At 38.8% G+C, this 288358-nt stretch overlaps 1 protein-coding gene across 2 annotated transcripts; it reads right to left on the bottom strand.

Annotated features, from left to right (window-relative positions):
• Positions 1-17478: 17478 nt before the first annotated feature.
• SPEF2 (sperm flagellar 2) lies at positions 17479-197882 on the bottom strand. 2 transcript variants are annotated; one of them, XM_027075275.2, is made up of 37 exons: positions 197570-197882; positions 185545-185647; positions 178972-179224; positions 175714-175884; positions 173140-173280; positions 171603-171667; positions 166478-166664; positions 158765-158953; positions 152540-152727; positions 149333-149501; positions 132908-133127; positions 131238-131392; positions 129500-129575; positions 128077-128138; positions 125991-126094; positions 124422-124678; positions 116888-116996; positions 114255-114412; positions 111449-111613; positions 107883-107957; positions 102693-102841; positions 97869-97996; positions 97647-97785; positions 91274-91411; positions 86969-87120; positions 83112-83292; positions 75777-75924; positions 73800-73928; positions 72564-72702; positions 69616-69845; positions 50311-50417; positions 49192-49374; positions 36459-36551; positions 29992-30171; positions 23745-23984; positions 23425-23547; positions 17479-17666 (listed from the first exon to the last, which is right to left on the bottom strand). In XM_027075275.2, the coding sequence occupies exons 1-37, from the start codon at positions 197625-197627 to the stop codon at positions 17577-17579; spliced, it is 5454 nt and encodes a 1817-aa protein (XP_026931076.2). In that variant the 5' UTR covers positions 197628-197882; the 3' UTR covers positions 17479-17576. The 2 variants fall into 2 exon arrangements, with proteins under 2 accessions (XP_026931076.2, XP_053057509.1); XM_053201534.1 differs by lacking the exons at positions 17479-17666; positions 23425-23547; positions 23745-23984; ... (6 more) ...; positions 185545-185647; positions 197570-197882 and adding exons at positions 57119-59059; positions 59141-59563; positions 59684-59901; positions 60029-61194 and having other exon boundaries at positions 173140-173499.
• Between the last annotated feature and the right edge of the window lie 90476 nt (positions 197883-288358).

Consider the following 288358-nt stretch of genomic DNA (forward strand, 5'->3'; position numbering starts at 1 on the left):
GTTAATCAGAGAAAGACTGAAAGTGATGCCTTATGACTAACTTTTGAAGAAATGAGAAATGAAAAGAATTCATGCTGATGAAGTCTTTGTCTGAAGTTGGTGGGTTAGCATTAAGTACAGACTGCCAACATTTTTTTTCATTATCTTGACTAAAAATTTCATTTCCCGAGTGATGAAATTAAAAATTTCCAGGTTACAATAACTTTAAACACTGCAAAATATACTTTTGGATCCATTTTTCATTTCATTTGAGAATGTGAAACACAGTGATGAATTATCATCTTGATGACCAAATAGGAGAAAAAATGCTATGCTGCAGTGAACCAAAATCAATGGGAATGCAGAGGGGGGGCAGGGAGGAAAACCACAACTTATATCTATGGACAAGGAAATGACCATGAAAAACATTTATAATAATAATAATAATTATTATTAATTAATTTTTTTTTTGCTAAGTGAAGGACAAATAAAAATTCACATAAAGTAAGGAGGAAAGATAGATGTAAGGAATATTTGTCTACCATAAATTTGGACTAAATGCAGACTGTAGTGAGGACTGCTTCCTTCATAACCTCCTTCCATCAGTAAGGGGAGTTTTTTAAATCATTCTAGGGAGTGGGCAGCTTTGTTTCTTCTTTGATAGATACTTATCTCTTCCATCCTCCACCTCCTTACCTATCTCCTGTTGGGACACAATGCTCAAGGTCTGCATCTACACAGCAACAGAATAGGAGGCTGCAAGGGGAAAGTCTCAATACACTGTGTGACTGACCTCGAAAGATTAATTTACCTGGTTTTATATTATATTTTATTTTATTTTATTTTATTTTATTTTATTTTATTTTATTTATTGGAGAAAGAGGGTGCACAAGGGAGGGACAGAGGGAGAGGGAGAGGGAATTCTAAGCAGGCTGTGCGATCATGACCTGAGCTGAAGTCAAGAGTCAGACATTTAACCAACTGAGCCACCCAGGTGTCCCAGCCTTTATTTTAAATCGCCTGACTCTGGCGATTTAATAGAATGAGTCTAGGTTTGCATGGAATCAAAAGAGGAAGCCAAGTAACAGAATCAACTTTTGGTGCAGAAGACAACAGAGACAGCAGATCTGAGGACCCAGCCAGCAATAATAGCCACCATTTGCTGAATGGTTCTAGACCAGGTTCCTGCTAAATGCTTTAAGGCTCTTATCTTTGCAAAACATTATTATATGCATTTCTAAAATTAGAAACCCGAGACTCAGAGGAGTGGCTTGCATAGTTTCTCTCCACCAACCTACAACTCCTCTCTGATGTGATCTGTGCCTCTCTAAATCTGCTGAATAAAGAAAGCTTGAAAATTAAATTAATTCATGTAGTTTAGACTCATTTTCTTTTGCTGAGGTCAACAAACATCAAGAATTGCTACTCATGGGTTTTCAGAAAAACCTTTACAAACATGAAGAATGTTACTAAAATACATGCAAATCTTAAATCCATCATGTTTTTATTGCTGCACTATCTCCCAGCCCTTTGGCTATCTGAAATCGTTCTTCAGATGTCTCTCTCTGTTTTTCTGCTCCTGATAGTTAAGATCAATTCTCAGTGAAAGCAAGCTGTAGTCCTAAACATGCTGTTGTTGTTGTTGTTGTTGCTGCTGCTGCTTTTATTTATTTTTGAGAGGCAGACAATGAGAGAGAGGGACAGAGAGAGAGGGAGACAGGTTCTGCACAGTCAGTGCAGAGCCCAATTCAGGGCTTGAACTCATGAACTGTGAGATCATGATCTGGACCAAAATCTGGAAACGGTCACTTAATGGACTGAGTCACCCGGGTGCACCTGAAACGTGTTTTTTTCCCTTTTTTCCTTTTCTGGTCCCTTCCCTGTTTTTGTTGCAGATAACAGACAATTGGCTTTCTTTCTGGGTGGCTACAGCAATTTCTGTCTTTGTTATCTCACAGTTACTATGTTAAGCAATATCTTAAACATTGCAGGCAAGCATCTGAATGTTTCCCAATGATTTACCAACATGCTTGCTGAACAACAACAAAAAGGTGTTCAGGTAGGAAATTTTAGAGAGATTAGGTTTTCCTGTTTACATAGTTTAGGCAATAGTTCTATCTTGACATGCTGACTTTTGTTTTGGTAATGCACCAGAAGTGGATTTTATTTTAGTCACCTAGAAGTACTGGTGTGCTATGGGACAGTTCAAATGAGTAGGATTTGATCTTTTTTTTCCCCAGGCAATAGAAACACAATAAAAATCATGACCCTATTTTGAATTGAAGTTAAAAGGATCCTCCCCACACTCTTCTTCTGCTTGGTTTCTGAGGCCCAATATAAACCCCTTAAATCTATTGACCTGTTACCTTTTTGAGCTGTTAGCCAACTTATGGTCTCAGTCAGCATTTTAGGCCAGAAGCATGTTGATATAAAATTTTGCTTACGGATACAAATTGTTCTTGAACAAATTGTGGGAACAAAGGGCTTTGTTTAATCTGACACTCTGTTTGTGGTTTATAGGTGTTAAAAACATTTTCCCCAATAAGGGAACACCCAAAATACATGTCATTAGCACTTTGGCAATTGTAAAATAAAAATGAATGGATGGATTGTTTCTGTGGGTAATTCTGGAACTTAAAAACATTAGACCCTCCAAAAGCTTATCTACTACCATTTTGAGTTGTATTTCCACGTGTCCAGAGTAAAAAATATTTTAGGTTCAGTAGTATTCACTATCAAAAATGTGATATCTAGGCAATGTTTTACATGGTACTCAAAAAAAAAAAAAAAAAGGAAAGAAAGAAAAAGGAAAGAAAAAGAAAGCAAGAAAAGAAAAAAAAAATTTCCCAGATAATTTGATCAAGACCTGAAGACAGCTTTTTATTTCAGAGATTTAAAAATTTTTATTCAGATATGAGTCATTATTCTAGTAAGATGAATTAAGCTGGTCACTGAAAAGAAGGTAAGAATTGACTAAACAAGCGGTTTTGTTCTTAAGGATGATTCTTAATGAATTAAGAATCCTCAAGGAGTAGAAAAGAAGAACACAGAAAAAGATGTTACTATCTGAATAACAGAATAGAATAGGATTTTGTAGTAGTATTTTCGGTAATTTGCTCCAAATCTGATTGAAGAGGAAATTTCATAATGATTTTAATTCATGTTCCTTCTCAGTTAGTGTTGCAGAGAAGGCTTATATAATTGGAAATAGGTCAGCCAGTGTTAGTGAGTGATTTACAATTGTGGAGCACATGCTCAGCAAAGTAATTCAGGTCAGTGTCCTGCTAAGCACGATTCCACTTGTGTAAGGAGCTCAGCTCTCACAATACACATCTATGTGTCATGTGAACACAAGGAGGAAAAAAGTGGAGGTCACATTGACTTCTTTCCAAAGTGATGAAATAGAGTTGCAATCCATTCGGTGGGTTTGGGTATAATTATGAGACTAGCCAGTTGGACTTCAAGCTGGGATAGAAACCAATAGACAGTAACTGTTTAAAATTGCCTTTAAAGCAGAATATCATTACTGTGGCATCAAATACTTCAAAAGTCTAGTGAATTAGGTAACGTAGAGAGATGCTTAATTAGGTGCTATAAATAAAACGCTTCCTTAGGGCAATGCATGGTTAAAAAAAACACACAAAAGCTGAGAGGGTATAATAAAGACAACAACTTACTTGGCAAGTACTTACAATTGCTTTAGAACCAACAACATTGATATGTGAATTTGATATTCTTATTTACTGAAATTCACCAAATCTAGATGACATCAGTTGTAAGGTTCATTCCAATTTCAGAGATGTTAGCTGATAGGGAAAAAAAGTCCATCTTATGAAAAATGTCCTTTGATCAGGAGGCACTTTTGTCATCCTGGCCCCTGTAAACACCTGTCTTTGATATTGTAAACAATAGAATTATACTGCTTGGAGAATGCTATTTTGCTTATTCTTGTCCTTAATTCAGAAAGGATTCCTTATGAGATCATACAAATTGTATGGACCATGCTATGAAGCTGAGTCAGGGGCGATCAAAAGTTGCAAAGCACATGACTTGTGTATAAAGTATTATGCCTCACCAGTGGGGGGGTGGGTCCCTCCCAGTCCATGGATCACTCTCTTTCCTTCTGTAATACTGATTGGCTACATTTCCAGGAACCAGCAACAGATCTAGAACCCTGAGTTTCCAATCAACTTTAACATCTTAAGGTTGGGGAAGAGACAAAGTGGGACTGTCTCCCTGGTGTCTTCTTAACCCATAGAGGTTAATGCCTTGTCAGGGAGGGGACCTGGACACTTACTGCTTAGTGGGAGTTCAGTGTTTGGTTGGAATGAGAAATTATAATGGATCAGACGCTCTGGTTCTCCTAATTGCCTCTGTGATGGCCTCCACCATTTTATTCATATAAGCTTGGGGACCCCTTGTCTACTTGGTGATTGGCATTTAGTTCCCACAGATGGAGGTGAGAGGGACACTGAGCTAGAAAGACTAAATGTTTATACCTGGTTGGGACATGTAGACCTTAGAACACCAACTTTTTCAGACTCTTCTTAACAAACCATAATAAGTACACAGTACACTACCTGTCAACACTATTCTGAAAAAGTTAATGCATATGGATAAGAAAGATGAGACAAGTAAGACTGTCTTTGTCTTATTCCATGGCTAGAGCTTTCCTTTAGGAAGGAAATTTCTTAGGAAGGAAGCAGAGAGCCAATGTTTTGGATGTCTATATGACTAGATGTCTTAGCACCTTTCAATTTACCATTTTGTGTAATAAAATAAACATTTTTGGTGATAGTAACTAAACATATTAGATTACGTATTTGTGTAGGTCTAATAGCTTTGCCACTGAAGTCAAATTAAAATCTATTCTGTATTTTACAAGGAGAAAGAGCTAAAAACCTATATTCTGATCTATTTCTGAAATGGTTAAAGCATTGCTCTGGACCATAAAACCAGGACCGTGGTTTGGAAACAATCTTTGATATTATCTTAAAATCTTCAAAACAAAATGCAAGTGTGGCCGTATTTTTTTTTTTTTTTTTTTTTAGCTGATCTGCCATACACGTATTTTAGTGTCTGTCTGATTGCGCTCAGATGTGGGTAAGCAGCGGGGAGGAAAAATAATGTTTCTTTACTCTGTGGATAAAAAGACTTCAAATTACGTGCATCTCACATACTTTGGTAATCTGCCCCACATTCTACAGCATGATGTGGGCTAGATACTGCTAATTTGGTGTTTATTTCTTGGGGGAAAACAAACTTTGAAGAGAATGCTGCTACAGATAGGTGGTAATGTCGGAGCTGTGAGAAGAGAAATTGATAACTCTCAATAAAGACCTCAAGGAGATTTAATCACAGTTATGGTGGCTCCCCCTATGAGCAATTGATTTGGGGAATCCCAAATTGTGTCCTCCCTGGCCATTATTGAGACATCAGCATTCACTCTCATTTTTTTTTTTCAGATGAAAGCAACCGAACTAGGAGGTACCATGCAGGCACTAAAGAACTAAGCAAGGACTTTCATATATTCATACTGAAGTCTTTGTAAGGAAGTTGAGAGAGAGAGAGAGAGTGCAAGAGAGAGAATCCCAAGCAGGCTGCATGCTGTCAATGCAGAGTCTGATGTGGGGTTCAAACCCATGAACTGAGAGATCATGACCTGTAGCTGAGATCAAAAGTTAATTGACTGAGCCACCCAGGCATCCCATCTCTTCTTCTTATTCTTTTTTTTTAAATGGCTGCACAATGTTTCATGATATGGATATATCACAGTTAAGTCAATCATTCCCTGTTGGTGGTTCTTTTCCCCCATGTATTTTCATGGCAATAAATGAATGAGTGAATGTGTATATATATATATATATATATACACACACATATATATAGATATATATAGATACATAGATATGTATATATAAAATGATAAGCGATGCTTTCCTCTGGGCTAGATGGATTGCTGGGTTGGAAACTTCAAATATTTTTAATTTTAATAAGTGGTTTAAGATTACTTTCCAAAAAAGCATGTTTTAGTTCACAATTTTACATGTTTACAATTTTAAAGCATGTTTTAGTTCATTAATTTACATTAGAGTAGATATAAAGTTCTAAATACTTGCACTTCATTGTGGGACCCATGTACCAGAAGCTTTGGCATCACCTGGGAGCTTGTTAGAAATGCAGAACCTTAGTCTTCCTCAGATTTACTGAATCAGAATCTGCATCTTAATAACATCCCAGGTGATTCATACATATTTTACCATCTGAAAATCACAGATTTTTTTAATGTTCATTTGTTTATTTTTGAGGGAGGGATGAGCAGACAGAAAGGGAGAGGGAGAATTCCAAGCAGAATTCTGACGTGGGGCTCAAACCCGTGAACCATGAGATCATGACCTGAGCCGAAATCAAGAGTCAGATGCTTAACCGACTGAGCCACCCAGGCACCCCTGAAAATCACAGTTTTAAATCACTTGCAATCTGTGTTAAATTGGAAGGGGGTATCTATTTACAAATATTTTCTTTGGGAGGATAATTAAGAAATTAGTAATAGTAGTTGACTGTTGAGTGTAGCCCGGTGGGACTGGCAGACAGGACTGGGATGGAAACTTGCTTTTCACCATACATTTGTGCAATCTTGGAGCTTCTCCATGTGCATGTACTATTTAGACAAATCTTAAGAGCAACTTCTTGCAAAGATGACAATTCCTTTGCGTTCTCATTCTATCTCCAGGGAGATAGCAGCTCTGCGACTCCGTGGGTACTCCACACACACTACTGCTGATTTCGTCATGTTGATGTATTCTGGTTTAAGAAGCATGGTGGGAAAGGAAAATTCTCCAAGCCACATAGCTTGTTTTTTGAGGATATGAGAATGTAATGATGTCACCGGGGTTTCTCTGCGGAGGGAGCATTTGACAGAGCAGGTAGAGTGAGTCAGTGTCATAGCACCTTCATGCTTTTTCTGCAAATCCCCCTAGTTGGAACTGTGATCATCATCCCAGTGTTAATTTTGCAATGATATATGATTTCCCAACACCAGAACACTGCATTAAAAATGTTACAACTGATTCAACTTCTTCGTATATGAGAGTTCCCCAGTTTCTTGTGAATCAGAGAGCTAACAAGCAGGTGTTTCAGGGTATATGCTGGATCTGCTGATACCAAGAGGGGAGAGATTGAAGGAGGAGAGTAGCCAGCTCTGACTTCTAAAGTTGAAAATGGAGCCTCCCCACGACCATGATGGTCCTGGAAATCTTCCTGGGGCAAGAATCCCCCTCTACCTTGGTGATCCATTGCATATGCAACTTAATCATAGGAAACATATTTTTTTAAGTTTATGTATTTATGTTGAGACAGAGAGAGAGAGGGAGAGAGAGCAGAGGTGGGGCTGAAAGAGAGGGAGAGAAAGAGTCCCAAGCAGGCTCCATGCTCAGCACAGAGCCCGACATGGGGCTCAGTCTCACCACTGCGACATCACCACCTGAGCCACTCAAGTGTGTCAATCGTAGGAAACATTTCACGCAGGTGAAATTGAAAATATATGGAAGTTCTACACAGGCTCTGAAGGTTAAAATACATAAATGTTTTTGTTCTTTCAATTTTGAAGTTTATTTACCTATCTTGAGGGGGAGAAAGAGCGTGTGCACATAAGCTAGGGAGGGGCAGAGAGAGGGAAAGAGAAAATCCCAGGCAGGCTCTGTGCTGAAGGCAGATGAATCATGAACCCAAGAATCATGAACCCACGAATCATGATACTATGACCTGAACTGAAATCAAGAGCCAGACACCTCCCTGACTGAGCCACCCAGGCGCCCCCATGAATCTTTTAAATCTGATTTCTCCAGGTATCACCACCTTATAGGGTCCAAAGGACTTTATGTTATGTTCTTTGGCCCCTGAACCTACCCACTCCCTCAGGATCACTGGCCTCCTGAAAAATGTTGCACAATTATTTGAGGGAGTCTTTGGGAATATTCTTATATGTGCTCACAAACAAATGAGGCCACCCAGCAAAGAATCTGCCATTTCTTACTTTTCACGAGCTTTGCCCCTTACCTCTGCATATCACTGCTCCGGCCAGGAATGTTTTTCCTCCACAGAGTATCTTTCTCCTAGGGGATATCTGTCACCAGCTGCATCTGGGACTCTGGAGTCCTAGGGTGTATGTGGAGAGGTGGTAGAGGAGATTGAAGCCATGTGGCATTTTAGACAGGAGGAAAGAACTTTTTCTTTTGGTGGCATTCTCTTTTATTTAATTAATTTTTTAAAAAAAAATAAGGTTTACTTATTTTTGAGAGAATGAGAGAGCACAAGTGGGGGAGGGGCAGAGAGAGAGGGAGACACAGAATCTGAAGCAGGATCCAGGCTCCGAGCCATCAGCACAGAGCCCAACGCGGGGCTCTAACCCACAAACGGCAAGATCATGATCTGAGCTGAGGTTGGACACTTAACTGAGCCACTCAGGTGCCCCTGGTAGCATTGTCTTTTAGAGTCTCCGTGTCCCAGAGTTTTAGTGAAACAGCCCTTTTAGCATTTACTTACAGTCCTCTCTTTCCTGAGGCCATAGGCACTAGAGGGCTTTGCCAGATGACAAATCCAAGTGTCTGAATGCACATTGTGGCCATGTCATTGTTACTGAATCTAGCTATTCTTGCTCCTAGACTCAAGATACATTTTATCTCAGGATTCTGGGGATTCTGGGGATTCTGGGGATTCTGGGGAATCTGGGGATTCTGACTTCCAGATAAAGTTTCTGTTGGGGTCCCTCCTACACTCTCAGCAGAAACTTTAGGGTCATAAGAAATAATAACTTATTGACTGGACTTCTCTGGGCCCTATTACCTAAACAAAAGCATTTCATGGTTAAGCGGATATCATCTACTCAACTCTTGAGGGGCTTCCAGGGACAGAGGCCCAGCCAGTTGTTTGGTTATTTGCCCCATGGTAAGGCTAGTCCTACCTAGTTTTTAGCCATTTCTTGCTGTCTCTAGTGTGGAAACAGATCAGTTGTATCCTATGCAGGAGACAGCAGCACACTTTGCCTCACAGGGAAGTTGAAGGAGATTGTTTTCCATTCTCAGGTCCCATGATGCCCCAGAACTGTGGCCCATGTGCAGCTCAGCTGTGAGGTTGTTTGGTGCTGGTGGGCAGGGTTGGGGAACTAGAGGATGGGAGGAACAAGGGGAGTGCCTTCACCCAGAGCACCCCTAGAAAGCGTAACAATGGTTTTCAAAAGGTACATTTATTTTCCTAAGTATAATTTTATTTCCCCCAAGAATAAAGGGAATGTGATGGTAGCCATAAAAGGGAACAGTGTGGGCATGGGGATATATCTTCTCACCATGTTCTTCTGTCTCTGGGAATTCCTATGAGAAGAAGGGAGAACCTTATAAAGTGAGCTCACAACCAATTTGAAAATAGATCCATCAGCTGTGGTTTCCAGAACAATAGTTTGATCACAACTGATATGCGAGTTGCTAGTAATCACATTTTCAGTGGCCTTGCCATGTTCTTAGTCATAGAGGGAGGGATGGCTACAGGAAGTTATGCCGACTTTTCGATTTCAACTTAGCCTTGCCGGTGAAATTGAGAGGTGAAATTTCCATTGTTAGACAACCACCTAATGCAAAGGAATGTGTGGACAAATACATTGACAGGTTGTGTGATGTTTGTGTGCTTATTTTTAGACCTGTCCTAGGTTACCACTTCCAGGTTTCTTCAAGGCTTAGCCTCATCCCATGCATGTGTTTAATATCTCTCTTCTACCCTCCCATGTCTAGCATGGGTGGGAGATGCAGGCAATAAGACAACAGGCTGTAGAGGGGGTTGTACCTCTGATCTTGGTCAAGCTGTGTACCCCCAGCGCCATGGTGGGGGCTCAAATGCTTGGCAGCCCAGGAATTGCAGAGCAATGGCTGGAGAACGCGGACCACAGATTGCCTTCCTTCTTCAGATTATTTTATTTTTTCATCCACATGGTTTGAATGTTCAGATATGCTGAGTGAAGCCACATCAAATCGGCTGAACATGATTGGCCAGTTTGTGCACTGCAAAAACGCAACCAGTTGAGAGGGAAATGGGGGCTGAACTGTATTCACTAATCTGTTGTGTCCTGCCATGTGCTGTATGAGTCTGAAGGAAGGGACGTCTCCCAGAGGGGGTGTCTTGATGGGAGCCACACAAGGTGTCGTATGAGCTGGTTGTGGCCCTGTATACATGGTTTAAACTGTGAAGCAATGGGTTTGAATTTGGCAGCCTCTACTCTTGCTGCCACAACTGCCCTCTGACTTGCTTGGAATGACCCGCTTTGGGAAACCTGACTGTGGAAAGTGGATAGGCAGTGGGCCACATATAAGGCCCATGAATATTATTTGTTTGGTATTTGCAGAACCGGCCCACACATGTTTTAAAATGTTTGAATTAGTTGTCAATATTTCCAGTTTAAGTTTGCATAAGGATCAGAATTTCTGGCTTTCCACAGTACTGTCGGGTAACATTGGGCAGCAGCCAGGTCATGTGGGACAGTCCTTGGCGAGCCCTCTGGCCTTTCTACCCCTGGCGATGAAGGTTGTGTTTGTCATAGTCCATGTGCTCTATTTTCTTGTCGTAGAATTAAGAGAAAGTGAAATCTACCCTTTGCTCTTTTTTTTTAATTTTTATTTTTAACGTTTCTTCATTTTTGAGAGACCGAGAGAGACAGAGCATGAGTGGGGAAGAGGCAGAAAGAGAGGGAGACACAGAATCCAAAGCAGGCTCCATCCAGGCTCCGAGCTGTCAGCACAGAGCCCGACGTGGGGCTCGGACCCACGAACCGTGAGATCATGACCTGAGCGGAGGTCGGACACTTAACTGACTGAGCCACCCAGGCGCCCCGGTGTGCGCTCTTTTAAAAGTGAGAAAATTAAAGATAGACTGAGAAGCCAATTTTTTCAAGAAATCTGATCTGGTACCACATTTTTCAAATGTCTGCCAAGGTCCTCTAGCATTTGTGTTTGCAGCCTGTATTCTCATGTCAGATTGTCTCAGCATCATGCAGTCGAGGAAACTGGGGAAATTCATTTAGAGCACATGCTCCTTCATTTGGCCATGAAATTAAGCTATTCGGCTGACAGAAGAGACTTGATTTACCATGATGCCTCTACAGGAGAGGGCTCAGGAGGGGAAGAGTGTTCTGGAGGTTCATTCCTTTCACTGTCCTTGGTCTAAAGTGTTTGTCAGGAGAAAGGGTTTTGACCCTTCCCGCTGAGTTGGGGGTGGGGTGGGGGGAGCGGCACTAGATGGTCAGTGGACCACGCCTCAGGTCGAGTGAAAGAGATGTTATGATCAGATTTATGGAGATCCGAATGCGGGGGAGGAAAGACAGTGAAATTGGCGACAAAGGCAAGGCAAGCCAGGAGGCCAAAAAATGTCAGGTATGGAAATGGGTGGAGTCATCTTTCATAAGCCAAGGCCCCTGATGTCAAAATTCCTTTAGTCGGGAGGCAATGCTCAAGGGCAGAGAGTTCAAGAGACCAATTCTTAGCTGAAGGAAGCTCTGAGGGACTTAATCACATGACTATATCTTATGATTCCTGTACCTGATCCACAGGCCAGAGAGAAGCAGTGCAGTTGGAGGGTTAGGGGCAAAGACTCTGGAGGCAGATCCCTTCCTTCCCTGGTAGAAATCCTCGCTTCTTAGCAGCCATGTGAGTTGGGAGAGCTCCTTAACCCTTCACACCTCAGCAGTGAGAATAGCAATAGATCTAACTTAGGAGTTGTCTGTAGATGAGAATTAAATGAGTCAGTTCATATAAAGTGCTTAGACAGTGGCCAGCAGGTGTCCAATACCCAGGAAGCATTTATTACTACCTGCTTGCTAGCTCTCCCACCTACCTTAGGAAAATGCAATATTTAGAAATGTGGTTATCAGCTTGGAGGAAATTGCTCTCTATAAGAAGTAACAGAAGCATAGTTTTGTAAGTGGCACCTTAGCAAATTGTAAAGGAACCTTCCAAACAATCCCACTGGCATAGTGGGTAAACTGCTCTCAACGGGCAGCTAAATTCAGGAAGAAATCATAAAGGTCTCCTGTAGCATGAGAAAGCTAAGAGAGGTCTTCCGATGCAGGGCCCTCTTCCTGTAGATTCTTTTGCAAGGAGCCTGGTGGCAAAGGCTCTCCTTGACTTACAGGGACTATACCATGAAATGGGCTCAAACGGTGAAACTAGTGGGAGAGAAGTAAGCCCTCAGCCTTCGAGCGCATAGTGAGGTCTGCCGCGTGCGAGAAGGATGTTGTGGTTTGAGCCTGGTTTGTGGGGGCACAGCAAGGTGAGGCTGTTTCAGACAGTGCTCAGTGTCGCTGTCTCCCTGTGGTTAGCATGAAATGAGCAAAGACAAAACAGCGTTTGCTTGGAGCTCAAGCACTCAGGGCGCTGCTTTGAGCCCAGGGTGGCCCTTTTGGGGCTTTAAAATGCAGCCACAAGACTCTAGTGGCATCTCTTTCCAGATTTGTTTTCACACAGGCTTAAAAACAAAATTTCATGCCGTTCTTATGGTAAGAATCTGAGAGTGAATGTGCTCATCTATTTGTTTATCTGTGGCTCAACAGAATCTTTGGTGACGCCTCTAGTAACAGAGGATGCCCTCTTAAGTCTGTGTTAGAGAACATGAGAACTATTATGGGTTGAAGGAGCTACTCCAGCAAGCAATATAAATTCATTATTAAGTCAAATATGCCAGTAAAATAGGAGAGGAAACAGACTGAGTTGAAAAAGGTGTTGGGGCACAGTTAGGGCCCTTTGTTTAGATAAGATGGGTAGGGTGTGGGGGAGGGGTTTCGATGGAGCCCCGCCAGTGGGGTTGCTGGGCTAACCTGTTCAGGGTTACACCAGGCTCTGGACCCTCAGAGGAACTGATTAAGACAGAATTCTTGTTTCTCATTAGCATCTATGTGTCAGTCAGCCTCTAGCAGTTGTACCCTGATGTCACTCAACCTGTCTTCTCCAGAGCTGCAGAGAACCTTTTGGGGAGGAGGAAAATGACACTCTTACCACTTCTCTACACACACTGTCTCTCACACACAAATAATCCTAAAAAGATGAGATCAATTCTCTCAACAGATCCAGTAAGGGGTGAATATGATTATAGGAACATCTTGATTCTAAAAAGCCCTCACCTTTTAGGATTTCTAGTAAAAGGAGACATCCCTCTTCACTCCTTACTCCATTCCATTTTTATTTAGTGTCTAGTAAGTATCAGAGGCTATGTTGAGTGAAGCTGTATGAAGCCGAGTGTGAGAAAAAGATGATTAGTATATAGAGTCAAGTTCTAAAGAACATTCTAAGAGGCGTGGAATTTATTTGAAAGCAATGAGTCAGAGGGAAGGTTTTTAAAGCAAAAGTGTGACCTGCTTAAGCAGTTTCAGGAAGATTATTTTGGGAGTAGTGCAGAGGCTGGGTTGGGGTAGAAAAAGGGAAGATGTGGAAGGTACAGAAAGTAGGGGATCAACTGAGAGCTATTCAAGAGTCTAGAAAGATTTTCAGGGCTTTTGAAATTGGGTGGCTGTTGAAACTGAAGAAAGGAGAGGACAGATCTGAGAGACGTTTATAAGGAGTAATGAGATTTGGGTGTAAAGGGAGAGAGATCATGAGGAAGCAAGGACTTGGTCCAAGTGTCAGAGTGTCAGAGACAGAACTGCAGGTGTTGCCATTGATGGAGAACGGGAAGTTCTCTTCTCAGAGAACCTCAGAGATGGATGGGGCCATAAAGCCATCCTGCCAAATGCCACATGTCTGTATCTCGTCTTCTCCCACTGTAATCCTCCTTTAGGGAGCAATTGGCTGGTTTGGACAGGGTAACAGCTAAGTGGCTGGAGTATGGTATTGGGCTCCGCAGGTAGGGCTTCTAGTGCACGTGTGCCCTAAAGAAAGATGAGATCCATACACGATGAAGACCAAGCTGAAAAGGCCCCTTCAGGAGAATGGAAGTTGGGGTAGCAGGGCTGACAAGCTGATTCAGTAGAGACAGAATTGCAGTAGGAGCAGGACAAGGGGTGAAGTTCTGAAGTCCCGTCGTGGCAGCCAACTGTCCTGCCACCTGGCACTCTGCCTCTGTCAGAATACTTCTGGCAACAGGGAGCCTGTATCTTCCGTCATGCTGCAATGTTTACTGGTGTTGGTTTACCCCTGGGGACCGTAGAGAGCACTCCTCTGTCCCATAGGTTGGAAGCTTCTCTACTCAAGCTTAAGGCTAAGGGGTTTGAATTTCCTCACTTATGAATAAAAAAAAATCAGTTCCTCTGCGTATATAAAGTATGCATATATTCAAGCGTGTGGCCGGGAACTGCACACAGAGTTGCAGCTGAGGTCCGACCGCCACAGATCAGAGGAAAATCGGCATCTCCCTTACAACCACTGATGCCCCGAGGGCACTGGATTCTTCAGGGGCCGCATTACACAGCAAATTAGAGTCAAATTTACTTTGAACAAAACCCTTTGTTTTTATTTTTAAATACAGCTAAGCCATACTTCCTCCATCCTGTGCTTGTGCAATGGGTGATTTCGTACACAAGTTGAGCAAACTGGGGAAGAGGATGGCTTTTGGTGTTGATATTGAGTTCCTAGTCTGTCTGTTATTTACCAGCTGTGTGACTTCAGGCAAGTTAATCTTCTCTTTAAATGCCATCTTCACTATATGGAAATGGCAATACTAAGAGTACCTAACTCAGAGTTGTAAACACTGAGACAGTGCTTGTAAAGCTCTCAGCACAGTGCCTGCCTCATAGTAAACCCTCAAAAAGAGCAGCTATTATTGTGTATAGTCGCCTATTATTAGTACCTCAACCTTGTTATTGGGTCCTCTTTCTCTTATCAAACATAATTTAATTCAAATCTCTTCCAACATTGCATCAACCATAATTCTAGGTCGCCTGGATCCTACATCCCTGTTTGAATTTCTTTGTTGATGTTTTGTATCACAGAGATCAGTAAGACAGACATGGGCATTAGTTCCCATAGCTAACAATCTCTTGAGGAGAGAGGTAATGAATAATTTGTGTGACGAATCTTTTGTGCCCCTCCACTGGTTCCAGGCTCAGTTGTCCTTGCATTTAGTCCATATTCGTTTACTCTGTTCCCAAGGAAATCATGAATAATCCTGTAAACATCACATGATACCCAGAAGAGAGCCCTAGGATAAGAGCCTTCCATGTCACAAAGGCAATAGCTGGAGGTCACGGTAATATTCAGTGCAATCAAAATGATTTCAAGATAGTGAGGCATTCCCTAAAATTATAAGACTTGAAAGGCCCTTGAGTGGATGAGTTCTAGAACATTCCTCCTTTGTCTGGGAGAATCCCATGCAACCTCTGGTTTCAGCGTGAAGTTGCATGCCTTGCCTGCTCCAGGACCTGTGTGGGAGAGCTCCTTTTTCGGCTCTGGGTCATGCCCAGTCACAACATCTGCTTAGTCTTGATGATGGTTAACAGATTGTGACATGGTAGCAGATACCCACCAGGGAGAACTTTCATGTGGTGGTTGTCCTGCCTACTGCTTAGATGAGTCAATGGGCCTCAGGAGGGAGATTCTGCAATTTCCTTATTTAACAATGCTGTGCAAGAACATTAGGACAGCAAGGGATACTGTCAGCTCTGCTTTTAATTTTTTTCTATTGGAAAATAGTGCTGCCTTGTCTTGTTCAATCCTTGACTAAATGTAGATTAGTTTACTGCCTGTGACCTCATCATGATATTTTATTTATTTGAGCTCAATTTTCAGATATTCCTCTCCTTCCTTCTCTAGAAAAACTAGAATTATCTGGTAATAACCAAAACTGCATGTGAACTGGCTAAGTTGAAATTTGGAAATCTCTGGCAGAGTTTCTACCACATCTCTGTACTTCTGGGTCACCACCCTCCATAATTTAAAGACAAAGATTCTGGTAGTGGAGCCCACAAGAAGGAAATTAAGGAAACATGTCACGGTCCAGAAATAGAATATAAATCTTACTAACAATAGAAATTGTCTTCGGCTTGCTCACCATTCATGGTGATCAATCTAAATGTGATATTTCCACCCATTTTGCACAAATATATCAATACAACTTAAAGTTGGCTATAATTTTAGTCTTAGGTTCTGGAGCACAGCAATAAAGAATACAAGAGAAATCTCTGGCTTCATTGAACTCACAGCCTAGTGGAGTGACAGGCAAACAAAAGAGTAAACATGTAGTTTGTCAGATGTAAATAAGTACAGTGGAAAAAAAATTGTGTTGTGTTGGGGTGTGGCTTACTTCTATTTTGTATTACCTGTTGAGGGAAGGCCTTACTGACAAAGTGTCATTTAAATAGGCACCGAAAGGAAGTGAGGGGACAAGCCACACAGGTTGGGAGCAAGTCATTCTAGGTAGCGAAAAAAGTACATGCAAAAGTCCTGAGACAGAAGTGTTCTGGTGTGTTCTAGGATCAACGAGGTAGATTTGTCACTTAAGTGCTCCACTCCACTTACGTAGAGTGGGCAAGGGGCAAAATAGCAAGAGATGAGATCAGAGAGGTAGCAAGGGGTAAGCTCAGGGTGAGGACTTGGGCTGGATGCTGCACGAAATGGGATGCTGACAGAGGGTTGGAGTGAGGGGTGACATGACCTCACCTGCATCATGAAAGGTTCCCTCTGTTGGCTTGGACATGTTGAGTTTGTGATGACTGTGAGTGATCAATATGGTAATCAAATGGACAGTAAAAGCAAAGTTTGGATTTCAGGGCACTGGTGAGAAGAATAGAAATTTCTGTGTTAGTCTCTGTAATACCCACAAAGTAATGGAAATGGAGGAGTCGTTCAGGGACTGACTTTAGATGGAGAAGGCAGAGTTCTGAAGCCCTTCAACATTTGGAGGTTGAGTAAAAGAGGAGTATCCAGCAGCTACAGAGGCTCAGAAGGAGCAGTCAGGGGGGACAAAGACCAAGAAGGGGTTTCAGAGAAGGCCCACCACTGAGAAGACGCCATCACTCACTTAAAAAGAAAACATTTTCTTGAGATAAGTATCCTTGAATTTGAGTCACTAATATATACAAGGAAAAAGATATAATGGTGCGAGTAGATTCATCTATATAGGAAATATTATATTCTATTAGGAAAGGATTAGAAATAGATGCTAGTAGCATGGCTGTACCAGCAGCTGATGATGCAGCCATCTCTTCAACTTGTGTGGGATGAACCTTGGAATTTTACTGCACGTGGAGCCAGAACCACAAAATGTACATATCAGAACTTCCCTGATGTGGAGATTCAGGGGAATTTCCACTATATTTGCCTAATGTACATACTTCTCACAGTGATTTTTCATGACTTATGTGTGTGTTTATTTTTGAACGCATTGTTCTGGTGTCTTCTATTTTCAGAATCACGTCAAAATGCATTCCTTCTTGCTTTGTATTTTTGCTCTGTACTTAAGGTTTATTATAGAATATTCTCCCAGTTAAGGAAGGCCCCCTTTTCATTGCCCCTAATAACCAGGTCTAAGTCATTTCTATACTTACAATGACAACATATATGACAAACACCATGTTTACATTTTATGTTTGGAAGATTCATTGCCAAGTAATAAAAATCACACTCTTATTTTCATTTCTTTTCCTCTGTAAGTCTCGAAGGAGATCTCTCTCCATCACTTCCTTGTACATGCTCATTCCTTTGGAGAATTATTTTAATATCCTAAGGGAAGAGATTAAAAGAGAAGTAAGAGACATTGATAAGTGATTTAGGATTAAAGATCATGTAATATATGGCAGTGCTTAAACAGTAAGTTGTTTTTATTTCGATATTTTTCTTTAAGAAAATGGTTCTCTATTTAGTTTAAATCTCACCCTGCAACTTGCTGGTTGTACCCTTGGAAAGATATCAAAGATCTTGGAGCCTCTGTTTCCTAATCTAATAATGACTGGAATTGTCACATTAGATTAAGTAACATTTATAAAAAGTAATTTACACAGTTTGGCACCTAATGAACAAGCCTAAGTGTTACTTCCTTATTCATGAAAAAAACATATTCATTTACTATTAATGAAAAATTCCAATGCCAGATCAACCATATCTACAGATTTACAGAATTTTAGATGAGTGGATTATTTTGAGGGGAGACTATTACATTTCTCCGTGTTTTTTTTAATATTAGGAATAAATCGATCTGTTTTTTGTCCATTTAAAATAGCAGTGTCTTACATTTTAGATCACAGTCATTGAAAAAAATAAATGTAAAATACTATCAAAATGTAGAAGGGATACAAACACGTGTGAAAAATGTAGTTATATTTATGCAGTTTCTTTTCTTTCCCTCACAGATTTAGGGAAATGTTCTAAGAATGTAACTCTTTTCTCCAGAGCTGAGTTCCAAAGGTTTCAATTTGACTGAGGTCATTTTACTCAAGAAGACAGGAGTTAATTCACTATCTGAGCTGACCCCTGCTGAGTGACACACATACTGCTTATTTTCAGTCACTGCCAGGAATCATAGTGAATCATTTTCTGGTGAGACCTTGTTTTTTGAAAATGCAGATTTCCTACAGACAGAGGTCAAACTCAAGTGAAGTGAAACAGAACAGCCGCTCCCCATTGTTAATACTACGTGTTCTTTGACTAGAGAGTATTTACACTAATACCGACTGCTGACTGTTCACTTGGGGATTAAAGAGTGAGAGCTGCCCTGTGATCACCTGACACTCTGCAGCATGGAGAACATCATCAGCTTCAGATGTTTAAATCAGCCCTGGCTAAGTTTGCAATTGAAGTCAGAGGCCATAATTTTCACTAGCAGTTAATGGAGGAAAGCTGAGAGAGTTTGGAAATGTTTGACTTGGGTGCTTTGAAAACACAATGCACCATAGCAGCCATCATGTTTTGTTCCAAATGAGAGGATTGGAGAAAACCTTAGTCAGATTCCCTGAAGGCACAGTGGGATGAAAATCCCTTCAAGTCACTCTTAGTAATTCGTATTTTGTCCTCATGTAATTGGGTCCTGACTCATTTGCTTATAAGAATTCCCCTGTGACATTCAGATTTTAATGCTAAAAGATTTTTTGTTATCTCCTATTGAATGGAAACCTTAACTTGAAGCATATATGCTTGATTTGCAGGTTTGCTGAAAAAATAATTTACATTGATTCGGTATGTGTTTGTTATAAGAAACTATACTCGTTAGGTCGGTATAGAAAACCAGGTGTTCACTTACATTTGTGGATATATTGGTCATAGGAAATTCATTGATTTTCCTCACTAACAACTCAGCTACGGTATCTGCATTGATCTTGTTACATTTATTTAACCAAAGCATTTTCTTAATAATTTAGGAATATTACTTGAAATTACCTCTTTGTATAAGATCTATGAAAGCAGAAGTTAAATAAATGACTTTAACCGAATAACTATAAGATCCAACACCAAATCTGGAATTTGCACCTAGGTATTGCCCACATGGGGATTTCTGGGACATGAGTTTGGACCCTCTGTCATCATGGCACTGCAACAAGGAAAGCCTTTTCTTTCTTTCCAAAGAGCAGACACTGAATTCAGGAGATGAAGTGCCAGCTTATTTATTTATCCACATACAATGTCACATGGCTCAGAAATATTTCCTGGGCACCGCAATTACCAACAAACCCTCAATAGTAATAAGAGTAGCAATAATTATAATGTTTAACATTTATTTTTGGGTGCATCCTATCTGCCAAGCCCTAAGCTAAGCACTTTATATGTACTAAGTCATTAAATCCATACAAGAACCCCATGAGGTATGTATGGTAACCTATTTTACAGATGGGGAAACTAAGGCACCGTGAGGTCACTTGGCCAAGGTCACCCAGTGCATAGGTGTGAACCCAATCAGTGTGGCTCTTGGGCAGCTCTCTCAACCACAAAGCCAGGATGCCTCCCAATAGGAGCAAGAATTAAACATGCCAAAATGACTATGAATACTCAGTTTTTTCAAATATATATTTCAAAATGCTGCTGCTTCCAAACACAAACCTTGTAAACAGAGCTATCAGGCAACAACCTTCACTTCCCACTGTTTATAACAGCAAACAACATTTTAACCTGAAAAACCACATTCTAGCTTTTGCTCTACTTATCTTGAAAGATCTTCAAATAACATCACTGTGGTTAAAGTTCATTTTAAAATGTGATCTATTTACTTCTACATGGATATCTGGAGCAGAAATGGTGACAGGATGGGTTTGGTAGAAACTGAATCTTCAGAGATTTTTTTTTTTCTTTTCCTTCATTTCTCTTCTTTCTTTTCTTTTTTTGCACAATGAAAATGAGAATGGAACGTCTTACTGGAAAGAGAAGCTCTTTCGTTCTAGAATATCAGAGTTTAGGCTTTTAGGGCACAGGCTCAAGTCTCTAATTCACAGTCATATGAATGAGTCCCAATTATGCAGTCCTCTGTCCTCTCATGGCTTTGAGGTGGAGGGCCAGGAAGGAGAGGGTGGGGGCGAGGAGACAGGGAGCTGAAGAAGCTGACTCTGCAGAAGCACTCTGGCCATGAAGGAAAGCACAGACTGACTGATGACAGACAGGCTTACTCTCTTTCTGCTGTTGGAGCACCAGGTGATAATGGTCCGGGGAAACTGACTCACAGAAGGTCAGATGTCCTGTGCTGGTAGGCTCTAGGTCGGAGGGGTGCTGCAAGCCAGGGAAATTTGGGGAATGTGCAAAGATGGCGTTGGTAGTCAGTATGTCCAAGCACTCCTGGGATAGAGCGGGCAGTGGCCCAGAACCCTGCCCTGCTGGAGATAGTCCTGTGTAGAGAAACCGCACTGTCTACAACATCACTAGCAAGGTGTACAGCAAGTTGATCAAACTCCTTCCAAAAAGAGAGAAATATGTACATTAAAAACAGCCCCATGGACTCCTGCTATCCCTAGGAGTCAGGACACCTTTTCAAGGGGCTGACTCTCAAAGGCAGTCATCCACTGGCTGTTTTCTTAGGAAAATGCTGAATAGAATCTTCTCAGCAAGTTAATCATATTTGGTCTGGCCAGAGTCAAGATGTTTCCAAATCATCTGACTTTGTACAGTTTTCTTCCCTCTGGGGGAGGAAATAATTATGGTATCATTTTATGTTTCTACTGGTTCCTGGTAATACAAGATAAATTCTAATATACATAATTCCAAGGGAGTTTGAAAATTATTTTACTGGTTCAAAATGAGAGGGCCATTCCCTAAAACATGGGACAGCCATGTAAGATGAAATGCAGTCAAAGGTGATGTGCCTCTGGAACTTATACAGGATGACATCTACCCAGAAGAAAGCAAAAGGGGGTGGATTCCCACAGCTGGGGACACTCCTCTGTCCTCTCTCCCCTCCTGTCTCCAACCTGTGGTCTAGTTCTGGTGTGCTCTGTCCCCCCCCCCCCAACTAATTCTAGGGTCAACTGACCTATGCCCTCCTCCTCCTACGTGGGGAAGAAGCTAGTCTTCATTAATGAAAATATGAGATAGAAAAAACTGAAAAGGAACATGTAACATATCAGTTTTGATGCAAACAGTAAATGTTTGTGGAATGTATGAGCACAGCAACTTGGAATAATTGCCAACAATGTTTCCAGATATTTTGGCCTATTTATATAAAGAGACACAACTTTGTTTTAAAAGAGGCCAATTAAATGTTAGAGACACAATGATATGGTTAAGAGACAAAGAAACACTTAGAGATGAAGAAGTTGCTATCACATCACGTCCCTGCTCAGACGCCTACTGGCTCCCCTTCCCCCATGCAGTCCTGTGTCCACGCCTTTGCACAGATCTTTCCTTTTCCCTACAATGCTGTCCTCTCTCCACCCCAATGGCAGAATCCGTGTAGATCTCCTCTCCTCTCCCTCCACTTTCAAAAACTCCTGGCCGTCTTTGAAGACTCAGCTTCTAGAACAAAAAACATCCTATGTTTTGAATTCCTGTAATGTTGTTCTTGGGTGGTTTACCTCATATCACTCTCTTGTAATTCTTGCATGTAAAAATTGTCTTACACACACAAGTGGAGTTTGGTTGAGAGCAGCAACTGAGGTTCATACTCATTTTGTCTCCCACGAAGTCTTGGATCGCTAGCCTTGGTGGTCAGTGCTCAGCGGCCAAGAGTAAGTACAGCAGCCACCATTTCAGAAGTCCTTGCCGAGTGTCAGAAACCCCACCATGTGCCTGAGCAATGCCTGAGCTCATTTCATTCTCACTGCAACCGTCTCTGTCGGAATGACTGTTATTCCCATTTAACAGATGAGGGGGCCAGGATGAAGAGAAAGTTTAAGTCAGGTCTCTAGTAAGTAGTCTACCTGAGATTCAGTCCCATGACTTCCTGATCCTTGAGCCTGTGTTCCTAAATGCTATCATCATACTTCACTACCAGATGAGTGTCTGCTAGCTTGTTAGAAATTGATTTCAGTTATTACCAACAGAGGAGATACAATTTATAAGCAAAAAGATCAGCAATCTAAAACAAACAAATTTAGGTCTGAAGATATTCACGTCTGAATGGTCTCATTTCTGGGCATAGAAGGTTATCACTGACAAGTCAGGAGAAATGTGTCTTAGAATCACCTTCATTTTATCGAAGTGAAAGTGCTTTTATCTTAAACTCAGCACACCCTTAATTGTCCAAGAAACAACTAGCAGGAGCCAAATAAAGAGACTTCATACGGTTGAACCGGTATGTGAGGAGGCTGTACACCTGCCCCACTCTGATTGGGGCGTGTCTCTGCCTGCCTTGTCCCTTGTCATTGAAGACCTGGCATTGCCAGGGTGGACACACATTCAGCACATGCGGTAGAGACTCGCTGGGTCACTGTGATCTCTGAACTGCAGCCCTCCCTTTCTTCCTTCTCTCCTTCTGTGGCAGCCTAGTCTCTATGGGTTTTGTCCTCAGTTTCTCCATCTTGCACAGTGTCTCCCTGATGGAACTGACATCCAATCTCCTGTGTGCGCTCACACTGTATGCGCTACATAGACAATGGGTGCCATGATTAGAGAGAACAACTACATCAGCACTTGTTTGGGGATCATGGTCTCCTTAGTTCTTTTTGGGAAGGGGGGATTCTATTCTCCATACTCTTCAGTCACAGGCTAGTTATTAGCTGGCTGGAACGATCTGGAACACTAATACTGCCTCTCATCCAGCTTTCGTCTCATTCACTCCAGCCTTCTGTCATAGATCCAAGATAGCCCCCTTCCTAATGAGGCAGCTCCATAATGTTAACAGTGTCATTCATAGTGCAGATAGCTACCTCTACTGTTCCTGGCCTTGCTGCCCGCTGGGTATCACAGGCCGGCTTCTCTAACCTGATGCTTTTACCAGCTTAGCTTCTCTGACCCTGGTTTGGCCAGCACCAACTTCTCCCCTGTCTCTGTAGTCTGCACTGGAAACGTCCCACCATGCCCTGATCCTGAGCTTGACTGAATTAGGACACCTTGGGATAATACTCACAGGGATTTTATAGTCTGAATAACTTGAAATCAGGTCTTGAATAAAAGGATGCTTCAAAAGAACAGCAACTCTGACTGGTTCCAGATTCTTGGCACCTAGGTCTTGAAATACTTTTATGAAGTTCTTTAAAGAAGAAAAAAAAAAGTGAAGTTAACTTCACAATCCTGCAGAGGTTAAAAACTTGTTTTACTTAATAAAGGAATTTGCCATAATTTCTATACAATGATACATTTGAGAGCAATTCCATGAAACTATGCTAAGACTTGAGGGTGAGTTTTCTTATGTACAAGTTACCCCTTTTCTGAAGGAGTCTAACCAACCTCTGAGTCAGCGTTCTCTATCTGTAGGTGGCTGGCAAATCTGTTAGCGTCCTGCACTTCTTTTCCCCCTCGGAACACTTTGAGTAGTCTTTCCAAAGAAATCTTTTCAGTGTTTGCGTTCTCAGGGATATCTTCTTCCTTTTCCTCCTTTTCTTCTCTTAATTCCCTTTCCTCACTCATGAAGTTTCCCTCATGTTCAGGATATTCCTCAATTGGACTCATATCAGTAAAAGAGGAGGTCTGCACGATTTAATGAAGACAATACGAAGTCAAACTGAAGAGTTTCCAGTAATGGAGACATTTAAACACACCAATGTTGTCACACACTTTTCACGCAATGAAGCGATGGTGCCTCCCACAACCTAGCCAAACAAAGTACCGAAGAGAGCGTACTAACTGCACTGGAGATCACATCGAGATTCTAGACCAATTCTGCCTGTGGATACAGACACCTCAATGTGGGGTGTGTCTTACCTCCATAGATGCTTCAGCTCACTGCACTGCCAGGCACTTCGGATTCCTCTGTAAGTGGACACTGGAGTGAATTAGTGTGCCTGATGTCTGGCTTCTGCACATGAATATAGATTTTTAAAGGATTTGCTTTGGAAACTGACTGTAGCCGAGAGGTTACGGCAAGTTAATTTCTCAAGCTTGATAGATTCTAAGAGCTTCAGAAACATTTGTTCGCATACCAGAGGTTAAACCCAACTAAACATTCAGATGGCAAAATAGAAAACAAATTGAACATAGAAAGTCAGGTGGGATTTTTACGGCTGCTCATTGAAACACGGCCAAGAGCCATGAAGTCAGTCGGCCTCATGAGTATGGTAAAGAGTACAGTATTTCTGAAGTAATTTCTTGTGTTTCAAAAACCTGAAAAACATTCCTGCCTGTTGACCTTATAATTATAGATCTAGGAATTGATTCTAAAAAAAACATTCATTTGCACAAAGACTTTTATATATGGATGTTTGTTCAGTGTTACAGCAAACACAGAAAATCTGCAATTCCAAAATCAGAGAGTGGTGACATAAATTATAGTATATTTCTGTGATGGAATACTATACTGCCATAAAAACTGTGGTTTAGAAGAGTACCTAGTGACTTGAGAAAACACTCATAGAGGTAAATGAAAAAAAATCCATAAAATGATAAATACACTAGGATCCTCATTTTCTTATATATCTATGCTTATTAGTGAAAAAAAGAAAGGGGCACCTGGGTGGCTCAGTTGGTTAAGCATCCGACTTTGGCTCAGGTCATGATCTTGTGGTTCACAAGTTTGAGTCCTGCATCAGGCTCTGTGGTAATATCTCAGAGCCTGGAGTCTGCTTTGGATTCTGTGTCTCCCTCTCTCTGCCCCTCCCCTGCTCACACTCTGTCTGTCTCTATCTCTCTCTCAAAAATAAATAAAAACATATACAAATTTTAAAAAAAAAAGAAAAGAAAAGAGAAAAGAAAGTTACAGTAAAGAGTTAACAAATGTTTACCTCTGGTTAGGGAATGGATGATATTTTTTTCACTCATTGTTGTACTTTCCACATACTCTACATATTTGTATTTATTGTATTCACTGTAATAAACGCATATATGTGTGTGAGTTTTTCATGATAAGATTGTTGATATTTGATGATTTGCCACAGAAAAATGGGTGTTTTTGGAATGTTGACTGATTAGATGCCATAACACACCTGAATACCGACTCTCCTTTATCCCAAGAAAGGAAAAATGATAAACTTAGGCTTAAAATAAAAGGAGGGTTTCAATGTTTATAAATATTCAGTTCAGTATAAGCATTGAGTGCAAGTTAATTAGTCATGAAAGTTCTTTCCAAATAGGTATGAAAGCCCTATATATAAAAAATTATGATACAGCAGGAAATGAAGCCTGTGATAGTGGTAAGTCCCTTTAGGAGATTTGTAGGGGCTGTGAACAGTGTAATGAAGACAGGTTTCATTTGTTCTAGCTCTGTGTGGGTTGGGTTTCTATATCCTTTGGTAAACTGGGAATTTAATCTAATCTAAGACAGAGAGAGAATGCATTATCAGGTGAAGATTTTGGAATTAAGTATAGGTCTATCTTTCTATCTATCTACCTACCTACCTATTACCCATCTATCTACGTATTCAAACTCTTCTCTATTTTAAACAACTGAAATATTACATTGCAGAAATGTGAAACTGGCCTTTTTGTGCCCACCTAAGACGCTTGGAGATCATCACACAGGTAGTGTAGGATGAATGGATTTCTATTTAGACTGCAATATAAATGTTACAAGGACACAATAAATACAAAGCCTGTGGGTGAATAAATAATTATTCAGATTAGATGAGCAGGTGATACCTAAATAAAAGAGAGAAAGAGCCTTGTCTCTCTGCCCTATTTTCATAGTTAGAGACAGACTAACTATTCAGAGGCCTGATATAATCATCATGGGATAAACGAATTGTTGCCTTTTGGTAACAGTCCCCAGAACAGTGCCTGGCCATGAATTTCCTTCACTCAATTAGTTCAGTCCCACAACTCAGAGGCAGAACAGAAGGTCAGTCCTTGGGACTAATATGGGTAAAGTGTCAAAAGAGTAAGATGGAATTAAAATTTAGATGTTTTGAACCCCAGCACTACAAATGCTCTCCCAAGATGCTTTAACAAGATTTTTAAAATGTGGGAGTTTCAAACTCACAATTTACTGAATTCCAACATCACAACCCCACACCACATAGGCCAGAATGAACCATTTTTCCAAATGTCAACTTATTTAAAGCTTCACTAGGACCAGCACATACTCATGAATGCTTTGCTCTTGGGATTCTTTTAAGTTACCCAAGAAACTATGGATTTGAACAGAAAGTCTGTGCCACATTGAATAAAACAGCATGAGTCACTGAAATAGAGTAAGGAAGAATAAAATATTGTGGATGTTTCCAGTCATTCATGTGGAAAGCAAAAGCAGAGATCTGATTTAATGTCTTGGGAGTGAATATGGATCTGTTGGAGGTGTTATTTCTGAGTAAACTCATTATGGCTTCCTGGGATGAGGTTGCCCAGGAAACAAACACAGCTGGAAAGGGCACAGAAACAGAGTGGCATAATTGGAGGCAGGATGCTAAGAACAAGAGGTGAGCAAGAATGAGGGGGGTGGGCGGATTCTGTACTTCAAAAGCTCAAGCACCTTGGGTTCACCCGAAGCCAGGAACAGGCCTGTGTGTGGTATGTCACAGGCACGCTCTCTGCCTCCTGCCCCTCAGGCCTGTTCCATCCCTGTGGTGTTGTGGAGCAGTTCCTGCGCAATGTGCTTGGACTTTAGAAGAGCTTTGAGGAGAAGCACTCCAGGGGCATTGCTTCTTGGTGGGGCATTAGCTTCCCTGAATGAGTGGTTTAGGGACAGAGGGGATGCAGAGCCCTCCTGTGCTAGCTGGCCTGGCTGCTACTCACCCAGACAGCTGTATGTTGCTATAGGAACAATTCTAGGACAGGCTTCCTTTTTCCTGGATTTTCTAGCTCATTGCAGCCTCCTGCATTCACTATTGCCTCTGATGGGAATGCCTGCTCTCCTCCTCTCTACCTTAGAAACAGAATTCCATTCCTCCTCGCTCTCTCCTCTTCTCATCTTTCCCTCCATGTTTATAAACATTAATTGAACATTTGCTATGTGGCAACTACTGTGGTGAACATGAAGGTGGGTAACAGGTTGTCCCCAATTCAAGGTAGAAATAACTTATTAGAAGGATTCAATAGACAAACAGCTGCCTGAATTACTAGCTCTTCTTACTTCCCTCCTTTGTTCCCCTACAGTGTGCTGTAACACAGCAGCCAGAGAGATCTCCGTACATTTAAAGTCAGATGGCCATATTCCAATAACTTCTCATCTCATCTCTCAGCAAAGTCAAAGCCAAGGTCCCTACAGTGGCTCTTGGGGCCTTCTCCCCCTCATTTATTTTTCTTACTACTCTCCTCCAGCTCATTCCTCTCCAACTATAATGGCTGGTCTTTGGAATACACCTAACACCCCCCCCCACCCCCCACCCCCCACCACTGTCTGGCTTTGGCATCTGTTGCTGTCTTTACTTACAATTGCAACTACCTTGCTGTTCTTCCCAGCGTTGCAACCTACCCCAGCTCCTGTATTTTTCCTTATATTATTATTTTCCTGTAGCATTTATTATCATATGATGTAGTCTATATGTTACTTACTTTATTCCTCACACCAAGGGTGGTTCCCAGTACACAGAGAAGCTGGGAAAATATTTGTTGAATAAATGCATGTATGCATGAAGTGGTGCCCAGCCCTACCAGAGAGGATCTGAATCTAAGGGGGCCCCGTTGAGAGCTCTCAGTGTTGCTCTTGAGTGTCAGGGGAAACTTCGTGAATCATCTGGTAGTTGAAATGGGCCCTGGATACTGGGGAGGCCTTGAGCCCTTCAGAATGAGATGAAGGGGACACCAGGTGGAGGCAATAGCAAAAACAATGATAGGGAGGTGGGAAAAAGGAAAAGACAAACACCTCTTCTGATCAGTAAGACCCTATGTTAATCTGTCCTTTTCGCTGTGTTCCTTCCATGTCTGGCACATTGTTCACCCATTGTTTTCTGCATGGATGGGGGCAATTAGATGGAGTCTCTTTAGGGGAGCAAATCAGCCTTCTTCTGTATCCCTTGCAGACCACAGGGCTATTTACAAAGTGAATTACATAATTAACTGACCCACTCAATGAAATCTTTACTGAGCTCTGTGCCAGTAATTCGGGTTCAGGGTTGTGACAGGTTCAGAACAAGACAGATGGCACCTCCCTGCCCCCTGGGTGCTTAGAGTCTAGCAAAGAACTGACCTGAAGAAGTGACTGTGAGGAGGATCATGAAGGGAGAAACATAGAACTCTATGGAAACATACGGCAGGGGCTGCCTGACATCACCTGAGGTCAGGGAAAGTCTCCTGGAGGACAGACATGTGACTAAGATCTCCTGGCAGGCCGCGATCCATGCCAGAGTTAGCTTAGGGAGGCCCAATCTATGGGGGGAGGGTACAGAAGCATCCCTGGGGAAGCGGCAAATGCAGTCCCAACAAAGGCAGTCCATATCTGACTCCTTATTTACTTGGGAAAACTGAAACTGGCCTTCTACTATCTAAGAAGACAGAATACTTGAATGAAATAAACACTCATTGCTGCACTTTCTGTCACTGTGCAGGTATTGAAGTAGCATCTACAGCACATCAGGTTGAAGAGCCTTGAGTTGGCAGCTTACTGGGCACCTGTCTGGCCTCACTCTGACCCTGATGGAAGAGGAAGGACATCTCTTGTTCATTTGTCCCAGGTCAAAATTTAGTGTTGCATCTCAGAGAGTCTATTTCTTCCTAGATATGAAAGCTGTCACAGAAACTTCCTTTTTTCTTTCTTTCTTTCTTTCTTTCTTTCTTTCTTTCTTTCTTTCAGAGAACCCAGCATAGTCTATTTTGACAAACATGTATGAAAGGCAAACAAGTGTGCCTAGGACATCTGAGGAATTTGGACTGGGCAGTACCCCTCTGTCCTTTGTGTCCATAAACGAAGAGAGAAAAAACATTCCATTACAAGGATCACAGCTCTGTCCCCAAAATGTCAGAGGGATACTAAAAAGTCATGCAGAAGAACATCTAATAAGTACATTAGTTTGTACTCTGTTCTGAGGCTTTTCCACCCAAGACAGCCAGGGAATGCCAACCCTTTAGAAATCTAAAAGGGAATGTGAGGTTTAATTAGCTATTAAGCTTCTTTGTCTTTAGATGTGGGATATACAAAGTACTTGTGGGTTTCAGGAGACTGGGCTTTGGCCTGAAACACTATCAAGTGTCACATGTATGTGGGATGTCTGAGGCCTGGCTTGTTGCATGTAGACTTTCCACACAGTATGACAGATAGATTGGGTTGATACCCACTTATTCACTTATCAGGATAAGTACTTCATGTAAAATAAAGGCTGTCCTTTACAGAACAAACTTGGATTCCACCAACAAATTTTGAGCGAATTTTGACTTTACTACAAAGGTTTTTGTTTTTGTTTTTTGTTTTTTGTTTGTTTGTTTGACAGTGGGTCTCTAGTTCTTAAGCCAATTGAGTAAAGCTTTATTGAAGACCTAGTGTGTGTAAAGCACTGTGTTAGGTATCCAGAAAAATACAGAGATGAAAAAAAACTTCTGTTGTTAGAAGTTTAAGATCTTCTGGTAGCCCCCTCCAGACCCCATTGCTGGTCCATTTCTGGACCACAATTACCTTTTCTGCAATAAAAGTAGGAGTTTTGGTTGGTTGGAAGACGTGAGTCCCAATGGCCACACTGAGGGCCCTGTAGACCCCTTCCACAGCATCTGGATGACAAGCAAAATAAAGTAGCATCTGTGTGTAGTCAAGTTGAGGTGGGTCCTTCTCATAGTCAGCAAATAGCCTAAAGAAAAACTGTCACACAAGAAGAATTCTGATCAAACATAAAAGGTGAAAACTGGTAGTTAATAGATGGATAGGCAATGAAAGATCCTTCCAGGAGCTTTGGAATATAGCCACTTTCTGAGGATTGAATTAGTAAAAGTAATATATAATGAATAGTATTAACTGAAGAATATGCTAAGTTAAAACACAGAATAAATAAGGCTCAATATTCTAATTTTAAAGAAAATTGTATGCTAATTAATGGTATCAACATATTTAGGAAAGAATGTGCTAATAATAAAAAAAAAAAACATGTGGGGATGACATGTGAAGCAGGAAAAGGGAACCACAGAACAAAGACCCATCCATCTATCTATCCTCATCACCATTCTGACAAACTGGGCCCTGACTACCAAATATGAAGCTTCTGGTATATCTCCCTACCCTGAGTGGCAAGAGGGGGAAATGATAACCAAAGCCACTGGGACTCTAGCCATTAAAATCTTTCAACTGGTCAATCCTGCTCTGAACTTCATACTTAATTTGTTGACAGTAATGTGGACTCTTTCCACTGTGAGTTTACACTGGAGGAGAAAGTGTGCTAACCACTGAATATCAGTTTTTTTGGTAATCTCTCATTCATTCTAGATGACTGAGCTGGAAGCCAGCTCTATATGCAGTGTTTTGTGCATTTGGCAGCAAGAAAAGCTAGTGTGTGGGAACTCAATATCCCCTGAGGCCCCCCCACAAAGTAGCTCAAATCCTGGGACTCACAGGTCACACCCAAGCACCTACATGGGCCTGTTTGTAGAGAAGACTCCTTTCCTCAGTGAGCTCTTCTCGTATATGTACAGTTAGTGGCCTGGAGAATCTTCTTTTTTTAATTTAAATTTTGATAAAGTAGATGATTCTTGAATGGTCTAAGGTTTAGACTATGAGTTATATGAGCTTTGCACATATGGCAAGCTCCTAGATGATTCTAACACTGATGGTCCTGGCCTAGACTTTGAGAAGCAAGTGCCTAGATCCATAGATACCATGTTATTCTTGGCTACCCACAATACTTACAACTACGGATGCACGTTTAATTAGACAGTCAGAAGAGTAAGTTTCTGACACTTGACAAATCCAATAAAAATTTAAATAAAAATAACTTTGATAGGGAACTGCATAAAGTCTTTATGTTACAGAGCAGGAAAGAATCTCAGAGGTCAATGGAGTCTGCAAGTTCATTTGTTCAGTCACTTTTATCAAAGTTAACGGAGTGGTACATCTGCTGTAAGCCAGGCACTAAACTATCCTGAGATGCTTAAAACCACTCTCTGACAGTAGGGGCACCTTTTTCATGATCCAGCTGGTGGGTTCCTTCAGGACTTTGTGTTTTCTTCATGCCCTCTTGCCTCTGAGTTACTCCAGGGATGGCCAGCTGGGCTTAGAGTAGAAGGGAGACTGACACTAACAGAGAACCATGGCAGGGTCCCTGAGTGCTTATCTTCCATTTCTTTCAAAGGAATTGTTGAACTTCATTATGACTTCCACTGAATTGCACTTATAAATGCCATGCAGGTGCATCATTATCTTCATTAACAAAGCAACCAAATATTATATCTTAAAAAAAGATGTGAAAAAATGAAATAATCTGATATGTAGACTCTTTCTGTAATTACACAGGCTTGATTTTAAGTCATTGGATTGAATATTTATAAAAGGTAAAGCTTGCTGTGTTCCTAAGATCATTTAAAATATTGTAGTAGGCAGAATTCTACGAAAGTTTCAAAGGTTCCCACTCCTTGGCATATTTATCTTGTATAATCTCTTTTCCTTGAGTGTGGGTTGGGTTTGTGAATGTAATGGGAAAGTCACTCCCATGAGTAGGTAGCCTTATATAGCAAAGGTAAAGAGATTTTGTAGATGTAAATAAGGTCCTTAATCAATTGGTTTTGAGGTAATCAAAATGAAGCCTGATGCTGGGCCTGACCTAATCAGGTAAGCTCTTTGAAAAAGGACCCAGGCCTTAAGGAGAGATTTGAAGCCAGAGAGATGCTCTCCTTCTGGCCATGATGAATCAGACTGTCCAGTTGTGGAGAAGGTCATGTGGCAGGGAACAATAAGCAGCCTCTTGGGCTGAAGGTCTCAGTCCTACAACTGCATGGATCTGAATCCTACCAATGATCCATCTCAGAAGCCAGTCTTGGAACCAATCTTGGAGTTGACCTCAGATGACAATGCAATCGCAGTTGATATCTTGATTTTTGCCTTATGAGACCCCGAGCAGAGGACTCATCTAAGCCATGCCTGGACTTCTGACTCAAGGAAGCTGTGAGCTAATGAATGGGTATTGGCAAATACTTATTGAACACCTAAGATGTGCTAGGCATGGACTATTCTAGGTGCTTGAAATGTATTCACTAAGAAAGAGATAAAGATGCCTGTTCTTGAAGAGCTTACTTTCTAAAGGGGAAGACAGACAATAAAGAATACATTTTAAAAGTTGGGTAAATTAGATAGCGATTATGGGAACACACAAAAAAGTGGGCCAAGAAAAGAGGAATAAGGAGTAGAAGGTGGGGAAGGGAACAGATTGCACGGTTGAGAAGGTAAAATTTGAACAAAGATTGGAGGGAGTTAGCCAGGGAGCACATCTGGGGTAAGAGCATTATAGGCAGAGGGAACTGCTGAGTCCAGTGTCCTAAGGTGGGCATGCACCTTGCATGGTTACACCATAAGAAGGCAGGTGTAGCTGAAGCAGAATGGGCTGGGGCAGAACAGAAGGAGATGAGGGAGAGAGGAATAAAGGCCAAGGCAAGGCTGGCTTCTTCAGGACTTGGGCTTTTCCTTTGAGTAGAATGCAGAACCATGGGGGGTTTTGAGGAGAGGCTGCCATGATCTGCCTGTAATCTCAACTAAGACAAGGGAGGAACAGGGAGACCCATCATGAGGCTGTTGCCATCATCCAGGTGAGGTTGACTGTGGTTTGTTCCAGTGATGGCCATGGGGCTTAGAAGGAGTGGTCTGATCCTTAGTATATGTTGAAGATAGAACTACCAGGGTTTCCCGAGGGACTGGACGTGGTGTTTGAAAAAGGAGAGAAGATTTGGGTATGAGTCCTAGGGTTTTGGCAACTGGAAGATCAGAGTTGCCAGTAACTGAGAGGAAGAGGGCTTTGGGTGAAGATGGGAGTGGTGGGGTGGCAGGGACAGGGGTTCGGGTGGACACAGTGAGCTTGAAATATCTACTAGAATGTTCAAGTGGAGATGTCAAATGGGCAGTTGCATGTAGAAGGTCTGCGAGAGAGGTCTGAGGTAGGAATAGGCATTCGGGATTCGTTAATAATCAGGTAGTATTTCAATCCTGGCCTCAACAAATATGACCAGCCCAAAGTAATAGAAGGATTTCACATGAACAGAAGCTGTGGAGAAATTAAAACAATAGCTGTGAATTTGAATATGGAAAAATTGTCTTTTCTCAGGAAATCTCTAAGGATTTTAAAATCCTGGAATAGTTGCTCTTGGTGTTGAGTGTGTGGGAAGCTGGGAAGCCAGGACATGGCCTGTGGGACCCTGTCAGTCATAATGAAGTGTGCTGTCACTGTCACAGGACAACAATGTGATTGCAACACAGACGTGTCTCAGGGTTCCTTTCTTGGATGCAGTGTGGCCTTTCATCCAGTGCCTAGGACTCTGGGGTCATCCAAGGCCACAGACAGTGCTGATGGTCTATCTGCAGGAGCCCTGCCAGTGTGGCTCAGAGGCAAGCCCTGGGTCACCGAGAGCATAAGTAACAAATCAGAAGAGCTGGGTGGGACCCAAGACTAGTCCAATCCCTCTTCTTAAGAAGGTACAGAGGCCCTCGGTGTGAAGGGACCTGCTCAACATCCTCCAGTGAGTCATGGCAGAATTGGGGACAGAGCCCAGGGCTCCTGACTCTCAGAATTCCTTCTTCACAGAGCATTATCCCTTCACTGATTTGGTCTTTCCTATTCTAATTACAGCCAAGGATGTAAACTTGTTCTGTTGTTTTATCTTTTTTCTTTACACACCTTTCCTCAGGATGTTAACCATTAGCTGTTCTTCTTCAACCACGCAGAGTCAGCAAGGCTAGCTTCTGTGTAGCTAACACTTACATAGGGCTACTCTGTGCCAATCACTCACTCTGCACAACAACCCTGCCAGGGAGGGATTGAAAGAAACCAAGGTGCAGAGAGGTTTGGTAATGTCATCAAGACCTTGAAGCTTGCGAGCATTGGAATCTGTGCTTTTAATCCCAGTTTAAGAGCACTGAGACTTATGTAATACTGAGCATTCAGTCTCTGATGCACTGAGGGGCAGAAAACACCACACCTTTCTGTCCTCTGAACATCGCATTCACATGCACACACTCACACACGCATGTCAGCTATCCTCTGCCCCACTTCTTTCTCAGGCTTCATGGTCCTGTCTCTGCTGCCGACTTTGTTCCTTTCCTCCATGTCACTTCCCAGCAGTCTGGATACTGATATGTGGGAGCCATGCCCTCCCTAGGGACCCACAGGGCCTTCCCTGCTTCACTGCCTCACAGTCTTAGGGCACAGTCTACCTTCTGGCATTAGCTTCTGGGTGAGCAACTGAAAGGCTCTGCCCTCGGTTGACATTTCTAAAAATTTCTGGTTGGAAAGCAAAGTGCTTTCACGTGACATCATATTCAGATGGCCAGGTTCTTTGCAGAAGAACCTGCTTATGTTGCCCACAGACTTGTTCAAAAAGTCATAGAGAGATGGCCTTCCAAAGGCTTTACAGGGTTGGTCTCCATCCTCCAGTTTCACACTGAAAACCCCCACCATGACCAAGACAAAAAACTGTCCCCACCCTTGCCAGTCTCAGGTCTTGGCCTTTGGTAACTCCTTGACCCCTTTCTCTTATCTGCTCTCCTGCTAGCATCTGGGAGAGGTGCTTGAACACTGTGCATCCAATTGAAAGGAACTTTTCACTTTAAGTTTGTAATTAGAGTCATGTTCAGTTTCATACTGCAGTTATGAGCAAATGGCTGCCTGGAAATTGGACAATCAATACACCTACTTTGCAGAGATGTCTAAACCCACAGCTCAACTTTTCTCATAGTCTATTGAATTTGGTTGTATTAGGTATATTTTCATATTTTAAACATTTACACTCAAACCAGAGTACTTTACATATATTAACGTCCTGTTTTCTATTGTGGCCTCAGGGATAGAGGCTAATAATATTATTGATAATAATAATATTGATAATAATATTATTGATAATAATCTAATGGGTCATGGGAAATACTTATGCAACCCTTGGTATGTTGTACAAGTTAATCAAAATCAAAGAGAAATGAACAAAAACATATACAGTAGTCCCCGTTATCTGTGGTTTTGCTTTCTGTGGTTTCAGTCACCCACGGTCCACTGTGGTCCACCTCAGTCCGGAAGCAGATGATCTTCCTTCTGACAAATCATCAGAGGGTCTCTAGTAGCCTAACACTACTTCACAATGCCTACATCATTCACCGTACTTCATCTCATCATGTAGGCATTTTATCATCTCACATCATGACAAGTGAGTATAGTCTGTCCAATAAGAAATTTTGAGAGAGAGAGACCATAGTCACATAACTTTCCTTACAGCATATTGTTAGAATTTTTATTTTATTATTAGCTATTACTGTTAGTCTCTTACTGTGCCTAATTTATAAGTTAAACTTTATCATATGTATGTATAGAAAAAAACAGTGTAAGGGATGCCTGCGTAGCTCAGTCAGTTAAGTGTCCAGCTCTTGATTTCAGCTCAGGTCATGATCTTACAGTCATGAGATTGAGCCCTACATTGGGCTCTGTGCTGGGCATGGGGCACGCGTTAGATTCTCTTTCCTCTCTCCCTCTGCCCTTCCCCTGCTTGTGCTATACTATCCTCAATTTCAGGCACACACTTGTGGTCTTGGGATGTATCCCAAGGTGGAGTGGTTACTGTGTTCGTAAAATGATTGCCCTTATCCTAAGCTTTTAGAATTGGAAGGACACTTAGAGACAGATGTGTCGAGTAACGGCTTACCTGGCAGATGAGAAAAGTGAGACCCGAGGGATTACGAAAATTGCTCAAGATCACACAGAGAGTTAACAGCGGGGCTCTGTCTTAAGGTTTTGGTCCCTGCCTCCTCCCCCAGAACTTTTCTGTGCTGCTACCTTATGAACATTAAAGTCTACAACTGGGGGTCGGGTGGGGGTTGGAATCTGAAACAAATTACCAAGTGGAAGAAAAGATTAAGAAATTATCAGTGTTATAGTAGTGAGGTTTTTTTTAAAGGATCTCAGCAATTACCTCTATAAGAAGCTCCTTTCTATTGAATGGCAGGGGTTCAAGGGGATTTTCTGGAATTTTTAGATCTTCATCTCTTGTAAACCACAGACCAGCCTATACAAAAAACAAAAATGAAAATTATTAAAGGATTGTTCCTCTCAAAGCCATAGGGATTGAACCCATCTTGTTCAACTGTCTAGAGCACTGGTCTCCGAAATAGGGGGCAAAAACCAAGGGGATGCAGGAGAAAATACCAGAACTTCCACTTACACATATTTTGATAACATTGTTATGTCATTTTTATTTAAAAAATTTGATAATGTAAATAATGTATTAGTTCAGTAGTACACACGTATAATTTATAAATGAAAACCCACATCTTGGGGGTCCTAGCTCTATTTTAGCCATCAGAACATGTGATGAAGTTTGGAGGTCACTGCCCTAGATCTTGCCTGCATGGCGATATTCTGGAGGGGTCTGCACTCATAACCCTCGCTCACATTCCTCATGTTCTGTTCATGTTGCTCTCTATTCCCAGAGTCTAGTGTGATGCTGCCAGTGCACAGTGTTGGAAAAACTTTTGCTGAGTGACTGGCTGACTCAAGAGCTCAATGGCCTACTCTTTAATGACACCCCTCTTTCTCAGCCCATTATGTGATACTAATCACAGAATCCTCTGATTCCCATTTGGCAATGCCTCTCTCTTCCTTCCTTCCATCCCTACTCCTGACACCTTGGTGCAGAGCCTCTTTACTTCTGTCACAGGCCACCCCAGTCAGCTCCGAGTTGGTTTGGTTTCTAGTCTCCCTTTTACTTGTTTCAGCTTGTAGTGTGCAACCATATCACTTTCCTCAAAACTTTAACCTTGTCTTATCATTCTCTGCTCAGAAACATTTCCTACTCTTGCTGTGTTGTTCACATCATCCCTCCTACCTGATGTGACTTCCTGCCCACCCATGTAAACCTGCACATCTCTGCATTCTCTGTTCCAATCACACTTCCCTAGAGACACCTTCCTTGATCTTGCCTCTGAACTCCAATTTGATTTGTTTATACCACACACTGGATATTTGGTCCATTCCTTTAAGTGTTGCCGTTCATGCCTGCTGTTGAACATGTCTTAGGTTTAAAGGATATGTCGTGTCATGCTTAATTTTTGTACATGGTAAGCACTTCATATTCATATGAATTTTGTTCCTAGGTCTAGCTCTCTTACCATCTTCCAGAGTGACAACCCACTCTCAGCACTATTTCCAAGAGGCATTGGCTTGCTTAATCTGACTCTGGCCTATGCTCTTCCAAGGATCACCTGTGCTTTGAGAAAAGGCTGGACTGGCATTGGGTAACTTGTCAGCGGATACAGGTCCCAAAGGTGAGACCTGGGGTTTCTTTTAATTTGGAACAAAGGAGATGCTGGTCATGTGGAACCCTGTGAGAGAGAAGACCCAGGAGAAGCTTAAAGTCCAGCATGAGCTCAGGCTTTGAATGTGCTTTTGTACTGACCAAGAGGAGACCCTTGCCCAATAGCTAATCTGTGGAGGATAAGTACCACTCAATGGGAGAATAGAGGTAAAGAACATAGGTAAGAGACATGAGGGGGCACCAAAGTTCAGAATTACCCTCCTGTCTTAAACAACAGGAAAAATAAACAACATAAATGAAAGATGATTTTCCAGACATCAGACAACAGGCAATACAGCACATTAATTCCTGAACTAAGGAAAGCTACCAAAGAGTCCTATTAGTGTTCCAGCCTGGATGGAGTTTCTAGGCTTCAGTGCCAGGAAAGGCATCCAAATAGAGCCTGGTGACCTTCCTGATTTGAGAAGGCAGACTCTATTATTGAGGCAGGCTGAGATGGCTAGAATTTTCAGGGTGGACTACTAAAGATGCACTGAGGACAAGCCATAGAGATCCACAGAGGGATCTCTGCAAGTCTTGAGTGATAGCCAATCTGTGGATGTGTGTTTGTGGAAGATACCAGAAGCTGGAGAAAGAACCAGAGGAAAGGAGTAAGCTGAACAATTCCTGAGACACACACAGGGCTGGGAAGAGTCCATGTTACCACCAGGCAAAGTGGAAGGATCTCCTCAAACACAGGCATTGAAGAGAGCCCCCAGGAGATAACTGCCTTAACAGTGGGGCCAGATTGGCCACTCTGGACCCATTCTTACAAATTTTATTGTAACCTTGAGAGGATAGAAGTGATTCCAAGTAACACTGATGCAGGCCCAATAATATTTAAACGTATATAAAGTTGGGCATCCAACAAAATAAGATTCACAACATCTGGCATCCAATATAAAGTTACTAGGTATTCAGAAAAGCCATGACATATGACCCATAGTCAGAAGAAACATCACTCAAAGAAAACAAACACAAAAATGACACAGATGATAGAATGAACAGAGAAAGATGTTCATTTGTCTACTCTAAATACATTTCATTTGTTCAAGGAGATAGAGAAACACATGCATATATTGAGGGAAATGGAAGATACAACTAAGAACCAACCTGAATTATTAGAGACAAAAAACTTAATAACTGAAATGAAAAATACACCACATGGTATTAATAATAACAGATTCAGTTCTGCAGAGGAAATCATCAGTAAACTTGAAGACATAGGAATAGAAATGAATACAAAGTAAAGCATAGAGAAAAAAAAAAACGGGAAAAAAATGAACCAAGCCTCAGTGACCTCTGGGACAGTACATATGTGATTAGATTTTGAGAAGGGGTGGGGGTGCAGAAAAAATAATTTAGAAAAAAATCCTCAAAAGTTTCCAATCTGACAAAAATTACAAAACCCACAGATTTTCAAGAGCTCAGTGAACCCCAGGCAGAAGGAACATGAAGAAAACCACACCAAACGACACAGTAATCATTGCTGAAAACTGGGGATGAAGAGGAAATATTAAATGAAGCTAGAGGGGAAAAAAGAAACAGAGGATCTCAAACCCTCCTACCATTGCTCAACCAACACTCAATTCCATGTTTAATTGTTCCAATGCACAGGAATTTCCCCTGATCCTTAAAATCAAGGAATCATTCATACTAGTTTTCTAATAATATATGCTATTGCATAAATTAAGAAAAAATCGTGTATTATGCACACAAGAGGGCCACTTTAGAAAGGAAAAAAAAAAACTAACCTGACTGGAAAACAACTTATAATTACTAAAAAGTCATCCGTGGGTAGATCCAACATGGCAGAGAAGTAGGAGAACCTGAAATTCCCTTGTCCCTTAAACACAGCAGTGTTGAGGCCAAAGGACTTTGAATTCGAAGAGTCCAGGCTGCTGAGTGAAAGAGATGTCTTTGGGGACCCACGGGGACAACGTGGTGGGCCATAGGTGCGTGATTGTGAACTGGGAGAGATGAAACGGGCAGCATAAGCATGGAAGGGAGGGATCCCCTTCTGCGGAGAGACAAAGGGAAGAGAAAAAGAAGCTGGGAAAGTGTAGGACTGTATCTGGACGAGAGAAAGACCATGGATGGGGATGGAGAAAGATCCAATCTCTAACTGTGGGGCTTTCTCCGAACTGGGGCAGGCTGCCCAGTTAGCGCACCTGGGAAGGAAGGGAGTCAGTCCTGGGCTCCGTAACTAGCTCAGAGGCACAGTCCGCAGTGGGAGAAAGCAACCCCTTCCCTGGATGGCTGTGGGAAGAAGGTATATAGCTGTTCAAAGGGCAAAAACTGCCTGCGCCAACCAGCCACGGGCCATATATATAGGCGGCGCGGAGCAGCACTTCCCTGGAACCGGGGTGCAGGGAGAGGGACCCTTTAAGACATTGGGGTTTAAATCCCAGCTTAGTGCCAGGGAGGTACGGGAGTCATCGGACCAGGACAAACTGCCTCATTGGCGCCAATGGGGCACTGCAAGGATGGCCTGAACAGAGTGGTTTGGGCCACCAGGTCTGGGGAGGTGAGACTGTGGTGTCACCATTTTTCTCCCTGTCACTGACAAGGTGGGGCTTCAGGGAAGGACAGCAGGCCCACAGTGGAGGTGGGACCCGCCTACACCAAACCACGCCCCTCCGTGCCTGGTAACTGTAACGGGATTGAGGCTGAGTCACCACACAGTCCCTCCTCCAGACCAGCGTTGCTATTGGTTCCAAGGCATCCAGCAGTTTTGCATTTCCTGATTTAATTCTTGGACAATTCTTATTATATATATATATAATTTTATATATTTAAATATATTTATATTTAATACAGATTATATTATGTATAATATATTATACATATATGTATATATGTATATTATTATATTATGTATAATATAATATATACAATATATACTATATAATATAGTATAATATTATACATAATATAATCTGTATTAAATATAAATTATATATAAATAAATACATATTAAATATATAATATATAAAAAATTATATATAGTATATATTATATATAATATGTATAATTTTATATATAATATATATTTTTATATTATATAATTATATATATAATTTATATTTTATATATAATATATATATTTCATATATAATATATATAATTTTTTTCTTCCTTTTCTCTTTTTTATTTCTTCCCTCCTCTAATGTGGTTATTCTGGTTGTTGGTTTGTTTAAGCAGACATATTTAATCTATTCTGTTTATACCTGTTCTACCTCTCCTTCTTTAGTTTCCTCTCCCTCTCTCTCTGGATTAAGCCATACAGTTTCTCTGGTCAATTTTCTTTTCTTTTCTCTTTTCCCGCCCCTGTCGTTTCTCTCTTTGTATGAGATCAGGCCTCTTCCATCAACACCGCTCCCACCGTGGTTTAGTTGTAGAGGGTGTTTCTGGTTTTTTGTTTTTGTCTGTGTTTTGTTTCATTTGTTTTTGTTTTTTGTTTGTTTTCCTTTCCAGGGCTACTTCAATGAACAAATTAAAGCACACCTGGTGGAGGGTCCAAAACATCACTATGAGTACAGAGATAAAGCAACCAAAGTCATAACAACAGAGAGCAAATAACACACGCCTGAAGGGCCAGGCCCTGGACAGTGCATGACCCTTCTTTAAGAAAGTAGTGCTGGGGCACCTGGGTGGCTCAGTTGGTTAAGCCTCCACATTCGGGTCAGGTCATGATCACATGGTTCGTGAGTTTGAGCCCTGCATTGGGCTCTGTGCTGACAGCTCAGAGCCTGGAACCTGCTTTGGATTCTGTGTCTCCCTCTCTCTCTGCCCCTCCCCCACTCACACTCTGTTTCTCTCTCTCTCTCTCAAAAATAAATAAACATTAAAAAAACAAAGTAGTGCTCACTGGTGCAGGGCAAATAGCAAGATTTAAAACACATAAGGGACAGAAAACTAGTCAAAATGATGAAACAGAAGAATTCTCAAAAGAAATTCCAGGAAGAAATGACAGCTAAATAATTGCTCAAAACAGATATAAACAATATAACTGAAAAAGAATTTAGAATAATAGTCATAAAATTAATATCTGGGCTTGAAAAAAGCATAGAAGACAGCAGAGAATCTATTGCTGCAGATATCCGGAACTAAAAAATACTCATGTTGAATTAAATAATGTTGTAAATGAGGTGCAAAATAGAGGTGGTCACCACGAGGATTGAAGAGGCAGAGGGGAGAATAAGTGAAACAGAAGATAAAATTATGGAAAAAGATGAAGCTGAAAAAAGGTAGATAAGAAAATTCTAGACCACTAGGGGAGAATTAGAGAACTAAGTGATTCAATGAAATGTAATAATATCTATATCATAGGAGTTCCAGAAGAAGAGGAAGAGAGAGAGAAAGGGACAGAAAGTGTACTTGAACAAATCATAGCTGAGAACTTCCCCAATCTGGGGAAGGAAACAGACACTGAAATCCGGAAGGCACAGAGAACACCCTTCAGACATAACAGGAATCAATCTTCTGCATGACAAACCATAGTGAAACTGGCAAAATACAAAGATAAAGAGGGAATTCTGAAAGCAGCTAGGGACAAACGGGCCTTACCCTACAAAGGTAGGCACATAAGGGTAGTAGGAGACCTATCTACTGAAACTTGGCAGGCCAGAAGGGAGTGGCAGGAAATATTCAATATGCTGAATAGGAAAAATATACAGCCAAGGATTCTTTATCCAGCAAAGCTGTCATTCAGAAAAGGAGAGATAAAGGTTTTCCCAGACAAACAAAAACTAAAGGAGTTCATCACCAACTAAACCAGCCCTACGAGATATCCGAAGGAGGACTCTGTGAACGGAATGTTGCAAAGACCACAAAGACCAGAGACATCACTACAAGCATGAAGCCTACAGACAACACAATGACTCTAAATCCATACCTTTAAAATAATAACATTCAATGTAAATGGACTAAATGCTCCAATAAAAAGACATAAGGTATAAGAATGGATAAAAAAACAAGACTCATCTATTTTCTGTCTACAAGAGACTCATTTTAGACCTGAGGGCACCTTCAGATTGAAACTGAGCGGATGGATAACCATCTATCATGATATTGGAAGTCAAAAGGAAGCCAGAGTAGCCATACTTATAACAGACAAATTAGATTCTAAACTAAAGGCTGTAACAAGAGATGAAGAAGAGCATATATCATAATTATGGGGTCTATCCATCAAGAAGAGCTAACCATTACAAATGTTTATGCACCCAATTCAGAGTCACCCAAATATATAAAACAATTAGTCACAAACATAAGCAACCTTATTGATAAGAATGTGGTAATTGTAGGGGACTTTAATACTTCACTTACAACAATGGACAGATCATCTAGGCAGAAAATCAATAAAGAAACAAGGGCCCTGAATGATACACTGGACCAGATGGACTTGACAGATATATTCAGAGCTTTTCATCCTAAAGAAGCAGAATACACATTCTTCTCAAGTGCACATGGAACATTCTCCAAGATAGATCACATACTGGGTCACAAAAGAATTGAGATCATACTGTGCATATTTTGAGATCACAATGCTATGAAACTTGAAATCAACCACAGGAAAAAGTTTGGAAGACCTCAAAATGCACAGAGGTTAAAGAACATCCTACTAAAGAATGAATGGGTCAATCAGGCAATTAAAGAAGAACTTTAAAAATGTATGGAAACAAACGAAAATGAAAACATGACAGTCCAAACCCTCTGGGATGCAGCAAAGGCAGTTCTAAGAGGAAAATACATGGCAATCCAGGCCTATATCAACAAACAAGAAAAATCCAAAATCCAAAATCTAACGACACACCTGAAAGAACTAGAAGCAGAAACTCCAAGGCCAGCAGAAGAATAGAAATAATAAAGATCAAAGCAGAAAGAAACAACATATAATCCAAACAAAACAAAACAAAACAAAACAGGAGAACAGATTAATGAAACTAAGAGCTTGTTTTTTGAGAAAATAAACACAGTTGATAAACATCTAGCCAGACTTCTCAAAAAGAAGAGAGAGGACCCAAATAGATAAAATTACGAATGAAAAAGGACTTATCACAACTAATCCATCAGAAATACAAACAATTATCAGAGAATACTATGAAAAATTAGATGCTAACAAACCAGACAACCTGGAGGAAATGGACAAATTCCTAGACACTCACACACTACCAGAACTCAAATGGAAGAAATAGAAAATTTGAACAGACCCATAACTAGTGAAGAAATTGAATCAGTTATCAAAAATCTCCTAACAAATAAGAGTCCTGGACCAGATGTCTTCCCAGGGGAATTGTACCAAACATTTAAAGCAGAGTTAATACCTATCCTTCTCAAGCTGTTCCAAAATATTGAAATGGATGGAAAGCTTCCAGACTCATTGTATGAATCCAGCATTATTTTGATTTCCAAACCAGACAGAGACCCAGAAAAAAAAGAGAACTACAGGCAAATATCCCTGATGAATATAGATGAAAAAATTCTCAATAAGATACTAGCAAATCGAATTCAACAGCATATAAAAAGAATTATTCACCATGATCAAGTGGGATTCATTCCTAGGCTACAGGGCTGGTTCAATATTTGCAAATCAATCAATATGATACATCACATTAATAAAAGAATGGATAAGAACCATATGATCCTGTCAATAGATGCAGAAAAAGCATTTGACAAAATATAGCATCCTTTCATAATAAAAACCCTCAAGAAAGTTGGGAATAGAAGGAACATAACATAAACATCTTAAAAGCCATATATGAAAAGCCCACAGCTAATATCATCCTCAATGGGGAAAAAATGAGAGCTTTCGCCCTGAGATCAGGAACACGACAGGGATGTCCACTCTCACCACTGTTGTTTAACATAGTGTTGGAAGTCCTAGCATCAGCAGACACCAAAATGAAATAAAATGCATCAAAATTGGCAAAGAAGTCAAACTTTCACTTTTCTCAGATGACATGATACTCTAAATGGAAAACCCAAAGACTCCACCAAAAGGCTGCTAGAACTGATACATGAATTCAATAAAGTCTCAGGGTACAAAATCATTGTACAGAAACCAGTTGCATTTCTATACACCAATAATGAAGCAATAGAAAGAGAAATCAAGAAATTGATCTCATTTACAATTTCACCAAGAACCAAAAAATACCTAGGAATAAACCTAACCAAAGATATAAAAGATCTATATGCTTAAAACTATAGAAAACTTATGACAGAAATTGAAGAAGACACAAAGAAATAGAAAAGCATTCTATGCTCATGGAATGGAAGAACAAATATTGTTAAAATGTCAATATTACCCAAAGCAATCTACACATTCAATGCAATCCAATAAAAATTGCACCAGCATTCTTCTCAAAGCTAGAACAAATAATCCTAAAATTTGTATGGAACCACAAAAAAAACCTGAATAGCCAAAGTAATATTGAAGAAGAAAACCAAAGTGGGAGGCATGACAATCCCAGACTTTATCCTTTACTACAAAGTTGTAATCATCAAGACAGTATGGTACTGGCACAAAAACAGACACATAGACCAATGGAATAGAATAGAGAACCCAGAATTGGACCCACAAAGTTACAGCCAACTAATCTTTGACATAGCAGGAAAGAGTATCCAATGGAAAAAAGACAAGTCTCTTTAGCAAATAGTGCTGGGAGAACTGGACAGCAACATGCAGAATAATGAAACTATACCACTTTCTTATACCACACACAAAAATAAACTCAAAATGGATGAAAGACCTAAATGTGAGACAGGAAACCATCAAAACCCTAGAGGAGAAAGCAGGCAACAACCTCTTTGACCTCAGCCGCAGCAATTTCTTGCTCAACACATCTCCAAAGGCAAGTGAATTAAAAGCAAAAATGAACTATTGGGACCTCACCAAGATAAAAAGCTTCTGCACTGCAAAGGTAACAAGCAACAAAACTAAAAGGCAACTGAAGGAATGGGAAAAGATATTTGCAAATGATATATTGGATAAAGGGTTAGTATCCAAGAACTTCCCAAACTCAACACCTGAAAAACAAATAATCCAGTGAAGAAACGGACAGAAGACATGAATAGACACTTTTCCAAAGAAGACATCCAGATGGCCAACATACACATGAGAAGATGCTCAGCATCACTCATCATCAGGGAAGTACAAATCAAAACCATACTGAGATACCACCTCACATTGGTCGGAGTGGCTAAAATTAACAAATCAAGAAACAACAGATGCTGGCAAGGATGTGGAGAAATGGGAACCTTCTTGCACTGTTGGTGGGAATGCAAACTGGTGCAGCTTCTCTGGAAAAGTGTGGAAGTTCCTTAAAAAACAAAACAAAACAAAAAAACAATATAACTACCCTATGACCCAGCAATAGCACTACTAGGAGTTTATCCAAAGGATACAGGAGTGCTGATTCATAGGGGCACATATACCCCAATGTTTATAGCAGCACTTTCAACAATAGCCAAATTATGGAAAGAGCCTAAATGTCTATCAACTGATGAATGGATAAAGATGTGGTTTATATATATAATGGACTACTACTTGGCAATGAGAAAGAATGAAATCATGCTATTTGCAGCAACATGGATAGAACTGGAAGGTATTATGCTAAGTGAAATAAGTCAGTCAGAGAAAGACAGATATCATATGTTTTCACTCATATGTGGAACCTGAGAAACTTAACAGAAAACCATGGGGGAAGGGAAGGGGAAAAATAATTACAAACCTAGACGGAAGGAGGCAAACCATAAGAGACTCTTAAGTACAAGAATAAAATGAGGGTAGATGGGTGGGCGGGGAGAGGGGAAAGTGGGTGATGGGCATTGAGGAGGGCACTTGCTGGGATGAGCACTGGGTGTTGTACGTATGCGATGAACCACAGGAATCTACCCCCAAAACCAAAAGTACACTGTACACACTGTATGTTAGCCAATTTGACAATAAATTATATTTTTTAAAAAAATCATCTGTGAAAATTTTAGCAATGTGAAATGTTAAATATGAACTTGTATAGGAGGGTTTACATTGATGCAACAAGGTTCTGTCACCCATGTCCTGACTCATTGGGTTATTAGGTGATTTATCCTTAAAAGATGGAAGTGCCCCCTCTCTCTTGCCACGACATGGCCAATGTATTTTTTTTTAAACTTTTTCTTAAAGAGTGAGTGCTGCATTGTTTGGATCCCAGAACATCTGGCTCACTGAGCCTGCAATAACACGCATCCTCACAGACAGAAGGTGAGCTGGGAGTTCAATATCAAAGAATCCTACACAGTGTGGCTCAGTCTCCACATGCGGTGGAGGCAAGCACGTGAGAGACAGCTGCAGGATGGCTGGGGGCTTTTATCCTTGCAGCGCCCAGCCCAGGTACACAGCCCAACCCACTTTAACTCTCTCATTCCATTTTAGATGCTGGAGAAATCAGCACACTCTTAAGTGGCTGTTGTGGCGAGCTTGCTGTTCATCAAAAGAAAAGAAAAAAGAACAAAAAGCCGAGTAGAGAGCCCTTCTATGCTAGAGAACTCCATTTCAGTGATGCGTGTTATGTTATTTTACTGTTCTAATGTAGCATTTTTAACACATCTCATAAAATTTTGCTTCAGAAGTGGTTTTGACTTTTCCCATATAACTTTTGTTTTGTCTTGTTTTGTTTTTGTTTTTGTTGTGTGTGTATATGCTGTATGTTTAAGCTGGCCAAGTGTTGGAAACCTGGGAAAGTCATGTGTGAAGGTCAAGTGGGTCTTCTTGTCCTGGGGCGCCTGTGGGGGGATCTGGGTGGACAGGGAGAATGCCAACCTTGGAAATCAACTGCTCCCCAGACACAGGAGGTATTCAGATAAGTACTTCTGAGTTTCTTTCAAATGCAGCAGCCAGCTTTCTCTAAGAAATTTACACTTTTGGTAAAGGAGCTTTCTGGTTTTCGCTCAGCGTTTTGGTAAAAATTGCCAACATCCTTTGTTTGCTTCACGTTGTACAAAAGGATGTTTAAATTGATATCCTGTGTTAATTGGCACAGACTATAGTGAATATTGGTAATTTCGCAAGTGCTCACTTTTAAAAATCTTAACCCGATGATGAAAAGAGAGTAAGTTTTGTTCTGCTGTTTTTGTTTTCACAAAATCATTTTTCACATGTTTTAAGCTGAACACAGTGATAGAATTCATAAATTGCCCTACTTGGGAAGAACATATATCAAAAAGCACAATCAGCTGAGCTCCTGTCTTGATCAGGAACCTCCTCTTAAAGGAACCTCCTCATATTCTAGTGTTACTTCCTCTGGCTCAACAGCATGAATGTGGGAACACCAGGATTGTCTATAAGCATGCCATCTGTTAATTAAGGTCAAAAAGAGAACCAGGAAGGGATGTGCTCTTTCAAGAATGAAATATACATGAGATATAGGAACCTACAGAGTATTACCCTATTTCAGAATTAGTACCTTATAAACATTTACATCTTTTGTGTCTACCAGCAATGTGCAATGGTGAGCAATAGGATGATTTCAATTAGTCAACACAAAATAAGTAATTCAGGCCCTCTTAGTTACAGGGTTTTATTCTCCTTCATTACTAAAACTTCTAAAAAATGAATTGACTTTTCTTATCTTCACTTCCTGAAAACCATTTAGTCAATTCTCTGCAATCTGGATTCTGGACTCCCCAAAATTACTCTGGTAAAGGCCACCAGTTATAAATACCATCTGCCAAGCCCAATGACCAGGTATCATGTTACTGAGTTATCCATCACTTTCCATACTTCCATTGGGTGTCTCATCCATTCATAAACCTAACAATTGCCTACATGATAGTGACTTGCAACCTCTCCTGCATCTGCTGTTATCAGATTGGATGTTTCTGTCTGCATTTCCCACAGACATTTCAAACTCAACTTGTCAAAAACTATTTCATCATTCACCAAAAGAAAAAAAAATCTTCCCCTTTCCCTGTGTTCATATTCCTGGATAGTACTGTTGTCACTCCAAGAGTACTGGATATTGAGCATTAGACATATTAAAAGCTCTGCAGGTGATTCTAATTTACAGTCAAGTTCACTGTGTAGGAGTTGGAAGAAGGATAATGAAGTTTATGTGACTTTTTTTAGAACTCTTAGTTCCCCAAGCATCTCTGGTTTTTTCTATATCCTTTCCCTGGGGGGGGGGGGGGGGGTGGAATCTAGACTTCCACCTGGGACTTGGACAGTGTCTCTGCTACTAACGGGTACCCAGACATAGACAGTCAAAGGGCAGAACACTGGCCCAAGACCTGGCAATGTGACATCAGTGAGTAATACATTTCTTAGGTCAAAAGCACCCTGGTATTATTAGTGCCACTATGTGCTGGTAGCAACCTGCATATACTGCTCGAAAGTGATGGTGCCCAACTGCTCTTCATCCACAGCCTTGAACCTCTGCAGGGTCTCAAGGAGCTCTTCCTCCAGGGGGATGGGCCAAGGCATCGAGATTACTAATAGGAATTTCCGCCAGTCCACAAACGCTGAGTTAATTATTAATAAAGATGCTAACTCCTGCAACTAGAAGAAAACAGGAAATGCCATTGGAATATTTGTATGATTCTCTCTTGAAGCTCTAATGCTTCCTGTTTCTTTGTAAGGCATTCAGATGAAGCAAAGAGGAGTTTATATTGGTGAACAGAGCCAGTTCTCAGGCTTGTTCCCCAACTCACACCAGACAGTCCCTAGACAGTGTTTCACTTTTTGCTTCCTTGACATTTGGGTTTTTTGCTTACTGTTACACAACGAGTTTACACATGTGACTTGACTCCAGTGATAGTACCTTTTTGACAGGGGAAGAATAAAGATTACAGAAGTGGCTGGGAAAGGGCCCTACAGCCAGTAGGGAGATACTATAGCCATTTTGTTTTCTGACACATCCTTAAGGAACAGGGCAAGAACTGCCAGAATCATCTACTGTTACTGGTTAGGATCATTCCTTCCTGAAGTAACAGATATAAATTCACAGGCTGAGCCTTATAGTCTCCATAATGTTTCATTGACTATTAACATCGTCATTCATTCTTTAAATGCTAAGCACGCACACGGTACATCTTACATTCAAATTCATTTATATATTCATTCAAGTTTTATCGATTGCCTACTAAATTTCAGACACTGTACAAGTACTGGTGATTTTTTCTGTTTTTTATTCTTATTCTTATTATTTTATATTTATTTACTTATTTATTTTTTGAGACAGAGACAGAGCATGAGCAGGGGAGGGGAAGAGAGAGAGGGAGACACAGAATCTGAAGCAGGCTCCAGGCTCTGAGCTGTCAGCATAGAGCCCGACGCAGGGCTCAAACTCACAAACTGCGATCATGACCTGAGCTGAAGTCGGATGCTTAACTGACTGAGCCACCCAGGCGCCCTCGTACTGGTGATTTTTAAACTATTGACTTAATCAAATAAGAAGAATTCTGAGTTTTGAAACCCAAACAAATGGAAACTTACTTCAGTTTGAGTGAGGTGCATCCAAATACTAGGAAAGTTGTTTGTTCCAAGGTTCAGGGTTACCAAATCCAGCAGAATGTCAGTAAATGATTTATGTCCTATTATGCCTACAATACAATGAAAAATATTTTTTCAATTAGATTGTGTGACAGGGATTTTGTTTCTTTTGCTAAAATAGTATCCAAATGGGTATTTGTACAATCATTTTATTCATATTATTTAAAACTGTAAACTTTAGAGAAACAGAAGACATTTTAAAATGAAAATTATAATCAATTTCCTGATATCCTCTCATTACTGTTTCTCAGCAAAGTCAAAATGTCTTTTTTTGGCTAGGTAATAAATCATTTCAGATTGGGCAAAATACTGAGACTTTATACTTTAATTTGGAAACTTCCTTCGACTTTGTGCTCAGAATAGGTCGAATTACAAAAGAAAAACAACTCTAGGTTTTCCTACATACAGTAGAGCACAAGAGCAAAATATTTTGGTGAGTATGGGATAAAGATGTCTCAAATACATGCAAATCATAGATGTTTTTAATGTTATTTTTAATTTTTTTAAATTTGCATCCAAATTAGTTAGAATAGATTTGTTTTTTTGTCAACTCAGGAACACTTGAGTTGTTAAACTACTGGATTGGAACTTATAATTTAATCATCTGGTTGGCTCACTATTCCAAAGTATTTCATAAAAGATCACCACACGTTAAATGCTTTGCTCTTAAACACTAATCCATTTTATTCTGTCCAAAAGAGAAGTCTGTTTTGCCTGCCACTAATTTCAAATCACATGCACATGCATTAAAAAAGAAATAGAGATTTGAGGCTTCTGGGAAGATGGCGGCATAGGAGGACGCTAAACTCACCGCGTCCTGCGGATCACTTAGATTCCACCCACACCTGCCTAAATAACCCAGAAAATCGCCAGAAGACTAGCAGAATGGATTCTCCAGAGCCAAGCGCAGACGAGAGGCCCATGGAAGAGGGTAGGAAGGGCGGAGAGACGGTGCGCACTACACGGACTGGCAGGAGGGAGCCGGGGTGGAGGGGCAGCCCGCTGGCCAAGCAGAGCCCCAGAGTCTGGCTTGCAAAAGCGGAGGCGCTGGACGGAGTGTGTTCGGACAGTGAGCAGGAATTAACATCTGGAAGGTTATAAGTTAACAGCTCTGCTCGGAGAGTGGGAGGACTGGAGGACAACTGGAGGGAGAGTTGTTGAGCCATGCACAACAGAGCGCAGCTTGGTGGGGAACAAAGGCGCTTGCCAGTGCCATCTCCCTTGCCCATCCCCCAGCCAAAATCGCAAAGGGAACCGGTTCCTGCCAGGGAACTTGCTTGCACTGCGCAAACACCCAATGCTGTGTTTCTGTGGAACCATCCCTCCGGTGGCAGGTCTGACTCCTACCTGGTGACGCAGGGCCCCTCCTGAAGCTGATCTCCGAAGGAAAAGTGAGCTGAGTCTACCCCTCCCGCCCTTTTGCACCTTGCCGATCCACCCCAGCTAATACGCCAGATCCCCGGCACCACAAGCCTGGCAATGTGCAAGTAGCCCGGATGGGCCACGCCATTCCACAGTGAATCCTGCCCCTAGGAGAGGGGAAGAGAAGGCACACACCAGTCTGACTGTGGCCCCAGCGGTGGGCTGGGGGCAGATATCAGGTCTGACTGTGGCTCCGCCCACCAACGCAAGTTATTCAAGACAGCACAGGGGAAGTACCCCGCAGTCCCGCACCACTCCAGGGACTATCCAAAATGACAAAACGGAAAAATTCCTCTCAAAAAAACGTCCAGGAAATAACGACAGCTAATGAACTGATCAAAAACGATTTAAACAATATAACAGAAAGTGAATTTAGAATAATAGTCATAAAATTAATCACTGGGCTTGAAAACAGTAGGACAGCAGAGAATCTCTTGCTACAGAGATCAAGGGACTAAGGAACAGCCAGGAGGAGCTAAAAAATGCTATTAACGAGCTGCAAAATAAAATGGAGATGACCACAGCTTGGACTGAAGAGGCAGAGGAGAGAATAGGTGAACTAGAAGATAAAGTTATGGAAAAAGAAGAAGCTGAGAAAAAGAGAGATAAAAAAATCCAGGAGTATGAGGGGAAAATTAGAGAACTAAGTGATGCACTAAAGAGAAATAATCTATGCATAATTGGTATTCCAGAGGAGGAGGAGAGAGGGAAAGGTGCTGAAGGTATACTTGAAGAAATAATAGCTGAGAACTTCCCGGATCTGGGGAAGGAAAATGGCATTGAAATCCAAGAGGCACAGAGAACTCCCTTCAGACGTAACTTGAATCGATCTTCTGCATGACGTATCATAGTGAAACTGGCAAAATACAAGGATAAAGAGAAAATTCTGAAAGCAGCTAGGGATAAACGTGCTCTAACATACAAAGGGAGACCTATAAGACTCGTGACCGATCTCTCTACTGAAACTTGGCAGGCCAGAAAGGAATGGCAGGAAATCTTCAATGTGATGAACAGACAAAAAAAAAATATGCAGCCGAGAATCCTTTATCCAGCAAGTCTGTCATTTAGAATAGAAGGAGAGATAAAGGTCTTCCCAAACAAACAAAAACTGAAGGAATTCATCACCACTAAACCAGCCCTACAAGAGATCCTAAGGGGGATCCTGTGAGACAAAGTACCAGAGACATTGCTACAAGCATGAAACCTACAGACATCACAATGACTCTAAACCCATATCTTTCTATAATAACACTGAATGTAAATGGACTAAATGTGCCAACCAAAAGACATAGGGTATCAGAATGGATAAGAAAAACAAGACCCATCTATTTGCTGTCTACAAGAGATTCATTTTAGCCCTGAGGACACCTTCAGATTGAGTAGCCACACTTATATCAGACAAACTAGACTTTAAAGGCTGTAACAAGAGATGAAGAAGGGCATTATATAATAATCACAGGGTCTATCCATCAAGAAGAACTAACAATTATAAATGTCTATGCGCTGAATACAGGAGCCCCCAAATATACAAAACAATTACTCACAAACATAAGCAACCTTATTGATAAGAATGTGGTAATTGCAGGGGACTTTAACACCCCACTCACAGCAATGGATAGATCATCTAGACACACAGTCAATAAAGAAACAAGGGCCCTGAATGATACATTAGATCAGATGGACTTGACAGATATATTTAGAACTCTGCATCCCAAAGCAACAGAATATACTTTCTTCTCGAGTGCACATGGAACATTCTCCAAGATAGATCACATACTGGGTCACAAAACAGCCCTTCATAAGTATATAAGAATTGAAATTATACCATGCATACTTTCAGACCACAATGCTATGAAGCTTGAAATCAACCACAGGAAAAAGTCTGGAAAACCTCCCAAATCATGGAGGTTAAAGAATACCCCACTAAAGAGTGAATGGGTCAACCAGGCAATTAGAGAAGAAATTAAAAACTATATGGAAACAAACGAAAATGAAAATACAACAATCCAAACGCTTTGGGATGCAGCGAAGGCAGTCCTGAGAGGAAAATACATTGCAATCTAGGCCTATCTCAAGAAACAAGAAAAATCCCAAATACAAAATCTAACAGCACACCTAAAGGAAAAAGAAGCAGAGCAGCAAAGACACCCCAAATCCAGCAGAAGAAGAGAAATAATAAAGATCAGAGCAGAAATAAACAATATAGAATCTAAAAAAACTGTAGAGCAGATCAACGAAACCAAGAGTTGGTTTGTTGAAAAAATAAACAAAATTGATAAACCTCTAGCCATGCTTCTCAAAAAGAAAAGGGAGATGACCCAAATAGATAAAATCATGAATGAAAATGGAATTATTACAACCAATCCCTCAGAGATACAAACAATTATCAGGGAATACTATGAAAAATTATATGCCAACAAATTGGACAACCTGGAAGAAATGGACAAATTCCTAAACACCCACACACTTTCAAAACTCAAACAGGAGGAAATAGAAAGCTTGAACAGACCCAAAACGAGCGAAGAAATTGAATTGGTTATCAAAAATATCCCAACAAATAAGAGTCCAGGACCAGATGGCTTCCCTGGGGAATTCTACCAGACATTTAAAGCAGAGATAATACCTATCCTTCTCAAGCTATTCCAAAACAGAGAAAGGGAAGGAAAACTTCCAGACTCATTCTATGAAGCCAGTATTACTTTGATTCCTAAACCAGACAGAGACCCAGTAAAAAAAGAGAACTACAGGCCAATATCCCTGATGAATATGGATGCAAAAATTCTCAATAAGATACTAGCAAATCGAATTCAACAGCTTATAAAAACAATTATTCACCATGATCAAGTGGGATTCATTCCTGGGATGCAGGGCTGGTTCAACATTTGCAAATCAATCAACGTGATACATCACATTAATAAAAGAAAAGATAAGATCCATACAATCCTGTCAATCAATGCAGAAAAAGCATTTGACAAAATTCAGCATCCTTTCTTAATAAAAACCCTCAAGAAAGTCGGGGTAGAAGGAACATACTTAAACATCATAAAAGCCATTTATGAAAAGCACACAGCTAATCTAATCCTCAATGGGGAAAAACTGAGAGCTTTTTCCCTGAGATCAGGAACATGACAGGGATGTCCACTCTCACCGCTGTTGTTTAACATAGTGTTGGAAGTGCTAGCATCAGCAATTAGACAACAAAAGGAAATCAAGGGATCAAAATTGGCAAAGATGAAATCAAGCTTTCACTTTTTGCAGATGACATGATATTATACATGGAAAGTCCAATAGACTCCACCAAAAGTCTGCTAGAACTGATACATGAATTCAGCAAAGTTGCAGGATACAAAATCAATGTACAGAAATCAGTTGCATTCTTATACACTCACAATGAAGCAACAAAAAGACAAATAAAGAAACTGATCCTATTCACAATTGCACCAAGAAGCATAAAATACCTAGGAATAAATCTAACCAAAGATGTAAAAGATCTATATGCTGAAAACTATAGAAAGCTTATGAAGGAAATCGAAGAAGATATAAAGAAATGGAAAAACATTCCGTGCTCATGGGTTGGAAGAATAAATATTGTTAAAATGTCAATACTACCCAAAGCTGTCTACACATTCAATGCAATCCCAATCAAAACTGCACCAGCATTCTTCTCGAAGCTAGAACAAGCCATCCTAAAATTCATATGGAACGACAAAAGGCCCCGAATAGCCAAAGTAATTTTGAAGAAGAAGACCAAAGCAGGAGGCATCACAGTCCCAAACTTTAGCCTCTACTACAAAGCTGTAATCATCAAGACAGCATGGTATTGGCATAAAAACAGACACATAGACCAATGGAATAGAATAGAAACCCCAGAACTAGACCCACAAAAGTATGGCCAACTAATCTTTGACAAAGCAGGAAAGAATATCCAATGGAAAAAAGAGAGTCTTTTTAACAAATGGTGCTGGGAGAACTGGACAGCAACATGCAGAAGGTTGAAACTAGACCACTTTCTTACACCATTCACAAAAATTAACTCAAAATGGATAAAGGACTTGAATGTGAGACAGGAAACCATCAAAACCCTAGAGGAGAAAGCAGGAAAAGACCTCTCTGACCTAGCCGTAGCAATTTCTTACTTGACACATCCCCAAAGGCAAGGGAATTCAAAGCAAAAATGAACTATTGGGACCTTATGAAGATAAAAAGCTTCTGCACAGCAAAGGAAACAATCAACAAAACTAAAAGGCAACCGATGGAATGGGAAAAGGTATTTGTAAATGACATATCAGACAAAGGGCTAGTATCCAAAATCTATAAAGAGCTCACCAAACTCCACACCTGAAAAACAAATAATCCAGTGAAGAAATGGGCAGAAAACATGAATAGACACTTCTCTAAAGAAGACATCCGGATGGCCAATAGGCACGTGAAAAGATGATCAACATCGCTCCTCATCAGGGAAATACAAATCAAAACCACACTCAGATATCACCTCACGCCAGTCAGAGTGGGCAAAATGAACAAATCAGGAGACTATAGATGCTGGCAAAGATGTGGAGAAACAGGAACCCTCTTGCACTGTTGGTGGGAATGCAAACTGGTGCAGCCCCTCTGAAAAACAGTGTGGAGGTTCCTCAAAAAGTTAAAAAATAGACCTACCCTATGACCCAGCAATAGCACTGCTAAGAATTTACCCAAGGGATACAGGAGTACTGAGGCATGGGGGCACTTGTACCCCAATGTTTATAGCAGCACTCTCAACAATAGCCAAATTATGGAAAGAGCCTAAATGTCCATCAACTGATGAATGGATAAGGAAATTGTGGTTTATATACACAATGGAGTACTACGTGGCAATGAGAAAGAATGAAATATGGCCCTTTGTAGCAACGTGGATGGAATTGGAGAGTGTGATGCTAAGTGAAATAAGCCATACAGAGAAAGACAGATACAATATGTTTTCACTCTTATGTGGATCCTGAGAAACTTAACAGAAACCCATGGGGGAGGGGAAGAAAAAAAAGAAAAAAAGAGGTTAGAGTGGGAGAGAGCCAAAGCATAAGAGACTCTTAAAAACTGAGAACAAACTGAGGGTTGATGGGGGGTGGGAGGGAGGGGAGTGTAGGTGATGGGCATTGAAGAGGGCATCTTTTGGGATGAGAACTGGGTGTTGTATGGAAACTAATTTGACAATAAATTTCATATAATAAAAAAAAGAAATAGAAAAACAAAATAAATAAATCTGCTTTAAAAATATCTGTCTAACCCCTCTGACAGAAGTACCTTCTAGAGTCAGGAAAGGCTCCTACATGTATTTGGATATTTCAGGTCCAGGGTAATAGCTATACTTCCTTGTTTAGAAATAAAAAGAGTAGAACATAGATGTAGCATTTCACATTTTTGTTTTTGCACCTGAATTTTTAGTATTTATAAAAGTCCAATGTGAACTTTATCATTTCTTCTAGCCTTTAAGAAAATGCATTAATCCTTTTAAAATATCAGTGGCTCAGACCAAATATATAATTTTGAGATTTGGAAGTTAGTTTTCTGGGTGGCAAGAGCAGACTTTTTCTTTGATATGACTGGACATCTGATAGGTTGTTCAGAAATAAATTCTCTATCCTTTTTGATCAAACCTGAGTATCCAGTTTTATAGAGATGAGAAATTTTTCCCAGGTAGTAGAATTTTCAGTAAAATGAACTTTATTTTCAGTAAAAAACACATTGGTTTTTAGATAAGTTAAAAATGAATCATTCATGAGGTGCCTGGATGGCTCAGTCCATTAAGCATCCAACTCTTGATTTCAGCTCAGGTCATTATCTTGTGGTTGTGGACTGAGCCCCATGTCTGACTCTGTGCTGGGTTTGGAGCCTGCTTGGGATTCTCTCTTCCTCTCCCTCTGCCCCTTCTCTGCTCACATGTGCATGCTCACACACACACTCTTTCTCTCAAAATAAACAATAAACATTTTTTTAAAAAGGAAAGAAATCATTCATGTTCCTCAATATGAAACTGTAAATAAAATCTATTTTATGAAACCATGAAGAGTCTCTAAGTATTTAAAAATTCTGGTAGATATGCAATATATTTCCACTGTCTTTAATAGCTATGGTGCAAGTAAAGTGTTGTAAGATATTAGTTCCAGCTTACATAGGAATTGATCTGGTGACCATAGTGCGAAAGGTGAAACTATTTTAATATTTGACCTTGTCCATTACATATGCCCCAAGGCATATGGCAATATGATCTTCACATAAAATGGGATAACACAAACATAAACTTAGAAATTTTATTCATGGGGGGTGCCTGGATAGATCATTCGGTTAAGCATCTGACTCTTGATTTCAGCTCAGATTTTGGGCCCAAAGTTGAGCTCCATACTCACAGCTCGGAGCCTGCTTAGGATTCTCTCTCCCCTCTCTTTGCCTCTCCCCTGCTTATACGCATGCTCTCTCTCTCTCTTTCAAAATAAATTAAAAAAAAAAAAAAGAAATTGTGTTCATTGATTTAAAAAATACCCTTTTTCAATTTGGCTCTAAGTTAGTTATCTAAAGCAACTGTCATTTAGAATTATGCAGGAAAGATGTTAATTGTATGCCAGGCCTAAAGGAATTCAGATCATAATCATCACCTAGACACCCTTTGTAATAACTCTGCAAAATATGACATCAAAATGACACCATTGCTTAGAAGGATCTCCTCCATCCATAGAACGTGAACAAATGTGTGGATGTAGAAGTGATCTTAGAAAGGTACAGGAAAACCAATCTTTGGATTTTGGCTTTGTTTGTCTGGTAAGATGCCAAATGCCTTTTACATTTGATGTGAAGACTGGTTACTGTGTTACTTTTAAATTTCAGATTAAAAAGAATTTGTTTTTGCTCTGATGAATGACGAAGTCCACATTTGTCATATTACTAATCACTTTCATAATGGCTTTCCGAGTTTGATGAACAAGAGGAATTAGGTCTTGTGTCACCAGTTGAAGATGGTGTTCTTGTATTCCATAAGTGGATAGCTTTCCTAGGGTCAAAGTTATTAATGTCTGGAGAGTTCAACTGAATTATCAAGAGATCCGTCATACTTTCAGCCTTGATCGTGGCATGCATTTGTGATTTGGCACGTTTCATCTGACTAAAGCCACGTTCTGCTTCTGCAGAACTTGCAGGGAGCGTCAGTACTAGGTCCACTAATGCCAGGATATTTGGATATTTGTGCAAGTAAACAGAATTCACAAAATCCCAGGTCAATTTGCAGATGTTCTGAAATCTAGGGGGAAGAATGAAAACTGTAAAAAATTGAGACTCTCAAGTTTCATTCAAATATTTATAAAATACCAACTATGCTTACCTAGCATAAATCTCTAATTTCAACATGCTCCATTCAGTGTCCACTTCATCGATTTCCACATTGGCAGCTTCCAGTAGTGGTTCATAGTGGGCAGTCAAGATGGATACCTCTTTTTCTCCAAATTCTGCCATCAATATATGAGAGAAAAAGTCACATACATGAAAGAAACCTACAGTCAAAGAACAACGGTTAGAAGTTGGTGCATATAGGGTACCTTGATTTATCTTTGTGGGCCACAGTTTAAAGCTTCCAATCACAGTAGCCTTCACCACATCTTGGCTGGCATCTCTGAAACAACCTTGCAGCCTCTTGACAAGATGTGTTAAGACCGTGCTTCTCACATCAGAAATGTTTCCCTTTCCTCCCAGGCAGTTACCATGAAAGTGTGTGGCTGAATCTACCTGACGTTCCTTTGGTCCTGGTCTGGGGAGGAAAAGAAAAATCCCCCAGATAAACAATTAAATGAAAAAGCACCTGACAAACAATGTCCCCAATCAAACTGTCTAGTTTGACAGACCCTCAGACCATTCCCCAATTCCTCACCTTGTTTTATACATTCTGAGCATTTCCAGTGTTGACTCTAATGAGGCAAATACATCAGCAATGGAAGAGTTTCTGTTCTGATTGACACGGGAAAGAATGCTAAGGACATTAATGACATCCACTAAGAAATGGACGAATTTAACAATGTCTGCTTGGAGAAGGAACTCCAGGAGTTCGTTGGCTTTCTGGTGACTAGTGTCATTTCTGCCCTCAACTGCCTGTAACATAGATCGGGAAGAGAATAGCCGTTTATCTTTCTCAAGATTATTCTTTCAAATTTCTCAATAAAAATGTTCTCTGTCAGTCTGGCAAACTAAAATAGTGTGGTATTTCAAAATGACTTACTGAATGTAGTTGCTGGACTATCGCAGGATATCCCCTGAGAAAGTTCTGGAGGGCTGCCTGTAATCCCTGAAGCCACCTCCTGCCCCCTACTCGAGAAGGCAGCACAGGGCGAAGGTGAAGGCCTTTGAAAGCAGTTATCAGAGAACTCTTGTGGACAGGAGAACTGTGGTAGAAGTAGTAGATGCTGTGAAGAAGGCCTCTGACATCATTGTACAGGGGAACGCTCTGGAAGACCGCCCTGTAAGACAGTTCAAGATGATGTGCAAAGCAGTACACAGTCAGTGCTCGTGGCTGGATTTCTCTGAAGAGCATGGCTACCCCGTTGTTTTCTCCCTCTGAGCCAGGGGCACCATCACTTCCAAAACCAACCAGTTTCTTCGCCCAGTCTTGGTTCGATAGCTTAAGTTGAAGATTTCGCTCTAGAGTTTTCTCGATGGCATTTCTTATTTCCAAAGGATCCTTCTTTTCTACCGTCTGTACCCCAACAATTTGGCAATGCACTTTTCCTGCACATGCAAACTGCACGTAGACAAGTTCAGCTTCCTCGGTTGAGCTGTCTGTGATTCCATCACTGAGGACAGAGAAAAATTTACTTTGTTCTAGTTTCTCTCTTAGATTTCTCCGTTCCACTTCAGCGATAAAATACGTGAACGTTCTTGCTGATTTGTTAGTTCTGAATACTGGGCCGATATCGACACCCTTCATATCATCCAACTTGCACATCCAGATAAAATCTTTGAGGGGGCGTCCCGTCTTGGCGATAGCATGGCATGATCTGAATAAGTTCTCTATTCTCCCGAGGGTGACTTTGCTCATGGTCGTCACCATGAACTCTGTGGTGGCTCGGTTCACTGGAGAACCACTTGTTGCTTCCATTAGTGAAGCCTTGGCATGGGCCTCACTGAGATGATGTGCATTGAGAAATTCAGTCCTAAAGTTGTCAGTGCCATAAAAAAAATTCACTTGATTTCCCCGTGACTTTACTCCATGCTTACGACACAGGCCACAGAACATAAGATTTAGTATCTCATCATATATAAGCCAAGGGTATTTTTTAAGCCAGATTTTCAAAAATTGATTATTCCTCTCTGGAAGATAATGGTCAAGCTTCTGCGGCCTTTTCTGCTTTTCAGTGACTCGGTTCACATCGCCTGGAGGACCCCTGCCTTTAAAATAACTCCATGTTGTTATTTTCAGTAATCACCAATCTCTACCTTTAATTTTGGTTAATATCTGCCCCCAACACTTGCTCATTATTTCTGGAAGATGTTACAGCAAATGTTTATGAGTGGGATGTCAGGCATTCTGGTCAGCACTTTAAGTGGCTTATATCATTTAACCCTCATAATCCCTTATCCCTATTTTATAGTTAAGAAAACGGACCAATCACTTGTCATTTTATAAACAAAAGCACTAGGGCACAGAGAGGTTAATTAATTTGTCTGATGTCACAGTGCTTGTATGTGGGGAGCTGGGGATCACTAGCAGGCAGTCCTACTCCGCAGCCCCCATGTTTACATCACTATTACAGGTTTCTCATAGCAAAGGGTGCTATGTTCTTCTTCACTCTAGAATATGTTTCTCTTTGCATAAGAGGGACATTGTTTTTTGCTGACATTTGCTTCCTGTGGTGAGAAAAAAAATAATAGGACACACACATCAGCAGGCCTACAAGATTCACCTCGGACATCACTTCCATCCCACCAAAGGCCCACCTTCTCCGGCTGTGTTGTAGCCAACCTGTTCATTTAGCCCAACCTGAAAGGGCTTTAGGCTTTGAGACCCATCCGAGATGGTTTCAGGGAGCTATGCTCATGCCTCAACTTTGTCTTTACCCAAAGGTCTAATTTTTGAAACATGCTTGTCAGAGAGTGAAATATATATATATATATTCATATATATATTACATATATATATTTCACATATATATTACATATATATAATATATATGTAATATATATATGTAATACATATATTTCACATGTATTACATATATCATATATATATTTCATATATATTACATATATAATATTATATTATATATTATACATATTATATAATATATAATATATATAATATATAATATTATATTATATATTATACATATTATATAATATATATAATATATAATATATAATATATAATATATTATATGTATATATAATATATAATATATAATATATAATATATTATATATTATATGTATATATAATATATATTATATATAATATATTATATGTACATATATAATATATATTATATGTATGTATTATATTATGTATTATAATACATATTATATAATATGTATTATATGTATGTATGTATATATGTATTTTTTTATATATTATATAATATATTTTTTATATATTATATATATTTTTATATATATTTTATATATTTATATATATTTTATATATATTATATATATTTATATATATTTTTATATATATTTTATATATTTATATATATTTTTAATATATATTATATAATATATTTTATATATTATATATATTATATATTTTATAATATACATATATACATATAATACATATACATATAATATACATATATAATATGTATTATAATACATATTATATAATATGTATTATATGTATGCATGTATGTATATATGTATTTTTTTTCTGTACAGAAGGACAGAAGAATTTAAATCACACAAAGCAATGTCCTAAAATAGTTTCTCTCTGAAGGCAGGGAGCCTAGACCATATATTTATTTCCCTCCTGCAACTTCTGTGACCCTACTGATCATTAAACTATATTGTCCTATTTTATAATCTAATGCAAAAGTGTAATATGTGTTTGTGTAATATTATACTAAAATACCTTATGTCAACATACAAGCTCAGTGTTTCGTTTTGTTTCACTGCTTTACTGTCCTAGGTTGACTGCTCAGCTAGATTTTAAACTCTTTTGCAGAAAGAACCACACTTACTTCCTTTGTGCTCCATAATGGCAAGATGAGTGTGAGCATGTGGCAGACGTTTCAGAAAATAAACATTCCCTATTGATTTTCATGATCTCATAGCTCTTAACATCTTTTACTGGAAAACCTTTGACATTGGTCAATCTGCTTCTGCTTTTCTTACCTTATTTGCATCTAACTTCTATTTGCCTTTTAATCAGCTTTTTGGTAGTTGTTACTCTTAGCCCCATTTTGTTCCCCCGCCAAAATCAAATCCTAAATATTACTGTTTTCATGGAAAGGGACTCTCCTTGTAGTTGATACCTCCTGACTTCATTTTCATCCCTACACTGTCATTCTCCCACACAAGGCCTTCAGCACCAGGCTGCTGCCTGCTCGACACACACAAATGCTGGTGAACACATGAATGAATACACAAAAAAAAGAAGTGAAAGAAGTCTCATTGCTGACAGAAAGGATGTGAACTTTTGCTACCGATTTAGCTAGCTTTTACGTTTTTAGCTTTATGAACAGAATTTCCAGAAGGTGTTATCTTGAATTCTGAGCACATACTTTCATTTGCCTAATGCAAATTCTCTAACGTCATGAGAATATGTTTCCTCCTAAAGTTATAGCTGAAACCCTGCCCACAGACAGTTTTAACAGGTCCAAAATCTTCTAGATTTACTACTGCATTTCCGTGATCTGAATCTACATAGCGGAAGGAGTTCACCCACTGAGAGAACCACAGGACATATGGGGGCTACTCCTTTTTGCACCAATCCCTAGATTTTGCCACCTGGAGAGATATCCCTGTTAATAACATCAGTCCTTCTCTATCACCCTTTCTAAGAAATCTTTCTACAGTTTTTGATTTGTGTAAAGTCAGACTAATTTAAGCAGGTTTCAGATTAAAATATGGGGCTTATATCCCTGCAAATATTGGTGCCATATTTGTATAATTTCCTCAGAGACACTAGCTTAGAAAGATCCACAGAACTTTCTAATGATCCCCCCCCCTCACCCCCCACCAGTGCCCTCAGTCCTGTCTCTCTGTTAGTTGAGGCTTGGTAGAGAAACAGAGCAGTATCTGTGGCTCTCTCAGAGTCTCTTTCTCCCTGTAACCCACTCACATCATTGGGCTCTAAATATCTTTGATAATCTTTTCCTGCATGTCCTTTTCAAGCCACTTTGAGACTTCACAATCTGGCCACAAGGTCTTTACTGTCCTCACATACTGCCTCTTTCCCCATCTGGTCTGTTTGCTGTTCCATGAATATGTCATGCATGCAACCTCAAAATCTTAATGTCTACTCTATTTTCCCCTTTGTCTGGAATACCCTGCCCCTGCTTTTCTTCCTGGAAGTTTCCATTCAAAATTCTCCTCTGGGCTAACCCTTATGCTGACCCACAAAGGCAGCAATAACTACTTCCTCCTTTGAATTCTTGTAAAAACCATGTAGCTGAATGATCTAGCTTAGCCACCACAGACAAGAGTTCTGTTTGTGCTTTCTGTCTCTGAGACCAATCACTGAATCTCTGGGTCTCTAAAAGAGGTTCAAAGGAGGGGCCCCTGTCAGTTTTTAGAACAATATTAGAGCCCTGACTAACTAAATGCTGCCTCCCTTGAAGAAGGGATAAGGGTGTAGAATTTGCTGGACTGTGTTCTCTCTGGAGAGCCTCTCAGCAGAAGCAAAAACAGCCATGAACCAAATCTCTATAGGCATTACATGGAGTACTGATGGGCTTACAAAGAAAAGGAGTTCTTTTGGTTTAAGTGCGGACAGAGGAACATTGCTAAAGTGTTCTAGTTTCAACAGACTCCAAATTGCTTTCATTGGACAAAGACTGTCTTCATGATGTGCTTGGCACTTGATGCTTAGAGACAAGACATACCTACTCAGAGCTTAATGCAGTACACAAAATGAATGCTTTTGTTTGGGATGTTTTTGGTCCATGGGGGAGCCATAAACCCTGTGGCTTAATTCTATCAGGTGGTGTTTTTTTGTTGTTTGTTTTTTTTCTGGAAATGTTCCAGGGTAATGGTGTAGGTGCCTATTATGGTATGTGTACCTTCAGGATATCGAGCTAACATTTTGGGTAATAGTTAGAAGGGTTTGTATCACTATTGTATAACATTACATATTATATAAAAATAAGGTATTACTATAATTATATAATTAAATCACAATGGCTTATATATTACACTTAAATTGCACATTTTATGTTCCAGACACTTTCTAAACACTTAACATATATTAATCACTTTAATGACTCATAGCAGCTCCATTGAAATACCCCATTTTCCAAATGAGGAAAGTGAGTCAGAGAGAGGCTAAATAACTTGCCCAAGATCATACTAATCAATCATTTGACGAATGGTGCCACTGAAAAGAACTGTCTGACTCTTCTTATCCTTGGATGGGTCTTCTTACTCATCCAGCCATGGGTAAGAAGTGAATCAACATGGAAATGCTGGGATGGGGCCTGACACATGGAGCCTGACACCATGCCAACATTGGCTATTGTTATACTTTGGAAGATATTCGCTACATCTCATTCTGTGCTGGGAGTATGCTCGTGGGAATCCCTGGGACAGTCAATGAAAGAATGTCTTGCTGAACCACTGGATGCCTCTTACTTAAGCTGCTCCTAAGAGTCTAAAGTATGGATCTTTGCTGGGTGGCAAGAAAAATGCTAGGATGACAAGTTGTTTCATTGTATTTTGCATGATCTTGTATGATGATCACGCATAAGGCGATTTTTCTTTTCTGGCCTATTTGTAACGATCATATCAACAAATGATATTTTATGTCTCATGACTACATTTACCAAAGGAGATTTAGAATCATCACAAGTGGCAGAATTTGACCAGGAAAGGAGTGTTGAATATAAGCATTACAATATACAATGCATTTTCAATTTCTCCATTATCTTTAGCAAGGACTATTTTAACAAAGACTTTTATTTTTCTAGTGGGGTAGCCAATACTCAGCAGAAAACTCCTTAAGCTTTAGTTCTTTCCATTTATATACTGATAGTAGTTACTCATAAGTATTTAAGGTCACTTGTTTTACTTAAAGATTATCCATTTCCCTCAATAATTTTATTTTTGTAGCATAATTAAAAGTTACCAAAGTGGAACTTCGGACATTATAAGGAGTGAGCATTACCACTCCTTATAAATTTGCTAAGACATCTTGCTGTGAGCCTGGTAATATGATGACTGTTATGAGCAAATATGTTTGCTTTTGCTTTTTTTCCTAGAGAAAATCTATCTGTTCATCATATTTTAGTGAGCTTTAAAGTTGCATCTTAGATACCATAGGTTACCCTGGCATATATGAAGTCGTTTATGGAAATGATCATGTTTCTTGGCTTAAAAATAACGGCAATTTTCAAGTTCAAGGAAGAAATTCTGTAGGATTGCCCATTTAGAAATGTGCCACTACCAGCCACTTGCTCCAAACTGATCACTTCAACTAAGATGGTCTTTGGCAACTGTAGGGGTCCTAAGGTAAATACAGTGGAAAGTACCATGAAAGATTGATTTCCAATTCTCAGAAGGTATATGACAAAAGACTTCACTTAAAAGATGGATGGCGGTGTATCATTTAAGGCACTGAAAACAATTGCAGAGCCGAGGAAGAAAGACTAAAGACAGAGGGTCTTTTGGGGGCTCAGGGAGTTGGGGGGAAGGGTGAGTTGCACTTATTGGGCTTCCTCAGGGAGGGGCAACGTCAGGGTTTGCAGCCTGGCTTCAAAAATGTCATCACAGAACTGTGACTCTGGGGTGCAGAAAATGGAATGGAATGATTCTTATTTTACCTTCCCTTTATGACATTAGCAAGAATAATAACAATGCGTATGACTTTTATTGATAGACTACCTGATACTGCGCTAAGGTTTTACATGTACTTGAAAAGCAAGCAACAACAGCAACAAATATATGTGTGTGTGTTAAAATAGTATAATTGAGCCAATAATAAAGAGTTTAAACTGATTGCTTATAGACCATAACTCATTTTGAACCGTGAAGTCTCCCAAATCTCACAGTATTATATAGCCTCGTAAGTTCTGCAGTAACTACACCAGTTATTCTTAAATATGTGTCAATTCTCTAGCTCGGGTGGGTGGAGATGGTTTCCAAGACAGAGAAGACCTCCCCATCTGTTTGCCTGTGGTTCATGCAGTTGGGGAACAAGAGGCAAAGCAGTCTCCTGATTCTTTCCCTGAACATCCACACCCATGCCTCTTATCTGCACACTGTCTAGTGGCTGTTCCTTGAACTTTAAATATTCTGTGTATCCCTGCCATCAAACCACTCTTCTTCCATATCCTTCCTCTGAGGTATTATCCCACCAAATTTTCCCTGACCAACGTCATTGCTCGCTGATCCTCTTTTGCTCTGCATTCTTGAGCACTTTTAAAAAGTTGATACTCCGTTCCAGAAAGAACCTAAATAGAACTTTATATTTTCTTCTTCGTTACTTTTCAAATTACACTCTGAGTCTGTCAGTCAAGTGGTTTTCCTTTTACATCTACTTTTTAAAATGTATATATAACTATCTCCTGCCTCCCCCCTTTCCTTTCTTCCCTCTTCCTTCCTCTTTCTACCATACTTTGAAAGCTGTTGCATTCTAACATATTCAGAAAACAAACAATGTGTCAGTTGACATATTTTAGTCCCAATGGTTTCTAGAATTAATCTTCTAAGACATACACATGTCAACTTATAGCTGCTATTTGTTATTTGTTTTTAAACTTTTAGTTGAAATGCAGGCTCTAGACTTGAGGTTGGATCCAAGAATGTACCGTGGTTATCATCGTGAATACTAAGGTTCTTTAAAAGGGATTAGAAGTGGTTGATAATTTTCAAAATCCACTTCCACCTACTCAAATGCCCACAAATGCTTTTAGTTTTGACCTGCTAATTGGATGATTTCCTTCCCATCACCCTAGTGTAGGATTAAGGCAAATCGTATTTCATATTCAGAATCTTTATACATGCATCTTTTTTAATGTAAAAAATGGTGTGAATAAAATGAAGAGCAAAAGCAAATTTGGAGAAGGAAATATGTAATAAGAGGGCACTGTAAAACCTATACAAAGGGCAAGAGAATGGAATCTGCCTGAACAAAAGAAGGAAGGGATTTCATGGGTTGGGTTTATAAAACTGTGATTTTTTTTTTTTTTACACCTGCTGATGGCCACATTTCCTTCCTGCCCAAATATTGCCGGCCAGAGTTGGTACACATCCACAGCTGCCATGTGTGCCTTTATGTATTGAAGGTGTAGACTTGCTCACGTTGATTAGTTGCACTGACATGTAGAGGTTCTCCCAAGGGGCACATGGTTACACCTGTTTCACCCAGTGGGCTTAGCAAAGAGGCGTTCAGACTTAGAGTAAAGGAATGCCCTTTTAACTACTGAGATTTGATGTGGGTTTCTAGAAATATTAAACTTAAAAAAATTTTTTAATGTTTATTTATTTTTGAGAGAGAGAGAGAGAGAGAGAGAGAGAGAGAGAGAGGGAGAGAGAGTGTGAGCAGAGAAGAAGTGAGAGGGAGATACAGAATCTGAAGCAGGTTCCAGGCTGTAAGCTGTCAGCGCAGAGCCTGATGCAGGGCTGGAACCCACGAACTGTGAGATCATGACCTGGGCTGAAGTTGGATGCTTCACTGACTGAGCCACTCAGGTGTCCCAAAATACTGAACTTTTAAAGAACAAATGAAATCTAATTACTGTGAGAGTGGAATTGTGTTAGTGCTATTGGCTATTCTCTAGAGAAAAGTAATGATTTTCCTATATGTGGATATTGGAAGATAAAATAAACCTGTTTATGAGAGGTGGCTTAGTTCAGTGAGAAGGGGCAAGAACTTTGAAGAGATCTGGATGACATATGACCATAGGCAAAAACTACTTTGTGACTCAGTGTCCAGACCTATAAAATGGAGAGGAGATGCTAATCCTACAGGACCTGTCTGAATTACCTGTGCTATTAATTGATGGAATTCATTAAAGAATATCTGGGAGTAGAAAGAGCCTGTATTAAAAAAAAAAGCCTGTGCAGATGCTATAGAGTCATAATGATAACATGTGAAGGAAATAAAGAATTAGTGTGCATGAAATACTATGTACATGTATATGTGAGCAAATTAATCAGTTAAGCAAATATTTTGTTAACAATTTATTTGTTCTGTTCTTAATCTGTGAAGCACTGAGGAAAAAGGCAAATATGAAAGGGAAATTCTCTCCTCCCTGGTCTCCCTTCACAGATTAGTCAGGGAGACAGAAACACAAACTCACAACCCCAATACAAAGCCTGGACTGGAAGTATATGCAAAGGCTGTCTCTCTCAACTGCCAGACTAAGTAATACTCAAGTTTACCAGCTTTTGGCCAGAGGCAGGGATGGCCCCAAGAGGAGAATTAGCAGGAACGAGCATCACCACACTGCTAAAGTATTACTCACTGTTTTCCTCCTGTTTGTTTAATTCAGATCTACGCTGTATGAAGCAAACGTGTCATAAACTAGAACAGAGCAAGGGCTCATTTTGGTGACACTCAATCCCAGAGGGCTGATTTTACTTGTGAGTAAGTGATTTCCACCCTCATTAGTCTTATCCTTTTTTGTGCTTTTTTCACAATAATTACTTTTCCTACCTTTAGGTGCTATAATTAAGAACTGATCTCGAAGGTTGTCAAGCTGTTCGATGGTCAGGGTGCCATTTTCTTCCTTTTCTACGGGTGGAGGACGTACTGGAGGAGGGGAATCTGGAAAGACTTTTACATCACCATTAATAAAGAAATCTTCTTGGTCTAAATAAAGTTCACTCTGAATTTTTGTCGATGTTTCAATGTGATAGCGAGCTACCTCAGTTAATTTTTCCACACTGAAAATGGAAAAATGAATAGGGTTATCCCCATTAAAAACTATTGGCTTAACAGTATTTGCTTAGTAGACATACACACAAAGTCTACACATCATATAGCTAAGTTAGACAATTCAATCCTCATGTTTAAAAATTCTAATTCTCTTCAAATCCATTTTGTAGAAAGGCAGAGTATAAGTAAATAGAGATTAGAAATAAAATGCATGCTCAAAGAGCTAATAGTCACATTTTATACAAAGCTGAACAAAAAGGGACTTCAAAAAATATGGTTTTAGTAATATTAGACCATATTTTACTGTGTAAGCAAGATTATATCAAGAGATATATTTCAATCTAAGTATGAACCAGAATAAAGTTATATGGTAGAAAAACCTGTAAAATATAATTGTTAGAACAACACATTTATTTGGAATCAGGATAAATTATAATGTTAATCAAATTTAATACTGGATTTCTAGAAGAGTGGCTTTTCTCTAACTTTGTATCAAGGAATTTGATGTTATTAAAGACACGATTGTCAGAATGGACTTTAATAATATATACCCATTGAAATTGCTTTCTATTTTTACAAATAACAATTCCTAGTTAAATCATGTAGTATAAGTAGCAATAGGTGCAGTAGAAAGAGTACTCAAAGCTGAGCTCTCATCCCAGAATTCTCTGTACCCATGAGTCCTTGGTAATTTACGTAAGCTCTCTGAATTTCCTTACCTTTGCATGGAGCTGATAACACATAACTCCATACCTTATGGTTATTAATGTAAAGCCACACAGGGCATGGATTTAAGCTGAACTGGGGATTATAGTTATGGTCCTAATTAAAGGCCATTTCAAAAGCCAGAGAAGTTTTTACACGAGAAGTATATAAATATTTATACAGAGAAGTAAAACATTACCGTATTATAGAAAGGATTGTGTTTATATTTTGCAATAAAGATTGGACATTATGGAGAAATCCATTTTTAATCTGCTTTTATGTAACCCAGGAACACCAAAATACAGATACTAAAAAATTTTTTTAAATAGTATTAGTTGCTTTCTCTCAAAAGACAACCCTAGATTTCAACTCCAGCATTCTGTGTTGGTGAGTGTCCATATTGCACGTATTATCTAATTAGTTTATGCCTCGTGGTGGTTGTGTGCTGGTGCAGAGGAGAAGGCACTGGATAGCTATTAAGTTTGCAACCTTGAGTGAGAAGGGCCGACGACCGCAGTCCAAGACTGAACGAGAACCAAGATCTCAAAATGGGTGTGCACCACCTAGTGGAGGTTATCAGGCATACCCTTCTTATGAATGGGAGGAATTAAAAAGTACCAGGAGAATAAAAAGCAAGATTTGAAGTTCCCAGGGATCTGATAGCTTTCTCTCTCTCTCTCTAGTTTTCTTTTACCACCAGAGTTTTTGCAATAACCAAAACAGAAAGCATAGCTGAACAGTCCTAGTTTTAACTTCTTCTGGCTACATTCAGAGGTCAGATACATACACATAATATATATCTGAGAAATTGGAATACATCTGATAAAAATAAGAATTTACTCTTGATGGCCACATGGATGAGAGCTGTGAATCCTAAGAATTAAGAAGACATGTTCTCATTTGTAAGTGGCAGGCAGAGAACAGAACCGAACATCACTGCTCTGTGATGCTAATGATAACTCACTTGGCTATACAGTAGTAAAATTATTTTAAGCCTTACTGTAACAGTAAGGTAAATAAGCCTTACTGCAACCAGGCTGAGTTATGTGTGTATGTATGTGTGTGTGTGTGTCACTATATAGAACAACAGATATAAAAATCTAGGCTGAAGATTTTACAAGAGAACTTTCATTATGAGACAAGGATTGTAGAGAACAAACTATAACAACTGTCTTGTAGATGACACTTGTTTCGGAGAACACTTGACATTTATATTCTATGTAGGTAGCAACTTCTAAGTCTTCAGTAAATGTTGATTGGAAACTGTAGTGTTCACAGAATCTAGATCTAGTAGAAGCCTCTGGAGTTTCCTGGTTGGAGTCTTTCCTTTTATAGATGAAGGCCACAGGGCCCCAAGCAATTAGGCATGCTGCTTATTTGTGGGCAAGGAAGGAGTCCCCAACTCTTGGAGCATCATGTCTCCTGACTTTCAGTTGAGGGCTATTTCTGCTTTGCTGAGCTGCTTTTTTACGGGAGAATTAAGGGAATAAAACGCTCTGCCCCCCACTAGAGATGAAAAGTCTGAAAAAACCTTTGGAACCCAAGAGCAAAGCAGTAACAAGGGAATCAGCCTAAGTGGTAAAACATACCAGTGAATGACTTCTTAATCTCCCATTAATTGGCCCTGACTACTCATGAGCCTGGCATTAGAAAAATGTGAACCATTATCTTATTTCTGAAAAATATTTAAAAATAATGCATAATCTTACCTTGTAAACTAAGGTCCTCATTGAGCAGTGTAAAAAACCAAACTCAGAAATGATGTGCAAATCTGGCTATTACAATAGGACACTTTGATATGCAACTTACTGTTTGAAACAAGCCAATACAAATGCACATGTGATCTCCTAAAAGGTCAAAATTTCAATTTGCAAATGTAATGTACATTTATAAATGCCTACAAACCTGCCAACTTTGGCCCCCAGGACTTAAAAAAAATACATTTTTAAATACACTTCATTAAAATACATTAAAAAATATACATTTTCAAAATACATTTGAAAAGCCATGCAGTATATTACCTGGCCATTTCATTCAAGTACCTCTCACCAAGCCACTTTTCCATGAGTTTATATACATCAACCACCTTTGTTAGTAAATCTTCAAGGAAAGCCAGTGCTTTTGTCTTTATCAGTTCAAGTCGGAACTGTGTGGCTATCTCTATTTAAAAAGAAAATAAGGATTTTAAAATGTATACATGCATTTTTTAACCAACTAAATTCAATTTTAAACCAATCATGCTTCAGTTTGCCCAGATGTAGGTGCACATTTAATATAGGAGTATAGATAAGTAATACCTGATCTATGTCATTGAGAAAAAAATGTAATGTATGGTAGGGTCATTTGACAGTTTATTTAAACCAAAAGTATAAACTGAGATTTACATTTTATTGCACTTTATAGCAATATACTCTTTGATAAATTGGAATGGGAAAACACAAATAGATAATTTCTGTATTTCAAAAAAAAGGAAGGTACAAAGTCTCTTGATAATCTCCCTACTCTTAGAAACTTGGGATAGCAATGCCATTGTACTTTGTTAGCACTGGAAAAACTAGGGTAAAACCCATGTGTCCCAGGGCTTATAGCTGCCCCTGGCACCCACTATCCACAGACGTGGATTTTACTTCTGAAATAGTTTTCCCATCTTTCTTCTTTGCTTCTTCTACCACCACTGGCCTAATTTGCTAAATTTTCTGATTTTTTTTTTGAAGTCCATTTTTAGTTGCATTATATGACAAATGGAAGAGACAGAAGGAGAATATGTCTTGTAAAATCATTGTTATCTACAGAAAAGGAGACTCTTGAACATTATTGATTCATGACTGGCTCTTCTTGGCCTCTGTTCCCAAGAACTTACTTTCAGGGACTGTTAGCCTTTAGTTAGCATTTATTTTCCTAGTGAGAGGCCTTAATTATTCTTAGCATATAAAACCACCAACACACGTGGTCCTAAGCCTTCTCACACTGACTCTAACATATTCTTTTTGTTTCTGTTCTTTGAGATTCTAATTATTGCTGGTGTTCTCCTAACCCCTTCCCAAATTTTCTTTGTTTCTTTTTGAGATCCCACCAGACAATTATAGAACAGTCAAATCTAGCCCTCGTGTGGTTTTATGAAAACAACCAGCTAAATGTTGTATTTTTCCATTGCTTTGCTTTGTGTTCTAGACACAACTTGAGCCAGTCATGGGCTGTTGGTCCTACTGGTCTATTTTCCACTGAAAAGTATCATCTTGGTTCTTTTCAACTGCTACCTTCAAACTGCAGGGCAGCAAGGTGTTCTTCCTTGATTTTGAGCATCAGTTCCTTTTTCCTTTCCATTTCGGCAGTCTGCTCTGGTGACACTGTCACGGGTGTAGCTTCTGCTATTGGCGGCGATTTACCTAAAAGGACAGTGGAAGGTGCCGGCATGCAAGTATCCACACAGCTACTCGGATAAAATGAGAACGAAGAGAAATGTGCGGGTCTGTAGTAAACCTCTTGTGATTTGCAAAGGACCAACCCTGGCCCTGACTGTGAGTTTGAAATATTGACCTTTCCTTGAGAATTCTCCAGGTGGCATCTCGGCTAGATGCATATAAAAATGCCCCATTTGTGTAGCATCATGGGAAAATGAAGTGGTACTAGATTCCAAAGAAGGTGTGATTCAGAGCCTGGGGACAGAAATTAGCAAACCGCAACATAGCATGGATGCCATTAGTCACTTGCGAAAGCACCGCTCCATACAAGGGACCAGTGTGAGCCAAGTGTTTCCCAGATCCTCATCAAGGAAAGACCAGGGAATAACCTCCAGAAGATATGGCTGAAACAAGGCTCATGGTCAAGAATCTGTAATCTACTGAACAATCTTTTCAGTAGCACTTACCTACAAGTACTTCAGTGATTACGTAAGAGAATTAGAAAATAAGCATTTGTCAGCATTTGTCAGAGAATTTGCCCTTGCGAAATGGCAGTGTGATTCCAGCTGAAGGCCCCATTCACGTGATTCTACTTAGTGCGGTAAATCTGTCTTGAAGGTCTGACCCCAATGGGTTCAAATTTTGTGAAGAGGAGATATTTGTAAACAAAGAAACTGTAATAAAATGTAACGGCAATAGTAGACGTGTGTATTAAGTTACAGGTGAAAGAACACTTAATCTTGCTGGATTTCTGTTTTATCGTCTGTAAAATTAAGGGACTGGACTCAGCCATTTAGCCATTAAGGTAAACTGAAGCATGTCCTTCAAATGCTGCTTCTTTCTTTCATTTCTACCATCTGAGATGGACCATGTGGTGTGTTTTTTTACGCAGTGCTATTCTTCTCTTTACTTCAATGTCCCCCCCGCCCCCCCGCTCTCCCCGCCCGCATCCTCAGTGCTTCCATCTCACTCCTGCTCAGGATTGCTTAAATGTACTCTGGGAAGTGCTTCCCTACCCCTCAGATGGAGTAGGTGACCTTGCTCTCAAGGTCACCTGTACCTTCCCAACTAAAGAACAATGACTGGTCAAATGTCTGTCTCTGCCGATAGACTAGATTTCCATCAGGGCAGGGACTGTGTTTTTGTTCTTGTTCAAGTTCATCATGGTGTCTTTAGCACCCATCATAGTGTGCTGCTAGCAGGTGCCTAACAATCATGTCATGTCATGAGCAACTGACTACGGAGGTGACTTCTGCTCACATATTTCTGTCTCTTCCTCTCTTGCCTCAACTTACCTTAAATATGTACAGGTGGGTAATGTTGGTGGCAGAGTTTATCCCCAAGGTTGACGGGAGGTCTCTCCCAGCCCGAGTTTTCTCTCACCTCTATTTTCCATCATGTCTCCAAGACAGAGATTAGGCAGGAGGCCTCCAGGAGAGAGGCACTTGCTTACATTAAACCAGAAACCTGAATTCAACCAGGAACCTGAATTCAACCTGAAACATCCACATAATCACTTTTCACCCAAACTTGTCTCAGGTACTGCAGCCCCCTTGAGCACACTTTTCAGATGACATATTGTCATCTTGGCGTTCTTCTAGTATGTTCCAAACTGTTTTTGAGGTTTGTTTTATCTTGGAGACACTTGACTATTTGGATAAACAAGTTAGGTGAGACAGGTACACGGTATGATCAGCCAGCTGACACCACAGGAGCCTGAGTCTCTAAATTAAACCTAACAAACAGTAGCTTTAATGTGTCTGCTTAAATGTTTGTGTTCTACCAAGGAGAGGCGTAAGCATCCACAGTTTTGGATGCTAAAACCAGGAATACCTTTTGCTTTTTTGTCTGCCTTTTTTTTCTTGGGCGGTTCATTTTTGACTTTTTTATTTGTACCCATCTGAGGAGATTTTTCTTTTGTATCTGTTGGCTGGTTTTCCTTTTCTTCTTCCATGAGCTTCTGATGAATTTCAGCAGCCACCTGGTTGTATACGAGCAATATTTTAATTAATGCAACACTTAGGAAATATGGTAACTGTTTGGATTGAGTCATCACTCAATTCCACTGAAGCCTCATTCTATTGCAAACAATCATGCCATGTATTCAATCTTTATGGAAAACACACTTTGGTGTCTGTGACAGTGTCATGGTTATGCTTTTAAAAAGCTTCCTTTTTAATCTCAGACTCTATGGATTTAGCCCCCTCCCCACTCCCCATTCTTCCAAGTTCCTGTTATCTCTTGGCCTTCAACCCAGGGCATTCTCCTATATCAATGTTTCTCACCTTTTATTATTATTATTATTATTATCATCATCATCATCATCATCATCATCATCATCATCATTATTATTAGACTCCCCTACAGAGTTCTAAAGACAGATTTTCCTAATAGCCCCCTCCATGAAATTTTAATGTTCCAAAGTGTATCTATGTATTTATGCATACTTGTGCTTTATACATAAAATGGGTGAGAATTTCTCAGCCCCCCCACCCCCAGCCAAGTTTTGGGAATGCATGTCCTATATTGATTGGGCTCCCAGACACTTGGATGCTGGGCTTCCATTCTACTCCAACACCAGCCTCATCCAGGAAGTGCTTATGAGAATGACCTGTCCTGCAGGCTAGCATCCCTTCTAGTGTCAGCTTCCTCCACTCGGGGCACACTGAGCCTCCAGCCAACTCAGCAACCCCTTCTTTCACTTGCACAGGTGTCCTGCTTTGAGAGGTTAGTTGTGGGGCCACCCCAGAAGAGCCGAGGAATGGGGAGGGTGGGGTGCTGTTGGGTCCCGTCCACATCTCCTCTGAGGCTCTGTGCTTCAAGCAGCAGGAATAACTTGTCTTGGGGACATGCCCGCAGTTTCAAAGGCCGGACCTTATGAAGTGAATCCAGCTGCCCCTGGAGAGGTGAAGAGCACTTAGGGGTGTAGCCCTGAGAAAGGAGAGTGGGGAAAAAAGACTCCCGAAAGGGAGAAAGCAAACCTGCACACACCAAGGTGGCAGGAGCAACATATGGTTGAAAACCTTAAAACCTCAATAAAGCAATTGGTGATGAAACGGGGGTCACGACAATTTATTTATTAAAGTGTTTACTGTGTCCAAACCTGACGTTATCTCTGGGGAGGACCGAGCGAGGGGCCAAGAGGAGACGGAGGAAGTTGCTTGGAGGTGAATAGAAAGATGAATAAGGCACAATCTCTCCCCTCAATGACACTTCGTCTTGGCAAGATACACCAGCCAGTGCCTGCTCAGCCAGAATTCCTGCACACTTCCCACCCCAGGGCTTGGCGTATAACTGTCCCCAACTGTTCTCTGAATGTGAAGTGTTGCCCAATCTTCCAAATGGGCTTTAAGCAGCTTCTAGCACCTGCTGTGCTCATAGAGGATGCCAAGGAAATGCTTATTAATAGATGGAATTTCTTCTAAAATAATCATATTTCACAGAATATACCCACAGCTTCCTTAAGATCAGTGGAGCCCTGGAGAAATAGTGAAAGGTTTCAGAGAACAAGGTTTCAGTATGTGTGTGTGTGTGTGTGTGTGTGTGTGTGTGTGTGTGGTTTTAATTAGATGCCCTTAATCCACAAAAATGGATTTCATGATATCTACTGTACTTTCAAATTCTTGGTAAAGCTGAAAGCAGACTTGTTAACATCCCCCAACTAAATTGCAAGCAATTCATTTTTGAATTTGTTTTTGCAAAGCACAGTAAGTTAGCAATTTTCTTTAAAATTGGATGTTTCTCCTTTATAAACAGTCTTGTGGTGGTGGTGGTGGTGGTGATGGTGATGGTGATGATGATGATGATGATGATGATAATTATCATCATCTGCATATTTTTGGTCCATTTCCCTCAAAGACCTCTGGGTCTCTTTCAAAAATTAACATAATTCACAATACATCCAGCAATCTACCTGTAAGCCCAAAGAAACTCTAGAAATAATGTCTTGACATTGTGGGTGTTAAATATGACTTGTTTCTTTGAAATCATTAACCACCTGCTAATTAGAAGAAAGTTTTTCTGAAAATTAACATAGCACACTAAATGGGTAGCCCTTGGTAAAATTGCTATGTAGAAAAAAGCCTGTTTTAAAGTGCTCTTATTTCAGCTGTGTTAATCTCTGCTGGTACCGTTTTCCCTGCAAGTTTGCCGAATCACACCTGTCTCACTTGAAACTTAAAATTCGATGAAGGTCATGTAACATCAATGTCAAGAAAATCCATTAGAAACATAAAATCAGGATTCAAATATAATTATTAGGAATACTAATTAGATTAGTAATTAGTAAACTTTTCTCCTATGCTTTCTATGTGTTTTTTTAAAGTCTGCAAGGGGGGTGCCCAGGTAGCTCATTTGTTTAAGTGACCAACTTATGCTCAGGTCATGATCTCACGGTTCGTGGGTTTGAGCCCTGTGTCCGGCTCTGTGCTGACAGTTCAGAGCCTGGAGCCTGCTTCGGATCCTGTGTCTTCCTCTCTCTGCCCCTCCCCGCTCATGCTCTGTCTCTGTCTTTCAAAAATGAGTAAACATTAAAAAAAATAAAGTCCATAGGAAAATGGTACAATTTTCAATAAATGTTCTAACGTCATGACTTATTATATTTACAATTTCTAAAACACTTTCGTATATATTATTTCACTGGATTTTTCAGCCATTCAAGAGTGGAGAAGTGTGTGGAATGTCTCCCATGTTACAGATAAGGAACTGAAGGCTAAGATAGGCTAGGTAATTTCTGTAAAATCACACAACCAAGAGAGGTTAACTTTGTGCTGTATGATGATCTTCGTGCTATATGATGCTCTTTCTAATAATGTAATATTTTACCAAGTCATTTTCCCTAGGCAATTCTGACGGGATTTCTAAGACTTGTAAATTACTTATGTAGCTCAATAAGAATAATAATTCTTTTTTTTTCTTGAACTCCTAGATCTGGTTTCCCACTCTCTGGTGCTTGGTCATTGTAATCTTGCAGTGATCACTATGGTCATTGCCATCATCATCAACAGTGACATCAGGATCATCGGTATAGCAGCAGACTGTGCTGAGGGCTTTAGTGTCATATTAGATGTGGGCACGATGCTAGGTGCACAGTACATAAAAAGTTTTAGAACCCAGTTAAGTATTCAGAGAAACAACTAACGAGATAAAAATGACAAACAATGACATAGATAGTGAAAGCCGAATGCTTGGGGAGACAATATTGCTACAGGGACTGGAAAAGCACATGATCAGAGAAGGCAAGGCCTTCAAATAGGCAGCCAACTAGTCAGGAATCAAAGCAGGAACTAGCTCTGAAGAATTATAGAAAACATACAATTAAGCAAATAGAAGGAAGGAGGAACATATTTTAGGAGACAAAGATGACATTAGCCAAGGCATTGAAATTATTAATGCCCATGAAATATGTAGGAAGCAATATCTAGTTCATTTATGAGAGGGTTTGATGAGTTGGTTCCAGCAAGATAGGGAGCTCTGAGCCTCTGGGTCAAGGGTTTAGGATTCCATGGTGGCTACCGGAGGTCATCACACTACCCCATTTTCCTCTTTGATCAATAACAGAAGATCATTTCTGTAGCTTATAAACATCATATGCTTTTTTTTAAAAAAATAAATCAATCCTTTTCCTTCATCTGGATCATTTTGCCCTTATAAATATAAAGTAGCTATTGAGATACTTGGGGTATCTACCATCTACCATCTTTGTATATGCTTTCTGTTTGTATTGTTTGTTTCTAAATCTTTTTCTGTTCCTTTTTTTTCTTCTGTTGGATTGAATATTTTAAATTTATTCACTTTTTTTTTTCGGGGCGCCTGGGTGGCGCAGTCGGTTAAGCGTCCAACTTCAGCCAGGTCACGATCTCGCGGTCCGTGAGTTCGAGCCCCGAGTCGGGCTCTGGGCTGATGGCTCAGAGCCTGGAGCCTGTTTCCGATTCTGTGTCTCCCTCCCTCTCTGCCCCTCCCCCGTTCATGCTCTGTCTCTGTCCCAAAAATAAAAAAAATAAAAAAAAATAAAATAAATTTATTCACTTTTTTTCCTATATTAGTTTGGAAGTAACACACACTAATTCACTTAGTGGCTACTCTATGAATAACACCTTGAATTACTGACTAAAAAATATGTAAACTTTGAGAAGTTAACAATTCATGATATAATTCCTGGAGTAACCATTAGGAGAAGAGTAACAGAATGCACTACTTCCAAAAAAGTCAGGGGAAAAAAGCAAGCAAGAAAAAATAAAGGACAAAAATGAGAGGATGAACAAAGATATATCATGTAAACAATATTTAAAAGTATAATTTCCAAAAAAAGCATTATAAAGAAGATTAACTCCTAGTAAGAAAAGGTTCAGTTCATCAGGCTTTTCTTTTTTTTAATGTTCATTTATTTTTGAGAAAGGGAGGGAGAGAGAGAGTGCACACAAGCAGGGGAGGGGCAGAGAGAGAGGGGAGACAGAGGATCCAAATCAGGCTCTGCACTGACAGCAGAGAGTCCGATATGGGGCTTGAACTCCTGAACCATGAGATCATGATCCAAGCCAAAGTCAGATGCTTAACTGACTGAGCCGCCCAGGTGCCCCCAGGCCCAGATAGCTTCTTGAAGGCTACTAAACATTTCAAGAGGAAATAATTCCAACTTCCTCAAACTTTTCTAAAGAATAGAAAGAGAAGAAACATATCCTGACTTGATTTATGAGGCTAGTATTACCTGGATGCTAAAAGTTGACAAGGCTAGAATGAGAAAGAAAGATTATAGAATTTTCTCACTCATGAACAAAGATTCAAAAATCCTAGGCAAAGTATTAGGAAGCAAATCCAGCAACATGTAAGAACGATGATGCTTCATTATAATGTTGGACTTATTCCAGGGAGGCAACGTAAGTCTAATATTAGAAAATTGACCAATATTATATTTAACATTAATAGAAAACAGAGAAAAGAATCATATGACAATTTCAATATATGTGGAAAAAGAGTTTGTTAATACATTTATGAAAACCCCTCAAAGTAAGCTATAAATGAAAAGAAATTTCCATAATCTAATAAATATTATCTTAAAAAATCTATGGCCAACATTTTTGTAAATTTTGACAAGCTGATTTGAAATTTTATATGGAAAGGCAAGGAGCCAAGAAGTGCCAAAATACTCTGGACAGATGACAAGGTGAGAAGATTTGCTCAGTTAGATAAATAAAGGATATGACAAATAAAGGATTGACAGTTTTCAGTACAAATATGGAAAAATAGAGCAATGTGACAGAACTAATTTATGATATAAGGTCACCTAATTTATGACAAAGATGATACTGCCATGAAATGGGGAAAGATTTTGGCATTACTTACGAAAACTGAAGTATTATGTATAGTATTATCTACTGACATCGAAGCTAGCAAATACTCTTAGATATATATCCAATGGTTGTGTGTGCATATGCGCAGCAGTGGGCAAGTACTAGAATGTTCATAGCAGGGCTATCCATAATGGCACACACTGGAAGCCCAAATGTGTATTCATAGCAGATCAGTTAAATAAACTGGGATAAGTTTATATAATGAAACAATATACAGCAACAAAAATGAATGGACTACAGCTACACTCAATAACATAGAATGAATCTTATAAATAATGTTGAGCAAAAGGAAACACAGAGACAAAAAGTAGGAGTCCATGTATGTAAAGCTCAAAAGCAAGGTAAGCTAAATTCTTCTGTTAAGAAATACAGACTAGGGAGATAAAACTGTTATGAAAATCAAGGCAATGGCTAGCAAAAAGGGATGGGGCTTCCGTGTTGTAGGGATGAAGGGGGTTAGGCCTGGGAAGGGGCACAAGAAGGACTTGGTAGGTGCCGACCTTTCCCACTTCTACTGTGTGGTGGTTCCACCAGTGTGTACTTCAGGTGCGTTCATCAAGCCGTGCAGTTTTAGGTTGTGCACTTTGCCAAAACTCACATTAAATGTTTTTATAGAAGAAGCAAGATAATGACAGGAATCTACAATCACTTTTGAGAAGGAGAAACGAAAGAAGGAACAAAAGGAAGAGAGGGAGAACGGAAAGGAGGCACTGAGGCTGCTGTGAGATAGACCAGAGAAAAGAACCCTCGAGGCAGAGCAGCCAGGAAGGGACTCGGGAAAATGCGAGTTGACTCCTGGCTCTGAGACCCTGGGGCAAGCTCCTCTTCTAACTCTTCCACAAAATCTTTTGGAAGGTTGACACTGCCTCTTGTTTGGATGGGATATTTCAAGAAAACTCAAAGAAGGCTTGGCCCAGAATGAGAACAGAACCACACTGGGCACCCAGGCCTGGAGGATGAAGGAACAGGGGCCATCCAAGTTAAACTCTGTGTGTACCTTCTTTACAGGGTGAAGCTTCTACTTACATTAAAGTTCTCTGGACACTTTTCCCTTCTCTTCTGATTTGGTACAGGCCCCCTGCAGGCAACGACTATTATCCCTTTGCCTCCCAGTGAAGCTGGAAAGGACTGGAACTTTGAACTCCTACAGTTCTAGGTTCAAATCTCCTCTTAGACACTTACCTGTTAAGTGACCTTGGCAAAATTCTTTAACCTTTCTGGATCCCCATTTTCCCATGATAAAGAGGATAATACCCCATAGGTAACTTATGTTAACCAGAGGCCTATAGGCCAAATGTGTGTATTACCTGGCTCTGTAAAGTTTTGCAAACTTGATTATTTCTAACATGTTTAAATGAGTAGGCTTCACATACAAAATTTGAATTTCTGGCTTTTCTTGAAAAATTGGAAGATCTGTCCATACTGGGCCTCATCCTTAAATGGCAAAGTTGGTTAGGGTGGAATAGCACACTCTTCTTTAGGAGTACAATTTCCTTTTGGCCACAGTCCCACCCCTCCCTATTGCATTATATTTGATATACGTCGTTGACTTTTCCTGATTGGCCCTTTGGCCTCTGTACTTGGAACACTGGCCCAGCACAGAAAATAAACTACATGTTGGTTTACTCCATTTTTGATCATATATATATTTGCTGACTGCATCGTTTCAATTCTTATTTCTTTCAGAAAACAAAACAAAACAGTTCCTGAAGGTATAAAGTTATACAACATTGTGTAAATTTTCTACTCAGAGCATACTAGGAATATTGGCACTTAGTGAATGGGTTTTGCTGAAAAGGTAGTAACAAGCACTGCTTACCATGTGAGATATTGCTAAAGAAGCTTGCTGCCAGGTGTCCATTAGCAACTTCTCATCTGCCTCAAAGTTCGACTCAACATTTTCCAGTGAGTAATCAATCTTGCCCTTCAGTGTGGTTTTTGTTTTTGTTTTGGACGTAGCTGAATCCGGGGAAACGGATATTCGAGGAATTAGAGGAATTCTTTGAAAAACAAGCAAACCAAAAGGAAACATAAATGTTTTATATAACAGAATTCTCTCTTTATGACCATGTTATTTTGGAAATCTTGTTGTCTTGCTTTAATCTCAATTTTCAAAGTCGTGCTGGAAGAACTCTTCAAATGAAGACTATAAAAGACTATATTCACATTTTAATAGTCTTATTAACAAGAGGAAACTAGAAACAAATAGTAACAAAACCTAATTTTTACGTTTATTCTCAGTAATCACGAGGAGGGAAATTAAACAATGGCAATTATGAAGAAGTGCAATTTTGAAATTTTGCCAGGGCATAAACTTCTAACAAGGAACAAATCAGTCATGGAAAAGCAAACCAAATAAAACTGGGCATCACTCCTTCAAGATGACTAGTATCATTTGGCTTCTTGAAGTGGAAAATTAAAAATCAGGATATGAAAGATGTGAGGTCTGCAAGGGGGAATCCCATGGAGGCAACAAGGTTTTGATAGTGGGTGGGACAGATATCCAACAAACCTCCCTAGTTTAGAGTAGGGATAATGATGGCCTCTCTTTGATTTGTAAAATGCTTTGGGAACACGAAGTTAAGCTCTCCCTTCTTTCAGCCGTATTGCTGCCCCTTTGTAGAAATTTTAGAGCTGCCTCTGGGAACATTCTCTCCCCGAAGGACTCCCAAATCTCAAAGGCTAAGAGAAGCAGGTAGAGATCCCCAAAGCAGAATGCTTATTATGACTGGGATCCACCCTGGTGATACAAAGTGCAAAGAGCCCTCAGCTTGGGCACAGAATGGGGGTGGGGAGAGAAGCTCCAGCTCTGACTTTGCTGAAACCTGAGGAGTCAGGAGCCATAATAGGAACAAGCATTTGGTTTGGCAGACTCAAACTGCTGGGGAATAGATTGTTGATCCAGAAGGCTGATTGGGAACTCCACCAAACAATTAGCTTGGTCTAGTTTTGAAGCATTAGATGTGGTTTCTTGAACTTGGCTCTTTGATTCTTATAGTACTTGGAGGGGGTGTGCTAAGGTGCTTCAATGCGGCATACATCTACCCACAGGACAATTTACATTTTAACAATCAAGTAATGCTAAATCTGTCACTGAAACACTGAAATTCATGTGTCTAACAAGTTAAGGTAAAATTTGTGTGATCATCTCTAAATGTTTAATATAGTCCAACAAGCATTTCCTAACACCGTGCTTTGGAGGACAGCAGTGGTGGCATATCATTTAGAAATAAAATTTGGGGTTAGAATTCATTTACTGGAAAAAATTCTGGCCTAGCTATAGTTCTGTCACTATCAATAGATACAAACTGGGGCTCCTTTCTGAAGTTCCTTCCCTTGAATAATACAAACATAAGACTACTACTATTACTGTTGTTACTAATTCTTAGCAACCACTAATTATTAGTTATTCATCAATTATTTTACTATTATGTTGTTGTTGTTACAGGAATAAAATAGACAGCTATGTGAAAATGCTTGACAGTGTGCTTGCTTCCCTTATATATGTTAAACAGACTGTAGCTGATTGGTTGATTGGTTGATACATTGATTGAGAGTTTTAGTAGATACTCAAAGCAGTGTTTTGAGGTTGAGATTGGTGCACAGTTGTTTTGCAGAAAATAAGAACGGCCTGTTCTTTTGCCTGTTTTATTCTGCTAACCAACTTTAATAGCTTCCCCAATATGCCTAACTTGCTATTTTGTGCTAAGAACAGAATGCACTGCTACCGTAGACATTGGAACTTGGCCTCTTTAAATGGCTCTGATGGTTCACATTGTCTGCGGAATTTTTTATTATTGGCTTTTCAAAGTTCTCTTTCAGCAGCTTGCTGAGTTACACATTTCTCTTGCATTTGTACCAAGAAGTAGGTACAAACTTTCCTTCTTGTATTTTCCTTACACGTGGGCATGATTGGGACACAGTGGGATTAGATGGAGGAAATCTAGACAGAAGAAATGGGTCTCAGATCTTATGTATAACCATATTGTGTTCAGGTCATTTCAAATCCTTCTTGGTACATGGGATGATAAAACAAAGCAAGGACATGCAACACTTATCATTAAAATAGTGCATGTAAGTTATTGTTATAACATTCAATAATAATAGTCACCACTTATTGAGATTATTGAGACTAGATCTCAAGTCTTCTGATTCCCTAACGTGGTCCTCAGTGCTTTGAAGATTTCATTTTCTGTAATGTTCACAACAGCCTTACTTTATAGATAAAGAAACCAAGGCTTAAGAGAGTTGGGGTGACTTTTCCCCCAAAATAAATTATTTTAATTTACTCACATACACCTAGTAAGTAACAGACCCAGGACTGAAACCAGATCTGTCTGTCTTCAAAACATATTCACTATACCATATTTAATCTGTGCGACATGTACCTGCATTGACTTGAGAAAGCTGATAAGGTACACATAGTACTTTCCAGCTACAATACATATCATATCTTTGGAGATCTAAATTTAATGTTCAGCATGTGTATTATTCTTAAAATCTAACTTCTTTTTTTCCCCTCTTTGTATTTATTGATTCTTATTTTCTCATGACCTCCTTATGGGTCGTGAGAAAATATTACTTTAATTCTTAATGCTATTTTATTAGCTTATTTTAATTAATCATTTAATTTTAAGGATTTTTAATTTTATTTTTGTTACCTTAATTTATTTTAATTCTTACCTTTTGCACATTTAACGTTTTACAGTTGAGACCCACATCATAGGAATTGCTACTACTCCCACTCCCTATTTCTTAAGAACATTTTTTTCTATTTGTTCATAGCTTCTCTGGGTTTGGGATCTTGCCCTTCCCCTGCCCCCACCCATTGGGTCTATAAAAGCAATGATTTACAAACTTTTGTATTGCATGGGAGTGTTTGAAAATATAATTCTTTATTCTCTTGCTCTGGCAGGAATCTGATGTTAGACTATTGACAAGTCTTTCAGTCTCATGAAGTCATGATCACATATGACTGAACCTTCACTGTTTCTTAATTATGTTTATCTGTAAAAGAAGACTCATAACCTCTTCCATTTTCATTTACATGTAACACACACACACACACACACAGTGCTTGGAACCTTTCATAAAAGTGGTAGAGATTCATGATTCCTTATTGAAAACCCTTGGACCAAAAGTTTTCCAGAATTGAAAATTTATATATACTATCCCCAGCAGACTCCATTGGAAGCACTTCATAATAAAATGCACTATACTTCTGCAGCAAAGTGAGTAAATAGTCACCATAATTTAGATAATAATGCATATCAGTAGTCTTAAGTTGAAGTTAGAAAATTTTTCACTTTTTAGAGCTTTTTTGGATTTTTGATGTGCAGATACAGAAGTGTGTGTGTGTGTGTGTGTCTGTGTGTGTGTGTGTTTTAATGTTTATTTATTTTTGAGAGAGACAGAGACAGAGTGTGAGCAGGGGAGGGGCAGAGAGAAAGGGAGACAGAATCCGGAACAGGCTCCAGGCTCTGAGCTGTCAGCACAGAGCCCGACGCGGGGCTTGAACCCACAAATCGTGAGATCATGACCTGAGCCGAAGTCAGACGCTTAACCAACTGAGCCACCCAGGCACCCAGGAGTGTGGTTTTTATTAGCAGTATTCAACTTAAAATCACAAATTTTTAATTCAAACCAAGTATAGTGGAACATGATAGCCTGCCTTACCTATGTTGGCTTTCTGAAATGTCTCTACTATCCACTTGGACCAGTGGGACTCGAGTAAATCTCTTATTGTCGTCGATTGGGATTTTGCCTTCCATTCCTCTGTAATAATCTTGAAGGAATCTCTTTGTATCTTCAAAACGGTTCAATTCTGCCTTTAATAGCAAAATGACTGTCAATACCCAAGAATGAGCAAGCTGATCTGTACATATTTCCCATCTAAGTTCTGTAAGCACTATTTTAAAATATTTCAGTTGAAATCAATTTTCTGGAAATTAAGAAAGAGAATTAGCTATAAGTGTATATCTAAAATGTCATAAAAATTAAAGATAACTGGTGACTTTGTGCTCTCTGTACTCACTGAGTATAATTCCACTTAAGAAGATGGCATTTCTATGCCTCTTGATATTGTGACAAAAGATTACAGTATGTATGATGCCTGAAGTAGTGTATATTATGCATTATTTTGACATTAAGAATTCCTGTGTCCTGTATATTCAACCAACCGATACATTAACAAATACGTGAATGTCTTCTACCAGAGGTAACAAATTAGTTGATTTGAGGGATGCCAAAAATAGGATAAATACATACACAGATGCAGATACAAAAACAAAAAATTGAAGTACAAAATAAGAGACTAGGTTTTGGTCCTCTAGGACTATGAAACATAGTTGTGGAGAAATGACATGGGAAGGCAAAGTGGTAACAGATAGTTCTCTCTTCACAGTTTCTGTTCTTGCTCAATAGGTGTAGAATATGAGATCATTCCTCCAGGCTCACAGCAAAACCCATCTGTTGACTTTGCCAGTACTGCCTTGAGCAAAATGGAGAACACAGAGGAGTTGGTGATAAGTCGAGCATCAGTTATTCACAAGGGACTCCCGGCCAGCCAAGCCATTTCCCTTTGCAGTAATGAGGAAATGCATGTATAGTGAGTGCCAAACACACAAATGTAGACCATGAGTTTTTCAGCCCATTCTCCCATTAGGTCTCAGAGCAGTTGGCATGTTCACACTGCTCTTTGGTAGTATAAACATGACATCCAGACTTTGCTTTGATTAGTAGGGCTACTTAAACCAGTACCTGAGGGCCTAAAGATTGACGCTCTTCTGCAGAAGTATTCCATGATACATAGTTAATTATAGAAAGCATCTTTTCCAAAAAGAACAAAACTGACCTAGTGTTCAAAGCCCTTAGCTGAACCTAACCCAAAGATACTCATGAATATTTGTCAAGCAATTAATGTTGCCATTTATTTCTTAAAACATTAAGACATAGTCTTGTACTGACTGCCACATTCACAGTTTAGAATAAATAAAGTCTTTCACAGTGTAGTCTACAACAGAAGACAAAACCAGTTTCAATAGATTTGTTTTTGATACAAAAAAGGGTAAGCCAAAGTGCTCCTGAAAGGTGTCTTGCACATTATTAAACTTTTCCAGGCAAATGACTGAAACAGGAAGATGTTCACTTGGTTAAACTGAGTCTATATTATAAAACAAAATTGCCATTCATATATTGTTTTAAATTATCGAGCATGTTTTAAATATTTGGATTTTAAATATAAACGTACATTGAACTTTTCGAACTAGTATTTTGAAATTATTAAGAAAACTAAATATTTTTCTTTTCTTGCATAGCAACCAAATTAAGTTTTAAAATATTCATATATGGACAAATCTCACAGTGTGATAATAAGTGTTTGCATTTGTCGTGCTGAGATACAGAATCCTAGTTTTGAAGAGAATGTTAGAAAATCATCTAGCACAGCATTTTCTAAAATTTATTGTGTAGAAAACTTGTCCTGTAGGCTGTTAATGAGTACCCTGCCGGAGATAAAAACAAACAAAAACTTTACAATGTCGAATAGTTTCAGAAATGCTGGGTTGACTTATCAAAAAGTTTCTTTATGGCAGGCCATCATGGTGTCCTAATATGTCAATATACTTGTCCATCTCCCAGGGGAGAGGGAAGTGTAGAGTATTTTGTACTTCCCAATCTCATTTGATTGCTGAGTCCTTTTTCTGTGAACCATTATGTAAAACTAGTGTTCCATGGAACCCACTTTGGGAAATGCTCATCTAGCTGTTTGTTACTCAGTACTGCAGGCCCTTGAAGACTTCACAAGGATTCTTTCCCCTAGCCCTCCATAAACATTTGCAAACTTCTGCTTATGAGTTTCCTTGTCCAGCAGCTCAGTTGCTTCCAAAGTCTGTTATTTGACAGACAGTTCTAATTGTTAGGTTCTTTCTTCATTTATCAAACTGACATCCACTTCCTGAGAATTCCATCTTTGGTTTTTATAAGAATCCTATTGATCCAGTGCAGAATGAGTTTCCTTGCTATTCCATGTGGCAGGCCTTCAACTATCTGAGCAGTGTTGATGATACAACGGTGATTAGGAGCACTGGTTTGGGAGTTAGGCTTCCTCAGTCCCAATCCCTGCTCTCTCACTTACTGATTGTGTGCCATTGGGCAAATCATTCCACTTATGTCTGCCTCAGTTTCCTCATCTGTCAAATGAGGATTATAACAGAAGCTACAGCATAGGGTTGTTGGGAAGGTTTCACGTAATCTATGTGAAAGTCCATAGAGCAGTGCTTGGCATGTATGGAGGAAAGAGTAAGGAATTAATAAATAGCAGCTTTTATTTAGTGTCCTTTCCTTTATCTTCTTTCCTCCTAGTTCGCTTTAGAAGTGGATTCAGCTTCTCAGAATGAGATCCTTAAATCTAGGTATTGCTGAGAGGTAAGTCATGCCATTCCCACAAGAGGCAGTACTGCTGGGACTAATGAGAAATGATTCACAAAGATTCTCTATTCGCTTTGCCACTGGATTTCAGTTCTTTCCGCCACAAGCTTCTGATGCACCGTTCTAACAGCCAGTCTGTGCTTGCCTAAACTGGTGCTTAAGGAATGCTACCTGAGGTGGCATAGGCTGCCTGGGTGGATCAGGCTGCTTAGGTGGCTCATTGTAATCCTTTATACAACCCATGCCTGGATCCCAGAGCTTATAGTCAGTGAGGCTGCTCCTGCACCTCAGGTTTCTGCTGACTTTTCAGGCCTCCTGTGGTCCAAGCTGCCCATGCATCATGGGCTTGTCCCTCTGAAGGTTGGAAGTATCAGCATTCACAGTCATTAGTTGAATGAGCATGTATTAAACACCTACTGTGTGCTAGCTCAGACTGTCAGCTAAATATTCTCCTCTCCTATAATATCTTCTCATGTAAGTCAGTCAGTTGAAGACTAAAAATGTATCCTTTTCCATTCTCTACCGTCACTGCTATTCTCTTAGGAAACAGTACCTAGGTAGACACAACTTGACCAAGACAACCTTCCTATGCCCCTCAGCTAGACTGTACAGTCTTCTTCCTAAGTCTTGACTCCTGACATCCCTTTTTTTATTTACTCTAGAAAACTTATTGTAAATCTTTGCTCTGTCCATTTGAGGTATAAATCTTTTCAAAAGCTTCTTGCCAGTTTTAGAACTTAAAACTGTCTTTACTAAGTATCTGGGCACCATCCCTTTGAAATGTTAGGCATCAAGGAAGATAGCGCCTCTCTCTGCCAGTTCGTCTGGGAGTGGAGGAGCCTTGTTCCCAGTGGTAAAAGTACCTTCTGTAGCGAAGGTAGGAGAAAGCTTACTTTTCCTTTAGGCAAGGCCAATCAGCAAGTACAGATGGGTTCTGTACTAAGGACTACACTCCAGCTCTCCAACTCTCTCTAGTTCTTCCTCTTGGCAATGCTGGGTATCCAGACTTGGTGTGTGCTCTTTCCTATGGTTGACAATAGTCTTGGAAAAAGAGCAAAGCCTAACTTCTTGTCTGGTGCAATATTTTTATTTAACAGGCTGCAAATATAAGTTAATGAGGTTGTTCTGGTGAATGGTATTTTTTTTTTTTCAATCCTGACATAAATCTTTTTTCTGGAATCGAATGCCTGCTGACGTTGACTTAGCGCATGCTCTCTGGCAGGGCTGCTTTCCTGGGCTTCTGCTGGCCGCTCTGGGTGTCCCAGAGGCTGACAAGGTAACAACCAGTATAGACACTACCTCTTCTGCCACTCTCCACTGTTCTAAGCTGGTCAGTGGTTGCTTTGGATGCTCCCAGTTCTGGTGCTTGTTTGGCCCAGGGCCCAAATGATTTATTTCAGCTAACTTCTTCAGCAAGTTGGAGCTCAGGCCAGGCAGAGTGCTGTGAGTAAAGTGAGCCTGAATGGGCCCCTCATGCTTCCAAAGGAACTGTAAAGGAAGGGACAGGACATAGCTGGGGAGGCGAGAGTCTGTGTCGTTGACAGCCACTCTTACCTGCATCAGTGAGAAGAAATGGTTCATCGTGATTCCGATGGTGTCCTGCAACCAGCTCTCGTTAATGATATCCTGACGCTCCTGATCTGCCTCTTCCTTCCGCGCATCACAGATGTCCCACAGGCGGTCTCGTAAATCCTGAGCAGAAAGAGACATCGCTGTTATGCTTTAGGATCACGGCTCAAATAACCTCAGTGTAATAAAACTGGAATCCTTTGCCTGTCTTAAAAATATCTCCAAAGAAGATTGGACCTAATGCACTCATGTATTTTATTTCTTCATTCAACAACTTTTTATTTTGCTTCTACCCTATGCCAGGCCTTTCCTTTGTAAGACCAGCTCACCAAATCATATGCCCACATCCAGCACAAACCCACTACAATTCACTTTAGTCACGGGTGGCTATGTGTTATGTAGTATTCTAATCCTTTCACAGGAAATTTTCTTAGTTGAAAAAGTCCTTTCAGGGAATTTGGGGGGAAATGACGAATTGTCGGTGGAAGAAATATCACAGCCATTTTTGAAGCCATATTCTAAGTATTAGAACAATGCACCATTATCTTAGAGCTGATCTTGGTATCTCCGTGGTCTTTCCACAGATAGAGTACAGGCTTGTGTCTACCAAGCATTTGTACATTTATGAGAGCTAGAAGAGTTCCCTGTTTCTCCTGCCTCACTGTGAAGACTTGGCAAGTACTAGTGTCTGTGTGGCTCAGATTTCTGATGGCAGAGTGAGGACAATGCAATAGGAGAACCTCTCCAATAACTTCTCAGAATTGGAATGAAACAAGCCAAGAACAAAGACATTTACCAAGCATAGAGATGGTCTGGGCTACCCAGAGGCATGGCTGGTTTTCACGTTTTGTTTGGAAAGAATTAGGGAATTATTAAATATCCCTTAATAATCATAGGTGTGTTGTATTTAAGAAAAACTCATGGCTATTAATTGTGAAGGTTATGCAGACAAAAATCATTAAAAATGAACACTTTTACAAAATTGTTATGAATTTGACTCTGATACGCCTTGGCGATGGCCAACTTTTGTTGAATTTAATGGGAGTTCTTTGTACTTCTTGCATTTTGTCCTTCCTCAGATTAGGTAAGTTTTCAGCTATAATTTGCTCAAATAAACCTTCTGCCCATTTTTCTCTCTTCATCTTCTGGGACTCTTATACGAGTGTTATTCTGTTTTAAGAAGTCACTGAGTTCCCTAAGTCTACCTTTCTTTTCAGCTTCATTATTTTCCATAATTTTATCCTCTGTATCACTAAGTTGTTCCTCTCTTTGTCCATCCTCAGTCTTGGCATCCATCCATTCACGTTTCCATCTCAGTTATAGCATTTTTAATTTGGGCCCAACTAGATTTTAACTCTTTTATCTCTGAAGAAAGGGATTCTCTAGCGTCTTCCATGCTTTTTTTTCAAGCCCAGATAGAATTCTTATAATTGTTGTTTTAAATTCTAGTTCAGACACCTTACTTATATCTGTATTGATTAAATCTCTGGCTGTCATTTCTTCCTGTTCTTTCTTTTGGGGTGAATTCCTCTGTCTTGTCATTTCGGAGGAAAAAATAATAAAAACTAATAAATTACAAAAATAAAGGAAACCAGGTCCTTTGGTCGGTTTTGGTTATGTTTTAGTCTGCTTGTTAAGAGAAGCTGCCATGCTCTCTCCTTCGAATTATGCAGATTGTTCTCTTAATCCTCAGATTGATATCCTAGGTGTTCAAAATGATTTGATGTTGATCTGGCTGTGTTCGAGGGCTGAGACAACCCCAGGGTTCCCCTACTACTCTGCCATCCTAGCTCCTCCTCCTTTTACAAAAGTTTTAAAGGTTTTTGTTGGGTCAAAAGACCAAATTCAACTTATATGGTGCTTATTAGAGTCTCACATAAAACAAAATGACACAAAAAGGTGCAAAGTCAAAACTTAGATGAGACAAATACAAATAAGAAATAAAACAAGGTTCACAGTATTGTTATCGGATACAGTAGAATTCAGTACAAAAGTAGTTGTTTGGGGGCAACGATGGTTATTTTACACTATAGAGAGTGTAGGAGACCATGAAGAGATAAGTTATCATGTTTCTTCACATCAAATATCACTATGTCAGAGAAACCCTTTAATGAACGGTTCATGGTCTGGGGAGTCTGGCAGCGTGGGTTCAGATTCCAGCTGTGAGGCTTACTAACTCTTTACCATATTTCTTCATCCATAAAATGTTACTATTACTCGTTCCCACCCCAGAGGGTTGTCCTGAGGGTGAAACAAGACAGTGCCAGCACATACACATGTTCAGTTTACTGATTACTGGCGCTACATTAAAACCTATAGAGCAAAAGATATAGCAAGGAAAATGGATAGAAACGTAACCATGACAGGGGTTTTTAACCCACTTTCATTAGTTTTTGCAAGATTATGTAGGTACAAAAATGTTTAAAAAAAAAAGAATACAGTAATTGTTTCAATCAGAATACTCATGATGCTTTAAAAAAATGAAAGTAATATAAGGGTCCATCCTAAACCTGACTTAGGACATAGGGTATGAAGCAAAGGCGGGATTATTTTTTTAAACTTTACAAGTTTCTCTACAATATACTACTGCTAAGAATCCACTGCTAAAAAGCATTCTAATGACATTAGCAATGTTAACTGGGCCAAAACTTTGAGTCTTCTAAATAGAGACTATATGTTGTTTTCTAGTGCCCATGAAATATAAACAGAAATTTTTCACATTTCAGACAACTGAAAAATTATGATAAATTTGAAATATTTTTAAAATTAATTAAAATCAAAATTCTATAAAATTAATTAAAATCAAAATTCTAAATACCTAAGTCTCTGATCACAATGCAACAGAATTGAAGCAGGGGACAAAGTTTAAAGTAATAACAACATTTGTCACCTGGAAATGAAACAAAGCATTTTTAAGAATAATTATGTGGTCAATGAAAATATCAATACTGCAATTAGACACTATTTGGTAATTAATTATATTTGAAAATACGTAGTTAAAAACTGTGGGGTCTATCCAAAGCCCTACTAAAGGGAAAGTTTTTTTTCCTTCCTTGACTATTTTTATCAAAATCTTCTCTACTTTATCACTTGAATTGATATTTTAAGTTTAATATTTTAAAAAAAAATTTAACTTTTATTTATTTTTGAGACAGAGAGAGACAGAGCATGAACTGGGGAGGAGCAGAGAGAGAGGGAGACAGAATCTGAAACAGGTTCCAGGCTCTGAGCTGTCAGCACAGAGCCCAACGCAGGGCTCGAACTCACGGACCGTGAGATCATGACCTGAGCCGTCGGACGCCCAACCGACCGAACCACCCAGGTGCCCCAAGTTTAATATTTTTAAACCTCCTATATTGTCAATTTCAGGTTTATTCTTATTAATTCCTTTCTTTTTCTCAGGTTTACTTTCTAGCTTATTTTTGAAGTTATATTCATTTCTATTCTTTCATGTCTAATAGTAAGTCAAGAAAAAAAAAGGGGGGGCATATCCACCATACAAAACCAAATAGATAGATAACCACTACTTAGAAATCCACATATACATAAATGTATCATATACAACTGTGTGTGATATATTTGAGAGTCTTATCAGACCAATTGATTAACTTTTTGAAAAAGATAAAATGAGATCCGTATTCAAATAATATATAATTTAAATATTTAAAAGTAAAACATAAAACTGTAAAAGTAGTAAGAGTGGAACATTTGTATATAATTTTGGAGTGGAGAAGTATTTAATTTACCACAAGGAGAAGCTACAATGAAACATTTTCCATATTTATCCATATAAACATGAAAAGCTTTCTGCATATTAAAACTCACCTCAAATAATATAAGGCAAACATGAACCTGGGAATATATTTGTAACATATGACCAACAGATGGTTTATCTCCTTAATATAAAAAAAGGTTTTAGAGAACAATAAGAAAAAGAGCACACCCCAACAGAAAAATGGGCAGAAATCATAAATAGGCTTCAGCAGGAAGGAAAAATAAATGACCATTAAACTCAGGAAAAAATGGTCAACTTCAATTGTAAAAACTGAAATGCAAATTACAGAAGATATCCATAGTTTTAATATCCATTAAGTTGGCAAAGATTATCAAAAATGATAAAACCTAATATTTGATGGCATCCTCATATTCGGTAGCTTGGAGTGAAATTTCCAAGTTTTTAATGTGTCAATTTTTTATAATTTGCAATTTAAAAAAATTTCAGATTTTAAATGTGTTTTAAAAGTAAGCACAATTTTAGATTCAGCAATTTCACTTTTTTAGAAAATTTCCCAAGGAAATAATTGAGGATGTGGTAAATATTTTGCTGGATGAAATTTTACTGTATAATTTTCTATAATAAAAAGTTAATGTTAAACAAATACTTGTTAATGAAATGGTTAAATTATGATATAGTTCATTAATGAAATATCTCTTAGATGTAAGAATGATGAGGTAGATAAATTTTTATTGAGAAAGAAAATGTGTTCTATTGTTGGATAAGAATGCTACAAAGCAATATGTCCATTGCAGTCACTTTTTTTGCAAAGACAATTGTACCAAGGTAGTAACAATGGTTAACTACTGGCAATGGGATTATGGATTTGTCATTTTAAATTTTGCTTCTTTTTAATATCTAATGTATCTACAATAAGCATATGGTACTTCTGGAACTAGAAAAAAATCCATCCCACTTAAGGTATTGAAAAGTTAAAAGCCGCCTCATTCTACCAACAATCAATTGGCTGATATGGAAAAGAAGTACACAGGAGGGCTGGCATTAGGATTAGGTAGGAAATAGATAGAAAAAACAATTATGTTTTAGGATTTATATATCTATTAATTATTGCTTAAGGAATGTCTAAGAAAAGGTAAAATACTTCAGTTTTACTAGGACATTTGTTAATTCAGTACCTTTTGGGTTAAACTCTCCAGCACCCTGGGCATCCAAATCACTATAATGCCTTCATTTAATTTCAATCGATAGCTTCCCAATTGGTTTCCCACTTAGTCTCCCTGCTGCTTTTACTCCACTAAAGAAAAGACCCTCTTAAAATCCAGAAGCCAAGGCTTCAGTTCTCATTCAGATAAATATCAGTATCCTAATAATGACCTCCAAGGCCTTAGGTAATCTGGTCCCTTATGATCTCTCTCACCTCATCACCACCCATTCTGGCCTGCTCACTCTGTTCTTCCAGCCACATCAGTCTCCTTACTGTTCTTCAAACACACCACACATCCTCCTCCTTCAGTGCCTTTGACTTTACTCTCTTCTCTGCCTGATACACTCTTTCCCCAAATATCTACATGGCTCACTCAATCACTCCTGTCCTGAGTTTGTCAAATGTCACCTTCCCAGTGGGCCTTTCCACAACTACCATAGACAAAATAGTACATCAGCAATCCTTTCCTTGCCCTGCTTTTTTATTCTTCACAAAGCTCTGTCAATGACATATTCACTGTATATTCTATATGCTCACCTGTTTATTGCTTATTCTCTGTCTTTGGCTACCAGAACATAAATATCATGAGGTCATAGATTTTTTGTTCACTGTTGTGTCCCCAGACCCTTGAACTGTGCTGGGATAATGACAGATGTTCAAAAAATATAGAGAAGATGAATGGCTTGTGGGGTAGACATTGGCACTTTTTTTGTTGTACAAGTAAATATTAAGATTATAATCAGATCTGACTACTAGCAACCTGTACTTAAGGTAGTGGCAAGGGAAAGAATTCCTCTGACAGGATAAGGGTCTCTGTAAATTTATACAGGAAAGACAAAAGGCAAGATATTGACACCAAGCTTCCTGAACCTCAGAAGTCCTTTTCTAAACCATTAGGGTAATATATTCCATGTATGAACTTATGAAAATCAGCCTATCAAGTGCCAGGTACTGGGCTTGATGGAGATACAACAATGTATAAGATTTGGCACTCTCCCTCAAAGGATCTATTCAATATTGGCAGCCCTTTAGGTTTTCCATGAAGTTCCCTCATTCCCCTTCTCTCTGACATCATCCAACCCTATGACTGCAATCAAGGTAGGCATGTGCTTAATAACAGGCATCAATATAGTTACAACGCCCAACAAAGGGGTTAGGAGTCTACAAAACAGATGCCAAGAATGCTCTGGCTCTGCTGAACTTGGCTCCTCTTTCTGGAAGTGTTGGCCACAATATTCTTATTCTGAATTCAAGTCCAGAAGAGCCATTGCCCAAGAAAGTTTCCAGGTTAAGTGTTCAAATCACTTCCCACCTCATCCTCATACCTAACAAAAGTAAGAAGGGAATGGGCTAGAGTTCTGCAGCACAATAGTTGAGCGTGTAGAGACCCTGGTGCAATAAATCACAGATTTCCTTACATTTACTCTTTGGTGTAGTTCGGCCTTTGTTTCCTCATCATCCCACAGGTCATCAGGAAGAGAGTTGTAATCAGCCTGCCACTGAGATACAAAGTTTTGCTTGTGATCTGGACGCTTTAGAAACTGCTGGAAATTTGTTCTGTAAGGCATTAAGAGAATGAGATGGATCTTACACAACATGCCTCCAGACTATAAAATTCTAACTTTGGAAACTTTACTTACCTAATCTCATACAAGTAAGTAAGCACAACATGCTGCCCTTCTCTCAGATGCCTGAGAACTGTTTTGATGGAGTCTATATAGGAATTTTCTATTAGTTTCCAGTAAGGTACTAGAAATGAAGGCATTTCCTGTTAAATGGTAAAGCATAAAAATAATTATTTCAAAGTGAAAATACTTCTGAATAATTGAGCCAAAAGAGAGCAATACTGAGCAAAAGGACCAAGATGCGGCTGCAATTATCTAAAGCATTCTCTGTGAAACTTCTTGCTGCTCCTCTCCTCCCCTCCCCCAGTTAATTCCTATTCCAAATACATTCTTTGTGTCTCAGTTCAGACATAATGTCTTCCAGAAATCCTTCCGTGATCCAAAAGGTCTAGAAGGTCATCTTCTGAAGTTCTGGAGTTCTATTTTAGCACCTTGTACTTCTCCCCTCATAGTAGTGATGACATTAATGGCAACTGCTTATTCATGTGTCCACATTCACCTCTAGAATATCAGTCTCATAAAGCCAAGAACAATGGTTATTTTATCCACCTCTCTATAGTTTTTCCTATTAGTACCACAGTGTCTGGAACACAGAAGGTGCTTGAGAAATATTTACTGTATGAATAAATAGATGCCATATTTTGCCTACGTTGGAAAACTGCCTATCGTGGAGAATATCTATCTAGTGTTTGTGTCAGGGCAATGAAAAATTGCCCTGAAAAATTAGAAAGTTTCTTTATGTTATCTTTAATGAAACAAGTAAACAATCAAAACCAAGAAATAATCAAAATGAAATAAAATTGAAGACATAATATATTCAATATAAATTCTGTGTACTAATTATTCATTTATTGGCTGTGCATTTATTTAATCAGGGAATTACACATGAGGACCTGAGAGATCATTTGGCTAATCTTTCCAACTAAGAAATGCCAAATACTAGATGTAAAGTATCCAATCTCTCTGTGGACCTCACTGATACATTAAGCAGGACATTTCAGGGCAAGCCTTTCAGTGTCACACATCTCGTGTTACTGGAAAATTCTCCCTGTGTTGATCAGAAACTTGCCTTCTTGTAGTTTCCACTTACCAGCGCTACCTGTGCCCTTTAGAGAAGGGCAGACTAAATTCACACAGTCTTCCCTGTGACAGGCTGTCAGATATTTGAGGACATTAATGAGGGTAGGTAGTATGGGATTCAAGATGAAACTTGATTGTTTTTGTAGTCCCAGCCTCTAGTATGGCATTTTCTCATAACAGGCCCTCAATAAATTTTACTATGGTTGTAATCAGACTTAACCTGAACTCAGTTTTATCGTTAAATTTTTAGGAGACTGGATGTTTCCATCTGGTTCTAAAAGTCTATGATTCAATGTCTAGTAACATTTGAAGTATTCATTTATCTAACTTAAACATTTACAGTTCCTTTAATGTTCCTCTGACATTATTTTAACATCTTTTTCTTTCCTGGTTCTCCCCTCTGGTTTCTATTCTTTCATGATCTCTCTCTCAAAGGATGAGGTATCCAGAATGGTAATAAAGAACATTTTAAAGAAGCCTACTACTAAAGAAGACTAAGTCTTCTTTTCCCTCCTAGTTGACTTTAATATATTAATTCACACTCTCTGCATGGAGAGTTACCTAACTGAAGTATCACCCTGCTCACAGATTATCATTTATTCATAAGAACTTTATGAGATATTGTCAAATACTATTTTGAACTCAAGATATACCGTGTTAATGGTCTTTCCCTGATCCATCTATGCAACCTTGCTCTCAAGGAAAAGGAATGGACCAGTTCATCAGGACTTAGCCTTAGTGAAACTGTGTGGGCTCTGGGTTTAGTTATTTTTCAAAGAGAGATAGAGACAGAGTGCGAGCAAGAGAGGGGCAGAGAGAGGGAGACACAGAATCTGAAGCAGGCTCTAGGCTCCAAACTGTCAGCACAGAACCCGACACGGGGCTCAAACTCACAAAACCATGAGATCATGACCTGAGCTGAAACCAAGAGTTGGACACTTAACTAACTTAGCCACCCTGGTGCCCCTGGGTGATCATTTTTGTAGTTTATACATGCTCAGAAGTCATGCTTTTAATAATTTTCTCTCAAATTTGGTCAGGGCTTACTGTATAGAGTATTTGTCTATGTGTTACTAAATCTCATCAGCCCTTTATTAAATATTTAGGTATTTGCCTACATCTGGTCTTCTGGAATCTCCCATATCCTCTGTGATTTCTATGGGTTATTGATAATATCATGTCTGTAGGTTCCTCCAGTCTCTGGGATATAATTTTCCTGGGTCTGGGGACTTGAACTTATATCATGTGCCTAGATATTCAAATCTGTACTTTCCAATTAAATAGTCTTCTTTTCATTGGATAAGACTGAGCATAATAGGAAATCAGTAGCCAAAGCAAATATGCACCAAAGCTTCCGGAGCTAAAGTGCAAAAGCCCCTCACTCTGATTGCCTTCTTGGTTCCCTCTGCACCTCCCCTGTGGCCGACAAAGGGAGAAGGACACAGGCTGTCCTGAAACTTGGCTGCTGCCTCCACCTGGGAGAGCCAGATATGAAAGCAGTCTCTCTCAGTCTCTCAACCTCTCTGTCTCTGTCTCTCTCTCTCTCTCTCTCTCTCTCTCTCTCTCTCAATATACCTTCCCCCCTCCCTTTTCTCCTTCTCCCCCTTCTTCTCTCTCTGTCCACATGCCTACTGAGGTAGGTAGATATGGAGTCCTTGGAAGGCCTAAAACCAGGTTTACCAGATAAAATATAGGAGGCCCAGCTAAGTATATTGATAATCTGAAATTCAAATTTAACTAGGCATCTGTCTTTCTTCTTGTTTGGCAGGTAAGCTCTGCAGCCCATGTGTGAGAAGTTTAGGATGGGAAAAGGACTAAAGTGGATCATGTGGTGGCTTTGTTTCTAGGCTCTAGACTACTTCTAGCTGTAGCAGAATGTGTTCTCCACACGGCTTCGCTTAGGTTACCAGAGCTAGAGCTCTGTGCTGCATATCTTCCATCGTCCCTCCAGACCAACCTCCTGTCCTTCATTCTTCATGCTGCTCGGCGCCCTGGAAGGCTAACTTATGTGAACTATTTCAGGAAACAACCTCATCCTCCATGTCCTGGGGAAGATATGTGAGAGCAGAAAGAAATTGAGGTCTGGTTACATATTTGCCTGCTCCTCTCTGCTGCGTCACGGTGGGTGGCTGCATCCCTCTGCTGAAGGCCACAGCCCTCTCCATGCAGAGGTCCTCTTGAGGTCCAAGCATTTGCTCCCTTTCCTCACATTCTCAGGGCTACAGACCATATGACTCCCGGCTACCCTTTACTTGGGAGTAATAATCGAATCCTTGTATGTTCCCTTATTTTTGACCTTTTATTTAACTCTCCTTAAATTACCAATATAATTCTGCTTTCTGCCAGAACCCTGACTGCTAGAAGATCTACATGGAAGCCAGTACCATATCTCAATGTTAATGTTTATTTTTTTTTTTAATTTCTATCCTCTATTTCCTTCTTATCCTCTATGAATTTATCCCTCTCATGAGCTTCAAGGTTTGGAGTTAAGAATTAGATTTCAATATTTTTGTCTCTTACTCCCAAGCCCTCCCAAATAAGATCATTTTAATTTTATCTCCTTCCCAACAACCTCTTCATTTTTAAGTAGGCTTCACATCTAGCATAGAGCTCAATATGGGGCTTGAACTCTTGACCCTGAGAGCAAGAGCTGGACGCTTATTTCACTGAGCAAGCCGGGTGTCCCTCCCAACAACCACTTCTATACCCTCGTTCTATGACGAGTTTTTAAATATATTTATTTCAAAAAGTAGGTTCTGTTTGGCTGAGTGATATTATATACATCCATAATTATATCATTTAATGTTATCATCTTTAAATAGTTTCTGTTCTAACTTCCTTATCAATGCTAATTAATTAATTCAGTAGAACTCTATCAAGAATCTACACTGTGTGTGATTCTGTATTGAATACAATTTTCCACCCTCTCTCAAAGAGTTTATAATATGATCTGGAAGATAAGACATTTCCCTAGGAAAGATCAATAATAACATCAACACCACAACCACTGAAATTCACGATTGTGTCTCAGATTCCTGCATAGATGGTCCGCACTCAGAATTCCCTGAAGATTGCAATGTAAAAAACAGGGGCTTCATCTTTTACAAAGCTCTTTGTCTTTGAAGAAGTGTTAAAGACCATTCTTGGTGATTTTCTTGATATGATTCATCTATCGAAGCAACCAGATTTGCCTAGGCGGAGACTGGGTTTTGCGGTTGTCAGAGAAAAAAGAACTGAATGGAGTTTCCAGGGCTCACTGGGGGTATCTCCTGGCCTCATATGGGTGTACCTGTTTAAAGTTCTCAGTCCAGATAGCTATCTGTTCTTTCATTAGTTTAGTCAGCTTCCAAAAATTTCTCTTTCTAAAAAGTCAGAGGTTAAACTTCATTTGAAAGCATTATAATGTCTGCATGAGAACATGGATGGAGGGCTGTAATTTGCTGGATATGTGTTCTGAGAAAGTCATTCTTCCAGGAAACGGCATCTCTGCTTGTCCCTGGGGAGAAAATTGGTCTTTACAGAACCCATTTGTTCTGCTTTCAGCACTCAATAGCAGTTCAAAGTATGATTCAGAAACTCGAAAAAGTAGAGGATACAGTGTAGTTCAATGAGTAGTCTCAAAAATTCACCTCTGCTTTTTGATGAGTATATTTATCACCAGCTGTGAAAGGCCTTCTAGATGGTGCAAGTAATGGTGTAAATCTTACTGTAAATAATAGAAAGACTAGCTTCTACTAGCTTGAATCTAAACTGCCATACCTCAGGAATTGGCTCATTCACATAGACCCATTCTTCTGATCCTGGCTTAGGTGGTGGTGGCACTATGGGAGTAGGTGACACCTCTGCAGAATCAGCAGGTGACTTCTTTACCGGTGCTTTCCCTCCTGGTGATTTTCCTTTAGGAGAACCTTAAACGTGCATATTATATCATTTCACTACAATTGTATGAACAGAACCAGATTCTGGTAGATGAATAAATCTAGCATTACTGTGGACTTCATGCAATTCATTAAGCAATTTTGGGGAGACTTACCAAATCAAAAATCAAAACCCCAATTCTCTACAGCCTCCAAATTAACCAATAATACCCACTAACAGGTTTTTTTTTAGTTTATTTATTTTGAGAATGAGCAAGAGAGAGAGAAAGAGAGAGAGAAAGAAAGAGACAAAGAGCATGCATGCACAAGCAGGGGAGGGGCAGAGAGAGGGGGACACAGAGAATCCCATGCAGGCTCCACACTGTCGGCACAGAGCCCAAAGTGGAGCTCAATCCCATGGACCATGAGAACATGACCTGAGCCAAAATGAAGAGTCAGATGCTTAACCAACTGAGCTACCCAGGCACCTCCAGTAACAGTTTGTTTAAGCTCCTAAATTTCTTTTGTCCAGTTGGCTATGAAAAGCAACTTGACATTTTATTTTTATCTCTTTCCTTGATTTCATAATGAACATATGGTTCTTACAAAGTATAGATTGTAAAATGCATTTCATTGACATTTGCAAGTAATGGCAAATTAAATTCTCCATCCAGAATGAGAAAGAAAGTAAGTCTAATATGAGTGATGCTCTTTATGTTTTTTTGAAGCTCAGGGGAGGAGCAGGGAGGAAGGAGGCTATGAAGAGTCAGTGGGAGTCAGTGAAGGATGTGGGGAAGGAGGTGGGGTATTACAGCTTCTGAATGTCTCCACATTCCCTGAACGAGACAGAGGGTTTCTGAGTGGGAAACTTTATTTCTTGCTATAGTCAGGGAGTATGGATGAAGGTACTTGCTGTGTCATAGCCTGGCTGAATTAAGGCATGAGAGAGAGAAGGGGAGAGAAAGGAAAGAGAAAGGAAGGATGAGGAGAAGGTGGAGGAGGAAAAAGAAGAGGAAAAAAATGAAGTCTAATGTTCAGTTCAGAATCCAGAAAGGGCATATGCTTCACTTCCCCCAAGAGCATCAAGAAGGGAATCTAGACCAGTTGAGTGGTGTGGCACTCTTACGGTCTGAAAGGTTCTGTGATTGATCAAAGTAGCTTAACTCAGAAAGCCTAATATTTCCTTGAAAGATCAAGGTTATTATGGTTTAGAAATTCAGTCAGTTTAAATTACACTTACCTTCAGAATAATTATTGAAATTTTAGATGCAGTTTATAGATGTCTATAGATTTGGGAACACTTTATTTCCCAAACTATATTTCCTTAATGAGTACTATTTAATGATAATGCCGTTTAGAAAAATAAATACATCTTAAACTTTAATTCTGGTTAAAAATATATTGATTACAAGTAGAAGGGAAATTGTCACTTATGTCTTATGGACAGTTTAGATGACTTCAGTTATATATATTTAAAAATAGTATCCATTAGGGGCACCTGGGTTACTCAGTCGGTTAAGCGTGAGACTCTTGATTTCAGCTCAGGTCATGATCTCACTGTTTGTGAGTTCAAGTGCCACATTGGGCTCTGAGCTGACAGTGTGGAGCCTGCTTGGGATTCTCTCTCTCTCCCTCTCTCTCTGCCCCTCCCCTGCTCACTGTCTCACTCAAAAGTAAATACAAAAACTTTATAAAAAATATTGTCCATTATTCCAGTCTGAAGTTGAATCTAGACATTTTTAAATTAGAAAAAAAAACAAACTAAGAAAATCTTTGTTCAGGCAATAACCAACAATGTTTATAATTTGATATATATTTCAATATGATGATTTTTCATTATTTGACCTGAATTTCTTGTGAATTAAAAGTGCTAACAGTATAGCTACCTTCAGATGGATTTCTCTAAGAACTTTGCAATTGTAAATGTGAGACTGGAATGAGTTTCTTTTTTTCTTATTTTCTTAAATATCATGATCATTCAGTGAAAACTAAGAACCAGGAAGTATTTGGGGGCCATTTTGCTTTGATTCCATTTAACTTTTATCTATTTTTTAACAGTGAAAATTCTAAAGGGAAAAATAAAATGTGAATGAGTAAAAATGTATCGATGCCATAGGGAATAGAAATGGATGTCACTTTTGAACAAAATCTATTGGTATCTTAAATGTAACAGGGGGCATTTGTTTTTTAGTACCATTCACCCAATCATATGGAAACTTCAGTTTCTAATGAGAGACCTGCTTTCACTTGAAAGTTGGATCATTTAGTCCTCAGTGTAGCCATTCTATGTTGAAAGAGAAGTAGTATGTATTTATGTTTCTTTTTCTAAATTGTAAACCAATTTAAATATTTTGGGGAATGGGGCATAGAAATAATACATTAGAAATAATTGAATGTCTCTGATATTTAATGACTATCAGAGAGCAATCAGCCTTGGGCTCCAGTTTAATGGTTCTCCAATTGTAGCGATCATCAGAAGTCCCCAGAGGGCTTATTAAAACACAAAATTGCTGGGCTCCTGCAGGAGTTATAGATTCAGCAGGTCTGGTTATGTATTTGTATTTTCAGTAAGTTCTCAGGTGATGTGGATGCTACTGGTCCCGGGACCACATTTCAAGTGCCACTGCCTCAGTGGATAGAGCTAGGTATTACAATTTCATTAGCCTTTTATCTTTTTCCCTCTGTTTTTCCATGCCCTTTCAGTTAAATGTGACTGAAGTTTCTAACACTGACATCACATTTATTGCTAACTGGCCTGGTAGCACCTACAAATATAAGTCAAGTCAGAAGGCAAGCAGTGGATCAATGCCAATACCAGTACATGGGAAGGCCAGTGGAGTTAAAGACAACACTATTCCCCAATGTTTGTTTCATAAAACTCTGGTTCCAATGCATACCCTTGTAAGAGAATTCTGCAGCCAAAATATTTTTGGATATTACATATTGTATCTCCAACTCCCTTAGAGATGCGTGTTGATGTATTTTTTTAAGTCCTGCAATTAAAACCTTTTTAATTTGGCATAACTCAGCATTTTCTGAAATTGGTTGATTATGGAAAACTTTCTTCATTTAGCCCCTCATTAACAACTGTTAGGTAAGGTCATAGGGTTGAAAAAGCTGTTGTTCTATGTAGCTATAACGTGGGACAATGGCAGATGAGTTCAAGAGAGTAAGAAATACTTTGAGAACACCAAAATACACTTGTGAATGGCAATTTAGTGTCAAGATTCCGGGAGAAGAAGGGTAAAGATTGACCTGATATGCAGAGAAGAACAGAAATGAGTCAAAGATGTCAATAGCAGGAAATACAGATAAGTTTGAAGACAGAAGAAAGAGATAGCTCCTTATACCATAAGAGATTATTTCAATATAATGGTATCAAATGACCTGATATAAACAGTCCCTAGTGTTCACCACCAATATTAATTTCAAATACTAAGAATTAAAATCGTATTTCCTTTTAATGAAGGAAATCCTCTTATACATCCTGAAAAACAGCATTTCTATGTAACAGAAAGACTTCTAAATCATGATTGCAAGTTCACCTATTTCAAATATTATTAAACACAATAGAAATTCAGTAAAATAAAAGCAAAAAATGTTTGAAAGTTCTTAGTTACTTAAATTGAACTAACTGCATGACTCCAGTGTATATATTTTACTGGTTGAACTTGTATTTGCTTATGGTTTGTTTGGAGTGTGTATGCTTTTAACTAAGGATGCTCTTAAAGTATGTACATTATTATGTTTAACTTGATTTGGTAACTAATGTGCATAGTATATTTAATTTATATTTTTGAAAATTCTATGATGATCCTTCATTTGTTTTTGTTGATCATAATGAGAAAGTAAGGAATAAATAATGTAAATGTGAAAATTACATAAATGGGTAGCATAAGTTATAGCCCTTATAGACCTTAACATTTTAGCTAAAATTTACATCTCAGTGTTAACTGACCAGGTGGCTCCAGTTATATATCTTGTTACATAATCGGAAAAGGGTGAGATTCCCTTTGGGTATCTTGGTTATGTATTTTTAAATGGCAAAATAAAGATCCTTTGCAGCCCATTATTTTGTGAACTTGCATACTTTTGGCTTGCAACTGCATTGGCAATTTGTAGTAAAAAATTAAACAAAGGTATACACTTCATGACAACCCTATTTGAATATACTTTGAAAATGTCAACTGTATATATTTATAACTGCATCTCAACGTTCGATTTGTTGTTATAGCTCCTCAACATAAATCTAACTAATATGCTTTCAAGAGCCTAATAGGATTTTTTTCCACCAACTATCAATTACATAAAAAAGCTATATCCCCTTTATTTCACAGAAATAGTTAAAATAAAATACAAAAAAATTAAATGAAATTAGGGTCAGGACAAGGACAACTTAAAGTGGAAGGAAAAAATGGGGAGAGGAATTAGAAAGCAGATATTGAGATCCTGGTACCCTCGCACAAGTACAGCCACTCTGTGAACTTTTGGACGGCCAAGAGAGGAAATACTATCATTTAGATGTGCTAATTATCTAAGCACTCAGAGGAAGAAAGATTTTCCTGTCCCTTGATTCTGAATGAAATTTCTCACCTAGAATTTCATATAGGGGCCATTAAATGATGTAGTAGGCATATCATCCCCTCAGAACATAAAATGGCAGGTTGTTATTGGTATAAGGAAAGTTTCACCTCCACTGCTATGCTGTATTGTGAAGGGAGTTGAGGACTTTGTACCGCGCGTTATCAGTGAAGGCAATTTGATGGGAGCCCAAGAAACAGGTTCAGCATAGAGCTTTCTGAAGGCATAGCTTAGCCCAAGGATAATACTGATAATTTCTATGATGAATGGATGTTCTGTATATTAGATATCTCTAAATTATTTCCCACCAGCATCACTTTTCTCAGCAAGACCTGTGCTAAAATCCAAACTATAGAAATATTGATGTTATATTCTTTGGTAACAGCTTCTAGTTTACAAATGTCCAAGAGAAGTATAGTATGTGTTCTACTATACAAATCTGGCTCTTTTCATTGAGGCAGTTATAAAAGGCAGAATCATATTGAACCATGTCTATCTTTATCTGTGGTACCTTTTCTTTTGAGTGAAGTTTCACCTTTCTTCCCTTTTCCTTCTTGAGGAGAGTCTTGCTTACCATGCAAGGGCTCTAAACAAAATTCAAGACATAAAAATTATTGATGATTTTCTTTACTATCCCGGGCTAGATTATTTGTAAGCAATCAAGTGTTATTTCTCACAGATAAACAGTTATCTTTGTGAGGTCTTTGCAGTGAGCTAAAATTAATCTGAAGACAGAATGGATTAAAACTGGAATGACAGCCCTTATAGTGCTATTCTGTTTTGTCACACTGAGCAGTTCAGTCCTAAGTTCAATATCAATATTTGGCAGTGGATTTGATTGTAAACTCTTTGAGGCAACATGGCTACAGAGTGTTAAAAGTTAGTTACAAGTCCATTTGAAGCATAGGGCTCTATGTTGATTTATTTCAACTAAATGATCCTTATAAAATAAGACAGCCAAATCTGTAATAAGAATGACACAAAAACAATTTGAGGAAGGGCTGAGTAACCACATTGACTTGAGATGGTGCATCCTCGAACTTTTCTTGACCCCACACACTTGGTTGCCTCGTGACTTGTACATTTCCATTTTACACTGGCTATAACTTGTCATGTAAAGAATGATTTGTGTATATTTATCTTGGATTCCTTGGACTCTAGTTCAAAATCATACTGAAAGGGGGAAAATGGGAAACTGATGATTTAAAGGTCAGTAAGGTGTTCCAAACAATAAATTAGTTCTTCGAAAAAGTTCTCTACATGCCACATTATTCACCAAACAATTTCAATCATTACCTACCTTTTGCCCTGGGCTACAGTTTATTCTTCATTGGAAGGATGGACATATGGGGCAGTTTAAATACCTATGATGGAGACACCCTGTATGACCTATTATCTACATTCAGAAGTGATAATTATAAGAATGTATAAATGCATAGCACATATCACATTTACTTCTCAGATTCATCAACCAAGATTTCATAGAAATAAGAAGGGAATAGGGAAGGATTCATAAAATAAGAAAGAAATAAGGGATTCATAGAAATAAGAAGAAATAGGGAAAGATTAACTCTGAAACGTTGTTAACCTCTGTAAAAGGACTTTTAAACATCTACATAGCTGACCACCAAACTCAAAAAATAAATAAATAAACAAAATCCAAACTGAATTAGTTGCTTTTTCAGAAATAAACATTATCATCATCATCATCATCATCATCATCATAACAATAAAGTCTAGATAAGCTCCTAATTCCTTTAATAACAATACTTTGGGTAACCAACTATTTAGCTAATTGTAAGTGAGTACTAAACAAGGCATCAGAGAAAAGAAGTTAAAAATAGAGATACCTGAATTTGTAAAGGACACTGAATTTATAAGGCACTGTGGGCAAGTCTAATTTCTTCTGATTTTTTAAATCAGTTCCAAAATATATTCTGAAATCTCAAAAAATATTTTTCAATAGAAGCATGGATATCGTACTATTGTATTCTGTCACATTGACAACTTTGGTTTTAGATTAAATTCTGAAGTTTGGTAGTGGATTTAGTAATAAACCCTTTTAATGGAACGTAACTGTGAACTCTTTCAAATTTAATCCCTAGCACATTTGAAGCAGATATAAAATGCAGAACTATATACAATGTAGAATTATACAGGGACAAAATGACTGTTAGTACTCAGCGCACTGGCCTCCCTCTTTACTCTATTTCCATCCTGATTGATTGATTGATTGATTGATTGATTGATTTTTGTAAATAATTCCTTTTTTCATCTCAACTTCTAAAGATCATAGTTGGGTATTTAAGCTGGGCATGTTCAGAAGCCTCGGGCTTTCATTTCTGAAAATGCTTTCATTTGAAAAAACAAACTGTAAATTATTTACATAGAAATAAACAAACCTGCCAGAAACTTTCCCCCTAAAATTGCTGAACTAAGCCTCCCTGAGCTGTAAGGGCAGAGGTCGGTTTTGGTTTCTCTGCCTCCCTCTACTGACCCATCAGTGCCCTCAAGCTCTGAGATCTCTCTCCAATAACTTGATAAGATAACTCGTTGTTGTTGGAAGGCAGTAATTAGGCCTCTGGAGATTAACACTTGGATACGTTTTTAAAGATCAGGCATTAGGCCTGTCCTTGGTGAAAAAAAGAGACAGACGCAAGCACTCTTTTAAGCAACAAAGCTTTATTATTCCTTCAATGCACAGTATTCAAGAATACAATTTTAAAATCGTGAGCAAACTTCAGAAACTTAAAGACTGAACTGGGTTCTAACCAGAACCACTAGAGATTGGTTTCAGGGAATGGTTCAAATACCTAGATCCTCCAGATTGTGAGCAGACCGAGGGGGAGGTCGTGGTGGGGAGAGCCATGGTCATGGGTTAAAGGACTATATTAGATAACACTAGGCTTACTTGAGCCACTGTCATAACTGTCTTCCCTGGTTCTAAACATCATTTTAAAGATTTCCATCTTTCCTCCAGACCTCTGATTTTTTTTTTATTCCTAATGAGGCAGTGAGAAAAGGGTGTATATTTAATTTATGGCTTTGTGCTTCATTGCTCCTATGATACAAAACATTTCTTTAGAATTTGTGTATTTTGCCTTTAGTCAAGCCCCATTTTATTGGAACACAGTGGTCTTTAATAGACCATAATATATGTTACTTAAGTCTTCAAATTTATTTGTTTAATATAAATAAATTCAACTTAAAAATTTCACATCCATCTCAAATCTCTCCATGAGGTAGAAAGATCTGGAGTTTAGAAATACAATCCTAACACACAAGATCAAGGATGCCTAGGTAGCCTTAATGCACAACCAGCTGCTTCACAAAGCTACAACTAGAAACAAGGACCACATTTGTCTCCTATACACAGCACCAAACTGATACTAACATTCTACCAATGTCATGCAGTGCAACAGTTAAGCACTTCACTTTGTCATTATATTTATCCTCTACCACTGAAGTTAATAGTCCTTAGTGTTTCGGGATCTAGAAAGAACTTAAGCCAAAACAAACGCTTTACCCATATATGCTATAAATTACAAACATATACGTTACTGAGATGCCAGGTGCTTGTTTCTATCCATTTATTGTCACATAAATTCACACTAATGATTAAGTCACATATGAATTCTAGTCTCTGATGAAGTCTGTTGATTTTTTCCCCTTATTCTTGTGAGTAACTGGCTTTACTAACTCATTTTCTGAAGATGTTCTCACTCTACAAAAACATAAGTCTATGGTTCAGCAGACAGATGTCTGAACTTTTGATCTGCTCTAAGTTCTTTCTGGTTATTCTCTATGCCCTCCCTATTCTCATCTGTGGTCTTCTTCTAATCGAGAATTGGGTATGAGGACCTCAGACTCCCTCCTACACAGTAAAGTACCTGGGCTTTGTGACAACCATAGCTACTAAGGGCTTTTCCACTTTCATCTGAGTCATCACTTGGTTTCATACTATTGAAGTTGCTTAAAGTCTAACTCTGAGTGAATGCATTGGTACTGTTATTTGTAATTCTTATCTAAGTGAAAATAAGAAACTGGCAGAGGATTATAAATTATTCTGTCAATCACCTGATGGTGGTTTCCCTTTTGCAGCAGGAGTTTTTGAATGCTCACGCTGAGGATGGGTCTCCTTCTCTTTTTCTGGCTCAGGTGGAGGGGGAGGTGGGGGTGGAGGCTCAGCCAGGGGAACTTCTTCCTTTTTCTCAGCTTCCTTCTCTTCTAATTTCTTTTTAACTTCAAAAAGATGATAAGAATGAACTTTTAGTAGAGACTCTAGACACCCGCTATTGCACTTGAACCAAGCTAAGCCTAAATTAATATAAAATTCCCCTTGCTGATTTAAGGCTAAATTCATGTTTTAAGGCTCTCCTTTAAATCATCCAGTCCTTAAAACTAGGATTTGAAGCCTTCTCTGCCTAGTTAGACATGCTATTTTCTTTGCCTTTTATGGTGATGGAGACGAGGAGGATGATGATGATGATGGTGTGGGTGTGTGTGTGCCTGTGTATAGCAGGTAGAAAGGCTTATTGAGGGGTGCCAAATGTAAAAGTGACAACCTAGATGTAGCTAATGCAGTGGAATAGGAAAATAAAGGATTATTTCAAAATTCCCAATGGAAAACCAAGGTGAAGAAAGCATGAAGAGAAGGTGAAGAGCAATGTGACAGAGGTCTTGTGGGTGTGGAGGAAACAGACTTCACCTCACCGCACTGATTTCTGGGAGTAAATACACACAAACCACTTAGAATGGTGCATTGTACTTAAGTCTTAGCAGTTCATTAATTCATGCAGCAACTATTTTATTGAACTTCAATTGTGCCTTGAAGTAAAGGAAGGGTCATAACAATAAGATAAAACTCCCACCACTACTGCTAATAAAATTAGTAGTAGTAAAATCAATAGCAGGCACAGTTCTGGTTGCCAGAGATGGATCAGTAAAACAAAAGGGAAAAATCACTGCCTTGTGAGGCTTGCATTTTAGTGATGGGAAGCAAACCATAAGCCTGATGAATAATTTATACAAGGGGTTGAGAGGTGGTTAAGTGCTGTGGAGAAAAGAAACAGAAGAATAAACAGGATCAGGAGTGCTGTGGGGCAGCTTTTTAAGTTTTAAATAGAGCAGGGGCGCCTGGGTGGCTCAGTGGGTGGCTCAAGGTCTGACTTTGGTGCAGGTCCCGAACTCACCGGTTCACGCCCTACATCCGGCCTTCTGCTGTCAGCACGGAGCCTGCTTGAGAGATCCTCTGTCTCCCTCTCTCTTTGTCCCTCCCTGCATGCTCTCTCTCTCAAAAATAAGCAAACATTTAAAAACGGGACAATTTTATATATACCAGCTTTTTCCTATTTAATAGTACACTATAGTCATTTTTCACCTCAGAACATATATGGAAGTACCGTATCCTTTTATTTTTTATTTTCTTAAATTAATCAGGATGTTTAATTCAGAGTACTGGGCTGGGGTCAGTCAGTGTTTATGGTTTTAATGATAAAATAGTTGTTAAAGTGCTTAACCAGTAGGAATGCAAATAAGTAGCAGTTGAGTTTGTTAAAGTATTCAGTGGTTAGAATGTAAAATCTTGAGGAAAATGTTGAAGTGAATCTGACAAAAACAAATTTCTAACCTGTAGATGTTTGAAGCTATACCTTAAAATTGGTGTGTTTGCCTCCCAACAAAGACTCTAAGATTGTTTTGGGAGGTTTACTCTGTCCTCCAGCCTAATTTCTATCAAATAACATGTTCAGCCTCTTAAATAATAAATTGTTTAATACCATCAAGGCATATATTTTGAAATATGTGAAAGAGTAAGAGAAGATTTGAAAATGCCACTGTTTCAGGAAACCTTTACTGTAATTTTGGCTCACTAAGTGAAAATCTAAAGATTTTCATGGCTTATACCTATGTACTATTTTGGTGTCAGTTAACTGATACGTTATGGCGATTAGCTCTTAAATGTAGTGACAGGAGAGAGCCTGCTATCAAGGCAGCTTTAGAATCTTTGTGGTATTATTAACTTTGGCCATTTTTATTATACCAAGAAACTGCAGTTGTCAATACAATTAGGGGTGCCTTTTTTCTTTTAATGTTTATTATTTTTGAAAGAGAGACAGAGACAAGAGAGCAAGCACAGGAGGGACAGAGAGAGAGGGAGACACAGAATCTGGAAGCAGGCTCCAGGCTGGAACTCACTGTGAGATCATGACCTGAGCTGAAGTCGGATGCTTAACTCACCAAGCCACCCAGGCGCCCCAATTAGAGGTGCCTGATAAACAAAAGGGAAAGATTGATTTCTCAAATCATTTTGCAAAGATAAAATTCTCCACTGAAGTCTGGCTTTGGCAGTGTATTGGCCTAAGATCCCTTTCAGTAATACGTTTCAATGATACTATGAAAAGTTAGGGGACAATTATTTTTGGTTGAATGAAGGAGGAAAGAGGTCAGGATGGTTTAATGTAATGAGATGTATTCCAGAAGAAGGCTTAACATAAGTAGCTAATAATCAGTAAATTCACCAATTTTAATAATTTTAAATGAACTGCCCAGAATTTACATCCTAAAAGGAGGGTTAAAGTCCTGAGGCTAACATTGCCATCTGTACCATTCTCTAAAACATTCTTCATTTTAACTCAGCTATTTTTTTTTCCACATGAAAACAGTGTTTTCAGTGAGATTACTTCTTTTGATTAAATTAAAACAGAGAGAAAAATGTCTTAGTTTAGAAATATCTGCAGCAGAGAGTTAAAATCAGAAGATACTTGCAGACGGTACTACTCAAATAAAAGATAGAACTCTGCAATCACATTTTCATTTTCTCCTAAACTCATTAAAACCACACGTTTAGTTATATATGTTCAAAATTATAAAGAAATGTAATTACCTTTATTCTCTTTTTTCATTACTTCAGTCATAAACATTTCTTTTACTTTTTGGCATAAAGATTCTTTATCTACTTCAGCATTGATTTTTATCAAAATATTTTCTGGTTCTGTAAACCATTGCTCCAATAAAGGCCAGTTGTCCAAGAAGCCTATAATTCTGCAAAATAAAAATATTGTATGAATATCATATACCAATTAAAATATTTGGGTAACATTATGCATGATTTACCTGACATGTATAATGAAACAAAAATAAGCTACCAATATAGTTAAAACTGAAAAGCAACTCTAAGAAATTATTTACTTTGAAGAAGAAATTATTTAATACAATCAAGCCATATTTTTTGAAATGCAGTAAAACCTTGGATTGCGGGTAAGTTGTTCTGCAAGTGTTCCGCAAGACAAGCAAATATTTCTTTTATTTTTTTTTAATTTATTTTTAACTTGATAAATGAGCGATGTCCTGCAATATGAGTAGTACGTGAGGCTGAATGTCACATGATCACAACTGAGCCAATGGTTCTTCTCTCTCTCTCTTTCTCTCTGAAGGACCGTGGGTGATCATCTCCCATGCTCAGATGCTTGGTCTCAGGCCATGGTGTTTGGCAGAAATCAGAGACTTTTCAGAACATTGGAGGGTGCCCACAATTGGCATTAGTGTGTTTTTTGTTGCTTCAAAGCACCTATGGACAGTTCTTTGCTTTTACATTCAAGAGTAAGCTTAGGAATGCTTTGCTTTATTCTAGGTAAGGCTGCCTGCAGATATAGACCGTTTTCTCTTCTGCCTTATTGCCAGTTACATTAAATATAGTATACAACAAGAATTTATTAATACTCTACTATAGTCAACATCTGTGTGGACATATACAATGGCCCCCATGCAGAAAAAGGTTGAAAAGAAAGGTGGTAAGAAGGAGATGACTATGGTAGAAGTTAAGAAGGAAATCATTGAGAAGGACCAACGAAGTGTGCAAGTGGCAGAAATTGTAAGATTTTGTAAGAAGTCTATGTCTGCATGTCATCTGCAAAGGAGGAGGGGAAAATGAGATTAGGGAGATGTGTAAAAGGTGGGAAACAGTGCAAAATTTTGTAGAAAAGCGCCACCTGAATAAGGCTGCAGCAGTGTGAGCAACGAATCTCTTTAATGACAATGCAATGTCACATTTCCGTGAAATCCTCAAAAGGAGGCAAAAGCAAATGTCATTGGGTGGGTTCCTTGTTAAAGTTGCATGAAAATAAAAAGATTTCATTGAGCCAATAGATAGCAGTAATTCCACTAGTGATACTGAAAGTTGTCCTACACCATAACCCTCCTCTCTCACCTCCCTCACACCAGCCATGAATGTCTTCAAAGGCAAGTGCAGGTTAATTTATTTTTCTTTATATCTTATATTTTCTTTATTATTTTATATTATATTACATTACAGTATTGTAATATTTTTCTATGAATATTTTTGGGTTGTGAAACAAATTATTTGAGTTTCCATTATTTCTTATGGGGAAATTTGCTTTGATATACAAGTGCTTTGGATTACAAGCATGTTCCGGAAGAATTATGCTCACAAACGTAGGTTTATTGTATATGAAAGAGTAAAAGAAAATTTGAAAATGCCACCATTTAGTGTAATTTTGTTCCACTAAGGAAAATCTAAAGAAAGATCACCTGCATTCATCATAGAGTTAACTCTGAGCACACTTCTCTTGGTAGCTATCAGCTGAGGTCATCTATTTTTCTCTTACAGACAGAAATCAAAGAAACATTTAACTGTAGATAGCTCAGACTTACTTGCTTGACTCACAAATAATCTTGGAATGATTTTTGAAACTTTGTCTTCCTTGAGAATAGATTACTTTTCTCTGGCTCACATCGTATTTTTAGACTTCTCTGGGTTTCATAAAATTGTCTAAGTTTTCTTTCCCAATGAACACACTGCACATGACCAAGAGAATGGGTGTTTTTGTTTGCTTATTTTTGTATAACAGCATTTTAGCAAAATGGAAATAGTTTTAAATTACACTCTGTGGTCTGATGCCTAGCTCTTTCAAATATCATGACCTGCAACTGGCATTTGCGGAATGAGGGTTAAACTAGGATTCCATATAATGAACCATAGAAGGTAGTGTTGCCTGATTTGATTCTCCTCTTCCTAGTTTATGATGACTTATGCTCTGAATATTAAATCTAGCACATGAATATTTCACTTAACATCAAAGCTATTTAGTTTTTTTTTTTTTTATTTGTAAAAGTAAAATGAATGAATGTTGGAAAATACATTTTTTTTCTAGATCTGATCATTTCGAAGTGACTGGGTGTCAGTCCACTCAAAGGGCAAAAAATAAGAAGTAGGGCATTGAGTTTTATTTATTTACTTTTTCAAAGTTTATTTATTTATTTAGAAAGAGAAAGAGTGTGCATGCATGAGCACTCTGTGCAACAGTGGGGGAAGGGCAGAGAGAGAGAGAGAGAGAAGGAGAGAGAGAATCCCATGCAGGTTCTGTGCTGTCAGCACAGAGCCTAATATGGGGCTCAATTTCACGAACTATGAGATCATGACCTGAGCCAAAATCAAAAGTAGGTGGCTTAACAGAGTGAACCACCCAGGCGCCCCAGGACATTGAGTTTTAAACTAACCTGTGCTGAATCTGATGTCTTAAATTCTGGTCTTTATCCATATCCTGGTTTTCAGCAGCTACCTGTTGAGTGATTTCTTCATGAGGTGTTTCACTTGAAAATGCTTCAGCTATGATATAAAAATTAGTTAATTAGATAATTTGCTAAAGCAAAGTTGCAGTAGCACTGCTAAAATGTACTGATGCAAGAAAGTCAAATAGATATGATCATGCCATTGGCCCAATACTAATAAAAATGTTTAACAACATGAAAAGAAAGAGTATAGTTTTGGGATCAAAATTCAAATTTTTCTTCAAAATTGAGGAAAACAAAATACGATATAACATTAAAGAGGAGCTGTAGTTTCAGTGTAGAGGATTTCAGAATTGACTCTGAAGAGGTTAGAATGTAAAGTGATGGGCCATCATGAATAATACACTAGGAAAAAACAATTAGAAAATCAACACTCTGGTGTAAAGATTAAGAATGAAATAACAGGGTGGCCATAAAGTCAAATATGTGTAAAAATTATTTGTCGCTATTATGCTACAATTCAATAAAGTAAATTACATTTCTTTCTAGATTTTATGATCTTTCCTTAGAGAATAGACATAAAAGAACTGACCACAAGTGACCAAAACCAAAAACATCCTCAACAGCTCTGATTGAGTCCTATTTGGGGTTAGTGGTACAAGTCCAAAACACTCATGAACTTAGAATAAATGGAAAATCATAAAGAGAAAAGACAGGCTTGAACTAGACTAAAAGGAATTTAATCAATGCAAGAGAACACAGAAGACACAGAACTAATAGTATTCAGGAAAATGGAGGACCCCCACAGGATATAGCAATCAATTTTTCTCCTTCTACATTCAGGATAGAAAAAGATGAAGTGACTTAGAATACAGAATAATGATTTTAGGTTATTTATAAAACCAAAAGATTACTGACACCAGTGATGAGTAATGGAAGAAGAGTGTGGGAGTTCTTCTCAGGAGGTGCTATCATGCACCATGTCATGGTCACTATCTCAAATTTGTCAAGGCCTTCAGCACATCGATCAGCATTCCTCTTCCCAAACTCCACCCTGGCACTGGTCCCTTCCCCTTCTCTCCACTTCTGGCACTCTTTCCAAGACCGTGTCCACATCCTGGACCTTGAATGGCTCCATCCCTGCAATCTTAATGTCCTACACTCCAACTGTTTCTTTCTAGCACTCCCATATATGATGAATCTCTCCAACATTCATCCAGTCCCTAAATTCCTACACCCTTTCCCCCAAATTTACCAGCATTATCCTGACTTCACTTTATTTTCTAGCAAAGCTGAGTTGAATGGTTGAACACTTCAGCTTCTCTCCCTCATCTAACAACTTCAATTTGTGTCCTTCTGCTACACCAGCCTCAGATGATAATTATCTCTCTTTCCAAGTCTACACTTGCACCAGTAGACATCTTTGAAGAAAAATACAATTTTTTAATTTGTAATCTCACTAATTACTTGGCTTAAAAATCAGCTGATAGATAGAATGGATGGATGGATGGATGGATGGATGGATGGATAGATAGATAGATAGATAGATAGATAATTTGAGATAAGTTTCTTGAGAGTTATCTTCACTCAGGCTCTCCACCTCCTCACCTCCCATTCATGCCTCAATCCACCCCAGACCATCCTTCCCAATCTCCTACTCCATTGAAACAGCTCTCATTCCAGTCACCAAAACCCATCAAGGCCAATGCATATGTTTCAGTCCTTATCTTACTTGCTTTCTCTGTTGTATTTATAGGAAAAATTCAGCATACAATTCTTAAATACTTTTACATGTTATCTTGTTTTTACAACATAACTTGTAAAGCAAGATTGTGATTCTGTAATTGCACAGCTTATAAATGACAAAGAAGGGGTTTGACTCCAGTCAATCTGACTCCAGGCTCTGGACTTGTTTTTAATTTTCAAACTTTTTGTTGAATTATACCTGACAAAAAGAATGCATACATGAACATATAGCTTAGTGACCTCACGAACTGGAAACAGTACCCAGAGCAATGAACAAACATTATCAGCCCTGGAAGCCCCTCCTGTTTCTTCCCAGTTACTATCATGGACGTTAACGATCCAGAGCCTGCACTCAAAACTTCTCTATACCTCTCTTCATATTATGAACACTGCTGCTCCCACTCAGCCTGGACAAGAGACCGAAGCACTGGCTGAAAGCCCAAGCCGCCACTTCATCTTCCATTCTGACACAGTCTTTTGCTCCTAAACTGCCGGTTTCCCTATCCTTAGGTCTCCCTGTTGGCTTTGAGTCTGAGGCATTCCTCTCCGCTCAGCCTTGGCTGGACTGATGCTCAGCCTTTGGGCCCACATGGCTTTGGCTATACGCTGCTTCCTTGTGATGTTGTTCTTCAGGCTTCTCCATAGACTGAAGCATTGCAGGACAGCATGCTGAACCTGACCTTGGAGACTGGGCTCCCATACCCCAGCCTGGACCTCAGGACCCCAGCCCCTACTGGTCTGGGATAAAAACAGTACAACTTTATTTCGAAAAATCTGTCTTGGCTTATGAGACACTACTTTCCCTGGCCTTCTTCCTCTCTAGCTGCTGCTTCTAAACACTTCTTCCTTTGCTCTTCCCAGAAAACTCTGATGTTTTCTGGGGGTCCTCATGGATCTCTCTTTAAAGTACATTTTTACTCCTAGGTGATATCTTGCACCTTCAAATCCTTAACTTTAGCGCATGCTTCCTTCCTGACATCTAGCCCCATTTGGAGAACTGTTCTATGAACATCTTAGCTGAAAAGTCCCAAACGCACTTCACACTCAACGTTTCCCTAAAGAATCTCTATGTATTTTTCATATTCTCTAAGTAAATGGTATCATCAATCAAAACTGTGTGGGTCAGAAACTTGTGGTCATCCTGTTCTCGCTGTGGCATGTCTCCTGTCCTCACTGATCACTGAATTCTGTAGTTTGCCTCCTAAATACCACTTGAAGCTGAGCATTCCCATCTTGCCCCTCCCAGCTTTTGTAATGCCTCTGCTGTTTTTCAGAGGATAAGAGTTTGCTCATTTGTTTTTTGTTTCCAATCTTACTCCCTTCCAATGCATCCTCCACCCTGAGCCAGAATGGACATTATAAAAAGCATATCTAATTGCATAAATCTCAGCTTCAATATCATTCAGTGACTTGACATGGCTTCAGGAAAATGTTCAAACACCTTAACTTGGGGCGAAAGTTTTGGCTGGCCCATGCCTACTCTGCAGGCCCATTTCTGCCCCTCTTCCATACCTTGCTGCCTCTCAGCCCTACTGAGGTACTTGCTGTTGTCTAGATGGACCACACTCACTTGCCAAGATTTGTGATGTGTTTCTCTGTACCTCTCTCCCTTTCTTGGACTGGTCAACCTCTTCTCATGCTGGGCACACCTATTATAACACACAACTAACTATATTATATAATCAGCTTACTTTTGCTTCTTCTTACACTATATTGTCAACTACTTGAGGATAGGGACTTGCCTTTCATTTGTTTATTATCAGTTCCTGGCAAATTATAAATCTTAGATAAATGTTTACTAGTGGTGCCATTTTAGCTCCCTTCACTCTAGACCAGTGCTATCCAACAGAACTTTCTAAGATGATGGAAACATTCTACACCACTGCTGTATGATATGGCAGCCACTAGCCATATGTGTACATAAAACGTAGCCAGTGTGGCTGAAGAACTGAATTTTTAATTTGTTAATTTTAATTAGTTTAAATGGCACATGTGGCTAGTGGCTGCCATGTTAGACACACAACTCTAGACTGCAATCCCTTGGTTCCTTAGCTACAATGTCCACTAAATTCCTTGAAGGTAGGATCCATTTCTTCTTTATTACTCTACATCCAGTGCCTAGCACAATGTCTGGCATCATGCTATAAATAAAAAATGAATATGTGAATGAACAAAATATTGTAGAAGGTTAGAATTTTATTTGAAAAAGTAACTGTCTAAAAAAAAACTGTCTAAACAGTTTAAGTGGGGTTTTGACTAACACGAGGAAATTTCAAAGACCATTCGAACCTTATATTTTAAGAAAAATATTTTTTTTTAGAAAAATCTTAAGATATGAAAGAATAACACTTTTTATCAACTGAAATACTTTAAAATATGAAAGCGGCAGATTGATTTTCAAAGTTGAGGACATATTTAGCATACTCAATTCTGACCAAAATAAGTAAGAATTATAAAGTTAATGATTTCATACTAGTTTTAATGGTTTAGTTGGCCTAAACCCAACAATGGGCTCAGTTAACTTCAAACCAAGAAATACGCAATGTTAGAAATGTATGGTAAAAAGAAAAATCACACTGTGCTTTAATACTAATTTCTGAGGGTATATAAATATGATTATTTATGTGTATATGTGCATAAAATTTGATAAAGGAGAAGTACTCCCTGTGGTAGGGGAGAAAGGGCATTTTAAAGCCTAATTATAAGTCAAGGGTCAAGAATAAAGAAATTAAACAATTTATTTTATTTTTTAAGTTTATTTATTTATTTTGAGAGCACCCAGGGGAAGGAGAGTAGGGGAGGGGCAGAGATATGGGGAGAGAGAGAATCCCAAGTGTGGAGCCTGACTCGGGGCTTGATCCCATGAACTATAAGATCATGACCTGAGCGAAGATCAAGAATCAGATGCTCAACTGACTGAGCCACCCAAGGACTTAAACAAGTTAGATGATAACATCAGCTTTGACAAATTTGCCAGAATCACTCATCATATAATTTTGATAGGGAATTGAAAGAACTCAAACTGGATTGAGTTGGACTTCTTGAAAAATTGTTGCCAGTTGATTTCCTTGTTTCTGAAACATACCACAATATGCTTCCTTTGGAGCCCCCAGAGGGTAGGCAAACCTTCTGTGGCTCTCGCAGAGTTATATTCAGCTTTCAGGGACCTTCTCCCCGACAGGTCTGTGTGTGTACTTTATAACAACTTGACATACCCACTTACAAGTCAGACTGATCTTGAGTTCAGGGTCCTGTTCTGCCACCAGTGGGCCATGGATTGGCAGTGCTGGCAGCCAATCTCAGCTATGTCCTGAACAGGAGGGGGAGTTAGCTGGACAAGCAGAGTCATTACTACAGTCAGCATTGCTCCTACTCCCTTTCATGGATAGAAGTAAGTTCTCTCTTTTAAGATTTGCTAGACAGGATCCAATTTAAACTACTGTGCTCAACAGCTAAAGTAGTATCTAGTGGTTTTGTCATTTTATTTAGGTAAATGATAAAAGAAGACATCAAAATTACACTAACTCAAAATAAGGATGAATGTGACCTTGGACAAGTCAAGTGCTCATGCTTTAAATTCCCATATATAAATGAAAGTATGGAAAGAGATGATCCCTTAGGTCTCTCCCACCTCTGAATGTCATTAAAGGATTTTTTTTATAAAGGTAAAATCAAGACTCTCAAACAAAGGTAAAATGTCATTATTTAACTCTTCAATTAATGAGAGAACCAGTAGGATGTTACATCAGTTCAAATAAGAATTGGATAATAGACTATCTACAATCAGGAATGCTAAAATACATGTTAATAGATGAAAAACTAATAGATGAAACTAATAGATGAAAACTAATTAGAAAACTAATAGATGAAAATCTAATACTTGTAATCTCTTCAAAAGTTTAGAAATTAATTATATATTGATTAAAATTCATTTGCATGCCTATGGACAAGAATCATGTGAATTGCTCTCAGTTTCCTATAATTTACAGAGCCATAGAAGATCTGAATCAAAGCCAATGAAAGGCACAGACTCCCATAGATGCAGATAGTCCAAAGGGGTCCAAAAGACTATACTTAGCTTTCTACTGAAAGCTTGTCCATTTCAAAGTCTTTCATAATCTTGTCCATTTCAAAGTCTTTCATAATTTTTACTGATGTATTTGTTACATGTTTATTAACATGTGCCAGATACTATCCTAAGTGTTTTACATGTATCTTATTTAATGTCTGTGATATTGTGATATAATAAGAAAAACATGTTTGGTCTTTTTCTCTGGCTCTTGACAAAGAGCTTGGAAAACGCTTGTAATTTCCTGAGAGATAGGTATAAGGAGCATTTTTTCTTATTCATAATAAGCCCCTTGCAACATTACCTGAGTTAATGTTAACGAGATGACTCTTAGAAGATGGGGCCTGGTTGCCAGAGGAACAAACCATGTGATTAGAAGGCTGGAACTTTCAGCCTTGACCCCAGACTTCTAGGAAGGGGAGTGGGGTTGAGAGATGAATCAATCACCAATGGCCAATGATTTAATCCATCATGTTTATTAGAACTGCCATAAAAACTCTAAACTAAGGGGTTCAGAGAGCTTCTGGAATGATGAACACATCCACATGCCAGGAGGGTAGTGTAACACAAACACCATGGAGACCAAAGCTTCTGAGCCTGAGACTCTTCCAGACCTAGCACTATATTCCTCTTCATCTGGCTGTTCATTTGTATCCTTTATGATGTCCTTTATAATAAACCAGTAATAGTAAGTGTTCTGTGAGTTTTATGGGTCATTATAGCAAATTCAAACCTGAGGAAGGGTTATGGAAACTCCTGACTTGTAGCCACATCATACAGAAGTGTGGGTAACCAGGGTATCTACTACTTGAAATTGGAATCTGAAGTTGGGGGCAGTCTTATGGGGCCGAGCCCTTAACCTGTGGAGTCTTCCCTAATTTACCAGTAGTTAGTGCCAGAATTGAATTAAACTGTAGAACAATTTGGTGTCTCCCAAGAACTGGAGAATGGGGTAGCGTAGGAATTCCACAATTTGGTGTCAGTAGTGTCAGTTTTCCTTTCACATCTGTAAAACTACAATGAGGCATTTTATTATGTAGACTGTGACACTCAGGTTTAGAACAATGAAGTAACTTTCCCTTGGTCAAATAAATACCTCATGAGTTGACAAGAGAAGGTTCAAGAAGATGTGTTCTCCCCGTAAGTATTTCATTTGTGGAATAAAGTAACATTTTCATTCCAATGACAAAAAGTACTTAAACAAACCATGACTACTGGAAAGACTATTCAACCCCCCCATGTGAGGACTTCAGCCAACTGATACTGCTTCTCTGACTTCACACACAATCTCGGGGAAGGAAGTTATCAGATCCTTGCTTTGCAGAACAGATGTGATTTATGACCTTCATTAGATGTGACCCACCAAGATGTACTAAACAGCCACAAGAAGCTTCTCCATGCATGCTAGTCTCAAAAAGGGCACCTCTGTGCTAGGGAAGCTGCCAAATTGAGGGAAGTGTTCAGTGAGATGCTTGCAGTTGGCATAGAATTCTCTGCTAGTTCTCTACAGTGCTGAACAGCAACAGTTAAAGCAGGAGGCAAACGTGCTCTGCTAGATAATTCTTTGGAAAATCTGAAATGGATTTCTTATTACCACTCCTAATTGTAAATGGGAATATTCACCGATTCAGTCAAAGAAGAAATGAATAAAGAGCTTTGAGTTACAAAAAAGAATATCAAAACAAAGGGGAAAAGTATCCAGCTTACCCATCGTGTCATTCATGCGATCCAGTGAGGAATTATCTGAAATATCTAATAACATGACAAAATCAAATGCAGAAGGAGGAAGAGGAACTTCTTTGGAGGCTTTAGTATCAACAGCCAATGTGGATATTTGTGCTTTCTTTTCCTCCATTTCTAGGACCTCTCTGTTGCAGCCCGTGAGAGCTTCCTCCAGAAGCTTTGCTTGGTTTAATGTCATTGGAAAACCATCCAAGACCCATCCTTGATCCACAGGTATCTTACTAAATTGAAAATGGACAAACCATTAACATTTTGATAGATACAAGTACTCTGGAAGTAGCAATACAATGAGGCTTGTCTATACCTTTCCTTCAACTCTACAGTAACCTCCTTTGGCACAAATTTTATTACTTTACAGCTAAGATGAGGCTTATTAATGCACCACAATCACTCCTTTGCTTAAAATCTTTCTGTAGGTCCCTGCTGCCCTCCAAAGATATTTCAGAGGCCGTGACGTGGTATTTAAAACTTACTGGCCACAACTTGCCTCCCTATAACTCTTTGTCTCTCGCAGTCTTGAATCATTTACTTCAAACAAACTGATCTCCTCACTTAGGTAAATAAGCATTGCATTTTCTAGCTTGTGGTCATAGGTTTGAACCTGTTTCTCTTCTACACATAGTGGGATAACACACTTTACAGGGCATTATGAGGATAAACTGAAATGATCTATTTTAAGAACCAGCATCGAGCTTACCACACTGTGGATACTCACAATGTCAACCTGGAGAGTTCTTCCTACTCTGCCCGACCCAGCATGGAGCTGTAACTGCCTAACCTGAACTCCTCTGCTCTCATTCACTTCGCTATACAATGAATAATTATTGTATTTCATAACTGAGAAAAATTCAAGTGAGGCTTCTTTATCTCAATTAGATTATAAGTTGTTGTAGTGTAAGGAGCATTTCTTGGGTTTTTGCTTTCAGTGCCACATCCTCCATAGAGAATCGAGCTCCAAGAATTATTATTTTGGATCTTTATATTGAAAAACCATATGAAAGGGGAACAAACTTAAACTCTGTTCTTCTAAACCCCTAATTATGTAAAACTGATATTTTGGTTTTTGGATTAAAATTTATGATTTAATTTCTTTCTCTGTTAGAACTCCTTTCTTGTCTGTGCAACCTCCTTTTCTCCTCATTGCCTTCCCATCTAGCACTGATGAGCCTTTGGGTCCCTGGGTCCACTTCCTTCTCCTGAAACATAAAACAAGGAAGGGCACTGACTTGTGACCACACAATCAGGGTCTCTCCCCTCTATAATCTGTCCCTTGGCTTTTCCAAGTATCTAATGACTCCTTGAATTCCTGAGGGAATAGAACCTGACCTTCACCTGGGTGAGTGAAGACTGGTAAAGTGGGGGAAGTGAAATATAAGCATGTAAATCATAAAACATGTCTTTATCTTGCTGTATGTTTTCTCATGTAGATGGGTAGTATTGATTAGATATTAAAAATAAAAAAATACTGCTATATTATTCTTTATATACTTCTACCTGATAAAGAATATATTAGTAGATTAAAAAAATACATACTTAATAGCATTTACCATGATGCTAACTAGCAACATGTCAGAAATGCTCTTTCCTTTCTTCAGCAACTTTTCTGATTTTGCACCAAGCTGAGCACGCACAGTGAGCTGTGAAAATAAACAATGAGTGGTAGAGTACAACTAATTTAAAAGTCAGAATCCAAATGTCTGGGGGAAAAATTAAATGGTCATGCTCTCTGGTGAAGACACTGATCATCTGGCGCAATTCTGGAGTCAGCCAAGCATCCAGGGGAAGTGTGTATGGATATTGAGGCTCCTCTGTGTGGGTCCCTCCTTGCCAAGATCTTCCTCTGAATTCTCAGCGGCTCTGGCATTGCCAACCTTCGTTTTCTAATACCTTAAACTGAAACTATTAAAGATTTCTGCTTGAGTTCTAGCCACTCTCGTGCTACACAGACATGGTGTGCCTCTGGGATAACCTGTACAAGTACAGCTCTTGACCAGGGAAGTTCCCTTGATTCAGTGGTCCAATGCCACACAGTTCATGCCTGTTTTAGGCTGCCTGCCTGTCTTCCACTTTGACTTTTTCCTGTTGGCTTTTGGCCATCAAATAATTAGCTTTTCTATTTTGTCCCGCATTGGTAACATTATCTGTAGAAGGGCTAGTCCAATAAAGCTGCTTTACGAACAGGAAAATTCCCTAGTGCTGATTCTTAACTCAACTACCAGGAAGTATTTTACAAGTCAAATGATATTAGATGTCTATGCAAGACCCTGTAAAGTTTCCTTGTTTACTTCAAATGTCCTCATTGTGCCTGTAAGGCTGACCTGACTTTTCTCCCTTCCAGCTCATCTCTCTAACCCCACTTTGCTGGCCAGGCACCTTCCTGACTCATGGCTGCCATCCAGCTATTCTTACTGCCTGAAATGCTTCCCCAGATGCACTTGGAATTTTCTCTCAATCTTCTTTCAATCTGGTTAGATCTCACTTTCTCAAAGAAGGCTTATCCCATTTAATACAGCAACCTTCCCTCTTTCCCCACCTCCATGGCCTTGACCCCTTTGCTTCTGACCCCTTACTTCACTCTACATTTTCTTCCCTTCTGACTCATTACCATCTAATGGGTCATATAATTCATTTACTCGGTGTTTATGGTTTGTTATCTGTCTGCATTAGAATGTAAACTCTTTAAGGTCCAAGAACCTTGTCTTTTCTGTTCACTGACACATTCCAAATAATTACAACAATGAACACACACACAAAAAGTATGTCCTTTGCGTTGAATTGAATATGGAATTTGGAGGATGTATAACTCAATAAAAGTAAATGTAAAAAATACACTTAGCCTTTCTGTTAATTTATATTGCAAATACACAGAGTAAAAATGATACATTCCCCTTCATCACTTTCTCTAAGCCCATTTCCCTCTTCACTGGCTGTCATACTTACAGATTGGTGTATATCCTTCCAAAACTTTTTCTATCTTTAAGGAATTTTCAAATTAAAATATTTGAAAACTAAAATTGTTTCCCAAGGTGAATCACATAATAAAAAGTAACTAAATATAATAAAAATAAAGCAAATAAAATTTCTTGATTAATCAGGACATTGTATTTGATGACAAAAAGATATCTCCACATACAGAAAAGCAATACTATACAAGAAAATGCTAGTTTCCATTAGAAGTCACAGTGAGTGAATTGTTGTGAGTATTTCAGGGATTAATAAAACATTCTGAAGAGTCACCAATAGGTCTAAGGAGAAATTCTGGGGAAAAAAAGTATTTAAAGATAAAGAGAGTAGGAAAGGAAAGAGAAGTAATAAAATCAGTGGTAAAGAAAACACATAAATATAAGTTTGACATATGATTAAAATTTTAAAAAATCACATACTTATTTTCTTACCTGGCAAAACTGAATAGCAATTTCCACTGCTTTAGGGATAAGGAATATTAAGAATATAAAGAATATTAAGTAACTCAGATTTAGTTACTATTTTACCATAATAATTACTTTAAACCAAAAAAGGAGTACATTGCTATTTCATTCCATTTGAAGACATACCAAGAAACTATGAATCATGACATACTTCAATCTACTAGTAGCCAAAATTAGATTACAATACTTACTTCAGAGAAACTATCACTTGATTTGACTTCTTCAGCTTTTGGAGTTTTATTTGTTTCAGTACCTAGCAATAGGAAAAGTGTTAAGAATAAAGTCCAGTATTTACCACTAAGAACCATGTTAGTATGTGACCATCCATGGTTTTGGACAGATGGGTTATTGGATCCAGCCATGCCTGAGATGCTCGGAGGAAAGAAGTAATAGAATCACCATAGAAAGGCTTCATCTTTGTTCCACAACATTAAAATCCTGGCCGTTGTGTGGCTTGGTGTTTTCCACTTCCTTCCTTCCCTTATGGCTCACTCATATCATTAGGAATACTTTAATACAGTTTGCGTTTTCTTTTCAGAAAAATAGCCAAGTTTCTGAAGAAAATTTGTTAAAATGATAATTCATTAATTTTCATTTTCCTGAATTATCAAGTTATAGGTAACAAATATGTCTCAAAGTAGAAAAGTCTGGAAGTCAGACTTTGGAGTTTTTTACTTGAATTCTATGGGAAAAAAACAAGTTTTCAGAGTCCGTTTATAATTAACTGGACTTTTGTAATAAAATATGTCATACAATACTTATAATAGATTAAAAATCAACCAAAATTATCTTGTAAGAAACACATAACTGAAATAAGGGACAGATTACACCCTTTGAAAGGATGGAAAATACAACTGCTCTTGGAGAGCTTCATGCTCACCACATGGTCCAGTGGTGACGGCAATAATGACGTGTGCACAGGATGATCTGAACTGTGTGCTAGAACATGAGGAAACTATTAAATATGGCAAGCCTTCACTAGCACAGCTAGAAAAGATATTTAAGACTTAAAATTGTTTCCTTCAATGTTTCTAAAAAGCATCTGAAAGACTAGAACCCAGATCCCAAGTGAGGTAACTTTTCATTAGGTTTGGAAGCCAGGTCCTATTTATTTGCTTTGCCCAAGGCTGGAAATCAACTTAACTTTAGGTAGGGAACCACTCCTCAGCAGGGATGCAAGAGACCAGACCCGTAGCCTCCCTCAACCATTGAAGAACACAGCAGTGTGCAGGGAGCCCCAACCCTACCACTCACCCAGATCCGCTTGGGCGAAAAGAAACAATAAAATACTGTCTCCCTGCAAAGCCAGGGAGAGGGAGGATTTATCCTGGATGTTATCACAAGCACAACAAAACTGAGCAACTATCTGAAGGAGCAAAAAAAGATTCCTTTGTAATACTTATCTCTTATCCCTATTTATAGACAAGTGTTGGGGACTTCTGTGTTTACCTTGCTCTATCTGTTAAATGACCAGGTAGACAACTATGCAAAACTCTCCTTGTCTCCCTTTTCTTTCCCTGAAAGCAAGTTTGTGCTCACATACATGTGCACTTACTATATCTGTCTGTCTCTCTAATGTAAAAAATGGATGATTTGTTTGGATATCTCACTTACTAAGTACAGTTTTATCTTCTGTTTCTGGCAATGCTTCATTTGAAGCTGGATAAGCTGAAGATACATCCTGTAGATCCTTTGGGGAGAAAACATACATACACACATAGAAATCTTAACATTATCATATTTTAATAACATTTAAAATTTTATTTCTATAAGTAAGGTTCACACTATTTTATCTATGACCTTAATGATATTAAGAATAACTGAATGATTTCTAAAAACACGTAAAATTGATGATTATTCTTATAGAAACACACAGTAGCCTGTGGTGTACTCTGTCTTTCCAATGGTCTTCAATTACTATGTAAAATACAGCAACTGCTATTTTGAAAATACAGTGAGGGGTGCCTGGGTGGCTCAGTCGGTTAAGCATCTGACAACGGCTCAGGTCGTGATCTCACAGTTCATGAGTTTGAGCCCCACGTCAGGCTCTGTGCTAACAGCTCGGAGCCTGAAGCCTGCTTCAGATTCTGTCTCCCTCTCTCTCTGCCCCTCTCCTGCTCACTCTCTGTCTCTAACTCTCTTAAATATAAACAAACATTAAAAATTTTAAAAAAAATACAGTGAAACCTGAGAAAGAGGTAGAGTTTATGAAACACTATTTTAGAAAGAACAATCCTAGAGGTGTCAGTCATAGCCATAAGGGAATAAAGAAAAAACATGTACATTATCTATCATCAGAATAAGAGGCAGCCCACACTTCTCCCAGCTATTTTCATAACTTCTGGTTAAATGGTATTTATTTTGCAACCGATGCAAGTGATCTGGGTTAGATTCTTTGCAAGTTTATTCAATTGCAGAGACAACATAAGGTAGGGGAAAGAGTACTGGATTTAGAATCTTGGCTTCCACTCAAAGCCTAGCCATCAATAAGCCTTCTGACCCTAAGCAAGCCAATTTATCCTTGGGACCTCTATTGTCTCCCCTTTAAAATGAGGGTGCTGGACCACATTATGATTCTCAAGGTGGGGCCACATTCTCCTGTTTCCTGCCTTAGAATCTTCATGCAATAATGTAGCAAGATGCAATATTTATGGGAATGTGATGCAGGTAAACCACAAGAAGATCTCCCCCTCCTTCACTAACCCCTCTGGTTGAGATCTACTCACAGACCAAATTCAGCTGGCCAACTGTTTTGTATATAGTCCCTGGGCATCCCTCTGTGGAACAGCATTGTGAGCCAGGGGACCAAGTCTGGTATCTCCCTCCACCCCTTCTCTGCTATTCCCCCACCACCACCTGCCTTGGCCGTGATCCAAAGCTGGCACGGGTCTTTATGCGATGGAGACTTCACCGTTGGCCACTGTCAGGGTCTCAGTGGTGGAATATGACTCTGAGAGCTAGTAACTTGGTGAATTCTGCCCACAACACTCATACCCCACCCACTTCCAACCTCTTGCAAGTCAGCCCCTTTGCCCCCTTGCCAGTCTTACCAACCTGTGGCTCTTTCTCAGAAGATTGTCTCCTGCTGATGGTAACTGGGTGCAAAGTGGACTAACCACCCTGGAGGACCCATCCAGGCAACCGGAGTATGTTGGGGGAGTGGGAGGGAGGAATCTTCTCTTTTGCTATATAAACACCCACACAATAACGTTGATTTTGCCTCTTGGCCGCAAAACCTAAAATATTTTCTCTCTGGACCTTTATAGAAAACATTGTTAACCTCTGGTCTAGAAGATCTCTTAGATTCCATTAGAATATGAGGAGCAGAAAAGAAAACTAAAATCACACTTGCCTGGCTTTCTTTACTCGTCTCTTGCTGAACTGGTAGAGCCTTTTCTTCATCTTTTTTCTCAATTGGTAGGGCCTCACTGACTTGTTCGTTGTCATGAAATGCTTTTATGGCTTCTTGGACAAGAGTGTCAATAGAAAGTACCTGAATAGGAAAGTCTAAAGTACAGCAGACAATTTTATTAATTACTTCCTTTAGGAAATTGACATAATTATCCTTCTGTGCTGGCTTCACCCCATAATACTGTCTTTTGGACTCCCTAGAATTGTCTTTTGGATCAAGCTGCTTATTTTTTTATTGTGGTAAAATTCAATTAATATAAATTTAACCATTTTAACTATGGTAAAAGATACACCTCAGAAGTGTTTAGGCCATTTACATGTCTAACAATCACCACTATCTCATTCCAAAAAATTTTCATCACCCAAAGAGGAAACCTGGTACCCACTAAGCAGTCACTCTGTATCTCTCTTATTCCTGTGCCCGCAACCAGTAAATTGCCTTCTGTCTTTATGGGTTTGCCTATTCTGGATATTTCATATCAATGCAATCATACAGTATATGGCCTTTTGTGTCTCATTTCTTTCATTTAGCATCATGTTTTCAAGGTTCATTCATGTTGTAGCATGTATTAGTAGTACTCACTCCTTTTTTATGGCTGAGAAATAATATTTCATTGTGTAGATATACTATTTTTGTTATCCATTCATCAGGTGACATTTGGATTTTTTTCGCACCTTTTGACTATTTTTAATAGTGCTGCTATGAATATTCCTGCATAAGATTTATTTTGAGCACCTGTTTTCGATCCTTTGGGGTATACATTCCATAGTGGAATTGTTGGGATCATATGGTAATTCTTTGTTTAATTTATTGAGGAACCACCAAACTGCTTTCCATAGTGGCTACACCATTTTATATTCCCACCAGCAATGTATGAGGGTTCCAAGCAACTCTTCCTCACTAACACTTGTTATTTTCCTTTTTTTTTTTTATTGTACCCATCTTAGTGGTGTGAAGTAATATCTCATTGTGCTTTTGTCAAGCTTCTTTTTAAGGAGGTACTTTCAACATTTCAATAATGATCTACCTCACCTTTCTCTGCATTAGAATAGTTTAACATGGACTAGTCTGTAAATTTTGAGTTTTGTAGTAAAAACAGCAAAAAATTAGTGTAATTGAATAAAAGTGAACTAAACCAGTGGTAACCTATGCTTTTAGCTGAACAGACTTCAACAGAAAAAGCCAAAGCCTCGTTAAAAAGACAGAACTCAACCGATGTGAAGAATTAAAACATTTATAATTTTAAGCAGATTTCTTTTGTATTTGTTACAAATTATTAATTTCCTCCTTCATTGGTAGGTAAATAAAATCTACGAGGAAAAGTTTACAATTGGTATTTCTCTACACTATGTACTATCAGTATATAACATATCCATATATCCAGGTTTGCTTGGGACAGTCCCAGTTTATGACTCTAAAATCTTAAAAGTGTCTGCCTTGGACAAGTAATTATATGATCAGTCTACTATAAAATTTTTGATGATGACAGAGTTTCTCACTGTAGCAGCAGATTCTTATGTATGTTGTCTACAGACACAGTCATTTGAAGCTACAGTCAATGTAGACAGAATCCAATAAGCAGGGGGAAAAAAAGAAAAAGGAAATTCTACCTTTTTGTAGAGCCTTCAGAGCAGTAGTTTTTCCACTAAATGTTTTCCCCAATAAGCACCCTTTAATAGCAAATGAAGGTAATTCTGGTATTGTTGCTTTGACTTGAGGAGGATGAGATTTTTCAATTAATCTGTGAATCACATGACCCAATATGTTGTTGTTGGAGGGTGGTAAATTCTCAACCATTTCTTCTGGCAAGGCCCACTCCCCAACCATGTTCTACAAAATAACAATGAAACGAACAAAAAAGATATTATTAAAAGTGGAATTTAGCCATACAAAAAAGTTGTATCAAAAATAAGCCCAAATTATAGCAAACAAAGGATGTAATACTTTAAATAATTATTTTCCATAAATAAGTAATAACATAATGCATTCATATAGGAGAGCAGAAAAGAACTTCCTACGTTAAAGTAAAAAAGAAAAAACTCAAACATCCTTAACAGTTTATGAAAGTAGGCATATTGGGTTAATTGAGACAAACTGTAACCCAGGTTGAGCGTAAAAGACGCTTAAATCGATGCTGCCATCAGTAAACAAAAAAAGAATAATAGTTTATCTGCTATCTTATGCAAATACTAAGCTTACTTTAAAATATTTTAAAGAAAGATAAAAGAGAACATTCATGCCCAGTATGAATCTACTACATTTGACTCCTGGTTTCTTCAGGTTTCTTGCTGAAATGAAAACAAACTACAGACCACATTCTCTACCTCTATGCGATAAAACTAGAAATCAGTTTTTGGAAGATATGAGACATAGAAGGACTTAAAAATTAAAAGAATTCTTTTAAAATAATTCTTGGGGGGCGCCTGAATGGCTCAGTCGGTTAAGCGTCCGACTTCAGCTCAGGTCATGATCTCGCGGTCTGTGAGTTCGAGCCCCGCGTCGGGCTCTGTGCTGACAGCTCAGAGCCTGGAGCCTGTTTCAGATTCTGTGTCTCCCTCTCTCTCTGCCCCTCCCCTATTCACACTCTGTCTCTCTCTGTCTCAAAAATAAATAAACGTTAAAAAAAATGAAAATAAAAAAATAAAATAATTCTTGGCTTAAAGGGGAAATTAAATGGATAGATGTCAAAAAGAACATTAAAACAATAGATTTATTAAAAATATGTGATGTGATCAAATTGTACTCAGAGGAAAATTCGGTCCCATAAAACGCCTGATCTAAAATAAAAAAGAAGGGAAACAAAGTAAACACTAAAACAGGAAAAAGTAATTTCATATAAAAATGAGGAGGGAACTCATAAAAATGGAAATGGATACAGAGTAAAACCATCAAGATATTTTTATTAATATTTCCAGGACTTGTCCAGACTAATGGTGATAAAGAAATTGCTTCTAGTTCTGAACAAAGATGTAGAAGAGCAAGTATCAGTTTTGTGACATAATAGGAAAGAAACAAGAGATTTTAAACCCATTACTGTATTACATTCATAGGTTAAATTTTTTTTTTTTAAAAAGCGTATGATCATTTAAGCAAGAAACATCTGATAAAATTCATGTCTGATGAGGGAAAAAAACACAAAATTAAAAGGAAATAGAACAAATCTTTTAACGTGTTATGAACTGAAGATGACTTCTCTAACACTCTCAGGGACTGATACATAACAGTGAACCAAAATGAGTGACACATTTTTCCAGTAAAGGCAGGAGTAAGAAAAAGATACTCATCATTAATAGTCACATGATTCTGGAAGTTCTAGCCAGTGCAACTAAGATAAAGAAAGAGGTGGAAGTGCCTCCAGAAGTAAAGGAGGCTGCTGTAGACTTGAATTCCTAGTGCAGAGGTGATAGCTGTGACCTGAACTACGAGTCCCCATGATGGTGGCAGTGGTAACAGGTTTCTCAACAGATCTTGCTTTGGTGGGTCTGATAATTTTCTTTGGAAGATTACCCTTGAACCTGGTTCTCCAGCCCACCTGCTGATTAACTGAACTACCTAACATATTTGGAATAACTGTTTTCCTGCTTCCTCAGCAAGAGTCAACTTTTTTCTTTTCTGCTTACAATTAAAAACTTTCACAAAATCATTGGAATGAACAAAGAAATAGGGAGCCTCAAACTTCACTGAGGGGTATAAGGAAAAATAATTTCATTAAAGGGTAAGTTTAAAAGGGTAAATCTATAGGGGCGCTTGGGTGGCTTAGGTGGTTAAGTGTCTGGCTTCTGCACAGGTCATGATCTCTCAGTTCATGCGTTCGAGCCCCGCATCAGGCTGACAGCTCAGAGCCTGGGGCCTGCTTCAGATTCTGTGTCTCCCTCTCTTTCTCTCTCTGCCCCTCCCTTGCTTGTGCTCTGTCTCTCTCTCTCTCTCAAAAATAAATAAAACATTTTAAAAAAGCTTCATGGGGCGCCTGGGTGGCTCAGTCAGTTGAGCATCCAACTTCAGCTCAGGTCATGATCTTGCGGTCTGTAAGTTCGAGCCCCACGTGGGGCTCTGTGCTGACACCTCAGAGCCTGGAGTCTGCTTCAGATTCTATGTCTCCCTCTCTCTCTGCACCTCCCCCATTCATGCTCTGTCTCTCTGTCAAAAATAAACAATAAAAAAAATTTTTTTAAGTTTCAAATCTATAAACTATTTAATTCTTACCGATTAATCTGATTGAATATAATAACAACAAAAGTGCTAGTGTCATATGACCAATGAGTCTAAAACTAAGGCAAAAGAAGAAATACAATGGATAAAAATATTTATTTAAAAAACTTAAGAAAGTAAAAGGGGGTGTACCTTACCATATATTAAGTACTTGTTAATAATACAGTAATGAGGGCCCCTGGATGTCTCAGTCAGCTGAGCATCTGACTCTTGATTTCAGTGTAGGTCATGATCTCACAGTTTGTGAGATTGAGCCCCATATTAGGCTCTGCACTGACAGCGTGGAGCTTGCTTGGGCTTCTCTGTCTCCCTCTCTCTGCCCCTCCCCACTCATGTTTGCTCTCTCTCTCACAAAATAAATAAATAAACATTAAAAAAGAATACACTAATAAAAAAATGAGTTTCAGAAAGAAATGGGTTTTTTCAGTGCACAAAAATATAAATTCTATAAATAGATCTAAGTATATGCAGGAATTCAGTACTTAATAAGATTTATATTTCATAGTAGCAGAGAAGTACATTATTTCATAACAGGTACTGAAATAACTGGCCACATATTTGAAAATAATAAAGTTGGATAGTCTTATATTTTTTCATGAAAATAGATTCTGAAACCAAGAAATCATGAAGGCACCAAAATCTGCATGAACATTTACATGTTCCATGATGGTCTTTCTAAGCATGAAAGCCAGAAAAGAAAAGGCTGATAAATTTGGTTATATAAAAATAAAATATTCTACACATCTGCACTCCATAAACATACTTACACAAAATTAAAAAAATTTTTTTTAATTTTTTTTTTAATGTTTTGTTTATTTTTGAGACAGGGGGAGACTGAGCACGAACAGGGGAGGGTCAGAGAGAGGGAGACACAGAATCTGAAACAGGCTCCAGGCTCTGAGCTGTCAGCACAGAGCCCGACATGGGGCTCAAACTCATGGACCGCGAGATCATGACCTGAGTCGAAGTCGGCCGCTTAACTGACTGAGCCACACAGGCGCCCCTAAAAAATTTTTAATGCTTACTTATTTTTAAGAGAGAGACAGAGTGTGAGTGGTGGGTGGGCAGAGAGAGAGAGAGAGAGAGAGAGAGAGAGAGAGAGAGAGAGGGAGACACAGAATCCAAAGCTGGCTCCAGGCTCCGAGCTATCAGCACAGAGCCCAAGGAGGGGCTTGAACCCACGAACCATGAGCTCATGACCTGAGCCCACGTTGGACACTTACCCAACCGAGCCACCCAGGCGCCCCTACTTACACACAATTGAAAAGCAAAAAACAAAAGGAAAAATTATATATATATATATATATATATATTTCATAAATGCTATACATGGCTTGCTTGGTTTGGGGATAGAATTTCTGTTATGACAACATTCTGAGATAAGGAAATGCTTTTTGAAACAAATAAACAAAAATCCCCCACAGTATTCACAATAGGTTTTCCTTTAAAAATGGTGGAATTTATTACTATCTCAATATAATCATATCTGTTACTTCTAAACAAACTATCCTTTATTTGTAAAATTTACTTTGTTTTAGTTTTTCTAATAATTCTGTACACAGTAATTATATGCATTATTCAAAATTAGCTAAATACTGAATTGCTTTTCATAATCATTGAATTGGAATTTATTGCTTGCTTCTGCTTTCATTCATTGGAATCACTTATACTTCTAATTAGACGTGATAATTATTTTATGTAATGTGGCCAGTCAGAAGTAAACCAAATTAATAAATAAACCAGAGGGGCGCCTGGGTGGCTAGGTGGGTTGAATGTCCGACTTCGGTTCAGGTCATGATCTCACGGTTCGTGAGTTGGAGCCCCGCTCCAGGCTCTTGTTGACAGCTCAGAGACTGGAGCCTGCTTTGGATTCTGTGGCTCCCTCTCTCTCCATCCATCCCCCGCTCATGCTTTGTCTCTGTCTCTCTCAAAAATAAACATTAACAAAAAAAGTTAAAAAAACAGAAATTACATTACTTTGAGCTAAAAAGGCTTTAAGTCCAAGGCCAATTTTAGGTGGAAAGTTTCTAACGTTCTAATGATTTTGTGCGGTGCATTTAATCTGTCCTAAAGGAACCAGTCTGGGACTGAAATCAGATGACCTGGATCCCCAGAATAGTTCTGCTACTTACTTGCTTTGTACTCTTGACAATTGCCTCATCTTTGTGTGATAATATCTATCTCACACAGTTGCTGTAAAGATTGAATGAAATTCTTATGTGAGTAGTCTATGTCACCGTGCAGTTTCAAAACTTAACTAAGAAGTTCTCAGGCTCCTGCTGGAGGCACATAACAGGAAGTTTCTGCCCAATGGGAGAAATTACATGCCGCTTGCACCCCAATCAGAGAGGTGTGCTTCCTCACAAAAGGATCAGAATAAAGCCCTGTTCCATTGCTGAATTAGTTGTAGAATGTGGCCCAACACAATGGGATAGAATGTTCACCATACAGAGACCTGAATGCTTAGGTTAGGAAAAGGTCTGAAGCTTGACCCATGGAGGTAAGGGGCTCAAGGATTTGGTGGAACTCATTTTGAAGACTCATCTTAAAAATAGAGTTGATAAAATTTTTAAGTAAAGACCAAAGATAAAGGGTAAGTCAAAGTAACCATCTCAGGTTAGAACAAGAACATGATGAGTGAAGAGGAGGTCAGAAGAACTGGAAAAAGGGAAACTCAGACCAGAATGAAGATTACTAGTTTAACGACAATGAGCTAGAGATTTTCTAGTTCGTTAGTGAAGAGGAGCTAGATTTTTTTTACCATATCCCTATTTCACATGGTTTGTTTTATATAATTATGTTAACTATATAATAAAATTTTATCAGAGAAAAATTATATAATAGAATGTATAGTTCTTACTCCTTTGGGTATTATTATGAATAGATATCTGACAATTAGTTTCAAGACTCAGCCCAGCGTGGGCAATGCCAGGTAAGTATCACCTGGTACAAAGTATTGTTTTAAGGAGACACTTTTCCTATGTAGATGTGCTCCATGATTCTAGCACTTGATTAATGGAAACTGTCATATGTATGTACATGTGTGTGTGTATGTGTGTGTGTGTATAATTAAGATGTCTTTATTTTAATATTAATATTTTTATTGTTCCTCTATAAATAACATCAGTATGCATACTTGAGAAGGTACAAGACTCAAGAGCCACCAAAACCTAGGTCCACCTCCCCCTATAAATTCTTATCTACCTATACACAGAGACCATGAAATTACAACAGAAGTAAATAGCCCCTGCCCTTGGTCGAAAGTCACAACCTATTTACCAGCACTGGTTTCATTAACTGATCAACATTGACCTTTTCAGAGACTGAATTCTGAATCCCTGGGACCACACTATCCACCTATTCTTCCTATCTTCATAAATGACATGGACCTAACACTGCTTTCCAGCCTGGATCCCCACTCACACTCACATGGTTGTCTGTATCACGTTGTAGGTACCTCATGGTTTCCTAGACTTCTGATTCTGGTTACTTCCAGTCTGTCATATCTTTTTTTTGTTTCCTATGCCTTGATGTGTCATTATTTTTCATCCCCATTATTAAACATGGCTAAAAGCAACATGAGCATTTACAGACAGCATCTGCTCAGGATCGGTGTGCTTGAATGTAGGCTGAAGTGTACATTTCAAGGGCAAGCTTGAGATCTTCCATGTGTTCCATTCATTAGATTCCCTCCTTGACTGTCACATTGTCCAAATGGTTAAATGATGATGCTGGTGGAGCTGCATGGTTTTCTCAGCAAATTGTTTACTTCTGTTCACATGATCACCCTTGGACTAAAGCAAAAGCACCTCATTCTCATGTCTTGCCACTTCCAAAGATCCAAGTTAGGAATAGAGCTTCCTTATCTATGCTTTTAAAAGGGGGCAGACATGGTTTGCTTTGATCAACTTAGATAACTAGAATCTGGGCCTTGGGAGGTATTCATCAATTCGTAAAATCTGAGTGCCGCTAGCACAACATTCAACAAACAACACTGGATTATGCCAGTGATATTTACTAGTGACATCCAATTGTGGCATTTGTAGAGTGGCGGTCCTAGTCTGAAAGCACACACAGTGACCTCCCCAGTGTTTGTTTTCACAGATTGTTAGAAGTCACCAACATCTGTGTGGCCTGAGGTGCCCCAGATCCTAGTTTAGTAGGCTCTAAGTGTCTTGCAATTCAATTACTGATGCCTTCAAAAAACAAGACAAATGCCTTTTCTCCTAAGAGAGAGAAAGAACTTCTTAGGGAATTCAACACTTACAGTGTTTTTGACACCTGCTAGTGTCCTTGGATTTCCTGAAATGCAATCTTTTAATCTATATATAATAAAACACATCAACAGACAGACTATCTTGGTACAGTGGCCAAAGGGCTTAAGGTAGAAGCTTCTGATAAACTGACTTCAAGAAACACCACAGGCAGTAACTCCGCAAAATGAGGCTATGCACCTTTCAGAGTATAGCTGATGCACCACAACATCATCATACAGACATTCGAGCTGCCTTAATCTTGCATCTACTATGGCTGGCTTTCTCCTGCACACCACTCTGCAAGAAGTGAGGAAGAGACGACAATCTGTGATACCTGAAATGATTTTACTCATACTGAAACTCACCCCTTCCATTGGGTCCCCAATAACCTCCTGTGCTTATCTACACTTATTATACTCTGGAATGTTTTCTCTCATCTCCACTGAACTGTGAGCACCAGAGGGGAAGATCTCTATCTTGATCAACTTTACATCCCCAGTAGAACAGTGCCTGCACGTAATAAGTAGTAATATTTATTGACTGAATTAATGAGTCAATCAATCAGTAGTATAGGCTGAATATATATGAACTGAATAAATGAGTGAATACATGGATATTAAGTTTTAGTAATTCTGATTAAGTACAAAGATGACTTAAACACAACACAACCCAAAATCTAGGAACAAGATCAGAAAGTGTCATCCTCACAGACAGAAGTTAGCAAGAATCCACACACCATGTATGAATTTAGCTAATCCTGGAAGCATTTCTAGAAGTAATGGCTGGCAGTATGATTTTGAGTGAGTCTCTCCATTAAATCATGGCATTCATTTTTTACACAGCACACAACACTCAAATTTAAATAACTTATAAATTTGGGACTTTGGAAGAAGCTCTATCAGAGATTTATCAGGGCCCTGGAGTAGGTAAAAGCAGCCTGTGTAAATGGGTAGGTAAGAGCTGCTCTATGGCAAACTGCTTGTGACCTGGTTCATTTCATATCACTAACTGGATATTTATCGTGGGTCTGCTAAATTACGTTGACCCCACCATGTACCCCTGCCAGGCAGAAAATAAAAAAGGTGTAGGCAACTGCCTACTGCATCCTTACTTTGTTTCCAGGCCTTTAAGCTGAGTCCTGTTCTGTTCCATTTCTGTCTAGCTTCCAGCTTGCCACCCTTGTTTTCACTTTCTAGTCTGGTTTTCACCCAATCTCAGCTTTGATCACTGGCGTATTCAAAGGACTTGGCTTGAGCCTACGCTGCCTCTTCCTGTTTTCAGCTACTTCAGGTAAATTTCTCCTGACCATCTTAGTTCTCGCTCTAAGAATTCAACCCCTGGCACCGGCTCTCCTGGCTAACCTCTTGTCTGGATCTGTCCTATCTCTGACCAAAGAGAATCAGACTTCAGAGAAGCACATTTACTACTATGGCAGCATGGAAAGTCGAGTGGCTATATTCCAGTTACTGTGCTTGGGAAATCTGGCACTCAGCAAAAAAGCCATAATCCACAGGAAAGTACTAAGGCAAAACTTTGTAGCTCTCAAAGGCTCTATTTTTTGTCTCCCCTTCCTAAGCCTTCTCTCCTCCAACCCACCCCCAAAATCCTGAGGGAATCTAGAGGAACTGCCTAAATTTGTAATTTACATTAAAAAATTCCTGACAATGAGCCAGAAGTCTCTGGAGAAACAGAAAGGGTAGTTGGATATCTTGTCTGATGGGGAGTTCTGCTCATGCAACTTGGTAGCGCTATAGGGTTTCTTGACTACTGTCTGGTATTTGTTTGATAGCCAGGTTCCAATAGATAGGATTGATTCTGTCTTACACTGCTTTTGACAAGGAGGAAGAGAGGACATAGCAGTTGGCTGATGTGCAACTGAATTCTGGCTTCTCATCCAGGAGCTGTCATGGAATGGGCTCTAACTAGGGGCCCAGATTAAAGGTCTCAAAACAAGTTGAAAAGATGACTTTAGTGAGCTTGGCAGCTTTCTAAGTCACCTGACTTCCAGTCAGGTCTGAGGATTACTGGCTTCCTGACCATATCTTCTTGTCAAAACATCTGGCCTTCAGATTCCAGAGAAGCCAGGGAGGTGAGAATGTATACCTCACACTGACTTTGGCAGGGTGGATGCACCTCCAGAGAGAAGGTACGCCTCCACCCCGCTCTGTGCTGGAGTGCTCAGCCTGGGCCACACCATTATCTACCACCAGGAAATACAAATATGGCTCATGGTAACAAGGGAACGGAAGAAGTTAACTCTACTTCCCCTGCCATGCTGAGCTAAAGAATGTTCTCACCAGAAGCAGAACTGAGAGTAGTCAATGCCTATCTATCAACCAATCTCACGGTTAATTCCAATTCATCAGGCTATCTGAAGAACTGGTCTTAATCAAATAATGGCTTTCAGTCAGAAATCTGATCATTTCTGTCCCAGCAGTAGCCTTCCCCAATCTGTCCTGATCTGTTATTATGGGAACAGGTGTGTTTAATTCTAGTCTTTCACAAAAGACGACCTAGGGCAACAGACCTTGTACTTCTTTTTTTTTTTTTTTAAGTTTATTTATTTTGAGAGAGCGAGAGAGAGTGAGCACAAGCGGGGGAGGGGCACAGAGAGAGGGGGAGAGAGCGAGAATCCCAAGCAGGCTCCACACTGCACTGTCAGTGATGACCCCATTGAGGGGCTCAAACTCACAAACTGCGAGGTCATGACCCGAGCCAAAGTCAGATGCTTAACTGACTGAACCACCCAGGCGCCCCAACCTTGTACTTATTTTTAGAGGGAAATTCAAATTGGTCATGGTCAATTACCTAGCATGTGATGAAGGTCACTGTCAAAGCTGACCCACACTGCCCACTGCCCACACTGAAGGGCGCCTGGTACCTCACTATGCAATCCACCCATTCCAGCTGGTAACAATTCTAGAAGTTCGGAATGCTCAGCACTTGCAAACAGTGACAGAGGCTTCTTTTCATAAAACTTTGAACTCCAATTACTTACTTATGTATTAGGCAGCCAGAATCATTGGACTGATACTTTGTCCTGTCAGTTTGATTAGTAGGGGTAACTGAGACTAAGTCATTCTGAGACATCCTCTATTCTAAAAACTTACATTTCAGTGCTGCTGAAAGTGAGTGACAAATCAAATGTAAAGAACAGACAGGGGCTTCTACTTAGCATTCTGTTTTCAGACACATTCAAAGTGATTCACTGAGGGCATCAGCGGAAGGGTAGCTAATTTACCACAAAATGGAAGGTTCCTACTCCTGGCTCCATTCTCTGCTCTGGCAAGTCACCATGGCCCTTCCAAGGTTTTAAACATGGCACACTGGGAATTACAGTAGCTGTGTGTCTAGCCCAATGTTTTTCAAAGCACAATTTCCTGGAGCTAAAATACATGGAGACTCTAAGGCTTGCATTTCACCTGACCTCAAATGCCCTTAAGACGGTATCACACTGGACTTTATATCAGAGAGATCCACTATACCAGGAACATAAAACAATTCTGGTGGTGGTAGCTGTCCTTATAAAAACAGTAAAGTTCATTCCTTAGTTTCTCAAACCATGTTCTGTTCATCAGGGAGGTGGTGGTCTCCCTCAAGATCGCTTCTGTACTAATTTCTACGGTCTTGGTGCTCAAGTAACTTTTCCAGAAGCTTATGCATTTGAATTCACCTATCTGCTGCCATTGCCCAGCTAGGGACAGTCTGACAGACTGGTTAGAATTTCTCTAATATCACAAAGTGTATAGACACTATGACTTGGTCTACATATCTAGCCATTGAAAAATTCACATAGAAGTTTTCCACACAGAGTGCCCTCTCCCATAGTAATGACTACTGTGTTCTTTTTTCTTTGTTTCACTGCTTAGGTTGATGGCTTAAAGAGGTATACACTACCTAAAAAAAGCTTAGAGGTGACTGCCCAATTTATGAAAGACTACTGTTAGTTCAGTGTGCCCAAAGAATATGACTGACAGGTCCTGGGCACTGGGTAGGAGAGGTGGGGTGGGAGGGTCTTCCAGGTGAGAGGGTTTCTGGTTCTCAGCCCAACACTTCTGCCCTACAGCAAAATTCAGACCTTCTTGGATCCATTTAAGTTTCTTGAGATTAACAACCCCATGTGTTCTTGTAATATCTAGCTAACAAGATATAGTTTTAGAGTTCAGATCTTCAAAGCCTGCTCTAAAATACTAGGTGGGCAGTATGAGTAACTAATTGAAGATAAGCTGGACTTGACGCATAGAAGTTGTCTCCTGTCATTGTCAAAGTAGGTAGAGAATGAACCAGAAAATCAGAGGTAGGAAGCCAAGGGAGACCTGACCACCTTTTGTCTTGCCTGATCCCAGATGAGAGGGAGCCTGGAAGAGGACTGGCTTCTCCCTAATCTACACAATCATGAACAAATGAAAATGGGTGGTGGACATTCACTTTACTTTTATTCATGTCAGCCATTCAAAACTCTTCTCCCTTGGCTATATCCTTCTCACCTCTCATTCTATCTGGGTATCAATCATTTGGCTTTGTAAATGATTTCGCAGTTCTAGTCTAATGCCTTGAACTTGATACCTTAATTCAACCACTCCTACCATGGTTCTCTAATGAACCGAGGTTGTCACCAATTCTAGTAATTTGAAGTGAAATACCCTTCCCATGACCCAAGGTCTCCATCCATTCCCTCTCACCCCACAGACAGAAGTCCCAAGCCTCTGCCAAACCTACTCCAGCCTCTGAAATCCTTGATCACAGAAGTTAGAAGACAGCCTTGTTTTTTGGCAACTACAGGCCTTGGGCAACAATGGATCCTTTTTGAAAACCAATACATTGACATTCTACTTTGTAAGCATCACTATGCCTGACTACAGGAATCACTGTTCTAGGGCACATTGGTGACTTCACCAAGACAGAGCCACACAATGAGGTCTAGCCTGAAAAAATCCAGCCGGGTAGCCTTACTATTACAGGAGAGATTTAGGGGGTTAGAGGCAAAACTTGAAGCAAATGGGGAGAAGAAACTGAAGCTATGAAATGTATGACATAGAACCTAAACTAGAATGATAGAATATTCCTTTCAGTACCAAACTTCTTTCCTATCTCCTGTTTGGATGTTGATCATAATTCTTGTCACTTATCCTGGAAAGTATTTGTATTTTAACAGATACGTCTGAAGTCTTAATCCAAAAGAGTGATAATGTGGGGCATCGGGTAAAATGGCAGGCAGAATTTTTAAAGTAGAATGCCTAACAGAACATCTCAACTGAGACCATGAAAGTAACGGCTTACTATACCTACTTAAACGGAAGCTACATTCCTGCATATCTGGAAACAAAATATAAACATATTTTCATAGTCAAAAGACAAGGTATTAAGACTTCTTTCTCAGCAGGGGACAAAAAGCAATAAAACAACTAATTTCATTTGACATTAGGGTTCCTATACTTGACTGGTAAGTCTGCACTTTGAGAAATTTTATAAGTGTCCTGAATAAACATGTATGTTATGGACTAAATTGTGCCCTTCCACCCACTGTGATGGTATTTGGAGGTGAGGCTTTGGGGAGGTAATTAGGTTTAGAAAAATTTATGACGGTGGGGCCCCCATGATGGAATTAGTGTCCTGTTAAGAGGAAGAAGACAGACCAGAGTTCTCCCTCTCTGTTCATGTTAAGGACATAGTAAGGTGGCCATCAGTTAGTCAAGAAGACAGTCCTTACCAAGGAACTGAATCAGCTGGCACCCTGAACTTGAACTTGGCAGAACTATGAGAAATGAATTGCTGTTGTTTAATCCATCCAGTCTACAGTATTTTCTTATGGCAGCCTGAGCTAATACAACATATATCTTTTAAATAAACAAAGATAATAATATTATTATTATTTGATCTGGGGCACCTGAGTGGCTCAGTCGGCTAAGCATCAGACTCTTGATTTCAGCTCAGGTCACGATCCCAAGGTTCATGGAATTGAGCCCTGTGTCGAGTTCTGTGCTGACAGCACAGAGCCTCCTTGAGATTCTCTCCTCTCCTCTGCCCCTCCCCTGCACACATTCTCTCTCCCTCTCTCTCAATAAATAAATAAACTTAAAAAAATAATGATCTATTCACATTCATCTGAAATTTATCAGTGTACGTGCATCAGTTACCCAGTGATGTTACTTGAGTGATACAGGCTTCAACTTAACATTCTGTCCATACGGGAACTATTAAATAATGTATTGCGAAGACTGGGTCATTCACTGGGAAGAGAGGGAACAAGGCAAGAGCTAAGGTAGAGACCCTGCTGTCAGAAGTTGAGTCTAGAAAGGCACTGGATCAATCCCAAAGCCTGGAGTTAAAGAGTAAGAACAAGATAGTGTCTGGAGTCTTTGGGTCAAACAAATCAGATAAGACTTATGTAGGAAGACAGACAACCCTGGGCCATTCATATTCTCCAAGGGAAAAGACCTGGTAACAACAAATACCACTGCATAAACAAATTGGGGGATGGGTATGTATACATCTGCTGTAGTGACATGGCTAGTGTTAAACCATAATGTGTATAAATGCATCTTTAAAGTCTAGTTAGCAGAAAATCATAAGCCCAAAGTGCTATTGATAAAAATGTGCATTACAACACACTATAGGGTTAACCCAACAGCCACAGAAACCTCAACTGATCATGAATTTAAACAGTAAGTTCTCATTACAAACACAAATAGCAGCAATTAAAAAGCATGACCAACTTAAAACAACATTGATGATGTGGTGGACACAAAACATCCTTCCTCCAAATTGAGAATTCCAACTACAACTTGTTTGTGGGCACACACACCAGATCTCTGCAAATTGCCAAGTGCTTTGTGGCAGAGACTTGGAAAAATCTGTCTTCAGGAAACCATGGCCAAACTCTAGTTTATGAATGCCAATTTTCAATCACTCCTAAATTCATTCAGTAGGTATCTGCTAATAAACAGCTTATGTAAAAATCAAACGCTGTGGGATTCTGAGTAATTTGCCAGTAAGAATCACAAAAAGGACCTGTATTGGGGGAAGGCTGGGCTTTACCAGGAGGAGACCACTGCATAATTGAGAACCACTAGCTGCTCGGTGGGGGCTGTGCTGGAGCAGCTCTTGGTCTAGGGCACTTGGGTCCGGGCTTAGCCTGCTGCCCATGGTCCACTGGGTTTTCAGGGCTCCTCCCCACTCCCTACTGAATAGCTCATGGTTATCCTGCAACAGTGGATGTCCTGGCTGCTCCCTGACACTGTTCCTGCTTCCTCCTTCAGAGAGATAAACGATATCCCTGGCCACACCATTCCTGGACTAGCCGTCTCTCACGTATACCTGCTCTACTAATAGAGTGGGATGACTTAAGAAATAATGTTAAGCAGTAAGGATCGAATTTTTTGTATCTCTATATGATGTGTTCATGAGCAAAAATTTGTTTTTATGCCTATTTCTAGGTGTAGTATTTAACAGTTTTAAGCATTAGGGCTTATGCTAATAGAGCTTTAAAAGCTTGGGCTCGAAGCCTGGATGTATCAGTTCTTTCAGGATGCCGGGTCTGTGTATCAACAGAGTATGCTAAGAATGTAACCTTTTTGAAAGTTAATTTCTAAGTTATGTATTTACTTGAAGGCTTAAAAGTCCTGAGTAAATTTAGTGATAATGAGTGTGACAACAGTTTCCTTTAGATAAGCTGCCAGTTGCTGTCCCTCTGTCTCTTGTGAAAGGCTATTTAAGCCGGATAATGCAGTTTCCAAGTTGAAGAATCTATTTTTCACTTGTATGGAGGAACATTTCACAAGTTTCTGAAGAGACAAAAGCTCTAATAATGGGGAATGATAATAGGCTAGTTTCCAGTATATCCTAGTACCTTTGTATGATCTAATTTCCATCACGTAGTGAAAAGGAACACAGCACATAAATATATATCAGAACTCCAAGGATAATTGTCATTTCTAGGAAAACAGCAAAGGCCACAAACAAAATAAACTGCATTGCTAGATGTTCACATACTCCTAACACAAGTGTACAATTTCCTGCAAAAGAAACATGCTAGCTGCTTCAGGATGTGGGTAAGACAAGCATGTTCCTGTGGTAATGATTTCCCAAACAAGAAAAAAGTCAGAAAGGCAAATCTTTGCTAAGCTGCAGACTACCAGGTCTCCTGATTTATGAAAGCAGTAAGAATAGAGTAGATAAAGCTGTTTAAGAAACAACTCAGAAAACAAATATTCTATAAGTCAGCAAAATTGTCAAAAAAATGACTTTTACTTTACAACAGAAAAAATACCTTCACATATTTTAATATTGTCAAAGCACTTATCGTGTAGCATTATACTTTAGGTTGACACACTAAATCTACTATATTCTACAACCCTACAAAATAAATATGCATGGGTATCCTATAAGGTTCAGTCAATTTTTAAATAAAAACTGTTTTAGTGATACAAATATAGATTCACCCAATTAAAATATGATGTACATTTAATTTCTCCTAACCTCTTTCCTTATCATTTTATCATAAATTTATCTTGTTTCAATATTTCTTCTTTTACATATTAGTGCTATTTTACACTTTGCTCTTTTCATTGTCATTCATTCATTTTATTCATTCATCCTTTCAACAAACATTTATTGAGTATTTGTTAAATATCAGCAAATGATTAGGTCAAATTATTGTTCTTTCTCATTTCTTAACAAGTAAGTCGCACTTACTACCATTCTAAAATTTATTCAATAACATAATAATGGGCTTATTTCTCATTCCATTGATTCCAATCTACCTAGAACTTCCATCTGATAGCTATCAATTTTACATCTTTACCCCTAAAGGTGAGATGAAATGCAGTGGAGAGAGCAGGGTGGTAGGGAAAGAAATTAATATGCATTGTTTGCGTCCAATGTGCAGTGCACTTGACTAAGTATTTAATACATATTATCTTAAATAAGTTTCACAACAACTAAATAAAGTAGGTACATTATTATCCCCATTTCATAAATTGGGAAACTGAGTCTCTCACCACCAAAGGGACAGGCTGCCCGAGGTCTCACCTTGGTCTGTCTGACACCAAAGGCTTTTCGGCAGCTCTTCTAAGAAGCAAAATTGGCACTCAATACTTTTTTAAATCTTTGAATAAAATTTTGTTTGAATCTATGCTGTTCACAAAACTCAGACTATCTCCTCTTCCATATGCCTCTAAAAACCACATACTGTTTAAATAAATTCCTAAAGAAATACCTTTATGCCAGGGTTTTTGTAGCAAAGGTAAACAGTTCATACAAAGAAAATGCTAATGAATAAATTAAAATATTAAAAAAATTCTGACATCTATCAGCCCTGACAATATATTATGTTTTATTATTTTCCAGACCAGTCTTCTACTATTACCGGGAGTAACAGATGATAGATGATGAATAGGTCAGAGATTTAAAACTTAGCACATAAACACAAATTAAACCAAGGGAAAATGCAAACATAAAATGCCCATTTTTATTAACAGAGATGAAATGACATAACATCACAGAATCAATGTTAAAGAAACATCGTGTATTATGTTGTGTTCTCTCTAATTATTCCATATTAGTAAGTACCTTATATTCTTTGTAATCATTGCTATCTAGCAAGTCACTTTTCTCCAGTTCTGTAAGTTGTTCTGCAGAGGGCTTAGCCGGTAGATGCTTAATAGAGGCTTGCTGATATATGGGCTTTCCATTAAAAAACAGTTCCTTCCAATCATGCATCACCTTATATGGAATCAAACTATAGCAGAAAAGATTTTTAAAAAGGTAGAGATGAATCAATGGTCAATATATAGTCAATCAATAGTCAAATATACACCTTAAAGCTTAGTCTCTCTATTATCATATTCATTCCCCAGGATCTGCTATTTGAGGCTAGGGATTCCATTTACTATTATCGGATATGGCTAATGGCTAGTAGAAAGAACATCTGGAACTCAGCAGGTTTGAATGAATGAACATTACTTAAAGCCACTGGTCCTTCCAACTCATATTGACTGTGCACTAACAGAACATTACATCTTAAAATGGTGAGCACTGTCACAAAACTTAGGTTCTTTACTTCCTAGCTATGAGTTTAAATGGCTGTGCAACCTCAGAAAATCATTTAAATGCTCTAATATAGGTGTCCTCCTGTGCAAAAATGAGCAGACTGAGTATTTTCCAAAGCCCCTTTAAGATGTCAGTTGGTTTACATATTTGCAAGTAATTTATAATAGAAAGATCAAATGCATGGTGGTTTTTATTATTGTTACGTATTTGATAACCTTTAAAATTATTTTTGAGTAACTATTTCTATTTAAATATGATGAATGACTAAGATGTAATCAGGGAAATGGGAAAACAGTTTCAAGGAGAACAAAATGCAAAGAAAGGAAAGGGTCTAACATTCAGATGCATTTCTCTAAAACTGGTTGGACTGGAGCTTGAAATTACAACAAAAAAGTTAGTATTTCATTAATTTCATTCTGATACATACTACATGGATGAAACTTGAGGACATTATGTTAAATGAAATAAGCCAGACACTAAAATAACAAATAATGTATGGTTTCACTTCTATAAGATACCCAATTTAGACAAATGCGCTGAGACCAAACGTAGAACAGAGGTTGCCAGGGGCTGGAGAGTTATTTAATGGGTACAGTGCTTCAGTTTGGAATGATAGAAAAGTTCTGGAGATGGATGGTCATGATGGTTGCACAGCAGTGTGAATGCACTTATGTCACTGAAGTGTACATCTAAGATGATTAAAAGAGTCAGTTTTATGTATTTTTTGCCACAATAAAATGTTGTACTTCAATTAAATGTACAACTTCAAATATAATCACATTATGTTTTCCATTAATAAAACATTTACAGCCTTTAAGGGTTACTTTGTCGAAATATGGAAGTTTAGAAATTAATAAGCTCAGGTATAGAAATACTGTAACATCAGAATTATTGAAATGGCATTATTGACTTCTATGGTAAAGTAAGTAATCAACAACTTATATGCTCTCCAAAAGTTAACCTTACAGTGTCTGAATTAACATCCTATTATCTTAATATCAATAATTTTAAGGAACAGTCTAAAAAGTTAGTTCTTTTGAGTAGGCTGATACCAAAAATATACCTGTGCTTTAGAAAAAAATATATACTGATGACATCTTGTTTAATGAAGTAACATGAGTTTATCTTGACTGATAGTAGTGTAGATAATAAAATATTAATGTATATATGTAATTGTTGTGTTCAGTTGGAACTAAAAGACACATATCTTACACCATACACAAAAAAACTAACTCAAAATAGATTAAAGACTTGAGTGCAAGACCTGAAACCATAAAACTTCTAAAAGAAAACATAGGCAGTAAGCCCTTTGACGTTGGTCTCAGATTTGATACCAAAAGCAAAGGCAACAAAAGCAAAAATAAACAGTTGGGACTACATCCAACTTAAAAGATTCTGCAAGGCAAAAGAAACAATCAACAAAATGAAAAGGCAACCTATTGAATGGGAGAAAATATTTGCAAATCACATATCTGATAAGGGTTAATATCCAAAATATATAAAGAACTCCTACAACTCAATAGCAAAAAAGTGAACAATCCAATTAAAAAATGGGCACAGGATCTGAATGGACATTTTCCCAAAGCAGACATACAGATGGCCAACCAAGTACATGAACAGATGCTCAATCATCAGGGAAATGCAAATCAGGGAAATGCAATCATCAGGGAAATGCAAATCAAAACCACAATGTAATATCACCTCACACTTGTCGGAATGGCTGGGATCAAAAAGATAAATAAAAAACGAGGATGTGGAGAAGAGGGAACCCTCTTGTGCACTGTTGGTGGGAATGCAAACTGGTGCAGCCACTATAGAAAACAGTGGATTCTCAAGATCTTAGTTTGGGTAATTTGAGAGGTGTACATATTTAACTGGGTTGCCTTATCCTTGTCCTTGCGGAATTACTTTCACTGAGATACACTGTGATACCATTCTCCTGTAACTTTCAGCAAAGAATATCATAAGAAATAGGTCTATGAGGCCAGATGATACATTTGTTTAAAAGATCTTGCTGAGAACATTCTCCACTAGATATACTACACTATTCAGTGTACCTTAGATGAGTGTGGCACGTGAGAGAGCTATTGTTCTAAATTTAGTGCTAAGGAAAGTTTTGTATTTTGTAATGAACTAGAATGGAAAATGGAAAACACATGGCAGATTGTATTTCCCTTTTTCCTTTGGCTACCAGGAAGCTCAGATAAAATTTGCAGCTCAGTTGCAGCCACTGGCAAATCTGCTGCCAATATAATTGTGTTCTAATTTATCTTTTGTTCTTAACTTTCTACTTTAATTTGGATTTTCCTTTGTTCTTATTTGGCATATTTTTAATATGTTTTGTATTATTGAATATTTCCTTATAAATACATTAATTCCTTTTAGAAACAAGGTACAATGAAAATAAATAGATTTAATGACTAGTAATTTTTAAATAATTCCAGTATTTCAGAAAGTTCCAAGTGTGTCAAATAAATTATTATAGTTGTCTTTGTAAATTACTGTAAATTTAGACACAAAGTTTAAATGTTAAAAGACATATAAATGCACCTTAAATAAGGCTATTGAGTGGGTGAATTGAGTCAGTAATCCAGGTATCCTGGACCCCACTTCTTAGTACTTTTTTCACGAATAAAATTGTCTTTTCTTATCAACTGGGTGTCTACATACACAATCATCATTTTCTGTGATGTATGTACTGTAATGATTGTAAAAAGTAACACTTACTTATCTGTCAACATTCGGTAGTCTGCCACTTTAGTGGACAAATCAAGTATTTGATCCAAAATTTCTGCACATATTGTATAATGCTTTTTGTAACGAGCTTGAGCTCTTTCCACAGCAATCTGTTCATGAATTTCCTTCTCTCTGAGGGCTTGCTCCTCAAAATCAATCTTGGCTTGTTTTGCCAAAGCCTAAGAAGACAGAGACATGTTTGAGTCAATGTAATTATGCAATGATTCAAACAAAAATAATGTTATAATTTCAATGGGCAAAAAAAAAATCTCTAAATAGAATGAAACCTCCTTTTACATCAAGAAGAACTTAATCATGAAGGAGAACTTTTTTTCCTTATTAAGTACTGAGTATGCTGGCAATGACAATATTGGAAATATTCCACTTTTAGCTTATCTTATCAGCAAAACATATTACAGAGAAAAGTGGTCCAACTGTGGAAAGCCCAACATAGATTAACAATAAATTGGATCTTAAGTGTGTAAAAAGAAGCCTTGAGTTCATGGCTTGCAAATCGTCAGAGCCAGGGATCACAGAGAAACGGGCAAGCCTATGCCACCCTAGCATCGTAGCCCCTTCGAACCCATCTTAGGAGCCTTAACTGGGCACATCTGCTCCATTCAGCCAATGCCCTCTGTCTTGGAGTGAGAGAGTTCTAGGACACTGATTTATACTTAGAAAATGTTTTGGAAATTCCCTGATATTACTGGCTTGAGCCTATCACACACGCGCCAACAAATGTTAAATGCGTTTAGACAACCAAAAAACCCTTCTGCTGTTACAGCCTTTATAAATCAGTAAAATTCACTCAGAGAACATTTATTTCTGCAGAAAGTAATGAAATACTTAGAGTTTATCATGACCCTCTGCTTGGTTTGCACTATTATATTGTTCAGAGAAACACTTTCTTCACATCAAGTACAAAGGTCAAACTCAGCATGACTAAATGTTGCTTTCAAATAGCTAAACCAGCTCCTTGAGAAATTCTATCCTGTGCTAACATGCTCCAGAAACAATACTTGCCTCCTGTAACTTAACCCGCTGAGTGTAAAATGAAGGTGAACTTGGGCCTTGGAGGAGCTGCCATCAAAGTCAAGCTCCAGCTTGTGTATAGAAGGCAAGTCCTAGGCTCCCACTCAGAGCCCTCCCTCAGCCTCCATGTCCTATAAGTGGGGGTATTAATAAGACTAGGCATGCACAGAAAAACTCACCAAACCATCCTGTCAGGGAAAATATTTCCTATGATACTACTCACACATGACTCAAATGCCTGACAATGCATTGCTTTCGTCCACTGAACCAAATGGAAGTTTCCTTTGCTTTTGTCGTTGTTTTATTTTGTTTGTTTTTATGGGGAAAGGGGTTGGACTGGGTGACCTCTGAGGTCAGTTCTGTACGTTTGGCAAGTTCGGGAATCACACCAGAATTTGTCCCTGCTGTATTGTTCTGCAGGCCCCGTTTTTCTGGGGCAAGCATATAATGCAAGAACAAAGCTTTAGGGCAGGCTTCATGACCTGCAAAGAGGTCAGAGGAAAGAGGAATTCAAATGAAAAGCCGTAACTAGATGAGAAGTTACAGAGACAGTGACAGTAAAATGAGCTTGGGAGGCCGCTTTACTGCAGAGTGCCCATAAGGCCTGTGGAAATGTTTACGGAGTAACAGGCCTGGAGCCTTGAAGAGAAGGGCAGAATGTCCCCAGCAGGAAGAGAGCAGCCTTCACCTCCGAGCTGTCTCCCTCCAACCCTTCCTTCCAACCCTTCCTTCTTTTTAGCTATCAGTCTTCTACCTTTACCCCACCTCGCCTCCCTGTGCTAAACCCACCACAATTTCCTGTCCCATTACAGCAAAGTGGGTTGAAGCCCTAAAAAAAAAAGAAAGAAGGGAAAGGAAAAAGGAAGTCTGTGGGAGGTAGTAAATCTCAGCGGTTACGAACCCAGACTCTCGAGTCTGACAGAGCCAGCTGTACTCCTGTCTACACCACTGACAGGCTGTGCGACCGTGAGGTTTCTAAGTCTCATTGTCCTTCTGCGTAAAACGTAGATAAGGAGAGCGTCCACTTCAAAAGGCTGTTCTGAGAATTCTATGTACATGTAATGAACATAGTTCAATCACAGTAAATACTCATAAAAGGTTAAATATTATTATAATTAAGTACTGCTAGTAATAGCAGGTGGAGCAGAAATCTGAAATCAAAAATTCTTAATATAGAATAGATGCCCAATTACCTTAAAGAAGAGACAAACAGATTTAATCTAAAATCAAAACCAAACCAGACAAAAACTGATGATGGAAAACAGGAAGTTCTCTCTCTCTCTCTCTCTCTCTCTCTCTCTCTCTATCTCTCCCTCCCTCACTCGTGCTCTCTCTCTCCCTTTCTGCACCAGCACCCTCTATGCTTTCTTTAAATGTACTGGACATTGGCCTAAGCCCTGGGGAAACAGTAGTGAGCAGAAGCAAACATGCTCCCTTCCTCAGGAGCTTATATCCAGTGGGGGGTGGGGGGACAGTGAAAAAGCCACACAATGACTGTATTCTTGCACAGTATAAGTGTCACCAGGGAAGGACTATGGGGTACGGTGCATAACAGGGGGCCTGAACTAGACAAGAAGTGGCAGGTGCACAGAGCGCTGAAAGATGAGGATTCGCTGGGGAAAGGCATTTGGGAAGAAGGAGAAAGGCAGAAGAAATGACTTGTTGAGGATCTGAGAGCAGACCAGTGTGGCCAGAGCCTGGGAGACAGAGGGGAACAAGGTATGAGCAGGGATCTAGTCAAAGGGAAGCTGTGGGTGGGTTTTTGAGTGTGAGGGCAGTGGTCAAATCTGAGAGGCAAGAAGCTTCCTCTGGCAGCAGAATGGAGAATGATCTGGAGGAGATGGAAGTAGGGCAGGTCATTTGTAGAAGTTATCTCTAGCTTCCCCTTCATTTTTAACAGGCAGGCAGATGTCTTTTTAACTCCTGCTTTAGGGAATTTCTGCAAGACAAAAAAGCAGAAGCTGGAGGAAACTCCTCTTCACTTTAAAAGGCCATCTTCAAAGGTGAATTAATCTAGGTCACTCAAAGAGAGAGCAGAGAAGGGAAGCTTTTGAGAGCAAAGAGAAAGAGGAAGAGAAAGTGCTCCCTGGCACTTCCTGGGGAGCAGCAGAGCCTCAGGGGGAACACTTGAGGGACCAACAGAGACTGGAATCACCTCCGTGAAGACATGTGCCTCATGTGTGGGCTGGTAGCTGAGGCCTCAGAGGCAACAAGCTGGACCTGGGCCTGATGGCTGCAGAGCTTCCCTGATGACATGGCCTGTGACCTGGGGCACTGTTCGTCTCTGTGGGCAGAGACGGGCTGCTGGAGTTTGAGCTCAGGTTGATTTAAAGACTATAAAAAATGGTAGGTTCTTGCACACCCCAATTGCAGTTGCTAATTCATAGCCTCTCAAAATGGATGAAGGAGGCCATTGCAGTGGTAGTAGTAGAGACTGGGGTATGGTGTAGACATGGAGAAAAATGGGCAAATTAAAGAGATAGTACATGAAATCGACAGGACTTAGTGATGTTCTGGATATGGAACAGAGGGTGAGGCAGGGTTCAAGTGGACCCTGAGATTTTACACTTGTGTAACTGAATAAAGGGTGTCGTCATTTATTGGGATATAGAAACTTGAAAAAGGCCAGTTTAGTAACTGGCCATAAATTTGGCCAGTCATAAATTTGGCTTTAACATGTTGAATTTGAGGTGTCTCTGAGACATCTGAGTAGAGATGTCAGGAAAGCAGTTGAACACATGGGTCTTTACCGCAGAAGGCAGAGATATAAATGCAGGAGTCATCTGTCTACTGGAGTGATTACACCCCCATGGTTGTGGATTAGGAGGTCCTCTGAGGAAATAACATAGAGGCGAAAAACAAGAGGCCTGGGACTAAGCTTTAAGGAATCCTGATGTTAACATTTTGGTATTTGAGGAGAATGAGCTCGCAAAGAAGGGGAAGCCAATGAAGTAGGAAGAAAAGCAGGAGAGCATTTCTACAACGGACCTCAGCAGAAAGGGACCACGTGAGAGCAAAACAATAATTAACATTATATCATTAACAGTCCATATTATTAGCACACTTAAAATCTTTAATACATTTAAAAGTACTTGGAGAATTTTCCCCCTTCTTCCACCACAAACAATAACAAAAACTACAAAAACAGAAACAAGTTATAAAAACGATTTTAAAAACTCTCTTCTTCACAAAAGTTGAATGATTTGCTGTGGGTAACAAAATGGATTTTGTTTATTTAGTGCATGATGCTGGAAAGAAAAGGTCTATTCCTTTGGCAAACTCAATTCAACATTTATTTCTTTGGCTCCTACTTCTACACCAGCCACTGTTGATGTAGGAGGTGATAGATTCAATGTTTGTGGAGGTAACCTGTGAAGTCAAGCCGTCTCACAGACAGGAGTGCCAGAGAAGCAGACCCTCAGCTTTAGGGAAAGGTAATCATTGTGAGAGGAAGGGATATAATTTTTTTCAGATGCCTCAGAACCTCACAGTTCTGGTCTCTGAGGCTCTAGCAGGCCTGAGCACTCCAATCCTCTGAAGTTAATTCAAGGCCAGTTAAAGAAACAAGGAGGGAATCCTTCTCATCACAGTGGGATCAGTCCTACTATAAAGGCTTTACTATTCTGCACTTAATTATCTGGGCTTGAAGCAAACATATTTTTCAACAGGCACTTAGGAAGATTAGTGAAACGCTATTTCTAATGCAAGCAAATGCCATTCAATCCATTCAAGTTTACTCTTATAAAAAAAAAAAAAAAGAGGGATGAAACCGTTATCCAGATAATTCAGCTCTTTAAGAGGACACTCGAGATCAGTGTCCCTGCGGCTCAAATTCATGGAGGTATATGGTTCTTCACCCCTACCCCTAACATTTCAGCTATGTCTGTTCTACAAAGGCAAAAGCACCATTTCCCTGACTCTCCAAATAATATTTCTAAAAATCGCATAATTTTGGCAAAAGCTGTATTTCATTTTTGTGGAATATCATCGTGGAAACCATGAGGCTGATAAATAAAGCATTCCCTTCCTATTTTTTGTAAGGTTTTCTCTTCTGTTCAGCCTAGTTTTGTGAATATTTTATGGCAGTAAAGACAGGCTATCAAAAATGCCACTGACATGAATTTTGAATTTCTCCAGTCAAATCTAGACCAACAGATTGAATAAATTTGGAATATCTCCAATAGAAAATAAGCAAGAATTAATCTATACAATCCATTGATAGAACAGATTGATTTTGATTATTAGAGCCATTATATATACATAAAGATAAGGAAAAATATTAATGTATTAAATAATTGAAAGATTAGATATTTTGATTTCCGGAGCTATAAAAGGACCTAGACACAATACCATAGTAACCAAGAGCACACCTATCATCTGGATCTTGGTATCTGTGTACTATTCTCAAATACAATCAACAAGAGTACCCTGGATAAATGGTTTGTTTTGGAGGAAGGAATAATACAATATGGACTTGATATAATATTGTTTTTTCAGAAAGAAAGGAATCATTTATTAAAGACTTATGGTGTCTTATTAAAAGGAGGCAGCTTAAAAGTGCTCTCACTGACTGAGAATATTCATCTAGAATAAGAAACACCAATACCATTCTAGTAAACTTAGCAGACTATAAAGAAAAATGAATTCTGTATGCATCCAGAAAAAGAAAGTAATGACACAATTGAAAATTAGATTATCATTAATCTTTTTGATGGTAACACTTTTACCAAAAGAAAATGGAATAATGTATTTAATAAATTCAAGGAAAGAAAATGTGAACTAAGGATTTTATATACAGCAAAACTGACAATCAGGATGAAAGACATCTACTGTTATCAGTATACCATACATAATACCCAATACAATATATAGGGAATATTGTTCCCTGACCCCTTCTTGAGAAATGTACTGGAGAATGAGTTTCAGGCAAGCAAAACAACCAGAGAGATGCGAACATAAAGATGGGTGGTGAACATCAAATATTTGTGAAATCAAGACTAAAGGGAGAATGTAATATGTAGAAGCTCTATGTGCTGTCAATGTAGTTACAAAAAAATTAAAATGGGGAAATAAGAGAGAGAGATCGTATAAAAAATTGACTCTAAATACAGCTTTGTTTACCTTGACTTGGTGGAAAAAATCAAAAGTAACTTGAGAAATATTTTTAAGGGAGCTATTGTTTACCGCTTCTCGATCAAGAGCATCCTGGAAATCTTTAAGTCGTCTCTCCTCATACTGTTTTTCTCTGAAAATTCTGTTTTGCCATAAAACTTCCTTTTCATGCCGAACATGCATGAGCTGCACAGCGATCCTGCGTTCCTGCTGGGACTGCCGCATCAGCCGGTTAATCAGCTGCTCTTCCCGAAACGCCTCCTGAAAACACCATTGGAGGAGCCAATTATTTGCCAAAGCCATGTCCAAATTTCCCATTGGGCTAAGGAGCCTATGCATAAATAATATCTAAAAGGCATAGTATTCATCAGCACCAATTTCTGCCATTTGATTTAAATTTGAACATGGCAAAAATCAAGTTATAAAAATGAAAATTTCCATCAAATATCGTATGTACAATTTTGGTATCTGGAAGCATCATGATCTTGCAAGTCATAATTACTTTAAATGAATTCTTACTTTGTTTAAAATCCAATGAAAAATAAATTTAGCGACTGTTTTCAAGATTTTATAAACAAGGGATAGGATTCATAATTTATAAGCAAGTTTTCAGATGTGAAGTATTAGTTGTAAAAACAAATACAGGCTTTGGCTGAAGATGGCAGATCTGGTTAGTTGCCAGTGTGGACATCTCAATGCATGAGTGAGGAAAAGCCACAATCTGATGGAATGGGAAGGCTGGAGGACAATCTAAGGGAAAATGACCTGCTTATCTTATAAAATCTCACTGGTTGTAATCTGAAAGAGAAGCTAGATGTATTCTCTTGGCTCTCGTGTCTATTTCAAGAGAACAGAAGGCGAGTCAGTAAGTGAACAGTGGTAAAAAACATTAAACCGGGAATCAGAAGCCGTTGCCACCCCAGTTGTGCTATTAACTGGTGGTGTGGTCTTGGACAAGTAACTTGGATTTTCAGGGCCTATTTTTGACAGGTGAAATGCGGGATTTTGGTGGAAGATGATCTCCAAAGCCCCTTTGTGGGGTATAAGCTTAGGAAACCCCCAGGCTTACACCAATGAGTTAACAAGGCATACAGAAATACAAAGTCATAAAATGTTCACACCCGAGTTTGGGTAAACCAGATTGGCACCCCAAGAATAGGAGGATGCAAAGGCACCTCGAGAAGAGGGAGTTGCAAAGGTGCCAGGAAGAGGGAGGTGCAAAGGCACCCCTAAATAGAGAGGGGGTGCAGGGCCCTCAGAATAGAGAGGGAGAGGCAAAGGCCTAAAATTGGAATGGCACAAACATGCCCAATTCATAGGTATATGAAATAAACAATATTAGATGTTCAGGATGGAAGCACCCCCAGTTTAGTACTATAGTGGAAAAGCTGCTTTCACAGGAGGATAGGCCAGGTTAGGTAAATTGGTGGACTATAGACGGCTGCGCTGCGGGCAAAGCAGCCCAGAGCAGAGATGGTTAACAAAAGAAAAGGTACCTTGTCAACCCTGAGGTTATTCCCCCTACCTGCCTCATCCCCAGGCTGGCAAAGATGAACAGAGGTGCTGCCTCATGTCTACTGTAAACAACCTTCCTCCCACTGCCTGGTACCCGGATTTTGTTTTATATTGACCCAAACTCCAAACACTGTATATCTTCAAAACCCCCCTTTTCCCTCACGTCCCCAAGTTAATGTTCACAATTTCTTTGTCTCTTTGGACACACCCATCATGCTTGTAAGCCTTCTGATCTGAATAAATATGGGACAAGGACCCTTATTCTGGGCTCTTGTCTTTTCCTGGACGTTAGCCATCTCTCGCTTTCAATCCTGCATCCTGCTCTTTTGCTAGACAAGAGAGAACTTTAGACCCCTTCATGATCTCATTCTGCCTAAATAGAGACATCATGTGGAAGGAGGAGTTCCCAAGGGGGAAGATGTAAAAGAATACCTAAATATTGGAGTTGCCCACTTTTCTTAAATATGAAATTTATTGTCAAATTGGTTTCCATACAACACCCAGTGCTCCTCCCAACAGGTGCCCTCCTCAATGCCCATCACCCACCCTCCCCTCCTTCCCACTCCCCATCAACCCTCAGTTTATTCTCAGTTTTTAAGAGTCTCCAATGGTTTGGCTCTCTCTCTCTCTCTCTTTTTTTTTCTTCCCCTCCCCCATGGTCTTCTGTTAAGTTTCTCAAGATCCACATAAGAGTGAAAATATATGGTATCTGTCTTTCTCTGTATGACTTATTTCACTTTGCATAACACTCTCCATTTAACACTGAACAATCCAATTATTTAAGAAGAAAATCTGGCATCATTAATGACATTGTTTCAAATGATCTCTGCCACTATGAAATGGGAGAAATACTGTATATGTTTTCAGAATCTAGATGCAAATAACAATAATGTTCTGTGGTAAATTCCAAAACCTGAACCTGGGAATTATATAAAAATGTAGATGAAATAAAATTTCAACCGAAAATAAGTATGAAATTTTTTGTTAGTGCCACATAGAAGATAAAAAATTAAATTGTGAACAACTTTGAAACATATCTAACCTAATTATAAAATTCTAGAAACTTTAATGTTAATCATTTGTTTCCTTTTGAGATCCAATAGTGGAGCTGAGGCAGCATGTAAAAATGGCCCCAAATTCTTCAGTTTTCTTCCTCCACATCCTTGCAATGGTATCCCGCAGATATTCTTATCAAAAAGAAGAATCTATTTCTCCACTCCTTAAATATGAGGTATGGGGTACCCATTGAACTTGAATCGACCAATGGGACATTAGCAAAACAAAACAAACAAAAACTTGGGGTCTGATTTTCTTAATTGTCTTGTGACCCCACGACTGTCATCACATTTTCTGGTCTGTTAGAAAATGAGAGACCATATAGAGAGAGGCACCAGTCTTCCCTGCTGGACCTGATGAAGCTCCAGCCAACCCACCAGCTGATGAAAGACAGGTAGGAGATGCCAGCTGAGGCCAGCAAAAGGACAACATAGCTGAGCCCAGCCCAAACAGCCTACTACATTTTGGGGTGGTTTGGGATACATAAGGCATAGTCACAGCCGTATTTTTAAAAAATATGACCTTGATTTATTATTCCAAGTAAGTTCTATAGTTAATATAGAGTATATTCTATATTTGGTTGTTTATATGGCAAGGCAATTTAGTTGTATAAATGAGATCTGGTCATTCTGACACTTGTAAAGAAGAAACTGGATTGGTCAGAACTGTTTTGATTACTGCTTGGGTGATAACACATTATGGTTAGAAAGGGAAAAAGAAAAGGAAATTATTGTTGAATTCTGAGTCACTATTATGGATATGAAGCTTTAGTATGAAGAATCATCAAGCGTATTAAGACCTGCACTCAAAAGTTGAATGGAAAAGATTTATTTTTTGTTCCATTGTACAAGTAGTTCATATTTTAGAAATAGACTTTTCCAAGAATTTCACTGGAATGTGGAACATATTAGGTGCTCAGTGCAGCCTACAGATGTCCATTTATCCTGTAACACAGATGAAATATCTTATATCTGCAATGGATAAAATAAAAAATAATAGAAGTCACATTTCTCTCTTTTTTAAATATTTCTTAATGTTTACTTATTTTTGAGAGAGAGAGGGATACAGAGTGTGAGCTGGGAAGGGGTGGAAAGAGAGAAAGTACAGAATGCAAAGCAGGCTGTAGGCTCCAGGCTCCGAGCTGTCAGCACAGAGCCCAAAGCAGGGCTCAAACTCATGAACCATGAGGTCATGACCTAAGCCAAAGTCCGATGCTTAACTGAATGAGCCACTCAGGCACCCCCACCTTTCTCTTTTAATTATACTTGTGGAAGATTTAGACAGAATTACAATCCGAAATACCCTCAATTTAATTACCAGGCCCTCTGCCTCCCCCAGGAGCTGGAGCTACAAGCTTACCCTGGTCCATGCCATGGTTCAGTTATCCAAAGGTGCCCAAGCAGCTCTTGTGGAGGAATGGGATATTGTCAGAAAGACCTTGAAGCTAAATATTCAAGCGTATTTGGGTTAAGAAGTGGGGGAAGAGTCTGATGTTCAAATGCCAGTTTCAAGTAAACAATACAGAAAAGGTTTGGGGAAGGTAGACACAGTTGAGTTGGAGTGAATCCCAAGAACCAATCAAGATGCTAGCGAGAAGACCACAGAACCAGTTGGGAGACAAACTGGGTTCATAGTCTCCACTTAAATGCCTATACTAAACTCATCACCTTTCCTTCAGTCCTGGTGCTCCCCCAGTATTTCCCCATCTCTGTTGATAACCGAATAAAACTATGACTCTGTGACCTAAAATGCTAGGACCATCCTAAATTCAATCTGCTCTTACCATTCCTAATCTCCAATTTTCAATGAAGTGGTCTATTTTAACTCCTATGTATGTTTTTATATCAGCCCTACTCCATTCTATACCTATTGGCACTGCCCCTACCTTAAACAATGTCAGCCCTTCCTTTACCATGCCTTCCCCCCCCAATCCTTCTCTAAAACTCATCCTCCAAAATACTCAAAGTGATATTTCTAACCCTAAATCTCATCATTTCTCATTCATATAATCACATTTGTTTATAAATCACTAGGCAAGATAACAACTTGAGCACAGATCTCTGGCTCTCCCTTCACAAGCCCAACTAAAACAGAGTATACAAACCCCAGGGGGACACTGCCACAACTTGGAAGCTAGAGAAGATATTCAGAGGCATTTCTGGTAGATGAAGCACAAATGGAGCCAGAATAAAAGCATCCAGGGCTGACATCAGATTCATGACATGCTCTCCAAAAGCAGTAGGTACTTGAGGGAAGCGGAGGAAATTCTAGCCCTGACAAATGCCATTTTCTCTTTGGAAGACAGAATGATGGATAAAAAAACATGCCACGTTGCACACGGGAATTTCACATTCCACCACTGTGAAACAGTGACCCTAGTGTCCACTGTGCAGGGAGGTTGGGACATGACACTTCACTAAAGGAGGTGGTAGGAATGGAGGCTCCTTGCTGCATACCCCAGCCTGGCTGTAGAAACAGCATCTTTCCCCAACACTGAGAAGAAACAGTTCCCTTGATGGAAATATCCAGAGCACTAACTTCCTTTAATGTCTTTTAGGTGGCTGGATCCCTGAACAAATCTCTGTCTGTTTGCATATGATATGATCTTATATACAGAAAACTCTAGGGGCACCTGAGTGGCTCAGTCAGTAGAGCCTCTGACTCCTCAATTCAGCTCAGTTCATGATCTCATGGTTGTGGGATCAAGCCTTGCATCACACTCCGTGCTTAGTGTCAAGTTTGCTTGGGATTCTCTCTCTCTCTCATTCTCTCTCTCTGTCTCTCTCCCTCTGCCTCTCCCCCCGACCTCTCTCTCAAGTATATTTAAAAAAAAAAAAAAAGAAAACTCTAAAGACTCCAACAACAGCAACAAAAAATATCTGTCAGAACTAAAAAACATATTCACTAAAGTTTTAGGATACAAAATCAACATATGAATATCTGTTGTGTTCCTATATACAATGGATAATCTGAAAAAGAGATGAGGAAAATAATCCCATTTATAATAGCATCAAAAATAATTATTTATGAATAAATTCAACCAAGGAAGTAAAAGGTCTGTGCACTAAAAACTACAAAACATTGTATTTTTATACACATTAAATACACAATTGGTGAAATACACATTGGTGGAATTGAAGAATACACAAATAGATGGAAAGATATCTCATGTTCATGAGATTGGAAGAATCAGTAATGCTAACATGTCCATAATATTTAAAGTCATCTACAGATTCAATAAAATCCCTATCAAATTTCCAATAGCATTTTTCACAGAAATTTAAAAAAAAGCACTACTAAAATTCATATGGAACCACAGAAAACATTGAATAGGCAAAACATTCTTGAGCAGGAAGAACAGAACTGTAGGCATCACACTGCTTGATTTCAAAATATATTACAAAGTTATAGTATTCAAAACAGTATGGTACTGTCATAAAAGCAGACATATAGACCAATGGAATAGAATTGAGTCCAGAAATAACTCCATACTTCTACAGTCAGCTGATATTCAACAAAAGTGCCAAGGCTACCTAATGGGTAAAGACAGCGTCTTCAACAAATGGTGCTGGAAAAACTGGATGTCCACATGCAGAAGAATGAAAATGTACCCTTATCTCACACTGTATACAAGAATCAACTCAAAATGGATTAAAGGCGTACACATAAGACCTGAAATTATAAAACTACTAGAAGAAACTATAGGGGAAAAATCTTGACATTGGTCTAGACAATATTTTTTGTTTGTTTGATTTTTGGGTTTTTTTTTGTTTTTTTTTAATATGACCCCAAAAACACAGGCAACAAAAGCAAACATATATAAGTGGAAATACATCTAATTTCATGAAAAGTTTCTACATAATAAAGGAGACCATCAGCAGAGTGAAGATGTAACCTACAGAATGGGAAAAAGTATTTGCAAATGTACCTTTAGCTAATATCCAAAATATATAAGGAACTCAAACAACTTAATAGCAAAACCCCAAATAAACCAATTTAAAAATGGGCAAAGGACCTGAACAGACATTTCTCAAAAGAAGGCAAACAAATGGCCAATAGGTATACGAGAAGGTGCTCAACATCACTAATTACCAGGGAAATGCAAATTAAAACTATAATGAGATATCACTTTACATCTGTTGGAGTGGCTATTACATTAAAAAATAAACACACACACACACACAAGAGATAACAAGTGCTGGCAAGTCTGTGGAGAAAAGGGAACCCTTGGAAACTGATGCTGAGAATGTAAATTGGTGTAGCCTTTATGGAATATAATATGGTTTGTTCCTCAAAAAATTATGAATAGAACTACCATTCGACCCAGCAATCCCACTTCTGGGCATATATCCAAAGGAAATTAAATCACTGTCTCAAAGAGATGTCTGCATCCCCGTGTTCGTTGTAGCACTATTCCCAATAGCCAAGATATGGAAAAACCTAAGATTCCACTGATGGATAAATGGATAAAGAAAAATTAGTATATATACACAATGGACACATTATTAAGCCTTAAAAAAGAAGGAAACTCTGCCACTTGTGACAACATGGATGAACTTGGAAGGCATTATGCTAAGTGAAATAAGTCAAGCATAGAAAGATAAATACTGCATAATCCCACTTATATGTCAATCTAAAAAAGTTGAATTTATAAATGTAGATCTTAAGTGTTCTCACCAAACACACAAAAAATTATGTGAGGTGATGGATATGCCAATTACTTTCATTATGGCAATAATTTCACAAGGTATACATCTATCAAATCATCACATTGTACACATGAAGTATATATAATATTTATTTGTCAATTATACCTCAAAAGAACTGGGAAAAAGCTCCCTCTTACCTCCAAAAGTAGCAATAGATACACGTCGTTGATGTAGATTTTAGATTTCTTTTTTGTCAGTATTTTTTAAATGTGGGAAAATATACATAAAAATTACCATCTCAAATATTTTTAAGGGTACAATTCAGTGGTAAAAAGCACATTCACGATATTGTATAACAATCACCAGAGTTTAGATTCTTCAGTGATTGTTTTGCACAGATTTTTTTTCCCGAGTGTATTTGCTGTGATGATGTGAAGTTTTTCTGTTGACATTTGATTCAGAGTAACAGATACTAAATAAATAAGATACACAAATGTATGCATAAAAGACTACATTTTTGCAAAGTTTCCATCACTATTATTCAAGGAATGTCTAAATATCTTACCTCTTGTGCTTCGTGGGCTATTAACTGGTCCATTAACAGCCTCCGCCGTCTTTTCTCCCTTTGCTCTCGTGCTAAAGCATCCTCCTCAAGGCGCTTTTGGATTTTTTTAATGTAGTCATCATCCGAATACGTGTTTAATAAATCAGTTGTTGTCTGGCCTGCTGTATCTGAAGAAGGCTTGGAGGCACTAAGGACAACAGTTTTTATTGGGATTTAGAAAAACAGTGTAACCACATGCTGCTACTTGCGACTATGGAGGAAGACCTCGGGGAAAAGGCTCCCTTCAGTGCTCGGTTAACTTATTAATACAAGCATTAAAGCAAATCTTAGAACTTCATTGTGACACCTATGGCTTATCGTTAGATTTCATTCGCTGTATTTCTGGACTCTATGTTGGGAGGTCTTCAGCATGGCCTTAGCATAGCCTTCTTTCTAGGCCTATCGCCTATTTGTTCTTTCACTTATCATGATCTTCACTGAGCCCAGAGATTGGATTTTCTTTCCCTCTTCTGCCTGCTGGCTCTAGGCCTCTTGCCTCCCCTGTTTAGAGTTAAGAGTAAGTACCATATTGATAGCCAAACTGTCAGGGAAGGCATACCTCCTTAAAAGTCAGCCAGACCTTCCAATGTCAGGACACTGAGAGTCCTTCCATGGATAGCTCAATCCACTACTCCCCTATGCAAATGCAAGTTGCTCTATGAACTCCCACTAACTTTCTGAATGCTTAGAGCAGTGGCCCCGCTCTAACTGGAAGCTTAGCAGCTGAAAATTGACTTGCTCATCATGCCACACTTGCACCCACAAGACTGACCTAGCCTCTTGCCCAAGTTCTGGAGACCCAAGTAAGAAGACCTACTTCGCTTCTTGTCCCACCTCATGTCCAAACCTAAAGGATCAGGAAGAACCTAGTGGTCTTACTAACACAAAGCAAACACACTCAGTTTAACGGGACAATGGTGGCTTAGTACAGAATTTATAGATTCATTCAAAGCTTATCTTTAAAAGTAAAAGATACAGGGTTGCCTGGGTGACTCAGTCAGTTAAGCGTCTGACTTTGGCTCAGGTCATGATCTCCCAGTTCATGAGTTTGAGGCTTGCATCAGGCTCTGTGCTCGCATCAGGCTCAGAGCCTAAAGCCTGCTTCGGATTCTGTCTCCCTCTGTCTCTGGCCCTCCCCCACTCACATTCTCTCTCTCTCTCTCTCTCTCTCTCTCTCTCTCTCTCTCTCCCTCCCTCCCTCCCTCCCTCCCTCTCTCTCTCTCTCAAAAATAAACATTAAATAAATAAAAGTCTGTTTTAAAAAAAGTAAAAGACACATTTTTATGTATATAAGAATCAAATAATCAATTCTCATCTGCATGTCTCTTTACAAAATAAACAGAATACAACAGTAGAATGGAACAAGATATATCTTGCTACCTGCCAATAAATAACAAGTTTTAATATTATCAATAATTATTTTAAATATTATAAGTTATTAATGTATACAGTTTAAATAGAACTTACTGTCTTATTCAAAAGGCAAGGACACATTATTGTATGTAGCAACTAAATAGTCATCAATTCTTATACAGACAGAAGCATAAAAGAGGTATAAAAGCACAGTTAATTCATGTTTAATGAAGTAATAATTGCATGTGTGTAGTTTAGATCATATTGTATTATAGTTCATTTTTTGTACATTTGCTGCTCCCAGATGAACTCTGAGCTCGTGAATATCCCATTATACTCCTCTCTGTCCATGTGCTCATCATCCTGACATGTAGTTGATATCTGCTAAATTTCAAATGATATGCTAAGAAGCACTATACAGAGTAATTTTTTTTAAATTACACACTGAAATCCTGGTGATTTTATCAGCAGGGGCTTAACCTTCAGTTGTGTTCTGTCACTAAGAGGCACTGAGCAGAAATTGTGTAGCCAGCAAAGCCTTAGGAGGATCAAAGACAAAGTTTAACCCTATTTATTAAGATTTAGTGCAATAAGAACTTATGAAAATTATGTGGCATAACTTTTTAGATCCTTTGTTAAAATTCTTATTATATTTTTACTCAAATGTGTTCTTAGAAAGAGTTTGCTTTGGATTGTATATGGGCTAATAGACTTAACATATTGTTTGTCCTTTATTTATCAATCAATCTGCCCTGTAACCATCCATCTGCTGTCTCATTCCAATTAAAGGCTGAAGAAAGCTACATGATATTTACTTGAATAAATATTCATTTTCCTAGATGTGGGTTTCTTGAGGGCAATGATTATGATTTCTCTATATCTGCTTGTCAGGCCTCCACAGAGTTAATAATTGGGTGTGTAATTACATGACTAGTAATTGGAACCTTGGCCAAATTTGTGTGTATTTAAAAAGTAATTGCTAGGAACAGCCTAAAGTAAATCTATGAATCCAAATGTCAAATCACAGCAGCCAACAATCTCAGCTAAAAAAAAAATAGCAGATAGCGTTTATTGTTTGTTTTAGAAAATAAAGACATTGTACATGTGAGGGAGCAGCAGCCATGGGAACTCTTGTGTTGCTCTGAGAAAACATTTCACTTCTCCACAAGAGAAAAAAGATGGACTTTGAGGTGATATCTCTGAGGAACTGTTTCAGGAGCAGGCTGTGAAAGAGGCAGCTGCAGAAATTGCTCCTTCTGGTCAACTTGGGAGATTTTAGCACTTTCTGGCATCAAGTAGTGTGAAGTTTTTGAAAGAACCCAGAACATGCTTGATCCTAAGCTAAATATTCAGAATGAACTAATGTAGTGATTAATAAAAGGGACTTAACAAAGGCCATACTGTACCATAACTTCTGTTTTCTTTACAAGTTTGCTCCAGACTAGTGCCTCCCGACATTCTTTAAAGAGAAAATGCTCATTTGCAGCATACTGGAAGGGACTGGAGTCCCAGATGAGGCTGCACAGTCACAGGTGACTAGTCCAGGGAGTCTGGCTGCCCCAAGGCCTATCCTGCCGCTCTCAAAATTGAAGCGTGGCTGTCTGTATCTCATGTCTCCCAGTGCTAAGTCTCTGGCAAGATCAAGTGAAGGCTTCCACATAGAAAGGACCTGTATAGACAATGCTATTTCCTTCCCTTTTTCCTCAAAACAGAGCCCCAGTGCTTATTCAGGAAAACAATGTACCCAGCTAAAGACTACATTTCCAAGCCTTCCATTCTTGCCAGGTATGGCCATGTGACTGAATTGTGGCCAATAAAACGGAAGCATAAATGTTACCTCGGACTTTGGGGAAGGTTCTTAGAAGGAGCTATTTCAGCTATTTCAGATATCTACTTTTTGCCTATCCTCCTTCCTTACATCTAGAACATGGGCCAAATGGCCAGAGCCCCAGGAGCCATCTTGTATTGTGAATGTGAATTTGGGGACAAAAAAGACACAAAAGAACAGTGGAGCTAAAGGAAAGCCTGTCTTTGATGACTTCGGAGCTCCAACACGTGCTTTGAGCTGCTTACATTTTGACCTCTCTTACATGAGAGAGAAGTAAACTTATTTAATTATTTAATTAATTTAACCCACTCTTGTTTGGGGTTTCTAAAGCTAACTGATAGACTTAGGTTCAGGTTGGGTTGGCAAAGGCAATAATAGTGAGCAGAGGAAATGTTTGCAGCTGTACTGTACAAGGATGGTCTTTAAAATATTTAATAAACTGACATGGCAAGGACACTAATCGATCAAAGATGGGTGTTGGTACAGGAATGAGAAGACACTGCCGTGTTTGGTGCTAATTCTGGCTGCTAAATTGTGTGGAAATTGAGGGGTCCCAGGAAAGGGAATGGCCATAGAGCTATACAGTATAATACCACTCGCCTACAAGTAACGGAAGTATTTCAATATGTTAATATGGTTGCACTGGTGGATACCATCTGTTTATCACTCCAGAGTGTGTGGCTGGTCAGGTGAATGAAAGAGTTGGAAGAAATCCAGTGGTTTCATGGGCCAGTCCAGAGGGGTATGGTGGGGTTTGGATGGTGGCTACATGGGTAGGTAGCTTGGATTGTGTTTTCTTTAGCAGTCAGGGGCAGCACTGATAAATGGCAGTGGGAATCAGAATAGGGCATCAAGAGTTTCAGGGCACCTGGGTGGCTCAGTCAGTTAAGCGTCTGTCTCTTGGTTTCAGCTCAGGTCATGATCTCACAGTTTTGTGGGTTTGAGCTCTGCATCGGGCTCTGTGCTGGCAGCAAGGAGACTGCTTGGGATTCTCTCTCCCTCTCTCTCTGCCCCTTTCCAGTCATGCTGTCTGTGTCTCAAGCGGAAAGAAAAAAAAAGAGTTTCTGCAGAGGGTAGAAGAAAAGGTAATGTATGTATCCTTCATTTTGCTTTATTTTCATTCCGTACCTGACTTCCTCACCATCTGTTCTTCTTTTCCTTATTCCTTTTGTTTCCTTCCCTCAGAAATACTACTGTGGAACTGACTTACATAATTTGTGCCTATTTTCTTCTTTAACAGAGATTTAATTCATGTTCCATAAAATGTAAGTGACTAGAATCTGGGTAGTTTCCATTTAAAAATGCAGAAGAACGAGTTGCTCCTACCTACGTAATCTATAATCCCTAATCAATTATCTTCTGTGAGTCAATGACCCCTAATAGGAACAATAAAGGGAGAGGATCTTTATCTTTAAGCAAATGAAGCCCATTAACCAGGCATTTTTTGCAATGAACTCATGGAACTGACCATCTTAGTGACAGTTGAACTCATCTGACAACTTTTTATTGCTGGTCCCTGTGCTAAATGCTGAGGTTGCAACATGAAAGAAACCAACTAGAGTCTAATAAAGGCTTTACTGTGACAAATTTAAATTAGTGGTAACTTGCAACAATTTTCGTGAATGTTTTAATAGTGTGTGAATTTAGGACAGTAAGCATAGCATAGAAAACTAAATTCACGTCTCATAATAGCCACTTTCCCTCTGATCTCCACAAAAGTTGTTAATGAACAATTAATCTGAATTTTAGCTCATTTACCTTCCTTCATATATTCTCATCATGAGGATTCTACAAAGTAAAAAGATCTTTGGAGCAGCTACTTCCAATAAACTATTTCTAAATATTTAAAAATTATAGATAGGACAAAATGCAGTTTTGTGACTGTTAAAACAATTCACATCTCACCTTTCTTTTGCCTGGAGATCCTTTTTTATTAATGCTTCAAACTTCTTAATCTCATTGGCCACATCCTTTAAAGAAAAGTCGTTATCAGTTTTCTGCCTCTAGAAACCACTGAAAATCTTCATTTTGCAAGTTCACAAGGTGCTTTGTACTACTAACCCAAGCCAATTAGTAGCTAAGATACAAAAAGCTGTACTCTAGAATATTTTTATAATTCTGATTAGGCTAAATATACCTCAGAGAATGTGAAAACTGCCTAACTTGAATCATTCCGCTCATGATTCCAGTTCTGACAGTGTAACAAAGGCCATTTGATGAAAATGAAGATTACCAAAGAGTCAGGCCATGCATTTTTATTTGCAATTCTTTTAAATGAGCATAAGCATTATTTGGATATAAATGCTTCTTCAAAAATTGTTGTCTCAGATGTTTTAAGCATTTCTTGTGCAACTTTATGTATGTTATTAACTTGCTCTCTCAAAATTAGTTTAGCTCATCTCCTATCTAGTGCAAATACTTATTAATAAACTTAATCAACTCAGAGAAATATAAAAACTACATACTTTCCTAAAATTTGGGTCTGAAAAACCTCTGTGGGTATTATTCTTTAGATTCCAAGTATAAGATATTTTTCAAATATTAAAAAAATAAAGAAATGTGGATTAACATAAAACACAAGGGATTTAGATATCGGAGAGACGTGCTGTCTCTGCTTTACCAGCACTGTGGACAAGAGTGAAACATGGAGGCTTTCTGAGTCTAAGTTTCCTTACTTAGAAATGGGGGGCAACAATACCCTACTTGGAGAGTTTTTAAAAAATAAAGATAATAAGATAAAATAAAGTGGCCAACACAGACTGACATATAGCAGGTTCTCAATAAATAGTAGCTATTATTCTTTTCCTGAGGTCACAGGAGAGACTATCATTAATAACCACTGTAGCATAAGCAGTGTAGATTGCAGGAATTAGTATCAAAACGTAGTCCTGCTCCCCTGTGAAATATAAGCACATTGTATCCTACTGGAATGATTGACAGCTGGTACGGGCCAGTAAAATATCACTAGTATAGGTATCTTAAATTGGAAGATAGCAAGCAAACCACTTAACATTTCTGGACTCAGAAAAATGCATAATGAGAAAGAACTGAGTAAAATATTGTTGGAATATATATAGTATGTGTACCTTGAATGACACCTCTGTGCCCATGGCTGTTATGACTCATCACAGAAGCACCATTCTATAATAGTTTTGATGTGATCACAGGATCCTTCTCAACACAGAAGGCCAGATTGGTATTGTCATTTAATATGAGTTTCTTATCCCTGACCTAAAGCTACATTCTCTGATTCTGAACAAATAACAGTATAAAATGGATTAGATATGCGTGCAGTGGAGGGCTTTTGAATCAGAAGGAACGATGACACAGATCATTAGAAAAGGAACTAAGAAGTTGGAGGAGTTCTCTCTGTACGTTTTAGAAAAAGATCAGTCTTTCATTAAGATTAATACAACGCCATATTAAAGGATTATCACCTTACCTCTGCCTCTTTTTTCTTTTTCATCATTTTTTGTGCCTCAAGTGCTTTCAAAGTACGATTTGATGCAGGTTTAGGAATCTGAATGATAGCTGCTTGGATTTTGGCCATTATTTCATTTTGTCGTCTTCTGCTCAAGCGTTGCTGGATATCCCATATACATTAGTTTAGTTATTCCACTCATTAGAACAACAGGCTATATTATATGCTCACAGGTACACATACATACATTTTTCCATTGAAACTTTCAGAACTCAGCAATTTACCAATGGACTAAGTGTCACAACTGTGTAATGTTAGGAAGCAGATGTCAATATGACTCATCTTTTTTTTTTTTTTTTAATGTTTGTATTTATTTTTGAGAGAGAGAGAGAGAGAGAGAGAGAGAGAGAGAGAGTGAGCAGGGAAGGGACAGAAAGAGAGAGGGAGACACAGAATCCAAAGTAGGCTCCAGGCTCTGAGCTGTCAGCACAGAGCCCGACACAAGGCTTCAACTCATGAGCCATGAGATAATGACCTGAGCTGAAGTCAGATGCTCAACCGAATGAGCCACCCAGGTACCCTCAATGTGACTCATCTTGAAAAGTATAATATTAATACAATTTTGGAATCACCAAATTATGCCTATCAAATGTGTGTGTCTTCATTCTGGGTGATGATACTAAAAGGGTAATAAAAATGCCTCAAATACAAAGAAGAATATAATTCTTTCTTAATTCCACCTTCCTGACCTGCCCAATAATGTAAAGAGAAAATGCTGTCTCTAAAGATGGTCTGCAGAGAAAGTTCCATCTAGGAGATGGTCTCTAGGAGGACTTCTGGGGAACCCAGAAGAAATGACAAACTTCCCCAAAACTCAGTCACACTTTAAACAATGAATTCAGAAGCAACCTCAAATATTGGATTAAATACTGAATTATGTGATACCATTATTGGATCATCTCTTCTCTATGTAGGCAGTAACTATTTTAAGTAGAAAATAAGCAGGAGGGTACAAGTAAAGAAAAATAATAGTGAGAATAAAATAAAATATTAAAAAAAATAAATGTTCTAAGAAGGAACATGTAAAGGGTCTCCTGTGTGGCTCAGTCAGTTAAGCATCCGACTCTTAATTTCAACTCAGGTCATGGTCTCACAGTTCATGGGATCAAGCCCTGCATCAGGCTCTGTGCTTATAGCGTGGAGCCTGCTTGGGATTCTCTCTCTCCCTCTCTCTTTCTGTCTTCCCCCTGCTCATGCTCTCTCTCTCTCTCTCTCTCTCAAAATAAAGAAACATTTAAAAAAAGTAACATGTAAAATTAATCATGGCTTTACTACTAAAGCATTACATTAAAGAACTAATAAGAGCATTAGCTCCTATACCAAAAGATGAGAAACTTTAGTTAACCACCAACAAGTCAAAAATTATAATTTAAATATATTTAAATTTTTTCTTGCCATTTTACTTTCCAAAACCTAAAGATCTTTTCGTCTTTAGAAAACCAGGAATACATAGGCTTTGCCCTTTGTCCTATTTGCTTTCTACATTGTTAACATAAGTTATTTCAGAATATTTAATGGTTTCATATTTCCTTTCTCCCAACTTTCTTTGGAGACTTTCTGCATTACACTTGATGCATCACAGTTAGGCTGGTTCCTTAAAAATTAGAGTGCCAGCACTTGGTTTCAAACACTACTTTAAGAGTGCCTCGTCTCCTTGCCGTGCAATGTGAAGGGGAAGCCCAACCCTTTACTCTCTGGCAACTAATGGGATCGTAAGATCTGCCAGAGTTTGTCTCTCGTCGTTCCCTCCCTCCACACAGGGAGATGACTACATCCAGGATATTTTAATTTCTTGTCATTCTAAATATATGAATTTAACAAGTGATTTATAGTGCAATGAAGAAAACTATAATCCTTTTGCCTGTAGTTTACACATTCCATATACCTAGTCGTCTGAAATTCTCTTAAAAATCTTTAATGATTCCACACACCAGTCAGGTGCTCATGTTCTTAAAGGCATAGGAGATCACTAAAGATTTTCAAAGGAATTTGAGAAACAGCAGGGAATTAGTCAAAGCAAGAGGGGCCAGAAAGAAGTTAAGAGATGTTTAAGGGTGTTGGAAAGGGAAGCAAACAGAAAATCACCCCACATTGCCAGGATGAGAAAAATGAGGCAGGACAGGAAGACCAAGGGATTGCAGAAGAGGAACCAGAGAGGCGGAATCCCGTTCCACAGCCCTTAGTGGGGAAAACAGCCGTAAGCCCTCACTGGAGCAGTCAGTAGCAATCCCCCATCGCTAAGGCATCAGAAGCATTAATTTCAACCAGGTAACTTAAAAAAGAGATCAAGTGGTCCTGCCACTCCAGAGAATGGCAGTTCTTGTTCTTGGTCTCAGGGAGAGGTGACAGCAGGAGTGGGGATAGAGAAAAGGGGAAACTGAGGGGAGAGAAAGGTGAGAGTGGGGCAGAGCACGAGTCAAAGGAACATGCAACTTGAGCCACATTAATGCTTATGCAATGTGTACCATCGGCATAAATCGCAAACAGTATACTACTATGCACTAATGAATTTCTGGAAAAGTTGTACTATAAAACCTTTTCAGTATTAAAACATCTTTGTTCTTCCTTGAGTTTTTGAAATTTTTCAGGTTTCTCAGAATGCATGCGGACAAGATCTTCTCTCATGTGTCTATATTTTTCTTGAAACCTGTGTGTAACCCGCATCAGATTGAAATCAGTTTGACGTGGTATCAGGTTTCTAAGTCTCTAAATGAAGAAAGTATTTCAAAAGATTTCGTTACTAGAAAATAAAAGTGTATTGTCATTATAAGCGCACATAAAATTTGTCTTCAAAATAAAATTTCTACAAAATACTATTTTTGATGGTTAAACTAAATTCAAGCCCAATACTAATCACTTATATCTTTAATTTACATAAAAACAATAAAAACATGATCTGAATTCCTTCTTATAAAATAGTCTCATATATACTTTTATATTTTTTGCCCTGAGTTTAATTTTTAATAAATAGTATTCATTACGTGAATGAATTCTTAGAAGTACATTTTCATAAGAATAATTTTATAAAACCAATTCAACATATACGAGATAATATGAGAAGCCAGATTCTTTCCATTATTTAAGCTACCTCCTAGCAAAGAGTGAAGAAACATTGAAACTTCCAGGCCACTGGGAACGAGAGTGTAACAATATAAGAAAATGAACGTCAAAGCAATATGGCTGATGCTTTTAACGTCAAAGCAATATGGCTGATGCTTTTAACTAAAATGTTTATATCCAAAAGTAATCTCCTTAAAAGCCAAAGACTTACTAAAAGTTTTTTTTTTTTGTTTCAAATGTTACTGTTGCTCAAAAAATTTTTGGTCCTTCTCTTCTAAAACCGCCTCAGTAGATACTGGCACTTACTCAGAAGATCGTTTAAGGACCTATCAGCTGACTTTACGCCCATACACACCTTCCTGCTTTTCTCATCGTTAAAAATCGCCCAGCCTCCCTCTTCAGAGGCAACAAAAATGCCAGGTCCTTGAACATCCTATTTTTCTACCTCAATACGATATCTAGATCTTCAGCTTAATTATTATCCTCTCCCCAACCCAGGAAATACCCACTGAGAGATAATGGAGTCTACTGTTAAGAGTAGAGACCCAGTGCCTAGGTTTGTTACAACTCTACCCCCTACTAGCTGCATTAAGTTGGGCAAGTTACTGAATCCCTCTACATCTCAGTTTCATCATCTGGAAAATGGGAATAACAAAAGCACCTATCTCATAAGAGTGTTGTGAAGATCAAAGGAGATAACAGATGCACGGCCCCTGGAACAGGGCTTTGCACCTCCCTGTGTACAATCAATAAGTTTTAGTCAATATTATTATGCAATAGACACCTGAATTTTCTTCCATCTGGTATCAAAGAAAAAGGCATGTCTAACTCCTTCCTAACATATCTCCTCCTCCACCTGGTCCATCAGTTGCATCCTCTTTTCTTCCCTTGAGAACCTTGTTCCACTTGGTTCTCACACCAGTCATCTCCTGCCACTGATTCTTTTTCTCAACTGGCAAGTTGTCCCGGTCTCTATGTCCATAAAGGAAACAAATAACCTCATGTTTCTCTTGAGCTTCTCTCCTGCAGCTACTGTTCTCATTTTCTCTTCCCTTTTCCCTCCACATTTCTTGAATGAATAGTCTATGCTTCAGTCTTCTTCATCTCAATTGACTATTCAACTCACCACATTCCACACTACTCCACTGAAACATTTTTCTCTCCCCTGAATTTTATCTCCAAGGGGATTGGGACCATCCTTGTGCTGGTCATAGTGCAACTGCCTAACATAAAATAGGAACCCAACAAATATTTGTTCAACAAACAAATGATTGACTCTGGGAAGGTCACCATGGCCAACTTTAAACCTAATGGTTTCTTTTTGGCCTCAACTACACAGCTCTTAAAGCGCTTGTTGCTGTTGACTGTTTTACACTTAATAAAGAATTTTTTGTGTATTGTTTCCTTAAAAACTGAAAAAAAGAGCCCAACTCTGAGGCAGGTGGAGATAATCAATTTTGTTTTTAACAGTTGGGAAAATAGAGAAATAGAGGCTGAGAGTGTTTCAGGGATTGGTTCAAAGTTAGTCACCTTGCACGTGAAGGAGGCAGGATGGGATACCATGTTCTTTGGCCGTAAGCCTAATCCAATTCCAGCTCTCCATGGCTGCTGAGCTCATTCTTCTACCAGGCTCATAAGACTGGTGAGAATAGGAAAATCTGAAAGTGCAGACGGCCCTCACATCTATTATGTCATTGTTTCTTCATAAATTCAATGTACATGTTTAATTGTTTCCATTTCTATTTAGTGCACTCCATCAGGGCAGCACACCCCATTATCCTAGAGGCCTGGAAGAGTTAATGTACTTCACTTACCATAAGGAAATAGCACAGGAACTAGAGAGAACCGTCAACTAAAACGTTGTATCGATTAACCAAAACACACTTAATGACAATTTGCAATGTTCAAATCATTGCACCAGGCATATTCCTTGAATTTAAAGAACTAAAAATCTTGTGAGGCCTTATGACAGATAAATCATGAAAGTCAGCCAACAATATCAACAGCAGGAGTTTAACACCAGAGAGTGAGAATTATGTGTGCCCTAGGAGGAATCCATGTGTACTGGGAAGGTTGCCACAGAAGTAGATGGAGAAAAGCTTGCAGGAAGAGGAGAGATGAGAAGTATAAGCTTGGGTGAAAGGGAGGGAGGAGCAGAGATATACAAGAGTTGTTCAAGGATAGGTTGCTGATCAATGTAGAAAAGACAGACTTTATGCTGTAGACTATGAAGAAATGCAGTCAGAGAGGTTGAGACCATTTAGTGAAAGATCTTGAATGTCAGTGAGTCCAGGTTGGAGACAGGACATATGTAAAATGAGAGGTTTCTGACCAAAGAACCCAGTGCAAGCGGAATTTTGGGAAGATTCATCTAGCAGTTGATTGACGTCTGGCAGAAAGCCAGAAGACCGGGAGAAATGTTAGTAGGTTGTGGTAGTAATTCATGCAGGGATATGAGCAGATATGACAGAGGCAGAAATAGGGAGAGGAGCAAGGCATGAAAACACTTGGAATTAGGAACACACAGAATTTGATATACTAGTAGCCATGTGAAGGGAGACGTCAAAAATGGATACATGAATTGAAAATATTAACATAAAACAAAACCGAAGTATGGCCAATAACATACATAAGGGACACAGATACCCAATGGGGCTTTTTTGAAATGCAACATCACTGTCATGTCTCCTTACCAAGTTTTACATGGTGGTAGGCTTATGTTTGTGTACTTACGTCTCGAAAAGCCTCACTTTTCATGCTTTGGTGTCTGGCGTTTGCTGGGGGCTGCATGGTTCGCATTTCCACTGTGGTCAGCCCACTTTTCTTCTTTTTCTGAAGAACAGTGTACAACTGATACAAAAGTTTTGTTGCCGCCCCAGGCTTTTCTGTGATGATGCTGTGGGCCACATTCTGATCAAACTGCACACCCAGAAGGTGAAGTGTTGGCTCCAAGCGAGAAAAATTATTAAGTTTGGCACTTGAAACTCTAGGCATTAAAATATTTTACATAATTAGACACTGACATTGAATTAAAAACAACAAATATCCAACGCATGATCATGATCTGAATTATCCCATGGTCTTTACAATATATCGTTCCTCTGTAAAACCACTCAGTCATGTAAATACATTGAAATTTTCTACTGTCCACAACTCCACCCACTTACTTCTCTTGAATGGTGAAACTAAAACTCATTTTATACACTTTTCTGCTTAAATAGATGCTAGAGTTTTTATAGGAAGTCAATACAAAAAACAGATAACTAAGTGCTTTCTTCTAAACAGAAAAACAACTATGGTTTTAAAAAATATTTTACTCAGAAGGCAAAGCTGTAATTTAAATTTCCATTTCTTTAGGGGTGCCTGGGCGGCTCAGTCAGTTAAGCAGCCAACTTCAGCTCAGGTCATGATCTTACGATTTGTGGGTTCAAGCCCCATGTCAGGCTCTGTGCTGACAGCTCAGAGCCTGGAGCCTGCTTTGGATTCTGTGTCTCCCTCTCTCTCTGCCCCTTCCCTGCCCATACTCAGTCTCTCTTTCAAAAATAAAAAACATTAAAAAAAATAAATTTCCATTGCTTTAAATGACATTATTACATGAGTCTGAAAATAGCCCTAAATGTTGTGCTGACAACTTTAACAACAATCCTCTCAGGCACTGTCAGAAATATTTAATTAAATAATATTAGCTAAGCAATCTAATTAATTATGCAATCTTCACTTTAAAGTTTCTATTACTACTTCAAGAATCAGTAAAGACTTTCTAATTTTAAGTTATCTTTGAATCACCTATGAGATTTTAATAAGTTTATTAAAGTCTTACAAAGATGAATACGATGTATTCCCTGCCCTTGAGGGGCTCACAGCAGGACAACACATGAGTGAACAAAAAATGATAAACTGAGGTAAGTGTTGGAATATGGGTCTCAAATGATTTAGGGCTGTCAATGAGCCTATGAATCTAGTGACAAAAAGATGGCCAAAGAGATGCTGTATGCATTTTCAATTCTTGGGCCTCTTTATGTTCCAACTAGATGCAAATATCAGTTTTAACCACTGGCTTATTTCCTCCTTATTTTAACTTGCCAACATTCAGTGTTGGAAAAAATATACTGAATATACTTGAAGGATGGAACAAATATACAGGAAAAAAACATACTGGATATACTTCAATATAAGTCAAAGTCCCAACCTCCCTCAACCCCACAAAAAAAGATTCTGTAGTTAAAAGGGGGTTGGCACCTATTGGGTAGAATTTCTCATATAGGGTTTTTCACTCAATGACTTCATTTTGGACTATAAAGTTATTTGGGGAAGACACAATGATATTCAACGACCTCAATTAAGTGTGTAGAGGTTTATAGAGATTCCTTCACACTTAAATTTTTTTTTTTTTTTGATCACAGATACCACAGAAAATCTGATGAGCGCCATGGAACCTGTTCCACAAGAAAGAAAACACATCCGTGCATATACACAAAATATGTATCCCATTTCTGGATGTTTGTGAAACTCCTAAAATCTAGCCTAAAAGTGCCCATTCACCACAAATTAAAAACCCATGCTCTAAAAGGAGGTAGGGCTGAGGAAATATATGAATGATTTCTAAATATGAATAAGGAGTCAATATCATGGGAAGACCAATGTTAACAAAAATAGTGACACAGTAACTTGATTTCCTTTTCTAGTTATGTGGTGTAACTTACTGTCCTAGTTCCTCCATTTACTATTATTCTTTCAGCAGAAATATTTGGCAAAGTATACTTAGCATATCAAACCACATCAACAAACTTTGAATACAATACAATAGTTTGAATTTATAAAAGAGAAACAGGTCTCTGAGGGGCTGAGAAGAAATATTGGATGCTACAGGAAATCTCTAAGTAAGAGTAACATTTTTTTAGGTCTTCTTATGTCCAGGTTTGCAGTTTGCTTCCCCACAAATGACCTTACAGTTTGATATGACAACCATCTGCCTAAAATGAGTAAAGGAGACCACGTTTTGCAGGGTATAGTCGCAAAGGACAGTTAGGTCAACGATTGTGCCTACCTTCCCTGGACAGGCATGTGACACCCCTTCTTGTTCTCCCCACACAGTTATTCTTTCATGCCCTTCCTATCCTAAAAGCCCCATATGTCTTGCCTACAACACATATTTGGAAAGACCACCAGAGAGCCACTTGTCAGAGCTTTGGCCTGGATCATAACCTTGGGCTACAGAGATTAGGGGCATCAAAATTCAGGAGGGAAAATCCCAAAGCAAACACTATCCATTTGCAAACTTTATCAAAACTTAGCCCTGCACCCAGTAAAAGTGGAGAGCACTTCCTCTCCTCTGACTTGTTTTACATGGCCCCAGGAATGCAGTGTAAGCCTATTAGTATTAAACATCAGCTACACATTAGGCTTTAAAATGGCTATTATGAACTGGCTGAAGAGCCAGGTATAACAGTGCTTCTCTCTGGAAGTTTTTAATACATAAAAACAACATTTTAAGAGCATAACTAGTGTGTAAACTGGTGGAAGTCCACTCTTGGCATAGCATATGCTCAATCAGTTTGCATGAAAATCAACATGTTTTTGTATACAGGCAAACTGTAAGGACATCTTTGCTCTGGAGACAGAGTATATGACGCAAATGATAACCTCTGAGGGAATAAGGAATGTATTCTGGGAAAAGTCTTCTCCTCTATGTGTAGTGTTTGTTTGTTTTTAATATTTGATGTCTCAGTTTTCTTACAGCAAATCCCCAGATGTTGTATATATGTTGCATAGAGGGTAGTGAATGGGCAAGGGGAGAGGAAGAAGTTTGTCTTTCCTTGCTTTTCTTTGTTGACTGGACAAAAACACGCTACTGGTAATTTGAGCATGGAAGGGTTTTCCCTTTCATACAAAGTGGAAGGAAGATAATCAAGAACAAAAACCTCATTTGAGACAAATCCCCTCCACAGTATTATTTTTTTCATGAGCAAGCAATGCCATCTGTAGGATGTAACATAAAAAAGAAAGTAATAAGTTCATGGCAACTCATGTGACATGTTTGTTCATGATCATTTTAGCATTACATTCATTGGTTTAGGAGATAAAACTTTTGTGTCTCATACTTTGGTCGCCACAATTCTTAGCTTAGCTGATTAGTGTTTATTTTGTACTTATTCCTAGTCTAGAACTTAGAGGGAAAAGCAAATTTTCTTGTGATTTTTCTAAGACATAAGACATTCTTAGGATTATTTAAATTATTTTAGGTATCTGATACATGCAGTTCTTATTTGCCAAGAGATTATCTAGCTTCTCTCCTCCTTGTCACCTGGTGAGGGAACACATCTTACTTACAAGGTAAGTAGAAGCTGTCCCCCCAGGGATATCCAAGCTCCTTTACATTTTATTCTTTTAACTGATCTGCTCATTTTTCACCCTGTGAGGTGAACTAAACATATCCTACAACAGAGAAGTCTTTCAGAGTTAGATGAGTTCTCAGAATTAAGAAGTTCTAAGGCAAATAACTTCAGTTATAGGCAACATTTATATTTTAGACTAAAGACACTAAAAATATGAAACAAAAACTCCAAATCATGAGCCCTAGCATTAGACATCTGCCTAAAAAACAGGCTTTGACAAAGAAGGATGCTTTTCCCCATTAAATACACTACTACGAAGGTCACATCCATGGATTTACTGATCCTTGCCTTCTTTCAAAGACCATGTGCCCCTGGGGAAAAAAATTGTGTTGTTCCAAGAATTCAAGATGAATAGAATTTGGTTGTCTGAACAAGTGGGTACCTCTTCTCACATTAAGGAAATGATTCTCAGTGGGCTAGAAAGTTAGTTAGTTGTTTGCAGCGGGTGAAAAAGAGGCTGTTACATATGATATTACTCAGGGGCACCCCTGTCCAAGGGTGGGGCAAGAGTATGACACTGTCCTGTGCTCAGCTTGCCAATCCCTGTCCCTGATGCAAGGCTGTTACAGCCAAAAAGGGGTTCCTCTCCTTTGCACAAAGGCCTCTCTGTTCACTAAGACCTGTGTCTTTACAACTGTGTCCATCCAGATGAGGTCCCTTTTTCCATTTCACACAAAGAGCCTCTATGGCCCTGCTGACAAAAGCTAATTTAGTATACCTGAAATACTACATACATCATCTGGCTGGTATGGTGCTTTAAGTCGTCTATGGCTAAACAGGCATACTTTCTGACATCATGCATTTATTCAATAGAAAAATATGATTGTGTGTCAGCTATGGGCCAGGGACAATGCTTGGAGCACAAAGAATAATCATACATACTGTGCAACTTTCAGAACTGGAATTTAAAATAACAAGGAGATACCACAATACTCCTACTAGAATGGCCTAAATTCAAAACACTGACAGCGCTAAATGTTGGCAAGGATGTGAAGCAGCAAGGACTCTCACTCACTGCTAGGAAGAATGCAAATGGTACAACCACTCAGGAAGCCAGTTCATTCCTATAACGAAACGTACTGCTATCACATGAGGTTAACAACTGTGCTCCTTGTTATCCACCCAAAGGAGTCGAAGTGTTATGTCCACACAAAACCTACATGTGGATATTTATAGCAGCTTTACTTATGATTGCTAAAACTGGGAAGCAACCAAGATGTCCTTCAGTAGATAAATGGATAAATAAACCGGTATATCCAGACAATGAAATATTATCCAGTGCAAAAAGAAATGAGCTACCAAGCCATGAGAAGACATGGAGGAAATTTAAATGCATATTTCCAAGTGAATGAAGCCGAAAGTCTACTATTGTATCATTCCGACTATATGACATTCTAGAAAAGGCAACCCTATGAAGATAGTAAAAAAAAAAAAAAAAAAATCAGTGGTTGCCATGGCTGAGGTAAGGGACAGAGGAGTAGGTGGGGCACAGAGGATTTAGGGCAGTGAAAATACTACCTATGATACTATAATGGTAGCTATAAGTCATTCCACATTTATCCAAACCCATAGAAGGAAAAACACCAGGAATGAATCCTAATATAAACTACTCACTTCGAGTGAACATGAATCACACAGGTTTATCAGCTGCAACAAATGCACCACTCTGGTAAGGGGAGTGGATAATAGAAGAGGTGATGAATGTGTCAGGGCAGGGGCTAAATGAAAAATCTCTGTGCTTTCTTCTCAATTTTACTGTAAATTTGAAACTGCTTTAAAACATAAAATATAAACGAAAATAGGCAGAGATTGAATAACATTTCACCAGTGAAGCTATACAAATGACGAATAAGCAAGTACATGAAAAGATGCTCAACATCATTAGTCATTAGGGAAATGCAAATCAAAATCACACGAGATACTACTTCACACTGACTAGGTAACTATAATAAAAAAGACAGTAACAAATATTGATGAGGTTGTGGAAAAACTGAAACCTTCATCCATTACAAGTGTGAATGTAAATGATACCAGCACTTTGAAAAGCAATATGGGTGTTCCTCAAAATTGTAAACACAATTGTAACCCAACAATTTCACCCCTAGGCATATACCCAAGAGGAATGAAAACATTTCCATGTAAAAACACAGTGTTCACAGCAACACTGTTCATAGTAACCAATAACTCATATCCACCAATTAATGAATTGATAAACAAAATGTGGTATATCCAATTGAAATTATTCAGCAAATAAACAGTAAGTAAGAAGTACTGATACATGCTACAATATGGATAAACCTTGAAAACATGATCAGTCACAAAATATACATATTGTTTGATCCCACTGATACATAAATGTGTGAAATAGGGATATCTATAGAGACAGAAAATAGATTTGTGGGTACCAGGGGCCAGGTGGTTAGTAGCTATGGTTGTGAATGTACTAAACACGTAAATATGCTTAAAACCACTGAATTGTATGCTTTAAACTGGTGAATTACAGTCTGTGGATTATATCTCAATATAGCTGCTAAAAACAAAAAAAAATATTACGGGTGTTTTTTTGCCAGGAATCTGTATGTTGCTTTACTTCTCTTAAAAGAGAGAAGCAATGAACAAAGTAAGAAGTAGTATGGCCTCAAATTTCAGAAATATAGGAGATCCTAAAATAGGTCCCATCTAGAGAGGGGGTTTTGCTGCAACCATATAACTTTCACTCCTCTGTGCTCCTGGGACAATGAAGCATGCATATTCCAGGAGCCAACAATTTTCATATCAATGGTGTGTTTGGCTGGTTCAGGCTTGGAAGGGATCTTGTGGCTCATGATCCTTTTAAAGTTAACTCTGGGAGCTAAAGCCATCCAAATGCCAAAGGAAATGACCCTTTTTAGAAAGACTCAATCTCACTAACCTGCTTTCTGAAAATTCTGAAAAATCACCCTGAAGTTCGAACTTGTGCAGAATTTCTCCAATTAGATAACCACTGGAAAATGCCTTTGCAAATGACTTGGGACCTGAATTTTAAAACATAGAGACAGAAATGTAAAGATAATGTTGCATATAGAGCATCATTATATTCATTATGTATACATAGAGTAAAATTCCATAACTTAAATTCAAAATGCTGTGAAAGTACTTCTAGAAATATCTTTTAATAATCAAATAAAAAGACTGAAGTTTAACAGTAGATGCCTTATAAATATCCCTGAATAAATATAAATCGATACTTGATGACATACGAAATTCTGAAAGAAAACACAACTTTTGATCTAATTAAACAAAATATAACCAATAAAATTTATCGAGACAAACTTAGATCTAAAAGCAAACCTTCAGGACCATCTGGGTGACTCAGTTGGTTAAGTGTCTGACTCTTAATTTTGGCTCAGGTCATGATCTCACAGTTCCATGGGATCGAGCCCCCAGTTGGGCTCTGCCCTGTGAGCATGGAGCCTGCTTGGGATTCTCTCTCCCTGTGTCTCTCTCTCTCTCTCTCTCTCTCTCTCAATAAATAAACATTTAAAAAATAAAAACAACTTCAATTTATTTTACAAAATTACATTCCAATACCCTTGTTATCAATTCAGGTTATGGACGATGACAGCATATTCTGGCCAAGTGAGGTGCAATCTAACCTTAGTAAACCTTAAGACTTAATTTCAACCTTTTTACAATAGAAATTTTTAAAAAATCATCTATCTGCACCTTCTCAAATAAAGCCTACCAAATATAATCAGGCTTTCCCTTGGTGGTTCCAGAGGTTACTCTGGTCCAGTTGTTATCCTCTGCAATGACACAGATAGCCCAGAGGAAAACAGACTTTGGAGCCAGAGACATCTATGCTGGCATCTTGACTCTGCCCCTGACTAGCTGTGCAACCTCTGGCAAGCTGCTTAACCTCCCTGAGCTCCAGTATCCTCATCTCTAGAACAGAGATAACCGTATCTACATCTCTCTTGAAGAACTATTTTATTATTTTATTATTTTTTGAGAGCCGTTTTAAAGATTAGAGGTAATGTCTCAGGACTGCTTGGCTCTCTGCCTGCCCCATAGTAAGCACATAATGTTCAGGAAAAAATTTTAAGTGTTAATAAAATTTGTTTTTTAAAAAATGTCCTTAGTTTGGGGTCACTTGTATTTTTCTTATGAAGTGAAGGACATTGGGTTACAATGCAGAACTGATACACAAAATAAATTATGTTATCATAGGACAAAGCTATCATCTCTTAAATGATTTCAAAATCCTCCCAAACCCTCAATGTGCTTCTCTCAGGGTCCTTCAGGCAACAGCAGTCAAACACCATATATCACTGCACTACCACAAGCTCCTCCGTACCAGATTGTCCTCTTTTATCTATCTGACTAGTAACGAGGTGGTTAATTGATTTTGAAGAAATAGCATTTCTTCCAGATCTGTAGAAATGATAGTTGATGTGTGGTTGCGGTCGAGTGAGGTGAGTCACAGAGACCTTACTCAGCATACTACACATTATCATAAGGATAAAACTAGCATATCTGACACCAGCCCACAATTTCACCCAAAGCTTATTTTATATTCTTTTTTCTTTAATGTTCATTTATTTTTAAGAGAGAGAGAGAGAGCACTAGAGGGAGAGGGGCAGAGAGAGAGGGAGACACAGAATCTGAAGCAGGATCCAGGCTCTGAGCTGTCAGCAGAGAGCATGGTGGGGGGCTTGAACTCACAAACCCTGAGATCATGACCTGAGCAGAAGTGGGAAGCTTAACCAATTAAGCCACCCAGGCGCCCCCAAAATGGTTACTTATTTATTTTGAGACAGAGAGAGAGTAGGGGAGGGGCAAAGAGAGAGGGAGACACAGAATCCAAAGCAGGCTCCAGGCTCTGAGCTGTCAGCACAGAGCCCGACGTGGAGCTCGAACTCACAAACCGTGAGGTCATGACCTGAGCCGAAGTCAGGCATTTAACTGAGTCACCAAGGTGCCCCAAAATATTTTATATTCTTAACAATACCCCAATCCTTAGGTTGAATCAATATATAATAAAGTAATTTAAAATGGTATCAATTATGCCCATTGATTCTGTTTACTTAGGGCCAACTCCAGAACCATCTAGCATCAGAATCTATTGACCGTGTCTCTTGGCATCATACAGAAGTAGTATTTGAAGCAACTGAAATCCAAATGGCTTTCCACCTCCAAAGGGAGGAGATGTGCTATGTCCTCCTCCTGAGTCACGGCTGCTTTCTCCTTCCCTCCAAGACCTGACACTGTTGGCCACCAATGCTGTTACCTGGTCTTGGCTGCCACCATCATCCTCACCGTGCCATCTGGGCTGCTCTGGCTGTGCCTTGCACCTCTCTGTCTGTTGCTTTCTTCTTCCTGGGGTGTTGTTTTGTTTTGGTTTGTTTTGGTTTGTTTTGGTGTGGTTTTGCCCTTCTCTCTTCCCTGGCCCATCCTTATTCTCCTCTTTTCTGAGGGGTCATCTGACATACAGCTATTGTCAGACAATGGATTTCTACTAAGAATCTAAAGACTGTTTATTGCTTTGCATTCTGAAGCTGTTGTTATGTCACCATCAGGTAGTTCCAGTCCCTCTCCCTTCCCCTGGAATTTGCACTATGTCTGTTGTTTGTTTGATTGAATACCTGAAGTGCAGCCCAGGAATAGGGGGGAGGGGGGCGACATCTGTATACTGTTCTAGGGAACATCTGTATCCTACAGTGTCACCCTCAGTGACGAATGGCCTTTAGTAAACTGTTTGCTACAAAAGGGTCACAGAAAAATAAAGTCATAGTCCACTTCCTTTAAAATGCATGACATATTAAGAGGGCAATTGATAGGAGTAAAATAGAGGCATTTATGGATATAAAGGGCAAAGAACAGTAAACACTTATTATTTCATTGTCAAATAGTTCACTGCAAGTAAACACATACAGAAACATGTCTGCAGCTTTGTATGCATAGGACACTTCAGCTTTACCGTGTGCTAAATAAGCAGAAAAGCGAACAGTGAGTGAAGAACGATAGCGAGTGGAAAAACATGTAGAAAAAATAAAAGAAGAAAAAAAGATGAATACATGCAAGAAATTAGACAGGAAAGAAGATAATGAAGAAAAGTATACAAGCTAGGAATACATAGATTAAAAAGTATGAGAAGACAGGTAAGAGGCCAGAGAGAGAGAGAAAGGGAGAAGACTGTGGGGAAAGAAACAAGAAGGATAAAAAGAAAAAAGCAAAGGAAAGCTTATTTTTTTCCCTTTACTTCATTATATTTTTCTTCCCACCAAATGTTCCTGAATCCCATGATGAATTTCATGACGGCCACCTCTATAAGTTAATTTGCAATAAAAATTGGAATTTCCTATGGGAAAGAAGAGACAGGTTGGCTCCAGGACAAGAACAATGAATAATATGAGAAATAAACAAACTGTGGAGCCCAGTGATATTCTTCATCCTGAGTTCTGACATAATTTACATCTGGGATCAGGTCATTCAGCAACAAATGACGTAAGTTACATCTGGGTTGAAGGTCATTCTGCAATAACTCAACCTGGCCTCCAAACTTCCAAACTCCACGCCTGATCCCTATCACCACACTTTTCTTTTGCTGCAGTGTTTGCTGTGGGCCTTTGTGGAAGGTCTAGATGAGGCAGGATTCAGCACATGAAATGACCCATGTGCTTCCCACCAAAATGGCTCTGAGCCAGCTGGAGAAAGCACATAAAGGAGATAAGCCTTCTATATTCCAAAATGGTTAAGAGGAGAGCATAGTCTCTGGGGAAACATTCTCCTGGTTTGACTCCTTGCTCATTTATAAGCCACCAGACTTTGGGCAATTATAAATGTCTCAGTTTCTTATCTTTAAAAGAGGAAGAGTGATGGCTTCTACGCCATAAGAGTTAGTTTGAGAATTAAATGAGATATTGCATGTAAATGCTTTGCATAATTCCTAGCATATAATAAGTGTTCAGCGACATTTTTTATTATTATTATCACTGCTTCCTAATTTAAGATAATAGGTCATATTAATTACAGGTCATATAATTCAGGAGTTCAATGACTACAGTACAAACATCCTTATTTAAAAAGTAATTCAATATTCAGAGAGCAAATACTTGACATTGTCCCACCAGAAGCACGTGTAATCAAACACAGTTGATCCCTACAGTAAAACACTTCAATGGGAGAATTAAAAATTAAACATGGCATTGCAACATTTCTGGTCAAGTTTTGCCACCCAATGAATAAAGAGATACTTGAATTTTAGAATCGTGAAAAAGGGTCTGTAGACCTATACATTCTATGCTCAGTGGTCTTCACTCTACCTTTACTAGAAGAGCAAAGACCTAGTCTGAATATCAGCCACATTTTAAAAGCCAAGCAAATTTACTTTCATTTAAGAGAGAGAAAAGCAGCTGCTGATGACTTGGAATTGACCTAGCCCCATCAGGCCTTGGTGTTCCTAGGAGTTGGCCTGGCACTCACAGCTAGTCCTTGGCATTCTCCTGCCAAACAATCAATTTCACAGCACACCAACACCAGACAAGGCCACTCTGTGACCCTGATAGATCAAGACAAAAACAAAATTCCTTTGTAATCTTCTGTGTATTCAGACCAAAACAATATTGTCCAAAACACAAAAAATGACCCCAAATCTCCCTATTCTGGCCAATATGTTTTCTGCTTTTTTACCAATAAAATCTTTGTCTTGGTTTATCCTCTCCAGTTCCTAGATAAGATTTATTAAGATATCCAGTCATAGAGTTGCCTATGCTTCTTGACAGGATCTAATTCAGAGCAAAGCACTGCTTCCTTGAACTCTTCTCAATAAATACCTAACACAAACCCAGAAGCTTTAAGTCCTTTCTAACACCTTCTTACTGAATGACCCACAGTTCCCCATGGTATGTGTTTTCTCTTGTTGGCTACAAGTCAATAAACCCAACTTTGTTCAACTATAGGTATGTATCCTGTGGTCTTTGACTGGCGGATATTGACAGCTTATTTTCTTCCAGTATAACAAGAAGATGATCAAGCCTTTCCTTTGAAGACTTTATAATAATTCTCAAGATTTTCTATCTGAAACAAATTCTCTATATCATTCTAATCTTCTTTGATGGTTCAAATATTAGGTGGCATTCTTTTCTTGGAACTTTATACCTTGAAAATTTTGACATTGTTTTATACAACAGCCTTCAGCTATCAGACTTGGTGTCTCAATTTCCAGCCAATGGAAGCCAAATTTTAACCAAGGAAAATGCTGCTGAGCTGGCCAGGAAATATCAAAATCTGTCGTATTACAAGAGAGACAGTATATTTCCCAAGTACCCTAAGGAATGAAGTATGAAAAAATGTGTGGTTTAATGACACCAGGTTAAAAGTGGAATGAAACTGCTGAAAGTAATCAATGGTAGCGAAATTATGGAAAGAGACCAATTTCCATCAACTAATGAATAGATAAAGAAGCTGTGGTGTATATATATATATATATATATATATATATATATATATATATACACACATGTATATATATATATATATACACATGTATATATATATATACATGTATATATATGTACATACACACATATATATACATATATGTATATATATGTGTATATATATATATATATCTCATATGTGGTGTGTGTGTGTGTGTGTATATCAGGATCCAATTATATATGTGTGTGTATATATGTATGTATATATGTATATATATGTATACATATACATATACACAATGGAATATTAATCAGAGATCAAAAAGAATGAAATCTTGCATTTGCAACAAAGTGGATGGAACTAGAGTGTATTATGCTAAGCGAAGTAAGTCAGTCAGAGAAAGGCAAATACCACATGATTTCACTCATATGTGGAATTTAAGAAACATAACAGATGAACATGGGCGAAGGGAAGGAAAAATAAGATAGAAACAGGGAGGCAAACCATAAGAGACTTTTAAATATAGAGAACAAACTGAGGGTTGCTGGAGGAGGGGGGATGGGCTAAATGGGGGATGGACATTAAGAAGGTCACTTGTTAGGGGTTCCTGGGCAGCTCAGTCGGTTGGGTGTCCAACTTCAGCTCAGGTCATGATCTCACAGCTGTGTTCACAGCTCAGAGCCTGGAGCCTGCTTCAGATTCTGTGTCTTCCTCTCTCTGACCCTCCTTGGCTCACATTCTGTCTCTGTCTCTCTCAAAAATAAATAAACATTAAAAATTTTTTTTAAAAATAAAGAAGGGCACTTGTTGGGAGGAGCACTAGGTGTTATATGGAAGTGATGAATCATTGGGTTCTACTCCTGAAACAAATACTATGCGGTATGTTAACTAACTTGAAATTAAATAAATGAGTAAATAAAAATAAGCAGAGCCTCTGAAATCACAAAGATGAGGATTAAAGTACCCAGGGTTCTCAAGATGAACAAATCCATAAAGTTCAGCCTAAAACATACTTTTGCCTCACTCATAGACTCTCATGTAATAAACAATTAGTTTCTAGGTGCCTATTATGTGACAGGTGCTATCATAGGTGCTATCCTAAAGTAAAGGAAATAAAACAGTTGAAATAATATTTATTGAATATCTAGATCTAGTGTAGATGTTAAGCACTGTGGTAGGTGTTCTCCATTTCCAATCTCATTTCATATCCTTCCAAATATAGAGTTGTTTTTGTTTTTTTTTTTTTTTACCATTTCTTTCAGTTGAAGTTTGGTTACATATGTTACATAGTGATTTGACAACTCTATACCTTATGCTGTGATCACCCTAAGTGTAGCTACCATCTGTCACCACACAACACTATTCAATACCACTGACTGTACTGCCTATGCTACACCTTTCATCCCCATATCTCACTCATTCCATCACTGGAACTAGCACACTTACTATTCTTACTTCTTAGAACTTAAAATTGGGACCTAGAGATTATTTATGCTTCAGATACTACAAAGTTGATAGAGAAACTTAACTTTCCCAAGTGCAATTTTCTCTTTATTGCACCTCTGCTACCCCTGATAACAATGTTTAAGATTATTGAACAAATGAGGGGTGCCTGGGTGGCTCAGTTGGCTAAGTGTCTGACTCTTGATTTTGGCTCAGGTCGTGATCTCATGGTTAGTGAGATCCAGCCTTGCATGGGGCTCTGTGCAGGCAGCATGGAGCCTGCATGGGATTTTCTTTCTCTCTCTCTCTCTCTCTCTCCCCCCCCCCCCCCATCCTTGGCTCATGTGCATGCATTCTCTCTCTCTCTCTCAAAATAAATAAACATTAAAAATTTTTAAGATTATTGAAACAATTAAAATATGCATAGTAAGGTATTTACATTTTCAATATAACCACACCCAGAAACCAAAAGAATACAGACTACTAGTATATACTCATGTTTACAAAAGATCTGATCTGTAACATAGAATTCAAAGGCTTCTACTCATTTATGGAGAATGTTACATTACAATGCTAGTTTCCTCATATGATGAATTCATATGAGTTTTGTAAAACAGAAGCAATGCTTATTCTTGAAAATAAGTGAGAACTCCTAAAGAATTTTACAGCAAATCTTTTAGTAACATTACATTATTTTTCATTATAGAAACAACTGCATGAAAACAACTGCTTGAATTTCAGATGTAATTTTGTGTCGAGCAACTTTTTGTATTCCAAGGCATTTTAACATATACATCTAAGTGTTATTCTCTGGGAGAAATGGTCTTGTTAAATTAAACTCACTGGAGATCTTTAGCTTTGGCAACAAAGCTTTGAATCTTCATATATTAAGGCTAATCAAATCTCTGGTGACTCCCAGAAACCTCATTAAATGGAGGGAGACTATTCGCAATTGAGGATCATTGGAATTTATTTTCTTGACTGCTGATTCTCAGGGTAGTCCTGGCAATACAAAATTCAATATAGTATGCTTTATCCAAATTGACTTCTACCTTTCAGAATAATGCGGAAATCAATCGCCTTTGGCTGTGTTGCCAACAACTGAACCATTATTTAACCTCATGAAGGCAGCAAATGCACTCACTTGGCATTCTCATTGTTTTCTTTGTCCTAGCAAACAATGTATGGATTGTCCCACTTCTCTCTCTCTTTTTTTTAATGTTTATTTCGAGGGAGAAGGAGAGCACAAGCATACAAGCTCACAAGCAGAGGACAGGCAGAGTCAGAGAATCCCAAGCAGGCTCCAAGCTACCCGCCCAGAGCCCAACAGAGGGCTCAATCTCAGGAACCATGAGATCATTACCTGAGCCAAAATCAAGAGTCAGCCAGCCACTTAACCAAATGAGCCACCCAGGCGCCCCTGAACTAAACCACTTCTTTTGAAAATTTTTTTTAATGTTTATTTATTTTTGAGAGAGAGAGAGAGTGGGGGAGGAGCAGAGAGAGAGGGAGACACAGAATCCAAAGCAGGCTCCAGGCTCTGAGCTGTCAGCACAGAGCCCAACACGGGGCTCAAACTCCCTGACCGCAAGATCATGACCTGAGCTGAAGTTGAACATTTAACCGACTGAGCCACGCAGGCGCCCCTAAACTGAACCACTTCTAAACAAACACTGATAAATCCACCTTTGCCATTTACCTATCTAGGAATTAGGTTATACCTTGTGAAGTTACAACATGCCTGGGTGGTTGAATTTGGGTACTTCTTATAATTTCAAACTGAACAGTAATCCTTATAAAAGGAGCTCAAATGAATACTCTTGGGAGAGTTGTGTTTTTTAAAAAATATATATTCCCTAACTAAATTGCAATATACAATATAGTGCCTAAGAGAACAAGTCAAGGATCTAGCCTTGTGACCACTAGCTGTGTGACCCTGAACAAATTACCAAGCTTCTCAGCTTCTTTTACTCATCTTTACAGCTGTAACAATGTCTCGTAGGGCCCCTTCTTCTTTTTTGTTTTTTTTAGAATTTAAAAGAACAAAACAAAACAAAACCCCTATGTAAAGGGCTTAGCACAGCATCTGGTACAAGTGTCTAATAATATTTTCATGTATTATTTTTTATCCTTCTTTCATTTATAAAACTCATTTAAGAAAATAATTCATATGTAACCCCCCCATTCTACTTTATTATAGATCCTTACTCATTTCAATTAAAAGATGTTAAACATCGTTTTCTCCTTTTTTTTCATGTGAAGCTTCATCTTCTTTTTTGATTTTCTATTTGTAATGTTATGTTGAATGTTCCTTTCAAATTATGAAGGTAATACAAGCAATAAGCCAACTAATGCAGATGTATAAAGAAAAGCCAGCAATCTTCTCCTTTCCCAGGGTAACCAATATCTACACACTATTTTACATCCTTCCACACTTTTCTCTCTGCTTATACAAACAATATGAAGATTCAAGCATATGTCAATAGCCTAGTACATGGCTCTCCACACATTCTTCTATGTTCAAAACAGCTATATATACACACACATAAATATGTTTGTGTATATTTATTTCCTAGTTGGTACAAAAATGCAGTTATACTCCTCACATAAGCTATAACTTTTATGTTTTACTTGACAAAAATACATGAATATCCTTTAGGTCAAAAGTTATAGCATTAACTCATTTTTTCTAATAACTGCATAACAATCTGTAGCATGAATATAAAATCATTTATCCAAGTATTCTACTCTTGAAGGATATTCAGATTGTTTCCCATTTTTTCATTTTGTCCCTACAAGCCACGTAGCAATAAACATCCTTGTTCAAATATCCTGACATACTGGTGATTTTATTTTTGTATGATAGTTTCTGAAGAGTGAGATGGAGCATTTATCACGCCTCAAGTATTATTCTAATATATTTACTATTTATTACTACATTTACATTTATTATCTCATTTAATCTTGACACGACTTGATGAGATAGTGTATTACTCCTATTTTGAGTATCATGAAATTTAGGTAAATAAATTGCCCAAGGTCACCAGCTAGTGGTGGCTAAGTGATTTCGACCCAGGCAGTCTGGCTTCCAAGTCCTTGCTCTTAACACAACCCTTATCTAGAAAATTGCTCTATTACTTTCTCCAGAGGTTGTAGCCACTTACTGTATTTCCATGATAGTTCCTATAAACCATGCCAAGCCTTAAACTACACACCATAAAAGGGCTTCTCTAATGGCTGGAATCGACAACTGGCAGTGTGCTTCCTCAGATGCCCAGATTCTATCTTGCTTCCAAACACATTTGAATGTGCTTCCTATACTCTCAAAAGCCTTTTACAATGTGGAATTTGGTTACATCAGTCTCTTTAGGCTTCAGTTAGTGGTTAGGATCAAGAAATAAACATGTATTCCTAATGAATGGGATGCGGAATACTGCAGCTGTCTCCCTAACAACTTCAGGGAAGCAGACATCTGGAATTTTCCATTCATAGTTTATGTTGCTAACATGCTCCCTTAAGACCCCTCCCATCTTTTCACCTTCACAGAAAGAAGTAATTCCTTTCCCTCTCAAAGCCCAAATTCCAAAACGGATTACAATTACAACTACTACAATTATAATGGCATACTACTATTACTATGTTTCTTATTAATTTTACTTACTTTCCTCAAAAGTGTTTCAACATGCAAGAGCCCTGGGGATTTGAGCAAAGGGTGTGCGTTTTACAACTCAAGTAAATGAACCAAATTAAATTCAGCAATCTGTAGCTGCTTTTCTGTGGAAGAGTATAACTTAAGGGAATTATAATGCAATTTGGCTCCTATGGTAAGAAAGGAATAAGAAAACTGCTAAGCATTGTCCTGAGATCAGCAGCACATTTTAGGTGCGAAACAGGGACAAAATGGGACGGATCATAGAATCCTGGGAAAGAACTGATAGCAGTTCCCAGGGAGTATGTGGGTCTTGGTTCAGCAAAGAAAGAGTCTAGGGTTTAAGCTTTAAGAAATGCAACCGGAAGTGCACCAATGGTAAAGAGCCTAAGGCTGATAATAAATGTTTTGTTGCGGCAGAAACACTCCTGATCTAGCAAATTCCACGGCTGACCTAAGGTCGGGTTGGCACTATTGCCCTTCTGGTAGCAACGCGGCATTATGCGAGGGCGCCGCTGTGAAAACAGACGGAAACGATTTGGGCTGAAAACCTCTTGCCTTGAGCAAAAACCATACCAGCTGGAAAACGAAGTGCTGAAGAAACAACAGAAAGAAGCGGAGGTGGAGCATAGCCGCTATGTCGGAATTCCGCGGCTGTCCTAGAAATTGCCTGCATGTACAAGTGCCTCTGTTGGTGTGGGAGTTAGAAATTTTGGATGGCAACTTCATGGCTGGGATAAAAAGTTTAGTGAGTAAAGTCAGCTTTAGTGAGTAAAGTCAGCTTTAGTCAAGAGTGAAGAGTGGTCAGAAATAGCTAATGTGTGTAACTGTTGAGCTAAAACTGCTACAGCTGGTAAATGTTTACATGGTCTGCATTAACTCTTTTCGCACAGCCCCCCCCCCCCCCCCCTCCTGCTAGGTAGTTGGGTACGGAAAGTATTGTCGGATTTTACACTGGAGGAAACACTCAGAAAAGGCTTTGGAACTTGTCCAGGGGCACACATCTAGTACAGCCCTAGCTGGCCTGAAGGCTTCCTTATTGCATTGGCTTGCCAGCACATGAGTCTAAGGATTCGAAGGGAGTAATGTCAGGGCCAGACAGTAGAGTTCAGCAAATTCTTCTCTTCATAGGAACAAAGGAGACCTCCAAAAACTGTGCTTAGAAGGGCACAGTAGGTTACAAACTGTGGGGTCGGGCCCACCATGACGATGGGTAACTCGGGAGCTGCAGAATGAGAATGGGAGAAGCTCAAGTGAGCTGGACTGGGGCCATCGGACCCGCCAGGGGTGCTGCTGGGGGCCCCGCAGGCGCCTGGACTCCGCAGCTCGCGCCTTCCCCGCCACCTTCCAACAGCACGCCGAGCTCGGGGCCCTGAGCCCCCCGCTGGCCCCTAGCCCGCTCTCCCCGGGCTGTGTCACTCACTCACGGTCTGGGACACCTTCAACTCTTGGTTGAGCCACTGGCACAGGATCTCCGACATGGCTCGGCCTGCGCCTCTTAACAACACGCAAGGGTAGGAACGCGCGGGAAATCCAGGCTCCGGCCCCGCGTCCTCTTGTTGCCACGGGCAACTCGTTGCTAAGGAAGCGTATCCAGGTCGGAGGTTGGGCAAAGGCTGGGGCAAGAGGGGCGCCAGAGTCCAGCCGCGCAGGACGGAAAACCGTGGCCCGCCCCCTGCCGGCGGGTAAGGCCGGGACGCACGCAGGCGCCGGGGGCTCTGCGGTGGCGGTGGCAGAGACGGCGGGGGTCCTGGGAGAGGGGCTGAGCGGTGGGGGAGGAATGGGTGGGCAGAGGGAGCGACGCAGGAGGTCATGGCCGAGCGAGGGCTTCTTGGACGAGCAGAAAGAGAGAGAAAGAGTCTTGACTGAAGGGGAATTACTTTTCTTCCAAATTGTCTTTTAAAAAAAACCTATAGAAGCTCGTGCTCTAATGACAGCCATTTATTCATCGATTTACAAATTGCTAGGTTTAATGGCTAGCTATATTGTGTGGTTACCTTGGCAAGAACAGAATGTGTCTTATGCATGGTTTGGTCCCAGAGCTGTTACGGGGCCTAACACCCAGCAATCCTTAGGTAATTTTTGTTGTTAGCCGACCAACAATTAGGGTAATTCCTATCTCTATGTTGTTTTGAGAGGTGAATATTTAATGAGCTTGTTTTCTGGTCAGTTTTGCCTTCCAGGTAATTATTTTACAATTGTATTTTGACAAAGACTCTTCCCTTGAGCAAACGAGTCAGGTTCCTCTGAATTCTCTTCTCCCAGAGGCACAGAACTTGAGTTCCTTCCTTAGCCCCTTATCCAGTTTTGGCAAGAATCCTGCTGGGTCTGTTTAAGGAAAATCCCTCACCCTTTATATCTGATCAAATTCTGGATTCCTCACCTTTGATATCTCCTACCCCTTGGCTGGCCTTCTGCAAGAATCCTTCAAGTCAGTTTAGCCAGAAACCCCTGTCCCTGATGTTTCCTCTTAAAAATTTTCCATCTACAGACCCTAACTCTGCTGCTCAGCTGTAAATTCCCACCTTTCCTTGTTGTATTCACAGTGGTGCCCCAACTCTCTCCCCTGCCTGTAAAACCCGATCGCAATGGTTGCTTGAATAAAGTCTTCTTTACTGTCTTTAACAAAGGTGAGAAAATTTTTCCTTTAATGATTTATTTATTTTTGAGAGTGAGAGAGAGCAAGTGGAGGAGAGAGAGAGAGAGAGAGAGAGAGAGAATCCCAAGCAGGCTCTGCACTGTCAGCACAGAGCCCTAGGTGGGGCTCAATCTCAGGAACCATGAGATCATGACCTGAGCAGGTATCAGGAGTCGGCTGCTCAACCCAGTGAGCCACCCAGGAGCTCCAATGATTTCTAAAAGTTTCGATGGAGTCATAGAAATAATTATGTACATTTGTATTATGTATACTTAATCTCATGTGTATGACAATAATATATATAATAATGTATTTGTGTATGTCACAAACACAAAGAATTGCCCCCTAAAAGGCCTGGATACATCAAATTATGATTCTTTTCAACTGTATGCACAATAACAGTGATATCCTACTAGAACAAATATCTCTTAAAATTACTCTGAAATTGATCTGTGTGACCTGATAGGCTAACAGTTTAGTACCATTTCACTTTACTTAACTTTTAAATTATTATTTTTTATTTTTTTTTAATGTTTATTTATTTTTGAGACAGAGAGAGACAGAGCATGAATGGGGGAGGGTCAGAGAGAGAGGGAGATACAGAATGTGAAGCAGGCTCCAGGCCCTGTGCTGCCAGCACAGAGCCTGATGCGGGGCTCAAACTCATGGACCATGAGATCATGACCTGAGCTGAAGTCGGACGCTTAACCGACTAAGCCACCCAGGCACCCCTTAAATTATTTTTAATGTTTGTTTATTTTTGAGAAAGAGAGAGAGAGCGGGGGAGAGGCAGAGAGAGAGGGAGACACAGAATCTGAAGTAGAATCCAGGCTCTGAGCTGTCAGCACAGAGCCAAACTCGGGGCTCAAACTCACGGACTGCGACATCATGACTTGAGCCAAAGTCGGATGCTTAACCAACTGAGCCACCCAGGCGCCCCATCACTTTACTTTGCTTTTAAATCTCCCATCCCATGAGTTTCCTCACACCCAACACAGCAGACATGACTGCAGTGGAAGTTCTGAGGGAGATTTATTGCCAACAGAATTGGGGCCTAATACATTTGATATGTCTCACCTTAGAGTTATCCAAATTCAGAAGATCATGTTATTCTAAAAGTCTGTGGGACCTGGGGGCTAGAAACCAATGTCTTCTGGATTGCTGGTAAAATTGCTTTTGAGGAAAGATGTAGAAGCTGGTAGCGGCACCAGAAGAGAATGTCTGAGCTCACACCCCACCTACAGATAAGGGCTTATCCCCACATCGAAACAAAATACCTCTGTGCCTGTCTGTAGGAACTGTTCGGTTGTTAGTTTCAAAGAGTGATCTGTAGTGTTAGTCTTTGGAACCCAGATCCAAACAACATAAAGTGCCAATGTGATACTTAGGAAAACAAGCGTATAGTGTATATGCAAGAGTTGGGTAAATGGAGACAGAGACACTCTACAAAATAAAAGGCAAAGTTCTTCATTTCACAAAAAGAACATGGCATTTTTTTCTCAGTTCCTGAAGTATCCAACTTGAGAATTATCTGACATTAAAATATTAATGAAAATTTGAGTTATTTCTTAAATGTTTGCATTTTACTATTTGTGTGTGTGTGTGTAAATTGCTACTTTAGTTATTAGTCCAAGTTTAACATTTAATCTGTTGCCTTCCTGTTGAAATCCAAGCTCTGCGTAAAGTTTCTAGCACCTCCCATGTTGCATTTTGTGTTAATGTGATGAATAACTTATGTGTTCCCCCATGTGAAATCATTTGGGAGAGGAAATGATTAAAGACGTGGACAGTTTCCCATCTGTTCCTGAGATAGCTTCCCTATTGTTTCTTAATTAAAGTTTTTTGAATATTTGCCTCCTGCATCCCATTGTAATTTTAAAACTAAATAAAAAATTATTTTTAAAACATTTATTTTAATTATAAATCTTCATTTCTCCTCAGTAAATAGTCAAGGGTGGGTTATAAAGAGTTATTTTGAGCCCACAAGGTGGTTTGAAAAGTTGTGCTGTGTACTGAAGTGGAATACACCTTATTCTTTTAAAAAATAATCTTGCCCAAGTAGCTCAGTCAGTTAAGTGTCTGACTCTTGATTTCAGCTCAGGTCATGATCTCACAGACAAGAATTCAAGACCCGCATTGGGCTCTGGGCTGACAGCGCAGAGCCTGCTTGGGGTTCTCTCCCCCCTCTCTGCCCCTCACCTGCTTGCTCATGCACTCTCTCTTTCTCTCTCAAAATAGATAATAAGCATTAATAATAATAGTAATAATTTTTTTAAAGTGAAATATAGCAATAAAGCCCAAGCTTCGGAATCAGACACACTTGGGTCCAGTTGTCCACTTTTGCTCTAACTCTTCAACTCTGGTAACAGCTAAACTTCTTTGACCCTCAGTTGCCTTATTTGTAGGATAAGGATATCAATGTTTGTGTGACAGATGTGAAGATTAAACAAGAAGCTGTATATATTAATGTCAGGCTCCTATTAGATGCCAAACAAATGTTTCTTCCTTTTTATCCTGAGGCAATATGTATTTTTCCTTTGCATTACTGGTTAGCTTTTGAGTAGCTTAGATTTGCTTAGTGTTTGAGGCAATTATTTCATATAGCTGCTTTGATTTATGACTAATTCTATGTACATAAATACACATACATTGACGGATTTTTAAAAAATCTTATTTGGTCCTCCATGTATGTCTTGCATGCATCCCTTCATTTCCCTTCTCATCACTCCTAGATCATTCTCTAATTCCCTCTTGGCAGGTTTTGCAATGGGCTTGTTCTCTATACATCCATTAATTCAACAAATGGTTTTTCCAGCATCCACAATAACCACCCAAGCTCTATTTCCCTGTCTCTTGCCCTCCAGTCACCTTGTGCAACCAGTCCAGTCCATTTTCCTGAAGTCCTGCACTATTCTTCAGCTCATACTCATTCATGCATTTCACAAGGGCAGTGTTTACCAGCTGTGGGTCCTGATCTCTTCACAGGATGTGTAATTCCTTTGGTGGGCCAGAATTCTTTATAAATGAAACATGAAGACAAAAATAGGATATAAAATATCAGAGAACATGTCATGTTAGGAAAGGTAAATATGTGGGGTTCTTTTGGGAAACATTTTTGGAGCCACTGTCCTGGAGGATGAAGACCCTAAGGAAGGTCCTTTACAGTCTAGCCTCAGTCCAACCTTAACTGTGAGCCACAAGTCCCCTTTGCACAACTTGCTCACATTTCTTCACCAGATCCCAACTTTCCCACCTCAACATTCTTCTTTTGTTAAAGACAAAAAAAAAAAAAGAAAGAAAGAAAACTTCCTGTCTCAGCCAGTCCTACTTGTCTCTCAGGGTCCAATGTATCAGTCACCATCTTGCCCAAACCTCTTACTCCCTCCATTTTCCCACCCCTTCTCCTTCTGAAAGCTCAAAATCACTAGTTTCCTTTTAACTCTCATCCAACACGCCTGACTCTTAGCAACCACCCACAGCTTGGCCAGCAGCTCAGTTCTGGAAACTTCCAGTGTCTTCCTCAACACATTTCCAAATGAGTGTTGATTTAGGCTCTTTCCACTCTTGTTATTTATGGCAAATAACAGTATCACCATAAAAGTTTAATTCTACGGCAAAATATTTGAAGTCTTTTCTGTTGAAGCAGATATGACCTCTTCTTTTCTGTGTCTTATTTTCCAGGCCCACATGATTTGTCTTCTATATGGATTGTGTCTTTATCAGGCAAACATTTAAATTTATAATCTTAGAAAGCAATTGGATTTGAAACAAAATCAAGTTCAAAACAAAACAAAACAAAGAACGTGGCACCATATGACAAAAAGTGAGTCATATGTTCTCTGAGACAAATAAACCACATTGCTTTTATCTGATTTCTTTGCTTTAATTTCTTATTTTCCCATCCTGAAGTTTTCAAGAAGCCAAGCCATACTTTAGTACCTTAAATTTATTTTTCATATGCCTAATAACAGAATCAAAAATGGGCAGAACTAAGAAACATTAAAATTACATAAAATTAGGTTAAAAGTATATGAATTATAATTGGAGATGTTACCAGCTCATACTCAGTAATTGATAAAGTAGATAAAATATTTGTTAAGGATATAGAGAACTTGAAAAACATTTTGTCAATCAAATTAGCATAATTGATAATTATAAAACAATGCCTAAAATATATATTCACTGCCCACTTGTAAAGGAAGCAGACATTGAAGGCTGATTATTTAAATATGCAGTAGTACGAGTAGAGCTACAGATATTGTGGAAGATTAAATTGACTCTTTGGTGACTTCAAAAATTACATGGAGAAAGTTATTCTTTTTCATTCTACTGTGAATCTGTATTGTAATCATGATACATTAGGTTCTAGTCAGTTAGGCTCTCATTGATTTTTGAACTTACTTATTCACATTTAAAAAGTTTATTGGTACATTTTCAGATATGTCATCTAAAAATTAGTACTTTATAACCATTTCCCAAGATTACTAGAAAAGTTTATATGATTATGTGATATTTTTATACTAATTTTATTGGGAACATGGGATTAGAGATAAAGAAAATGTGATCTTATAGTAGCATTTCAACCATTTAAGTACTCTGAGATAAGATAGTTACATTCTTCTTGATTACTTATTTATTTATCGATTTATTTACTTTTGGTAGATGAGGTAGAGGGAGCCAGAATGACCAGAGCAATAACATAACATAGCAATAACATAAAATTTTCTATGGAGTGACTTATAAAACCAGAAAGCTAATTCCCTTTCATTCAGCAAGAATGAAGGGAGTGTGTGCACTTCATGCTGGGTACCGATTTCCAGACTTTGAGATTCAACTGGCTGGTGATTTTCCAAAAGCAAATTTGAAAGCCAATGTAAGGTTGCCAATTTTCTTTTTTGTTTTTTTTAAGTACGTAAAACAAATACCACATTTTCTCTGGTTATCATTTCACATAAGAAAAAACATTCTACACTGAAAGAAGTAGGTAGCATAAAATTTGAGAATGAAGAACAATACTTTAAACTGAAGAATAGGGTTTATGAAAAGCCCACAGTATATTACAATAGACTTTTAAATGTCCTTATAGATTGGACGTATTGTTACCAAACTCTGTCCCAGACCTGATACACAGGCGGGACCACCTGAATATGAATCCTGTTTCCATGGTATTTGCAACCTTTCCACACTGGAATGTCAGAGAGCTGGAAGGTGTGTGTGTTTGTGTGTGTGTGTGTGTGTGTGTGTGTGTGTGTGTGTGTGTACATGTTGAGGACAAAGTATCTTTGGGTGTCTTTTTTCAGCCTAAGCCAGTTTGTTTCAGTGTATCACCTATCGTTTTATGCCCTCTGAAAGAATATAGAGTTAGACTTGGGGGAAAATATTTTTTTAGGTTTATTTACTTATGTTGAGAAAACATGTGTAGAAGGGGCAGTGAGAGAGGGGAGAGAGAGAGTCCCAGTGCATGGGGCCTGATGCAGGGTTTGAACCCAGGGACCCATGAGATCATGACCTGAGCCAAAATCAAGAGCCGGATTCTTAACGGAGTAAGCCCCCCAGGGGTCCCTGGGGGAAAATATTTTTAAAGCCACTGTGGAGATTACAAACTGTAATAGAATTTGGAGGTTGTCTTCTATAGAATCTATGGAATTCACATGCACAACTTCTCCCTAAAATTCCACAGTATAAGAAATAATCGCCCGTAATAAATTAAATACCCAAGAAGAAAAAACTTCTTTCAGGTTATATAACCCCATGGGAGACCGCTGAGTTCTCAAGGTAGTAACCTGGATCCTGGATGCTTTACATTGTGCTATTTTCAATGGTATCAGAAAGTAAGGCTTATATTTGCTCTGGCTACTAGCAATTTCCATACTGCATTCTTACATATCTGATCTGAGCATGTGCTTAAATTATCAGATTTTTTAAAAGTTTGAGAAGGCTGGATCACACCATACCAAAAATGAAGTAGTCAACTTCAATTTTTTTACTTAGTTATTATCTACTGTATTTCACCACACTGAGAGCAGGTCTTCAAAAATTGCATTTATTCGAAACCACTCAAATGTGATAAAGGCAACTTGTGATGAAATTATAATAAAAATGCACTTACACTTGTTAAGAAATTTGATTTCTTATGCCTAATTAGTTTTTGGAAAGTGGAAATCAGGGTTCAAGTACTAGTAATTTGATGTATCTACCAAGCAAATCTCTTTTTACATGAAACTCCTGCTAAGCTCACCAAATAATCCCTATTACAGATACTTAGGGCATCTCTAATGACAGGGTAGCTTTAACAGCTACCAGAAAATTAATGATTGAAGGGTATACTAAAATAGTGATAATGTGATGACCAATAATTATATTAAGTTCTGTTGATTTGCAAATGCCTTTATTTTATCAGTCAGAATGGTATTTTTATTCTGACAAAAGCTTCATGAGGACAAGTCTACTGGATATGAATTTAAGTAATTTGGCAGTCAAATAATGGAAATATTCTGTGCCAGAAAGTTATATCCAAAGAAAGGTTTATATTTATATACCCATATAACATATTTATATACCAATTTATAGACTACATTATCTGATATGTTTGCTTTCATATACACATATATATAAATATATATGTATATATGCATTTACATATGTGTGTATAAAACATTGCACAAAAAGTCAAAAAAGGAAATCGCTGAGCTTACTTCTATTATAGGTTGAAAATGCATGAGTATTTGGAGCATTGTTGCTTCTAAGCAGAATAGGTCACCATTATGTAAAAACCTTCTTAAAATATGAACCCATTGTGTGCCATTTAACTCCAAAAGCTGTTTTTCTCTAAGTCTTAAAGTTGGCAGTTCTCTATTGACATGAAAGTTTTTGGAAAGCAAGAGCCCTCTATTAACAGAAAGACCACTGGACACTTAAGGGATCACATCTTGCATCTAATTCCACCTACACCATAATTATCTGTAATATCTTGAAAGAGATCGTCAGAAACGGGGTGCAGGAACTTGTAGATTAGCTGAGCATTGCAAAAGCAATAACTATTCTGGAAATAGAAGGGGCATTGATGAAGGGAAGTTGGGAGATAATGGATAAACTTTTATTTCTTCTGAAATTGACATGAAGTTAAGTGTGAGCTTTAGGATGATATCTAGGAGCAAGAGGTGTTACATAAAGGGAAAAAATCAAAGGAATCCTGAGTAAGATAATATTAGGACTTGCAGAATTGATATCTACTTTGAGCTATCATGTATGACTCCATGAAGTGTGGAGTGGGAAGGAAGCCAAAGAACTTTTAAAAGGAAATGGGACCAAAAAAATGTAATGATGAGTGATGTTATATACTTCTTTCTCCATTGAAGCCACAAATAGAAGAGTGAAAAATGTGGCAATCCAAGAACCAGGTGGAGAAAAACACTGTTCTTTTTTTTTTTAAATACCACCTAATTACAATATGATGTTGACTTCGAGTTTTTCTTAAATGCCTCACTCACATTATGGAAATAACTAGTGGGAGAAGACACCATAGATGGGAATTTAATATGGGTGATTTCCTTTGGTAAAAATATTGGTTGTAGGATCATCATCAAAAGAGAATTCCAAGTGACTGAATTCCATTGCATATAGTATGAATCTTTGCAACTTCTCACTGTTTCTTAGTGAATGCATTATCTTTCCATGCCTCCTCCTCCAGACCTCCCAAAGTAAATCCATTTTCAGTTTAACACCCAGAGATGACTAAGCGGGTTTCACTTCTGGGTTTAACCACATTGTTTTACATGTGTACTTATTTTTGAGAGAGAGAGAGAGAGAGACAGAAAGCAAGTGGGGAAGGGACAGACAGAGAGGGAGACACAGAATCCGAAGCAGGCTCCAGGCTCTGAGCTGTCATGATAGAGCTTGATGTGGAGCTCCAACCCACAAAACGTGAGATCATGAGCTGAGCTTAAGTCCAGTGTTTAACCGACTAAGCCACCCAAGAGCCCCTGGGTTCAACCACATTTAAACTTCTGAGCCCCAGAAGAAGAAGAAGAGGAGGAAGGAGAGAAAAGGAAGAGGGGAAGGTGAAGAGGAGAAAGAGATGGAAAGGGAAGAGATAGCAAAGAGGAAAGTGAGAGAGAGAAAAAGAGAGAGAGACAGTGAAGTAGAATAAGAAAAAGGAAAATAACAAGGAAGATCTCTGTGATCTACAGTATCTGGGCTTATGTGACCTTGACCTAGCACGGGAGTTAATGTATTACCTTTTGACAGTCCTACATGTAAGGTATCTCAGAAAGGAAGCCACCTGATGAATCATAAAGAAAACTTTGGGTTTTTTCCTATTTAGATATTTCATTTAAAATGCAATTATGAAAAATGATATTCCTATAAAATATTCCAATGTGCTTCTTTGGTTGACTTAACTATGATGTCATACTTTCATAGAGGTGCACCTTATGTATTTTTTGTAATGAACTTGCATTTCAGGAAAGAACTAAAAAAGGTATTTTAATTTGCTACCTGACTTGTCAACAATTTGAAGCACTCAGTCTAGCTTTAAAGGTTTGTAAATTTGAGCTTTAACATATACAGCTCAATTTTGGTTAGCAATTTAAGACAAAACTACGGACATGACGAATCTATAGAAAGACAGAAGAATTCCTTGCTTGGCTATTAAAAATCCATCAAAAATTGTTATTGCATGAGTTAAAAAGACTTAGATCTGAGCGGCATTCAGGAGCTGTTGGAACCATAAGGTGCCCTGAGTTCCAGGATATTTTTGGAGTGATACAGTACCTCAGAAGAACAGGGACTTTAAAATAGTAGTTATTCTAAGGAAGGGTTGGATAGTTACATTTCCTTCTGCAATGAATATTTTCTTTGGAACAAAACACCAGTGATGATGAGGAGGAACGGTGTTGTGGACTTAAACCAGTGGTACTGAGTTGGTGTTAAAGTTCATATTGATGACTTTCTCTCAAGTACCTAAACCACAAGGCGTATCTCAGAGATACTCCAGGTTCATCGAACACTTCAATGAAGCAAATAGCACAATAAAATCAAAGTCTATGGCAAGTTAAATAAATGTTTTGCATGTAAGATTTTTTGCATATACAAGCTATGTTTACAATATAGTGTAGCCTATTAAGCGTGCAATAGCATTATATCTAAAAGCAATGTATACGTTTTGATGAGAAAATACTTTACATCTAAGAAAATTGCTAACCATCATCTGAGCTTTTAGCAAGTCTTAATCACTGATTGCTGATCACCATAATACATACAGTAATAACGAAAAAGTCTGACATGTGAGAATTACCAAAATGTGGCACAAAGACACCAATCAATGCTGTTGGGAAAATGGTACTGATAGGACTTAAAGCAAGGTTTCTACAAACCTTCAATTTCTAAAAAACTGCACTATCTGCAAAGCACAATAGAGTGAGGTGCAATGAAACAAAGTGTGCCTGTCTATGGGGAAATGAATAATCTATCTTATGTGACAAGCAATGAAAATTTCCCTTTACTTAATTGCTTCCAATAATTATAATTTGATGTGCCTAGTAAGAATCAAGATTTATGGCTGAGGGTCATTTGGTAGTGAGTGTACAGAAGATAGAGACACTGTGGAAAAATAGAAAAATGAAAAATTTTTTGAACTCAAGAGGAATAGAACAGAAATAACATCCTTCCCAAATATATTGGAAGTTTCAGTAAAATCTGGATGGGGAGCCGAGGCATTTGAAAGCTAGATGGACACAGAGTTCCTAGGAAGTCAGATCTGGAAAAGATACAGGTCAAATGTGATCATGCAGATGGCTGGATTAAGAAATATTAAAAAACCCAAGGAATTCAGTAACTGCATTAAAATGGACTTGGTATCTAACCCCAGAGTTCACATTTGCTCACCTGGCCGCTGTTCCTAAAAGTGTTACCATCCTTATTATTGCTGACCTCACTTCTCTAGACCTTAGTTCCCTCATCTGTATGTAGAATGTGTTGGACTGGATGATTCTAAGCTCCTTTTCAACTCGATCCCTTTGTGAATTCGTTAGTTTTTATTGAACTCAACATTCCACTTGAGAATGTTTTCGTCTCATGAAGATTGTTATGAGGAAGTTATTAGAGACAAGCAGAGAACTGGTAGTGACAACAGCAACACAAATTTCAAGAAATGAGAGAAAAGATGGAAACTAGCTCCTCCTTACTTAGAACAGGTGAGGAGGTTCAGGTTTGACAATAGAAAAAATTAGAGAGCAATGGAAAATTTGTGTTTCAGCATCTCATGAGCTCTTAGCAGAGGAACCCCAGTCTCTACCACAATCTTGGCAGTTGGGCTGTTGCCCAATATTACAATCACTTGAGTCTAAATGCAATATTTTAGAGGAAAACCATGTGGGGAAGAAAAATTCTTCTCTATCCTCATGGGCTCTCCCAGGGGGGTCTGAGAAATAATCTGACAATAGACAAATTAACAGGAGAAAGATCATACAAATTTGTTTGATGTTAAAAGTTTTAGATGAATGGATAAAGAAATTGTGGTTTATATACACAATGGAGTACTATGTGGCAATAAGAATGAAATATGGCCCTTTGTAGCAACGTGGATGGAACTGGAGAGTGTGGTGCTAAGTGAAATAAGCCATACAGAGAAAGACAGATACCATATGGTTTCACTCTTATGTGGATCCTGAGAAACTTAACAGAAACCTATGGGGGAGGGGAAGGAAAAAAAAGAGGTTAGAGTGGAAGAGAGCCAAAGCATAAGAGACTCTTAAAACTGAGAATAAACTGAGGGTTGATGGGAGGTGGGAGGGAGGGGAGGGTGGGTGATGGGTCATTGAGGAGGGTGCCTTTTGGGATGAGCACTGGGTGTTGTATGGAAACCAATTTGACAATAAATTTCATATATTGAAAAAAAATAAAAAATAAATATAAGTAAATAAATAAATAAAAGTTTTACATGCCACAGAGTCTTTACAGAGAGAAGAGAAAACCCACAAAGGAGCTGCTAGGCTTGCAGTCTTTCATATCATTTTGATAGAGGAGGAAAATATAAAGGGAACAAAACAAAGGAAAAGGACTTTGAGTTTCCAGATCGTTTTTTTTTTCTAATTTATATAACTTACAACATATTTTATTGGAAGGAAAAAACCTTTTGGAGCAAGATCCTCCCGGTCATATAAGCAGCTCATTACGCTGCTGAATAATTCCACCAGGCAACTCTCCCTTTTATTGAAATCAAAGTCTGTCTCCATTCAATTGTCCTAACTCATTCCCGTACCTATACGGAGCATAAAGTCAAATTCTTCTTCCAGGTGTCAGATTTTCAGATACTTGAAGGCAGAAATCATGCTGCTAACTCCTCTGAAGCTGAGTATCTTCAGTACTTATAAATGTTTCGCAATGACAGGAGCTACAAACTCTTTATTATCTTGTTCACACTGCTCTTAGTTTGTCTTCACTCTATTTGTCCTATTAGAAATTGTACTAACTTGGGGCGCCTGGGTGGCGCAGTCGGTTAAGCGTCCGACTTCAGCCAGGTCACGATCTCGCGGTCCGTGAGTTCGAGCCCCGCGTCGGGCTCTGGGCTGATGGCTCAGAGCCTGGAGCCTGTTTCCGATTCTGTGTCTCCCTCTCTCTCTGCCCCTCGCCCGTTCATGCTCTGTCTCTCTCTGTCCCAAAAATAAATAAAAAACGTTGAAAAAAAATTAAAAAAAAATAAATTCAAATTAGTTAACATATCAGGGGTGACAATTTGTAAGAAGACAAGTATATTGGAAACTGATGGTAAATAAGGGGTAATTAGTAAGGTCATAAGCATTCAGTCTGTATTAATATGTCACTAGGGAATTGTAATTTAAAACCACGTACCATTACACATCCAAAATCTAAAATACTGACAACACTAAATACTAAGGAAGACATTAAGCAGCAAGAACTCTCATTCATTGCCAGGAATAATGCAAGATGGTACAGCCACTTTGGAAGACAGTTTGGCGGTTTCTTAGAAAGCTAAACAAACTCTTACCATATGATCCAACAGTCATGCTCCTTCTTATTTACCCAAATGAGTTGAGAGATTATGTCCACACAAAACCTGCGCATGAATATTTATAGAAGTCTTATTCATTATTATCAAACCTTGCAAGTAACCAAGATGTCCTTCAGTAGGTGAATGGATGAATAAACTGTGGTATACCCAGACAATGGAATATTATTCAGTGTTAAAAAGAAATGAGCTATCAAGCCATGAAAAGACATGGAGGAAACTTAAATGCATACTGCTAGGTGAAAAAAGCCATGTGAAAAGGCTAAATACTATATGATCCAACCATGGGACATTCTAGAAAAGGCAAAACTATGGAGACAGTAAAAAGACCAGTGGTTGCCAGGCATTAAGGGCGAGGGAAGGATGAATAGGGGAACACAGAGCTTTGGGAGACAATGAAAATAGTCTGTATGATACCATAATGGTGGATATATATTGTTACACATCAATCCAGACCCATAGAGTGTACAATACCTAAAGTAAACTATGCTATAAACTATGGACTTTAGGTGATAAACACAGAAACAAACCAACCCTTTTTCCCACAAAACATGTATTTGAAAATTAACCAGAGGTGAGTATATGTACATGCACACACACACACACACACACACACACACACACAAATACACTTCTGTATAATCAACACATCAGACACAAAATCACAACAGAAATTATGAAATATTTGGAACTAAGCAACAATTAAAGCATTACATATAAAAATTTGTGTGATGTACATAAAACAATATTTACCAGAAAATCTATTGCCTTAAATGAGTATGTCAGCAAATAAGAATTTGAAAATCAATGAGCTAAGTTCTTTCTCAAGAAATTAGAAATAAGCAGAAGACTTTAAACAAAAAGAAGAAGAAAATAATGTTGGAATTGAAGTTAATTATTTTTTAAAATGGAGGAGACTAAATGAGAAAAGTACATGGCATAGGGTAAGGTCTCTGTCACTGTGAACTATTATTATAGTTGATTAAGTGCAGGGAGGTAATGAAAATATTCATCTGCTTAGGGTCTGGAGATCTGTCTTCTGGTCTTTTTCTTTAATGTCTAGATAATTGTGTTACCTATACTGAATCACATCACCCTTTGGATCTTGATTATTTAATATGCAAAATAAGTAGTTTGGATGGAAAGTCATGCCCACTTCTGTCTTTCTGGGAGTCTACTTTTCCAGGACCCTAGTCGAGACAACAATTTGCCTATGATAAAAGTCAACTTGTAGACTGCTATTACCATATGGACCACTAGTGTCTCTTTTGAACCTAGAAAGGATGAAACGCAGTGAGTTACATCTATCTACACAGTGCATAACATTATTATTATCATTATCAGTAGTAGTCGTATGAAATTTATAAAGTTGACCATCTTGCTACTATTATTTCCTTATAGGGTGGTCACAATTAATTTGTGACTAAATTCCCAACACTAAAACCAAAATCCTTTACTCTTTTGAGAATACTTTTCCTCAGGAACGTTTCTAAGTCTCTTCTAAGGCATGTTATAGAGATTGCAAGCTGCTGCTAAGTGTTCCTAGCTTGTTAAATCAGTATCATGCTCATTTGCTCAGAGATTCTAGTCTGAAAAAAAAAGTGAGGCATTTTCATTTCTGAAAAACGAAATAGAAAATCCTTTTCTTCTTCAAAGTTGGAGAAAAAGGTCATGATGGATTTTTTCCCACACAGTATATGAAAGTCTTTCTTAGCTTTTTCTTGATCTTTCCTTTCTGGCCCATTGTAAAAAAGATGACTGATAGCTGGGAACAGGACCAGAGGAAACACGGTTTCTCCTTTTATTTGCTCTCTCTAAACCAGTGGTTCTCAAAGTATTGTCAGAGACCCTTCCAAGAGGTCTCTAATGCCCAAATTATCTTCCTAGTAACATGAAGACATTATTTGCCTTTTTCACTCCCATTCTCTCCGGTGTATACAGTCGAGTAGGAAAAACAGAGACCAGACTTTGAGTTTAGAATGAGTCCATAGGCAGACCCCACATCAAGTTGTTGAAACTCAATGAGAAGAAGAAGCTTTAAACTGAGAAGGGAATGGGGTTGGTCCAGATAAACTCTCAGGCAGGTTCAGATCTTAAAGGTCTGAAGGAAGCTTTGCCCATTGAAGCTGACTCCCTCAGGTTTGGGGGCACAACCTTCTGAACCCAAGCTATTCACCTAGCCATAAAAATTACCACCACCACTTGAGGGCAGTACCTTCAAATCACATACAGAACATGTAGCCACTTTACATTGCTAGATCGGTTCCAAATGTTGTCCTAATGCACTTAAAAAAGCATTTGAAGTATTTTAAGACTTAAAGAAGGCAAGGAATTAAAAAAAAAAACATAGCACATTTTTTCCCAGATTTGCAAAAAAGGAAATTTTATTTACTCTGGCATTTATATTAATCTGTTTTAATATCATTAAGCAATCCAAATGCTTTTGAAAGCCCCCTTGTTAAGTACTTTATAATAGTTAAATGTTAATTAAATGTACTATGTATTTACTAATCTTATTAAAAAATAAGGCCTTGCTAACATATGTTAAATTTGTAATTCACATTTGGCACATATGGTTGTGCAATTCATTTTAAACAACAAAGACTTTTAACCACTGTGTGTTCAGAAGTACATAATAGGTTTAATATTTTAAAGTCAGAAACAACATAGTCTATAATTAAATATGTTACAATAGCTGAACTTCAGAGTTGCAGTGGAAAGTCCTTTATTTCTATGAAGCTTTAGATAGTTGAGGTAGGAAGAATGATTCTCTGAATGCAAAGTGTCCTACTGTCTTTTCCATCCAATTACAAGATCAAGTCACTATCTCTAAGCTTATTATATAACTTCAGAATTGCAGAAGCAGGGGCACCTGGGTGGCGCAGTCGGTTAAGCGTCCGACTTCAGCCAGGTCACGATCTCGCGGTCCGTGAGTTCGAGCCCCGCGTCAGGCTCTGGGCTGATGGCTCGGAGCCTGGAGCCTGTTTCCGATTCTGTGTCTCCCTCTCTCTCTGCCCCTCCCCCGTTCATGCTCTGTCTCTCTCTGTCCCAAAAATAAATAAAAAACGTTGAAAAAAAAATAAGATTATTGAATAAATTATGAAATACCTACATAATCAAGCATTACAAAGCTACAAAAAATGTCATAGTAAAATATTTTACATGGAATATTAATGAGATGCTAGGTAAAAAATCACGAAAATGAGTAAAAAATATTTTTGAAATTTAAAAAAACTATATCCTGTTTTTTAAAAAAAACTGTGGAAGGAGGTATCAAAATATTAACAGTGGATTCTGGGCATTTTTAGTTTGTTTGGTTTATTTTTCTCAATATGCTTTATTTTATAGTATTTCATATTATAAAATGTATACTTTAAAGAAAAAGCACATAAAATCTTTTAGGTTTATAAAACTACAATCAATGATCCAGAAATTTGGCAAAATCCACTATAATTAACATTAACATTGTAAATAATTTTTTTTAATATCAGTCAAAACCATTTACCAGAATCAACTTTGTTTTTATTCTCTGGAAAACGGGTGTCCTTCCTCAGCCACACTAATGTGTTGACTATTTTTTGTCATCCACTTAACTGTACTTAGGAGCCAGTGCTTTACATTTCCCATAATTCTTCATTAAAACTCATAACACAGGGGCGCCTGGGTGGCTCAGTCGGTTGAGCATCCGACTTCGGCTCAGGTCATGATCTCGGGGTTCATGAGTTCGAGCCCCGTGTCGGGCTCTGTGCTGACAGCTCAGAGCCTGGAGCCTGCTTCGGATTCCGTGTCTCCTTCTTTCTCTGCCCCTTCCCCGCTCATGCTCTGTCTCTATCTCTCAAAAATAAATAAACGTTAAAAAAAATAAAAAAAAAAAAACTCATAACACAAAGCATGTGTTCCCATTGTATTTTCATATATTTTACCACTGATAAAAAGATTAACCAAATTTTTAAAAATCACAAGTTTTAGAAAAGTTTTAAATACACAGCAACGTGTGACCCTTGGAAGCCCATCTTGCACAGATAGGCAGTCTCTGCGAGTCCTCTTTCCCGATGTGTCCCAACCTGTTGCATCTAATTGCTGCTAAATTAGTGTACTCCTTTGCTGCTCAAAATATGTTCTGCTAACCAAGGGCATTGACATCTCCTGGGAGCTTTTGAAAATCCAAAATCTCCAGCCCTTTCAAGACCTACTACAGTTCTCCATTTAATTCCTATGCACGTGAATGTTTGGGAAGCACGGGGCCAGGAGTGATGACAATAAGCTCTTCTACCTTTTTGTGGGTTTTGATTTGTTGAATTCCATTTAAACTTCGCCTTGGAGGTGAAAACAACTATTACAACGGCTTGAAGTGAATTTTTTTTTCTTTAAACTGGATCAAATGCCACCACATGATTTCAAACCAAACAAGTCAAGATAAAGTTGAAGTTTTCCTGGAAAATTCAAAGGGAAGAAAAAAAATCACAGACAATTGCTCAACTGTACCTGTCAAACCTACATATATTGTATGTATGATACAAGTGATAATATTCCTTCTTTTTATCCACAGGCCATATCAAACCAAAACAGACTCCTTTATATAAGCAATTACTGCATCAGAGTTCTATGAATGACATTTTCTGCTGCCAGATTCTTTGTAATGAAAGCAGATTCTTTGAAAACTACACTTTAAAAATATGAATATTTGACCTGGAGCAATTCAGAAAAATACCTTGACAATTTTTGACCACTTATGCTCAATACCTCTGGCCGAAAATAATATTCCTTGTTAAAAAGAGCAGATGGAAAGTTTTCTTCTGAAAATCACTATTAATAAGACAATCTCTTCAATCCCTGCAAGAATTTCACAGTATGTACAACTATAAACAGAGTAACAGGAAAAAAAAAAGAAAAATTATTGTTTATCCTATGAGCCCAGCAGAAATAATCACTCTATTCGTTAAACTTGTGAGGAGTAGAAAGGTAAGTCTCTAAAATAAATTTTGCCACTTATTGTTGTATCTTTCCTGAAAGAGATTCTTCTGAGCATTCTAAGAAGCTGGGTTTTGGGTAGCTGATCAGCCAACTTTTGGTAGACTGAGAGAGGCCGTGAGTTCTTTGACATTCCTCCCTTCAAGAGGTCAGGTCTAATGCTCCTCTCTTTGCAACCGGTGTGGCCTTGTAACTGATAGAAAGCAGGGAGAGTGACACAGTGTGATGTCCAGGGCTAGATCAGAAGATCACAAGGCAGCCCTTGCCTTGTTTCTTGGAACGCAGCCTAGATGGGTGCCGCATGTGGGACTCTCCTCCCCGGACCCAGCAGCCATGCTGGGAGAAGCCCAGGCCATACAGAGAGGCCTTGTGCCCTTGCTCCAGGTGACACCTCAGCTGATAGCCCTGTGAGCCATTCTGACACTCACTGCAGATGGTGGGAGCCTCTGCCAATGTCTGACTGCAACAGCATGGGAGGCCACAAGTGACAATCGCCAGCTGCCCGCTTCCTGAATTCCTGACCACAAAATAAAATGGGTGCTTTTACCATACAGAGAAAGACAGATACCATATGTTTTCACTCTTATGTGGATCCTGAGAAACTTAACAGAAACCCATGGGGGAGGGGAAGGAAAAAAAAAAAAAAAAAAGAGGTTCGAGTGGGAGAGAGCCAAAGCATAAGAGACTCTTAAAAACTGAGAATAAACTGAGGGTCGATGGGGGGTTGGAGGGAGGAGATGGTAGGTGATAGGCATTGAAGAGGGAATCTTTTGGGATGAGCACTGGGTGTTGTATGGAAACCAATTTGACAATAAATTTCATATATGAGAAAAAAATGAGTGCTTTTAGATGCTCAATTTGTAGGTAATTTCTTCTACAGAATAGTAAAACACCATCAAATACTCACAGTCCCTGTACACAGAATCTGTGTTTTCCTATCCCTTGCCCTCTAGATCCCTTAGCATTGACTATTTCTTCAGCACTAATGTTAACCATAGCTTTGTCTGGTCATAAATAACTTGATGACGTCAGATTGCTAAAATGTCATCCGCCTAATTTCATTTTGTTTCTCAGAGCTTAATCACCCAGTTAAGCTGCCTGACAACAACAATGAACTCAGCATTGTTGTTGCTGGGATTGAATTTGTAGCATGGCCCAAATAGACAATAGCCCTGCATACCTGAACCCATGAAAAAGCTGGGGACAAGCTAAAAAGAGCAGTATGTAAAAGGCAAGCAGAAACTGATGAATGAGAAAATAAAAACATTGTTGGCCACTTTTGCATAAGGCTTTTTCTAAATATAATATCGCACCACAGTTTGTTCCAGAGCATAAGTGTTTTCCCCAAAACTTTCACAAAACACCTATTTTTGCAGAAATGGGCCAGCTAAAAGAATTATGACTTTGGGGGGCGCCTGGGTGGCTTAGTTGGTTAAGTGTCCGACTTCCGCTCAGGTCATGATCTCGCGGTTTGTGAGTTCAAGCCCCGCATCGGGCTCTGTTCTGACAGCTCAGAGCCTGGAGCCTGTTTCAGATTCTTTGTCTCCCTCTCTCTGACCCTCCCCTGTTCATGCTCTGTCTCTCCCTGTCTCAAAAATAAATAAACGTTAAAAAAAATTTTAAAGAGTTACGACTTTGGAATTAAAGTTTGTTGCTTAAACAGAAGGTTATTTTCAGGCTATGGTTTGGAGTTCTTGACTTAAACCATAATTTTTCAGAAGTAAAGACCTCTATCATTTTATGCCACTTTTAGCCAGAGCTCATATGTATTTTTCCTGCCCCTGAAAGCTGGCTTTATCTGGATATTTCACTAGCTAAATATAATCTTATATTATTTATATATATATATATATATATATATACATACATATATACATATATATACATACATATATATATATATATATATATATATATATATACACATATATATATATATATCAGAGGCTTACAATTTAAATTGTTCTTTCTTTTGGAACTCACCTAGGCCATGTTTTGGCATACTCAAATAGGGCATAGAAATCCCAGATATTGGGATTGGATATGGGTCTTTTCCAGGGCTGTGAGGTGAAGGCATTTGAAGATGTTATGATGCTCACGAGACGAGATCCAGAGTAGCTGATCTCTATTGTGTGATCTGATGCCTTGTTCTCTCCATGAGGGTCCTGTGTTATTTATATACTCAGTGGGACATTGACAAAAGGGAAATCAAATCATCACTTTACTCTTAGCCAGACTATGGCCTGATACCATAATGTAAGAATCCCATCCCACACAAAGTTAGAATGTGCAACTTAGGCTAGAGGCCCAAGCAGGCCTCTCTTTTCCCACAGGGCCCCTTAATCTGCTGCCAACTAAAGAAATGCAATCCCCTCAGGGCCTGAATGATGTCTAAAAAGAGGAAAGAGGAAACATGGTGACTAAGCCCTTAGGTGAATTTACCCATCTTACTGCATGTGTAGAATCACAGTGAGAGCAAGATTCAGGTTCATGCCAGCTCGTGATAATTAAGCACACAGAAGGCTGGAAGCCAAAGGCCACAAGCTGCCACCATATGTTCATGCACAGTGGCCATGCCACCGGGGAGAAGTGGCTCAATTGTTTTGGCAACTCCAGTCTCATTATCAGCCACACCTCCCCACAAGGTACAGCAGAGTAACAAGAAGAAAATGAGAAAAGAGAACTTCCCCAGTTTTGCTCATCTTAGATAAGTTTTTATTGCTCCTAAACTTGTGAAGCACAGACTTATATATCGACTCTCCTCATCATCTGAAAAATGAAGGTAATAAAGTCTATACTGCATAGTTGTGAAAATTAGCTTTGTTAGAGGAGTTAATGTCTGTTATAACTTAAAGTTCAGAGGTATTTCTTTGATTTAAATATTGACTCAATGGTAAAAAGAAAGGTTTTGAAAGTGCATATTTAAAGGGATGGGTAATCCTGTCACAGATGATTAATTATGCTGATCACATAAACATTAGTGGCTGGTGTTGCTATGATGTCCCGGGAGCCCTCGGTCTGCCTGTGTTTTCACTTGTCTACTTCCTCCCATCTCTCTTCAATATAATCCAGTGTCAAGTTTTCACCATGCTTCTGCATCAATGCTCCTCTTGTCGAGGTCACCATTGAATGCCAGTTTGTCAAACCCAGGTGCAGTGGAAGCCCTGTGTCCATGTGGGACAGCCGCAGTAGAGTAACAGATGGGTAGAGTTTACCATGGGGAGGACTTGAGGCAACCTCAGCCTGGTTCCCCCTAGTTTCTGTGAGGCATGGAACAGACCCCAAAAGTCCTTCCGTGAGACCTTTGAGGTGCAGGGAGAGGGAAGTAAGTGGAGGATATGGAAAATATTTCGAAATTAAGAGTCAGTATGGTTGGATTGGTACAAGCAAGGGAAGCCTATGGTAAGGCCGTGGAATGGACAAGCCAATATCTAGTACAACTAAGTCTTTGAGGTTCAAGGGAGGTAGGAAGGAAGTGCAGGCAGTAGTGGGGGATTGCCTTCTTCTTTGACTTCATGCTTTCCTGAGCAGACCTCAATAGAATCACATTCCCGGCCCCTCCACCTCATCACTTCTTACCAGGAACAGAGGAGGAATGGACATGATACTGAATTGGGGAGAGAGAACTGAGATAACGTAGCTCATTTCTTTCCTCTGTCTCTGGATCTTTCTGCCTGCAGAGCACACATGTTGCTCTTCTCTCTTGAGTTAAATATGACGTGTCTCTGCAGGGGGATGAGGAAGGCGTAGAGGGGTTGGCTACATTTGTCCAGTTGTGCCAATGATGGGATGTCAGCCTGTCCAATTAGGTACAGAACTAACCTACAAGGTTAGTTGTAACTTTCTGGGCTACAAGACCTAAGCTATGATGTCCCATATTCTTTTGGTCAGCAATCCCAATTTCCCTAAGTCTTCTGTTTTTCTCTTAATTGGATCTTAACTGGAGCATGAAAGAATGTTTAGTTTACTAGTTTTCTCAAATCTCAATAAAGATTCTAGGTGGCACTCTCAATAAATTTTGCTCTACAGGCAGCAACAATATGGCAACAGAATGAAGGGGAATGTGGGGTAAAGACAATGTGTGCATGCAGATGTGTGTTTAATAGGAGCTATTATAGTGCACTTGTAGATCATAGGATTATCCAATAGTAAGGGACAAACAACAGAAGATATGAGGGACAGATGATAATTGCAGGAACAGAGCCCTTCCCAAATGAAAAGAGAGCATGGGATTCTGTGCATAAGTGAGGTGAGTGCCCTCAGAGGAGAGCAGGGACTGAATGCCCACAGTAATAGAGAAAATAGAGGCTGTGGGTGAACATTTAGTCAACTGTGCGGGGGGTGCCTGGGTGGCTCAGTCAGTTAAGCATCTGACTGTGGCTCAGGTCATGATTTTGTGGTCTGTGAGCTAGAGCCCTGTCTCGGGCTCTATGCTAACAGCTCAGAGGCCTGGAGTCTACTTCAGATTCTGTGTCTCCCTCTCCTTCCCCCCCACCCCGCGCCTCCCCTGCTTGCTCTCTCTTTCTCTCTCTGAAATAAACATTAAAAAAAAAAAGATAATAATAATCAACTGTGCGGAAGGACAGGGAAAGAAGTTCTTTCCTGATTGCTTCCATTTGCTCAATGAGGTGAAGAAACCAGGTCATCTGCTATTAAAATAAAGACCAAAATGTAAATATTTGGATCTAGGTTTGTTGATTCCATCTAATAATAATTCAGTTTCACCCAATGTCCATGTGATTTCTTCAACTTCTAACTAAACCTGAAATCTCTTTCCCCTGCAGGGATTCTGCTCTTTTTGGTTTTATTTTTTAATTCCCTTATGAATATTTCTTCTTATTTTAAACGATCTCAAATTCTTTGCAGATGCAAAATTGGTAAATAACTAAACAGATGTGGGTGAACAGGTGAACAACATAAATGCATACTAATTGTAAAATGTTATAGCTATTGTTCACCATAAGATTTGTATTAAACTATATAACAGGGAAGAAGTTTTACCTCCCATTGTATTTCCCTGAGTGGAATTTGAGACCAGCATAGTCCTATTTGCAGGTCTGTGATAGCAACATAGAACCCAAGACAAATTTAGCCATCTTTCCAGTATCCTGACCCTGGACCTACCACAGAGGGTCTACTTAAAATATTACAATGCTTCTTAAATAAATATTTTAGAATGATAAACTCTTTAGTCCCCATTTTGATGAAGAGAGACACAGACAAGGGACACCTAAGAAGCTTTCTCTGTGCTTTATAATATATAAAACAGAGAAAATAATTTTGAAATGAATCAAAGACATCTATCAAAGTTATGAGACTAAATCTTCTTTGTCCCCATTGTTCTGTGATTTTATATGCTGTCGTAGACGCTAAGTCTAAAGTTCTCTTTTGGCTAGCAAAAGAGTGGGACATAGGATTAAAGCGAGAGATGGTTAATGTCCAGGAAAAGACAAGAGCCCCGAATAAAGGTCCTTGCCCCATATTTATTAAGATCAGAAGGCTTACAAACGTGATAGGTGTGCACAAAGAGACAAAGAAACTGTGAACATTAACCTGGGGACATGAGGGAGGGGGGGCATTGAAAATATACAGTGTTTGGGGTTTGGGTCAATATAAAACTAAATCCTGGAGCTGGGTAGATGAGCAGATGGTTGTTGGTTGTTAACGGCAGACAGGAGGTGCCGTACCTGTTTATCTTTGCCAGCCTAGTGGATGAGACAGATAGGGGGAATAACCTCAAGGTTAACAAGGCACCTTTTCTTTTGTTAACCATCTCCACTCTGGGCTGCTTCGCCTGCCGCGCAGTGGTCCACAGTCCAATTAACCAGTTTACTTAACTTGGTCCTTTCCTCCTATGAAAGCAGCTTTTCTGCTATAGTACTACATTGGGGGGCATTTTTGCCCTGCATGCCCAATCTTGTTTACCTCATATACCTATGTATTGGGAGCCTTTGCACCCATTCCTATTTTGGGACTTTTCCCCTCCCTCTCTATTCTGGGGGCTCTGCACCCCCTCTCTATTCCAGGGTGCCTTTGCACCCCCCTATTCTTGGGGTGCCAATCTGGTTTACCCAAACTCAGGTGCAAACATTTTATGGCTTTGTATTTCTTTATGCCTTGTTAACCCATTGGTGTAAGCCCGGGGGATTCCTAAGCCTATCGCCCATAATATGCTAGTATAAGAGTTGATCAGGGAAAAACTAACATATTTACAAAAGTGACGAAACTGAACATTAAGTAGTTCTCAGTTGCAAAGTCAAAATTGTGAAAGGACAAGTAAAAACACAGGCAAATCATGTGATCATGGAACATCATATCCCATTAAGAACACCAGCCATGTTTATATTACCATTATAATTAATCATCTATGATTTTAAAAAGGCTGTATCTTGCAGGAGAAGGGTGAAAAGCAAAGGTATTGCCCTATAGGGAGATGAACTAGGTAGAAAGGAAAAGGACCCTCGGAAGCATAACTTAAAACAATGCTCTCAAATTACTAATTACCAGGAAATTGCAGCACTTTTGAAAAAAGAGAAAAGGGATTTACTCAATTAAGACTTCATCTTCATAGCAGTGAGTCAGAGCTAGAATCACAGAGTCAACTCAAAATCTAGGTGACAGGTATACTGAACATGTAAAAAACCTTTCCGTTTACAGTTACCTTAAGTTCAGATGCTAACTAACTGGTTTTTGAATATAACAACCCATAAAACAAAAATGAAAAAAAATGCAAGCAGCAATGTTATCAAATAATAAAACAATCGGTTGTCAATAAAACAATCAGTTGGTTCCTTGATTTTCTTAATATGAATAACAATCTCTTAAGCATTATATTTTATATTGTCTATGGGGATATCCAACTCAGATTCCTTTGACATTCGATATAGTAGGGTCATGTTAAATGCTACAAATGGGCATGGTGGTTGATAACTTACACTCTACAGGATCAGAATAAGACATTTTCTTCCACTTTTTGGGAAACAGATATATTTGCCCCCATCTTCTCAGGTCCCCACGCCCACTACTGCTTATAGGCTGAAATTGTCCATTTGGTGTCATCAACTTGTAAACAATTCCTTGTAAATACCCCTTTTTTGTGCTTTTGTTTTTCAATGCTTACTCATCAAAACTCCCTATTCTTCAGTACGTCTATGACTTGATCTTCCCCTTAGCATGTTCATAGAATGACTATCTTTACCTGAAACTGAAGAAGATTTGCTTTCAATAATTGCATCATTCACATTTGTCAACATGGTTGTGTCTTGTGTTCGTAAAGTTGTTTGGGTGGTATCTTGATTCACATAAAGTGTGCTGTGAAGGTGATTTAAACATCTCCTGGTTTCCTGTCACAAATTGGAGGTGGTGACATCATGCTCATTGAAGTTTGCTGTGCCCCCAACCACAAAAAGGCAGAGGGAAAGAGAAGTATGCTCAGTAATGTTGCCCGTTCTTTCCAGTGCAAAGCTGGGGGTTGGGGCAAGAGAAGGCCTTGGACTAACACATTTGTCTGTGTGTTTTTTTCTAAGGAGATAGGACAAACACAATTCACTTCAACTGAATTTCTGGTTTGTAGAGCTTTCCAAAATGTACCTTGCAAACGATCTAGGCTTGTAAAATTTCCTATCTGCCAACAAGATAAATCTTTAAGGAAAGATTTAAAAAGCCATGTGTATTGTCAAATAGATGTACATTTGAATTCTGGCTCTGCCTTCAATAGGAGAGAAGCACTTGTGTATTTGATCCTGCTTTCTTATGTTATCAGAATGCACACCCACAGCCATGCCCCTACTCCTATTTTTGTTCAACTCTTTTCAAGCTATGTTTTTCAGGAGTGGCTGAGCCTCTGGCTTGGTTTAAAGAGATCTCAGTAATTGTATGGTTTGTCTGGAGATAGACGTGTTACCCGTTTCTGATCAATAAGATATAAAGGAGTTCAGCCTAGAATTATGAGAATATTTTCCTTGCCTTCTTACCAGTGCCCACTGTAGAAGGATGTGATTTTTAGAAATGTGGCAGCCATCTTGTGGGCAGAAAGGGTCAAACTGGAATAATCCATGCCAAGGATGGAGGAAGGAGATGATGCCAATAACCAAAGCCCCTAGAGACACCCTTGAGTTAGTCCATTAACAGAGCTTGAGACTTCTATTATGGGAAATAATCAATTCTTCTTATTGTATAAGTCGGTTAGATTAGTTTTCCTATGAAACTTGATACCAAAAGCCTCTAAACAGATGTACCAATTCTATAACATTGGAATTTGAACACCTATATCAGAAGTTTTTGAGAATAGAATGAGTAAACATGTATATCACACAGTGCTTGTCATATTGCATGTGCTTAGTAAATGTCACCATTGTCATAATTGACAGCGTTATTAGTATTATTATTTCCAAATATTTCACAGTAGGAAAGGTCAAACTAGACAAGGTAAGTGCATTGCCTAAGGTCACACAATGAGCAAGTAGTAAAGCAGGAAAGAGACTCAAATTTCTAGATTCCTACAAGACAGTATGCTTTTTTTCCACATTATGTAGGCCTCCTTTGTTAGAAAATGTCTCTATTTGTCACTATCACCTTCGTGGGCCCTACATTGTATACACAATTACTTTTACTTTTCCACTTTCTAAAATAATGGAGCACTAGATAGTCCTTTGATTTAATTGTTCTCTCCTTGTAAAAAGTTTGATTTACTTTTCACATACTTGTATTCATCTTCATGTTTTCTCCTGAGGAGTCAGTAAAACAAAACACTCCATTTTAAGAGCTGGAAAATTGAAGACAAAAAAATAAAGGCTACACATTTTGTTGTTTCACATAATAAATACTATATCTTCTGGTCAGCTCATTTTTTTTTTATTTCTGTGTGTGTATGTGTGTGTGTGTGTGTGTGTGTGTGTGTGTGTGTTTCTACAATGATAAGAGAGCCAGAAACGGTGAAGCTATATCCCAGGGGTAGAGCTCGGACTATGGGCAGAGGTAGGTAAAAGAACATGAAGAGAGAAAGTACCCCACGTTGTCACCTCATTTGTTCCAATTTTCTAACTTTTCCGCAAATTAAAGTAGCTGATAAGCTTTATTGTTCCTGATGATGTCTGGAAAAATTTATTTCACATGGGTTTTGTTTATAATAGATTGAGCTGCTTTGATTTTTATGTTTTGTCCTGACTTTATGATTTCAGGACAAGACTGGTTGTTAAATCGCACAGCATTTCCTAGTGTATTTGTTTTGCAAAGAAACGAAGCTTTCTCTGTCAGCTTAACTATGTGTCATTGTGCAGTGGAAATCATGAAATGTGGCATTATTCTTTTGTAGAGTCATCTCCCAGAGAAGTAGTGTTCTTACATTAAAACTTAAAAAAAATTGCTTTAGAGACTTAGGGCCTTAGAGCTGCCTGAGAATTAGACAAGCTGGAAAAATACTGTTTCTCTAAGATTATCAAGAGCTTATTCAGGTAAATAAGTTAATGTGTCCTCATCGCAGGTCCCTGCAATTTCAGATTCAGGGTGGTGGGACCAACATGGAAATTCACCTACCAATGCCTCATGTCAAGTAAACCAGGGGAAAAATGAAATCCTCTTGCAAAGCTGATCACATCCACTCATTTTTGCAGTGGTTTGAATGATTGGTTCCCCCAAATCATTCCATCTCAGATACATAGTCTAAAGTAGTATTGGTAATGCCATTCCCCTCACCAGTGGTTGGTCTAGGCATGGGTATGTGAAGGAATTAAAGCAAGTGAGGCAGGAGGGGAAACTGGGAAGGAATGGGGGCGGGACTCTGGGGCGAATGAGCTATAGACACGGTATCTTAGGCTGAGTTCCCTAAAGAATTGATAAAGAATTCAATGTGGACCTTTACGAAAGGTATTTACTCAGAGTGTGTTCTCTGGAGAACAGTAATGAGAAAAGCAGAATAGGGTGTAGAAGAAAAGCTAAGCCAACAGTGTGTTCTCAGTGGGCCAATGGCTTCAGCCTGATACTACAGGAAAACCTGGAGCCAAAACTGCACCTGAATCTGGTTCCTCCTTGAGTCAAAGGGCTGACCTTTTGTTCCCCTTGTCGGATAGTCATTAGCTTTTGGTTGCCCCTTTTTCTCACGCTGCCCTGGAGTGGAGGGGCATTACCTCCCAGACAAGTTGCCTTCTATCTTGCCAAATGCAATCCTCACAGCAGCTTGGGGACAAGTATGATGACAGAGTGAAGGGAATCTGGACAAGACATCAAGAGCATTCCCTACTGCTATCATACCCAAATCTGCTGAGGGCCTGAGGATGCCCACACAAAGGACAGGGCACAGGGCAGCTCCAATTCACCACAGAGAAATGGAGACTTGGCACCCGCAACATACTCTGGACTTCTGTTATATGAGATAAATTGCAGAAGCCACCTAGACTCATCTTCCGTTCCTTGTCATCAAAATATTCTGACTTAATACTTATAAAGAGGTGAAGTTTCACATATTACTATGGTAATAGGCATACTTGGCCATAAAACATTCAAACAACAGACAGATATATATCAAAATATGTCCATAAGCACCTTCTCAGATAGGTTGAATGTTTACTTCTTCTGACCTTTCCTCCATAACACTAAGCAATATGCTTATTATATTTCTCGTTACCAATTCTAGGTAGTATTTATTGGATTCTTGCCATAAAACATGAGAAATTTAGTTCATTGAAATTACTTCTACTTTCATGCCTTTCTACCTAATGTTTATCATCTGTGTATATTTCCTTTGTCTTTATTTTGTTATGTTGGGACTTCAAAAATAAACTCATTGCTCTTTAATGGATTCGCCAACTTTAGATGGTTTCTGATTCCCCAGATATAAGGTGAGGCACTGTGTGTGTATGCACCTCTTTCTTGACTCTTCTCCTTGCTTCTAGATCAAAACTTTGCTCAGTTCTACCATTCCCATGTTGTTAAGGTTTATAACAGTTATATTTCTCCATAAGCCTTATTTGTTTAAGCCCACCACTCCAGGTCATCTTATAGGTCTAGAGGTTAGAAGTCCAAATAAATTAAATCAATTTAATCATTACATTAAATTTTGATCAATAAATATTCTGTGGCAGACAAAAGAATGGATTGAAGGGGAAGTGACCAGCACGAGGAATTGTCCAGGAATTGTCTCATCAGTCTGAACTGATGAGAGACTAAATGGGAATATGATATGGGGAGTGAAGAGGGAATGGCAGATTTGAGGAACAGTTTGGAAGTGAAATCAGCACAACATGGTCATTGATGAAAATGGGATTAAGTGAAAAAGAGGAAACAAGTAACATCCCAAGGTTTATAGCTTGGTGAGTGCTGTGGCCACAGATGAGCCAATGGCCAACAAGAGATGGAAGGGACAAGCAGAACTGATAAGTTCGATTTGGGAGACCTGGAGTTTATGGTATCCACGGGGCATTTAAGAAGAAATAGTCAACAAACACCTAGCTGTAGAAGCCTGGAGATTCTTGGGCTAAAGATGCCTATGTAGTTGTCATCAGAGTACTTATTGTAGCTGGTAGGCAAAACCACGGGGATTTCCCAGAAGGAGGTATGTGACTGTGGTAGATCAATAACGGCCTCCAAAAATGTCCATGTCATGATTGCTGGAGCCTGTAAATGTTTTACCTTACATGGCAAAAGAGACTTTGAAGACATGATTAGGGTATGGATCTTGAGATGGGGAGATTATCTTAGATAATCCAAGTAAGTTCAGTGTAATTACAAAGGTCCTTATAAGTGGAAGGCAGGAAGGTCAGAGTCAGGGAAGCAGATGTGATGACAGAGGTCAGAAAGAGAAAGAGATTGCTGGTTTCAATGATGGTACAAGGGGAAAACAGCCAAGGAAAAGCAGGTGGTTACTACAAGCTGAACAAGGCAAGCAAATAAAATCTCCCCCTAGATCCTCCGGAAGGAATCAGCCCTGCCAACCTGTTGACTTAAGCCCAGTAGGACTTATTTTGGACTTCTGCCCTCCAGAATTATACATTAATAAATCTGTGTTGATTTAAGCCCCTACGTTTGTGGCAGTTTGTTACAGCAGCAATAAAAGATGAATACTGTGACCTTGTTTGAGTCATTTGACATCTACTTTACTCTGTTAATTCTGTCATTCAAAAAATGTGTACTGAATAGCTACTCTGTGCCAATAAAGTAGCCTTTAGAAACCAACAGAATAGTGGAAAAGAAAGAAACAGAAGTAAATAATTATAAACACAGTGTAAGAGGGGCTGACATAAATGGAGCTTTGTACGGGAACCGTGGGGTCAGACAGGAAGGAGGGGTCGATTTTCTCAAGGATAAGAGGTAGGGAAGGTCTCACCAAGGTGATGAAGCTTAGCTGAGTCCAAGGGATGCCTGTAAAAGTCACTAGAGGATCTCTGAGGCTCCTCAAAAAGGCAAAATTCTGAGATCAGTGAGCCCTTTTTAACTGGAGTGACTTATTGCAAGACATTATGGAAAATAGGCAGCCATTCTGGGCTGAAGTAAATGACTTCCTCGGTTACTTTTTCTGAATTTCTCTAATTATCATGACTCACAATTCTCTCCTCTGGATGATCCCTTTGGATAGTGACCTTGAATGTAGTCTATCATTCTTAACAGCAGAAATAATTAAAATTATTCTTCTATCTTCAGTTGGTTGTTTTTCTCTATTTATTAACATATTAGTTTTCTACCACAAACTGAGTGGCTCAAAACAACAGAAACTTACTATCTCAGCGTTCTGGAGGCCAAAAGTCCACAAGTGCACAAGGGAGGCTGTGCTCCCTCTGAGGGCTTTTGCTTCTTTAAGCTTCTGGTGCTTGCTGGCAATCTTTGACATTTTTGGTTTGTACACGCATCGTTTCAGTCACATGGGTAACTTCTGCTTGCATAACCTCACATTGTCATCCCACTGTGTCTCTCTGTCCAAATTTCCCTTTTTTAAGGACTTTAGCCATCTTGGATTAGAGCCCATCCCTAATGACCTCATTTTAACTTGATTACCTCTATAAAGATCCTATTCCCAAGTAAGTTCACATTCTGAGATAGCAGAAATTAGGATTCCAACATGTGCATTTTCTTTGGGTCAGGGGATACAATCTAACTCATCACAATTGATGACAAGTGACCTCAGTTCATTTATATTTATGAATGGACTGGAAAGAGCTAGTATATTAAGAAGCTACTTGGGGGGCGCCTGGGTGGCGCAGTCGGTTAAGCGTCCGACTTCAGCCAGGTCACGATCTCGCGGTCCGTGAGTTCGAGCCCCGCGTCAGGCTCTGGGCTGATGGCTCAGAGCCTGGAGCCTGTTTCCGATTCTGTGTCTCCCTCTCTCTCTGCCCCTCCCCCGTTCATGCTCTGTCTCTCTCTTTTTGTCCCAAAAAAATAAATAAACGTTGGAAAAAAAAGAAGCTACTTGGTCTTTTCTTACGCAGAGGAAAAAACAGCATAGAAATGTGATAGTAGATAGGATAATAGCCAGAACAAAACAAAGTTCAGGACAAAAAAATATGCAAGTAATGCAAGTAGTGACAAAATAATTTTACCGTTTTTAAACTCATATTAAAATTTCTATTTAAATATTTTTTTTAAGTTTTCAATCTCACACAGTTGGTGTGTCACTCAAGATTTTTATAAATCCAAGTTATCTCATAAAGTAATATTAATCTGAAGTGAGACTAAAAGAAATTACTGATGGATGTGGAACCGTTTCCACAAAAGAAAGCATAAAAGTTGCTGGTGAGGTTGGAAGAGGAAAGAGAGAGAATCAGTAACACTGGGATACCCTGCTTCCTGTCTTAACCTAGACGCTCTTCCAGGTAAGGTGAAGGAAGGTGCAAGAATTCAAAGGAGCAGGAAGCTAAACTTTGGGGGATGCGTTTTTTAGCAGAACATGATTAAAGAGGCTGCCTGGATGACACCGTGTCCTAAATCATCACATGCTGTTTCTCAAGCATGGGGCCACCTTGAAGCGCCAGCGCATGGCCAGGAAAGGGACAACAACTCTAAGTTCATCCAACAGAACAAGCTGCAGACACATGCTGATCAGGAGCGCTTTAGATGGAAGTTAAAACAAGAGAAGCACAGCTATGAATTAATAGCAGAGACACTTAAGTTTTAATTTTCTTCTTCCAATGTGCTTTCTAGAATTATCCATTTTAAGTATTCCATGTGTATACCTTCATTTTGTTTTAAAATAATAAACAGGACTATGGAAGCATGGAGTCAACTTGAAAAAAATATGTTAATTAAAAAGGTAAGGATAACACCAAGGCACCTTCTTTCTTCTGTTCACTGTAGACTGTAATTATCAGTGAGGTAACACGTGGTCCTTGAATATTTATTAGTTGGTATGGCCCCTAGCATTCTTTGGCTTGTGGCCACATCACTCCGGTATCTTCACATTCCTTTCTCCTCTTCTGTTTTCCTGCTGCCTCCCTCTTAGAAGGATACAAGTAACTGCATTTAGGGCCCTCTGCATTTAGGGCTGATCTGATCTCAGAATCCTTTTTCTTAATTACATCCGCAGAGATCTTTTCTCCAAATCAGGTCACATTTATGGGTTTCAGGGATTAGGAGCTGATGTATTTCGGGGACATAATTCCGGTTACATATAGGGGGCTTGCAAAGCTAAAAACATAACACAATAGTGGTAAACACTCAAGGTAGAATTTAGTGGTGTTAAACAAGGTCAGGTCTAGTGCCATCAGACTTGGGTTCAAGTCCCCACTCTGTATCTGTTATGTATGTGACTTGGAGCAGGTGACTGAAAAATCTGTACCTCGCTGTCCTCATCTGTAAAATGGGGCCAATATTACCACATCCATGGAAGGGTTTCAGGGAGGAATAAGTGAAATCATGCATTTAAAATATTTAGCAAATGATTTGCAATTACTAAGCTTTCAATATCATCTATTGATAAAATGAATAAGAATAGTTTTGGAAGAGCAGAACTCTGTGAAATTTCCCGTATTATCACCAATTATGCTCTTTTACATTTAAAATTACTTCCTTGTGAATTACAGAAAAAGGTAGAGACCCGCTGAGTACTTTTAGTCTAAAGAAAATACATCAAAATAACCTCTACAGAATAATAGAATCAATACACCAGAAGCAAGAGAAGCCACGGGCAAAAATCCTGAATATGAACACATGAGGACTTCAGCCTAAATCGTTTGCCTCACGGAATACAAATACAGAATCAATTTCCAAGAAAAAGTACAAAAGCAAATAGTAGAAAAGCTTTTAAACTGGTAGACATTAATTGCTTAAAGGATGATAAAGGGGAAACCATAATTTTAGATTAAAATGGAATAAAATGATACAATTGTTAGTCCAAGCAGCTCTTTTTTAGTGCCCACAGTCATTACATTTTTTTTAAAAAAATAGTAAGAAATAATACAGAAGAGAAAGATCCTGTAGAATTCTCTCACTTCTTTAAGGCAGCAATTTGTGAAGCTACCCAGGATGGTGAATGTTGTCACCGAGTGTGAGTGCTTTCATGCTGGTGAAATAGATTTCTTAACCTTCCTTTATTTTTAATTTAGATTTGGAGAAATTTTTGAGAGAAAGACAGGGGCTCAAATCTATAGAAAATCAACTGTAAATCTGCTCTTGGAGAAGAGAGTGTGGGTGAAGTTTAGGTGAATGGACAGGAAGTCGATTTGGGGGGAAGAGTTCACCAGAGAAGCACCAATATCAGAAGGACAGAATCAGCTTTACCTACAAAAGGGTTGCATTCAACTTGAAGTCCAGTTTTCTCCTCTGAAATCATGTGTGAATGGCCATGTTTTGCGGGAGAATGGGATCTGTACGTGAAACTCTTTTTTTTTTTTTTTAACAATAATAAAAAAATATATTTCTGGTTTAAAAAGTGATCTGGTTCCCTCCAGGGCGAGCAATTGCACAAACATCCACTGAGTCTGGTCCAGGGGTTAAGGAAGGGAAGATCTTAAAAGGTAAAGGGGATTGCTACCCCAGTCTCAGGGCCCCAACTCTCCAACTCCCCAACCCCACTGCATTTTATAAAACGCTCCTCAACCTCTTGGAATCGGTGGTTTAAAAAAATGTCCATGCAGGGGAGGGGAGCCCCTTGAGGAAAGGAAGGTGGCCACCTGGGGCCCTTTGGTGTAGGCGCAGAGGCGTGGGGCGGATGGGAGGTGCTGAAGGCTCACACGGAAATCTCATAGATGGTACCACCCACCCCTGACACCTTCTTGACTCCACCCCTTGTGGGGCTGCTGAGCAGAGGCTGGCCTGGGCCAGGGGAGGCAGAGCCTATACTCTTGGGCTGCCCGTTGGATTTGTTGTAGGCGGTCTTGAGCTATACTTCATCTTTGGGGGTCAGTAATGGCTGCAAGGCTACTTCCTCTGCCTCGGAGACACCGGGTGGGGCTCAATCCCACTCAGTTCCACTCTTATCTTTGGCAGCTCTTATCAGTTTTCTTGTTAATTTCTTTGTCTACCACAATCACTTCTCTGACACCAAGTTCTAATGAGGTTCTTCTTGTTGCTTCCCTATAACTGAATTACTGACAAGCCACCTAGTGTATACATCAGCATACGTTTTTATTACAGTGAGCGCCATTACTCATCCTAACAGGAGAGGCCAGGTTGTGAAAAAACAAAAACAAAAACAAAAACAAAAACAAAAACACCCTCCTAACGACTTCCCATGCTGGGAGAGTTCGATTCAGCAAGTCTGTTACAAAACTCAGGAATCTGGATTTCTTAATTCTCTTTAGTGACTTCATTTATATCATGTTTTCTGATCATCTAAGTGTGCAGGTTAGTATAAGAACCTTCTCTTTAGAAGAGTGATATATACTACTCTTTAAAGAAACACTATATTTCTGCACCTTATGACTTCTAGTGCCCTGGACATGGTAATATTTATACCTTGTGTGTATGCATGTGTGAGCACATGTGTGCATTTTCGAGTGTGTGTAATAATGCCTATTTACTTCCAAATATTTAGAGACATCTTGGGGCACCTGGGTGGCTCAGTCGGTTGAGCGTTCGACTTCAGCTCAGGTCATGATCTCACACTCCGTGAGTTCCAGCCCTGCATCAGGCTCTGTGCTGTCAGCTCAGAGCCTGGAGCCTGCTTCAGATTCTGTGTCTCCCTCTCTCTCTGTCCCTCCCCTGCTCATGCTCTGTCTCTCTCTGTCTCAAAAATAAATTAATAAAAGCATTAAAAAAAAATCTGTCAAATATTTAGAGACATCTTGATTTAGACTATTGGTGAAAATGAGAAAGCAAAAAGTAAGCCTCCTAATAAGTCAAAAACTTTACATTTGTTTATTTTTGATAGAGAGAGACAGAGCACAAGTGGGGGAGGGTCAGAGAGAGAAGGAGACACAGAATCCCAAGCAGGCTCCAGGCTCCGAGCTGTCAGCACAGAGCCCCACCCGGGGCTCGAACTCACAAACCGCGAGATCATGACCTGAGCTGAAGTCGGACACTTAACCGACTGAGTCACCCAGGTGCCCCAATAAGTCAAAAACTTTAAAATTATTTGAGAGCTGATTCAAATGACAAAGCTAGATTATTAAAGATAAAGCAAAAATAACAATGGAGTGATGAATTAGTCTAGAACGTCATAACTATCCACGTTCTTAATCTTTTTCACTTCCTTATACTCATGACATTTTATGGATTGCACGCATTTTTGAAGCTCTTATAATTCCTTTATTTATTTATTTTTATTTTTTTAATGTTTTATTCATTTTTCAGAGGGATACGGAGAGAGAGAAAGTGTGAGAGGGGGAGGAGCAGAGAGAGAGGGAGACACAGAATCTGAAGCCGGCTCCAGGCTCTGAGCTGTCAGCACAGAGTCCGACGTGGGGCTCCAACTCGCCAACTGTGAGATCATGACCTGAGCCGAAATCAGATGCTTAACCAACTGAGCCACCCAGGTGCCTCTAATTCCTTTTTTTAGATCAAAGTTGCCAGTCACTATAACAACAATGATAAGAATCATCAGAATACTAGCAACAGCTGACATCATTGAGCATCTGTTAAGTTCCAGGCACTATGGTAAGTGCTTTACATATAATTTTATCTAAATTCACAACTACCTTATCAGAGGGATATTATTATTCTTTCCATTTTGCTGCAGAGGAAACTGAGGTACCACGCAACTGAAAGGTGGCTGGGCTAGGTTGATCCCATGAAATCTTATTTCAAAACTTAACACTTCTATTAAATGAATAAAACCATTTATATTTTAAAGAGATGGTATCTTAGAGCCTGAGTTTATTTGCAACTTTGCAAAGTTTTGTCTCCGGACCAGACTTTTGTTAGTTCATGCATTATTTGTACTTTGCTTTCCAAAGGAATTTGAGTTGGTTTACAAAAACAGACACACATTTGCAAGAGGGAAACAAGCTAAGAACTAGGATATTTAACAACAGAAGGGAGTATGATTAGTTCCCACCAGAAGACACAGTTGAAATGAAGAGACTGTGATTCAAAACCAAGTCTTGGCAACTGAGACATAAGAGCGAACAGCATGAGTTTGCGGAATAACTTTCTATTTTATGAGTGTAGTGGGAAGACTTCTTGAGATATTAATCTTGAGAATGTTTCTTTTTTCTTACCCTTCCCAACCTTTTCCTTGTTGGTCTGAGACACTCCCCCTCCCATGGCTTTGAAGGGAAAAGTTGTTGTTGGATCGTAAATGCAAAGAGAAAAGCAAAATTATGTTCAGTAATCGTTTTAATTTCCATACCGGGTTTCTGAGAATCAAAAGGGAAGCCTTGCAGGAAAAATTTTGCCACTGAAATGAGTAGAAAGAGAAGAGAATTTTGTCCCATCTCTGGGAGGTTGCACGAGGGCCGTTGTCTGGAAGGATGGGTATCATGAAGGAGGAGGCAAGAGATCTGACAGAGAAGGTCCTGCCTGCTGCAGCCTGGTGAGTGCTGAAGGGCTCCCCTGTGCTCCTGTACAGAGGAGCCGTGTCCCCTTTCAAAAAACTCTTTGGGCGAGGGCCTTCCCTCTATAGCCGCCTGCAAGTCTTCTATGGCCCATCCAACAGAAGGACCCCCTTGTGCTACTAGAGACTTGTCCCAAGAGAAAAACAGCTTTGCCAACAGCCTGGGACACAAGGCAGAGTCCTTGATCCTTAGAGGGGGTGGGAATGGTGTGAGATTAAAAAACAAACAAACAAACAAACAAAAAACATAGCACAAAAACTAAAGGAAACAAGGAAACCAATCCTACACTATTACCAACATAGGAGGAATTTAGTGCTTGGGCTTGGGTGATGATCTCATGGTTCGTGGGTTTGAGCCCCACATCAGGCTCTGTGCTGACAGCTCAGAGCCTGGAGCCTTCTTCAGATTCTGTGTCTCCCTCTGTCTCTGCCCCTCCCCTGCTCATGCTCTGTCTCTCTCTCTCTCTCAAAAATAAATAAACATTTTTTGAAAAGACATTGAATATTGCCATAAGTAATATGTCCTTTTATATTGCATTTTCACTTAAAAAATCACTTTCACATGGGATTGAACAATGTAATTTTTTGAAGGATGCAGAAACACATTTCAACAAATAATTTCTTATTCCCTATATTGAATTGTGGTTCAATAAAGGCCTTTGTATAATAAGTTAAATCAGAGAAGTTCAGATATGTTTCTTTCAGGCTACTCACCTTAAGTTCTCACTTGAAAAAAAAAAAAAAGAAGTTTGCAGTTATGCCTCAGAATCTCCTGGAAGGCTTATAAAGCCAGATTGCCAGGCTCACCTTCAAATTCAGTAGATCTGGGGTGAGGTCCAATAATTTACATTTCTGACAAGTTCCTAAATTCTGTGCTGCTGGTCTGGGACCACACTTTGAGAAGCATTGATTTGAGGGACTTAGGAACTTGAAGCTTTAGCATATCCCTTAAGGTTTGTCACAAATACCAATGGCCTCACTTTGAGTGAGCATTTCACAAAGGCTGGGGTTAAGTAAACACATATTCGTACTTTCTCTCTGGGTTAGGCAATGGCCCAGGTTATGCATTTAAATCCTCACGACAATCCCATCAAGTAGGTAATATTATTAGCCTCATTTTGCAGGTTGGGAAACAGAAGGACAGGGACGTTCAGTGACTTGTCCAAGGTCACACAGGTGGTAGATGACAAAATGAGGGTCTGAAGCCAGAGCATCCTTTTGTGCTTGTAACTATGATACACTGCAAATCACTGAGGTCCCTAAACTGTCCTGGAGCCACAAGTACTTTCTCTGAGCCCTTTCGATGTAGAGTATGTAGATGGAAGATTGGCCTCTTGCTGTGATAACGTACTACAGCATTGGAGATGGGAATTCGGCCAGCTGGTACACCAACCTCTGCAGGAGATGTGACACAGAAGACTTGTAGGCAGGAGCAAACTTTTCTAAGTTTGGAATTTTATACCACTCTTTCCTGGGACTTGAAACCTTCCAAGGCTTCCCTTAACACTTAGACGGCGATCCCAACCCTCCCACAGCCTGATCTGACATCCCCTCGACCTCACTCCTCCCCGCCCCGCACCTGTCCCTGCCTGCAAGCCCTCTCCTTCCACATTCCAGGCTCTGCCCTGGTACAGGCTGGCTTCTACCTCAGTAGATGGCAGTAGTGGATGGCACTGGTGGGAGAGGGGGAAGGGAGGTGCTGGAAATGTCACCCCTAATTTCTCTGACCTGTCTCCTCCATGTCTCCTGCCCTTGCTGGGGAAGTCCAACTTCTGCTGCACGGCCCAGCCTGTGCCCTGGTACCCCTGCACCCTCCCGTGGCACTCCCACCTTGCAGTTGCTAATGGCTTCTTGCCATTTGTAATCTTTGGGTTGCCTCACCATCCCATCTGGATTCCAGCTCTCGTACCATCCATGCAACCAGTTCTACACATTAATTTCCTCTATTTTAAAGTTCATTTACTTATTAATTTTGAGAGAAAGAGAGAGAAAAAATGTAAACAAGGGAGGGGCAGAGAGAGAGAAAGAGGGAGAGTATCCCAAGTAGGCTCCACAAGTGTGAGATCATGACCTGAGCCAAAATCAAAGTCAGACACTTAACCAGCTGAGCCATCCAGGCGCCCCTAATTTTCTCTATTTTAAATGCATTAAGTGATTTTTGCTTTCCTCATTAGACTGTGACTGGTACAACCACATTTATCTTCTCCAGTTAACCTGGATCTCTTTCTTTTCCTTAGGTACAGGTGAGTTCCTGTCCCAGGATATTTGAACTAGCTGTTCCTTCTACGAAATGCCTGTCTCTTAGAAGTTATCATGGCTTGGGGCGCCTGGGTGGCTCAGTCGGTTAAGCGTCCGACTTCAGCTCAGGTCATGATCTCGCGATCCGTGAGTTCGAGCCCCGCGTCGGGCTCTGTGCTGACAGCTCAGAGCCTGGAGCCTGTTTCAGATTCTGTGTGTGTCTCTCTCTCTGCCCCTCCCCTGTTCATGCTCTGTCTCTCTCTGTCTCAAAAATAAATAAACGTTAAAAAGAATTTATCATGGCTCACTCTCACATGTCATTCCAGTCTTGGTACAAATTTCACTTTCTCAGAGAGCTTATCTGATCATCCTGTCTAAAGTAAATTACCTGGTCTCATTTTACCACATTTTTCTGTTTAATTTTCTTATAACATTCATCACTAACTATAATGAAACTGCTTATTTATGTGTTTACTTATTTACTGACTATCTCAGGATGTAAGCTCCATGAGAGTGGGTATCTTGGGTATCTTGTTCATTACCATGCTTCGATATCATGCGTAGGGCAATGTCTAGCACTTAAAAAGTATCTACTGATGGACAGACTATCTGAGAACCAAGTGATTAAATTAATGAATGTAGCTTCAGTGTAATGACCCTATGAGGGCAAATAGGTAATGCCTTGAATGCCAACTCTGATCAATCAGTCATGTCTATAGAGAATGCAAAACATCCTGGCCTAGAGAATTTTGAGGATAGGTCTTAACAATGATCTAATCGAACCTTAAAAGAATTTTAATCCGATGCCTGGAGCAGGCTGCATTCTGGGAAATCTGTTAATGCAATCAGCACACTGGTCTGCATTAAACAGGAAATGTATCCTGGATAGCTGAATGACTTAGTGACCTGAGTTCTTTAACGCTGTCCATCTAAATGCTAAAGAATGTCTGCCTACCTCAAAATAATGGTTTTGGTTTTACATGTTGGATAGTGTACTGCTCTTTCTGATAATAATTGGTGGTCAAGTTTCAACTGTTTCTTCCAGCAACTGATGAGACATAAAGAAGCCTATGTATCTTCCTATATGCTGCTGAAGCAGAGAACCTGCACGTTGTTTGTTTGAAAGTGATACCAGGAGCTCCAGTGGCACAATCGGTTAGCATATGGGACTTACACAAAAGTGATACTATGAAGGCAGAAAATTTGGAATATATATAAATCTCAAAAAAGGAGATTTATCCAGAGACAATCACTGTTAATGATTTAGTACAAAACCTTCCAGTATCCTTTCATCACACCATATGCATTATTTTCACAAAAACTGGTTCTTTTATGCATACTGTTTCATAACTTCCTTTTTTCCCCACCAAAATATATTATGTACATTTCCCCATGCTGTTGGAAAGTCTTCTAGCAGACTGCCAAAAGAACCATATTACATTTCATCATAATGCTACACATCATATGGATTTAATTATTTTTCTATTGGTGAATTTATAGGTATTTTCGTTTCTTAATGTAATATATAGATCTTTAACATTCTCTTAGCTATAGATCTGCACAAATGCATACTCATTCTTTGAAATATATTACTTGGAGAGCAATTTCTATGTTTTCTCCTTCATTAAAAATTTTTGCAATTTCCATTGAGCTATGTATCCACGTTAAAGTAATTCAGACATTATTTTAAAATATTAGATTCTGTGTTCTATGCCTTTCCTTTAAAAGCATTCTTCGTGAACTTAATTTCATTTTATTTCTTGATCCTTGGATGGATGTCTTACAGTTATTAAAGAATGGTGAATAAATGGGTGACATATTTTATGAGCCCTTCCAAAGATGAGTGTAGGTTTTAGTCGCCCTTCTGGGTGATATTCAGTTTGGCCTGGGACAACATGTTTGGTCACATTTCCCCAATTGCTCTAGAATTTTCTTGCATATGGTTTCTCAGAAGAAAAATCTTGGCATAACCTAAATTTTTGCTACTTATAGGTTATGAATATAGATGCAGATACATAGACAAGATATGTGTAGTTTTAGGTATAGCTATAAAGATATGTTTTTGCCTAGAGATTTTGCAGACCATTTGTCTAATCCTTGAAAATAAAAGTACTGGAAGATGTATTTAGGTATAGATTTCTTTTCATTCATTTTGCCTGGAGGATGGAGAACTTAAAAATACATCTGTAGATATGTTTAGTTCTGGTAAAGTTTCTGATTATTATTTCATAGGTTTTTGCTCTTCTTTATGAATAACCATTTTATTTTTCTTATATTTTCTTTCTCTCTATTCCATGACTAGCCTCCATCCTGTCTTTGCATTTCAGGACAGCATCCCAACTCTCTATTTCAGCTTTTCACATCATGTGTTTTATCCCCTACAGTGTGGGTTTTAATTTCTTTATTATATGTGTAGTTTTTTGGTAATCTTTCACTACTTTATTCTTCTCTTTCTTCATCTTGAACTGTTCCCTTCTTATTTTGGCCTGTTTTCTTCATATGCCTTTCTCTTTCTGTTTTAAGAAGTCATATCAACTTTTATTTGATTAAAGTGCCTACGTCTGTTAAAATTTTCTTCTCAGATTATTTGTTTATGTATTCTCACCAATGTGCTTTGCTTTTCAGTCTTCAGAAAGCTTTGTGTTTTCCTTTTTCTCCTCCACCAGACCAAGGATATGGATTTTTTTTGCTTTGCTTGCTTTCAGCTTTTGTGCTGGTCAAAATCCATTCTCAGATTTGTATCTGGAGGCCAAGATGCCAAGACAAGTCCCAATCCAACTACCAAGTTTGAGCAGTTGATCATTTTTCTCCAGTTTTGTCCTATTGTCTTTCTTCTTCGACAAATGATTATTTGATATTCTGAACAATTGAAATTGAAGAAACACTATTCAGAGTTACTAGATGTTCTTCCTGTCTTTACCTTAATGCATGAGCTTCTACACCTGGAGAGCACATTAAATTTGGAATTGCAGCATTTAAATGCACATCGAAAGGATGAGGGTGGGAGCAAGACACAATTCTCTCTCTGTCTTTTGAAAACCAAAACATTTGAGGAAGAGAAACCAACCCCAGCCTAGTCATCTGGTTAAAACCAGTTGGTGACCTGATTCTAAGGGCACATAGTGGGAGATGTTAAAAAAGTTCTTCCCTGTTTTTATCCTAGGTAACCTATAGTTCAAGAAGAAAAACTGGACATACCATTTCCTTCTGGACGCTCTAGGGAAGAATCCATTCTGGTGCCTTCTCCGGTTTCTAGAGGCCACCTGCCTTCCTTGACCCCTGACTCTTCATCTTTAAAGCACATCACTTCAACTTCTCCTTCCAATGTCACATCTCCTTTTCTGACTCTGATTCCCTTGTCTCCACTTCATAATGACTCTTAGAATTATATTGGGCCCACTTGAATAATCCAGGATAATCTCCCCATGTTGACCACTTTAATGTAATTACATCTGCAGAATCCCTTTTGCCAGGTAAAGTAACCTATTCACAGGTTCCATGAGTTAGAACATGGACATCTTGGTGGGGACATTTTTCTTTCTTACCTCAACCCTTTTGCCCTTATTTTCTAGGTAAAATTATGCATAGAATGTTATCAAATATACCCTTCCCCAAAATCTCAGTGTTGGTATAACTATATTAGCTCTCTGTTGCTGCATCATAAACTACTGCCAAAGTTAACAATTTATAACATTTATCATCTCACAGTTCCAATGATCAGGAATCTAAGCATGGGTTAGCAGTGTGCCTATGACTGAGGGTCTTTCATAGGGTTGCAACCAAACTATCAGCTAGAGCTATGCTCACATCTGAAGGCTTGACTAAGATGGGGCTCACTTCTAACCTTACCTCTGTGTTGTTGGCAGGCTCAGTCCCTTGTTTGAGGGCCTCTCCACAGGGATGCCTCAAGCATGGCAGCTGCCTTCTACCGGATGAACAATCCAAGAGACAGCAAGAGAGAATGTGATCAAGGTGAAAGCCCACAGCCTTTTTCTAACCTTGTCTTAGAAATGATGTCACATCACTTTGCCATATTCTGTTTGTCAGAAGTGAGTTGCTACATGTACCCCATATTCAAAAGGAGAGGGTAACACATGACTAGTACAAGGTAGGGATTATTAGGAGCCATCTTAAATGCTGCCTAACACAGACACCCTAATACATTCAACTGTGTGGACTTTCAATGTCATAATTACACAAATCTTTCTCTTCCTCTATTTCCACTTTAGCATCCCCTAATTTCAGATATTAAATAGTAATTCCAGAGTATTTTGAAATATTCTAAGTGAAGGAATTTCTTGACAGTCTGTGCAATTATTTCATTTGTGAAGAAGAAAAAAATGGCCTCATTATGGGCTTCAGTTTTATTTTGACAATGTTTTTTTTCTATTGACAATAAAAGCTGGAGAAAAATAGAACAATTAAAACTATTACCCCAAATTGAAATAGTCTAGTGGATATGTTCAGATAATAGATAAATAAAAGTCAAATTGGGGGTGAAATATCCCTCTAACCTTAAACCACTGAAGTCCTATCCCATAAAAGACCATCGCCTTTCTGTCCCACAGTTGAATTAACTATTTACTTATTTCAAATAACGGATGATATGTAATACACATTTCTCCCATCTCTTGTTATTTCTCTCTCTTTTTGAATAAAGCTACTCAACATAGGGATAATTTTTATCACTACAGGAATGATCTAAATTTCAACATACATTTTTTTTCAGTGCATTAATGAGAGTTTTGATTTGAGGAATTTCTGTGCTCATCCACCAAAGCAAAGTTGTCAGTAATAATTAATTGTTTATTCAATTTTAGTTTTACTATGTTGTTGGCACCTCATTTCAGAAAATATAATCCTGGCATTTAAAGTCAGTACATATTGTGTGTTTACATATCATTTTTTCCATTATTAAGGAAACAATAAAAAAGGTACGATAGGAAAAAAAAAAGACAGGTATTGGGAGTTTGAGGCTAGAAGGCATAAAATATTAAACACGCTCACCCAGTTGAAGTCAAGGTGTGAAATATGGAGAGGTTAAAGGGAATAAAAGACAACCTAGTAATTGTAACCATTCTTAAATATAAATGTAAGTACAACAAATTTTATATTAGAGGTGTTGGTTAGAGGTTTGAGGAGAATTCTATGTTTTAAATTCAAGAAAAAAACTACTTAAATAGAGGCATTTAAAATTGTTAAGAGAGACAGGGGAAAGGTTATGCATCTGTATTATGTATTTAAAAACTTTTGCAGGTTTTCTTTTAAAATGAAACGTTTATTCTGTTCCTATATTCTGTCTGTTATTTGCATCTCTTTTTGAATAATTCAGGCCACACTTAAACACCTCCAGGCACATAGCAGTATGTTCCTTAGGAGAAAGTGACTGTGTAATAATATTGCTTCTATATAATCAGTTTACCCTGTAACATCAATCAGTAAGTTCTAGTTGCATTATTGGGTCATAAATATTCCTTTCTACAGAATGGACTCTTATGACCTAATTTGAGTTAGGTGTTCTATCTTTGACTAATCTCCTGTGGCTCTGTGTGTGTGTGTGTGTGTGTGTGTGTAGGGGACTGTCACGCCATATTAAAATGAACACCATCAAGCACATAAATGAAGTGAGGAGAGGAAATTGAAAGGGTTGATCTCTAAAAAAAAGGTGGGGGGGAGGGAGTCTCAGAACTCAGAACAAAAGGAATGTGAAGTAAATAAAGCCAGATTTTCCAGAATAGCATAATACCTTTAAAATATCTGAAGATAATTATGAGTTTTCCTACAAATCTTCCCTTTCCTAATTTTTGTATCATGAGCTTTTTAAAAACATCTTCGTAGGATTTTGAACCCCCCATCTTTCTTAATTTTTCTAAAATCTAGGGCATACCTTTCACTGGCTTGAACTGTGAGATGAATGTTTCCTTCCAGGCCCCACCATTTCTCCTTTGGTAAGTGAAGAAATTATTCCTATGGACAGGACCTGCTTTATGTCATTATACAGAGTCCTGTGCTCAGAAATGGCCCACATTTTTCAAGTATTCTGCTGTCACCATCTTTTTTTTATTATTTAAAAAAACTATTTTTTAATGTTTATTTATTTTTGAGAGAGACAGAGTGCAAGTGGGGGAAGGGCAGAGAGAGAGGGAGACAGAATCCGAAGCAGGCTCCAGACGCCAGCTGTCATCAGGGCCCAACGCAGGGCTCAAACTCATGCACAATGAGATGATGACCTGAGCTGAAGTAGGGAGCTTAACCGCCTGAGCCACCCAGCTCCCCTTCTTCTGTCACTGTCTTGAAATTCTTAATAAGTTTTGAACAAAAGGCCCACATTTTCATTTTGCATGGGGCTCTGATAATTGTGTAATTCTTCCTGCATTCATAATGGAAAATCACCTATTTGCTGTCCCTATTTCCTAGGAGATAAAGTTGACTACAAGGCAAGTTAGGAGATTTTTAGGTTTTTTTCACTTACCAATACTTCCAGAGATGTACATTATGTTTAACAACTTACTCCCATAATCATGCTTCGGAGTTTTTGATCAAAATCCAACTCCAAAACATTTCCCTTAAAAAAATCAAAATTGTTTCCAACAAAAGAATAATATATTTTTATTGCAAAAAAATGGAAATTACAAACAAGACATTTCTACAATTCATAAACAAGGAGCTTTAATATTTTATTAGACTTTCTAATGATTTGGTTTTCAACACAATTATGATGAGTCAGCATCTACCAACTTTGTAAATTAATAATTTAAATGGTATTTTATTATAAAAATATATATTCTCAACTTTTAATAAATGGATCCAGGAAAGTCATAAAAATATATATTTTTAAAGTTGAAAAAAAAACAATGAATCTTCCACTCGGAAATAGCAACTCTGATAATTTTGAATATTTTTCCTAGACTCTTTTTATCTCTGCATATTTTTCATGATGAAATTGTACTGTATAACTAATTTCTAGTCAAATAAGTATTCACAAATAACAAATCAGAAAAACATCTGAGAGGGGCTCAGTAACAGATTTCACTCCTCCACCCTTCAATCTCACCCTTCAATATTCAGTTTCCTAATTGCCGCTGCTATTCTCTTTGCACTCTTACTTACACACTCCTGATTCACCCTTTGAACCACATGATGTCTCCATTGGCATCTATGGGGTTGAGGCCAGGGATGCTGTAAACATTTTACAATGCACAAGAAAGTCCACTCCTCCCCCCACAATCCAGGGGCGCCAGAGTGGCTCAGTCAGTTAAAAGTCCAGCTCTTGGTTTCGACTCAGGACATGATCCCACGGTACGTGGGTTCGACTCCTGCGTGGGGTTCCGTGCTGGCAGTGTGGAGGCTACTTGGGATTCTCTCTCCCTGCCCATCCTCCGCTCATGAGCATGCTCTGTCTCAAAGATAAATATAAATTTATAAACATAAATTTAAAAACATAATAAAATAATGTTTTTAAAGCCAACCAAAATGCTAGTAGTGCTGAAACTGAAAAACTAGTTTAAATAATTCTGGATTTACCACCCGATGCAATTAGAAAGGAAAAAGAAATGAGAGGTATAGGGGCACCTGGGTGGTTCAGTCGGTTAAGCCTCTGACTCTTGGTTTCAGCTCAGGCCCTGATCTCACAGTTTGTGGGTTCAAGCCTCATATCTGCTCTGGCAGCATGGAGCCTACTTGGGATTCTCCCTCCCTCTCTCTCTGCCCCTTCTCTGCTCTGTCTCTCAAAATAAATAAATAAACATTTTTTTAATGAGAGATATAAATATTGGAAGGAAGACACACTTATTTTTGCAGAAGATACGATTATGCACTAGTCCACCAAAGGAAGCCATTTAGAACACTATTGATTGATTATAACATGTAACAGAAAAAGAAAGTGTACTAAAAATACAAAAAAGTAATGTGCATTACAACTTGTGAAATTTTAAGGTGTCAACCACAAACCAAATGTGTATAAATGAGCAAATGTTAGCATTTATTTTTTGTAACTTGTTATTTTTTGCAGTCATTTTAATTTTTAATCAAATCTACTTTTTTGTCAACAAATGTGGTCTGGAATTAAGTTTTCTGCAGGAATATGCTCTGATGTTTCAGAGGAAAACATTCTGAAGTAGTTACCCAGATTAAGAATCTGGCTTGTAAATCAATAACACTTCTTCCTTCACTGAGAAAGTCTGCTATGAAAAATAACAGCTGACTAAATAGTGTGCTCACTGATGCTGTAAAAATTGTGAATTACTTAAAGGCTAATGCATTAACTTTGACAACATTCTCTTTATTCTTTTACTGTATGAGTTGATCATAAACATGTGCCATTGCATGGTGACATAAAGGGTGGGTTCTTCAGGGAAAAAAAATCTGTTGAGAATATTTGAGCTATGGAAAAATCTCTTTGTGTTTTTGGTCCCAACATTTTAAAGACACAGAATGAACATCCAGACTTACTTTTCTCTAATATCCTCTGTATTTTAATAACTTTAATGCTTCCATGCAAGAAAAGGATGCAACATGTTTTATGATGATGGTTAAAATAAAAGAGCAAAAAATGAAAGTAAAAAATTTGGAAGAATGGTTTCTACATACCACTGTGACATTTTTCATAATTTAACCATAATTAACCATGAAGTAGGTGATGATCTCAGTATTGCACACTTGCAAAAAGCAATCACTGAAAATTTCCAGAATTGATAGGATGCTTTGAATGTTATTTTCTGTCAAAAGTTCATTCTAGGAAATTTATTAGTTTTGAATCCACTTCTTTTAATCAGAAGATATTACAAATTTTTAACCTTTTTTTTTTAAATTTTTTTCAATGTTTATTTATTTTTTGGGACAGAGAGAGACAGAGCATGAACGGGGGAGGGGCAGAGAGAGAGGGAGACACAGAATCGGAAACAGGCTCCAGGCTCTGAGCCATCAGCCCAGAGCCCGACGTGGGGCTCGAACTCCCGGACCGCGAGATCGTGACCTGGCTGAAGTCGGATGCCTAACCGACTGCGCCACCCAGGCGCCCACAGATTTGTAACCTTTAAGGTAAGCTGTTGGAATTGAATATCAATGAAAATTGAAGATGGATTTTGAAAATACAGCTTTATTTTGAGAAAAAAAAGTTACAAATGATTATTGAGAACTTGATGACATTGCTTTAACTTCTCATTGCCATTCCCATGAACATACTTCTGAAAGACAAGTTGCTCTTGTATGAGTGTTGTTAAAATAGTTTAGACATCTTTGCCCCATGGTGAGTGGTGTTGTCAGTCCAACCTCAAGAAGACATGCAAAACACAAGTTTGCTGGTTACATTCAAAACCTTAAATATTGATAGATATGGTCATTCAAAATATATGTATAGGTATTTGCTATTAGAAATAAACTGTGGTGAAGGACTAGATTTTTTACAATGAAGCACTGATCCAAAAAGATGAAAAAAATAAGAAAGTTAACAAAGAGACTTTCCCTCTAAATGTGCTACGTCCAAGTGGTTGTTAGATGAGTTCTTTCAAACTCATGAAGAATAGAGGATGTAATATTTAAATAGTTCCAGAGCATAGAGAGAAAGGAATGACCCAATTCCTTAGAAGGATCATCATAATAAGATCATCATACTAAGATCATAACAGCCCTGATGTGAAAACAAAGAAGAAAAAATAGAAAATTACATTTAAAAAATTCATATAAAATAAATTCACATGATATGTTTCTAAGCACATATTAAAACAACTCCAGAATAAAATGATAATTCAATAATAGAAAAACTACTCATTTAAATAATACAATTCATGCACCATATTAATAGGTCAAAGGAGAAAAAAAGCATAAGGATTATAGTAGATAGATGCCAAATAGTCATTTGACAATGTTGAGCATCCATTGTTGATGTTTAAAGATAGGAAATGGAGATAAATGGATACTTTTTGATATACATATATTAACAGGAAAGCCAGACAGTCAGACACACACACACACACACACACACACACACACACGTCTCAGGCTGAAAGTCAGCATCATGCTGAATGATGAAATGCTAGAGCTATTCTCCTAAACTAGGAACAAATCAAGATCTCCTATCACCATTATTGTTTAATGTCATTTCCATAAATCTCTCTTGGAGAGATTTGAAGCTCTAATATAGATGTGAGTGTGGCAAATTGAATAATGGGTCCCTAAAGATCTTCTTGGGAGCTGTGAAGATGCTTTATTATATGGCAAAAGGGAATCTGCAGATGTGATTAAGGTAACAGAACCTAAATGGGGTGATTATCCTGGATTATAGATGAGCTTAATCTAATCATGTGATCTCTCAAAAGCACAGAACAAGAAGTTGGAGACTTCCAGTGTGAGAAGGATTTGACATACTACTGCTGGCTCTGAGTTGGAGGGGCTTGCATGCAAGGGCCTGAAAGAGACCCCTATGTGCTAAGAGTGACTCCCAAATGACAGCCAGCAAGGAGACAGGGAACTCTAACTGCAGGGAACTGGAGTCCACTGACAATGAGCTGGGAAGCAGACACTCCCAGAGCTTCTCCCCAAGAACCCCATGAGACAATACCCTGATTTCATCTTTGTGAAACCCATAAAGGAGAAACCAACCCAAACTCCTGACCCACAAAACTGAGATAACACACTTGTGTTGTTTTAAGCTGCTAAATTTGTGTAATTTGCTACATCAATGTTGTGAACTGAGTTGTATTCCCCAAAAGTAATAGGCCTAATCCTCAAGGTGACTGTATTTAGAGACAGGATCTTTAAGGAGGTAATGAAGATTACTTGCGGTCTGGAGTGCTTGGGTGGCTCAGTGAGTTAAGCACCCGGCTTCAGCTCAGGTCATGATCTCACAGTTCTTGAGTTCCTGGACTCTGCACTGAGAGTGCAGAGGCTGCTTGGGATTTTCTCTCCTGCCCCCCCACCTTCTCTGCCCCTCCCCCACTCACTCTTGCTCTCTCTTTCAAAATAAATAAACAAAATAAAAAAGATTAATTGTGGTCACAAGAGTGGGATCCTAATCCCTATAAGAAGAGGAAGAGAAGCCAGAACCTCACTGCACCACTTCCCAGCACAGAGAAAAGGCCTGGTGAGGACAAGAGAGAAAATAGCCATCTGCAAACCAAGGAGAGAGGCCTCAACAGACACCTTAATCTTGGACTCTTCCAGCCTCAAGGACTGTGAGAAAATACATTTCTGTTGTTAAGCCCCCCACTCGGTGGTGGGATTGTTACAGCCGTCCTAGCACGGAGCAGACTAACACCGGCAGTAATAGAAAACTAATACAGTTAGTGACAGCACCGATTCGGGGCCGAGCCTTACGGTGTGAGATATCTGGGTTTGTTGGTTTATTTATAATTAGTTGACAATCTATTCTTGCAATTTCAAAATTTTATCTATGTGATCAAATGTATCAGTTTTTATGGCTCTGGATTTCATGTCTTGCTTAGAAAGGCCATCCCCTCCCCGGTTCTCTTTCTCTCTCAAAAATAAATGAATGAATGAATGAATGAATGAATGAATAAATAAATAAATACAAACTTAAGAGAAAAATAGAAATTAGTTTTGGTGGGAGTATTGACACCAAAGAAATTGGTGTCTGCTAATTGCTACAAATCAGTCCTTTTTTCCCCAGGAAGCTTTGGCTCCAGGATTCGAACTATAGCACCAGTTAGTCTTCCCCAAGCTCTGGCCAGTCATATGGGAGAGAACGGGGGACAAGAAGCTAAGATAATCTTCTTGTGCCATCATTAAATAATATTTACAAAGATTACTCAGAGGAAGATTTGGATGCCCCTGGAAGGCTTTTTCAATGCTCAGATTATTGCAATCTTAAATTTGAAGAGGTTTTTTTTTTTTTTTTGGTAAAATAAAGATAAAAATGAGTAGCTTTTATTTTAATAAAATAAATAAAACTCTGAGCTTAAAATATTATACAAGATCATTTTGATAAATGATATGTCTATTAATAGGTAATGTTAAATAACTTATGTTAAGCCCAGACAAAGGAATACCATCCAGTGGTCTAACAAGTGTATACGTGCTTGGCATAAAAATTATCATTAAGTAGAAAAAGTAAATAGCAGAAAAATGTGTATCTTATGATTACGCTTATGTATACAAAAACTATCGAGAAGAGGTATTGGGGGATCCTCTGAGGTGCTGATGATGCTTTATTTCTTGATTTTAAGGGTGGTTATATAAGAGAGTGTTCAGTTTGTGGCAATTTATGACACTAAAAAATCATGCCTACCTTTATATGTGTGTTATACTTAAAGAGTTTACTTACAAAGGCATGTGTGTAGATATTTATGTGTATAATTTCTTAGAAGAAAATTTAGAAATAAACAATTATTCATAGTGTTTTCCTCTGGCGAGGGGGGTGGCCTTTGGGAACTAGTGAAAGGACTCTTACTTTCTACCCTTTATGTTTTGTATTGTTTGAATGTTTTACAGAGAGTATATATTATTTTGTAGGGAGAAAAAAAAAGTGTCCCCAAGGAACTATTTAAACAATTAACTACACATCTATTCACTTCACCTTGAAAATTGATGTGTTACTTTCTACATTCAGCTTCTTCTTGTGTTCTATTAGAAATTCCAGATGATGGGGAGGACTACATCCCCCCTTGTGATTTAGGAACACATGAACAAAGGTGACACATCGGTAATGTAAAATCTGTGTGACAGCCTTCTTCAGAGGAGTCTCATTTATCTTCAAAACCCAAGTAAATTACCTGAGTGGATACGAATTCCATTTTGTGAAATCTTTGTTGAGAGGCGAATGAATAATTGACCAGAAGCCTGCAAGCCCATGCGTTGGCCCTTTCTCTGCTCCTGGAGGCACTTGGATACATATTTCAGCTCTAAAACATTTTTGAAAGTTAAGATGAGAAAATATTTGAGGACTAGAGACACAGCATATTTAACTAATTTGTGCAAGGCTGGCCTTAAAAGTCTTTGAGGGGACTAAGAGAGAGCTCTTTACAGGTCAAAGTGTACACATTTCTTGAGACTCCTGACCTACATCTCATCCACTGGAAAATAGACTTTTTAACCCATTTTAATCTAACCAGAGCTGCTGGTATACAGCTGTTCAGTTGCACTGAGACTAAGGTGGTCAGGGACTGAAACCAGCTTTTGTTCCTCCCACACTGCTGCCATGTGGGCACCCTCCACCCAGAGGGGGCACCATTTTCCAAACCACATAAAGCCTGGTGTGTGGTCTAGAGGCTGGTGGTGGCCCTACTTGGACCAATACTACAGACCAGAAAGCGGGACTATTTCTTTTGCATTGGTCATTGGAATACCCTTTGGAATATAAGTCATTTGAGGCCATTACCTAAAACAATGTTATATTAGGCTCATTTATATTTCTGACACTTTTAGAGTGTAAGACTTTTGGTTGTAGCAAAATCATGGAAATACCTGGAAACATTTATCTTTACTCAAGCATTGATAATTTTTAAAGCTATGCCTTGGATCACCATTTTAAATCTTTGCTGTCTGGCCTGGCAGAAGGGCTTATTGTATATTGTAGGTTTTAATCCCTTTGAGGTAAATCAATAATGAACACATTATTATTAGACCAGACAGTCTGGGCTAGGAGTCTGAAATTTGCCTGTTCATGCTGCCTGCCCACCTTGAATTTAGCTTGGGGGAAATACCTACTCTCCAAATGCTGGCTCTGGCCAGCTAACCTCTTGGTCAAATCTTAATTTGTGAAGAGTATATCACAGAATTTATATCTGCTCCAAACTCTGGCTAAGATCCTAGGCTTATGCATATGAAGCAAGAAGGCAGATAGAAATGAGAGAAGACCTGTAGGTTCTTCTTCAGCAGCAGCAGAGGAAACTATCAAAAAGTTGGGGGTGCACTGTTGCCTATTAAACTCTCCTATCCCTCAGAATCTCTGAGGAATGAAGGGGTGACCAAAACCATCATCCCTTCTGGGGAGAAGGATGCAAAGCTCTGGTCCTACCTTAAGATTCAGGATACACACTGTATTTCCCTAGGCATGGAGGTAGAGTGGTCAGGAAAAACAAGAGCTCTTCTGTGTCTGCACCCTCCTATCACTCTGTTTTGGGGTGTTGGGAGACTCAGCTGTAGGGTGTTTAATGATTCTCATTTCCCTGCTTTCCTTTTTTTTTCATTTTGCTTCGGTAAAAAATGTATTTCAAGAAAATGTACTATGGTGGTAGAAATGCATAAAAAACCCTACAGGTATCCTTTGAATGAAGTCCTATGCATTGCCTGGCAGAATCTCTGAAAATTAAATGTTTCTGACTGAGATGCACCTTTGATCACTATTGATTATTTAGGTTATTTCATACAAATCTGGAGAAATAGAACTTAAGTTGTAGAAAACATTTTCTGTCAATAACAGCACACACACACACAAAAATAACAGCACAGATTTTTGTCCACAAAACTACAACTGATGTAATTTCATTACATTTGATTTTCCACTTTTAGAAAAGTTGACATCAACATTATATTTTAATTTAATATTAACCAATTGTGCCTCCATTATTAAGTTAATTTCAGGATTCTTGATTGTGTATGCATGTGTCGGTGTATTTTTTCTTTTTTTTAATTTTTAAACCATTTTATTCATGAATGATTGACATACAAAAAACTATACATATTTAACGTGCACAGCTTGGTGAGTTTAAGATGCGACTGTTTTGTTTTGTTTTGTTTTGTTTTTAATTTACATCCAAGTTAGTTAGCATACAGTGCAACAATGATTTCAGGAGTAGATTCCTTAATGCCCCTTACCCATTTAGCCCATCCCCCCTCCCACAACCCCTCCAGTAACCCTCTGTTCTCCATATTTAAGAGTCTCTGCTGTTTTGTCCCCCTCCTTGTTTTTATATTATTTTTGCTTCCCTTCCCTTATGGTCATCTGTTTTGTATCTTAAATTCCTTATATGAGTGAAGTCATATGATGTTTGGTTTCTCTGACTGACTACTTTCACTTACCATAACACCCTCTAGTTCCATCCACATAGTTACGAATGGCAAGATTTCATTCTTGTTGATTGCTGAGTAATACTCCATTGTATATATATACCACTCTTCTGTATCCATTCATCCATCGATGGACATTTGGGCTCTTTCCATACTTGGGCTATTGTCGATAGCGCTGCTATAAACATTGGGGTGCATGTGCCCCTGCAAAACAGCATACCTGTATCCCTTGGATAAATACCTAGTAGTGCAATTGCTGGGTTAAAGGGTAGTTCTATTTTTAATTTTTTGAGGAACCTCCATACTGTTTTCTAGAGTGGCTGCACCAGTTTGCATTCCCACCAGCAGTGCAAAAGAGGTCCTCTTTCTCCGTATCCTCACCAACATCTGTTGTTGCCTGCATTGCTAATGTTAGCCATTCTGAAAGGTGTAAGGTGGTATCTCATTGTGGTTTTGATTTGTATTTCCCTGATGGTGAGCGATGTTGAGCATTTTTTCATGTGTCATTTGGCCATCTGGATGTCTTCTTTGAAGAAGTGTCTATTCATGTCTTTTGCCCATTTCTTCACTGGATTATTTGTTTTTTGGGTGTGGAGTTTGATAAGTTCTTTGTAGATTTTGGATACTAACCCTTTATCTGATATGTCATTTGCAAATATCTTCTCCCATTCTGTCAGTTGCCTTTCAGTTTTGCTGATTGTTTCCTTCACTGTGCAGAAGCTTTTTATTTTGATGAGGTCCCAATAGTTCACTTTTGCCATTGTTTCCCTAGCCTCCTGAAACATGTTGAGTAAGAAGTTGCTGTGGCTGAGGTCAAAGAGGTTTTGCCTGCTTTCTCCTCGAACATTTTGACGGCTTCTTGTCTTATGTTTAGGTCTTTCATCCATTTTGAGTTTATTTTTGTGTACACTGTAAGAAAGTGGTCCAGGTTCATTGTTTTGCATATGCATCCCCCTGCTTTTCACGTATGGCTTCAAGAGTTCTCTGGATGACTGTCATGGACCAGAAAATGGGTGCCCAACTCAGAGAAGCAAAACTCTGGTTTGAAACTCTGTTTCTCCCTTTTCTTAGCTCTGCTCAACTGGGAGAGCTATTCACTGGTTTTAGAGTTTGTTTCTTTATATGTAAAATGAAGTTGTAATATCTACCTGAAAGATTTTTTTTGAGGATCAGATGAAACAGCACGTGTAATATACCTGGCATAAAGTAAGTGCTCAATATATGTTAGTTCCCTTATTCTGCCCTTGCCCCAGAATAACTTTGTTTACATTACTTCTTAAGTGAAATACATAGACAATGAATGATTATGCATATTTCTGGGTACCTCATCTATCACTGACATTGTCATTTCTCATTATCAATAGGTTGATTTATCCAAAGTTAGGCTCCAGTGATTAAGTTCTTTGGAATCCATTGTTTTTTCATCTTTCCTTGATCCAAATTTAATAACTTTTATCTAGACATTAGTCCACCCACATATCTGAAAACTGCTTGTTTTGCAGTATTCAAAGAGTTTCATTTGCTGCTCTTTAACAAATAAATAAAAAAATAGTAATTAGGAAAAAAGGTTTTCCTCAGTTTTCTTTTCAAAATTAAGAGTGAAAGAATTATGGGAGAAAAGGTTTAAAAAGAATAAGTATGATACTTCTTTAAAATTTTTTTAATGTTTATTTTATTTTTGAGAGAGAGAGACAGAGCATGAGCAGGGGAGGGGCAGAGACAGAGGGGGACACAGAATCTGAAGCAGGCTACAGGCTCTGAGCTGTCAGCACAGAGCCCGATGTGGGGCTCAAACTCACGAACGCGAGATCATAACCTGAGCCAAAGTCGGACACTTAACTGACTCAACCACTCAGGCACCCTGATACTTATTTTAAATACAAGTAAGAAAATGTTAAAATATCATAATCTCAATATATCATAAGCAAAGCAAAAATTGACATTCTTGTTTTGTTCAGCAAATGGACTTTAAATGTTCATTCCTGGTCATCTCTGGAGTTGAAAGCTAATGAGAGTAAACTAGAATACCGGAAGAGTCCTGCATTGAGAGCCATAATGTGTACAATCCACACATAAATACATTTAAACGCTATTTTTTTTGCCATTGTCATTTTGTTTTTGTTTTTGTTTTTTTTTAATATGAAATTTATTGTCAAATTGGTTTCCATACAACACCCAGTGCTCATTCCAACAGGTGCCCTCCTCAATGCCCATCACCCACTTTCCCTTCCTTCCCACCCCTCATCAACCCTCAGTTTATCCCTAGTTTTTAAGAGTCTCTTACGGTTTGCCTCCATCTCTAACTTTTCCCCCCCTCCCCCTCCCCCATGGGGTCTTCTGTTAAGTTTCTTAGGATCCACATAAGAGTAAAAACATATGGTATCTGTCTTTCTCTGTATGACTTATTTCACTTAGCATAACACTCTCCAGTTCCATCCACGTTGCTACAAAAGGCCATATTTCATTCTTTCTCATTGCCAAGTAGTATTCCATTGCATGTATAAACCACAACTTCTTTATCCACTCATCAGTTGATGGACATTTAGGCTCTCTCCATAATTTGGCTATTGTTGAAAGTGCTGCTATAAACATTGGGGTACAAGTGTCCCTATGCATCAGCACTCCTGTATCTAAATGCTACTAATTTTTAAAAATATTCTAAAAGGAACCACATAGATACAACTCAATGTTCTAATTTTTATTTTTCTCATTTTGCTTTCTTTTTCATGACACCCAAATGTGTTACCTCACTTCACTTCCCCATACTCAAGACTGCACAATTTATCTGTTTCCTTTGCTGGTTTTGTAAGTCTAAGATCTTTCCATTTTTATACCCTATTTTAGGACAGTGATTTTGTTAGAATATTTCAAAGAATTAAAAATGTGAGAAGTGAATTAGGACAGGTAGTTTTCAATGGTACACAGATCACCTGTGCCTCTGGTCAGGTCCAAGAGTTACGCTTGTGGAGATTAAGTGTTTGTATATTAAAAATCTCCATGCCTTCCAGATGTTCCACCAGGATAGGGCTTCAGCTGCTTTCAGGGCTTCATTCCCTTTAATCGAGTATTCTGTATTTAAAAGAGTACTGATTCCACTCTTAAGATACAGAAGTTATTGGGGCACCTGGTGGCTCAGTCGGTTGGACATTCAACCCTTGATTTCAGTTCATTCCATGCTCAGCGTGGAGCCTAAGATTCTGTCTCTCTCTCTCTTTCTGTCCCTCTCCCCCACTTGTGCTCTCTCTCTCAAAATAAATACACAAGCATTCAACAACAACAACAAAATACTGAAGTTATTGCATCGTCATGGAATTGCATTGGGAGTGATAAATGAGAAGTCATTAGAAGGTCTGATTCAGCAGTCCTTAGACAAAGGTCAAGTCATTTTTCCTGTAAGCAATGTTGAAAGCATAAATGGCTAAATTTTTGATGCCAAACTATCCACTATTAATAACAATGATATTACTCTGTTAACAGATTTTTGTAATGCAAACATTTGCCTCTCTAGAGAAGCAGAAAGAGTTGTTGCATTCAAGTGTCCAGTCTGTCGATAGAAGATTATTTAGGGTAGGTTTCACAAAGCTACTTTATGAATTTGTTCCATTAGATTTTTTAAGATAGATAGATGACAGATGATTGATAGATAGATAGATAGGAGAGAAGATATATATCTAAATAGGCCATATATAAATCTAGACACTGAAAGAGAGACAGAGACTTGTAAGCAATATAAAACATACACATATGTGCCCAAGACATTCAAAATAAATATTTAAAACATACAAGAGTTTTTGTTCATTCCATCCATCTATGGTGGACATTTAGTTTACTTCAACCTCTTGGCAATTGTGAATAATGCTGCAATAAAGATAGGTGTGCAAGTATCTCTTTGAGATTCTGTTTCCAGTTATTTCAGATATATACACAGAAGTGGGATTGCTGTTTTATATGATAATTTAATTTTTAATTTTTTGCAGAATCTCCACACTGTTTTCTATAGTAGATATACCATTTTGGATTTTGACCAACAGATTTCTAACAGTGCACAAGTGTTAGAATTTCTCCACATCTTCACCAATACCTATTGTTTTCTGGGGTTTGTTTTGTTTTGTTGATAATGACTATTGTAACAAGTGTTGCATGCATCTCATTTTTTGATTTGTATTTTTCTGGTAACTAATGATGTGAAACTTCTATTCATATGCTTGTTGGACACTTGTACATCTTCTTTGGAGAAATGTCTAATAAGTTCTTCTGCCCTGCTTTAAATTAGATTTTAGGGGGTTTTGTTGTTGACTTGCATGAGTTTTTAAAATATATTATGGACATAAGCCCTTTATCAAATATATGGTTTACAAACATTTTCTCCTATTCTGTAGGTTGACTTTTCATTCTGTTGATTGTTTTCTTTGCTATGTAGAACTCTAAGTTCAATATAGTCCCATTTGTCTATTTTTGCTTTTGTTTCCTGTGCTTTGGGTTTCATATCCAAGAAACCATTGCCAAAGCCAATGTCATTAACTTTTCCCTTGTGTTTTCTACTAAAAGTTTTATAGTTTCAGGTCTATGTTTATATCTTTAATCTATTTGGGGTTAATTTTTTTTATATGGTGTAAGGGAAAGGCCAGCTTCATTCATTTGCATGTGGATATCCAGTTTTTAAACACCATTTGTTGAAGAGATATTCTTCCCCCTTTGTGTAGTACATTCATTCTGTTACTGTGGTGTGGTACATTAACCTTGCAGTCCAAGAATAAATCCCACTTGCTCTTGATGTGTAATTTTTTCAATATGTTGAATTTTGTTTCCTAGTATTTTGTTGAGGATTTTTGTATTATTCACCAAGGATTCGCTCTATAGTTTTCTTATAGTGTCTTTGCTTTGGTACCAGAGTAATGCTGGTAATGAGCTTAGAAGTATTTCCTCATCTCAAATTTTTGGAAGAATTTTAAAAGATTTGTGTTAATTCTTCTTTAAATGTTTGATAGAATTCTTCAGTGAAGCCATCTGGTCTTGGGCTTTTCTTTGTTAGGAGGTATTTGATTACTGATTCAATCACCTTACTTGTTATAGGTCCATTCTGATTTCTTCATGATTCAATCTTGGTAAATTGTATGCTTCTAGGAATTTATTCATTTCTTTTAGATTATCCAATTTGTTAGCATATAATTGTTTCTAGTAGTATCTTATGATCTCTTGTATTTCTGTGGTATCATTTGTAAAATCCCATCTTTCATTTCTGATTTTATTTATTTGAATCTTTTTTACTTAGCTTAGCTAAAGATTTGCCAATTTTGTTTATCTTTTTTAAAAACCTCTTAGTTTTGTTGATTTTTATTGTATTTTTCTCTTTCAGCTTGAAAGGGTCCTTTTAGCAATTCTTGTAAGGCAAATCTTAAAAGGTCTTTATTTCTCCATCATTTGCTGAATATAAATTCTTGTTGTTGGCAATCTTTTTCTTTTAACATTCTGAGTATCTCATCCCACTTCTCACACACACACACACACACACACACAACACATACATACAGAGAAAGATAGAGAGGGGAAAGTGAGAAAGAGAGAGAGATTGGTTGATTGATTGATTGATTGATTAGAAGAAATTGGTTCACACAATTATGGAGTCTGAGAAGTTCTATGATCTGCCATTGGCAAGCTAGAGACCCAGGAGAGCTGATATGTAGTGCCAGTCAGGGTCTGAAGGCCTGAGGCCCAGGAGATTTGATGATATAATTTCTAGTCTGAAAACCAGCAAGCTTGAGACCCAAGAAGACCCTATGCTTCCGCCTGAGTTTGAAGGCCAGAAAAAACCAGTATCACACTCCAACCACTCAGGCAGGAGAAGTTCCCTCTTACTTAGGCCTTTTGTTCTATTCAGATTTCCAGTTGATTGAAAGAAGCCCATTCACATTAGGGATACAAATCTGCTTTACTCAGTCTAGGCAAAAAGACATACAAATGGGCTGACCACAATTTGGGGAATGTTTTTAATCTTAAAAGGAAGATTTTCCTAATTCATGGCAAAGGTTCGTGAACAGCATACTAGGTAATAATCTTTCAATGAAAGTCAAGATCAAGATGCCGTCTGTCATATTGGTCCTAACTCCCCTGGTCAGCAGATACTCTAGATTGCTGTTTGTTAAAATGTGACCAAAGGATTATCTGAATGAAGCTCACTTGTATGAATTAAAAACACAGATTCCAGGACCTAACTCTGGACCTACTGTGTCAGCATCTCCATGGGTGGCTCTGAAGTATGCTGACATATTATACATACATTTGTGACTTTTGAAAGTAAAAATAATTTATTTTTTGGGCTTGCCTTCAAGACATGATTTCAGGGAAATAGGTAGAGGTTTGTCTAAAAGCCCTGAACCAAACTCCCCCTTATTGTTCCATGTAGAGGGTGATACCAATCTCACTTGACAGTGAATGAAGGAGAGTATAAATTGGGTACTCAAAAATTCTCGCTCCATAATTGAATTCTGAATATCTTTTCAGTAAGTGGGTTTACTAAATAAAATTCTCCCTTGGGCACTTTTGCTTCTTGGCACCTATTGACTAGGAAGAGTTATCTGTTCTTACGTGCTGTTCTTACCTCTGGTTTCTAAAGTTCTTAGAAAAATGAAAGAGAAAGAACCTAATAACTCCTGAGTTCCCAAAATATACCAGACTCTGTATTAGGTATAGTAACTTTAATTTTGCTGATATAGTCCTCACAGAAGCCCAATGGAATAAGATCCTATTAAATCTTTATGAAACTCAGAGATTCACTTTGCTTGTCCAAGACCACACAGGTAGTAAGTTAAAGAGGCACAAATTGAATCCAAGACCATCTAACATAAGGCCCAGGTTCTTTATGTCTTGCATATTATTGTCCTCTTAGAGCACAAGCTAGTTTGGGGAACATGTATAGAGACCTCAATCCAAAAATAAAATTTTCTTCATGTAAAGAGAGCTCTTGAACTGGTGAATGAATATACAAATGCCTGTGTATTGTGGGGAGGTCTTTGGAACTATTTCTATAGACTTACCAGGTATTTGTTAATTCTTATGGGGGAAAGCCTCTGAGAAGCATTGCCATAAACTATTCCCAGCATTGTCAGCTAAACCCCAGACACCCTAAGAAAGTATTCAGAAGTGCAAACAACTCATTGAAAGAACTGCATGTGAACTCGTTTATGCCCATTGTTCTTCCCTAATTAGAACTGTACTTTCATATAATGAAAGTCAGAAGGAAGGATTAATGTTTTGTGAGATCTGCCTTTAGGAATAAAGCAGGCAGGATAAGTCAAAGGGCAGTTCTTGCTACCACATGTAACAGGTAAAAATAATAAACCATAGCTACAAAAATGTTGGAGAAATGCATGAAATTCTGTAATTTCTTATTCTATAAAAATTTGCTTTCCTTTAGCTATTTCTCCACAATGACCTGTAAGAAAATTGACAAAAGTCAGAAGACCTGTATACTTGTATAGTTTATACTACAATAGCTTCAAAAAACTTCTGACCGTTACAGCCCTGAGCTTCTGCTCCAAGGGAATGTCTAACTATGCTTTCATTGGAAACAGCTCCCCTTATGGTTTCTGTCCAAAGCACTCAGGATGGACCCCGAATGTACTCTCTTTACACAAAGGAGAATAGTTTTGAACAAGTGCATAAGCAAAACCTAAGAACTTTTTTCAAGCCATTGGAAAGGCCCCGAGTGCAGTTTGGCGGGAGTAGAGAATGGTGTAGGGCCCAAAGAAGATCAATGAAACTTGGATCAGAAAAACCACAGACACTATTTTCTTAAGGTTAAGTGTCCTCACCAATCTGTTGTCTTCTTAAATTGGAGCACAAGCTATTTGTGGGAACATTTACAGAGAACTCAACCTGAAAATGTAATTCGCTTCTTGTCAAGGGAGCTCTTGAATTGGTGAATGAACATACAAATGCTTGTGAGGGAATTATAAATTAATATCAAATGACCACTATTTTGAATTTATGTAAACATAATTATTCAGGATAAGTTTACTGTAAAGACAGAAAATCTACAGAGATCTATTTTGTTGCCTTCAAAATGTCTTGAGTCAAAGCACCCCTCCAGGTATCATTATAAATTATGTGACCTTAAGCTTCTTATGCTTGTGTAAGGAACAAAATCTGACAAGCAGTATAGTACTTCTTCAAAATGTTGTTTCAGTGGGTTTAATTGTGCCTGTTGTGCTGTACCTTTTCCCATGGTATAAAGAAAATTAGGAGAGTGTGCCTGTATCCAATATTCCAGAAGAGAGTTGGAGTCAGAATCCCAGGAGATAGAATGATTCAGGTCAGCATTAAAGAAGGTGGGAAAGCAGACTATATTTAGGGTAAGATTTCAGGGAGGGAAATAAATGCAAGGGAGTTATTCTGGACCTGGAGGGAACTTCACGGACCTAACAACAGAATTGTCATTGGGGATTCCCGACACATTAGAACCAACCAAAGAAACATTGATGGATTTTAAGGCAAATTTAGGTCAGTCAAATATTTTGACAGTTTTTACAGTGCTGAAATAAATGGAGTATTACTAGATAGCATGATAAGTAGATTCTAAGCAATGAGTTTGGGTTTTTCCTCTCATACCCCACTGACAAAAGGTGGGAAAGACCAAGAATTTATTCACTCAGCAAATTTGGGTAAGGAAATCATTACCCAATAGCCCAGCTTGAGTCAAGTGCCCATCCCTGAATCAGTCAATGGTAATCAGAAAAGAGAGGATCACGATGTACGAAGTTGGCTTTGATCATAACAATGAGGATAAAGGGAGGGGAGGGTTTTTTTCTATATGTTGCCAAGAAGGCAGATCCGCAGGTGTCCAATATAGCACATGTGATGATTTTTTCAGATGTCCAGATGATTGCATTTCTCTATCTTCATAAAACTAGCTCTGTGCAAATGACCTATTAAATACTCAGAAAGTGTTGAGTGAATTAATGAATGACTTCTTCACCTTTTCCTTTGCCAACTTCATAATCGAATTTCAAAGATAATATGAATACCCTTCATCTGGACCTGCATTTGTAGTGGAGTTCCCATAGCATTTTATCTTCTCTCTATCCTTTCCTTCCCTCAATGATCTCATCTATTTCTATGACCATAGAAATATATATTATATGTATAATTCCTGAATGTATATCTGTAGCAGAGATCTCACCCTGAACATAAAAACATGATGAAAAACATTTGAACAAGGTCAGTGAACAATGTGAGGAAGAAGATTGGAAAGGGGCAAAGTTCTGGGAAAGAACACTATTTGGGGCTCCTTATACCAATTGGTGGTAGTCCCCGGATCACTGCACTGTGAAGGATTGTGATCTTGCATCCAGACTCTAAAGGAAAGGATGCCTGTTGTAGGGGGGAGGGCGAGGGATTGCGATCACTGTACTGCATGTTTCAGCCACTCAGTAGTTACCTCCAATGAATAGCTGTATGGGGGGAGATAAGCCAGCAAAGGAGGCTGAAATAGAATAATTAGGTAGGAAGAGAATTAAGATAGAGTCAAGTCAAGGAAAAAGGCAAAAAGGAAAACTAATATAAAACTGCTAAAGGTGATCAAATATTATAAGGTCAAAAGAGATGTCTCTTTGTATGAGCAAATAAGTCATTGAGAATAGCTGTTCTAGTACAGTACAGTGTTGATTGTGCAAACCTAACACAAGTGGATTGAAAAGTAGATGGAAGATGAGAAAATGTGCACAATAGTCATAATCTACTCAAGAATCTGCCTATGTATGAGAAGGGGAGTTGGTCACTAGACTGGGCTACGAAGTTGAAAGAAAGTTGTATTTTTTTAACAGGACAGAAGTGAGCATGTTTGAAGCTTGTGCAGGAACAAGGGTTCAGTGGCTCAAACAGTGCAGGGAAATGTACTAGAATTTTATAAGCATTGTTTGTAATAGCAAAAAACCAAACAACCAAGAACAGAAATGACTTAAATACCCATCAATAAAAAAAAGATAAATGATGCACAATCACACACACACACACACACACACACACACACACATTTAATATTGCATTTCTAGCACCTATAATGGTATTCTATATTTATTATAGTATTCTATAATTATTATGAAAAAATATTAAAAATTAATATTTACTAATCTAAATAATAATATCTGTCTCTGCCTGTTAGAAAAGGAATTTTTGTCTGCTTTGTTCACTGTGACATCCCTAGTACCAAGAACAATACCTGGCATATAGTAGGTGCCCAACAAATATCTGTTAAATGATTAGAATAAAGATGAACAAACCAGAGCTCCATAGATGAATGAATATGGATGAATTACACAAATATAATTCTGAATGAAAAGAATAACTTTCAAAAGAAATATATAATTGATGCCATTTTTATAAAAGTTAAACTTTTGGAAAAAAAGTTAAACTTTTGCACAGGGGTAGCATATACTGTTTTGGAATATATACATATACCCCAAATATGTATATACAGATATACACATATACAGATGTTAATGGATATACAAGCATATACATCTGTGTTATATCCATAAATATGTATGTATATACAATCAATTTTCATTATTTATAGTACTTGTGTTCTCTAAGACACCATGAACACTGAATTAGCAAATCTTGAACCATCGTTCCCAGGGAACATTCAGGGTTCAGTTCTTGTGATGCTCTGGCCACATTTTTGTCAACTGGTCAATACATACCCTTGTTTTATGTATGTTTTCATTTAAAGGCACCTTATTTATTACATATTACTGATTCATTAACATTGAACTCATGGCCAACAGAACTATAGCTCATGCCTGAACGAAGCTTATCTACCATAGGTGTTTTCTCTGTAAGTCACATCACAGCCTTCTTTCACGTAAGAACATTAGACAACATTTCAGCCCTATGCTTGGAATTTGTGGTAAACAGCTAAATCATGAAGAAAAAGCACAAAAAATGCAAAAAGCATAGCACTAAATATATCACAAAAAAGATTCTTCTTTATAGTGTAAGAACTGAAATAAAAGACATAGTGTTTCCCTGCTCAAACTGAGATGGGAACATAGGGGGTCAAAGGCTCAAAATTGATCCTGTTCTCTGCATATCCAGGAATGATTATGAAAGCACTAGTAATATTAATTTGGAGTTCACAAATAAATTTTAGCCAGTACGTAAATTCTCAAATAGAGTGAAATCTATGAATAATGAGGATTGATTATATATTCATGTATATTGCTAATTAGTACTTTTGAATGCAGGCAAGGTGGGAGTAACTTTGAATTATGGGGAAGAGGAAGGGAAGGGAATGCAGTTAGGGAAGGGCAGTGGGAGATAAACAGTTATCCATTATACATGTAAATCTTTCTTTTGCTTGTCTGAAAGAGTTTATAATAAATTTAAAAGTTATTTTATTTTTAAAATAAAAGAAAGTAAGTCAAAAATTGATAATTCTCTTAATAGAATGAATCTCTTAATAGATGCAGTTCCCACCCAGAATCTTACTTTCTAGAAGAGATCATGTTCGGCTCAGCTTCTTCTTTTAGAATTTTACCTCATTTATAAAAACAAGATACCCAGTTCTTGATCCTATATAGAATTTAGAACTGCACACAATGAATGCATCACCAAATCCAGGGTGTAGATGCACCTTCAGAGAAATGGAGGCCATTACCAATGTAGAGTTTTGCTTGGGTTCCTCACCAGTTAAATTTCAGACCATTGTTAGCCCTGGGAATCTAAACTGATTGGCATACGCAACAAACTTCTTACCATATTTCAAATATTGGGCCACATGCAGGAGTGAGAAGAAAGGGTCCTGCAGATCTGATGGTGGCGGGAAGCCTGGAAAGCAGGATGATGTTTGAGAGACACGAAAGGAATTCAGACCACGATGATGATGATAAAGATGGTAACAATGAAATATGTCTGAAAAGGTGGCCTATTGCCCACATTACCAAAATATGCTCTATAGATTTTGTCTGTCTCCACCCATCTAATGAAAACATGGGTATGTGCGCTGTGTTTCATTAACATCTGCCATGTAGTAGCACTTAATAAATATTTGTTGAATTAACAAGTGAATGAATACAAGATTGATGGTGGGTGGAAAACAAACGGTAAGAGACTCTTAAATACAGAGAACAGACAGAGGGTTGTCGGTGGGATATTGGGTGGGAGAATGGACGAAATGGGTGATGGGCATGAACGAGGGCACGTGTTGGCATGAGCACTGGGTGTTATATGTAAGTGATGAATTACTAAATTCTATTCCTGAAATCATTATTACACTATGTTAACTTTGATTTAAATTAAAAACAAATTAAAAATCCCTTCATGTTTAAATTGAAAATATTTCCCATCCAGATTGGAGAGCTAAAGGAGAGTGAAATGTGTGCTTCCAGCACCTTCACATCACCAAGGTGTCAGTGGAAATCTGGCGGTCTAGGCCAACAGCATGGAAGGAAGTTACAGTCAGAAGAACCCATTTTCAAAAGTTCATACTGATAAGAATTCACTTAAAATAACAGGGTGGAGAGGCTTCCTTTAGGGAAAACAGGGGAATTCTTTGGGGTACCAGAATTGTTTATCTCCCCTTAAGAGTCCATTTGTTTTGTTTTGTTTTGTTTTTTTCCTTTTCTGTGACTTCCCCACACACTTTGGCTAAGATTTTCACACCTGAGACATTTTTAATTATTGACAGAAGGACCTAATACTGAGGGACTGGCATAGCTGATCATGCCTGTTTCATTAGTATGTTACTTTTATGTGTGTTTTTAGAAATTTTTTTTTAATGTTTGTTTTTGAGACAAAGACAGACAGAGCATGAATGGGGGAGGGTCAGAGAGAGAGGGAGACACAGAATCCGAAGCAGGCTCCAGGCTCTGAGCTGTCAGTACAGAGCCCGACACGGGGCTCGAACCCACGAACTGTGAGATCATGACCTGAGCCGAAGTCGGAGGCTCAACCGACTGAGCCACCCAGGCGCCCCAACTTTCATGTGTTTTATATGTTACAGCCTGGGGGTTCTCACCATATTTTGCTAGTTTACTTATCTGCCATCATTCATCACCAACATTTGAATTAGCAAATATATTCTTGTGTTTAGTGTTGCTTTTTAGGTCTTCTTCATCTGTCTTAATTTTGAATAGCAAATGCATTATAATGCTTTATTCTTTTGGTTCTAGTCCATTGACAACAAAGCTATAAAGACCCATGCATTCCTTGTTCTTGTTTTCATGATGGTCAAAATTTCATTATTTCATAACAGGCCATAGTATATTGTAGAAAGAGTAGAGGTTAAAAGCCCTGATTTGTATCCATTTTCTGCAATTTACTAGCTCTAGGAGTTTAAGGTAATCATTCAAGCCCCCTGTGGCTTAGTTTCTTTATCCATCCAGTGAGGATAATAATTCTATTCTTATAGGATTGTTGTCAAACCAACTGAAACGAAAGGCCTTTAATGTCTTCTAAAACGCACAAAGCACTTTATCCATTTAAAACACTATTGCCAGAGTCATCTTTCAAATCAGGTTTCCCTAGTCACTGATTTAAGTGTGCTGGCCCCAAATAGCTACTGTTCCTGACAGACAGAATCATAGCCATCCCCCTTGGTACAACTGAATTATTGAATCATTCTAAATATATATATATTGAGCACATACTGTATGCCTGACACTTTCTGAGGAGTTGCCAATACAATGGTCAATGATACAGGCAAAGTTTTTACTTTCATGAGCTTATATTCAAGTCAGCATAAGATCATAGGAAAAGGATAGTCAAATAAAAACTTATATGTCCAGGTATATTTATATTTATATTCATAACACAGAAGTGACGGTATGTCTTCAATGTTGCAAATTATACATAAAAATAGGCATCCCCCCAAAAAAACCCTCCCATTCTTACTATGTATGTGCATATGTTAAAAATGTATGCGTGTTCATAAGACAAAGGTGATATTTAGGGTGGAGATAGAAGAATGAATGCTCACTCTCTGAGGCAGGGCCATGCCCTAGTAGGTGCCTTCATTAACAACCTATAGGAAGGTCATTCTCTCATCTGTTATAGCCACCTTCTCTCCGTCCTGACACCTCTCTGTCATCTTTTTTTTTTTTTGTAGGAGAAAAACATTTAGCCTCTGACCCATGAAAGACTTTTTCCTCCACAATGTCCACCTCCCAACTAAACTAAAAACTGTGTCATACTATAAACGTCTCCCCTGCCCTTCATCCTAACCTAGAGACTATATACCTGCCCCCAAATCATCCACTTTGAATTTATTTAATCCTTTTGGTAGAAAGTAAAGGCTAACTCCTGCTTGATCCTTCTAATGTGCCACAGTGGTAGAGAGCTCAGACCCCAAACATACTTCTCAGTGGCTGTGTAAGTTTGGGCAAGAGACTTCGCTCTTTTGTGCCTCACTTTCGTCTGAAAGATGAGATAACAAAATTTTTCACCTCACAATGTTTTTTTAAGAGTTAAATGAGATAATACATGTAATGTACTATCTACTACAGAATGATCACTCAGTATTATATAAAAGTATTATTTCTGGAGGTGCCTGGGTGGCTCAGTTGGTTAAGCGTCTGATTTAGGCTTAGGTTATGATTTCACAGTTCATGAGTTCAAGCCCCACATCGGGCTCTGTGCTGACAGCTCAGAGCCAGGAGCCTGCTTCAGATTCTGTGTCTCCCTCTCCCTCTGCCCCTCCCCCACTCACACTCTGTCCTCTCAAAAATAAATAAACATTAAAAAAAATTCTCTTTAATTACTATTTCTTGACAGGGTATTTACTCTTGGTGTTACCATAATCTTCTAATAGAGAGCCTAGTGGCTTTGAGAAAATGAATAAAGGTTTATTGGGTAACTATAAAGTCAGAGTCAATAATTATTTTAATAGTAGGAAGCTATATAATAGGTTCAATGTTTTGAACCCTGATATCTATGACCCCAGAGAATTTAATTTCTCTGAGGGGGGTCATTTATTTGCTTACCAATAACACAAAAGGATTAGCCTCAAGGTACATCTCAAGTTGTAAAAATGATCTGAGAAGGAATAATTATAGGAAAAAAATTTGTAGTGAGGATTTACAATTAAAGTAATAAAACATGAATAAAAATCAATGGGAAAGGTTTTGAGTTGATGTGGACAGGAGGAACAGAGAGGAGTAGCTCTTGAGTCGCATTAATTGACAGAAACTCATGACATAAACAGAAAAGGTAGTTTGAAAGGCTTCTGGGTCATGGGAACCATGAAGGATAGAACAATTAGCGCTAAGTGCCAATTTCCTGGATTGTTGAGTGGATGAAACTACAATTAATTTTAAAGGGTTTTGAACAAGATAAAATTGCTTTAAAATGTGAGGCCATTTAATAAGCAGATAAGTTCCTTCAATAATGGATACTTACGGCTGAAAACAGGATCTTGTGTTCATTCCATCAGCGTCCTATTGGTTTTGGTTGATATAAAGTATGAGATATATACAGTCATTCTTTTCTTACTCTAAATTTAGTATACAAAGTAACTTATTTTGCTTGAATATTCTTCTGCCTCTTCTTTTAAACAGAATTTTTGACTCTTGCTGTTAGAGAATTAAACGTTTTTCAATGCAACTAGTGTATGATTGCTCCTTACTTTCATGTCATTCTACAGATTTAGGAAAAGTTGGAGTGTATTATACTTGAAATAAATCTCCATAATGGTACAAAGAAGAAGCCGGAGAAGTCAATGAAGATAATTGCCACAGTACACTGAAAAGTCCAAGATGAAAAAAATTTGATCACTACTTTGATAGTTGCACATTTTATAAATCATTCAATATCAGCCTCATGTTTCTGTCTTAAAATAGCTGCAAACATTGTCAACAGTGGTGTTCAGTGAGGTTTGGTTATAACCAATGAAGATCTGAGTATGCGGTTCTTGCGAGATAAGGTTTTCTATTTGTAGGATGGCATTCTCCTCCCAGAAGTCCTATGCATGAATCTTCAGTAAACAATAATAAATTATTAAGATGTCTAAAGTTGGCTGTTGAAAATCATCCAGATATAGGGGACCGTGAAAAGAGATTTCCTCAAGATATGAGAAAAAAAATACCTGAAAAAAAAGCAAAACTCTGATTTTGTCCAACTGTCAATTATAGTATTAGAAAAATTTTTTTATCTGTATTATGGCTTGCACCCTGCGTTATGGCTTGGATTACCTATTGTGTCCTATTTGAGTCTAACACATGTGGGATCAGACTTTGCTTTCTCCCTAAAATAAGGTCACATAGGTATGGAGGAAACCAAAATGGATTGAAAGCTTCCCATAACTTCTAAATCATTTAGAGGGAAAAATAAATCATATGACTTAAGTCCTGCTGTCAAGGAACTAAGAATCCAAACTGGGGAGAATATTAGTACAGAACTGTGCCAAATGGTGTTTGCAGTAGGCGGCCTTCAAGATGGCCCCCAGGGGTCACCCTTCCTAGTGTTCACACCTTTGTATTGTCCCCTCCACATCATACCAGGGTTGATCTTTGTTACCAACACTATATGAGAGGGTAATGGCACATCACTTCTCAGATTAGGTCATAAAAGGTAATGTTGCTTCTATCTTAGTCACTCACTCTCTCCTCCTCTGAGATAGAACAGCAGTCAGATGCCATGTTGTGAGCTGCTCTATCAAGAGGCCCACAGGTGAGACTGAAGCCTCCGGCTAAAAGCTGGCAAGGACCTGAGGCCTACAGCCAACAGCTACAAGGGTGAACTTGTAAAAGGATCCCGCAGATCAGTCAAGACTTCAGAAGACTGCAGTCTGGCTGCCGTCTTGTCTGCAACCTCCTGAGTCTCTGAGCCAGAACCACTCAGCCCTCAGAAACTGTGAGGTAGCAAATGCTTGTGGTTTTAAGCCTCTAAATTTAGAGGTAATTTCTTACTCACCAATATACATCTCATGCAGTGTTCTTCAGACTAAAACTGCTCTTGGAATTAGGAAAAGATGGAGGTTGGTGAGGCCTCCGCTCATGTGGATAAGCAGGGTGGAGAAAGCGTGGCAATGGCACAGGCATTTCAAATATGGAGACCAGATCTTGCTCTTGCCTCTCCACCCCAGCCTGGTGCTTTCCTCTCTTCGGCAAAGTCAGTTACTGTTTCCTGTGCATCTTTCTGGTGTATTCTGAGCCTTTCTGATGTTGACTTGAACATCCTTGATCCACATAAATACTAAGAATTTTTCTTTAATATATACGGAGAAGAGAAGCATGTAAACTGGTGAAAACTTTGTATTATGTTTTGAACCCAGCTGCAAAGTGGGTTTGTTTACCAATCCTAATGTTTAATATCTATGGTCCGAACTTACTTCCTTTTTATTCTGCTTTTCTATTTTGCTCAAGTCTGTAGAACAGACTCTTTAAAGATGCATCTGGACTTGGGACTATTTAAAGATCACTTGAATAGTAAACTATTCTAAATGATCACTTTCATTTATGTAGCAGACTCGTTCCTGACAGTCCGTGTTTCCTTTCTTTCTAGAGATATTTAGCTTTCGTTAATAATTTATCAGTTTTTAACAAATGTTCAGTTGGTGTTCATTAGAAATTCATTATTTGTTTTAACAGTGTGCTCGGCTCAGGGTCCTTGAATATTAAATTTACAGCCTTTTAGAATTGTGGAGAATTCTTGTTCTACATGAAATTCACATGTTAATTATAAGGGTTTTATTCTTGCTTGTGAGCCTCACAAGTTCCCAGAATTTTCCAAACACAGGCTGTCCATGAAGTGATACTTTCCTTCTTGTGAACTTCTTCGCGCTACATGGAAACTTTTGGAATCATGTTGCCTACATTCTGCTTCTTTTTTGAGTTAACTTAAAAATGTAAATGACTATCAGGGGCGCCTGGGTGTCTCAGTCTGTTAAGCGTTCTGGCTTCGGCTCAGGTCATGATCTCACAACCAGTGAGCTCAAGCCCCGTATCAGACTATGTGCTGACAGCTCAGAGCCTGGAGCCTGCTTGAGATTCTGTGTGTGGTGTGTGTGTGTGTGTGTGTGTGTGTGTGTGTGTGTGTGTTGTGTGTGTGTGTCTGTCCCTCCCCGACTCACACTCTGTCTCTCTCTGTCTCTCAAAAATGAATAAACATTAAAAAAATGTAAATAACTATCAGAATTAACACTTGAAGATTCAATGAAAATTTATCTCAGTCTCAGGTACACGAAAGAGAATTTCTTTGTTTTCACTTACTAACAAATTTTTCTTTCAAATGTAGCATTTCTATATCACTGTTTCCATAGTTATGGGTTGTGTCTTCCTCATAACCCCAGGTTACATTTTAGCATGTGCTTCACCACATTTTAAACATGACTGCAAATTTTATTTACTTTTAACCCCAGACTACAAAATATATTCACACATCTCATACACACACACATACACACATGCACACAATGATGAACATATTCCTTTTTGTGTGGTTGTTTATTTATTATTGAGAGACAGAGAGAGACAGAGCATGAGTAGGGAAGGGGCAGAGAGAGGAGGAGACACAGAATCCAAAGCAGGCTCCAGGCTCTGAGCTGTCAGCACGGGGCTCGAGCTCACAAACCGTGAGATCATGACCTGAGCTGAAGTTGGACGCTTAACCAACTGAGCCACCTGGGTGCCCCAATGATGAACATATTCTAAAAGCTATAGCAGTCATGTTGTTTTGTCTGATCGATTGAGTACACTTGTTTTATTTTTATTTTTCATTTCTGGCTTGAGCTAATGTATTTCTGGAACTTTTTTTCTTGCTTTTGTTCATGTTTAACATGGCTTTGCAGAATATGTAATAAGTGATACAATTCACATTTTCTCCAGCTTACCCTCATTTCCTTTGTGATAGTGCAATAATAAACATTTGCCCCTGGAGTCTACTAACGTCCTCCATCCAAACTTAACTGATTTTATTTTTTGTTGCTTGGCTCCTGCTCTGTGAGGCCAACCCCTAAAATCTACTGTGTATGATTTTCCAGCTTTTTCAATTTCATTTCATTTGTGTCAACATTCACCACTCTTCAATTTCAGTCCATCTATCTACTAATGCACAATGCAAGTCTATCTTCCTCCGTGAAAACTTCCTAACTGAAACACATGATGGGGTTTGATAAATTAATATCTAAAAAAAACAACAAACAGTAAGAAAAAGCTAATCTTCTAATAAGGAAATATTACATCGGTACAAACCCATAGAAACAGACCCTGTTCCTGGATTCTTGAATAAAGATGGCATTGATTGAGAGAAGACCCACAGAGTAGTAGCTCTCCAAGTTTAGTATGCTTAAGAAAATACCACCTAGCGGGGCGCCTGGGTGGCGCAGTCGGTTAAGCATCCGACTTCAGCCAGGTCACGATCTCGCGGTCCGTGAGTTCGAGCCCCGTGTCAGGCTTTGGGCTGATGGCTCAGAGCCTGGAGCCTGTTTCCGATTCTGTGTCTCCCTCTCTCTCTGCCCCTCCCCCGTTCATGCTCTGTCTCTCTCTGTCCCAAAAATAAATAAAAACGTTGAAAAAAAATTAAAAAAAAAGAAAATACCACCTAGGATGTTTGTAAGGGTTATGAGTTGTGGGCCCCACCCCCAGAGAATCTGATTTGGTAAGTGTGAGGTGGGACCCAGGAATCTGCACCCTTCAAGACGTCTATGAAATCAGGTTTAATCTCATGCTTTGCGGAAGATTTCGATAAGAAACACAGAAAGCTCATACCAGATCCATATGTGTATGTTCATAGTACTGAAAGAAGGAGGAAGATGAATTAAGTGTTTATTATGCACAAGAAATTATCATCCCTCTTCCAGATTTTCTTGAAGATTCTTTAGAGAAGGTGTTATTAAAAGAACCATTTAAGTAATCCAGGAAAAAACGATTTATGGGAAATTGTCTTACAAAGAGTGTAAAGAAACTATTTGAACTTGCTTTGAAACCTAGAAAGACAGAAACATCTAAAGGACTGTAGGCATTTAAAAAGAATTTTTTTTAATGTTTTTTTTTTTAATTTTTTTTTTTTAACGTTTAGTTATTTTTGAGACAGAGAGAGACAGAGCATGAACGGGGGAGGGGCAGAGAGAGAGAAGGAGACACAGAATCGGAAGCAGGCTCCAGGCTCCGAGCCATCAGCCCAGAGCCCGACGCGGGGCTCAAACTCACGGACCGCAAGATCGTGACCTGGCTGAAGTCGGATGCTTAACCGACTGCGCCACCCAGGCGCCCCTGAAGGATTTTTTTTTAATTTTTTTTTTTAACGTTTATTTATTTTTTTAATGTTTATTTTTGAGAGAAAGAGAGAGGGAGGGAGACAGAGCGTGAGTGGGGGAGGGGCAGAGAGAAAAAGAGAGTGAGAGAGAGAGAGATACACAGAATCCGAAGCAGGCTCCAGGCTCTGAGGCATCAGCACAGAGCCCGACGCGGGGCTCCAACTCATGAGCTGTGAGATCATGACCTGAGCCAAAGTCAGACACTCGATAGACTGAGCCACCCAGGTGCCCTGGCATTTTCGACAAAGTAGAAAACTTGGAAAAAACTAAGATGGAAACTAATTTAAACCTTACAAGATCCATTAATTCTAATGATTCTGTCTGCTTAATTACAAATGTATGTACATACAGTTGGCTCCTATTTAATATAGAAAGGTGTTGGAATTAGGCCTTCACCTATAGAGCAACAATTCTCCTTCTTGACTGCACAATAGAATTATTTGGTAGCTTTAATAAATATTTATTTCTGGGTCCCACCCCCTACATATTGGGTTTTAATTAGTCTTGGGCATGGCCTGTGCATCAGAATTGCTAAAAACTTTGGGATTATTTTCATATTAATTAGGCTAATAACTACTATTCTAGTGAATCTGGCAAGTACTTCTGCTGTATGAAATTAAGGTATCTGAGGTAGGCGGATTAACTGGGGCAAGGCACGCACGGTAAATAGTGCTTTGCAGTTCATATTGGCTAAAAGGTCTAAACTCTGTACTTGTTATCAGAGAAGGCAGTTAGATGCAAGTTGGGTTTCCGTAACAAAATATAAAGATGAGTCTCTTCATTTGTATTTGGATAGTATTTATTTTGCAGATTAGTCCGTCCCTGGGAGTGAAATAGGCCTAAAATCAATATGAATATCTTGATTTTCACATTAACTTAGACCCTAGACCTCTTTGGTAGGTGAAATAATGGCCCCAAAGATGGGTCTTAATCCTCAGAATCTCACTACAATGAACATGGCAATGGGAATTTAAGGTGGTAGATGGAGTTAAAGTTGCTAATTAGCTGATTTTAAGATAGGAAAATTATCCTGAGTTATCCATTTGGATCCAATGTGATCACAAGAGTCCTTATATGTGGAAGAGGGAGACAAAAGAAGAGTCAGAGAAAGAGATGTGACAATATACGCAAGGTCAGAGGGATGTGATAAGAGAAGTCAACTCGCTGGTACTGGCTTTGAAAACAAAGGAAGAAGGGCACGAGCCACAGAACGTGGTAGCCTTTAGAAGCTGGAAGAGTCCAGGAAATGAACTGTTCCCTAGAACCTACAGGAAAAGAACACAGTTCTGCCAACCCCTTGATTTTAGCCAAGTGAGTCCATTGTGGACTCTGACCTCCCAAACCAACCGATAATAGATTTGTGTCATTTTAAGCCACTAAGTCTGTGTCCATTTGTTGCAGCAGCCATAGGAAACTAACACAACTTTCCTATTACACACAAAGAAGAAAAACCCATGGAAATGTGAAAATGCCCTTTTGAGATCAGCTGTTCGGTGGTCCCAGGGCTCAGGGACACACGCCAGCTTTCTCACGTCATATACGCTACGCAGGAGGACTACAACTCCTACACCTGTCATATGATGCCTAGCCTCCTTAGTGAAAGCGCAGCCTCTCAGTCCGCAAATCCTCAGATGGTTACTGTGACCAGGATGTGCAAGGCAGCGAGGAAGACGTGCCCAGTAGAGGGAATAGCACTTAGAGCAAGCAAGCTGTCTCCTGTACTCTTCACCATGCCCAGCACTGTCAGCATTTCCGAGGCTTCTAAATACACAACGCTATCATTGTGAGGATTTGTCACCACACTGATGAGAATTTTTTCTTGTTACATGTGTCTCTTTTGTGATTAGCCCGGTGTAACGTACGTGGCTTGGTGACAACTGTCTGACCCTCCACAGTGAAGCTCTTAATTCTGTTTTCAAAAAGTGCTTCTTTGGAGGTGCCTATTCTGTGAACTTCCCTTCTCATTCGGCCATGAAAACAGATGATATGAGGTCAGTACAGTAAGGCAATCCCTCTGATTTTGGACAGAAGGATATAATGTGAAAGGAAAATGAAAGTTTTAGTTGTGCAGAGCATATGCTGAACTTCATGGTGAAGGATTTCAGTTTCCTGATTGCGTGATGCCTGTAGAGTCTCAGTTTTTTACTTCTGTGCTCCCCTTGTTTATTCAGAAAATATTTGAATAATCACCTTGTCACTTTGCTGGTCACCAGGGACACATTGATGAGTAAGACAGGCATGACCCCATCTCTCCTGGAACTTAAAACCTAGTGGGTGTCACAAGAAAGAAAACAGAGATTCCAATACTACATTATTAATGTGTTTATCCACCCACCAATTATTTATGAAGTGCTTCTGCTGAGCTAGTGCGAGGAAAAGAAAAGTAAGACACAAGGCTACAGTTTAGGTCCTTAAACGAGGCTGGTGGGAAACCCCTTCTGCACAAATTTAATATTTATGGAATGGACTTCAGCATACAGAGATTTCATAGAACCGACTCCAATCAGAGATCGAGGGTGGCTGTGGAGTGGTCGGTACATTTGTGTGGCAGGGCCACTTACCGTTTCAGTTTTTTGGTTTGTGTTTGTTTGTTTTTTTTTTCTCAGAGGTACTTCCAGATAATGAACTTAAGACTCCATTTGGAGGGTTTTTGGGTTTTTTGGGTTTTTTTCTGAAAACTTGGAATTGCTCCCAAAAGAAATAAATCAAAATCTAAGATGACTTCGCAACTAAGTAACCTTCGAAGAGAGGGTTTTGTTGGCCACCCACATTACAATCATCTGGGAACACTTGAAATTCCTACTGAACTACAGTCTCAGTATCTGACACTCTGGAACCTGTACTTTTCACACGGACCCCAGGACTAAAGTGTGAGGATCCCCAGTCTATCCCACATTGTCATTTTTCTTCATCAACTTGGAACAGCCAGCTCTCTCTAACTTGACTCTAAAGTCAAGAGGTTTCCTAGGGATTTTGAATAAGGCTACCCTCTCAAATCAGTAAACCCCATACATGATGCATGAGAGGACATCTAAAGAAGTAAATGAGCTTATTTAAAAAGGGCTTGTTTATAAGTATTTGATCTGAGAAGGGAACACTCAAGGACAACCATCCAAGGTAACTTGCATCCAATGCAATTCAGGTTGGCAAGACCAAACTATGTTAGTAATCAAAATATTGAAAGCTAATCAATTGCATTTGTAGCAGGTCTTATAAAAGCTTATTAACAGAAGCCTACTTGTTCCTTCAAAGTCTCTTTCTCTCTTTTTAAATTTACTGTTGTCTAGAATAAAGTACTCATAGCATTACCCAGCACAGTGGAGTGGGGGGAGAGGGGTGAAGAAAAGGAGACTGGATTTGGGAGAGAATAAACAACTGATCATCAGAGAGACCTTTTATTTTCTCAGTTAGAGGTGAGTCAGCAGTCTTCACCATTAGCAGAAGGAAGAACTCTCAAAACTATGTCAAGACTCTTGGCTCTGGGTCCCTGATCACTGTTCAGTTTTCTGGCTATAATTTGGAGTCCCTGGAGATGTCACTACAGAGAAAGTGCACTGGCCAGAAAACCTGTGTACCCCAGGGTCCTTAATGTTTATTTTTCTCATTGTACATTCATATGTTGATTTGTGGTATATGATTTTTTTTTCTCTGTTGAGTCTGGAGAGTTGAGCTCCACGGTCCCAACAACCGTTCTCATTATGGAGTCCAAGTAGTTTCTTGACTGCTAACTTGAGTGTCAAGAATCTGTGAGATTCAGTTTAAATGAGCAGCTGGATTCTTTCAGTAACATCTCCAGGTTGTTTCTAAACAACTGTAAAATGTATCATAGACTTTGTAGAGCTGTTAGGAGTCAACATTTTACAAAGAAGGTAACAGGCTCAAAGAGATGAAATGACAAGCCAAGGACACAGGGCAAGAAGGTGGATGGATACAGACACAAACCTTTTGAACATGAAGGTAACATTGCTTCCACACCTTGCAGTGTTTCTCACAAACACCATTGGGCCCAAGGACTTTGTTTTCATCCACTTACACGCCCATTGGGCTTTTAATGACAATACACCTTTGTTAGGAACCAGATCCTTCCACAGATAAAATGACTTCATAATTATAGAATCTTCACATATAGAATTTTTCCTGAGCCCTCATAGCTTCCCACACCAATATATGTTCATCCATGATGATGTACTTCTTAAGCCTGACATGGATTTCTTCCTCTTTTTTTAGTCATCCAAAAGTACCCCTGCTGAAGCCTATTAAAATTCAGGTGAAAAAAAGATAAATAAAACTCCCTTGCTTGAAAATTCGATCTTCTCATTTTGAAACTAACTCTTAAGCTTTGACAAAATGTTTATGTTCTATTAAAAATACAGCCATCCATCAAGTGTGGTTTTATAGTTAAGAATTAAAAGGGGAGGTCAGGACGCCCCAAGGATGTGATTTACATCCTTAATTATGTTTCGACAGACCTCCTGCACACAGAATTGCCTTCCAATGTAACAGCCATATAAAATTCATTTTTATCTGTTTTGACTTGTTTGTTATGCTGCATTTGCCCAATGCTCACAGAGCTAGAGAATAACAGAAACCAGACCAAAAATGACTGCCTTTTCTCTGGGCCCAAAATGTCATGTATCAGAACAGTCACTGGGCTCCTACCAGTCTGTTGATAGGATTCACGCTGTGACCTCTCCCATTTGTTCCATTTAAATTACCCTGAAGGCATGACTCAGCAGTGCTCTGAATTGGGATTGGCATATGCTGTGCAAACAGCCCACCCTCAGACCTCAGTAACCCCTCACCTGTAGCCTAGGAAAATCTCTATGACAAAAACTTGCAGGTTCGAACTCCAGGAGCAGTGGAAGTCCACTGCTAGAAATCTAAATGGTGGCATGGTTCTGAGAATGTGGACTCTGAACAGGCTCCGTGTTGCTGCTTCCCATCCCCGCCACTCTTCAGCCCGCTGTGGGCAAGAAGTGTCTCCTCATGAGTAAACGAGGGATATTAAAGGATATAAAACCCGTGTGTATATCATATGGTTGCCATGAGGATTAAGTGACACATTTCGCTTAGTGTGTGAGATACATATACAGGAGATTATTTATATAACCAGTCTCTAACAGTTCTAACAGAAACTGGTGCACGGAAATCCTTAAAATGCCATTTATCCATTCATTTTAAGGGACCTTTCCTCTTTGGTACTTAGACTCTTGAACGTTAATAACAAGAAGAAAGGACAGACAAGCTAAAGAAATGCAATGCAATTTTCCACATCTTTTTTTTTTTTTTCTTTTTTTGCTCTCTTTTATTCTGGGAAAGAAGCAATTGAATGGGAACCATGGAGAATTAGTATTGTTGAAGGAGTAAAATAAATCAAAATGAACCTATAAAAATCAGGCTAATCAGCACAGCTAACATAATAAACAGACAAGCTTTTCAGCTTGGTCGGATGGGTTGACCTGAAAGTTGAATTCACATGGACAGAAAATTGGGAGGAAGATAAGAGGTCGCACTTGCAACACATTCTAAGGTGAGAAAAATATCCTTTCCCACCTAAAAATGAGCCTTTTCCCTGCTCTAATCCTCAAAGAGAAAGGGAAAAAGAAATGCTGAGGGATGGAGACCCCGGGCAGACGCTGATCCGCTTTCCTTTCCTGGCTGAATTCCTGACGGGCTTACTCATTCTGTTGTTGGTACTGTCCCCACATTGTGCTGATTCCAGGAACCTCTCAGTGTCACTAGTAAGGGAGCAAATTATCCACAGCAGGTGTGATTGCCTCCACAACCACAGTTGGCTGCAGACCGTGACAGGGCACTCTCCTTCCCTCCTTGCTGCGCCCCTCACTTCGGGAGTGGTCACCCCACTCCCTGTGTGCAGACGCGGCCTCTCGAGACTGCAGGGTAAGAAGACTGTGTGATCCAGGCTTGCTGACAAATCTCTGATTCTTGGAACTGTTTGGCAGGGTGGATTTGCCCAATGACCAATTTCCCCTAACTTGAAAACAACACGAGAAAAGAGGAACAGCTGAGATGCCGGGTGCCGGGTGTTGGTGGCTTCCTCGATTATACAGGAAGGCTACTCGATGCCTGGGCGCCGTGCTTCCTGGAGTAGATGCTACCACAGGCAGAGCAGACTACACCCCAAAACTCAGCAGGGCCATCTAGACACGTTGTGCACCCTGGGGTTGTCCCCAAATAGCCCAGCCAAACTCCTCCGCTTAATACTAAAACACGTTTGGGAGAATTGAGAAATTGACCTTAGTTTTAAAAAGGGCCTGTTTAGGGGCACCTGGGTGGCTCAGTCAGTTAAGCGACCAACTCTTTGGTTGTTGGTAATTAAGTTTTCTCCTCCCCTTTATCAGTGATTGGCATTGGAAGGAACATGTGATCTCATGGACCATCCTGTTAGTGCCAGGGGAATCCGCTGACACTAGGGAGGGGTGGGTGACAAAGGGGAAGTGGAGCCCTGGATGGCATCCTTGGGAGAAATCTGAAGTGGGCCTGCCTTAGGATACCCCCCTCTGACACCCAATAAATGTCTCTATTAATTCAAACCACTTGAGTTTAGTTTTCTTACTTGCTTCTAAAACATCCTAAAAATACAGAAATCTACTTAAAATACATAATTTGTCTTTTAAATTGCTACATTTTAATGTAAACATATAGGTTCAATTCTCTAAGGAACACAGAGTTTCAAATGGATGAATGAATGAATGAATGAATTTACTTTGGAAAGCTGGTCTAATTATCACATTTTGTGCATTAATTCTACAAGTCTTCCTTAAGTGTCCACTGTATCTAGCACTACGCTTGGCAGTGAAGGTAAGTGGATAAATAAGACTGTGCCCTCAAACTGTTCATGTCTGCTAAAAGATACAGAAGCAAAATTGAACATAGAAAAATACAATGTGATAAATGCGATGATAAAGCTGTGTAACTATTCCTCGGTTCCAAAGAAATGCTGATGCCAGAGCTGTGTTTTGCAGGGTAACTGAGAGCTAAGTCAGGTGGAGGGGAAGCATTTTAGTATTCCAGGCTTCAGCAACATGAACAAAGTTGGGGCATCATCACTCAGACCGTAACATGAGTCATAAACCCTAGACTTGTCCAATGCACAACGTATACTACTGTATAGAGCAACCCTCAATAAAGACAAAGGAAAATGGAAAATGGTGGAGAATTTATGGACCTATAAACTGTCTTCTTTCTGCAGTGGCAGCAGGACTTCACGAGAAGTGAGATTGGAGAGACACTCAGAAATGTGCATTCTTCTTGTAGAATCACCTATGTAACACGTTAAGGAAACTGAGCTCTATCCCATACATAGGTTATTTCTCCTAAAGTATGTGTGTTAGCATCATCTGGTGAACATTTTTCAAGTGCAGACTTACAGGCCCATCTCCCGGAGATTGATGCCATACATCTGGGGTGAGGTCAGGTACCTGCATCTTTACCCAGCTGTCCAATTGATTCTTCTTCCTCCTAAAATTGAAAAAAACAAAAAAAACAAAAAAAACAGTGGGGCAGGTGTGGTGTCATTGCAGGATGTGGGCCAGTGGAGTGACATGGCCCCATTTGTTTCAGAAGACGACCATTCTGGCTGCCGTCTGAGGAATGGAAGGGGAGATGGCTCTCTGGAGGCAGTTACCAGATGCGTAGCAATTCCTATGAAACATGAGGAGACAAGGACGGCAGGGATGGGGAGGAGGCCAAAGATTCGTTCGGCTCTTTGCCAGGCCAGATGGTCTCAAGGCCAGAGGAACACCATGACCTCACATGTTTTCCAGGTTGAGAGCCTCCTTTAGGAAACTCCTTGCAAGTGGGCAGATCCAGAAACCTGTGTGGCATCTCCTGAAGGTGTTGCCACAATTGCCTTTATGGTTCCTGCTGAGGAAAGTCCTGTTCCAGCAGCTGAGCCTGAGGGAGTCATTCAGTAGTTGGTTCTCCAAGAAACCAAAACAGAAAATCCATGCTCCTTGTCCTCAGAAATCTTTCATTTGAGGGAAGAGAGAAGATATATGAATCAAAATATTTGCAAAATACTCCTTCAACTGTCAATTGGGGTACTATGAACTGAGTAAGTGTTGTGAAGAGGAGAGGCTCCAAGAAGAGAAAGAAAGGGGGGTGGGGAGATGAGAAGGAAAGGGGATGGGGAGATAAGAAGAGAAGGAAAGGGGGATGGGGAGATAAGAAGAGAAGGAAAGGGGGATGGGGAGATAAGAAGAGAAAGAAAGGGAGATGGGGAGATAAGAAGAGGGGTGATGCGCAGTTTTCATCAGGACTTTTGTATTCCTCACAGGAGTCTGGTCAACTGGTTGAGGAGATGAATGAGCCTTCCTCTCCTCAAATCCCAAACCAAGTGTTTAAACAAGACTTCAAACACTCCTCCACCACATGCTAAATGTGTGGCCTTAGGTGAGTGAACTGATGTTTCTGTGCCTTGGTTTCCTCATCGGTAAAATGAGGATAATAATTGTACTACCTCAGACGATGGCTTTGACTAGTAAACGAGTTCATTTGCAAAGCTCTTAGAAAAATGTGAACACTTTGTAGAACAGCAGGGTATCACCTGGCAAGGTCTTCGAGTACTTCTTGAAATTTCACTTAAATAAAATATGCTTAATGAATTATATTTCAGCTACATTAAATTCAAACTTGAATTGAAATGAGTGTGCTACATCTGCAACGACTGGCCAGGACCTGTATTGAGCCAAGGTCTCTGCAATCAAGCCTTTGTTTCCCTGCTGGGACAGATGCAGTGGCTCAGAGGTTCCAATACCAAAACAGACACCTGTGACTGTAGCTATGGAGAAATCTGTGCCCACATTCACAGTGCCACCCTGCAACCTCTTACGGAGGCTCTGGTGTCATTATTTACTTAACATTGTTGAAAGTACCTGACTCATTTCCCCCATGGGTTTCCAGCCTCTTGTGTTTTAACCCATGGTTTCTAGCCTTTTTTTTTTCCCCACTGATTTAATTTCTAAACACACGGGAAAAAAATATTGGCCAATGCACTTGTTATTGCAGCCTCCAAAATTAGCTTTTTAAGTCTCCCTTCCACAACTGTATTTTTATAGAAAAAAACATTAATATTGTTTCTATGTTTCTGCCCAAGGGGTAGTAGCGTTTCACTTATGTGTGTGAGGCTCTGAAGTACTTTGGAAGAAAAAAATGCCTTGCAGGAAAAAGCCTTCATTTTAAAAGTTTAATTCTCAATTCCACTCCAAAGAACTGTGAGCTGGATGATAGTTAATTCCCATATTTCTGAAGGAGAGTTAGTTGCGGAGACAGTGTCCAGCCAAGCTACCCTTGACTTTGTGCTTTATGACAGTGAAGACACATCAGTGAGAACTGTCTTCTCTGACTCTTTTATAGGCCGAAAGACATTTGTTGCTCTGGGCAAGAGTATTCCATACAAGGTTTCTCAAAGCATGGTTTTTTGCACGATGTATATCAGAAACTCCTAAAGTATTTATTAAAATTTCAAAGGCTGTACCATAAGCCTAAGAAAGCCATCTCGGGATAGATCCAAAACTGCTGATGTACAGCTTCCTCTGTATTTTGTGCATGCTGAAGTTTTTGAACACGCTAATGAGGATTCCAATAGACGTCACCTTGATGGCTCTGGTTCTTAAACTGAGGAAAGTAGTTAGTCGGAGTTAAAGTTTCAGGAATTAGGGTAATCTTGGGACAAGGAAATCTCTGTTCCTAAAATATTGGTGCATCAATAAGTATTAAACTTAGGGAAATTAAAATCAAGAAAAGGGACACAGAACATGAATTATTAGAAGATAGACCCATAACAGGTTATGGACAACTTAAGGGTTGAACCATACAACGTTTGAGGTTCACATTCTTCACAAATATCCCTTGGAGATGCTGTCAAAAATAGATGCTGGGGCGCCTGAGTGGCTCAGTCAGTTAAGCATCTGACTCTTGATTTCAGCTCAGGTCCTGGTCTCACTGTTCACGAGATGGAGCCCTGCGCTGGGCTCTGCTCTAACGGCATGGAGCCTACTTCAGATTCTCTCTCTCCTTCCCTCTCTTCCTCTCTCTCTCTGCCCCTCCCCCACTTGTGCATACACTCTCTCAAAATAAACAAATAAACATTTTTTTTAAACCCTATTCATTTAAAAAAAAAAGAAATAGATGCCAAGGATGCTCAAATTTGGTATTTGAGGATATGCAAAGTTGACACTATATTGTATTCCCCTATAAGGTTATACATTCTCAAGGACAGAATCTGTGCCTTTTGTATTCTTTGTATCCCTGGGGACTAACACCATGACTGTTAATGACAGATAATAATAGACCTCAGCAAATATTGATTGCATATTGACTGCTCAGTAAATGTTTGCTGAAATGAACTGGGGGAAGGATCACTTTATTGAGAAGAGTCCACTGGAAAGGAAAAAACCCAACATAGTTCAAAAAGATATGAGGATGAATTTACAAAAGCATGTAAATTGTTGTTATTGAATGTATACCTGACATCTCACTAAAAATGTCAAAATCACATTTTTTCCATTCTGTCCTGACCATATTCCATGCAGTTTTGTTTACAAAGCTTTGTCATCAGCTGTCTCTGTCTATGTCCCTTTAGGCTATCCAGAATGTTGTTAACCTTCAACTAATTTATTAGTACAATATATTGAATTTTTGTAATACTGAACTCTAATTTATAAAGTACACTTCAAATAAACTTCTTTGTCTTGATTTATTTTGATCTCTAGGGCTATTTTGTAGTTTATTTCAAAATAACTATGGTTTTAAAATATTTCTTCAAAATGAGGTGGGTTTTTTTGTTTGTTTGTTTGTTTGGGGTTTTGGTTTTGAGAGAGAGAGTGGTAGAGATGGGCAGAGGGGAAGAATCTTAAGTAGACTCCATGCCCAATACAGAGCCTGATGTGGGGCTCAATCCCATGACCCTGGGAGCATGACCTTAGCTGAAGTCAAGAGTTGGACACTCAACCGACTGAGTCACCCAGACGCCCGAGATTTTTTTCTCTTGATCAGTTCCACTGCAATATTAAAGTACAAAAGGTCTTCGACTGGTTGTAACAACCCCTGATATCTAGCTATCTGACAGTTTTTCACAAGTAAAATGGTCCACAAAAGGGCAACCTTGTTGACCTCTGAAAATCACATATGTGATTGGCAAGTTTTGTCTCCCCATAGTACTTGATCCCTTTTCAGGAGTTCAGGGGTTAAAGAAGGATTTAGTTTCAATATTCTTGCAGAATCCTTATTTCTGTTTCTAAAAGGGAAGTTTGTAAAAGCAGCTTTTAAACATCGGAAAAGCTTTTACCATTGTTATGAGTCGTATAATAATATAAGCTAAGGGTAAATGAATGAAAAACACATAGATTACCTATCCTGTTGATTATATGTGTGTGTTTAACATTTAAGAGAAAAAAAAATATGTTTTACTGAGCTAAAACTGTGTTTGGAATATAATTGACAGTGTTCAGGAAGTCCCCAGGATAAAGGCTTTCAGTACTATTTCCATAGCTATAATTTTTAGACAAACACAACATAGACCTTCTTGTTATATAAGCATGCAAAATATGGTTATTTGTGCAAAAAGAGTAATATAAACAAATCAAACTTACTTAGAGTCAGTTTATTAAGTAGACCTACCAAAGTGAAATGGACAATGAGGTCGTAAGATGCCACATTAGAAAAGCCGCGAGTGGGGTGCCTGGGTGGCCCAGTTGGTTAAGCGACCAACCCTTGATTTCAGTTCAGGTCATGATCTCATGGTTCGTGAGATCAAGCCCCACAGTGGGCTCTGGGCTGACAGCATGGAGACTGGTTGGGATTCTCTCTCTCCCACTCTCTCTGGCCCTCCCTCACTGGTTCTCTCTTTCTCTCTCTCTTTCTTTCCCTCTTCTACTCTCAAAATAGGTAAATAAATCTTTTTAAAAATATGGATTAAAAAAAAATCCCCTAGAGATGATTGGCAATCCTCCCATATTGACTTGAGGCTGAAAATGATAAATTACTGGCCAGTCACACAGGAGGTAAAAATTAGAATTAAAGCTGGTTCAAAACTCCTTATTTTAGTTGCTGACAGAAAAGAACGATTAGGCAATGAAAATGTTGGAAATGTTTGCAAGTACTCCAAGTTACGTCTATGTGAACCAAAGATTTATCTGTAATGGTTTATAAACTATGCAGCAGATATTTAAGTTAAAACCTTATATTTATGTGAAGTAGCTATATGATGCAAATAGCTTTTTTAGACTTATATATTATAAAATAGTTCTGAATATCTAGTATTTTAGGACTTGGTACTGGATCAAAGACACATGCAAAGACTTGAATGAATACACAAGACAGACCAAAAAATGAATTCTGTTCTAAAAGAAGAATGAGGAGGGGGCACCTGGGTGGCTCAGTCGGTTAAGCATCACACTTCGGCTCAGGTCATGATCTCATGGCTTGTGAGTTGGAGCCCCGCATCGGGTTCTGTGCTGACAGCTCAGAGCCTGGAGCCTGTTCCCGATTCTGTGTCTCCCTCTCTCTGCCCCTCCCCCATTCATGCTCTGTCTCTCTCTGTCTCAAAAATAAATAAACATTAAAACTTTAAAAAAAAAATAAATAAAATAAAAAAATAAATAAAATAAAATAAAATAAAATAAAACAAAATAAAATAAAAAATTTTTAAAAATTAAAATAAAAGAAGAATGAGGGGCATGGGGACTGGAAGGAGAGAAGGCCAGGCTGCCACTTACTACCAGCACAATCTAGGACAAGGCATCGCTTTGAGCCTCAAATTTCTCATACCACCACCTAAGATGGAAACACTGTGTGGAAAACTGTTCTAGAAACCATTCATGTAATAAATGTAATATGATTGCTATTATTATACTAATTAGATAGGTATGTATTATACTAATGAATAGCATACAGTATTCTAGTTAGTATAATATAAATGTGGGGCACCTGGGTGTCTCAGTTGAGCACCCAACTCTTGATGTTGGCTCAGGACATGATCTCATGGTTATGGGATCAAGCCCCATGTCGGGCTCTGCACTGAGCATGGAACTTGCTTGTGATTCTCTATATCCCTCTGCCCCTCCCCCATCTCTCTCTCTCTCTCTCAAAAAAATACGTATATACTAAGTTGTATGTATATATAAATATATATATGTATATGTAACACACACACACACACACACACATATATATATGTAAATACTATTCCCTCTGTTTTAAATACTTCAGTCAATATTTTTGTGGTTATAGTGCCCATCATTGTAGTAACTTTAGTCAGAAATCATTGCAGAACCAGAGGTGTCCTTTTTGAAGAATCCCAGACTAATGAGACGACCAAGGGTGGAAAATTGGGAACCAAAGTTCTACTCACAAGACTGTTGCCCTTCTAGTTACAACTTTTGCTAATCTGTCATCTACCTTGTGTTTCAATTTTTCCAAACACCTTCAGCAACTTTCCACTTACGTGCCTCATTGCCTCAATATCGACATCTACAAAACTGCTTCCCCCTGCTCCCCCCCCCACCTGCTGCCCCATTCTCTAAACTCACATCTCCTGGGGCTATTCATGGTATCATCAGTCACCCATGCACTCAGCCTAAAACCTACCTTGGGTTCATCTTCTACTTCACCTCTGCTCTTCTATGTGTTATTCATCATTAAGTTCTACTGCTTTTTTTTTTTTTTTTGAAATTGAAGTGAAATTCATATAACATAAAATGAACCATTGTTAAAGCATACAATTCAGCAACATTTAGTCCATTCACAGCGTTGTGCAACCACCACCTTCATCAAGCTCCAAAACACTTTCATCACCCCAAAGAGAACCCACATACCTAGTAAACAGTCACCTCCATTCCCCTCATCCCTGGCCCCTGGCCACCACTAATCTGCTTACTGTCTCTATGGATTTATCTATTCTGGCTACTTTACACAAATGGAGTCATACAGTATAAGACCTTTTTGCATCTGGTTTCTTGTTTCTGGTTTTCATCTAAGTTTTTAAAGTTCATCCATGTTGTAGCATGTATCAATATTTCATACCTTTTCCTGGCTAAACGATACTCCATTGCATGGATTACCACATTATGTGTATCCATTCATCTGCTGATGAGCATTTGGGTTGTTTCTACCTTCAGACTATCACGAATAGTGCTGTTAGGAACATTCATGTACAAGTATTTGTTTGTCTGTTTTCAATTCTTCTGAGCATTTACTGTCTTAGCATTCTCCAGAGAAATCAAACCAATAGGTTTTCTTTCCACAAAGACATATATAGAGAGAGAAAGATTTATTTTAAGGAACTGGCTCACATGATTTTGGGAGCTGGGAAGTCTGAAATTTGTAGGCCAGGCCAGGAGGTTGGAAGTTCAGGTAAGAACTGTAGTTTTGAGTCTAAGTTTTGCAGGTTGACACAAGGGAAACTCAGGCAAGGCTTGTTTCTGTGTTGCATACTTGAGGAGAATTCTATGGGAATCCTCAGTCTTTGCTCTTAAGGCCTTCAAATGATTGAAGGGCCACTCCCATTATGAAGGGTAATCCGTTTTACTCAAAGTTTGATGATTTAAATGTGAATGACATTTGAAAAATACCTTCACAGCAACATCTAGATTGGCGTTTGGCTAAATAATTGAGCACCAAACCCTAGCCAAGTTGACACATAAAATTGGCCATCATTTATACTTAGGAATAGAACTGGTGGGTCATACAGTAATTTGCTTAACTTTTTGGGGAAATGCTGCCTTTGTACATTCTGGGACCCAATATCCAACATGAGGAGGTGGGGATCCCCACACCCCCAATGCTCAGACACCGGTAGGGTATTTGCCGCTTCGGATGCCACTCACAAGTCCAGGTTGTTTCCTGTCCTTTTGACAAACTGGCTCAATTATTTTAGAACTTAGTTGGGAAATGAAGTGTCCTTTATTGTATCCCTTACCTGAAGACGTTTCTGTAAAAATAATTCATATGATTGTATTAATTTTCTTTTATTACTAATCTGATCTTGCTATCGTGCAAGAATCCATGCATTTGTTGGATGTATTTTATGGATGTGAGAGATCCCCCTTGTTAGCTAATACTATAGAACAAGGAATTGTATCCTAAGTGCTTAAGCTGTTTGGTTAAAGCATTCATTATTACATTATCAAAAGGTGGATCAGCTCTGAATTTTGTACAAGAATTACGGTTGTAATTGTTTAACTTCTAAAAACTACTTTTGTAGGATTGGGGAAAGAGCCTGGTATGAGATTTTTCTTCCCTTAAATCAAAATGCTGCTTTTCTGAAACAAAATGAAAAATATAGGAAACATCTTAAAATGAGAGGTTTCACAAGATTTGTGGGCAGGGGGAGGAAACTTTGAAGACAGAAGTAGATTTGATTAAGTAAATCTTCAATTTATTCTTTTTGAACTGATCCTTCATTATGTGGCTCAAAACAACAGTGCTTTTAGAAGAACTGCTCTTTCACGCAGTCCCGCATATAATTGTATTTTCTGTTCTCACTAATTATGCTTTTCAGGTCCTTTGGTAATCTTCCCAAGTTGATGAATATGTGTGTATCTTTCCCCTGTGACAAATTTTTTACTATGACAGGTATTTATTTAAATAAGATAATGTATTCTCTAGACAGATCATTAGCAATGTGTGATGGCTGTATGCTTCAGAATACCCAGATGGTCAGGCATCTTATTGTGAATTTTCTTGCAAAACTTCAAGTTCAGGTTTCTAAACAGATAAACATTTCTAAGAGCCAGTCAGTCTTCATAGTTGTGTCCCATGTGTATTATGCCTGTCACACATCCCAGATTCTTCTATTTCCAGGCCCTTATAATTTTTCACCATGAATATCTCAACCATGCGATTACAAGTTTGATCCAGGGACACTGTCAGTTGTATGGGAGTTGTATGGGTATATTGAATACTATCTATCATTGTTAACACCTCAGGTTATTAGCCACTCCTTATTATTTATTTTGAGGTTTGAATTTTACTTTTATATGTATTCTTAAATTATTTTGTTAGTGTATTCAGGAATAATAATAGAACCAACTTCATAAGTTTATAGTAAGGATTTAATGAACTAATATATGTATTTAGAACACCTTAGCTATTATCCATATTATTATTACAATCATTATTATCTGTCTTTGGGAGTGTAGATTATATTATTTTTATTAAATCTTGAGCTTAACAGGGTGAGCCTGA

Source organism: Acinonyx jubatus, chromosome A1 (assembly GCF_027475565.1).
Source record: "Acinonyx jubatus isolate Ajub_Pintada_27869175 chromosome A1, VMU_Ajub_asm_v1.0, whole genome shotgun sequence".
In the NCBI taxonomy this organism is placed as follows: domain Eukaryota; kingdom Metazoa; phylum Chordata; class Mammalia; order Carnivora; family Felidae; genus Acinonyx; species Acinonyx jubatus.

Coding starts and splice junctions, on each gene's coding strand:
- SPEF2 (XM_053201534.1), bottom strand. CDS start 173,247: ATGGCCAAAATCCAAGCAGCTATCATTCAGATTCCTAAACCTGCATCA. Junction 102,842..107,882: donor AACTTCACTCAAAAGAAAAG/GTACCACAGATA, acceptor TGCACGTTTAAG/GTTCTCCTAAAGGAAAATCA. Junction 75,925..83,111: donor CTTTAGCAATATCTCACATG/GTAAGCAGTGCT, acceptor GTATACAACCAG/GTGGCTGCTGAAATTCATCA.